The sequence below is a fragment of the Nycticebus coucang genome, chromosome 8 (assembly GCF_027406575.1).
Source record: "Nycticebus coucang isolate mNycCou1 chromosome 8, mNycCou1.pri, whole genome shotgun sequence".
In the NCBI taxonomy this organism is placed as follows: domain Eukaryota; kingdom Metazoa; phylum Chordata; class Mammalia; order Primates; family Lorisidae; genus Nycticebus; species Nycticebus coucang.
The window spans coordinates 87,796,112-88,082,918 of record NC_069787.1 but is presented as its reverse complement, the minus strand read 5'-3'; the positions used below and the strand labels follow the sequence as shown (position 1 = coordinate 88,082,918).

At 44.8% G+C, this 286,807-nt stretch overlaps 7 protein-coding genes and 4 pseudogenes across 21 annotated transcripts; 7 read left to right on the top strand and 4 right to left on the bottom strand.

Annotated features, from left to right (window-relative positions):
• LOC128591383 (retinol dehydrogenase 11-like) overlaps window positions 1–889 on the top strand; it is a 972-nt pseudogene extending 83 nt beyond the window's left edge.
• Window positions 890–14,866: 13,977 nt separating this feature from the next.
• On the bottom strand, window positions 14,867–56,815 carry KRBOX1 (KRAB box domain containing 1). Of its 6 annotated transcripts, XM_053600349.1 has the most exons (8): window positions 53,047–53,117; window positions 45,274–46,294; window positions 35,985–36,033; window positions 21,511–21,756; window positions 18,410–18,486; window positions 16,295–16,421; window positions 15,580–15,693; window positions 14,867–15,114 (listed from the first exon to the last, which is right to left on the bottom strand). In XM_053600349.1, the coding sequence occupies exons 5-8, from the start codon at window positions 18,440–18,442 to the stop codon at window positions 15,002–15,004; spliced, it is 387 nt and encodes a 128-aa protein (XP_053456324.1). In that variant the 5' UTR covers window positions 18,443–18,486; window positions 21,511–21,756; window positions 35,985–36,033; window positions 45,274–46,294; window positions 53,047–53,117; the 3' UTR covers window positions 14,867–15,001. The 6 variants fall into 6 exon arrangements, with proteins under 6 accessions (XP_053456324.1, XP_053456325.1, XP_053456326.1 ...); XM_053600350.1 differs by lacking the exon at window positions 35,985–36,033 and having other exon boundaries at window positions 46,127–46,294; XM_053600351.1 differs by lacking the exons at window positions 35,985–36,033; window positions 45,274–46,294; window positions 53,047–53,117 and adding an exon at window positions 56,760–56,815.
• Window positions 27,955–28,625, top strand: LOC128592424 (phosphopantothenate--cysteine ligase-like; annotated as a pseudogene).
• On the bottom strand, window positions 43,680–53,108 carry LOC128592421 (dynein regulatory complex protein 9-like; annotated as a pseudogene).
• Window positions 56,816–72,455: 15,640 nt separating the features above from the next.
• LOC128592184 (7-alpha-hydroxycholest-4-en-3-one 12-alpha-hydroxylase) lies at window positions 72,456–76,413 on the top strand. Its single transcript, XM_053600053.1, has one exon. It carries the CDS (start codon window positions 72,529–72,531, stop codon window positions 74,032–74,034), a length of 1,506 nt encoding a protein of 501 aa, XP_053456028.1. The 5' UTR covers window positions 72,456–72,528; the 3' UTR covers window positions 74,035–76,413.
• Window positions 76,414–76,552: 139 nt separating this feature from the next.
• On the bottom strand, window positions 76,553–103,828 carry ACKR2 (atypical chemokine receptor 2). The gene is made up of 5 exons (XM_053600054.1): window positions 103,794–103,828; window positions 102,292–102,519; window positions 99,918–100,058; window positions 97,368–97,439; window positions 76,553–82,954 (listed from the first exon to the last, which is right to left on the bottom strand). The coding sequence occupies exon 5, from the start codon at window positions 82,923–82,925 to the stop codon at window positions 81,774–81,776; it is 1,152 nt and encodes a 383-aa protein (XP_053456029.1). The 5' UTR covers window positions 82,926–82,954; window positions 97,368–97,439; window positions 99,918–100,058; window positions 102,292–102,519; window positions 103,794–103,828; the 3' UTR covers window positions 76,553–81,773.
• A 33,581-nt stretch (window positions 103,829–137,409) lies between these two features.
• LOC128591382 (BTB/POZ domain-containing protein KCTD6-like) lies at window positions 137,410–141,318 on the top strand (annotated as a pseudogene).
• Window positions 141,319–149,801: 8,483 nt separating this feature from the next.
• HIGD1A (HIG1 hypoxia inducible domain family member 1A) lies at window positions 149,802–167,318 on the top strand. 4 transcript variants are annotated; one of them, XM_053598985.1, is made up of 4 exons: window positions 149,802–150,270; window positions 156,218–156,336; window positions 166,405–166,539; window positions 167,174–167,318. In XM_053598985.1, exons 2-4 carry the CDS (start codon window positions 156,240–156,242, stop codon window positions 167,221–167,223), a joined length of 282 nt encoding a protein of 93 aa, XP_053454960.1. In that variant the 5' UTR covers window positions 149,802–150,270; window positions 156,218–156,239; the 3' UTR covers window positions 167,224–167,318. The 4 variants fall into 4 exon arrangements, with proteins under 4 accessions (XP_053454960.1, XP_053454959.1, XP_053454961.1 ...); XM_053598984.1 differs by lacking the exon at window positions 149,802–150,270 and adding an exon at window positions 150,739–150,877; XM_053598986.1 differs by lacking the exon at window positions 149,802–150,270 and adding an exon at window positions 150,828–150,877 and having other exon boundaries at window positions 156,204–156,336.
• A 13,245-nt stretch (window positions 167,319–180,563) lies between these two features.
• Window positions 180,564–259,061, top strand: CCDC13 (coiled-coil domain containing 13). Of its 5 annotated transcripts, XM_053598979.1 has the most exons (16): window positions 180,564–182,192; window positions 206,813–207,039; window positions 213,261–213,409; window positions 218,689–218,831; window positions 219,399–219,488; window positions 223,239–223,355; window positions 224,543–224,647; window positions 226,762–226,920; window positions 230,130–230,306; window positions 231,709–231,915; window positions 234,336–234,475; window positions 234,985–235,068; window positions 237,402–237,524; window positions 253,414–253,568; window positions 255,751–255,865; window positions 256,413–259,061. In XM_053598979.1, the coding sequence occupies exons 2-16, from the start codon at window positions 206,819–206,821 to the stop codon at window positions 256,567–256,569; spliced, it is 2,142 nt and encodes a 713-aa protein (XP_053454954.1). In that variant the 5' UTR covers window positions 180,564–182,192; window positions 206,813–206,818; the 3' UTR covers window positions 256,570–259,061. The 5 variants fall into 5 exon arrangements, with proteins under 5 accessions (XP_053454954.1, XP_053454955.1, XP_053454957.1 ...); XM_053598980.1 differs by lacking the exon at window positions 234,985–235,068; XM_053598982.1 differs by lacking the exons at window positions 234,985–235,068; window positions 237,402–237,524.
• Window positions 259,062–262,585: 3,524 nt separating this feature from the next.
• On the top strand, window positions 262,586–272,311 carry HHATL (hedgehog acyltransferase like). 3 transcript variants are annotated; one of them, XM_053598976.1, is made up of 12 exons: window positions 262,682–262,953; window positions 264,578–264,696; window positions 265,072–265,139; window positions 265,604–265,717; window positions 265,847–266,041; window positions 266,356–266,565; window positions 266,996–267,167; window positions 267,627–267,771; window positions 267,866–267,901; window positions 271,154–271,355; window positions 271,747–271,888; window positions 272,090–272,311. In XM_053598976.1, the coding sequence occupies exons 2-12, from the start codon at window positions 264,591–264,593 to the stop codon at window positions 272,212–272,214; spliced, it is 1,515 nt and encodes a 504-aa protein (XP_053454951.1). In that variant the 5' UTR covers window positions 262,682–262,953; window positions 264,578–264,590; the 3' UTR covers window positions 272,215–272,311. The 3 variants fall into 3 exon arrangements, with proteins under 3 accessions (XP_053454953.1, XP_053454951.1, XP_053454952.1); XM_053598977.1 differs by lacking the exon at window positions 262,682–262,953 and adding an exon at window positions 264,067–264,313; XM_053598978.1 differs by lacking the exon at window positions 266,356–266,565 and having other exon boundaries at window positions 262,586–262,953.
• Window positions 272,312–272,493: 182 nt separating this feature from the next.
• KLHL40 (kelch like family member 40) lies at window positions 272,494–279,152 on the bottom strand. The gene is made up of 6 exons (XM_053598975.1): window positions 277,845–279,152; window positions 276,421–276,581; window positions 276,038–276,145; window positions 275,731–275,916; window positions 273,860–274,006; window positions 272,494–273,041 (listed from the first exon to the last, which is right to left on the bottom strand). Exons 1-6 carry the CDS (start codon window positions 279,021–279,023, stop codon window positions 272,930–272,932), a joined length of 1,893 nt encoding a protein of 630 aa, XP_053454950.1. The 5' UTR covers window positions 279,024–279,152; the 3' UTR covers window positions 272,494–272,929.
• Window positions 279,153–286,807: the final 7,655 nt, after the last annotated feature.

The following is a 286,807-nucleotide window of genomic DNA, read 5'->3' as shown; positions in this document are numbered from 1 at the left end:
CAGGAAAATGCTGTTCAGTGGGATATGGATATCAGCTGTCCAGCTTCCTGGGAAGGTAGCTATGGTCACTGGAGCTAACACAGGCATCAGGAAGGAGACAGCCAAAGAGCTGGCTCAAAGTGGAGCTCTTGTATATTTAGCATGCCGAGATGTACAAGGGGTGGGGGGGTGGTGCCCAGAGAGATCTAGATCATGACAAGGAACCAGCAGGTGTTGGTGCGGAAACTAGACCTATCTGGTACTAAATCTATTGAGCCTTTGCTAAAGATTTCTTAGTAGAGGAAAAGCACCTCCACATTTTGGTCAACAATGCAGGAGTGATGATGTGTACTTACTCTGAGACAGTAGATGGCTTTGAAATGCGCATGGGAATCAATCACTTAGGTCACGTCCTCCTGACCCATCTGCTGCTAGAGAAACTAAAGGAATCAGTCCCATCAAGAATAATAAATGTGTCTTCCTTAGCACATCGCCTGGGAAGGATCTACTTTCATAACCTGCAGGGCAAGAAATTCTACAACTCTGGCCTGGCCTACTGTCACAGAAAGCTAGCCAACATTCTCTTCAATGAAGAACTGGCCCAGAGGCTAAAAGGCTCTGGTGTTATGACGTAGTCTGTACACACTTGCACGGTCAACTCTGAACTGACTCAGCACTCATCTTTCATGAGATGGACATGGCAGCTTTTCTCCTTCTTCATCAAAACTTTTCAGCAAGACCCCAGACCAGCCTGCACGGTGCCTTGACAGAAGGTCTTGAGATACTAAGTGGGAATCATTTCAGTGACTGCCACGAGGCACGAGTGTCTGCCCAGGCTCATAATGAGATGATAGCAAGGCAAAGGCAGCTGTGGATCATTTATGACCTGCTGGGCCTCCCAGTGGATTGACAGGTAGTGGCAGTTGGACCCTAAAGAAGACTACAGGAGACTATGCAGTACTTCCTGCCAAAATGATTCTCCTCCAAGTTGGTCAAAACCTTGAACACAAAGAAAGCAAAACCTTCCAGTCTTGCCTGCTTGGTGTCCAGTTAAAACCCAATTACACTGCCTGTTTCATCTAAATGCCTTTCATTTGTCCAGATTTCCTTTGCTTGTGTTACTGCCAGAGTTACCAGAGATACCATCATAGGATAAGAAGACCCTCACATGACATATGCAGCCCTATTTTTCTTCAAAATCAACTACTACCTACGGGAATCTAAACTATTGCAGGGTTCACTTATAGGAACTTGGAATAGTTTCTATCCTGTTTGTTCATAACATAGTTCTTCCCAAACAATGAATCTTCACGAGGGCCATACTGCAGCCTCAGCCCAACTCTGTGAATCAATGGTTTGGCTCAAGAGCAGTGCCTGTTCCTCTTTAACCTTCATGCCCCAACATCTGGCTTCTTTCAGGAAATTCTTAGTTGAATGGTTTATGGCATGGCCTAATCTCTGATAGCCTAAAGCCACTGCTCTTAAAGACATTTTCCCATGTCTGGACCAGAGAAGAGCTTTCTTTTCTAAGAAGTTGGTAAGGCTTGGGGGATGGAAGAAATGTGGGGGAATACAGAAATAAAAATCAAGTTCCAATTGTCATTTTCCTGCTGTTTCTCAGACCAGCAAACAAGTAATACAAGGAGCACTACCTGAAGATGAGCCACTTGACCCTAGTTACTGACCCTAGACCCATAAAGTGGGAAGGCCTTATGTTTTTGTGCTTTAGTTTCTCTTAGAATAACCAGAAGAGAAAGGAAAGGCTTTGGGGTCATTGCTATTGTGTGTATCTTTGTATGTCTTCTTATATGTTTATACATATACATATAATTGTATATGTATACAATTGTTGGGAGTATTTTCACAAAATTCAAAACAGCCACAAAGTGGCTAGACCCCAGTGCAGGCAAGTAATCAGAGACGGAGTAAAACAGTGTCCTCCAGTCTTTGATATAAATGAGTACAGCTACAAAAGGAATCGGATTCTATATATGTTGGTAACTACCCACCAAGAAGTATGTAGCCAGGAAAAAGTAAAAAAAAAAAAAAGAATCCTTGGAGATAATGCATGAAATAAAGGGATTCGTTATGGATTTTTTAAAAACAGCAAAAAACAGTAATTTATATCTCTGGAAGAATCAAGGGTGAACACCCAAGACTGATGAGGCACTGTCTTAAACACCAATCAGTGTGGCAGAAAAAAAAAATCCAAAACACAAAAACTCCAAAATTATCTTAAGGGCTGATATTGGTAATTACAGTGATTTTAATTATCTTCTATTTAATTTCCTTACATTATCTTGACAAGATTAAAATGTCTATTTGCCAAAATTCTGTATTTTCTTCTGAGAACTTTTATCGAAAGTAATACTGCCAAGGGAAGTCTGAGGAGCTGGTGATGCTGCCATCCCTTGTTTGGAGCATGCTATTCTAATAACATTGGAATTTCTTTGGGCTGACAATTAAATTTTAACTTTGGTGGGTAAAAGAATTATAGGACCACAGTCATACTTTATTTTTTGTTGACCTTGTTTTGATCATTCAACTATATATTTAAAAATGGTCATTTTTTATAAAAATTGGAAAACTTGGCTCAGCGCCTGTGGCTCATGTGAGCTGGTGGGTTCGAATCCAACCCAGGCCCGCCAAACAACAATGACAGCTGCAACCAAAAAATAGCCAGGCATTGTGGCGGGCACCTGTAGTCCCAGCTACTTGGGAGGCGGAGGCAGGAGAATTGCTTGAGCCCAGGAGTTGGAGGTTGCTATGAGCTGTGATGCCATGGCACTCTACCCAGGGCAACAGCTTGAGGCTCTGTCTCAAAAAGAAAACAATTGGAAAACTTTTGGTAATACTGCAATAGAAGAAATGAATTAATATTTTACTTAATTTATATTGAACTGTCAATAACAAATAAAAATGTTTGGATTATTTATTATTTATTATGTTTTAATTTGCCAGAATAAAAACTAAGAACTGAAAGTTTAATTACAGCCAAAAGAAAAAAATATGTACAGAAGATTTTATAGAGCAGTGAAATACAGTATACAATACTATAATGATATGTACATGTTATTATACATTTGTCCAAACCCATAGAATGTTCAACAGCAAGTGTGAACCCTAAGGTAAACTATGGACTTTTAGTGATAATGATATGTCAGTGAAGGTTCATCAGTTATAATTAATGTACCTTCTGGTAAGGGATGCTGATAATGGGGTTTGGGTAATCTCTGTATGAGAAATCTCTGTATTTTCTTCACAATTTTGCTGTGTACCTGAAACTGATCTTAAAAGATAAAGCCTTTGGGTAAAAGAAAAAAAGACGAATGAAAAAATGAATGGGTACACACTCAATTAACATTAAAAAAATTTAGTGATGGTTACATGGTATTTATTCTCACCCTTTTAAAATTATTAAATGTTTTAAATATTCATAAAAGTATGAAGAATATTGAAACAAATGTATTTGAAATAGACTCAATGAATGAAAAACAGTTCTATCAGTAGTTAAAATAATCTCCAAACAACTAATTAATAGCATAATATATTGCTGGGAAGAAAAATTCAGTGATGAATGGAACAAAATAGAAAGCCTGGAAATCAAACCTAATTTAAGTTAGAATTTAAACACATGAATACATAGGCCATGATAAATCAATGAATCTTGGAATACTTATTTACTTGTGGGAATGTCTTTAGGTATTTAAAAATAAAATTAGGGTGATTAGATGGTTTAAGATTAAATAATATTATTTACATACAGCATAAAGTAGAAATTAGTAATTATCATTTCTCTGGAGGTTAATGATGGGTTTTTACATATTTCATTGTTCTTAGTAAAGTATCTCAAGAATGGAAGAAAAAGTATCCAATGTACTCAGCCCTACTATGAAACTAATTTATGGCTTTCACATGAAAGCTTTAACCCAGTTATAACCTAAGAATATGGGGAAGGGGAGAGAGAGGGGAGGGAGGGGGAAGAATGGGCGGAGGGAGGGTGATTGGTGGGATTACACCTGCGGTGGATTTTACAAGGGTACATGTGAAACTTAGTAAATGTAGAATATAATTGTCTTAACACAATAACTAAGAAAATGCCAGGAAGGCTATATTAACCAGTGTGATGAAAATGTGTCAAACTGTTTATAAAACCAATGTATGGTGCCCCATGATTGCATTAATGTACACAGCTATGATTTAATATTAATTTAAAAAAAAGATTTCAAATTCTTAAGCAAAACATTAAGAATTCAGGCATTAGGCTCTGCGCCTGTAGCTCAAGCAGCTAAGGCATCAGCCACAGACACCAGAGCTGGTGGGTTCGAATCCAGCCTGCCAAGCAACAATGACAATTACAACCAAAAAGGAAAAATAGCCAGGCATTGTGGTGGGCACCTGTAGTCCCAGCTACTTGGGAGGCTGAGGCAAGAGAACCGCTTAAGCCCAGGAGCTGGAGGTTGCTGTGAGCTGTGATGCCACAGTACTCTACCCAGGGTGACAGCTTGAGGCTCTGTCTCAAAAAATAAAAAAGAATTTAGGCATTAGAAGGCACATGACATGAAGAGAAAATTTTCACAATAGAATTGAAACTAGTAAACTAACAGAAAAACATACAACCTAATTGTAGTAAAGAAATATAAATAAAAACAAATAAGTACCATTTTATACTAACTACATTTTTTATAGTTTTAAATTATAACATCTGTTGCTGATAAGATTGAAATCATGTACTGTACTCATACATTTCTGATAGCAGAGTAAATTTGGTACAATCTTTAAAAAAGGTTATATGGGCTGGGCGTGGTGGCTCACACCTGTAGTCCCAGCGCTGTGGAAGGCCGAGGTGAGTAGATTTCCTGAGCTTGAAGGTTCGAGACCAGCATGAGCAGGAGTGAGCCAGAGTGTAACCCTGTCTCCACCAAAAAAAAAAAAAAAGCCAGGTGTTGTGACGGGCATCTGTAATCCCAGCTACTTGGGAGGCAAAGAGCAAGAGAATCACTAAAGGAAAAATGGGGAAAAAAGAAAATAAAAAATAAAAAATAAAAAAACTCAACCTAAGAAGAGTGGGAAGCCAGCTGAAATTGAAAGCAAAATTAAAAAAAAATTTTTTTAAATAAAAAGGTAATATGGCAGCATGTTTTCAAAACAAAATGATTATACACTTTGATTTGATTAATATTATTCCTGGGAATTTATCTCAAGAAAAAACAGAAATTTCCTACTGTTCATCAATGTATTTCAATAAAAATAAACTATTGTCTCCTGGATGGATGCTTAAAGGGAAAAAATATGATTAAGACACAGTCTCTTAATTTGTGAGTGAAGGGTATGTTCACTTACAAATTATAAAGAGTATACAGAGTTGGGGAAAAGAGAAAGTGCTTAAGATAATAATAATGAAAGGAAAGTAAAACATAACTTCGTATCTGTTATGGTTCAATCATATAGTATACTTATGTACAAGAGCTAGCAATGCTCAAGAAATAAAAATGGGGGGTTCCGTGCCCATAGCACAGTGGTTATAGTGCCAGACACATACACTGAGGGTGATGGGTCTGAACTGGACCAGGGCCAGCTAAACGACAACTGACACAAAAAATAGCTGGGCATTGCGGCAGGCACCTGTAGTCCCAGCTACTTGGGAGGCTGAGGCAAGAGAATCATGTAAGCCCAAGAATTGGAGGTTGCTGTGAGCTGTAACTCCACGGCACTCTACCAAGGGTGACATAGTGAGACTTTTCTCAAAAAAAAATAAAATAAAATAAAAATGGGGATCTACTGGGATAGTGGAATTGGAGATAAATTTTTCTTCATATGCATTTTACTTAGTTTTATTTATTTGCACATCATATGGTAAATTTTTCATTGTCCTATGAAGATGTTCACAATATATGAACAAACATTGAATTATGTAGGCTACATAATATCAGTATTATTATCAAATGAAACTCAGATCCAAGTATATTGTTTAAAATTCAAGTTTTAACAAGTCCAAGTGGTTATCACCCTCTTCACACATTTGCCCATCTTAACAGTTGACTTGCTACATACACAATCTGATCCTCACACATACGTTCATGGACTTTTGGTTTCCAAACAAGATGGCTGGAAATTAGCCCTCTTCCTCATTCACAGGCTGTGATCAAGGCTACGGTTGCTCTAACCTAGCCCTCTCTCTCTTATTTCCATTTTTTCTTTGAGTGTCTAATCCCTCACTAGAAAGGTTCTTAAGTAAGGTCTTCAGCTGCAACCCAATTCTGAGCATGAAGATAGACAGAGGCTATAGGTGGCCCCTCCACATATGGGGAGCTGGGTTACCAGAGATCTTTCAGCAGTGCAGAACAGAAGTAGGGAAGAGCAGCTTGGGATCCCTCAGCTCAAGATCCTAGCTTAGGGTACAAAGCTTAGGAGTACATAAACAAGGGAAGTAGTACAAGGGTAATCACAGTGTGGATCACATGTGTGGATCCTGGAGTCACTCTCTGGTTTTGAATTCTGACATCTCATTAAGTCCCAGTGTAGTCATCTGTAAAATGCTGACTGTAATATCCCTTACCTCATACTCAACCATAGGACTGAGATAAAGCATAACACAGGACCTGGCTCATGGTAAGTGTTCAATAAATGGCAGGGCAGCTATTATTATTTCTATTGTTATTGAGAAGAGGACTTCTGGGACAGCCCTGTTCTCTGGAACAGGCCCACTGCTCATAGAAGGGAGGCATCCAAACATCTTATGGGTCTCAGTAGCAAAGGGCAGGCCATATCAGCAACTTTCCCTAAGCATTCTCTACAACCGGACCCCTCACCTCTCCTTTGCCTGTTAAGCACAATACTCCACAGGGATACTAAAGGCTGCCAGTAGCAGGTGGTTATTGATGCCATCACAATTATATATCCAAAATTTTAGCCATGAAACAAACTGGACACCCCAGGAGAGTCCACACTGGAAGTTTCTAAGCCTGACTCATAGCCAATTTTGCCAAGCTACAGGACCTTGTTCTGAGTTCACACTTTCTACCCTTGGATAACATGGTCTCTAAATAGGTTGTGACTACTCTGACTCAAGGTCATCAACATCTAGTTCACTTACATTTTTCTACGTCCCCTTCAAGGCATACACATTCAGAGTTTATTTAAGAGTCTATCTTCACGGGCGGCGCCTGTGGCTCAGTGAGTAGGGCGCCAGCCCCATATGCCGAGGGTGGCGGGTTCAAACCCAGCCCCGGCCAAACTGCAACCAAAAAATAGCCGGGCGTTGTGGCGGGCGCCTGTAGTCCCAGCTGCTCGGGAGGCTGAGGCAAGAGAATCGCGTAAGCCCAAGAGTTAAGAGGTTGCTGTGAGCCGTGTAACGCCACGGCACTCTACCCGAGGGCGGTACAGTGAGACTCTGTCTCTACAAAAAAAAAAAAAAAAAAAAAAGAGTCTATCTTCACTAGAATGCAACAATTCGGGAGATACAAGTTATAGCTGACATAAAACACAATTACAAGATCTCAATAAGCACAGGTCTTACTCAAGAAAAGTTCTTGATGGTTTGAGATATCCTCTGAGAATTTTATACTACAGCCCAGTGCCTAATTCCCAAGCTCTTGTCTAATCACATTACATCTTACTTCAGGGCCCAGTGCAGTTCCCTTTAGCTCTCAAGATCCCAGAAAAATCAGTGCCCCAAGGTACTCTGACTACAGACAGCACCAACCAATTTTTTTCAACTGTTCAACCCGCAACGACTTCAGTGTAAGTTTCCAAGAACTGTGGATCATCTTTTGTGGACATACATTGTTTCCATATACATAGATTTCTACTTCATTTTCCTAATTTTCTGACTTCAAATTAGTGACAATGTCATGGACTTTAGTTAGTCTACAGGCTCTGATTTTGTAACTACTGGTTGATCTGGTTTTCCTGGCTCCTATGTCACCCTTAATTTCTCCCATGCTGCCATTCACCTTGCTAGAATACAAATCAATCATACATATATCCCTACAAGGACAAAATTCAGTCTCTATAGTGTGACACACCAGCTTCTTACTGATTTATGTGTTGTTCACCTCTCCATCGTTAATTCTTAAGGTAGCCCCTAGCATCATGCCAAACATTTTTAATTCCCTACTATGTTCGGACAGCCCAATATGCCCCAGACACAAGGAGTTCCATGCAGACCAATAATAACAAATACATGAAATTAATATAATCCACTTGGTCTCAGAATACATGTGTACTTTATATAAGCACCAAGCACCACATTACAGGCAGCAGTCTGGCCCTCCAGGGCTTCTTTTGCTCTCTGATTGATGGTCCCCATCCTGTGTTTTCAAAATCTCTTTGCTATTTAAACAAATCTGGGGACTCCACTGAGGTTCTTATTTTTCTTAGCACACAATATGTCTCCTTTAGGCCACTTCTCTAAGTGACAATGCTGCTTTCAGCTACAGGACCTTGTTCTGAGTTTACACTTTCTACCCTTGGATAACATCGTTTCTAAATAGTTTGTGACTACTCTGACTCAGGTCATCAACATCTATTTCACTTATATTTTTCTAAACTTCAGCTTCTATAGCAAACCTTTGACTATAACAAAAGGTAACACTGGCAAAGTGCAGACAGGAGAAAGTGATGTAACCTATCATCCTATTCTTGAAAAGTCACCTAGGAGCAGTTCGCCTACAAAGGCTTACACATTTTCATAAATGAAGCTACTCTACTCAGTTACAGAGAGAAGAAATGACAGACAGATGGAAACTAAATGGCAAATTATTCCTTTTGACCTAGAAAAGATGTCTCATATGGAAAAATGACATACTGACATTTTAATAAATCAGTATCCTGTGCAGTGTCAAATGAACCCAGTGCTGGTATCCACTGAATGTGGCATCCCTGATGACACCATCCCTTAAAAAGTAAACCTGGGCGGCACCTGTGGCTCAAGGAGTAGGGCGCCGGTCCCATATGCCGGAGGTGGCGAGTTCAAACCCAGCCCTGGCAAAAAAAAAAAGTAAACCTGATAACCAGTTCCCATTTATAAATAGGTTACAGCTTCCTAGGAGGTCCAGGCATAAATAGCTATCCACAAGATCTATTTCTTATAAAAATGCCCTTAGTTTCCATTTCAATCTTTCCTTTCCTAAGTTGAGTGAAATTGCTCATTTCTACCATTCCTATAATCTGCACTCAAATGGTCGCGCCATACATTCATTTACAGTGGAAATGTATTCATACTTTCTGACCTTTTCTTCATCTATTCATGTGATTTCTGCTCTTGAAAAGAAGTGACATCTTGGCGACAACAGACAAAAACCAAAAACCTGAGTCCACTATGATGAAGGGAAACCTCAGCAAACAATTGAGTAGCAAGTATAGTGTGGCCAGCTACAGAAAGATAATAATGCAAGGTGGGGGCTGCATGTAGGACTGTGTGGCTTTGCCACACTCATGGACCCCTCCCCAGTGTGGATTTGCTGGTGTTTAGTGCCATGGGACCTGGACCTGAACTTCTTGTTACACTATTAGCACACATAGGGTCACTCCCCAGTCTGGATCTTTCAGATATATAAAACTGAATTGAATGACTCGGCACTGGTTGCTCAGTGAGTAGGGTGCCTGACACATACACTGAGGGTGGCGGGTTCGAGTCTGACCCAGGCCTGCTAAACAACGACAACTGAAACCAAAAAATAGGCAGGCGTAGTAGTGGGGCACCTGTAGTCCCAGCTACTTGGGAGGTTAAGGCAAGAGAATCACTTAAGCCCAAGAGTTTGAGGTTGCTGTGAGCTGTGACGCCATGGTACTCTACCAAGGGCAACATAGTGAGACTCTGTCTCAAAGAAAAAAAAAAACTGAATTGAAGCTAGAGGTGTTTCCATAGTTTCTACACTAGCAGGACTTCTTTCCAGTGTGAATTCGCTGGGAGTTGCCCCAGAATGCTTTGGCACACCCCTTGCATACATAGGGTTGCTTTCTATTGTGGCTCCTTTGGTGCTGAACAAAAGTGGAGTTAAGACTAAAGGCTTTGACACACTCCTTGAACTGATACGACTTTTCTCCAGTGTAGTTTTTCCACTGCTAAAAAAAGTCTGGAGTGTGAATGCAATGTTTGTCCCACCTGTCAGATTCACAGGAAATCTGTACACCTGGTACTTGTAGATGTGTTTCATGCTGAGAATCAAGACTAGTATTTCTTTCTGATTTATTTTGTGGATGGCTTTTATTTTCTATATACAGTTTCTCATTACCGACAATCTCCTTCACAGACTCTCTCCCATTTTTATTCATTTCAACCCTTGTGAATTTTCCACTATGTCTCTCCAACTTGTCCTCTGAAAATAACAGAGGACATCTGTTATTGCATCTTGAAAATAACATCTCCCTCTCAGATATTCACCTGATACCATGTCACAGGATTTGTGTTTAACAGAAATTTGTTTTGAAGTCAAATGCTCATTCTCAGCTTAGGGTTTTCACCTGATAAGAGAAGATGAAATACATAAAAATACCACCTCTCAGCAAACATTTTCTGTTAAGTGCTAAATGGTAAGTATTTTAGGCTCCTCAGGCCATACAGTTGCAAGTACTCAGCTCAATCATAATGTGAAAGCGGCCACAGACAATACATAAATGAATGAACATGTCTGTATTCTAACAAAACTTTATTTATGGACACGGAAATTTGAATTTCAGATGACTTTCATTTGTACTAAAATATTCTTTTGATTTCCTTCAACCACCAAAAAAACCTTAACCATTTTAACTTGTAGGGCATACACAAAGACAGGTGGGAGGCCAGATTTGGGAATATGAACCATAGCTTGCCTGAACTAATCAGCAAGTGAGATTAATGTGTCCTATTAGTATACAGATTTCATAGACTTATAAAACGCCTTTAGGAAATGAGGTGAGGTGAGGTGAGGAAAAGTCCTGAATCCCAAGACAGAAGAGAAACCTTTATCAGGGTTTAGTAGTTTAAAAAGAGTTCAAAAGGGGCGGCACCTGTGGCTCAGTCGGTAAGGCGCGGGCCCCATATACCGAGGGTGGCGGGTTCAAACCCAGCCCCGGCTGAACTGCAACCAAAAAATAGCTGGGCGTTGTGGCAGGCGCCTGTGGTCCCAGCTGCTCAGGAGGCTGAGGCAAGAGAATCGCTTAAGCCCAGGAGTTGGAGGTTGCTGTGAGCTGTGTGATGCCACAGCACTCTACCGAGGGCCATAAAGTGAGACTCTGTCTCTACAAAAAAAAAAAAAAAAAAGAGTTCAAAAGGAACTCTCAAAATAAGAATAGTCAGTAAAGGAAGGTCATGGGCTGTGGGAATGAGTGATAGAGTAAAAATTCTGAGAACAAATAGGGATGAAAAAATGAAATAGAGGGCTCAGATAGGACAGGAAAGGAATAGAGAAAGAACTGGGAAAAATAAAGTTGGGCGAAAATCTCCCTAATCAACTAAAAAACAACAAAAAATAGCAAGTAACTGTATAAAAATGTTATGGCATAAATGAGAAAAGGGTAACATTATTCCTACTATCAGAAAGCCTATAATTGTGAAATACAAGTAATGTATATAAAATTGTTAAAGAACACAATATTGGATTTGGAGAACACAGGTCTAACTCATCACCCAAAATAACTTTACCCAGGAATCAATGCCACCAAGTCTTTGGCATTCCAGACTGACTACAGTACCCAAATGCGGGTCCTTACAGCAAATGCATCAAAAACCACCTATGTGCTCTGCACCTATGCAGATTCTGAGGCTACCTAATGGATAGGGTTGGGTTAACAGTAAGCATTTTAACAAGTCTCAGATGAGATATATGCACACCACCATTTAAAAAGAGCTGCTCTGGGAGAATGAATTCAGATTTACTTCACCAAATACAATTTACTACATGAAAGGTTAGTGAGTCGTAAGTTGACTGAATTAATGGTCAATCTATGCATTTCTAAGTCCTTGTTTGTGTGAAAAGCCTCAGAAATATAATAGAAGTTCCCTCCCAATAAAGACTGGATGTGGTAGGAGGCAAGAAGCCAGTATCCCAGCACTCACAACTACAGATGCCCCTCATACCATCTCTGGACAAACCACCCTGAAGACCTAAGCCCCAAGACTCTTCCCCTTGCTCCAGATGAGAACATCAGCAGGTCTGGAAAATGAAGACTATGCCAGGGACTAAGGACAAATCAGGGAGACGGAGAATGTTAAGTAGGAGCCCATTATAAGGAAAAGAGACCCACACAGACTGAAATTAACATGAGAAAAGGCAATAGCTAATACTGAGCACATATTAGGTGCCGAATACAAATACTACCTTACTATTGCTGGCCCCATTTTATAGATAAGAAACCTGAAACACGGCCACATAACTAATAACCAGCACTCGGCTCCCCAGTGTGTGCTCTTAAGTACTCTGCTTCTGAGATATAGTGTTGAACAGACAAGTGCTCCTTTCTAAGAGCAAACTTAATTAACAAGGGAAAACTAAACCCAAAGCAAGAGAGAAGAAATAAAGATTAGAGAGAAAAATGAAATAAAAGAGAGGCTAGGAAAACACTAGAGAAAATAAAATCAAAATTTGGTTATTTGGAATGATCAACTATTAAGAAAGATTTATCTAGGCTGACCAAAAAAGAGAAAAAAGACTCAGATTATTAAACCAGAAGTGAAAGAGGGAATATCACTAAAAAATAACAGACTGTGACAGAATGATATGAATAACTGTATACCAAGCAATAGATAACTTAGATGTTAGATGTTATGTAATGGACAAATTCCTAGAAAGACACAAACTACTAGAAAATCAGAATTCATTTATGAGACTGAAGAAGTAATTTTAAAACTTCGTACAAACAAAACCCCAGGCTCAGAAGTCTTCACTGTGAATTCTATAGAACATTTAAAGATTTAATACTAATTGTTCACAAACTCTTTAAAAAATACAAGACGGGCCAGGCAGGGTGGCTCATGACTGGAATCCCAGCACTTTGGGAAGCAGAGGCAAAGGCCCAAGGATTGCTTATGCAGCAAGACCTCATCTCCATGAAAAATAATGTTTTAAAATTAGCCAGTCATGGAGGTATACATCTGCAGTCCCACTTACTCAGGAGGCTGAGGTGGGAGGATCACTTGAGCTCAGGTGTTCAAGGCTGTAGCAGTGAACTGTGATCACACCACTATACTCTAGCCTGAGTGACCAAGTAAAACCCAGTCTCTAAAGAAAAAAAAAACAAGACTACTTAATTCACTATACCCTAACACCAAAATAAGATAAAAAAATACCACAAGAAAACTACAAATTAATATATTTTAGGAATACAAATGCAAAAATCTGAAAATTACAGTAGCAGGCCAAATCTAGCAATGGTAAAAAGGACTGTAAATCACCACTATTTGTAAATTAGTCAAAGAATGAAGTGGGGTTCAACACATAAAAATTAATACCATATTAATAGGATAAGGGACAGGAACCACATGTCTACCTTAGTAGTCACAGAACCTCGTTTCACAAACTCTAACACTATTCATGATAAAAACTCAACATATTAGGAACTTTCACAACCTGATAAAGGTTAGCTGAAAATCACAGCTAACATCATACTTAATGGTAAAGAACTGAATGTTTTGCCCCTAAGGTCAGGAATAAGAATATCCACTCTTGCAACTTTTACTCAACATTGTGCTGAAAGTTCTAGTCAGAGTAATTAGGCAAGAAAAAAAAAAATAATAAAAGGCATTCAAATTATAAAGGAAGAAATAAAGCTATCTCTATTTGCAGATGCCATAATTTTGTATATAGGCCAGCCGTGGTGCCTCATGCCTATAATCCTAGCACTGTGGGAGATCCCTTGGGCTCAGGAGTTTGAGACCAGCCTGAGCCAGAGTGAAACCCCTGTCTCTACTAAAAATAGAAAAATTAGTCAGTCATTGTGGCAGGTGTCTGTACTCTCAACTATTCTGGAGGCTGAGACAGGAGGATCCCTTGAATCCAAGAGTGTGAGGTTGCTGTGAGCTAGACTGATGCCTGTGGCAAGAGAGTGATACTGTCTCAAAAAAATAAAATAAAATAAAACCTGTATATAGAAAATATGAAGGAACTCCATCAAAACTGAAAACTTTGTGCCTCAAAGGACATTGAGAAAGTGAAAAGACAATCCACTTAATGAGATAGAATCTTTGCAAATCACGTGTCTGATAAGGTTATGGTGTCCAGAATGTCAGAACTCTTATAACACAAAAATAAAAGGGCCCCCAAGTAGTCTTATTTTAAAATGTGCAGAATTTTAACAGACATTTCTCCAAAAAGCATACACAAATCCCCAATAAATACATGAAAAACCTGTGTTTTCATGTATTGCTCAATACAGTGCTCAACATGATTAGTCATTAAGGAAATGACAGTCAAAACCACAATGAGATTTCACTCTACACCACCAAGGTGACTATAATCAAAACCACAGCTAATAAGTTTTAGTGAGGATGTGGAGAATGTGGAACTCCATACTTTGCTGGAAAAATTAAAATGGTTCAGCCACTTTGTAAGAGTTTTGGCATTCCTTAAAATGTTAAAGGAAGAGTTATCCCATGACCCAGAACGTATGGATATTGAATGACTGTATAACTATCAAATATCCCCAAGAGGCAAACCTATAGAAACACAAAGTAAGTAGGTGATTGGCTAAGACTCAAAAGTTGAGGAGGGGGGATACAGAGCGACTGCTAATGGATACGGATTTCTTTTGGGGGGGTAACCTAAAACTAGATACATGCATGACTCTGTAAATACACCAAATACCACTGCGGTATATACTTTATACCAGTAAACGGTATGGTTTATGAATTACATCTCCATCAATCTGTTTAAAAAAGACATGAGAGCCTGCTTTGCGCATCAAAATGAGTAACTTTAATACAATGAAAACATTAATTCAATAGAAATTGAATGGCTTACAAAGAAAATGTGCATGTGACAACATTTAAGGTGGCTCTTAAATCCACTCCTTACTTGAAAAACTGATATTTGAAGGTCAAGAATTAAGCCTTTGTTCTGTCTTCCCAGCATTGATGATTTGGAGGAAGTTTTGATTTTATGGTACGCGATATTAGTTTAGCTAAGTAAGTAAATCTTCTTAGTTTTGAGATGTATCCTACAAGGGAAAAAAAATCACAATAATTGTAAGCTATCTTAGAATATTTCAGTATAAAATTTAATATATTAATTCTCATGAAAAGCAAAAATAAGTTTTTCTACTTGTTCTACTGGTTAGTGGATAATGTAACACTGCACAGAGTTTACTGATTTGTAAAACTAGGGGAAACTAAAAAACTGATCACATAAAACCAATAAAATATTTGGAAAAATTTTTCTGCAAATCCCCAAGGGAAAAAAGCATCCCAGTGTGTGAAATCAGTACTGGAGGGTGTTTTACACTACAGTTTAAAAGGATGGAAAACAATGAATAACAGACTAGTCAGTTAAGAATGTACTCAAGAATCCCAGTTTATTCCATGATGCTAGGCTCAGAAAACACACACCTTTCATTTTTATACATGAAGGCAAAGAAAGAGATAAAAATGAAGAAGCCACCCACCTCCCCTTTTGCTTAACTCACCAGTGAAGCCTGCTCTACGGTCTCTCCTGCTCAGGGCTCCCTGCAGCTGAGTGTACCAGGGCTCTTTCCCTTGCTCCAAATGAAAGATCAAATCGGGTTTAGCAGTGTGTGGTGCTTCAAGAAGAGAAGAAAACACAACATGATGATAAGCAGAGCCACAGGAGTCAAATTCCACCTATGGCTGCAAGATGAAGCAGAGGAGGTAAAATTCCCAGGGTAAGCTAAATAAGAGGTACCCTAAAGAGGTACAGAAGGGGATACTGGGAAGAAGCTTCAGGACAGTGCTCACAAGGAAACCTGAAATACCCTGGAAGGCAGAATTGTATTTAAAGGGAAATAAGATTTCTTACCCTCTTTGTCAGAGGATGGAAAATTCCCATTGTGGGATAAAGACACATGACTCCCAGGAACTACTCCCAGAAAGAGACAAAGAGGCTGAGTTCTCCCAAAATAATTTGGAGGTTCAATACTAGGCTGAGGTACCAAGATATAGTTCAAGCCTTGTTGTACCCAGAGAATCATCTCTAGGGCAGGTTGGAAAAGAAGGTAGCTTTTATGGTGGGAAAAGAAGGAAAGCCCTTTGGAAGTCAACAGACTACAGGGTTTTCCATACCTAGCAACTTTTGAGATTGTTGTGTGGGGTCAGCTAATAATTGTAAAAGAGCCATTTAACTTCTAAGGGCCCACGCAGAAACCAGCAACAGAGAGGTCTTACCTACGAAGGCCACAGACTCATAGTTGTCCAGCATCACATCCCTGTACAAGGCCTTCTGATCAGGATTCAGGCTGGCCCATTCCTTCTTAGTGAAGTACACGGCCACATCCTCAAAAGTCACTGATTCCTGAAACAACAAGTTCCTACTTTCTCAGACCTCAGTACTTTGGTGATGATCAAAATTGTCAATGAGTGGCCTGGGAAGGGCCACTGATATGTGTGTGTGTATATATATATTGATATATATTCAGTCCTGGGTCCTTCATGTGCCTGATGGGCTTTTGTGTGAAATTTAGAAGGTGTATAAGAGGACACAGAATTAAAGGCTGATAGCATACTTTTCCAGTCAGAACAAAGTACATCTCCACTGTGAGATGTAACCTCTGCCAGGGCCTTATAACATGGCCCTTCCATGTTATAATGTGTTGCCAAAATATTTTACTCCCTGACCAACAGTGGATGTCATGGTATACTGGTTCAAAGACAGAAAATTAGACCAATGGAACTGAATAGGGAGTTCAAAAACAGACACACTCAACAAATTTATGACAAGTAACTACTGTAAGTCAGTGGGTAAAAGACTTTTTAGTAAATGGTGCTCAATCAAATGGATATCTGTATTAGGGAGGGGAAGAATTCTGACACACATCTCATACCCTTAAATATGAAATGAATCAAAGACCTAAGTAAAAAGTTAAAACAAATATACTCGAGGGTGGGCGCAGTGGCTCATGCCTACAATCCTAGTACCTGGGAGGCTGAGGAGGTAGATTGCCTGAGCTCCTGGGTTCGAGACCAGTCTGAGCCAGAGTGAGACCTCATCTCTAAAAATGACTGGGTGTAGTGGTGGGCCCTTGTAGTCCCAGGTACCTGGGAGGTTGAGGCAAGAGAATCGCTTGAGCCCAAGAGTTTGAGGTTGCTGTGAGCTATGATGCTACAGCACTCTATGGAGGACTAAGTGAGACTCTGTCTCAAAAAACAAAGAATATCGAAAATATCTTCATAACCTTTGAGTAAGAAAACAAATCAATATACTGGACTTCGTTAAAAATAAGAAAGTCTGTCTCTCAAAGGACATCAAGAGAGTGAAAAAAGCAAGCCACTGACTGGGAGTAGATATGTTATAGTCCACATATCTGACAAAGGAATTATATCCATAATAATTATATCCATAATAATAATTATATCCATAATAAGCCACTACAACTTAGCTGGGGAAAAGTACACAGTATAATTAAAAATGAAAAATATCTAAACAGGGACTTCACATAAGAGGATATTCACATAGCCAATAAGCATGAAATGGTGCTATCACTGCTTACTGGGGAGGAGGAGATTTTTAAAACCCCAACAAGATACTACAAACAAATGACAAGTGTTGGTAAGAATGTGGAGCATCTATATACTACTGGTAGAAGTAAAAAATGGAAGAAACATTTTGGAAAAATGTTTGGCAACATGTATTAAAACTAACCAGCGTACACCTTATGATCTAGCAATTTCAGTGCTAGAGACGAGCCCAAAAGAATGAGTGCCTATGTCCACCAAAAGACAGGAATGTTCACTGCCTTCTTATTCCTTGTTCCCCAAAATAGGAAACAACCAAAATTTCATCTATAGTAGAATGAATAAAACTTGGTACAATTATATAATGGAAAACTATTCAGCAATGAAAAAGAATAAACTACTGCTATGTGCAACATGGGTGAAGTTCACAGATATAATACTGAGCAAAAGAAGGTGGATATGAAAGAGTACAAGAATTCCATTTATATGAAGTTCAAGAACAAAGCTAATCTATAGTGATAGAAGTTAGAATAGCAGTTAAATTTGGGGTGGTGGACTGCTTGGGAGGGGGCATAAAGAGAACTTTTATGGTGCCAATCTATGTTTTGATATGAACTGTGGCCATACAGGTGTACACATTTCTAAAAAGTGAGCAATACAGTTAGGTGTTGTATATGTACAAGTTAACCCTAAATGAGGAATTTATGCATATATACATGCATATATAACATGTTTTATGTTTATGTGCACGCATACATACACCTATATATAAATGTACATGTATATTCACTCATGTATATGTACAGAGATAGAGGAAATTCAGCTCACCTGGGGCATGTCTATTGAGGACACAGCTGCCATCTGACTTCTCTTATTCCTTTGGGTAAAGGTAAAAGTCTCAAGAGCTGAAGATAAAGAAATTATTAGTGTCAATAACTCTATTGATCATAACTCCATGACTCCTACATACCATCTCTGACCCATCCTGTTTTGAAGGCTATGTAACTATGATTCATCCATTATTGTTTCTCAGGGACAATTCTTGTCTCATAGAGAGGAGACAGTGGGCATACAGGGGAATGCAGAAAGGAAGGAGAAATCATCCAAGGAATGTGTGATGAGAAAATAAACTGAGAAAACAGTATAATTTTCAGTAATTCAGAAAGACATAATAAAAAAAAAAGGAAACTAGGGCAGATAATAGACAGAATGTTATGGGCTAAATTGTAAGCTGGAATTCCAAACAGTTAAGATTCCTGAATCCATACAGTAAAGACAGGAATGAGTTGTATACAAGAAATCCATCAAACAGTGTAAGATCTCGGCATCTGTTTTTCCCCTAGGCTTCTTAATACCAGGACAGGGCAGTTTCCATGACTGAAATAACAAAAGTCAAACAATTTGAAAATAATTTATTAGGCATATTTTGAAGACTCCTTACTTCTATTTTTCCCCTAGAATTTTTCCCTTCTATTTTCCCCTTCTATTTTTATTATAGTGTTGGGGGTGGGGAGTGAGAAAGAAAACACTACCATACTTAAAGGAATCCATCAATTTCATGGCACGTCCCAAATATTCTATGTTCCAAATATTATAGTATAGGGAAGCACAGCAATTTCATTTCTGAACTAGTTCTAACTCCCATTCTGGGCAATTAGTTCATCATTAGGAATAAGCCTTCTGTCTTTCAATAGAATGAATCAATGTGTATGCATTAAACACAACACCGGAAATACACACGGCAGCCATCAGTTAGATCAGACATATTTAACGAGCATATAAACAAACACATGTAAGTGCATGTACTCATAAACATGAAAAACAATTTCCATTTCAAATCCATATCTGCAAATTCCTATCTGCATTTGTCATATGCCCCAGGGTCCTACAACAGCATCAGACAAAAGACTTCATAGTGGACTGTTCCTCCCTCCACTGACCCTTCTTAGCAAATCCAGAAACCCATTCAGGAAAGCAGAGGAAACTCAAACTGTCAGGAAAATAGCTGTTAGGCTAGAAAACACATCTTAGAAGTCACAAGAATATAGCAATGAGAAATAGTATTTATAAGTATAAACAGAAGTACTCTAAAAGAAACAATTATACAAGTAAAGCTGCTGAATTCATGGATAGTGTGTGTCTAAGAGTAATAACAACGGTGATCCATACTGAGTAAGCAGGTAACCCTTGTAGTTGTGTACTCCAATTCTCTAAAATCATGACACTGTCATTTTACCATAATCAATGTCCTTTACAATAGATACTTCACTAGTTTACATATGAAACAAAAGGACTTAAGCAAAAAGGTCTGATTTGTACTGTTGACAATCTGTGAATAGCAAATCATAGAGAAGCAGAAGTGCAACAGAGGCCAGCATACAAAACACAAAACTCTACCTCCTACTTTCCTATGGGGAAACCTATATGGAGTTGAAGCAAGAGTAATAGGCCAGGAGGGAGAGCAAATCACAACCCAACATAATTCACTAATGGAAGGGACCAAATGTTTAATCTGACTGATTATGAACTCTGACAATTACACCATGACAATGGAGTCACAGAACATAATGAGAAATGAATAACATAGCACGTGAAGAAAAGCAGGTCAAGAAATCTATCCCCAATACTGTACACAGAAAACTGTGTTGTTAGCACACATTGGATGCTTGATGGATGTGACTCAGGAAATTGTAGATTTAACATTCTTATGAGGCTCAGCGCCCGTAGCTCACAGCGCCAGCCACATACACCAAAGCTGGCGGGTTCGAGTCTGGCCTGAGCCAGCCTAACAACAATGACAACTACAACCAAAAAATAGCCGGGCGTTGTGGCGGGAGCCTGTAGTCCCAGCTACCTGGGAGGCTGAGGCAAGAGAATAGCTTTAAGCCCAAGAGTTGGAGGTTGCTGTGAGCTGTGACACAACAGCACTCTACTGAGGGTGATATAATGAGAATCTGTCTCAAAAAAAAAAAAAAAAAAATCGTATGAGCCAGTCCACATCCCAGGGCTCCCTATTCTCCAATATGTGAACTCAGTAGGTTCTACCTTTGGGGGAAGGGGAGGGGGAGGGGCAAGGTGGGGGAGGGGGAGGGGCTGAGGAGGGGGAAGGGTGGGGAAGAGTGGGAGAAGGGGGAGGGTTTGGAGGGGGAGGGGTGGGAAGAGAGGAGGAGTGGGAGGAGGGGAGGGGCAGGGGAGGGTTGGGGAGGGGCGGGAAAAGGGAGAGGGGTCGGGTGGGGGACGAGTAGGAGAAGGGGGAGGGGTTGGAAGAGGGGTGAACCAGGGAAGGGGTATGGGAGGGGCGGGGTGGAGTGTGTGGGGGAGGGGCAGGAAGGGTAGGAGGAGGAGGAGGAGAGGGGGTAGGGTAAAGGAGGAGGAGGAGGGGTGTGGGAGAGGGGAAGGGGTGAGTGGGAGGAATAAGGGAGGAGGGGAATGGTGAAGGAGGAAGGGAAGGGGTACGGGAGGATTTCAGCATTCTCAAAATTGTGGCCATTCTACCCTGGTTATAACCTTCCAGATAAGGTGTACACCATGTCAGGTAAATAGTGATCACAGACTGACTTCCTGGAACCAACTGAAAAGGGGAAAATTGTACATAAGCCAAGGAGTAGGGTTGGCGTTTCCTCAGGCGGGGTTAAGACTAGGGGCAAAGCGACCTACAGGCATGTTCTGTTGCCAAAACAGTTAAAAATTTGGGGGGGCCTGGAAGTCAGTACTTGAATTTCTGTCAGTATTCGAATCTTAATAGGCTTCAGGCTTACAGGGAACCAAAAAACAAAATGGCGGGAATCTATGGTCTGCGTTCGAGGCCAGCCAGCGTTGCCTCTCAACACTACCGAGCCGAACCCGGAGGACCCTCGTAGCAGCAGTAGCTGCGCCCACCTCCCGTGACACCTGACCCGTTCTCCTCAGGCCAAGCCAGAAATGCTCACCGTGGGCTCCTGGAGTCTTCTGAAGCTTTTCGGCAAACAAAGGTAGCAGGCACCACACGACGACCCTCACACGCCAAACGCTCACGCGTTATAAGATGGCAGCAGGCGGAAACACAATGGTGGCACCGGAAACACGTCACCATTCTGAACGGCCAACTGAATCTTTGGCCAATAAAGATTCTCTGGGAATCTTGGAGGACCCCTTAATGTTGGTGGCTTCCGTTTTCTATTTCCCGCGAGACAAGCCTGAGAAGAAAAGAGCATGCCTAACGGTTAGGCGCCTGTGTTCTTCCTAGAGCCTTGTTCAGGACAGTGCATTGTCATGCCACCTATGAATACTGGCTTCCATTGACTTTATCAAGTTTATGACAATAACTGCAAATAAAAGAGTTACCCAGAATGTGCAGGAAAATGTGAATGGTAATATGTTTTCTGGTCTTGTTAAAGTTACCATTTGGAGTATTACAGCATAATCAGTGAATCACACACTGCCAGGCCTTCCTGTCAGTCGTAATCACTGCATTCTTAGAATGGGTGGGATTCCCTTCAGTGTTGCTCACACCCTTCCCTTCCATAGGCCACCACCAGCCAAGAGGATAAGCAACGAGCCCATGAGCAAATGAGAAGAGCAGTGCAATTCCCCCAAGAAAATCTGAGCCTCATCCAGCAGAGCTTAAGACCATCCAAGGACAGCGTCAATCCGAGGTCAGAGATGGTTTCTATCAGAAATCCATCAGAGGAGACAGGTGTGTCCACCCCCAGAGAACTTCCTGAGATGTTGGGCCAGAGCCTGTGGAAGTGGGTAGAGCAGTGACCCTCATGCCAACAGCGAGGAGTGGAGAAGATAAAGGACATTTGCTGCCACTTCATTCTCTTTGGGTGTTACAGACCACAGGCGGTATTGCAGTAGGAGCACAAATGAGCAAGATCTGACTCAAGGGCCCACACATGCAGTTCACACCCAACCGTTGGCAGCAGACTCCGAGGAGCCCAGAGACTGAATTCTCCCTGTCTGTGTCATGAGTGAGAGTCGCCCAAAGTCAGTATCAGGACTGTCCTGGGAGCCCAGTCTTTTGTCTTTATTGTTTAGTGTTTTAAAAATTGTGATTCTTTTTGGAAAAAAAAAAAAATCCCCTTCTCAAGATGTAAAAACCGGAAAAGAGCATGACAATACAACAAAAAATTGCTACATAATCTGAAATCTTTCCTTAAACACATCAGAGAGCTAAGGGCTCAGGGCAAACAATTTAGCTAAAATTGAAGGCAAGATAGGTACTTTTAAGGAGAGATGGTCATAAGAATTTGTTTAGCTAGGGCAGAAGCCACTGAATGCCATATAAGCTGTTAAGAAGAAAGCAGATAAAATTCTTAGTCAGCTTTAAATTTTTCAAGTCAGCTGTTGTCTAGCATGACAATATAGGGAATACAGAACTCCTGTGAACCATAGACAGAAGTAGACTTTTACCTACTTCCATGTTCTTCTTCACGGATATTGCTCAATGTGTACACACATGTGCACATGTGCGCACGCACACACACACACACACAATTGGAGGTATGGCAAGAAAAAGCTTGTGAAAGCTTCCTTCTGGGGAAAGACACAAAGCTCCATCTAGATCCGTCTTCAATACTTCCCCCACAGAACATAGGCCTTAAGTCTCTGGGTACAGAGAAGCAAATCCTGTCACCATTAAGTCCTAGTTAAGATGGAGTGGAACTAGGGGCTGGGAAGAGAACAAACTTCTCTACTTGTGAGGTGGGGGTAGGATTGTGCCCTAGTTCCAGGCCTTAGAGGTTCTTCTATAGCTAGGGACAAGGCAGTATGACTTAATAGACCCCCTTCAAATTCAGAGACACAGTGCCTACCTAAGATTAAAGATGAATCACAACAGAAAATGTTATTCCTCCCACCACCATCAGAATATCAGATTTTGGGTAACAAATAACAGCAATCTACTGCCAGAAAGGGGATAAGAATACAAAGACAGACCCTCTCCCTCTCTGTGGCACAGGAATAAAGGGAAAGCCCAAAGGTGAGGGTGGTACAAACACAAAAAATATCCCTGTTAGCAAACCAGTCCAAACACTAAACACAAGGTGATAGTTGAAGAATTGGAAGCTTGTGGTTAACCACAGCAACAAAGTAACCTAAAACAGCTCAACAACTCCTAATTAAACTGATTCAACTCTCCACAATAAAGACCTACCAAAAGAAAAACATATGCCCATTTCATTTTTGCCTTAGTCTCTATTGTACTACACAAGATTTTGGGCTTTCAACAACAACAACAAAATTACAAGGCCTACAACCAAAAAAGGGGTGGGGGGGAGAAAAAATAAAACACAGGAGGGGGGTGGGGTCTCAGTGTGTGATATACCTTTGGGGGGGCAAGGCACAATTGTAAGAGGGACTTTACCTAACAAATGCAATCAGTGATCAGTGTAACCTTGTTTCTTGTACCCTCAATGAATCCCCAACAATAAAAAAAAGAAAAGAAAAGAAAAGAAAACACACCATCAAAAGATAAAACAATCAGCAGATACAGAAGTTGGAACAATCAGAAAGAAAGTTAAAATAGCTAAGATTAATATGGTAATGGGCTTAGTGGAAAAGATAATCAGGTAGTTTCATCAATGAAAAAAATCTATAAGAAGGAATCAAACAAAAATTCTAGAAATTAAAAACATGGCTGTGGAGATGACAGATTCCTTCAAGTGACCCCTCAGTGAATTCAATATAATCAAGAAAAAAATCAGGGCGGCGCCTGTGGCTCAGTGAGTAGGGCACCAGCCCCATATGCCAAGGGTGGCAGGTTCAAACCCAGCCTCGGCCAAACTGCAACAAAAAAATAGCCGGGCGTTGTGGTGGGTGCCTGTAGTCCCAGCTGCTCTGGAGGCTGAGGCAAGAGAATCGCGTAAGCCCAAGAGTTAGAGGTTGCTGTGAGCCGTGTGACGCCACGGCACTCTACCCGGGGGCGGTACAGTGAGACTCTGTCTCTACAAAAAAAAAAAAAAAAAATCAGTGAACTTAAAAATTGTTCAGTAGAAATTACCCAAACTGAAACATAAAGGAAAATAAATCACAGAGAAGGATAAACAGAGTATCTGAGAGCTTGGGGCAATATCAGATGGTCTAACCTATGTGTAATGAGGATCCCAGAAGGAGAAGAATGTATTTGTGAGTCCACATGTGTGTTTATATGCATATATATGCATGCTGCATGTGTATATTATGTGTATAAATATATATGCACATAATGAAGACAGCTGGAGAAAAAAGACACATTACATATAAAGAAACACAAATAAGAATTACAACAAACTTTGCATCAGAAATCATACAAACCAGGGACAATGTAATAACATCTTTCAAGTGTTGGGAGAAGGCAGGACCTTTCAAACCAGAATTTTATGTTCAGCAAAAATGTCCTTTAATAATGCAGAAGAATAAAAACTTTTTTGGATAAACAAAACAAAATTCACTGCTCCCAGATCTGCACTATGTTAAAGAATCTTCTTCAGAAAGAATGAATATGGTACCAGACAAAAAACTGGATGTACACAAAGAAAGAAAGAACTCTGGACATGGCAAGAAATGAAAATAAAATATGAAATTAATTTTAAAATTATTTTTAAAACTACTCTAAAAAATTATTCACTGTCTAAAGCAAAAATAATAGCAATGAACAGTTTAATAGAATATGTGAAGTAAAACATGTGACAAAAAAATAGCAAAAAATGTGACAAAAAATGTTGGGAGAGAAGATTTGGCAATATTCTGTTATAAAGCCCATATCACTACATGAAAAAGTGAGATATTATTATTTGAAGATTTATAGATTCTGATTAAAGATGTATATTGTAAGCTGTAAAAATATACATACAAAAAAATCTTAAAACTGCTGAGTGTGGTGGCTCAGGCTTGTAATCCTAGCACTTTGGGAGGCTGAGGCAGGAGAATAGCTTGAGGTCAGGAGTTCAAGACCAGCCTGAGCAAGAAGGAGATCCTGTTTCAAAATATATATATATATTTAGGAGGAAGAGATAATATATTTAGGAAGAAGAGATAATAAATTAAGAATAGAAATAAAATGGAACCCCAGGAAATACTCAATTCAAAAGAAGGTTAAGAAAAAAGAGAGATAGTCTCGGCATCCATAGTACAGTGGTTACGGTGCCAGCCACATACATTGAGGCTGTTGGGTTCGAACCCGGCCCAGGCCAGCTAAAAACAACAATGACAACTGCAACCAAAAAATAGCCAAGCATTGTGACAGGCTCCTGTAGTCCCATCTACTTGGGAGGCTGAGGCAAGAGAATAGCTTACACCCAAGAGTTTGAGGTTGCTGTGAGCTGTGATGCCACAGCACTCTACTGAGTCTGACATAGTAAGACTGTCTCCAGGGCGGCGCCTGTGGCTCAAGGAGTAGGGCGCCGGTCCCATATGCCGGAGGTGGCAGGTTCAAACCTAGCCCCGGCCAAAAACCAAAAAAAAAAAAAAAAGACTGTCTCCAAAAAAAAAAAAAAAAAGAGAGAGAGAAAGAGAGAGATAGAAAAAATGAAGAAGAGATGGAACAAATGCAAATGATAGATTTTAATCTAGTTATATCAATAATTATACTATTAATAAGCAGCCTAAACACATTAAGAGGCAAAGTACTTCAGATTGGACCTTTTTTAGCCAAAGCAAACTGCATGCTACATGAAAGAAGCCCACTTTAAATGTTAAACACATAGAAAAATTTTTAAAGGCTAGATGGAGGCTCTACGTGAAATGGAATTAGCATATCCACCTAGTCTTTCCTACTAAACTCAGGTGTAAAATCTGGGTAGAATGAGTGGAATAGCTGTTGAGGATGCTGGAAGGTAAATAGGAACAGGCAGTTTGAGAAAGAATAGAATTTGAAGGACCACAAGATTAACAGTTTACCATTTTTTTCTTCCCATATGGCCCAGCCTGAGCTACATATATCCCAACTTTGGGACGTTTGCATCAGCACAGACACAGGTAAAGGAGAAGCCCTCTAGTTGTAGCTCAAGGAGTGAAAAGTAGTCACATAATGCTCTGTAAGAGGACAGAAATCTCTGATTTCTTTCGTCCATATTTTCATGCCTCAAATCCCAAGTAATCTGTCACGGGGATAGCAGCAGGAGTAAAGGGTGTTGGCAGGAGCCTAAAACTCAGAGGGAGTAAGAGTCTTCCTCTCTGACCAGAGGAGATGTGATCTCAAGAAAGTGAGGAAGCCCAAGTTGCTTTTTTTCTTTCTCTTCTCTTACTGTGCTTACTACTCACTGCCAAGCAGGGGTCCTCAAACTTTTTAAACAGGGACCCAGTTCACTGTCCCTCAGACGGTTGGAGGGCCGGACTATAGTTTAAAAAAACAAACAAATAACTATGAACAAATTCCTATGCACACTGCACATATCTTATTTTGAAGTAAAAAAACAAAACGGGAACAAATACAATCACACTGCCTCATGTGGCCCTCAGGCCGTAGTTTGAGGACCCTTAAAAGTGTAGCGTACAGGTTCAGTTGCAAAAAGTTTATAGCAGAAAGGGCTAAATAAAACCTCAGATTTTTACCTGGAGGATCAGAAAAGATGAGCACCAATGGACCAGAAACTACTAGGGAGATTTCAAAGAAAGAGAAACTCAGTAAAATAATTGTTTTAAGCTGTCTATAATTTCCGCTTACCCTTGAGCTACACCTTGAGCTCAAGGATGTGACCCCAAGCAACATAGAATTGAAATATGAACTACACCACCCTCAAGTCCAGCAGCGCCCCTGCACAGGCGGCAGTATGGATAATATTACAAAAGGGTTTTGTTTTTTTTTAAATGAACTAACATTAAAACAAAAACTCAAAAGAAAAATGTAACATTCTTTAAAAATGTAAACATGGCTCAGAGTCTCACAATGTAGCATTCAAAATGTTCAAGATACAATCCAAAACTACTAGGCATACCAAGAAAAAAAAAAAAAAAAAAAACAGAAAAATATCAATTTCAATTGAAAAAGACAATCAACAGATTCCAATATTGAGATGACACAGAGGTTGGAATTATCTGACAAAGACATTAAAGGAACTATTACAAAAATATTCAAACAATTAAGAGCGGACACTTGAAACGAATGGAAAAACAGCACTGCCAAAGAAGTAGAAAACATGAAGAAGAACCAAATGAAAAATTTAGAACTAAAAATACAATAAACAAATAAGAAATTCAACAGCAGAGTGGAGATGACTGAGGAAAGAAACGGTGAACTTGGAGATAGATCAAGAGAAATTATCTAATTTGAAAAACAGAATAAAAGATGGAAAAAATAGGTTAGGATTACAGGTCTCACGCCTGTAATCCCAGCACTCTGGGAGGCTAAGGCGGGTGGACTGCCTGAATTCAGGAGTTAGAGACTACTCTGAGCAAAAGCAAGACCCCTTTTTCTCTACTAAAAATAGAAAACCGCCTTTGCCCACCGATTTCCACCCCAGACCTGGCTGTCGGCGCTGCGGCCTTCCGGACCAGCCCATTCGGGCTTGCTGAGCCTAGAGGCCGAGGAGAATGCGCTCCCGGGCTTGGCTGCGGCTCTGCGGAACTACCGAGAGGCTGCGGCTGCCGCACTTTTCTAGCGGTGGACTTCACCACTGTGGCGGACTATTTACGTTTGTTGCAGGCTGCAGCCCAGGCTCTCAATCCGCTAGGCTCTTCTGCGATGCGGCCGTATCAGATTTTATGTTTCTGTCTCTGAAATGCCTGAACACAAGATCCAGTCATCTGGGGGCCTATTGCAGATAACAATGAAGATGGTGCCAAAAATGCTTTCTCCTTTGGTAAAAGATTGGGCTCCCAAAGCATTTATAATTTCCTTCAAGTTGGAGACGGACCCCTCCATCGTAATTAATCGTGCTCGGAACGCTTTGGAAGTCTATCAGCATCAAGTGGTGGTGGCTAATATCCGTGAGTCACGGCGGTGGTTGTGGTTATTGTAACCAAAGACTCAGAAACCAAGTTACTGCTATCAGAAGAAGAAGTAGAAAAAGGCATAGAGATAGAAGAGAAAATAGTGGATAATCTTCCATCTCGACACACGGCTTTTATATGTGACAAAAACTGAAATAAAGCCTTTGTAGGATCAAATGGTGAGAAGTAGAATAAATCCTTTGCTTTCATAAGTACAGAGATAATTGAAGGAAAGGGAAAAAGTGATGTGCAGGCAAATAAAATTTGGGATTTGCCTTTAATGACCAAGACACCTGACACAATTACCTGAATGTCATCTTGATTTTGAAATTAAACCTAAAGCTGTTTCTCACCTTTAACAAAAGAACTTACTGGGAATTATATATTCCTCAAAATCTACATGGGGGCCTTCTTCATACTATGAAAAGAGGATTATGGCTGCATGAGTGATCATGCTTTGAAGATCAAGTATTTGTTGAGTGTCTACTATGTGCCAGGTCCTATGCTGAGCTATGAGGATTAAAACGATGAAAAATATGTCTTGTTTGGGAAATGGATGTATAAAAAAGTACAGTAAAGTGTATGCCCAAAAGATGAAACAAAATAAAAAATAAAAATATAGAAAACCTAGGTGAACATCATGGTAGATGCCTGTAGCCCCAGCTACTCAGGAAGCTGAGACTGGAGGATCACAGGAGCCCAAGCATTTGAGGTTGCTGTGAGCTATGATGACACCACAGCACTCTATCTAGGGTGACAGAGTGAGACTTTGTCTCAGAAAAATAAAAAAAAAATGAAAAGTGCCTCAGGGGCCTTTGGGACAACATCAAAAGGTCTAACATTCTGTCATCAGAGTCTCAGAAGGGGAAGAAAAAGAATATAACATAGAATGAATATTTGCAGAAACAAAAACTTTAAAACTTTCCAAATTTGGTGGAAAAACAGAAACCTACAAATTTAAGCTTAGCAAACTCCAAATAGGATAAACACAGTCAGGCCTAATACATCATAATCAGACTGCAGAATAAGAAAGATTTTAAAAAGAAAAAGAGCCAAGGGTGCATCTAGCAAGGCCATTTATACATGAAGCTGTGTTCTCCACACAGCAGCCAGGTGACCCTTGTGTAACCTAAGAGAGATCTTATCAATCTCCTTTTCAAATCCTTCCATGGGCCAGGCCCAGTGACTCATGCCTGTAATCCCAGCACTTTGGGAGGCCAGGTATTTAAGACCAGTCTGGGCAACATAGCAAGACCCTGTCTCTACAAAATATTTTTAAAAGTAGCCAGGTGTGGTGATGCACACCTATAGTCCCAGATACTTGGGGGGCTGAGGTCGGAGGATTGCTTGAGTCCACGAGGTCAAGACTATAGTGAGCTATCATGAGGCCACTGCACTCCAGCCTGGGCAACAGAGCAAGACCCCATCTCTAAAAACAAGCAACCTTTCTGTGACATCCCATTCCACACACACCAGAAGCCAATCTTTGCAATGAGCTTTAAGACCCTAGCCATCAGGGCTGCCTCACTTCCTTTTTTTTTTTTAGACAGAGTCTCAAGCTGTCACCCTAGGCAGAGTGCCGTGGCATCACAGCTCACAGCAACCTCAAACTCTTGGGTTTTTAAGTGATTCTTTTGCCTCAGCTTCCCAAACAGCTGGGACTACAGGTGCTTGCCACAGCACCCGGCTATTTTTGGTTGTAATTGTCATTGTTGTTTGGCAGTCCCAGGCTGGATTCAAACCCGCCAGCTCCAGTGTATGTAGCTGGCACACTAGCTGCTAAGCTATGGGTGCTGAGCCAGGGCTGCCTCACTTCTTACCATGTCTCTTCACCTCTCCATGGTATCCACATGCTCTGCCTGTGTACTTGCTCTTGTCACTGGCAAAATATTCTTTCCCGCAGATATCTCCATGACATACATCCTCACTCACCTTGGCCCTTGCTCAAACATTACCTTCTCACTGAGGCCTTACTCTGACAAATCTTTAAAAAGAGTAAACCCAGTCCAGGTGCAGTGGCTCACGCCTGTAATCCTAGCCCCCTCTGGGAAGACAAGATGAGTGGATTGCCTGAGCTCAGAAGTTCAAAACCACCCTGAGCAAGAGCAAGACCCTGTCTCTAAAAAATAGCCAGGCATTGTGGTGGGCGCCTATAGTTCCAGCTACTCTGGAGGCTGAGACAGAAGATTACTTGAGCCCAGGAGTTAGAGGTTGCTGTGAGCTATGATGCCACAGCACTCTACCGAGGACAACATAGTGAAACTTTGTCTCAAAAAACAAACAAACAAACAAAAGAGCAAACCCAACTACAGCACTTACAACCCCTTTTCTTCAAACACCTGTGTTGTATTCCTTTTGCTTGTTTCCTTTCTTTCCTGAAAACAATATGAACTCTATCACCACCAATTCACTGCTCTATCCCCAGCATCTGGAGCTTAACAAGCACTTGTGAAATACCTATCTACAGAACAAACAAATGCATGAATGTTTTGCACACAAAGGAGCATTTCCGTGTCAGGATTTGACCACCTAAATGTCCTGATTCACTGACAGTTTGTCTGTAGACTGGATGTGGTCACCCCACTTTGTTTTGGATGTCTAGACCTAAAACATCACATTCACACCGAGAGGGTATAAAGGGGTTTACTACTCCCATAAAGAAAGTTTGTGGGAGAGCAGGGCAGCCTCTCAAGCTGGTCTGAATGGCTTGAGAGAGCTGAGAAAGGAACTGGCTTGGATTTTATGGTAATTGGAAATGAGTATTCCTCCCCAAGGTCAGGGCTTGGGTGATCTGCACTCCTGACTGGTGCCAAGAAAAGTAGGACTTGAGCTTTTTTATCAGCTTGCCCAGATGTGTAGATGGAGAAGCAGGAGTGATGGGGGTTGAAAGCTGTCAGCCACCAAGCATCAAAAATGGAGCCAGATCCTTTCTCATACTATGTAAAATGCAGTGTGGTCTGAGCATTTCCTGTTATCTGGTTGCTGGAGACAGAGTAGTAAGTGTCTAGTTAACTCATGCACACTCACCAACTGTGACTTTATCTATTCATCTAGGTGTAGGGTGGCCTGAGTGAAGACTATGGCAAAATCTGAGACTAGAAATTTGAAGGCTCACTGAACTTTTCTAAAATTCAGTGGGATTCAGTGAGATCACCTCTCTCCATATTCCTTTTGGTCTGTATATTCTACCAAAGCAAAAACCCAAGGTTATCACTTTCCTGCACATACTCCCTCACTGTCTAATTCAGTTTCTACAATCCCTTGCCCAAGGATTCAGGGCTGCACAGCATGTTTCAACTCATTCACCATCCTGGCTTCCACCTACTTCCCTGCATGCACATTTCACTGCAGCCACACTCCAGTACGATAAATATGCTCCTGCTGGTCCATTCTTTGTGTCTACAAGGCTTCCCCGCCTGCCCTGCCTTCCTGTCCACATCCCAACTGCCAAAACTAAACCCATCCTTGCACATCCAGTTCAGACATTACCTCTTCCATGAATCTTTGTCAAGACCAACAACTAAATAATTCCCTTCCCCTAAATAAACTCATTATAAGCTTTACCCTACGTATCCCACTTATAGAAATCCTTCTTACAATTCTAGGTATTATTTATAAGACTTTTTATTATTGTTGTTTTAGAGTTAGGATCTCACTTTGTGTCCCAGGCTGGAGTGCAGTGGCACAATCATAGCTCACCGTAACCTTTAATTCCTGGGCTCAAGTGATCCTCCTGGCTCAGTTACTCCCCAGGTAGCTAGGACTACAGGTGCATACCACCATGCCCAGCTAGGGTATTTTGTGTGTTTTTTTTTTAGAGATAGGGTCTTGCTGTGTTGTCCAGCCTATTCTCAGGCAATCCTCCCATAATGGCCTCCCAAAGTGCTGGAATTACAGATGTTAGCCACTGCACCCAGGCTATAAGAAATTCTTAGTTGCCCCTTAATATCTATTTTTCCCTTGTTGGTAGATATAAAATAACAACAACGACAAAATCTTTGTATTTAACTGGTCAAGTGAATGTCCAGAATAAAGGCTTTCCCAGATGCTTTTGCATCTAGGCATGGCCACAAAATGTGAAAACCAATAGCCATCGTCCAGTGGCTTTCCATTACACCAACAAGACTGTTCTAGGACATGTAGGAGAACCAAATTAAGAGGGAACTAGTAATGCCACAAAGGAGGGCTCAGGGAAAAAAAAAAAAAAAAGGAATGGAGCTGAAGGCCGGAGACCAAAGAATGGGCTAGCCGCTAAAACAGTGCTTCTCAAACTATCTTCAGTGAAGGGCCAGTTTATTTTAAATTTTAATACATCACAGCCTGAAATATGCAGCCTGGAACCCATATGCCTCACCACGTGAGTTCACCCACATCCCTAGTGGTCTGTCCCTGTTCAATAAGACAAGTCCCCTAATCGCTTGCTTACATGTTGCAGCAATGTCAAAATACTATAGAAGTTTCTTACTGCCTACTCTTAATTTCTATCCTTCTCCAAATGATTGGTGACAAACAGTTCATGCATGATTTGATGACAAACAAGTGCACTGGCACTAGTCCTTTCAAATAGAACTAGGATTGACACTGTCTGGAACATAAAACTTGAGAAGGGACACTAAAAAAGGGACGGGGGTTGAGAGCAAAACCTGACCTGCTAAACCTGAAGTCTGGAGGGCCCATAAGAATGTAGGCTGAAGTAACCTAGGTAATCAATGACCAATAGAAAAGGGCAATACTGCCTGGAGGAGAAGAGAAGCCAATGAAAGACTTGCAACCAAGTTCAAATGGAGAGGATATTTACACCCCTGCAGGGCTTTGTGTCTCCATCTCTCTCGCCTTTTTTTCTCCATGAGACTTACTTCAAACTCTTTTCGGAAATGCTCTAAACTTTCTCTCCTCTTTCTAAATAAAATCTCTCTTTGTTAAACTACAACTTGTGCAGGTTACTTTTGCTTTCTATCCACACTTCCGGTGCCACTCCAACTTGATTGTCAGTTTCCACTTTTGCTTTCAATTACTGCCATGCTTCAGTTGAACTTTCTAGCTCAGCCAATTAATCGAACCAGGTGAAGTGGGTTCATGGAACTGGGACCCCTAATCCCCAACATAACTGCTTAAAACATGTTGAAGTCAATGTGATATCCTGTTTCCTGGAACACAGCTCCTAAAACCCCTGGGATCTCTCAAGTGTCTTTTTTGGTATATAATGAGATGACAGGTGGCAGGTGTCGGGGTGGTTGCCAGGGGAACTAGACATGTAATTAGGGGGTTGGAACTTTCAGCCCAACTCCCTTTAACCTTTAGGGAGAGGAGCTGAAAGTTGAGTTGATCATCAATGGCTAAGGATATAATCAATCATGTCTATACCAGGAATCCCCATATGAACCCGAAATACAAGATTCCAAGCTTTCAATATGCTGAACATGTGGAGGTGACTGAAGGACGGCTCGCCTGGAGAGGGCCTAGATGAAGCTCTGTACCCCTACTCACAAACCTTGCCCTGTGCTTCTCTCCCATTTGTCAATTCTTCTGTGTTATTTTTGTAATATCCTTTATAATAAATTGGTACACATAAGTGCTTCTGTGTGTTGTCCTTGCAAATTAATGGAACCCGAGCAGGAGGTCATGTTAACCCCAATTTATAGCCAATCAATCAGAAGTATAGGTGACAACCTACTACTTGTTGCTGGCAGCTGAAAGGGGGATGGGGCAATCTTGTGTACTGAGCCCTTAACCTGTGGGATCTGACTATATTCCAGGTAGGGTCAGAATTGAAGAGAATTATAGTACAACCAGGTGGTGGTCACAGAAGAATTGGTTGTTGGTGGGTGAGCCCCCATCCTCCATGTTAGTGACCAGAAGTGAAATGTTTGTGTTCAGTGGTGTGAGAGTAGAAAAAACACTTTGGTTTTTCCTATCTTTTACAGTACAAAAGTGCCCAAGAGAAGTATTTAAAAAGTGGAGAGTTCGGACCATCAAAGCCCTCAGGCCCAAACTAGGGTCAAGTGCAAAAGAACGGTGCAATAGTAAAATGGCCCTCCTCACTCCACTTCTGAAGCCCAGTGCTGCTCTGCTTACTCATCATCACTGCTGGAATGGTCGCAAGATGAATAAGATCCCCTAGCAGTGCAGTGAGTTATTGGCAAAACAGCTGTCTCAGATTCTGCTTATTCAAAAAATTTCCCTTTCCGTGGTTCTCCAGCTCACATCTAAAAGGAACATGAGGAAGGATACTTGTTGAGGGGTTGGGGAGGGAGGCTGTTCTGAGATAACAGACCACATCCTTTTGGCATGATATTAACAACCTGGAAATTCTATTTGACTACATCAAACAGAAAACTTAACAATAGAAAATCCTGATTAATCGCTTCTCGGCCTTTTGGCTAAGATCAAGTGTAGAAAATCCTGATTATAGGCCTAATCATAAAAAGAATTTCTTAGCTCATTTAAAGGAAAACCCTGTAGGTAGTTCAGCTTTCAAGTGTGGTCTGATCCAATAATTAATTCATGTTGTCATTGGTGCCAGTAATGTTATAGCTCCATTTCTCTGAAATTCCCTTGACTCCACTTTCTTTCTTTTTGCCCTCATAGTGACAAGAAGGTTGGCCACCTATTGCTCCTGGGGTACATGCAGGGGGTTCCCAAGTGCAGGTATGCAGTTTTTCCAGGAAGAAAGTAGAGGCTGAAATCCAGTCTGTTCCATTTGGTAAACTGTGGACCCTGGCACAAAGCTGCCTCTACCCATAGAAGGGTCACCTTTTCTTAGCACAGAGACCCCCAACTTTAAGCCTATGCATCTGCCCAGAGCAGTGCCCACTTCTAATTTCTCCACCCAGATGGGGCACCTTTTTCTAATTTATTTGCCCAGAGAGGCTGTATGTAAATTAACACATCTTTCTACAAGGATGCCTTCCTTCTAATTTGCACAAAGGCACCATATAGGCTAGCAGTGGCCATGGCTCTGTGCTACTCAAGCTTCACTCTGTTTGGATAAACCTATGTCACATGTTCTAAATGTAGCAGAGGAAGTGGGATTATCCCAACTGATTTAAGCCAGTCAAGACCCAACCTGGTAGCTAGTGATGTAGTTAAACCAACCATTATGGCTGTGAGATGTGGGCACCTAATAAAAAGAGGAAATATGAAACTAAACACTAGAGGTCAAGTCCCCTACATCACCTAGTATCACTTGCAGGGAAATGAAGGGGCAGCTACTAGCTACTGAGCACTATTGGAAAGTTCGTTAAGATCTTTCAGTTTGGCTTCCTTGACCTTGCAGTTTTAGTCTTTAAGCAATGGGACTGGGACTTTGCCCCATCCTCCTATGTCTCCATTAATGATTATTATTTTAGCATGGGCTTCAAAGAAGTTTGAAAATTAAACTGGTGAGAAGAGGCAGAGCCTCACACCTCCAGACTCTACCTCAGCTGCCTGTGCTTTAGGACAAGAGCAGATTAACGCAGAGGGTGAGGAGCAGCAAGTTCATAAATTTTATCAGTTTTCTGTTCCCATTTACCTGGATCCTTTTGAATATCCTCATTTCTAGTTCTTTCACTCACTTTGACCTAGGAGAGAAAATGGACTTTGCAGATAAGCAAAGTATTGACTTTGCAACTGATTTGATCACCCACTATAAACAAAAAGTCCACCTCTTAATAAATCTGTGTTTCCATTCTGGTGTTCCCTTCATGATGAAATATATTCACCGTCTGTGGCATGTTTCTAAAGGCTCAATGACCCACACAGTTCCAGACACAGTTGGTTTATACAAGCGTTTCTCAAGAGCAGCACTACTGGCATTTGGGGCCAGACAATTCCTTTTTATGGGGGCACTGTCCTGTGCATTGTAGTATATTAGCAGCATCCTTGGCCTCTACCCTCTAGAGGGCAGTAGCAGCCCTACACAAATTGTGACAACAACAAAAAAAAATGTCTCTAGGCTCAGTACCTGTACTCAGTGGTTAGGGCGCTGGCCACATATGCTGGGGCTGGCGGGTTCAAACCTGACCAATGCCTGCTAAAACAATGCCAACTACAAAAATAGCCAGGCTTTGTGGCAGGCACCTGTGGTCCCAGCTACTTGGGAGGCTGAGGCAAGAGAATCACTTAGGCCCAAGTTTGAGGTTGCTGTGAGCTGTGACGCCATAGTACTCTACTGAGAGTGACATAATAAGACTCTGTCTCAAAAAAAAAAAAAAAGGTCTCTAAAAATTGCCAAATGTCCCCTGGAAAGGGGAAAAACTCACCACTAGTTTAGAACCACCAGCCTAAACAGATGTACTCACCCATTCTTTGAAAGAGCAAGATGAGAATTATCAGAGGATAGCTGAAGTTGAGACCTAAGTGGGAGACTGAGGAGAGATGGAACCAACCCATAGTTTAAGACAAATCAATAATACAGTTTTGAATATTTATCTAATAAATATGGATTGTTTGACAGGCAACATAAAGGGAGGTGATGTGATTAGATTTTCATTTTAAGAAAATGTTCTTGATCTCAGAATGAGAAAGAATTTAAAGGACAGTAGTCAAAAAACTCTGAGATGGCAACTATGTGAAAAAAAGTGGAGGAAATGGAAAGGAAATGGTGACCTGCCGCATTTGTGCAATAGAATCACTAAAACCTGGCTGTTTTTAAGGGTGCAGGATAGCAAAGAGCTGAAGTTTCCCATGAAGTCCTGGCTTGGATGAGTGGATGGGTGGTAAGGAAGACAGGGGCTAATGAACGCCTGCTGGTAAAGATAAAAAAAAATTATTTTTGTACATGTGAACCCCTGATATGTAGCTTAATCCAAATGGTGAACAATCTTGCCACTAGAAACATTGTGTCCAGTTACGCTTATCTTTAAAGGGTGGACATTAGTGAAGAAAATTCAAAGGCAGGTACTAACAGATCAGGAAGATCAAGAGAAAGTGGTGTCTCAGAGTAATCAGCTCCATAAGCAAGGAAACTTTTTTAACAGTTTTTTTTGTTGTTGTTGTTTGTTTTTTGCAGTTCTCTTGTGTTTCAAGTTCCCAAGCCAGTTAAGATTTGCTAAGCAGGAAGTTGTAACTTTCTGTTGTACTGATGCATTCCCTTTGAGTTTCTTTCCTAGAAATGGCAGAGCATCCTTGCAGCTACGAGCTTAACTACAAAGCCTCCACCACCTGCTTGTCCAGAGAAGAGAAGCAACACCCCACCACAGATTGTGCCCAAGGACCCACTGAGCAGCCTACTCCCTACATCCTACCTGCACACAGGATGAAAGAATGACCAATATTAACCCCTAAAAGCCCCAACATGTCATTTGTTGATCATGGAATGTATGTACTAGCATGATTTCTCCTATGCTTTGTGCCCTGCACTCCTCCCCAACACATGGCACTCACTCCCCTCATGCATTATTCATTTAACCTCCAGAAAAAACCCTGTTGGCCGTGGAGGCAGATTTTTTTTTTATTAATATTAAATTAAATCATAGCTGTGTACATTAATGCTATCATGGGGCACCATACACTGGTTTTATAAACAGTTTGACACATTTTCATCATACTGGTTAACATAGCCTTCTTGGCATTTTCTTAGTTATTGTGTTAAGACATTTATATTCTATATTTACTAAGTTTCACATGTACCCTTGTAAGATGTACCGCAGGTGTAATCCCCCCAATCACCCTCCCTCTGCCCATCCTCCCCCCTCCCTCCCCTCCCTCTCCCCCTTTCCCAAATTCTTAGGTTATAACTGGGTTATAGCTTTCATATGAAAGCCATAAATTAGTTTCATAGTAGGGCTGAGGACATTGGATACTTTTTCTTCCATTCTTGAGATACTTTACTAAGAAGAATATGTTCCAGCTCCATCCATGTAAACGTGAAAGAGGTAAAGTCTCCATCTTTCTTTAAGGCTGCATAATATTCCATGGTGTACATATACCACAGTTTATTAATCCATTCGTGGATTGATGGGCACTTGGGCTTTTTCCATGACTTAGCAATGATGAATTGGGCTGCAATAAACATTCTGGTACAAATATCTTTGTTATAATGTGATTTTTGGTCTTTTGGGTATATAGCTAGTAGAGGAGTTATAGGATTGAATGGCAGATCTATTTTTAGATATCTAAGTGTTCTCCAAACATCTTTCCAAAAGGAATGTATTAATTTGCATTCCCACCAGCAGTGTAGAAGTGTTCCCTTTTCTCCACATCCATGCCAACATCTCTGGTCTTGGGATTTTGTGATATGAGCTAATCTTACTGAAGTTAGATGGTATCTCAAGGTAGTTTTGATTTGCTTTTCTCTGATGATTAATGATGAGCATTTTTTCATAGGTCTGTAGGCCATGCGCCTGTCTTCTTCAGAGAAGTTTCTCTTCAAGTCCCTTGCCCAGTCTGAGATGGGATCACTTGTTCTTTTCTTGCTTATATGTTTGAGTTCTCTGTGGATTCTGGTTATTAAACCTTTGTCGGAGACATAATCTGCAAATATCTTCTCCCATTCTGAGGGCTGTCTGTTTGCTTTACTTACTGTGTTCTTGGCTGTGCAGAAACTGTCAGTTTGATCAGGTCCCAGTAGTGTATCTTTGAAGCTGCTTCAATTGCCCGGGGGGTCCTCCTCATAAAATACTCACCCAGTCTGATTTCTTCAAGGGTTTTCCCTGCACTGTCTTCTAGTATTTTTATTGTTTCATGTCTTAAGTTTAAATTTTTATTTTTTTATAGTGTACAACATTATGGTTTTAATATGCTATATTGTGTGTATGTATATATACACACACACACACACACACATACACATAAAGATTGTGAAATGGTTGAATCAAGCTAATTAAAATGCTATCACCTGGCTTGGAGCCTGTAGTTCAGTGGTTAGGGTGCCAGCCACACACACCAGGGCTGGCAGGTTTGACCCAGGCCCAGGCGTGCTGAAAATGACAACTACAACCAGAAAATAGCTGGGTATTGTGGCGGGCATCTATAGTCCCAGCTACTGAGAGGCTGAGGCAAAAGAATCTGTGAAGCCCAAGAGTTTGAGGTTGTTGTGAGCTGTGACGTCCCAGCACTCTAGTGAGGGTGACATAGTGAGAATCTACCTCAGAAAAATAATAAATAATTAAAAATAAAATACCATCACCTCACATATTTTTTTTGGTGTGTGTGGTGAAAATGTTTAAGATCAACTTCCTAGCAAATTTCAAGTATATGATACATTTTAATTAACTATAGTCACCACGCTATACAACAGATCTTTAGACTTATTCTTCTTGTCCAGCTGAAACACTGTCCCCTTTGACAAACATCTCCCTTTCCTCTGCCACCTCCCCAGCCCCTGGCAATGACCATTTTGATCTCTGTTCCCATGAGTTCAAGTTTTTTAGATTCCACAGAGTATTTGTCTTTCTGTCCTCCAGGTTCATTTATGAGGTCAAAATAACAGGATTTCCTTCTTTTATTTTTTTTATTATTAAATTATAGCTGTGTACATTAGCACAATCAAGGGGTACAATGTGCTGGTTTCATTGAATATTTCATTCAATCTGAAATATTCTCATCAAACTGTTCAACGTAGCCTTTGTGGCATTTTCTCAGTTATTGTATGTAGACATTTGTATTCTGCCTTTAGTAAGTTTCACCTGTACCCATTCTAAGATGCACCTTAAGTGTGGACCCACCCAATTCCTTCCCTCCACCCTAACCTCCCCTCTCTCTTCCCTTTCCTTGGCCCTTTCCTCATAGTCTTGTGCTATAGTTGGGTTATAGCCTTCATGTGAAAGCTATAATTTAGCTTCATAGTAGGGCTGAGTACATTGGATACTTTTTCTTCCATTCCTGAGATACTTTGCTAAGAAGAATATGCTCCAGCTCCATCCATGTAAACATGAAAGAGGTAAAGTCTCCATCTTTCTTTCAGGCTGCATAATATTCTATTCTATGGTATACATGTACCACAATTTGTTAGTCCATTCGTGGGTCGATGGGCACTTGGGCTTCTTCCATGACTTAGCAATTATGAATTGGGCTACAGTAAACATTCTGGTACAGATGTCTTTGTTATATTGTGATTTTTGGTCTTCTGGGTATAAACCTAGTAAAGGAATTATAGGATCGAAAGGCAGGTCTATTTTTAGGTCTCCAAGTATTCTCCAAACATTTTTCCAAAAGGAACGTATTAGTGTGCATTCCCACCAGCAGTGTAGAAGTGTGCCCTTTTCTCCACATCCACGCCAACATCTTGGTTTTGGGATTTTGTTATGTGGGCTACTCTTACTGGGATTAGGTGATATCTCAAAGTAGTTTTGATTTGCATTTCTCTGATGATTAAGGATGATGAGCTTTTTTCATGTGTTTGTAGATCGTGCATCTGTCTTCTTTAGAGAAATTTCTCTTCAAGTTCCTTGCCCACCCTGAGATGGGATCACATGTTCTTTTCTTGCTAATACGTTTGAGTTCTCTGTGGATTCTGGTTATTAGATCTTTATCGGAGCTATAACCTACAAATATTTTCTCCCATTCTGAGGGCTGTCTGCTTGCTTTACTTACTATGTTCTTGGCTGTGCAGAAGCTTTTTAGTTTGATCGGGCCCCAGTAGTGTATTTTTGATACTGCTTCAGTTGCCTGGGGAATCCTCCTCATAAAATATTCACCCAGGCCGATTCCTTCAAGAGTTTTCCCTGCACTTTCTTCAAGTATTTTTATAGTTTCATGTCTTAAGTTTAAATCTTTTATCCAGTGAGAGTCTATCTTAGTTAATGGTGAAAGGTGTGGGTCCAGTTTCAGTCTTCTACAGGTTGCCAGCCAGTTCACCCAGCACCATTTGTTAAATAGGGAATCTTTTTCACTGAACGTTTTTAATTGGCTTATCAAAGATCAGATAATGTTAAGTAACTGGATTCATCTCTTGGTTCTCTATTCTGTTCCAGACATCCACTTCTCTTTTTTGTGCCAGTACCATGCTGTTTTGAACACTATTGATTTACAGTATAGTCTGAGGTCTGGTAGCGTGATTCCTCCTGCTTTGTTTTTATTTCTGAGTAATGTCTTGGCTATTTGAGGTTTTTTCTGATTCCATATAAAATTAAGTATTATTTTTTCAAGATCTTTAAAGTATAACAGTGGAGCTTTAATAGGGATTGCATTAAAATTGTATATTGCTTTGGGTAGTATGGACATTTTAACAATGTTGATTCTTCCCAGCAATGAGCATGATATGTTTTCCCATTTGTTAACATTTTCAGCTATTTCTTTTCTTAGAGTTTCATAGTTCTCTTTATAGAAATCTTTCATGTCTTTTGTTAGATAAACTCTCAAATATTTCACCTTCTTTGGCACTACAGTGAATGGAATAGAGTCCTTAACTGTTTTTTCAGGTTGACTATTGTTGGTATATATAAAGACTACTGATTTATGAATGTTGATTTTGTAACCTGAGACGCTGCTGTATTCCTTGATCACTTCTAAGAGTTTTGTAGTAGAATCCCTGGTGTTTTCCAGATATACAATCATATCATCTGTGAAGAGAAAGTTTGATATCTTCTGACCCTATATGGATACCCTTGATTGCCTTTTCTTCCCTAATTGCAACGGCTAAGACTTCCATTACAATGTTAAAGAGCAGTGGAGACAATGGGCAGCCTTGTCTGGTTCCTGATCTGAGTGGAAATGATTTCAGTTTAACTCCATTCAATACAATATTGGCTGTGGGGATGCTGTAGGTGGCCTGTGGAGGCAGATTTGAGGTGGTCCATTCCTCCCACCTCCTGGTTGATGTGTCCTCCACAATAATTCCTTTCTTCTTTGACAATCCTCATTGTCTCAGTAATTGGCTTTTTGTGCAGTGAGCAACTGTGGGTTTGTTAACATTGGAGTCAAAGGGGCATTTTCATACTGTGTAAACCTTTTTTTTTTTTTTTTGTAGAGACAGAATTTCACTTTATCGCCCACAGTAGAGTGCTGTGGTGTCACACATCTCACAGCAACCTCCAGCTCCTGGGCTTAGGTGATTCCTTTGCCTTCGTCTCCCAAATAGCTGGGACTATACCACAACACTGGCTATTTCTTGCAGTTTGGCGGGGCTGGGTTTGAACCCACTACCCTCAGTATATGGGGCCGGCACCCTGCCTCCTGAGCCACAAGTGCCGCCCACACTGTGTAAACTATTAACAGAGATAGACACTGTAGAGAAGATGAGGCCAAAGACACCACTCACTGGCAGCAACTTCAGCTCAGATAGTTAGGTGGTAGCAGAAGCCAATTTCTATGAGGAGCAAGTGGGCAGAGAAATGGAGAATACATGTCGTAAAATGGGATGCATCTTTTAGGACAGCTTCCACTTTGCCAGCCCCTTCTGTGTGTTGAGCTAGTGCCAAGGCTCTAGGGTCAGATGTATGTGCTTCGCATTGCTTTTCAGTTTCTATATTTACATCATTTAGGCTTCCCTTGAGTATGTCTGTTATTTTTTCAGAACACATTTCACTTTACATCCTGAGTGTTTCTGTTTTCTCATCATATTTGTCATCAGTTTCCAGCACCTAACCACTCCCGCCTTTTTTTTCTTGTCCCTTCACAGAGACTTGCACCTTTTCAAAGGAACATCAGGGAATCTGACCTGTCACTCTGGGGCAGACATTTCAGGGGAGCTTAGACTCATTTGTATTTGAGGATTCTTTGAGCCTCTTGGGAAAATAATAAGCATATTTTGAGCCTGGTAGTTAGATCCCATGCATTCAGCATAGTTTCTCAAACAGAAGGTAGCAGAGTCAAAAGTCCATGCCAGTGTCTCCCCTGGTATTCCTCGTGGGCAGGAAACTCATTCCAAGAGAAAAGAAATCTGTAGTACAGGGCCCTACCAGAGACACCAGTTGATTTTCTTTTCTTTCCTTTCTTTGGGGAGGGAGTGGAGGGGGGACAGGAATTACTAAGTTTTAATGCATTGCTGTAACTACGCCCATGAACTCTTTTTTTCTGGTGAGAAAGAGTAAGAGGAATCTTAACAAGGCTACCAGAAACAGTTCTTCCCAGCAGAATTCAAAATATGAGGTCCTAAATTGATGGTATAATACTAATTCAGGGTTTGAAAACTAATATAACAGGCAAAGTAAAATCAGCAGGCTTCATCTGGGAATGTCTGCATAAGAAACAGAAGGAGGTATTTGTGATGGTACAAGGTGCCTCTTACTCCAAGTCCTCATTGCCATCTTCAGAACACCAGAGGGAAGGACAAATGATAACTTGGTCACTTCTTGCTTCTCTACTTAACCTTGTCTTTGCCTTTACCTTTTGAATCCTTGCTATTATCTTTGTCCCTAGGCAGTCTGAAACCACCGATTTCCTTCCACTTGCCACCAGGCCTGGAACTTCATGATACTCTTTAATTCTAAGAGATCCTGTTCTACCTTTTTCCTGCTCTTCTCCTTTTCTACTTGACCTTCAGTGACGACCTGTTCATACTCCGTTATCATCTCTGCAAGATCTTGAAGGTGTGCTAAGTTACTAGCCCTTGCAGCTTTTAGAGCATTTAGTTCATCCTGTTTCATTTCTGTGTCCTTATCATATTTCTCCATCCAGAACTCAGTTGCTGCTGCTCCTTTCTAAAGAACACTTCAATCTCCCCATGAATCCAGTTCTCTTTTTCAGTTTTCATCCATAGTTTCTCAGTCTCTTCCAGGGAGAGTTCCTCTGTTTTGTTGCATTTTTGCTGGGTCTGGGAAATCTGGAGCTCAGTAGTATTTTTTTTCCTCATATACTAATTCTTCAAGTTGGTTTTTGCCTTCATCATCTCTTGCATTTGGTCCTTGGAGTGAACAATAAATTCATTCCAATTCTGTACTTCAAATTACTATTCCTTTTTAACATTAACTAGCTATTTTTGAGGAGATTTTGTCTTTTTTCTTCCTTCTTCCTTCCACGCCAGCTCAGGTTGACTAGGCCCTTTATGATTTGGTTGCTGTGAATTTCCTGTTTTCTGGAAAATTCCAGTTGATTTTCTTGACAAATTTACTTTCTGGTTTCTTCTCATACATCAATTCTTTCTCATTTATTTTTAGTGTCAGTAGAATATTTGTTATTATATTACCTAAAAACAAATGAATAACTTTTTACCAAATTTAGTAGATACAATATTGTGGAAATCAGAAGGCCTCAAGTCTCACTCATACCAAACACACTTTAGTCCTGCCTGGACTAGGAATACTGAAATTGGGGTTAAAAAAAACAAAAACAATTGCTTAACCTGTATCACTAGCAACAGACAAACATACCCTTTTTGAGACGAAAAAAATAAAAAAGAAGAAGAAAAAATGGTTGGAGCGATTTCTTTTTGTTTCCTCTTTATTGTTAAAATAGGAGGTAATGGGTGGCGCCTGTGGCTCAGTGAGTGGGGCAATGGCCCCGTATACCAAGGATGGCAGTTTCAAGCCCAGCCCCGGCCAACTGCAACAACAACAACAAAAAAAAAAATAGCCAGGTGTTGTGGGGGGCACATGCAGTCCCAGCTACTCAGGAGGCTGAGGCAGGAGAATCACCTAAGCCCAAGAGTTGGAGGTTGCTGTGAGCTGTAACGCCAGAGCACTCTACCAAGGACGACAAAGTAAGACTGTCTCAAAAAAAAAAAAAAAAAAGGAGGTAACTTTTCACTGTAGAAAATAACTCACATCTCGATCACTAAAATGACTTTTAGCTTCAAAGACTCTGTCTCTAGGTCTGGACTCTGACCCTCTCAACAAGTATTGGAATGTAAGTCTCCAGCGGATCTGATTTACAATGGTCTGATTTAAAATATGGGTGACATGTCAAAAAAATTCACATACAGTAGGGAGTACACAACTTACCTCAGAGAGATAGGAAGTTATCCACTAGAGAATCTGGAACTCAGAGTATATTTTCATCAAGTTTAGAAGGTATATTAGGGTCTGATTTAAAGCATCAGTTAAGTGGTATCTATCAAATTAACTATAGGACATGAGAGTCACCTATTTCAACAGTCAACTGACTTCCAAGCAACTGACATGAGATTAAAAATTAGGAGCTTGTCCCAAGAGTTGAGGTTGCTGTGAGCTATAACACTACGGCACTTTACCCAGAGCAATGGAGTAAGACTCTCTCTCAAAAAAAAAAAAAAAAAGAGGAGCTTGTGTAACTACTAAGCAAGAGAAAAACGTGACAATAAGGTGCTATAAGAGAAAGCAGAGCTTTCAAGTGCAAGGTTGCATCAGTATGGCTAAATAGCAAAAGACAGAAAAATCTTATCTAACTAGTTAGACAAAAGATGTTTATTGGCTCACATAGCTGAAAAGCTTTGAGGTAGGTCTGCTTCAATAAGGCTTAGTCTAGTGGTTCAAATAATGTCACCGAGGACTTAGTTTCTGTTTTGCCACTTTTCTTTGGTACTGACTTCATCCTCAGGCTCCACATGGTAGCACCTAGAAACTCCAGAATTTCCCCTTTTTAATAGAAAAAAATAGTTGCTACAGTTCCATGCCTCACAATTTTCTATATACCCCACAGAGAAAGATTGGGGATACCTTCTTTGGTAGCTCTCAAAGAAGAAAAGCTCTTTCTTCCAGAAGATCCGGGATCTCCTCAGATCACCTTGGCCCAGGGGTCAAGGATAAGCTGATTGACACAGCCAAATGAGGGCCACGCACTTAGGGTGGAGCAAGCCATGTAGCTGAGAAAGCCTACCTCCCAAAGAATGTCTGCGGTACTGCTCCCAGACAGAATGGATTCTGGGGCCCAAATAAGAGATGACCAGTTCTAACAGATAGTCACAAAGAAAGATGCTCAGAATTGTGGACATTAATTTGTGACTGAGTTGCTTCTGAAACAGGCAACTCTGTAGCTGGTTCCAAGCTGTAACACAAAAGGGATTTAATTATTCACTCCCTTAAGACTTTCTGGTAGGCTAGATTTTTGAATACATAGTGACCTACATGCTATTTTCATATTCCCTCACTTTTTAACCCTGATTTTTAAATTTTTGAAAACACAATTTTGCCATAATCTAGTCTTGATTTTAATATATTATGAATTGCAATTTATCAGAAAATAACTTCCACCCTTACATTTCTCTAAAATTTAGGAACTGGGTATTAATTTTATTCTTCTTTTAGATAATTGGCAAGTGTCATTATAAATTGGAAGGTCTTCCATTTTACTTTCAATTCCTTCATCATAGACAATGGAGTTTGTGATATGACCTCAGGACTTCCAAGTGACTGTCTCTGGGCCTCTGGTAAGGAGAAGACCAATTGGGAATTCTCCTAGTAGAGGCCATCCATATCCACACGTTACTTCCTAATCCTCCTAGAATACCTTTATGCCATATTTTAATAATTCTCATTTTGCTACTCTACCACTCTGCCTCCAGACATTTCCATCTTAGAGGGTTTCTGGGCTTGATCTAATACTATGATGTTCCTTTGTAGGTTCAAACTCTCCCTTCTCTTTCATTGTCCCACTTCCACAGCCTCTTATTCCTATTCATTACCTATCTCCTTCCCATATGAAGATACTGACTTCATCCCCTACATACATCATCCTCACTCTGGGACCTTACGAATATTTAGGATATTGACGATCTAAGGTCTGTTTCAACCTTAGCCTGCATAATGTGTCCCTGGAAATTGCCAGCCCTTCACAGGCTGCTCTGTCTTAGCATCCCTTGCTGGCCAACTCCTCTGTCCAACTCCCAAAATACTGGACTGGATTCTACCTTGTATCTTGCTACAACCTCTCTGGGGCCACACAGTCCAGTAGAACTTTCCGCAATGATGAAAATGTCCATATTTACACTATGCAATTAAGTGGCTGAGTGCTGTATATAGGTATTGTGAACTTGAAATGTGGCCGGCATGACTAAGAAACTAAAATTTCCATCAAATTCAAATAGTATAGTAGCTACTATGTGGGACAGTGCAGCTCTAGAGGATTAAATTCATTCCCACTCTCTAGGGGATTTCATTCATTTCTTCCCCTGGCTTTATATACGGTATATTATTCTTGCTTAGTAACTTTCCAAAGTACGGCTCCAGTCACAGCCAACCAGAGCTCCAGCCCATAGCCTACAACTGCCAACTCGAAATTCCTGCATGCACATCGCACACATACCTCAAATGTGTTAAGCCAAAATAAGAGTTGTAGATGTCTCCCCTCCCCAGCCTATTCCCCTCCTGGTCTCATCTAGTCCAGACATTGGCACTTCTGTTCACTCTGCTGCAGAAAGCCATCCCTGATTCCTCTCTATTATTCCTTGCATCCAATTAGTTTAGCAAGTCACAGTTTTCATTTTCATAATATACCTTAATATCATCTACTTCTCTCCACCTCTATTACCTCCACCTCTATTCCCACCATCATCTCCCACCTAGACTGTTATCACAGTCTCTCTCCTTTCACTCTTGTCCCTTTATAAATTATTTTCTACCTAGCAGAGGGACCATCTTTTTTCTTTCTTTTTTTTTTTTTTTTTGTTAGAGTCTCACTTTGTCGCCCTTGGTAGAGTGCCATGGCGTCACAGCTCACAGCAACTCCAGCACTTGGGCTTGGCGATTCTCTTGCCTCAGCCTCCAAAGTTAGCTGGGACCACAGGTGCCCACCACAATGCCCGGCTATTTTGTTGTTGTTGTTGTTGTTGCAGTTTGGCGGGGGCTGGGTTCAAACTCGCCACCCTCAGTATATGGGGCCGGCGCTCTACTCACTGAGCCACAGGTGCCGCCCAGAGGGACCATCTTAAAGTTTAATTCAAACATGTCACTTCTCCTTTGGATACCCTTCAATGCCTGCTTTTCATTTAGGAGGAAATGATCTGGCCCTCCTATCTCTTCAAACTCAACTTGTGCTATACGCATTATATGATAACCAAAGCCTTTTGGTTTCTTGACCATGCCTTCAAACATCAGGTGTCTGCACAGCTGTTCCCTTTCTTGCTGTTCTTCCCATTCTTGATACATTCTCACCCTTCCTGCTTTAGCTTTAGTAGTACCTCTTAGGATAGGCTGGCCATATAAAGTGGACTCCAGTATTCTGTTTCTAGGTACCTTGTTCACTTTCCTTATAGAATTTAGCATTTTTTAAACTTTGTTTACTTAATTTCTTTTCCAGTTGGTCTCTCTCTAAGATAAATGTTCCAAGAAGACAAGGACCAGATTTTCTTTTTTTTTTCTTTGTAGAGACAGAGTCTCACTTTATCGCCCTCGGTAGAGTGCCGTGGCATCACACAGCTCACAGCAACCTCCAACTCCTGGGCTTAAGCGATTCTCTTGCCTCAGCCTCCCGAGTAGCTGGGACTACAGGCGCCCGCCACAACGCCCGGCTATTTTTTGGTTGCAGTTCAGCCGGGGCCGGGTTTGAACCCGCCACCCTCGGTATATGGGGCCGGCGCCTTACCTACTGAGCCACAGGCACTGCCCCAGGACCAGATTTTCTAAATTATTGTTTACACAGTATCTGGCACAGTGCTTTGTGTAAGTATTAGTTGCTCACTAAAATTTGCTTAACAAACAAATTCCCCTCCTTGCAAGATATGCAAATAGGAATTTTGAGTTGGCAGTTACACATTATAAGCTGGAGCAGTGGCTGGCTACAACTGGAGGTGTACATTTGGAAGTTATTAAGCAAGAATAATATACTGTATATAAATAATGACCAGTTCACACAAGTCATTTCTGTAATTTTTTTTTTTTTTTTTTTGGAGACAGAGTCTCTCTTTGTCGCCCTTGGTAGAGTGCCATGGCGTCATAGCTCACAGCAACCTCAAACTCTTGGGCTCAAGTGATCGATCCTCTTGCCTCGGCCTTCCAGGTAGCTTGGACTACAGGTGCCCACAACAATGCCCAGCTATTTTTAGAGACAAGGTCTCACTCTGGCTCAGACTGGTCTCAAACCTGTGAGTTCAGGCAATCCACCCGTCTCAGCCTCCCAGAGTGCTAGGATTACAGGCATGAGCCACTGTGCCTGGCCCATTACTGTAATATTTCCTGGTTCCATGTGGTACACAGCCAAGTTTTTACTGCTTATCACATGTTACCCTAACTGGCTGGGAGCTTATAAAGTGGGATATAAACAGCAGTGAAGCAAATTGCACTCTCTGAAAAAAATAGTTCTAAAGGTGAAGTGTCCAGAAAGGATGCTTCAAATCTGTTTTGGTCAGTATTCTCCCCTGAGTAGGGCCTCTGGTCTTCGAAAGCTTGAATATTATTAGTGCCACTCTGTAATATCCTGCCTGACTTCATAATTAGTATTAACAGCTTGCATTCTCTTTTAAAAATAGTTTTACAGACTCCTGATTCATGTAGAGTTAGATAATTTTGGAATTCCTTACTTTCCTACATAGGAGCTACATCTTCCTAGCATTTGTTTGATCTTTGATGCTGGATCTAGGAAGAGCTTGACTCTAATGCCAAAATAGTGGATTTTGTGAGAACTTTTCAGCTACTGACTGGACATGGTTACCTAACAGAGTATTAACCATCACCAGAAAGTGACCTGTTCTCCCTCCCTTGGTGATGGCTTCACGGCTTATTTTGAGATACAGGTTATAATGGTGGTGAGTGAGGGATAGACTCAGAAAAGATTTAGGATAGTGGTATAATGAGAGGTTATAGCTATATATTTCATATATTTTTATGTTAAAAAAAAGTCTCTAGGCTAGGCACCTGTGGCTCAAGCGGCTAAGGCACCATCCACATACACCTGAGCTGGCGGGTTCACATCCAGCCTAGGCCCGCCAAACAACAATGACAGCTGCAACCAAAAAATAGCCAGGCATTGTGGTAGTACCAGCTACTTGAGAGGTGGAGGCAGGAGAATCACTTGAGCCCAGGAATTGGGGGTTGCTGTGCACTGTGATGCCACAGTACTCTACCCAGGGCGACAGCTTGAGGCTCTGTCTCAAAAAAAAAGTCTCTAATTGGGTTTATATTTTTTCAGTCTCAGAGTGCTATCTCATAACACAAGAGCAGTCAGGTCTCCCAAGATTGCACAACCTGGACTACCATCTACTGCTCTCCCAATGTTCCCTTGGTGAACTCAAGGAGGCCCATGACTTCTCAGGAAGGGAAGATCTTAGAGCTGGCAATGTAACTTCAATGACACCCAGATCAAATAAGATTACCAGTGAGGTATGTTTATGGAAAACAGTTATTAACAAATATTTGTATGTACAAAAAGAACGTCTCCTGCAAGATATGTAACCAGTAACTGTGTTTGCCTAGGGAGAAACTGGGAGATCTGGGAGACAATAATGACAAGGAAATTTACTTTTCACTGTTTACTTTTCAAAAGTTCACCCTTTTGAACTACTTCCATTTTTTTTTTTTTTTTGCAGTTTTTGGCTGGGGCTGGGTTTGAACCCACCACCTCCAGCATATGGGGCTGGTGCCCTACCCCTTTGAGCCACAGACACCACCCTGAACTACTTCCATTTTTTACCATGAGCATGTTATCTATTTAAAAATAAATAAGTTTCAAAATTTGAAAAACATAAAAGAAATGCAGTGTTGGTCCTCAAAAAACTGTTTACCTGGAGTTAAGACTCAGAGACATGAGACTATTAGAAAAATATAAGATAGCACATCTTGGGCAGCACCTGTGGCTCAGTGAGCAGGGCGCCGGTCCCATACACCGAGGGTGGCGGGTTCAAACCCAGCCCCGGCCAAACTGCAACCAAAAAATAGCCGGGCGTTGTGGCAGGTGCCTGTGGTCCCAGCTACTCGGGAGGCTGAGGCAGGAGAATCGCCTAAGCCCAGGAGTTGGAGGTTGCTGTGAGCTGTGTGACGCCACAGCACTCTACCGAGGGCAATAAAGTGAAACTCTGTCTCTACAAAAAAAAAAATAAAAAAGATAGCACATCTTGGGTTGTACTGACTACAAATGGAAGAGGATAAGAGGTCTGCTTAGCTGAAGGAACTGAACCTTACACGATGAAGAGAAACTACAAGCCCAGGAAAACATAGACAAATAAAAATGGGCAGAGGCATAAGTAATACAATTACATAAATAACTTTAGACTTCCTGGAGTCAGGCCTGGCTCCAATCTCAACTCTATAATTTACTAGTTGAGTGACACTGAATAGGTTTTAGAACCTCTTTCAGACTCATATTTCTCATTTGTAAAATGGGAAGAATATCGACCTTAATAGGATTGTTATGAAAATTAAAGCATGTCCATAAAGTGGTTATCACAGTACCTCACACAGAACGGGTACTCCACTAAATGATGCCTAGTATAAACACAGTGGAACAGGGGATCTAATCTTATTACAGTACATGGTATCTGTTCTGGAGCAGGGGCAGGATAATACTGGCTATTAGGGTTATAGCAAATTGTGGAAGGTCATCTCAATTTGTCTCTGAGGTTCCTGTAGCATAAGAATTATAAACAAGTACCACTATTATGCACTCTCTAACGTTCAAGAAGGTGAGAGGTCTGGCAGTTATAGGGTTTCTCTCTAGCATGGCACTTCTAGTGCTTAATCAAGACAGAATTCTGACTGAAGGCCTTCCCACAGTCATTACATTTATAGGGTCTTTCCTGGGTATGAATTCTTTGATGTCGGATAAGGTGTGCCTTACAAATGAAGTTTTTCCCACAGTCAATACATTCATGAGGCTTCTCGCCAGTGTGGACCCTCTGGTGCTGAGCAAGATCTGAGTTCCACATGAAGCCTTTCCCACAGTCCCTACATTCATAAGGCTTCTCCCCAGTATGAATTCTCTGATGTCGAAGAAGGGCTGATTTTCAAGTAAAGCTTTTCCCACATTCCTTACTTGTGTATGGTTTCTCCCCAGTGTGGATTCGCTGATGTTGTGTAAGGTTGTGTTCTGACTAAAGCCCTTCCCACATTCCTTACATTCAAAGGGTTTCTCTCCAGTATGTACACACTGGTGACAAATCAGGTTTGACTTCCAAATGAAGGCTTTAGCACATTGTTGACATTCATAGGGTTTTACCCACTGTGAATTCTCCTATGTGCAATGCAGTATGATCTAAGGCTTTCAGCCTTCCCACATTCCTTACATCCATAGACCCTCTCTCTATTATGAGTTCTCTGGTGGTGATTAAAGTCATCATTTTGATCAAAACACTGGCCACCTTCTTCACATACATAGAATACCTGCTCACTTAGAATTTTCTGATGTATGAGGCGGCGCCTGTGGCTCAGTCGGTAAGGCGCTGGCCCCATATACCGAGGGTGACAAGTTCAAACCTGGCCCCGGCCAAACTGCAACCAAAAAATAGCCGGGCGTTGTGGCAGGTGCCTGTAGTCCCAGCTACTCGGGAGGCTGAGGCCTGAGGCTTAAGCCCAGGAGTTGGAGGTTGCTGTGAGCTGTGTGAGGCCACGGCACTCTACCGGGGGCCATAAAGTGAGACTCTGTCTCTACAAAAAAAAAAAAGAATTTTCTGATGTATATCAAGGTGGTTGTTGATGTTAGTATTCTCTGAACTCTCTTCTACTGAGATCATCTCATCCTTGATGATCACTTCTATGATATCATTTGTTGTAGTCTCCATACTTCCTCCATTGAGATAGCCAGGCCACCTTCCTAACCTGCTTTTCTTCTCTTCACAGGTTTTCCCAAACCAGAATCCCCGAAAGCCATACCACCAGGGTCCACTTGATAGCACCATGAGGTTCTGTGTTTCTTCAAAAAATTTCCTTTTTCAGAATAAAATCTTCTTTATCACTCTTCAACACACCCTCTGGAAAAAGAAATCAGAGCTTCAAATGTCATCATTATCATGACCATGGCTACCAAGTGGTATTAATATGTCCGCTTCTTTCCCTGTGTCTCAGTGGCCCTGTGCTAGCTGAAGAGGGCAAAAACAGAGCTAACAGATGGAAAGAGTCCACAAGCAAAAGTAGTCAGAAACTAGGCAGAATCCCTTAGGGCTGTGATTCCCAACACTAGACCATAGCAGTCAGATGGGTAACCCATTTGTTCAGTGTAAGCCCAAGACCCATCCTAATTTAATTAATTGAGCTTGTCCTAATGAAGCTGGAAGATTAGAGTTTACATTTTCTCTTGAGTAATTGGTTGATTTGGGGATTTGGGAGAATCATCTATTTAAAATATGAATGGCAAAATTATTTTTAACATTTTACAAAAGAAAGACAGGAAAATGTATACTAGTATAAAATGCTAATTTCCCCCTCACTTACCTGTATGAATTAGGCTTGGATTCTCTTCTTAAAGTTTCAAGTTCATTGGCTCTCCTGCCTGCTCAAGAGGGATGATCCCAGCAGGTGTTAGAAATGGATATCCTGCCAGGGTCAAGATACAAATAAGCCTGGCTCAGTCAGAGGAGGGAGACCTGTTAGGAAAGGAGATGGAAGTGGCAAAAAGAATGAAAGTAGGTGAAAAGATTGGCAACACTGATAACCAGAAGCGTGGGGCAATAAGAATACAAAGGATAGAAAACACTGGTCCAGGGAAGTTGTGATTCCATCAGTTCCCGAGGACATCAAAACATAACAGTCATATTTAAATGTCAAGAACAAGAACTAGGAGGGACTAAGGCCTCTTCTGTTCCTATCCGTAGAAGGTTAAAGCAAGGTCACATAGAAAAGAATCAGGACAGGATGGAATTACAAAGAGCTGTTTCTGAGAACTTCCCATCAAGGCAGGCTATTCTGGGAAACCATAATCTCTTAGTTGTCTTCATTTCTATCCATCTATTTATTACCTCTCATTACACAAAGAATCAATGATAAGTCTTTCTAAGGCGTCCACAAGAAATGGCCTCACAGACTCACTCGGCCATTTCTAGAAGTCTCTTGTTACCCTATAAAAGACACCTCTATCAAAAAAAAAAAAAAAAAAGACACCTCTATCTATCCACAGAGGTCCACTCTAATAAACTTTACTTAGGCTTAGCTAAGATCTGTCTCTTGGTAACTCCCATCCAAAACATCCCAAGAAACACCTTCAAATGATGACCTATTATGTTGCTAAAGCCAGGGAAAGTGTATCTCCTGAGCATTACCTTCTCTAAGACAAACGGGGACTTTGAGTCTGAAAAAGGAAGAGCCAGGAAACTCTGAAGGGCAGAGGCAGAGCCCAAAGAGAGAGACCCTTACCCAGGGAAGCCACAGCCCCATAATTCTCCAGCATCACATCCCTATACAGGGCCCTCTAGGGCCCAGGCTGGTCCATTCGTTCTCAGAGAAGTAGACGGCCACATCCTCGAGGTCACTGACTCCTGAAACAACATGCGTTTATATGCCCTAGGGTAATCCCAAGACCCACGCCTGGGGTAAGTGATAGACAGGGCACCAAGAAGTACTGGCAGGGTCACCTGTTCGGGTTCTGGATTCTGAATGTCTAAGGGAACTCTCTCAGCAGAAGATTTTGCCCCCTACTTACAAACATACAAGGGATCAGCCATCAATTTTCATATGTCTCTTCATCTTTATTTCAGCAACATAAACTCTCATCTTTTTCATTAGTCTCTGCACAAGTTTTTTCTGTTCATCCCTATACTCCAAACCACCATCTGTGCTCTAGGTCCCAAACTTTCTCTACAATGTGTCCTCCTTCAGAGGTCTGTAACCCTTGATAACAACTATGGAGCCTGTGCCAAACACTTTATATATACATTACTTTATGTCTCACTGCCTTACAAAGAGGGTAGTAGGTCCACTTTATAGAAGAGGAAGCCGAGGCTCAGAGTGATTAACTTCTCACAGACTTCCAGAGTTGAGATAGGCCTAGTTCCAAGGCCTACTTAACTCACTGGTTCCTCCTACATGGCACATTGCCTTCAAGTTCCCCCTCCTGCCACTCTTGCTGCCCCAGGGTAGGACTCTTCCTCTTCTCTCCTTCCCAATCACAAAGAGGCAGCTAAGGGCTCCTCAGGACACTCAGGTTACCATGAAGACTACTCATCAGCATAAATCCTAACTGTAATTCTACTCCCTACACTCCCCCACCTTCAACACATTCTCTGAAACAACCCACCCACTTTCTCTCCACATCCCAACCTCAAAGTCCCCTTTATCTCTAGGCGTCTCAGCTCTTTCATTTTCTTTCCTTTCTGTCAAACCCTCCTCCTTAAACAGTGCTAACCTACTATCAAGACTTCCTCGGCTCAGCACCTGTAGCTCAGCGGCTAGGGCGCTGGTGTCATACACAGGAGCTGGCCGGTTCAAACCCAGCCCTGGCCTGCCAAACAACAATGACAATTACAACAACAAAAAAATAGCCAGGCATTGTGGCAGGCTTCTGTAGTCCCAGCTACTTCCGAGGCTGAGGCAACAGAATCACTTAAGTCCAAGAGTTTGAGGTTGCTGCAAGCTGTAATGCCATGGCACTCCACTGAGGGGGACATAGTGAGACTCTGTCTCAAAAAAAAAAAAAGAAAACTTCCTCAAGGCCAGATGTGGTTGGCTCACTCCTGTAATCTTAACACCCTGGGAGGATGAGGAGGGTGGATTGCCTGAGCTCAGGACTTAGAGGCCAGAGTGAGCAAGAGCCAAGACCTGGTGTCTTAAAAAAAAATAGCCAGGCGTTGTGAAGCGCCTGTAGTCCCAGCTACTCAGTAAGCTGGGGCAAGATGATCACTTGAACCCAATGTTTACTGTGAGCTATGATTCCACCGCACTCTGACTAGGGCGTCAAAGTGAGACTCTGCCCAAAAAAATGACTTCTTCTAATTCCGGGTCATTGTCTCAATCAGTATCTCAGTCTCGGCAATATGAAGGAGCCCACCCCTGGTCCATTTCATGTTAGTCTTTGCCCTTCAAAGCCCCCACAGTGACTTCTCCAGCACCCCAGAGCTCAAAGACTGGCTACCTCACTTTTATCTACCCAATGAAGTCCAAATTCCTCTGCACTGCAGACAATTCTATTCACTATTCAGAGGCCCAGCTTACCTGCCCCACTATGCTCACCCACTATACTCTCACCATTCAATTGGGAAACTAAACTCTTTTCTCTCTCAGATCTGTGCCCCTGCACCTGAAGATCCCTTTGCCTGAATATCCAGTTCTTCCCTCCTGTACCTGGAAACTCCTGTTCGTCCTAATAACCGGCTGGAACACAACCAGCTCAGTACAACCAGCCTCTTTGAAATTCTGGCCATTCATCACTACCCACGGGGCTCTGGAAGTACTCTGCCCCAGCACCTGGATCATGCCCTTGTCACAGCACGTCTTCCTCCCGAGCAGCTCAGGTCTAGAGTGTAGAACTCACTTCTCCCGGTGCCTGGCCCTCGACTCTGAGTTCCACCTCCATTTGCCGGCAGCCGCACCAACCCGGTCCCACTTTTTCTCTGGGCCTGGTGCCCCGAGCGTCCAGGCACCGGCCTTGCACTCACCTGGCGCGTCCAGGCGGGCGCTGGCAGTCCCGGCAGCGGATCAAGGTCAGGGCCAAGTCGCACCCGGCTCGCCAGGGTCGCGGCCGCCACGGCCCGGGCCGCCCTCTGGAGAAGCGAGAGCGCACCGGGCCCGACCGGACGCTGGACAAGGTGCGAGACGCTCTTGACCGGGCCCAGGAGGGGCGCTCTGGTCCCCGCCCGCCCCCTGCCCGGCTTCCCGGCGCTGTGCACCGGGAACTCTGTACCCGGGAGGTGGAGGCGACCACGCTTGTGCTGCCGTGGCTGCTCTAGGATGGCGGAGGAAGCCGCGTCTCTGTGGTTCCCCCTTTCTTGCCCTGGGAGGGAGGGGAGAGAGGTCTGATTCTCCCCCAGACACGACTGCTCCCGGGCGCCGCTTCGGGGCTCGGGGATGCGGGAGCTGGTGGCTGTGCAAGAGGGTTCCTCTGACAATCAGATTACCCCTTCTCCTCCTCTTTCCTCGCTGCCCTAGAATGGATGGATGCTGATAGCACATACTTCACTCAACTGCGCCTGTTCGTGCATCTGCCTCTTTCCTACCCTGTTTCCTCGAAAATAAGACATCCTCCGAAAATAAGACCTACATACAGGAAAGATAAGACGTCCCCTGAAAATAAGACCTAGCGCATCTTTGGGAGCACACCTTAAAATAAGACACGGTCTTATTTTCGGGGAAACAGGGTAGTTTCTACGTTCCCGGGGCGCAATTTACACGTTCTTGACTTTCCCATCTTTGCACCTCGAACATCCATCCGATGGCTACTCCCTAACCTCTTGGGGGACTAATTTCTTTAATTGCCAAGGAATACTCGTTAAGTGTTTGACTTGTTTTCCAGTTGGGCCCAAAGAAAAAATGGTTTATCTAATATCACACAGCGTGCCAGGAAGTTAAATTGTTGTTTGTTTGTTTTTATCAGAGTTGTAAGAAGAAATGAGGACTACCCAAGTAAGAACAAGCGAAAGCTATTTATTCACAACTTGCTATAGCGAGGGAGTCAGCCCCAATCACCTGCATTTGACGGATGACTTAAAGTTAGTCGGGCTGAAGACTGGGAAAGTTGGGCGGCGCCTGTGGCTCAGTGAGCAGGGCACCTGCCCCATATACCGAGGGTGGCGGGTTCAAACGCAGCCCCGGCCAAACTGCAACAAAGAAATAACCAGGCGTTCAACAAAGAAATAACCAGGCGTTGCGGCCGGCACCTGTGGTCCCAGCTACTCTGGAGGCTGAGGCAAGACAATCGCCTAAGCCCAGGAGCTGGAGGTTGCTGTGAGCTGTGACACCACAGAGTGCGACAAAGTCAAACTCTGTCTCTTAAAAAAAAAAAAAAGACTGTGAAAGCTTCATAGTGGAACAAAAGGGAAGCCTTCAGGTATGCCCAAATCAGAAGTTTTTGGCCTGGGAGAGCTATAGGGCAGCTAACTAGAAGCCGGCATCTTATGTAATTGGATAGGGGGAAATATTTGGCTTTCTTGGTTTGGTCTTAAGTTGGAAGTAGGGGTAAAAATCCGAGACTTCGCCTCTAAAAATAGGCGAGTATTGTGGCAGGGTCCTGTAGTTCAAGCTACTTGGGAGGCTGAGGCAAGAGGATCATTTGAACACAAGAGTTTGAGGTTGCTGTGAGCTATGACACCATAGCACTTTACCAAGGGTGACAAAGTGAGACTCTGTCTCAAAAAAAAAAAAAAAAAAGGAAGGAAAGAAGGAAGATAGATTAGGTGATATCTTAGGGTGCTTTTGATTTGCATTTCTCTGATAATTAGGGACGATGAGCATTTTTTCATATGTTTCTTAGCCGGTTGTCTATCTTCCTTAGAGAAGGTTCTGTTCATCTCTCTTGCCCATTGATATAAGGGATTGTTGGCTTTTTTATGTTGATTAATTTGAGTTGTCTGTAGATCCTAGTTATCAAGTTTTTGTCCAATTCGAGTTTTGGTTGTTGTCTCCTTAGCTGTACAGAAGCTATTCAATTTAATTAAGTCCCATTTGTTTATTTTTGTTCTTGTTGCAATTGCCACGGAAGCCTTCTTCATAAAATTTTCCCCAGGGGGATAACTTCAAGTGTTTTCCCCACAGTTTCTTTGAGGATTTTCATTGTTTCATACCTTAGATTTAGGTCGTTTATCCTTCTAGAACCAATTTTAGTGAGTGGAGAAAGATGCAGGTCCAGTTTCAGTCTTTTACATGTGGTTATCCAGTTCTCTCAGCACCATTTATTGAATAGGGATTCTTTCCCCCAGTGTATGAGTGCCATGGCATCACTGCTCACAGCAACCTCAAACTCTTGGGCTGAAGTGATTCTATTGCCTCAGCTTCCCAAGTAGCTGGAACTACAGGCACTTGCCACAGTGCCCGGCTATTTTTTATTGCAGTTGTCATTGTTGTTTAGCTGGCCTGGGCTGGGTTCCAACCTGAAGACTTCGGTGTATGTGGCCGGCGCCGTAACCACTGTTCTATGCGTGGAGCCATTTTTTCCAAATCTTGAAAGTATGATGTTGGTATTTTAATAGGGATTGAATTGAATCTGTAGATCGCTTTGGGATGTACAGACATTTTCACAATGTTGATTCATCCCAGCCATGAGCATTTGTTAATATCTTCTGCTATTTCTTTTCTTAGGGCTTGGTAATTTTCTTTATAGAGGTCCTTCACCTCTTTTGTTAGGTATATTCCTTGGTATTTCATTTTCTTTGAAGCTACTGTGAAGGAACTTTTGTCCTTGATTAGCTTCTCATCTTGGCTGTTATTGGAATATACAAAAGCTTCTGATTTGTGGACATTGATTTTATATCCTGAGACATCACTGTATTTTTGATCACTTCTAAGAGTCTTGGGGTTGAGTCTTTGGGGTTCTTTAACATCATATCGTGGACAAAGAGGGAGAGTTTGATCTCCTCTGCCCCCACTTGGATGCCTATTATTTCCTTCTCTTGCCTGATTGTATTAGCTGGAACTTCCTACACTATGTTGAATAGTAGTTGTTATAGAAGACAGCCTTGTCTCATTCCAGGTCTAAGTGAAAAAGCTTTCAATTTTACTCCATTCAGTATTACATTAGCTGTGGGTTTGCCGTAGATGTTTTCAGTCAGTTTAAGAAATGTGCCACCTATGCCTATTTTCTTCAGAGTTCTAATTAGACAAGGATACTGAATTTTATTGAATGCTTTTTCTTCATCTATTGAGAGGATTGTATGGCCTTTGTTTTTTGCTTTTGTTGATATGGTGAATTACGGTTATGGACTTGCCTATGTTAAACCAGCCTCGGGTCCCTGGGATAAAACCTACTTGATCGTGATGATTTTTTTTTTGTAGTTTTTTTTTTTTTTTTGGCTGGGGCTGGGTTTAAACCCACCATCTTGGGCATATGGGACTGGTGCCTACTCCTTTGAGCCACAGGTGCTGCCCTGAATGATTTTTTTAATGTGCAGCTGTAATCTATTGGCTAGAATGTTATTGAGAATTTTTGCATATATATTCATTACTGAGATTGGTCTGAAGTTCTCCTTTTTACTTGGGTCTTTTCCTGGTTTTGATATCAGGGTGATGTTTGCTTTGTAGAACGTGTTGGGGAAGATTTCTGCCTTCTCAATTTTTTGGAATAATTTCTGCAGTATAGGTATAAGCTCTTTTTTGAAGGTTTTATAGACTTCTGGTGTGAAGCCATCCGGACCAGGGCATTTTTCTGAGGGGGAGATTTTTTATAGTTTGTTTGATCTCAGTGCTTGAAATTGGTCTGTTCAAGAAACCTATTTCTTCATGGTTAAGTCTAAGGAAAGAGTGTGATTCCAGGTATTGATCCATTTTCTCCACATTGTCAAATTTGGGGGCATAGAGTTTCTTGTAGTACTCAGAGATGATCTCTTTTACCTCTGTGGCACTTGTTGTTTCCCCTTTATGGTTTCTGATTGATGTTATTAGAGATTTTACTTTTCTCTTTCTAGTTAATCTGGCCAAAGGTTTATCAATTTTATTTATTTTTTTCAAAAAAAACAACTTTTTGTTTTGTTAATTTTCTGAATGATTCTTTTGTTTTCAATTTCATTTATCTCTGATTTAATTTTGGTTATTTCTTTTGTTCTGCTGGGTTTGGGATTAGATTATTCTTTTTTCAGTTCCATAAGATGTACGTGAGATTGTTGATGTTCTCTCTTTCTGATTTTTGAAAGTAGGCATCTAATGAGATAAATTTCCCTCTTAAGACTGCTTTTGCTGTATCCCACAGATTTTGGTAACTTGTGTCTCCATTGTTATGTTTGAGGAATTTAACAATTTCCTCTTTTATCTCTTCCTGAACTCAACTATCATTCAGCATAAGATTGTTTAATTTCCAAGTTTTTATGTGTGGATGAACTTTTTTTTTTTTTTTTTTTTTAAGACAGAGTTTCACTTTATTGCCCTCAGTAGAGTGCCGTGGCATCACACAGCTCACAGCAACCTCCAACTCCTGGGCTTAGGCAATTCTCCTGCCTCAGCCTCCCGAGTAGCTGGGACTACAGGCGCCTGCCACAACGCCTGGCTATTTTTTTGTTGTTCTTGCAGTTTGGCCGGGGCTGGGTTTGAACCCGCCACCCTCAGTATATGGGGCTGGCACCCTGCTCACTGAGCCACAGGCGCCGCCCTGGATGAACGTTTTTGTTGGAGTTGAGTTCCACCTTTATTGCCTTGTGGTCTGAGAAGATACAAGGTGTAATTTCTATTCTTTTAATTTTTCTGAGGTTTGATTTGTATCCTAGGATGTGGTCAGTTTTGGAGTATGTACCATGGGCTGACAAGAAAAATGTATATTCCTTAGCTTTGGGATGGTGTGTTCTGTATATGTCTATTAATCATATTTGTTCTAGGGTCATGTTTAAGTCCTTTATATTTTTGTTTTGTTTCTGTTTAGAGGATCTGTTCAGTTCTATTGAGGGGTGTTAAAGTCCCTGACTATCAGGGTATTATAGGATATTATATTGCCCATCAAGATCTGTTTCATAAATCTGGGACCATTTAAGTCGGGCGCATAAATATTGAAAATTGAAATGTCTTCTTGTTGAATTGTTCCTTTGACTAGTATAAAGTGTCCATTTTTGTCTTGCTTAACTTTAGTTACTTTAAATCCGCTTTTATCTAAAAAGAAGGTTGCAACTCTCCTTTCTTCTGATTTCTGTTTGCTTGAAACATTGTTTTCCATCTCTTAACAGTATTAAGGGATAGAAACAGCATATGTATGGCTTGTACTTTTTTATCCAATCAGACAGCTTGTGCCTCTTCAGTTGTAAGTTCAGTCCATTGACATTTATTCAGAGGACTGATAAGTGTGGTGGAGTTCTATTCATCTTGTTTTGTGTAAGTCCATTGTGTAGTTTTATCCTTTGAGCCATTGTAGAAGCTATGTTTTGACCTTTAGCTTCTGGGTGTTTACTTTGCTGGTGGCCCTTTGTGGTAGTCAGTGTTGAGAGTAGCTCTGAGTATTTCCTGTAGAGCTGGTCTTGTGGCTAATTTCCTCAGTGCTTCTATATCCCCTAAATATTTGATTTCTCCATCAATTTTGAAGCTTAGTTTAGCAGGTTACAGAATTCTGGCCTGAAATTGTTTTGTTTACAAATGTTGAAGGTGGATAACCATGCTCTTCTGGCTTGGAAGGTTTCAGTTGAAAAGTCGGCTGTGATCCTAATGGCTCTGCCTCTGTAGGTCAGTTGGCTCTTACTTCTAGCTGCTTGCAGAATTTTTTCTTTCATCTTGACTTTAGACAAGTTCATTACAATGTGTCTTGGAGAGGCTCTGTTGGAGTTAAGATGATTTGGGGTTCAATATCCATCTTAAAGGAATGTGTTGAGGTCTTTAGTAAAAATTTTCATTTATGATGGTCTCCGGTAGGGCTTCCTTTCCTTTGGGATAATCTTCCCCTTCAGGAATCCCTATTATTCATACATATATTTGAATGCATCATGGAGTCTCATAGTTCTGTAAGTGCCTGTTCTGGTTTCTCTGTCTTCTTTTCTGCCTCTTTAGCTACCTGGGTTACTTGAAAACTTCATTCTCTAGCTCTGAGGTTCTTTCTTCTCCATGGTCTAACCTATTTTTGATACTTCCTACTGCTTCTTTACATTCCCTGATTATCTCCTTCATTTCCTTAACATCCGCCATATCCTTTCTATATTCCACGTATCTCTCATCTGATTTTTTGTTCTCTTTCCATTTTCTCATCCATTCCTTTTATTGTCTTATAATCCATATTTTAAATTCCCTGACAAGTCTATTAATTCTTTATAGGTACAGTCTTCTGCAGTAGCTTCTTCATGGTCCCTTAGGGTAGTTCTTCTGTTTTGGTTTTTCATGTTGCCTGAATTTTTGTGTTGGTTCCTCCTCATGTGTTCTTTCTTCTTGCTCAACTTCTTGTTCTACTTTTTCCTTCTCACTGCCTCCTTTGTTTCAAACAGAAGTCCTTGCTCTTGATGACAGTATGTTGCAATATGTTGCTAGGACACCAAGTGGCGCTGTGGGTTTTTTAGGAGACAAAGAGCACAGCAAGCAACCTCTATAGTCCTTATTCCAAACTTAGTTGCCTTCAGCGATCGCCTGATTGTTTCCTCAGCAGTCAGACTCTGCCAGGTGGGGATCTTAAAGCTCACAAGAATCCTGTCAGGTCTCACAGTGCACCCTGACTTCAATTCCTGTGTCATGTGGGAATCCCTAAGCCTGTCCCAAGAGTGGAGTTCTGATCTCAGCAGGTGGAATTAAGATGGCTGTGACTAAGGCCCCTGCTAAGACCTTCTCACAACCTCTCCACAATGGCAGCCCCCCGGCCACTGAGACCTTCTCAATATGGTTGCCTTGGTAGACACCAAACCTGTGGCAAATCCACTCCAACAGGCATTCAAATTTGGTTGCTGTATATTGTTTGAGTCCGCCCACTCTTCCAAGCTTTCCACTCAAAGTGCAGCTTCCCCTAACGACTGAAAACTCCAGAAAAGCTTCCTCCTGTCCCAGACCTCTGTGGGCAGCCAGGCCCATCCCAGCCAGTAGCAATCACTTGCCTAATTCATCACATTTACACCTTTGTGGACCATACGCTATATCCAGGTCACCACCTCCTTGCTGTGCTCCCTAAGCTATGACTCTAGTTAAGTCCTCATGCCAGGTAATGCTGGGTTCTCTCTTTTTCCCCAGTCATTCTATAAGATCTCAGCTGAATAATCCTTCTGGTCTGCCATACTGCTCCACCCCCACAACAGACGTTCTTATTCTTATTTTGCAGGTAAAGAAAGTAGATCAGAGATGTCAAGTAACCTGTTCCTAGGTCACAAAGGACTAAGATTTAAGACTGTGCCCACTAGACTCCTCATATTTTCTTAAGGGCTTGGTATAAGAGTGAATTGAAGGGCAGTTCCCCAGAGGGCATGTCCAGTGAAGTTCCAGGATTCAGGCCTTCTTGGGTTGTTCCTGCACTGGGCTTTTTCTTCAAGCAGCTCTTAAAAGATGCCTTTCTCATGTCATTCTACTTGCCTGAAATACCTTACCTTTCATTTCACAATATGACCCTATATATCCTTTTAAGCCAAACTCAAATGACTCATTTTTCATAAACTCCCTCATGTCCCCAGTTCTTTCCCCCAACAGGTTGGGGACACTACTCTGCGATTCCACTAGCATTTAGCTTTTATTGCTTTTACTATTGTGCATTTGATATGTAAGTACTTACTTCATTTTCTCAATAGACTATGAGCTCCGTGAAGGACAATTTTTAAAACCATCTTTGTCTTCCCTCATAGTGCCTGTGATAGTTTCTTTTTTATGCTAAGCCTGTAATAAATGATTTATCAATATGGGCTGTGAAACTCTGTGCATGGCAATTTGTTTTCCTGGCCCCAACTTCTCCCATTTTAGTCTTCTGTAACCCATTTAGCATTGAACCTTGCACAATTTGTCCATACACAATGTTTTGCTCTTCCACTTAATACATTTGTGCCCAAAAGAGAGTTTATCTCATCTTTGGGCTCCACTATTCTCATCTGTAAGTAAGACTGAATGCTTGCAACAGTACAGAATTATTCCTCCATTCAACAAATACTTATAGAGTACTTATTATGTGCCAGCCAAAGTGCCAAATCTTGAGGATACAGCGATTGTCCTGGTTTTTAAAACTAATTATGCACATCTACTCCCAACTTTTTCAGTGACCTTATGTTGGTTCTTGAAATTGGCCGGGGGTAAATTATTTACAACAAGGAAATTGACAAATTCTGATAAGCCCCTATAAATCAGGTCTTATTTTCTCAGAGCTCCAACTTACTAGCACACCAAAGAGGGAGATGTACTTTATATAGAATGAACAAGAGAATCATTCTATAGAATGAAGAGCTCATTTCACATAAAGATAAAAATTTTGAAAAAACTAAAATAGGGTAATATTATAAAGTTACTGAAGAAAGAGGCTACTTATTCAGGTAGTTGGGGAGGGTCTGTCTGTCTTTCTGGGGTTTTTTTGTTTGTTTGTTTTTTGAGACAGAGTCTCACTCTGCTACCCTGGATAGGGTGCCATGGCATCATCATGGCTCATAGCAACTTCAAACTCTTGAGCTCAAATGATCCTCCCAAGTAGATGGGACTACAGGCATGAGCCACAATGCCCAACAAGTTTTTCTATGTTTATTAGAGGCTGGTCTCCCTCTTGCTCAGGCTGGTCTCAAACTCCTGAGCTCAAGCAATCCACCCACCTGGGCCTCCCAGAGTACTAGGATTACAGGCACAAGCCACCATGTGTGGCCAGGGAGAGTCTTTTTGATTAGGTGAAATTTGAGCTGAGACCTGAATGATTAAAAGAAACCAATACAGGCATGCAGTGATGCAAACCCATAGTCCTAGCTACTTGGGGACTGAGGCAAAATTATCACTTGAGGTCAGGAATTTGAGACCAGTCTGGGCGATATAGTGAGCCACTGTCTCAAAAAAAAAAAAAAAAAAAAAAGGGAAGAAAGAAAGAAAGAAACCAGGCATGCAAAGAGATAGAAAAGTACATTTTGGCAAAACAACAACAAAAAGACAAGTGCAAAGGGCACGAGAGGATCCCTGGGACAGCACTAGGGAAAATGACAGAGGTCATTTTTACAGGAAGATTGCTAATCTGTCTAGAGCTCTTTAAAGCAAGCCCTGAAACAGTTGCAGTGGCAAGTTAAATAAAAATTTATAGTGTTAGTTTTGATGGACACTTCCATGCCAATTGGAAGAATATAAATATCTCAAGGGAGACTGCATATTGAAAATTAATCTCAGCATCCATAAATACTATTATGCAGTACTTGAACAATACAGATGGAGTAAAAGTTCAAGTTCTTTAGTAAACAGACTGATGAGACTCTTGGCTCTGCCTCTTGCCAGCAGAACAATTCTGGGCAAGTTACTAACCTCTTGTACTCTCAATTGTCTCCTCTGTAAAATAAGGCACACAAAACCAGTTAGAGTGATTCATTATGGCTAGGCTATTTGCACAAACAATATGATTCATTCCAAAAATCTGTTTTCCTTCTGAGAATCCGAAATTTTGGTATGTGTAAAATGCCTATATTAAAATCCTGTAAAGTTTGCCAGGTGGAGGGCCTCATGCCTGTAATCCTAGCACCCTGTGGGGGTGGGGAGTGGGGGGCTGATGCAGAGGGATTGCTTGAGCTAAGGAGTTCAAAACTAGCCTAAGCAAGAGCAATACTTCATCTCTACTAAAAGTAGAAAAGCCAGCCAGGTCTTGTGGCTGTAATCCCTGTTACTTGGGAGGCTGAAGCAATAGGATTGATTGTGCCTAAGAGTTTGAGATTAGTGTGAGTAATGACACCATAGCACTCTACCCAGGGCAGCAGAGTGAGATATTGTCAAATAAAATAAAATAAAATAATAAAATAAAATAAATAAAATAACACAAAGTCATAAGGTAAATCCAGTAACAAAAGTCTGATTTCTATAAAAGTATAGATATAGCCAGAAGTTAACCAGTCATTGTTCTCTAACTTCCATACTGCTGTAACTACTTACTGCTTAATGGCACTGTATTCACCCTGACAGGTTCAAGATTTGTGATTTCCCCAACTGCTCCATAGATATCATTGCTATTGTAAAGCCTAAGACTGGTCTTTGAAATATTTTCCGACTCTCCATTTGGGGGAAGGGGGCGTCCCACTGATGTCAATTGGACCTGTGGACAGAATTGAGAACAGATCCAACACGCCTTGAAACCCCTACTCGGGAAATCTCTCCATGGAGAAGATGATTTCTGCTTTCACAACACTGTGAGCTCATCCCCAGTCGATCAGAAGACCCATTCTTTCCCCCGGGCCCACTCCCCCGCGCAGGGGGCTCTGCAGCCCACTCGACAGACACACCGCGCCTGGGCTCGGAATCCTGCCCAACGACCGAAAGAGGTCACTCTCACGCCGCAAGTGTGTCGCCCCCTTGCAGGCCCTCCAGCCTGTCCGGCTTTAGCGTGCCCCGAGGACACCCTGGCATGTGGTTGTCCCTCCTGGCTTCCTCTTCCACCTTCGTAACTGTGCCCTCAGCCTCGGGGCGGGGGGTGGGGATCCGGGACCAATGGAGCAAGGCTGGGTGGTGCCACACTCCGCCGGCTGGCTCTAGGTCGCTGGCCCTGGTTCCTCAGGAGCGCAGGGGAGGGAAGCCACCCGAGCCGCTTTCCCAAGGGCAAGCCAACCTCCGCCCAGCGAAGAGCCTGTCACTGCCCTTCCGGCCGGTGACCCCCAGGGCCTGGACCTGGACACTAGGGTGGCTGCACCGGTGGCGTCAGAGGAGTTTGATGCCACGTGACATGTCAAAGCCCGAAAGTGCAGTGAGCTTACTGGGTCTGCACACCGCGGGAGACTGTCGTCCTCCTCCCCTGAGCGCTCCAGGCACATTGGCCTGGGGCGGGTATGCTCCGCTACCTTGGGAGCATAGCACCTGCCGCTAGCACCACCACCGTACACACAACACACCTTGTCTTCATCTTGTCGACCTGATCAGTGTGGCCTTCCAGACTCTGCACCCTCCTCTGGCTCTGCTCTTTGCAGTACTCACACAATACAGCCATACCTCAAAGATATTGCTGGTTCCCTTCCAGACCTCTGCAAAATGATTCCCAGTATGTAGGAAAGTTATGTTCATACTGTACTATAGTATATTAGGTGTGCGCTAGGGTCTTTGGGTCAGTTGGAGAGAGTTGCAGGATGACAGATTAGTCAAGTAGCAGCGTTTATTGACATAAAGCTTCCACACTGGGTAGGGCTGCTGGGAAAGACAGCAGCTGGGATGATGGTTTTGCAGTCAGGTGTTTTTTTTGCAGTTTCTGGCCAGGGCTGGGTTTGAACCTGCCACCTCCGGCATGTGGTACTGGCGCCCTACTCCTTTGAGCCACAGGCGCTGCCGTTGTGGTCAGATTTTAAGGTTAAAGAAGTAGGTGGGGGACAGGGATAAGGTAGCTGACAAGATGATGGAGTGGGCTGTGCTTTTCATGCATTGGCCAAGGTGGATGTTCTCAAGGCCCATTGGGATGTCGGCTGGAGCCAAGATGGATGGAGATTTTCAAGTGCAGATTCTCGATGTAGACGACTGACCACTGGAAAACGTTCTCAGAAATCATGTAAGCAAGTTTGTTAGGCATAGAGCAATTTCTCAGACATACTAGAGTATTATAGTGCAGAACTAATTGTCCTAATAGTGCACAATGGTATTATGTTAAAAAAAATACATACCTTAATTTTTTTTAAAGTTTTATTACTTAAAAATGCTAACAATCATCTGAGCAAGTTGTAATATTTGTGTTGGTGGAGGGTCTGGCCTCCGTGTTGATGGCTGGAGAATGATCAGGGTGGTGATTGCTGAGGGCTGGGATGACTGTTGCAACTTCTTAAAATAAGAGAACAATGAAGTTTGCTGCATAGTTTGACTCTTTCATGAAAGGTTTCTCTATAGCATGCAATGCTGTTTGATAGCATCTTAACTACAGTAGAACATCATTCAAAATTGGAATCCATCTTCTCAAACCTTGCTGCTGCTTTATCAATGAAGTTTATCTAATATTTTAAATCCTTCCTTGTCATTTCAACAATGTTCCCAGCATCTTCACCAGGAGCAGATTCCATCTCATGAAACTATTTTCTTTGCTCATCCATAAAAAGTAGTGCTCCTTATCCATTCAAGTTTTATCATGAGATTACATATTCAATCACATATTCAGGCTCTACTTCTAGTTCCCTTGCTATTTCTACCCTATCTGCAATTTATTTCCCCAATGAAGTCTTAAATGCCTCAAAATCATCCATGACAGTTGGAATCAACTTCTTCCAAAGTCCTATTATTGTTGATATGTTAACCTCTTCCCATGAATCACAAATATTCTTAATGACATCTAGAATGATGACTCCCTCCCAAATGGTTTTCAATTTGCTTTGCTCAGATTCATCAGAGGAATTGCTATTTATGGCAGCTGTAGCCATATGAAATGTATTTCTGACAATAAGAATTGAAAGTCAAAATTACTCCTTGATCTATAGGCTGCAGAATGGATATTGTTTTAGCAAGCACGTAATCATCATTCAGCTCCTTGTGCCTTTCCATCAGAGCTCTTGAGACTAGGTGCATTGTCAATCAGCAATAGCATTCTGAAAGGAATCCTTTTTTAATGAATGGTAAATCTCAATAATGAGCTTAAAACCATGCTGTAAGCAGATGTGCTATCATCCAGCCTTTGCTGTTCTATTTATAGAGCACAATCAAAGTAGATTTAGCATAATTCTGAAGGACCCTAGGATTTTTAGAATACTAAATGAGTATTAATTTGACTTAAAGTCACCAACTACACTAGCATATAATAAGACAGACTGTGCAATAAAACAAAGCACGATAAAATGAGATATGACTGTGTAATTATATACTGTGGGCAGTAATTAATATCTTTCTCCTTCCATTAGACCAGTGGTTCTCAACCTTCCTAATGCCACGGTGTATTTTCATTGTTACAAAGGTGTCATGACCCACAGGTTGAAAACCACTGCATTAGACCATAAGCTCTACAAGAGCAGGAAACATGTATATCTCATTCACAGTTATATTCCCAGCACTTAGCAAAATTCCTGCCAGTAGTTACCCAATAAATAAATGGAGAATGAGTAGATAACCATTATATGGTTACCCAATAAATACCTGGAGTTACTCCCTGCTCCCTGAGAAATGGAAGCATGTAGGCTATCCAGTTGCTTAGGCCTTCTTTCTCCTGGGTGTGTTTCACAGAGAGCTTCTTGTGAAAGAAACACTGGAGTCGGCCCACTTCTAGCCACTCCTGGGGGCCCAGCAGGGAGTAAACAAACCTGGGAAAAAGGAGGTCATACTTGTGGAACTGCATGAATAGGTCCTCTGCCTGTAGCAGGTCCTGTTCCTTGTCCTTTGTGTAGCCAAACAAGCTCAAGTAGCCAGCCTTGAACAGGATGTTGTAGCAGAAGTGAAAGCTGGGCCATTGACTCAAGAAAGCTGGGCCATTGACTCAAACCCATTGCTGCAATAAGTGAGGTTCAGAGTTGATTCAATCATTTCTAAAAATCTCCTAAATTACTCTTTAACTTCCTACTGCTCCAAGGAAAAAAAGAATGAATGGATGAGTGAGGGTAAATGTTTGAAGTTAAGGATGAATGTAAAATGGTGTTCCAGCCATTAAAAGCTAAGGGACAAAGTTCAGCTCATTGGATCTGGTCCAGAGACAGTTTCTGACTGTGAATTCTAAGGCTGAAGAGAGTTGAGGGCACTACATACTTGCCGTGGTTGCCCTGAGCAATCACAAAGGGCTTCCTGGAGGTAGAGAGTAGTCGATGGCAGGTCCCTGCCCAGGAGAAGCTTATGAGGCAAAGGAAACTCAGGAGGGCCTATGAAAATACTAGAGGTGTCTGAGGAACCAAAGTTCCTATTTACAGGTCATTAGGAAGTTAAAGAGTTTGGACCAGATCCAATGAGCTGAACTTTGTCCCTTAGCTTTTAATGGCTGGAACACCATTTTACATTCATCCTTAACTTCAAACATTTACCCTCACTCATCCATTCATTCTTTTTTTCCTTGGAGCAGTAGGAAGTTAAAGAGTAATTTAGGAGATTTTTAGAAATGATTGAATCAACTCTGAACCTCACTTATTGCAGCAATGGATTTGAGTTAACGGCCCAGCTTTCTTGAGGATCTGTGGACTGGGAACTGGCCTCAGAGCTCACAGAAGCCCCTAGTGGCCAGCTTGCCTCAGTGCCCCAAGCCTGGGCAGCTACTAGAGGAAGTCCCCACTGCACTGAGCCTAGATTCTCATGGCGAAATGATTAGTTGAAGTCTCTATCATCTCTGACATTTCATAATTCCAGGATTCTGCCATCTTGTTAGAGAAGTATATGGGCCAGGCATTTGGACTAGTGGGAGGGCTCCAGGTGAGAGATCAAAGACTGGAGGCTGAGCCTCTGCTTGGAGGATCCTCAGTCTAGACTCTAGAAAGCTCTGTGGGTGCCCTCAGATGGATTCCTTCACACTACACCCTCAGAAGGAGTCAGCATCACTTGACCAGCTCAACCTCCCAAGGACGTAAAGCCCCAGCATCAGTGCCTCTTTCCTTTGGGTTAGGATGTCAAAAGCTGCAGTGGAAGGACATATATTCATTCTTCACTTGACTTTGACTATGTGTACTCTGTGCACATGGAGCTAGGAGCAGACGTGACTCCAACAAGTTCCTGCCCCCTTGGCAAGCATCTCTGAGACCCGAGGAGAGACAGACTTGGGAAAGGATGAGAAGATAGGCACAGAGCTGTCATGGGGCCCGGGAGAGGGAGCAGAGGTATGAGAAAAGGCTTTCGGATATGAACTAACATATATCGAGCACTCACAAAGGTGAACCAGGAACTATTCCAAGTGTTTTTCATGTATTCTCTTCATCTCACAATAGCACCTATAAGGTATTATTATTATTCATATTTCACAGATAAGGAATGGAGGCACAGTAAAATTAAGTAACTTGCCCAGGGAGGTCAACTAGAAATGGAAGTTTTTGTTGAGCTATTTATTTATTTATTTATGACAGGGTCTCACTCAGTTGCTCTGGCATAGTTCACAGTAACCTCAAACTCTTGGGTTCAAGCAATTCTCTTGCCTCAGCCTCCTGAGTAGCTGGGACTACAGGTGCCTGCCACAATGCCTGGCTAGTTTTTTAGAGATGGGGTATCACTCTTGCTCAGGCTGGTCCCAAACTTCTGAGCTCAAGCAACCCACCAGCCTTGGCCTCTCAGAGGGCTAGGATTATAGGCATTGTTAAGTCTTTTAAAGATCAGGAAGGGGTGGATGTGAAATTTCATAAGAGCGTGGTGCATTTCTACAGAATGACCTGTCAAATAAATGAATACATGAATAAATAAAGGTATAAATAGTAAGTCATGGGGATAGGGATGGGTTCAAGGTAGGCTTAAAGAGAAGATGCGAGAGCTATTGAGAAAGATCAGAGCAAAATGAGCAGCTGTGACCACAGCTTGAGGCTTCTTTTTGAACTTCCTCCTGGTTACCTCCTCCTCCTACATGAATAAGATCTGTCAAGTGTTAAGTTCAAGGGAACAGTTTGCTTCCAGATACTGTTCTGCTAGGGTTATTTACACAACTTTCAGCCACAGGGCAAGGTCCAAGGGTACAGATCTTTCCAATCTCAATATATCAAAGCCTCCCAGAGTTTTCTAGCATCCAGAGAACAGTGTTCTGTCTGGAGCTTAAACTGCAGGAGCATAGCCATGGCGCTCTGGAGTCTGGTGCTGGGAGCTCTGCTGGTGGTCATTGTGGGGTACCTATTCCTGCCAGGACTTCTCCGACAACACAGGCCCCAGGAGCCCCCTCTGGACAAGGGCACCGTGCCCTGGCTGGGCCATGCCATGGCTTTCCGGAAGAATATGTTTGAATTCCTGAAGCGCATGCAGACCAAGCATGGGGATGTGTTCACAGTGCTGCTAGGGGGCCGGTACTTCCACTTTGTCATGGACCCGTTCTCCTTTGGCCCCATCCTCAGGGATTCACGGAGAAAACTAGACTTTGTACAATATGCTCAAGAACTGGTGCTAAAAGTATTTGGATACTCTTCAGTGAAAGATGACAACAATATGGTCCAGTTAGCCAGCACCAAGCATCTGATGGGAGATGGCTTAGAGGAGCTCAATGAGGTCATGTTAGACAGCCTGTCCTTGGTAATGCTGAGGCCAAAAGGCCAAAGTCTGGATGCCAGTTGCTGGTATGAGGATGGCCTCTTTCACTTCTGCTATGATATCCTGTTCAAGGCTGGCTACTTGAGCTTATTTGGCTACACAAAGGACAAGGAACAGGACCTGCTACAGGCAGAGGACCTATTCACACAGTTCCGCAAGTATGACCTCCTTTTCCCCAGGTTTGTTTACTCCCTGCTGGGGCCCCGGGAGTGGCTAGAAGTGGGCCGACTCCAGTGTTTCTTTCACAAGAAGCTCTCTGTGAAACACACCCAGGAGAAAGAAGGCCTAAGCAACTGGATAGCCTATATGCTTCAATTTCTGAGGGAGCGGGGAGTAACTCCAGATATGCAGGACAAGTTCAACTTCATGATGCTTTGGGCCTCCCAGGGAAACACAGGGCCTACCTCTTTCTGGGCCCTTTTGTTCCTCCTGAAGCACCCAGAAGCCATGCGGGCTGTGAAGGAGGAAGCTACCCAGGTCCTGGGTAAGGTCAAGCTAGAGACCGGGCAGCGCTTCCCCTTTAAGCTGAGTGCCCTGCAATGCACCCCAGTGCTGGACAGTGTGATGGAGGAGACTCTGAGGCTGAGGGCTGCACCTACCCTGATCAGGACCGTGCGCGAGGACTACATCTTGAAGACAGCCAGTGGGAAGGAGTACCTGTTCCGCCAGGGAGACATGATGGCCCTCTTTCCATACCTCTCTGTGCACATGGACCCTGAAATCCACCCCGAGCCCACTGCCTTCAAGTACAATCGCTTCCTCAACCCTAACGGGAGCCGAAAAGTAGACTTCTACAAGGCAGGCAAGAAGATTCACCACTACACCATGCCTTGGGGCTCAGGCGTCTCCATCTGCCCTGGGAGGTTCTTGGCTCTCAGCGAGATGAAGCTCTTCATCCTGCTCATGGTCACATTCTTTGACCTAGAGCTAGTGGATCCTGACACACCTGTGCCCCCTGTTGACCCGCAGCGCTGGGGCTTTGGCACCACACAGCCCAGCTATGATGTGCACTTCCGATACCGCCTGCAGCCTGCAGAGTGAGCTCAGCCAAGCCAGCATGAGCCTGGCAGAGGGGCTTCTCCCTCAGGGTTCCCACCTCTTCTGCTCTCTACAGCCTCAGACTCCCTCCCCTACCCCTCTGGTACTTCAGCACCTCTTTCCTTTTCCCTGGTCATCCTTACTCTCTCACGCCCTGGTCATCTCACAGGCTTATTCTCCCTTTGAAACACTATTTCTTCTGGTTGTGTTCTGCAGAACTGTCTTCTTACAGGAAGCCCAGTGGAAGGGTGAACATCTGTGGCCCATTAAGTTTGGGAGATGTTGTCTGCCTTAGGAAGTCCTGCAGTAGAAAAACAGGTTCCCATGAGTCATGTGGCATCTTGCAAATCTTACCCTCCACCCTCCCACCTTGCTTTACTTTTTTTCTACAACATTTGTTCCATACATTATGAAATTCAGGTTCTAGAACACTGTCATCCAATAGAAATATGAGGCAAGCTACATGTGTGATTTTTTTTTTATTAAATCATAGCTATGTACATTAGCATGATCATGGGGCACCATACACTTGGTTCATAGATCGTTTGACACATTTTCATCACACTAGTTAACATAGCTTTCGTAGCATTTTCTTAGTTATTTTGCTAAGACCTTTACATTCCACATTTACTAGGATTCACATATACCCTTGTAAGATGCACCGCAGGTGTAATCCCATTAATCCCCCTCCCTCCGCCTACCTCCCCCCTCCCTCCCCTCCCTTTCCCCCTTCTCCCTATTCTTAGGTTGTAACTGGGTTATAGCTTTCATGTGAAGGTCCTACATTAGTTTCATAATAAGGGTGAGTACATTGGGTACTTTTTCTTCCATTCTTGAGACACTTTACTAAGAAGAATATGTTCCAGCTCCATCCATGTAAACATGAAAGAGGTAAAGTCTCCATCCTTTTTTAAGGCTGCATAATATTCCATGGTGTACATATACCACAATTTACATGTGTGATTTTTATTTTATTTTATTTTATTTTGAAACAGAGTCTCACTATGTTGCCCTCAGTAGAGTGCTGTGACATCACAGCTCACAGCAACCTCAAACTCTTGGGCTTGAGCGATTCTCTTGCCTCAGCCTCCCGAGTAGCTGGGACTACAGGGGCCTGCCACAATGCCTGACTATTTTTGTTGTTGCTGCAGTTGTTATTGTTGTTTTATAAACCCAGGCCGGGTTTGAACCCTTCTGCCTTGGTGTATGTGGCCAGCACCCTAACCACTGAGCTATGGGCACCAAATTTTACAAATTTGTAAATTTGTAAAAATTTACAAATTACATGTGTAATTTTTAAAAGACTCATTTTTAAATAGTAAAGAGAGAAATAAAATTCATTTTAGAATACATTTTGCTTAATTCAATAGATCCAAAATGTGATCAATGTGATCAATGACAGTATTAGTCAGATATTTTTATGTTCCCTTTTTCATCCTGTCTTCAAAATCTGGTGTGTGCTGTATCCTTGCAGCACTTCTCCATTCAGACCAGCCACATTGCAAATGCTCACTGACCCCCGGGGCAAGCACCCATCTTGGGTGACGCAGGTCTGGAGAAACACTGCCTTCACAGTGGGTGTTATTCAAGGTCCCTCCTCATTGCCCTCATCTCCTCTATGCACCCCCACCTCATGGGGGTCTCAACCCTCCCTTGGTTTCCATAATCATTGCTGGGCATGAGCTTCCTCTCCCCCGGAGAGTCCCCCAGCTCCTCTGACTGAGCTTGATCCATCCTACATGGAACTCAGCCTCTGTCTGCCTGCCTCTTCCTAGACCACTCCCTCCTCCTGACTTTCCTGCCTCTCTCTCTCAAGACAGTACAGTCCGGGCGGCGCCTGTGGCTCAGTGAGTAGGGCACCAGCCCCATATGCCGAGGGTGGCGGGTTCAAACCCAGCCCCGGCCAAACTGCAACAAAAAAATAGCCGGGCGTTGTGGCGGGCGCCTGTGGTCCCAGCTGCTCGGGAGGCTGAGGCAAGAGAATGGCATAAGCCCAAGAGTTAGAGGTTGCTGTGACCTTTGTGATGTCATGGCACTCAACCCGAGGGCGGTACAGTGAGACTCTGTCTCTACAAAAAAAAAAAAAAAAGACACTACAGTCCAACAAGCCTCCAGTCCTGTCAGCATAATCCCCCACAATGCCTCTGAAATTTATCCCCTCCTCCCCACCCCCACTGCCATTCCTGTACCTGTGACCTGTGCATCTCTCGCCATACCAGGCCTGCCCAGCCCTCTGTTCCCCCTGCTGCTGGAAGCTCTTTCCAAATGTGCCTCTGATTGTCACTTTTTTACTTTCCTGTCTTCCCCTTGCCTTCATACATCTGAAATTTAAGTTTTGCCACGGTTGGTTCCCAAATTTCTGAAGCCAGTGCAATTCAACTTTGCCTACTTTCATTGCTTGGCCCGCCCGGTGCAGTTACTCCTGGAACTCTTCTTGGATTTCATCCCTCTCATCCTCTCGCCAGATGGCCTCTATCCCCTCATGCTTCCCAGCACCATTTGTATCACAGCACATCTGTCATTGTTCTCTGTGTCTTGGTTTCCTCCTCCTTCCCCCACCGCCGGCTAGAGCCCATGAGGGCACAGCATCATTCATTCATCTCTGAGCCCCTATTTCCTAAGTGGAGATTAAATTGTAAGAACTGACTTTCAGTCTCAGCTAATTTATTTCCTGTCCCCAAATCATTTCCTGCCCCTCCTTGGCCTAAGCCTTCTGTCATATGAAATGGAGACAATCCCCATTGCCATCCTGCTTATCAGGGCTGGCAAGAAGATGAGAGGTGTTGCTGTCAGAGCTGCAGCTGGCTGACGTCAGGCTCCTGGGTAGGGCTGGGACCAGAGGGGAATGATCCAGGCCTTGCCTGCCCACCCCATTGGAGTTAGAGAGAGGATCTTAGAGAAGGTGGGCCGAAGTAGCAAGGACCAGCCAGGGGGTCTTCTCTCTGCTACACCTATTCTGCATCTCTTCCTGGCCCCTTCCTTTCTGCTGAGGCTGCCTGTTCAGCCCTGAGTTTTCCAGGACAGTAGATCATTAGAGTGGGCAGGGGCCTGAGATCAGGCAGAAGTCTGTCCTCAGATAGCTGTGTGCTCCTGAGCCAGGGCCTTCCTTCCGCTCATGTTAGCAGCCCCAAATGCTGATGTCTGCCTGGAGTCTGACAGAGCTCTGCTGGGCCGGGAGAAACTAGGATACCACAGCCTATTCCACAAGGGCCAGGAGCACAAGAAGACTTAGTCAGGGGCACAGAGGGGAGAAGGGGGCTAGAATGCAGGGTGTTGTCTATGAAAGCTTACCAACAACCTCCCCACACAGCCAGGCCCTGTGCCCAGTCCAATGGGAGTGGGATTAAGGGAATGGGGCCTTCACACATCTCCTTGGCCTTGCTCAGACCTCAGTGCTATTTCCTTCCTTTTCCCCACGTCTAAGGGAATACAGACCAGGAGGCTAACCTGTGGATTGGCTGGGGCCGGGCTGAAGGCCTGAGTCCCCTAAGTCAGGACCAAAAATTCTCAACTGGGAGTGACTTGCGCAGATCTCCAGGGAATTTCATGAACACTAAGGCCTGCTTGAGAACCCCAGAGGTTAAGCCTTAGTGGGAAAGGGGGAGAGGTAATCACAAGGGCACCACCCCACACTCAGTGATGTCCATCCCAGGAAGCAGTGAGAACCTCAGCATTGGGGTGTGCAGCATAGCCCACCTGCTGGCAGGGGAGGGGCCCACGGCCCCTGTGGCTCTGTGCCCTGTGTGAAGACTGCTGCAAACAGTTTTGGCAGGGTTTCAAGGCAGCAGAAAGACTGCAACTCCCAAGGTTGCCTCTGGTCACAACCTGCCCCACCCAGCAGTTCTGTCTCTCAGCCCCTCCTTTATGCACCAAATCTTTTCTCCCTCTCACCTCTTTCCTCGTCAGGACCTAGGTAGAAAGCCTACAAAATGTATTCTCTCCAAGGATAGTTTATAGCAAAGCCAGATCAGGGTGCCTCTCCAGTGGTTGGGATTTTAGGCACCTGGGAAAAAGGAAAGATTTTTTTCCCATAGGGAGTAACTGCTGTAAACACTCACATCATGTTTCATGGAATCAAGGGTGGGCAGCAGCCTTACCTAGGGAAGAGCCCATCTTGCCTCTGAGCCTAAGGGTCTGGAAAATTCTGGCAGCTCCCAAGATCCCTGGGAAAGGTTTGGGCAATGTAGTCAGAAAGCCAAACCTTGCCAGACTTTTGGGCAGACAGTGAGCAGCAGCAGGGACCAAGGCCCAGGCTGGGAAGTGAGATCAGGGTGGAGGAAGCTCTGCTGGCCTGGGCTGTGAGGGCTGGCAAGCTGCTGTACAGGGCACCTAAGAGAGTGAGAGGGAACAATGGGCACCTGCAGCCAGCCCTTCCCCTCTCTTTTGGGCATGAGCTTCAGGGAACCAATTATCATACACTGGTCTTTTGCAAGGAGTACACACTCACACACATACACACACACAAAGACATATAGGAAATCCATGGGCAAATATCCAGATCCACTTGGACACAGTGACACATTCATATCAGATCCACATACATAGCCATATATACTGTGCACAGTCCATACGGCAACACAGACACGTGTGCACAGACTTCCCAGACAGATACACGTGCACACACACATCTACCAGTGCTGCTGTGACAGGCCCTGCCAGGCATTACTTGCCTGGCACACCTTGCCTTATCTTGGCACAGTCAGGGCCTCCGGGCACCTGGGTCCTGTTGTTAGGCCCCAGGCTGTATCTCACCAGCCAGCCTGGCACAAGAACAGAAGTCCCTGTTCACATCTATGTCCTCAATGTCCTCAAACAAATAGCCACCCTCAGATCTAGAGCTTCATTTCCCTGGGGACTGAGGGAGCTCGGAGTCAGTCCTGGCAGGGGCGAAGCTGGGGCCTTAGGGAGAGAGAACTAAAGGCTCCAGAGCTGAGAGAGATGGGGGTGTGGAAGACACAGTGTTTGAAAAACACCAAAGGTAACTCAGCCAACATCAAGGGACAGCTGGGCTCTTGACACATGCACTGTGATGAAGCCATCTTAAGTCCAGGAGGAGAAAAGAAAGAGTGGACAGAATACTGGCCACCTGCTCTCTCCTCTGTCCATCAAACATGCATTCAGAAAATAATGACATCTCCTACATTCTAGGGAGACAAAGGGTGTGCACGGGACAAAGTCCCTGCTCTGGAGCTTACGCGCACCCAGCCCTCTGTCCTCCTGTCCTCTATTCCATCCACCCTTGTGCGGGGCTGTGTCTGGTTGTGCAGGACAGACGAGCAAAGATGTGGCAGATTACACCAGGTGGTCCTATGAGTGGGGAAGAGCAGTGAGAGCCTCAGAAGCTTGAGAGAAGGAGATGTCACTGTGGCTGGGGGCTCTCTGGGGAAAGGTCAGTGGACATGTCAGGGGCAGGGAGGATGAAGAGATATGAAGAGAGAAGCACCCAGGCAGAGAATGTCAGTCGGGAATCTTTAGGTTGCAAGTAACAAAACGTGACCCCACACTACACTGGAAAGGACTTTATTGGTTCATGGTTGAGTCCAGGGTTGGGATGAGCTTCAGCTGGGCCTTGATTCTGAGGTTCAAATGCTGTCCTCAGGAGCTGCTCAGGAGCTGGTGCCACCCCCATCATCTTTGGAAGTTTGGATTGATAAAGGAGAAGCTCCAGATCTCACCCCCGCTCAGCTTAAGTTTCGTGCCTCTGTTCCAGCATGCGCTAGTCGCATTCCATTTCACTGGCTCTGCCTGGGTGGCGTGCTCACCCCTAAAAGAATCACTGTGGCTGGGGGAACACAAGCTGGTGACTGTGTTACCCAAAGCGCAGGGCAGAGTGACCAAGGAATGGTTTCTCAGAGTAAGCCAGATTCAGTTAGATCAGGATGGGGGAACCTGACCGGTCCCAACCACATGGGGGAGCCCACAAGAACAAAGGCCCAGAGTGGGGAACGTGCAGGGAAGTGATAAGGGTGCCTGGTGTCAGGAAATGATAAGGAAATGGAGGAATCTGAGAGCTGGAGGATGGATGGGATGCTACTGCACAATCCCTACCCTTGAAATCAGACAAAGGTTTTGGACTTGATTGTGCAGGATCCGGGGAGACCTGAAAGGTCCTGAGGCTGGCAGACTGCAGTGTTCCTGGGCTGTGAGGAGGCAAAGAGGTAAGGGACTGAAGGACTCAGGGAGTCACCTGAGCAGACACCTGGGGAAGAGCAGTCCAAGAATAGGGCACAGCTGGAATACCCTAGGGGGATGTTCCTGGAATATTTGAGAAACAGAGGCTAGGTCAGAAGTGCATGGGAAAGCCTGGGTTCAGGCTTGTCCATTGTTTTGGACTGAGCTCCTGCACTAGGCTCCAGTAGACCAGACCCAAACAAAATGGAGTCACTCGTATTAAAGTTTCACATTACCAAACCAAAACTGAGTTGTTATCTGACCTTGAAGAAATTGGAAAAGAAGGCTGGGTGCAGTGGCTCACACCTGTAATCCTAGCACTCTGGAAGGCAAGGCAGGCGGATTGCTTGAGCTCAGGAGTTCAAGACCAGCATGAGCAAAAAGCAAGACCCTGTCTCTACTAAAAATAGAAAAACTGAAGCAAGAGGATCACTTCAGCCAAAGAGATTGAGGTTGCTGTGAGCTATGACATCACAGCATTCTACCCAGGGTGACAGGTTGAGACTGTCTCAAAAAAAAAAAAAAAAGAAAAGAAAAGAAAGAAAGAAAGAGATTGGGAAAGAGGGTGGCACTCGTAGCTCACTGGGTAGAGCACCAGTCACTTACACTGAGGCTGGCAGGTTTGAACCCAGACCAGGTCTGCTAAAACAACAATCACAACTGCAAAAACAAACAAACAAACAAAAAAATAGCCGGGCATTGTGGCGGGCGCCTGTAGTCCCAGCTACTTGGGAGGCTGAGGCAAGAGAATCACTTAAGCCCAAGAGTTGGAGGTTGCTGTGAGCTGTGATATCGTAGCACTCTACCCAGGGCGACAGCTTGAGACTCTGTCTCAAAAAAAAAAAAATGGGAAAGAACATTAACAGCCAAATTCCTACACATGCCAGTTTAATCAAGTTCCCTCCAGTGTTATATTTTATTTTGTTATGTTGTGTGTTACCTTATAGTTCAAAGGCAACCTCTGATTTAATCCCTCAAAAAAGTAACCTAAGGAAACCTAACGTCATCCACTGTCTTGGGCCTTTCAAAGTAACTCCAAGATGACCAAGCCACTTTTTGTTCTTTGTTTCTGCTTTCTTCACCCCTTTTCTGTTTATAAAACCAAACTCTTCTGCTCAACTCATTGGAACACTCCTTCTATTTTATCAAATAAATCTATTCCTGATTCAATAACTCTATGGCCTGATTCTAGAATCACAAATAAAGCCAACTGAGATCTTTAAACTAAATTTGTTATAATTTAGTGTTTTGATAGGCTGCTGCTCTGAGGGAGGTAGAAGTGAAGGCCAAGAACTTTGGGATTCCTCTGGCCTCTGGGTGTAGATTAGATCACAGGAGACCAAGAGCTAGGAAGCACAGAGGTTGGCTGGGAAACCAATGCAGCAATCCAGGAGACAAGATGGTGTTCTGGAAGCAAGTGTTGAAAGTGGAGGGAAAAGGTAAGAGAGAGCAAATGCTGCTGGTAGTTAAGAGCTGAGAACTGACTGTGGCCCTTGAAGAGAGTACTTAAAATGGAAACACAACTGCTGGTCCCATCTCCTCTCACCAGACTGTGGAGGGGTCACTCAGGCTTAAGTATTCCCCAGGGCCCCGTTGTTAGGGGAATTCTCAGCCTGCCTCTCCCCAAAGTCATTCATGCCAGTCATCTCTTCCTGGGCGGTCAGGCTGCTGCTCTCTGAACAGTTAGACTTTGAAGACTGGGACATGCCAGGTGCCATGTGCCGTCCAAGCACAGTGGCCAGAAAAGCCTTCAGGTACTGGCGAAAGCGGCGACTGGAGAAGGCATACAAGATGGGGGTGAAGCAGCAGTGAAGGAAGGCGATGCTCTCTGTCACCTGCAGCGCATAGTCCAGATGCTGGCTGACCTTGCAGTCCCCAAAGACTTGGAGGTCCAGCAGTGAGTACAGAAATAAAGTGAGGTTATATGGGAACCACAGCACAAAGAAGGCTACCACCAGGGCTGCAGCCATTCTTAGAGCCCGGCCCTGGCCCGGGGGCCTCAGCCTGACCATGACACAGCCAATGCGTGAGTAGAAAAAGATCATGGCCAGGAGTGGAAGGAGAAACCCGAGGAGGTTCTGCTGGAAGCGGAGGAAGAACTTCCAAGTGGTTCCGTGCCCGGTGAAGTCTGCATAGCAGTTCCACATACCTCTGGGGTTCTCGTGCATCTGTACTAAGACCATGTCAGGGATGGAGACAGCCAGGGCCAGGGCCCACACTATGGCAGCAAGGAGAAGACTCTTGGCCCGGGTCCTCAGCCTGTGGTAAGGCTGAGCGTGGACAATCTCCAGGTATTTGTCCAGATTCATGCAGCTAATAAAAAAGATGCCACTGTAAAAGTTAATGGTATAGAGGGTGCTCACCATTTTGCACAGGAAACTCCCAAAGACCCAATGCCAGGCCACGGAGATGCCCCAGAAGGGCAGTGTCACCACAAACAGGAGGTTGGAGATGGCCAGGTTCAGCAGATAAACCTCAGCCATCTGCCGACGAGGCACATACCAAAGCAGAACCACGAGAAGAAGGAGATTCCCACTTAGGCCCAACAGGAAGATCAGGCTGTAGAAGACCGGCAGGAAGACTTTGCTGAAGGACACCACCGCATCCTTCCTGCAGAGCATGAAGGCCATCTCATCAAGGTAGTCATAGTCATAGAAGAAGCTGCTGTTTTCAGGACTGACATCTTCAGTGGTGAGTGGCAGCGGGGAGGTGATGGTGGCCATGCTGGGAGGATGCACCCAGGCTTGATGTTCTGCCATGGTGTTGGGGGAGAAACATGGTGAGACTCAGCATTGCCTACCATGCTCCAAACTCACTTCTGCTGCTGTCCTGGGACGACCAATCAACTCTCCAAATCTTAGTGCCTTCATTCTAACAAATATGACCACAAGCTTAGGGAGCCCCACTCCACCACTTAATGATTATGTCACCTTGAAGAAGTGACTTAACCTTTCGTATTCAATTCTTTCATTATGGTTTCACTTCCTTATTTTTCTCTCTCACCATTTAGAAAGACTTATAATGTCTTTCGGTTTCTTCTGTATTATTTAGGGATACCTAATCACCTATTTATTGTATCTCCTGACTTTTTCCTCATATGTGGCTTATAATTATATTAATATTTTTTAAATGACAGCTTATCTTCAGTGAGGCTTGTTTTATCCATAAATGTCTAATATGTCTACTCTGGCTTCGAGTTTTCCTTACTTCTGTCGTCTGAGGATTTCCCTTGCTTTTGATAGTTTTTTAAATATTTTATATAGAGATATTTAGTTTTATATAGTTATTTTCATTGACAAATATTTAGTATTTTGGGCGGCTCCTATGCCTCAGTGGGTAGGGCACTGGCCCCATATACCGAGGGTGGCAAGTTCGAACCCAGCCCTGGCCAAACTGCAACAACAAAAAAAATTAGCCAGGTGTTGTGGTAGGCGCCTGTAGTCCCAGCTACTTGGAAGGCTGAGGCAAGAGAATTGCCTAAGCCTAGGAGTTGGAGGTTGTTGTGAGCTGTGACGCCACAGTACTCTACCGAGGATGATAAACTGAGACTCTGTCTCTAAAAAAAAAATTAACATTTTTAAAATATTTTATCCTGTATTCCTGTTTACAGCAGAAACGTGTGATCATCACAATGAGGGACTCAGAACCTACTTCCATTCCTCAGTTTCTTCATCTTTAAAATGAAAATAATAATAGTGCCAATTTCATAACATTCTTGTGATGTTTAAGTGATAATATACATTTAATACATGCAAAGCATGTCCTACAAAGAGTGCCTAGAACAGCAGTCCCCAACCTTTTTGGCACCAGGGACCAGTTTCATGGAAGACAATTTTCCCCTGGATAGTTGGGGGAGGGAGGCAGGATCTGGCAGGAGGCAGAACTTAGGCAGTGATGCAATGGGGAGCAGCCGTAAATTCAGATGAAACTTAGCTCGCTCACTCACTGCTCACCTTCGGCTTGTGGCCCAGTTCCTAACAGTACTGGTCCACAGGCCTAGAACACAGTAGACATTCAATAAATGTTAGCTTATCCTAACATAATTGATGCTATTAAAAATAATAATAAATTAAATATTAGCTTAAATTACTGCTTTGCCCAGAATGGAGTCCATCCTTTCCCCACCAGCCCTGTCTTCTTTCCTGAGTCTGTCCAACTGCTTGGCTCCACCAACTCCTCAGATGCCTAAGACTGAGACATGGCAGACACCTCAGGTGCCTTTCTCATCCCCCTCACCACCACCTTGTGAGTCACCACTTTGAATCCACTTACCTCTGAGTCCCATTAAAATATATATGTGATACTCTTTTGATAAAATTAAGACTAGTGAAACAAACAAAAAAATTTTACTTTGAAAGAGGACAAATAGACGAAAGGGAAGGCTGGGGAATGGCAAGCACCAGATTCAAGGTGGCAGGTGCCAGGGCACGAGAAGCCAGAGTCTGGATGGAGGTGGGGCACAGATGTGAGAAAAGTCACTGACCATGGTCAAGCTTCCTCTGGGGAAGTGGCTTTCCAAGATAGTATCATTTTTCTTTTTTTTTTTTTATTGTTGAAGATTCATTGAGGGTACAAGAAACCAGGTTACACTGATTGCATTTGTTAGGTAAAGTCCCTCTTACAATCATGTCTTGACCCTAAAAGGTGTGGCACATACTAAGACCCCACCCCACTCCCTCCTTCCCTCTCTCTACTCTTCCTTCCCCTACCCCTCCCTCCTTCTTTCTCTCTTTCTACACTCCCCTTCCCCCACCCCACCATGTCATTAATTGTCATTAATTGTCCTTATATCAAAATTGAGTACATAGAATTCATGCTTCTCCATTCTTGTGATGCTTTACTAATGTGTTCATTTCCATCCAGGTTAATACAAAAGCTTAAAGCCTCCATTTTATTTAGTGGCCGAATAGTATTTCATGGTGTATATATACCACAGCTTATTAATCCAGTCCTGGGTTGGTGGGCATTTAGGCTTTTTCCACATTTTGACAATTGTAAATTGAGCTGCAATAAACAGTCTAGTGCAAGTGTCCTTACGATAAAAGGATTTTTTTCCTTCTGGGTAGATGCCCAGTAATGGGGTTGCAGGATAAATGGGAGGTCTAGCTTGAGTTCTTTGAGGTTTCTCCATACTTCCTTCCAAAAAGGTTGTATTAGTTTGCAGTCCCACCAGCAGTGTAAGTGTTCCCTTCTCTCCACATCCACACCAGCATCTGCAGTTTTGAGATTTTGTGATGTGGGCCATTCTCGCTGGGGTTAGATGGTGTCTCAGGGTGGTTTTGATTTGCATTTCTCTAATAATTAGGGATGATGAACATTTTTTCATATGTTTATTAGCCATTCATCTGTCTTCTTTGGAGAAGGGCAAGAATGTCTCTTGCCCATTGATATATGGGATTGTTGGCTTTTTTCATGTGGAAAATTTGAGTTCTCTGTAGATCCTAGTTATCAAGCTTTTGTCTGATTCAAAATATGCAAATATCCTTTCCCATTGTGTAGGTTGTCTATTTGCTTTAGTTGTTGTCTCCTTAGCTGTACAGAATCTTTTCAATTTAATTAAGTCCCATTTGTTTATTTTTGTTGTTGTTGCAATTGCCATGGCAGTGTTCTTCATGAAGTCTTTCTCCAGGCTGATATCTTCCAGTGTTTTTCCTGTTTTCTTTGAGGATTTTTATTGTTTCATACCTTAAATTTAAGTCCTTTGTACATCTTGAACCAATTTTTGTGAGTGGAGAAAGGTGTGGGTCCAGTTTCAGTCTTTTACATGTGGATATTCAGTTCTCTCAGCACCATTTATTAAATAGGGAGTCTTTCCCCAAGGTATGATCTTGTATAGTTTATCGAAGATTAGGTGGTTGTAAGATGTTAGTTTCATTTCCTAGTTTTCTATTCGATTCCAAATGTCTATGTCTCTAATTTTGTGCCAGTACCATGCTGTCTTGACCACTATGGCTTTGTAGTACAGCCTAAAATCTGGTATGCTGATGCCCCGGCTTTGTTTTTATTACTAAGAACTGCCTTAGCTATACATGTTTTTTTCTGGTTCCATACAAAACGCAGAATCATTTTTTCCAAGTCTTGAAAGTAGGATGTTGGTATTTTAATAGGGTTGGCGTTGAATCAGTAGATTGCTTTGGGAACTATAGATTTTAACAATGTTGATTCTTCCCAGCCATGAGCGTGGTATGTTCTTCCATTTGTTAATATCCTCTGGTATTTCCTTTTTTAGGGTTTTATAATTTTCTTTATAGAGGTCCTTCACCTCTTTTGTTAGGTATATTCCTAGGTATTTCATTTTCTTTGAAGCTATGGCGAAGGGAGTTGTGTCCTTAATTAGCCTCTCATCTTGACTGTTATCACCATATAGAAAGGCTACTGACTTGTGGACATTGATTTTATATCCTGAGACATTACTGTATTTTTTGATGACTTCCAGGAGTCTTGTGGTTGAATCTTTGGGGTTCTCTAAGATCATATCATCAGCAAAGAGGGAGAGTTTGACCTCCTCCACTCCCATTTGGATGCCCTTTATTCCCTTGTCTTGCCTAATTGTATTGGCTAGAACTTCTAGCACTGTGTTGAATAGTAATGGTGACAGAGGACAACCTTGTCTGGTTCCAGTTCTAAGAGGAAAAGCTTTCTGTTTTACTCCATTCAGGAAAATATTAGCTGTGGGTTTGTCATAGATAGCTTCAATCAGTTTTATAAATGTGCCACCTATGCCTATACTCTTCAGTGTTCTAATTAGAAAAGGATGCTGGATTTTATCGAATGCTTTTTCTGCATCTATTGAGAGGTTCATATAATCTTTATTTTTGCCTCTGTTAATACGGTGGATAACGTTTATGGACTTGCGTATGTTAAACCAGCCTTGCATCCCTGGGATGAAACCTACTTGATCATGATGTATGACTTTTTTGATGATAAGCTGTAATCTATTGGCTAGGATTTTGTTGAGAATTTTTGCATCTATATTCATGAATGAAATTGGTCTAAAGTTCTCCTTTTTGGATCTTTTCCTGGTTTTGGTATCAGGGTGATGTTTGCTTCATAGAATGTATTGGGGAAGATTCCTTCCTCTTCAATTTTTTGGAATAATTTCTGTAGTATGGGAATATGCTCTTCCTTGAAGGTTTGGTAGAATTCTGGTGTGAAGCCATCCAGACCAGGGCATGTTTTTGTTGGAAGATTTTTTATTGTTTCTTTAATATCAGTGCTTGAGTGTAGCACCTATGGCTTAAGGAGTAGGGCTCCAGCCCCATGTATCAGAGGCGGCGGGTTCAAACCCAGCCCCGGCCAAAAACTGCAACAAAAACAAAAAAGAAAGAAAGAAAGAAAGAAAGAAAGAAAGAAAGAAAGAAAGAAAGAAAGAAAGAAAGAAAGAAAGAAAGAAAGAAAGAAAGAAAGAAAGAAAGAAAGAAAATGTCTAATCTCAGTGCTTGAAATTGATCTGTTCAGGAGCTCTATTTCTTCCTAGCTAAGTCTAGGGAGAGGGTGTGATTCCAAATATTGATCCATTTCCTTCACATTGTCAAATTTCTGGTCATACCATTGTGCCCAGCCTGAATCATCTTTTAATGCATGTTTGTGAGTCTCAGTTTCCTCAACTACAGAATGGGAACCACAACCCCCACTTCATGAGGTTGCTTTGATGGTTCAAGGAGATGAATAGGAAAAGTGCCCAACACTGTGCCTGGTGACAAATTCCATTTTCCTTCTTCCCTTTGCCCTTGGCCAAGTCCTTTGAGCTTTCTATGGCCTGTACACAGAGATGGAAATAATCCTGGCCTGTCCCGTCTAATAAAGTTGAACACACACCTACCTAACAACCCAGCAATTCCGCTCTAAGATATTTACCTGAGAGAAATAAATACATTTGTCCTCATGTATGCAAATGTTCTTAGCAGCTTTATTCATAAAATTCCCACACTGGAAACAGCCCAGACGTCCATCAAAGGAAGAATGGATAAACAAATGATGGCATATTTATACAATAGGATATCACTCGGCAGTAAGAATCAACAAATGGCTGAGATATGCAGCAATGTGGATGAATCTCACAGACATTATATTGAATCAAAGAAGACAGTCATAATAGTACTTATTGCATAATTCTGGTTTATGTAAACTCCTAGAATAGGTAAGGTTGACCTGAGGAACTGAAACCAGACCTGTGGTTGCCTGGGGTAGGGGTGGGAGAACTGACTTCAAGGGGCACCAGGGAATTCTGGGAAGTGATAAAAATATTTTATATCTTGACTGGGATCGTGGCTACATGGATGTGTACATTTGCCAAATTCACTGAAATATATGCTCCAAATCTGTCCATTTTATTGTATTTGAATTATATCTCAATAAAGCTGATTAAAACAAACATAAAAAAAAATTTCTGGTCATAGAGTTTCTGGTAGTATTCAAAGAAGATCTCTTGTATCTCTGTGACATCAGTTGTTATTTCCCCTTTATCATTTCTGATTGAGGTTACTAGAGATTTTACTTTTCTATTTCTAGTTAGTCTGACCAAAGTTTTATCTATTTTTTTTTTTTCAAAAAACCAACTCCTTGTTTCATTAATTTTCTGAATGATTCTTTTGTTTTCAATTTTATTGATCTCTTATTTAATTTTTGATATTTCTTTTCTTCTGCTGGGTTTAGGTTCAGACTGTTCTTCTTTTTCCAATCCCATAAGATGGCTTGTGAGTTGGTTGATGTGCTCTTTTTCTGTTTTTTGAATGTAGGCATCTAAAGTGATAAATTTTCCTCTCAGAACTGCTTTTGCAGAATCCCACAGGTTTTTGGTAGCTTGTGTCTTCATTGTTATTGTGCTCAAGGAAGGTAATGATTTCCTCTTTTATTTCTTCCTGCACCAAACCGTCATTCAACAGAAGATTGTTTAATTTCCATGCCTGTGTGTGGGGTTGAATGTTTTTGTTGGAGTTGAGTTCCACCTTTAGTGCCTTGTGGTCTGAGAAGATACAAGGTAAAATTTCAATTCTTTTGATTCTGTTGAGGTTTGTTTTGTGTCCTAGGATATGATCAATTTTGGAGAACATTCCATGGGGTGATGAAAAGAATGTATATTCTTTATCTTTGGAATGGAGTGTTCTATATGCGTCTATCAAGCACAGTTGTTCTAGGGTCTCATTTAAGTCCATTATATCTTTGTTTAATTTCTGTTTAGAGAATCTGTCCAGCTCTGTGAGAGGAGTGTTAAAGTCCCTTGTTTTTATGATATTATAGGATATTATATTGCTCAGACTGGGTAAGGTCTGTTTCAAGAATCTGGGAGCATTCAAGTTGGGTGCATAAATATTTAGAATTGAAATGTCTTCTTGTTGTATTTTTCTCTTGACCAATATAAAGTGACCATCTTTGTCTTTGACTTTAGTTGCTTTAAATCCACATGTATTTGAAAATAAGGTTGCAACTCCTCTTTTCTTCTGGATTCTGTTTGCCTGAAAAATTGTTTTCTAACCCTTAACTCTGAGTTTTAATTTGTCCTTTGAAGCTAGGTGTGTTTCCTGCAGACAGCAAATGGATGGCTTGTGTTTTTAATCCAGTCAGCCAATCTATGCCTCTTCAGTGGGGAATTCAAGTCATTAACATTTATTGAGATAATTGATAACTGTGGTAGTGTTCTATTCATCTTATTTTGTGAGAGTCCATTGCTTAGTTTTATCTTTTGCATCATTGTGGAAGTTAGGGTCTGTCCTTTAATTGCTGAGTTCTTACTTTGCTGTTGATCCATTGTGATGGTCAGTGTGTAGAACAGGTTGAAATATTTCCTGTAGGGCTGGTCTTGTTGTGGAAAATTGCCTCAATGTTTGTATATCAGTAAATGATTTGATTTCTCTGTCAATTTTAAAACTTAGCTTAGCAGGATATAGAATTCTGGGCTAGAAATTGTTCTGTTTAAGTAGTTTAATGGTAGATGACCATTGTCTTCTTGCTTGAAAAGTTTCATTAGAGAAGTCTGCAATCACCCTGATGGATTTGCCACTGTAGGTCAACTGGTGCTTACTCCTGGCAGCTTGAAGAATCTTTTCTTTTGCCTTGACTTTGGACAGGTTCATCACAATGTGTCCTGGAGAAGCTCAGTTAGAGTTGAGGCCACCTGGGGTCCAATATCCCTCTAAAAGGAGTGTGTCAGAATCTTTGGTGATATTTGGGAAATTTTCATTTATAATATTCTCTAGTATGGCTTCCATTCCCCTGGGACATTCTTCTGCCCCTCTGGCATACCTGTAACTCATACATTTGAATGCTTCATAAAGTCCCATAATTCTGTCAGTGAATGTTCTGTTTTCTCTCTCTTCTTTCCTGCCGCTTTAACTATCTGAGTTATCTCAAGAGCTTTGTCCTCTACCTCTGAGATTCTTTCTTCTGCATGGTCTAATCTGTTGTTGATACTTTCTATTACATCTTTAAGTTCCCTAATTGACTGCTTCGGTTCCTTGAGCTCTGCTATATCCTTTCTATTTTCTTCATATCGTTCATCTCTTATTTGATTCTGTTTTTGGATTTCCTTTTGGTTATTTTCCACTTTATCAGCAGTTTCCTTCATTGTTTTCATCATCTGTATTCTGAATCCCCTTTATGTCATTTCTAACATTTCTTTATAGGTAGAATCCTCTGTAGTAGCTACCTCACAGTCCCTTGTGGGGGTTGCTCTGGACTGATTTTTCATGTTGCCAAGATTTTTCTGCTGATTCTTCCTCATGAGTGTTTTCTTTTATCTGTTTCATTGCCCTAATTTTCCTTTCCTTTTTTTTTTTTTTTGAGACAGAGCCTCAAGCTGTCGCCCTGGGTAGAGTGCTGTGGCATCACAGCTCACAGCAACCTCCAACCCCTCCTGGGCTCAAGCGATTCTCCTGCCTCCGCCTCCCAAGTAGCTGGGACTACAGGCACCCACCACAACACCTGGCTATTTTTTGGTTGTAGCCGTCATTGTTGTTTGGCAGGCCCGGGCTGGATTCAAACCCGCCAGCTCAGGTGTATGTGGCTGGCGCCTTAGCCACTTGAGCCACAGGCGCCGAGCCTAATTTTCCTTTCACTTCCTCTTGCTCTTTAAGTTACCATGCCTCCGGACTAGGGTTTTGATGAGTCCTTTTGGTACAGGACCAGAAGGATGAGAAGCTGCAAGCAGGATTAGACTGAACAAACACACGCAACCACTCGCCAGTTCTCCACTGTTTTTGTCCTTTTCATGAGGTCCAGAAGTCTCTCACTGACTCCCTGTGTCCCCAGAGGGATGTTTCTGGGCAGATCCCACCAGCCAGAGATGCCTGGAGTCTTCTCTCCCCAGTCTCACCATGCCCAGTTGCAAGGAAGCTATTATCGGCCACCATCTTGCTCCTCCAAAGTCTCAAAGATAGTATTATTTAAAATAATTTTCAAAGAGAGCCTCACATGAACCAGTGATACAAGTCTGTCATGAACCAGAAATTATGCTCAGTCCTATATTGTGTGTTCCAGAAAGGGAAGGTTGGAGGGAGCAAGCTCCTGCTCAATGCAGATTGTTGAGAATGGAGAAGAAAGTCTGAGGAGAAGAAAGAAAGGAGACAGAACCAATGGAGAAGAAAGTCTGAGGAGAAGAAAGAAAGGAGACAGAATGGAATATAGAGCCAAGTAGGCAATTTTGCAGAGGCAAAAATAGAGGGGCCCATAGGCAGGTCATAATGGGCCATAAACTGAGAAATGCAAGTAAGTTCAGTCCTGCACCTCTCCATTTTATTTTGTAATCTTTGATTGAAGTGAGCTTGAACTTTTTAATATGTGCAATGCCTGTCTGTGTTTCTTCTGTGAAATAGTTATTCTTTTGACAGGTGGGGTTCCCATTTTATAAGAGGTCTTATATATGGTAAGGATTTTAGCTTTTTTCATAGAAATTGCAAACATTTTCCCAGTCTTTCCTAGTAAAAGATTTTTTTCCTTTTTTCTAGGTAGAACTTTGAAAGAAATGTGACTCAGGCCCTCCGCAGACCCATTTAGCACCTATGATACTATGACCTCACAGCTGTTGGAAATATCAAGTGCTGCTGAGGCAGAACCTCTCCCAAGGGGTCCCTGAGTCCTCCCACTCTGTGAGCCTCTGCCCCACCCTTGGGCTCCTATCCAATGTCATCTGCACCAGTTGTTGGGGAAGTCACATAAACGCCCTGTCTGCACCCCAGGAGTTCAGGCTGGGTGGCTCTATCTAGGTCCCAGCCCTATTCTGACCAGCCTCAGGAATTGCATAGTGCCTTCCTCATCTGGTTCTTTAGGAACCTCCTGTGCATCTGGGGCCTTCCAGCCCTGGGCCCCTACTCTTCCTGGGCAGCACTAGGGACATCCCAGCACATGCTGGTGTTGGGAGTTTGGGGGCAGCTGGAAGCCAAGGCAGAAGACTGAGGAATGCACTTCTCACCTGGGAGTTGCAGTGCTTAAACACCAGCTCTTTTGAGCTGCCAGTGCTGACCTTGGTCTTGACCCAATTTCTCAAAGTCCCTAACTTTTGCTCTAGCAAGCAACCGAGTCCAACAAATGCTTAAATCAAAGCCAAAAGTCAAAGGTCAGTAGGTTCTGGGTTGGTCCAGGCCACCTTTGAAGTTCTCTCTCCACCTAAACACTCTGTCACCTTCCCATTCACGGCCACTAGCACCCTATTATTTTCCCTGGGAATCTTTCCTGCCCTCTGAACAACCATCCGTAATACCAAAGACAGTGGCAACAGCAACCAGCACCCCCAATGTACATTACAGTTGACCAGGCACCTTCACACCCACTGTGGTAGTCCTGTAAGGCAAACTGGGAAGGAGTTGTGAGCCCCATTAACACAGGAGCAAGGCAACTTTTCCAAGGTCACATAGGAAGTCATCGGACAAGCTACATCTGAAACTTGGGTCTTTAGCACTCCAGGCACATGGTGCCTTGTCCGTGGTCTCTTCCCTAGTCTCTGCTCTGCCCTACCCAGTGGTCTCTAAATGGAGTCCCTGAGAAAGGTATAATTGCATCTTACCCTCTGGCTGGACTAGCTGCTGTGTATCCCACTATCAATGCTCTAAGTCTTTACTGAACTCCTGGGAAATATAGCTTCCCTGTGGTACACAGAATAATGGTCCCCCAAAGAGATCCACATCCTAACCCCCAAATTCTGTATGTTACTTTATGTATCAAAAAGGACTTTGCAGATATGTAAGGGTCTTGAGATAGGGAGATTAGCCTGGATTTTCCAGGTGGGCTCAATGTAACTCCAGGGCTTCTAATAAGAGAGTAGCAGGAGGGCTGGGTGCAGTGACTCACACCTATTATCCTAGCACTCTGAGAGGCCAAGGTGAGTGGATTGCTTGAGCTCAGGAGTTCAAGACCAGACTGAGCCAGAATGAGACCTTGTCTCTAAAAATAGCCGGGCATTGTCGTGGGTACCTATACTCCCAGGTACTCAGGAGGCTGAGGCAAGAGGATCACTTGAGCCCGGAGTTTGAGATTGCTGTGAGCTACGACACCATGACACCCTACCAAGGGTAAAAAAGTAAGATTCTGTCTTAAATAAAAAAAAAAAAGAATAAGAGTGGCAGGAAGCTCAGAGTAAGAGGAGCTGTGATGATGGAAGCAGAAGTCACAGTGATGCAGCCACAGTGTGTTCAGGTAGCCTCTGCCTGGGAACAGATTCTCCCCAAGACCTGCAGGGGGAATAGCTTACCTGACCCATTTTAGACTTATCAGCTCTCATACAGTGACATAATCAATTTGCATTATACGAACCCATTACATTTATGGCAATGTGTTACAGCTGCCATAGAAAGTTCATACATTTCCCGTGACCCTTCGTGTCCTCGTAATCTCAGCCTGAGGGAGTGAGAGTGCATCATAGCTACCTCCTTTGACTTATAGGTGGGGAAGTGGAGACTCAAAGAAGGGGAACAACTTGCCCAAAGCACATAGTCAGTAGAGCTCCTGACAGCACTTCAGGTCTCTGTCTACACCTCCCCTAACTGTCTTCTGCCTAGTTCCATTCTGTTTTTCCTTTTTTGCTTTCGCTTTTCCTTATTTCCAAAATTCCTCTGGCTTATCCAGCAATAACTTGAATGGAGGAGTGTTAGTCATTCACATCTTAGTGCAAATTATCAGGTAGTCAGGCAACCTTGGATGAAGGTCTGCAGTGGAAGCTTTGGGCAGTTTGGAGAACTACATAGAGGCTGGAGAGGGAGGCTTCAAGGAAGAGGGCCAGTGGGGAAAGGTCAGCCTCTCCTACAGTGAAGCCAAGGGCACAGAGGCAAAACACAACTTGTCTCTGAAGCAGTAACATTATCCTTTTGGCAAATTCTTGAGGCTGCTGGCCTAGGCTGGCCACAACTTCAACTTTGAAGAACTTCTTACTATAAAGTAAGGTCTCCTCCTGAGGATCTGGGGCTCCCAAGGTCTCTCTGAGCAGTTGCAATTGAGGTGACAAGAAGGAGGATATTGCTAAACATGTCCAGATGAAAAGGCAGCCATGTCAGTCAAACTCCTAGGAACTAAACACTCATATGTAATTTTCTCATTTCATTTTCACCACAGTTCTGGGAAGCAATACTATTATGATCCCCATTTTCCAGATGAGGAAACAGGCTTATAAAGGTGAGGTGCAATTATCCATAGCCCCAGATTAGCAAATGGTAGTCCCGGGACTGGATGGCCCTAAGAACACAAGGTGGAACTGGTGACCCGTGCCCTTGGCTCCCCCTTTCAGAATGGACAAGACTTGCATTTGAAGGAAGAGGCTCTAATGGTAGGACATCTTGGCTAAGAAACTAGTGGCAAAGAAGACCCAAAGCCAGTGGTGTGCTAGAACTGGCCCCTGCAGACTGCGTGAGAGCCAGTTGCATGGCATTTTGGAGGCATTAGACATTTGATCATGGAATTAGCAAGTCTGCATTCAGTGATGTAAAGGCAGGTTTTCGTCCACCTGTGCCTGACCTCTCTGTTATGTACCTCTTCCAAGGCCAGAGGGCGTTTCACACTGAAAACTGTGGTCAGAGTATGAATCATTTCAGGACTTTTGCCTTAATGTTTCCACCCACAGCTGGGCCAGGAACCCAGAATGGGAAAACCACAGTCAGGAGCAGAGGGCCAGAAGGGGGGCCATCTCACACCAAGCCAGGGAACAGTGCAGACCTTGGGAACCCATCTCTACCCCAGTTCTCCCCAGGTGAGAGGACAGGTTGGAGAGGACAGGTCGGGTCACCTCCCCTGAGGGAGGGGTTGTGAGGGACAAGAAGGAGAGGCTGCACCAGCTGGAGGTGGCACTTGAACACAGCTCTAGCAGAAACAGTGGAGCTCTGGGTTGATCACACTCATGGGAATATTTACACCATGGAAAATGCTATAAATCTAGGCTTTCCTCTCCTCCTGTGCCATTCCACCTCCTCTGTATCCCAGTCCAGAGCTGGTTGTTAAACCTATAGTGGCACACTCCTGATCCTGCCCCACAGGCCTGAACAGGCCCCAACTCACTGTCCCCCACCCTTTGCGTCTGCCAACATCTTCCCTCTCCCACCTTACACATGAATTCCACAGCTACCTTCCCCCAGCCCAGGCCCCTTAAAAAACGAGGTCATGTGGAGATACCCTCTGGTGCCAGAAACACACACATGCAGAGTGTACTGTTCATAGTGCAGCTGATAAAACATGCAAGCTAGTCAAACAAACAAGGATGAACGTGACCCCCTGAGGCCAAACCCACTTTGGGAATTCATATTCGAAGAACACTGTTTGAGATCACTTCTAGAGAAAAATAGTTTTACTGGCTTCTTTAGAATTTAGAATGCACCCTAAATGCACCCTAAATCCCATCTTTAAAATGCACCCTAAATCCTCCCAGAAGCCTGCCTGGGCTGCTGGCCTAGTGAACCCCCTGCCCCAGCCTCCCAAGCACTCAAAGAAGGTCACTGCTCAGCCTTTATGTCCACCTTCTGGAAACAAAGCCACCTTTTAAAAATCACCTGCCTGCCTTACAACTGTGCTCTCAGGACTTGCCAAAACAGCACTGGCATCTGAGAGGCATTCAACAAGCGATGGTGGAATTAATCCGCAAAGCCTCCTTTCTCCCTCCCTACTCTTCTCTCCTCATTTTTCCCTTTTCTGGTTGTCCATCTCCTCACCAGTGCCCTGTACACAGCTGAAACAAGATCCTCCTTCTCCCAGTTGTTTCCTCAGCCTAGCCATCTCTGTTCCAATATCCTTGGAGCACATGGAGTCTGTGACCACAGAGCGTGATCAACCCAGAGCTCCACTGTTTCTGCTTGAGCTGAACTGTTCAAGTGCCACCTCCAGCTGGTGCAGCCTCCCCAACCTGTCCCTTACAACCCCTGCCTCAGGGGAGGTGACCCGACCTGTCCTCTCCGACCTGTCCTCTCACCTGGGGAGAACTGGGGTAGAGATAGGTTCCTAAGGTCTGCACTGTTCCCTGGCTCGGTGTGACATGGCCTTCCCCTCTGGCCCTCTGCTCCTGACTGTGGTTTTCCCATTCTGGGCTCCTGGCCCAGCTGTGTGTGGAAACATTAAGGCAGAAGTCCTAAATGATTCATACTCTGACCACGGTTTCCAGCTGTGAAATGCCCTCTGGCCTTGAAAGAGGTACATAACAGAGAGGTCTGGCACAGGTGGACGAAAACCTGCCTTTCAAATCAGCCACGGTGTTGGGATCTCTCTACTTTCTTCCTCTTGGGCTTGAGGAAATACCAGATATTAAACTGTAATGGCATGAATAACAATAATAACAACTCATACAGTCCTGACCATGGGCCAGGCTCTTTTCTCATGATGAATTCCTTTCATCCCTGCAGTAACACTATCAGGCAGATAGTATTATTACCTCTATTTTACATAGAGAAGGTTGAAACACAGAGAGACTAAGGAACTTGCCCACGGTCATATTGCTAGTAAATAGCTGAGCTGGGATTTGAACCTAGGCCCAGAGTCCAGGGTAGCTCATTATAAGACTGGAGCAAGGAATGGGATGAGAGATGGAGAGGTAACAAGAGACCAGGCCGCCACTGATTAGAACACCTGAATGGAAGGCTGCTTAGAGGGTTGATGGCCACTGAATGGAAAAAGAAGTGAGAGCCTCACATGGGAGACAAGAGGAAAGAAATCTAGGGCCTTGAGAATGGCACAGTTCAAGCAGGAACTTCTAGATGACTCACCAGCCCAGGGCTGGAGCTGGGTCTCCACTTCACTGGTCGGTTTGGGGTATTCTTGGGCTTAAACCGTCAGACCTCCAGCCCAAGACAAAAGCAAGGATTTTATCAGAGCTCTTGACTTCCACCAGTCTTCTCATCCATAAAATAAGTAATATTTATAGTGGGGGTGAGGATTCAATCTTACGTAATCATAATAACACTACTATGAGCCCCACCCTTGTGCCAGACCTTGGGGTAAGGACTTTAAATATATTAACTTATTTAATCTTCTAATTTACATTATAGATGTAAATATTTTTATTAGCCCTATTTTAGAGCTGAGGACACTAAGGCACAAAGAGGTTAGGGAACTGGCCCAACATCACAGAGCAATTGAATAGTAGAGCTGGTATTTGACACCCAGTGTCTATGCTTTTAAATGCAAGATTTACACTACCTTTCAAAGAAAATGACAAACAAGCTAGGATCCCCTCTGCTGAGCTTCAGATATAATAATGTACTGACTGCTCACAACAATCTTATAAGACAGGCCTCATTTTACAGATGAAAAAACCAGACTCAGAGAGGGAGGGTAATGTGCCCAAGGACGCACAGCAAGTACATGGCAGGATTTCGCATTAAATCCCTGCAGCTGGCTCCAGAGTTGGAGCTCAGGAGTTCTGCCCATGTGAGCCCTTTCCTCAGACTCCCCTCTGGGTGGTCTGCCACAAGAAGCATTGTATTCGGATTAAATGTGATTTATAAAACACAATGAAAATAAAAAGTAATCATTCTGACACTTACATAGGCCCTAATGTACTTCCTGAGGCCCTTTTATATCCTTGCTAGATCTTCCTGGCTCCCCTGGGAAGGGAGAAGCAGGAATTGCCCTACTGGTTTCATAGGAAACCCAGGGCCACACTACAAGCCAGGCAGAGCAGGCCCAGACCATTGGGCAGTCTCTTGCTTACTTTTTTAATGTATTATTTTTCCTAATTATAAGTAATTAGGAAATAAATATTTCCCTATTACAACAATTAGGAAATAAATAATACAAAATAATTTATATTCAATGTAAAATACAGAAATAAAGTGGGGAAATAGAAAACAGGAAAAAAACATTCTCCCACGATCCTACCCCTGCAGAAATAACTTTCAGGAACATTTTAGTGTATCTTGTTTGTTTTATGCCCAGAATCTTGTCAGCTGCACCCACCCTCATGGATTGATGGAACCACAAAGTCTAACTGGAAGGGAGTGGCCTTGCCTGGTCCCCAGCAGGGTAGGGGTCCTCTTGCAATCTCTTGCCAGACACAGCCACCTCCTATTCCTGGGATCGTGAGGCTCCCCTGCTCCCCACGCTCCATGGGACTCCACATTGTTCAGTGTTTCCTGGCTCTTGTCAGGAGATGTTTATGATGCTGATAAAATCACGAGAGTAACCCCTCCTTCAAAAGCTTATTTCAGAGCCCAGCCTTTCAAGGAGCTGCTGCTGCAAAAGGTGTGATTTTCATGTTTTTTTCCCAATCATTTTTAGATATTTTGGGTTTTGCCTTCCTTGTCACTGCCCGAAATATCCCCACAAGAGCTCCTTGCATTTGGTTTCAGCACACTGCTGGGTTTAAAACGAAAAACCCCCAACAGCCCCCAGAAGGGCGGCACAACTACCTCTCAAAGAATGATGCACCCAAGTAGAGTCAACAGAATACTAATTAATCCGATTCTTAATGGCTGTGTAACCTTGGGCTAATTATTTAACCTCTCTGAGACTTAGATTTCCTATAATATGCCTCCCTCATGGAGTTTTGATAATAAACTGAATGCCTGGCATATAACTATTGTTTTCCTCCCAAGCCCTAAAATAAATAAATTCTTTAGTTCAATGACGTTTAGCTCAGGTCTGGGTGCATAGGAGGAGATCTGGGAATTGCTTTTTTTGTTTGTTTGTTTGTTTTGTTTTTATTGTTGGGGGTTCATTGAGGGTATACAGAACTAGATTACACTGATTGCCTTTGTTAGATAAGGATCCTCTTATAATTGTGTCCCACCCTGGGGACTGTTTGGATCTAGAAGTGTTGAAGCAGAAGGAGGAGGCTGGACATAGGGGGAGTAAAGGAGGATAGGGCCCCTGCGGAGAGGTGGATGTGTATAAAAAGAGACAACAGAGCTGTGGAACTTTGACCCCGGGAGGGAGGCTCTTGAAGACCATCTTATCTGCCCCATTATCTTACTGCCAGGGAGGGTGAGGCACAGAGAGGGAGAGGAAAGTCTGAAGTCACCCAGCCAGGTCTGAGAACCAACTCTCAGAGATGTTCGGAATCCAAAACTCCAGTTCTCAGAGATGGGGTCAAGAAGGGGAAGAGGCCAGCAGTCTATTTTTCTCCCCAGATGCTAGGAGCAATTGCTTCACCATTTGCCCTGGAAGGAAAGCTCTATACTGACCCCTTCTAGCACCAGCCTCTTCCCGGCTTCGGTTCCCACTCCCCAAGCCACTGGGTCCAGTGTCTCCCTGTGGCCCCTGGCAAGCCCACCCTACCCTGAGTATGCCATAACCTTCCAGCCAGAGCAACTTACCTGAGAATGTCTACCCTAAGCCTAGGAGCAGAGCTGCAGCACCGGGGTCCTCTTCCTCCCACGAGTGCAAAGGGAGTGTGATTCTTCTCTGTAAGCGCTTCCTCTCTCTGGACAGCAGCTTGCACATTTCCTGCTTTTTGGCTGGAGCAAAAAGCAACCCTTTTCCTCTGTCCTAGTCACAAGCTGTTTCTCTCACTGACAAGTGAGTCAAGCTCAAATGACCCCCCACCCCACAGAGCAACCTCAGGGATGGTTTAATTATTTTGGAAACCATGTGTCCCCAACCACCCCTCTCTGGAATCTTTCCCCAGTAGCTGGGGCCAAATCCATTAACAGTTCATTCCAGCCCTCCAGGCCTTAGCCTGCTCTGTCTAACTGGACATATCCTTCAGACATATGTCAAATGCTTCCCTGCATTACCTGCAAAGATCCTGTCTTCAACTCCATTCATCCTGGACTTCTTCCCAGAACGATCTCACCCCCATCTTCCCCACCCCTAAACTCCACCCAGAGTCTCCTTCTCTGGACATAACTCTCTCCAAGCAGCGCTGTGTCTGCTACACCCACAGTGTGTCAGCAATAGTCTCATCTCCTGACTTTCCAAACCATCTTCCCTCTTTCCCACCCTTCATTCCCCCAACACCATGGCTTATATCTCTGTATAGTCAGCTGCCTGTTTAGTTGTCTACTCTCCCACCCAGTCAGTAGCCCCCAGAGCAAGGACCATACTTGACCCACCAGCCCAAGCCCAGGGCAAGCAGGAGCAGAGACTGACTGAATGTATGTGTGTATATGATGCACTGCCCTGGCACGAGCTTAGCAGAAAGGATCCCCCTCCCCCATATCAGCCCCTGTGGTCCAGCCTCTCAGCCACCTCCACCTCCAGCCCTATTGCCTATTTGACACACAGCAGGTATTTGGTAAATGCCTGTTACAGAGAACAGTTCAATGCTAAAACCTGGACTCTTTCTTCATCCCCTCCCCCCACCATTTTGTACTTCTTTATTTAAAAATAATTTTTACGCTTGCAAAAATAATGCACAAGAATCCTATACACCTGTCAGCTTCCCCTGATATTAATATCATACATAATCACAGTACTGTATAAAAACCCCAAACAGGAAATTAATATTGACAGAATACTATTAAGTAATCTAGAGACCTTATTCAAATTTCACCAACTGTTTCATTAATGTCCTATATCTGGCCCAGGAGCTAAACTGAAACACTACTTTGCATTTGGTTTTCTTTTCTTTCTTTTTTTTTAGAGACAGAGTCTCACTTTGTCACCCTCAGTAGAGTGCCCTGACGTCACAGTGCACAGCAACCTCCAACTCTTGGACTTAAGTGATTCTCTTGCCTCAGCCTCCCAACTAGCTGGGACTACAGGACCCTGCCACAACGCCCAGCTATTTTTTGTTGCAGTTTGGCCGGGGCCAGGTTGGACCCCGCCACCCTCGGTATATTGGGCAGGCGCCTTACCCACTGAGCCACAGGCGCCGCCCTTGCATTTGGTTTTCACGTCATAGTCTCTGTTCTGGGACAGCTCCTCAGTCTTGTTTTGACTTTCATGTCCTTGACAGTTTTGAAGAGTGTCAGCCAGTTCATTTCTAGAATGTCCCTAAATTTCAGTTTGATGTTTCTTCATGATTAGGTTAAATTTATATATTTTTGGGAGGAAAATACTTTTTCCCTACTTTTGTATGGAAAAGGTCACATGCTCAGGGCCTTCAGCTACTGGAGACATGACTGTATAATCACAGAAGTGATCTTGTGTCCTCAGCATACATATCATGTGTCTCTTTCCTGGTGATGTTAACTGATCAATTGGGAAGGTGGTATGTGCCAAATTTTTCCAATGTTACATTACTAATTATTCCTTTGTAATTAATGAACATCTGTGGGGCGATACTTTGAGACTTTGCAAATGTCCTATTTCTCATCACATTTTTTCCCACTAATTTTAGCATCCATTGATACTTTCTGTTAATAATTATTAAAGTGGTGTTTGTCAAATGGTGAATTTCTATTTCCATCGTTCTTTCTACACTTATTAATTGGAATTTTAAGTAAGAAAGAGTTGGCCCTTCTCCTTATTCATTTATGGATATTAGTATGAACTCATGGCTACTTATTTCATTACTCTCATTACTGATCTTACTGTTCAAGTTGTCTCATCCTCTTTAAAAATATCTCAACACATCTGCTTCCTATTAAGCTGATATTCCCAATGGGATGTAGCCTGAGGCCAAGTTACCCACCCTCAGTGTCACTCTCCAGCGTCAGTACACCCAACACTCCCCGGGGAGTACAGGACAGGTGGTGGGCGGAACTCAGAGCCTTTGACATGCAGCCAGGTTTTTCTGGTACTCACTGAGGCATCTTCCTAGCAAGGGCTGGGTCTCTTCCTGGAATAGGCAGGTTGCAGTCAGGGTAGTCCATCCTAGTCTACTTAGCAGGAATTCAAGGAAGAGCTGAGCCCAGCCAGGTGGCCCGAGGTCTTTCCCCTGCCGTCCAGTCAGGTGCCCTTTCTCCCTCTGGCACCACCAACCTCATGCCCTGAGTTGCTCCTTCTTGAGTCTGCCCTGGTGCAGGAGAGTTGCTGAAAACGCAGGCGGCAGTTTGGCAGCATGAGCCCCAAATCTTACAAAATTTGCAGAGGAAATGCCCTCCACCCTCCCAGTGGTTACCAGCTGTTCTCCATCAGCCCCAAGGAGAGCCGAAGTACAGGGCAGTGCATCACAGCAACAGAAACTTGAGTCAAGGAGAAAGGAGATCTCTCAAAGCGGGCTGGAGAGAGGAGCCCATGAACTCACCTTGCTGTCTCTGAGACATGCAAGGATTCTGTTTCTGTTTGCCCTGGGAAGGGAGTGTACCCAGCCTCTGAGGTTAGGCAGCCAGATGCAAGGGCCTCTCCCACAGGCTACAATGCCACTTCAACTTCCGAATAGAGACATTAAAATCTGTACTTTATATTTTTAGCAGGCTGGACACATCTATGGTTATAGTGAAAAGTGGTGACACATTTTTGAAACACCTGCTTCTCTCTTCAGTGAATCTCTCACAGATTGACTCTCTCACAGATTCACCCTCCACCACCCTGCTCCAGGCCCACCTCCTTCTGGAAGCCTTCTCAAGCCTCCCCAAGCCTCTTCAAACCTCTCCACACTTCCCTGACCCCTGCTCTGAGCTCCCTGCTGGAGTCTGCAAGGGAAAAATTGTTCATGGGGAAATCTGTCTCCCTACCAGACTACAAATTCCAGGCTCATCTGCACAGACTACCTGGCACTGTCCCCACACAGAGCTGGAGCTCAAGAGACACCGGCTAGCGCCAGGCAAGGTGGCTCATACCTGTAATCCCAGCACTTGGGAGGCCGAGGTAGGTGGATTGCCTGAGCTCACAGGTTGGAAACCAGCCTGAGCCAGAGCAAGACCTGATCTCTAAAAATAGCCAGGCATTGTGGCAGGCACCTGTCATCCCAGCTACTTGGGAGGCTGAGGTAAGAGAATCGCTCAAGCCCAAGAGTTTGAGGTTGGTGTGATATGTGACACCATGACACTCTACCGAGGGCTACAAAGCAAGACTCTGTCTCAAAAAAAAAAAAGAGAGATAGAGAGACATCGGCTGATGGGTTTGCCAGCATAGTCCAGCCAGCACTGGATAAACCAGCTTTTTGATGGGAGAGGCCTGATGTGGCCCTGCCTTGTTCTTTCATTCTCTGTCTCTTTTCTCCATTCTTCTGTCTTTCTGCGGAAATGCTTACCCCTTTCTAGCTGAGCCCATGATGGGTTCAGTCTTGTCTTTCTCTAGGGCCTTCAAATTCTGAATTTCTAAACTACACCTGAGAAGCCTGGTTATTACCCATTTTTACTCACTTTGATTAGATGTTGTGCCAGAATCTCAGACGGACTGCTTCCTATCATGCTCCATTGGCGGCACAACAGGAAGGAAATGTTGTAATGCCGTTCATCTCACCTGTTCCATTTCCTCTTTCCACACCACCCTTCCCGCTGGCCCCCTCTGGCCACTCCAGACTTGTGTTGTCTCTGCTCTTGCACGTCTGCCCAGGGTCACATGCTCAGGGCCTTCAGCTAAGGAGGGATGTGTAACTCTCTCCCCAGTTACCAGTCCCTTGCCTTGGTACAAATGTATTTTTTTGAAATCAATGTATTTATTTATTTATCAAAATATCTTCAAGCATATATCTATTACCTGTTAGATTAATAGAATGGTTCTCTGAGTGTCTTCCCGGTGGGTTAGACCAGGCCACAGTTGTCACACCTATTTTGTAGGCAGGGTTGCCAAGGCTCAAAGAGTGAAAGTCTCCTGCCCAGAAACACACAGTTGATTGGAGCCACCTGGGCTTTCTGACTCCCTTCCCAGTATTCTCTTGCCTACTCTCCTTGTGAATATTCTGTTTAATTCTTTGCTCCTTCCTTCTCTCTAGTCCCTCCAATTCAGATCTGGTTAGCTTTTCCAGGACACAAATTATTTCTTGCCTATCTGAGGATCCCCTATATCATCCAGCAAGCACTTAACATGTGGTAGACCTTGATAAAAGTTTATGGGGTGAATGCATACTTTGATGTCTGAAGCCTTCCCAGAATTACCCACCAGTACATAAGGGTGGTCTCCATGCTCCTTGTGCACAAAGACTGTACCACCTGGGGCTTCTCTGGTGCTGTTTCCTATGTGCAAAGTGGTTGCAGAGGGTTGGACGCAGTGATGTCCATACTCCCCCATCAACAGTGCCATCCTGCTATTTCCTCTGGGACTTTTACTCATGAGGACTGGGGTCTGTGTTACTGCAAACACATGACTCGAAACGAATGTCAGCCACTCCAAGATCAAGGATGAAAATAGCAGCAGCTGGGCGTACCTTGGTTCTGAGCAAAGAAGACAGCATCCCATAAAGCTTGGAAATTCGTGCTTACTGCTGAGCCTGGAAACGGTAGGTAGAATGGGTGGGCTGAGCTGCCAGCTTTCTGCAGCCAGTTTCATTTCTCTGGAACTATTTTCTTTTAAATATTTTCAAGGTCTCTGGAATCAGAAGGAGTTGGCTGCCAATGAGCAGTTGAAAGCTGGAGAGCTGAGTGGTACCTGTGGCCCAAGGAGTGGGGCGCTGGCCCCATATACCAGAGGTGGCGGGTTCAAACCCGGCCCCAGCCAAAAATTGCAACAACAACAAAAAAATTAATTTAAAAAAAAAGAAAGAAAGAAAGCTGGAGACCTTGCCTGACCACTCCTTCACCTTTACACCCCGTCTCTCCATCCGGAAGGCCCTCCCGGAGCACCTGTCCCGGGCCAGACTCCAGACAGGACACTGGAGAGGAATGCTAATGCTAACTGATGCTTACACAGCATGTGGGTAGGATAGAGCGCTGTTTTAAATGAGTCACACATATTAATTTATCTAATCCTTCTGCCAACCCTATGTTATAATGAGGAAAATCAGGCAGAGAGAGATTAGGTAACTTTTGCAAACCACAGGACTGGGATTTGGGCCATACCAAACCTGCCTCCACCCAGTTGGTTCACTGCACCTTCCCTTCTGAAACCAAATATTTTTCCCTTTCACTAGATATATTTTGTAGTTTTATTAGATTGTTCATTATGGAAGTTTTCAAATATATACCTCCCAAAAGAGCCAGAAAAGTCTATAACTTCATCCATCATCCATCATCCATCTTCAGCAACCATCAGCAAGCACCTTTTCATCTACATCTTTGTTTGGAAGCGAATACCAAAGATTGTATCATTTAATCTATAAATATTTGTGGATGAGCCTTTAAGAGATAAGGATCTCCTCTGTCACACCTATCAAAGTAAACAGTAATTCTACCATTATCAGATATCCAGTCGCTCTTCACATAAATGTCAGAATGTCTGTTTGTTTGAATCAGGATCCACATAAGGTCCACACACTATGAACGGTTAATAAATATATTTTTTAATCTTTTCTAATCTATAGGTTTCATCCCCATCCTCATCTTTTCCTTTTTTTTCTGCAACTTATTTATCGAAAAAACTGATTGTTCCTCCTGGATGTAAAGTTTTCTAGAGTCTGGATTTTGTTGATTGCATCCTTGTGGAATTATTTAACATGCCTCTCTGTCTTCTTTCTTTCCTGGAAATTAGAAGCTAGAGGTCTGATCAGATTCAGGTTTGGTGATGTTCTTGAGACTACTTGACAGATGGTGCTGTTCATCCATCAGGAGGCACACACTGTTCTCTGCTGCTGATGCAGAAACAGCCACTGCTGCTCAATCCCAGATCCATCCGTTCTTCAGAGACTGTGCAACGGTGATCTGGCATAGTTTTGATCATCCTCCTACAGGCTCCTGCCCACCTCTGTCCTTGCTCTAGCATTTTCCTCCCAAATGGCATTTAACTACTAGCATTCCTGGGCACTTGGCCACCAGATTCCTATGCAGGCTGCAGTCCCATACAGAGCTAGACATAATAATAAGCAGGAAAGTCCAAACTTGACCTGAAACTTCCCAATTAGGAGGCTGTTCTTGGTGGATGGGAGGCTGGGAGGTTACCACAATGTGAGCCTTGACTCCTCCAAATAAGATAAGAAGATTCTCAACAGGTGAAGCCAATGTAGCCCAGTGTCAGCTGAGATGCCATTGCTCTTTGAAAGAGAATGAAATAGGATTGCCCCTGCTAAAATTCCCAGGTGGTTATGTTGTCACAGTCACTTCGAACTCTGAGTCTTTACTTCCTTACACTCCAACCCACTCAGGACTCAGCTCTTGAACCTGCCCTTGTCTCCCTACAGATCCAGGTGTGGGATTCAGCCCTGTTACCGTACTTTGTCTCTTCAAATATCTCATTTGCTCATTTGTGAGCATGGCAGATTTTCCGTGCAGGTTTGAGGCAATGGTTGATTTTTTTTTTTTTTTTTTCAGACAAGAGTCTCATTCTGTTGCCCAGGCTAGAGTGTCATGACGTCACAGCTTACAGCAATCTCAAACTCTTGGGCTCAAGTCAGCGGTTCTCAACCTGTGGGTTGCGACCCACAGGAACTGTATTAAAGGGCCGCAGCATTAGGAAGGTTGAGAACCATTGGCTCAAGCGATTCTCTTGCCTCAGCCTCCCGAGTAGCTGGGACTATAGGCGCCCACCACAATGCCTAGCTATTTTTTTAGAGATGGGGTCTTACTCTAGCTCAGGCTGGTCTCAAACTCGTGAGGTCAGGTGATCTGCCCACCTCAGCCTCCTAGAGTTCTGGGATTACAGGCATGAGCTGCTGCACCTGGCTTGTGTTTTAAAACACAAAATAAAATATATTAAAAATCATTTGTAGATCATCCTGGGCAATACAGCAAGACCCAATTTCCATAAAAAATCTAAAAATTAGCCAGCTGTGGTGGTACACACCTGTAGTCCCAGCTACTTGGAAGGCTGAAACAGGCGGGTCACTGAGCCCAGAAGTTTGAGATTACAGTGAGCTGAGATCATGCCACTATACTCCAGCCTAGGTGACAGAGTGAGACCCTGCCTCAAAAATAAAAAAATAAATACCAATTGTAGCTCGAAGCAAAACACAATCCAAATATCTTTTAATAGGTTCATAGTTAAGCAAACTAAGGTACAGACCTACCATGGAGTATTATTCAGCAATAACAAGGAACAAACTGTTGATCTATACACAACTTGGGTAGATCTCAAGATTATTCTGAAAGAACAAAAAGCCAATATCAAAAGGTTACACACTTTTGAAAGTATATAAACCTCAAGAGGTTAGAGATTCCATTATATAATATTCTTGAAATGACCAAATTATAGCAATGGAAAACAGATTAGTGGATGCTAAGACTTGGGGGGGGGGGGGGAGTAAGAGTCTGTCTATAAAAGGATAGCAGGAGGGATCCTTGTGGCGAAGAAGCCACTATTCTATATATTCCCTGTAGTGGTAGTTACTTGAATCCACACATGTGGCAAAATTGCATAGAACTAAATACACACACACACACAAATGAGTGCAGGTAAAACTGGTAAAATCTGACTAAGGTGTATCAATGTCAATTTCCTGGTGTTATTGTACTATAGTTTTGCAAGATGTTAATACTGGGGGAAAGTACACTGGATCCCTCAGTATTATTTCTCACAGGTATATGTCTATAATTATCTTAAAATAAAAAGCTACAAAATTATTCTGAAATAAAATTACTAAGGGATTTTTAGAAACACACTCATGACATAGTAATTGATGCATTTCATTACTAACACATTTTAAAAAGCTTGGGATGCTGTAGTGTGACAGAATGCCATAGACTGGGTAGATTATAAACAACAGAAATTTGTTTCTCACAGTTCTAGAGACTGGAAAGCCCAAGATCAAGGCACTGGCAGATTTCACATCTGGGAAGGTCCTGCCTCGGGGTTATAGGTGATTGCCTTGTCACTGAGACCAATTTCCTGAAACTGATGTAATTCTAGGAAATGGGTGACCCTCACAATGACTGCAGTTTAGTTTCTAACATCCTGTAGATAGAATGAGGTCTCAAAACAGAAAATAACTTGTTCCAGAATAGTACAATCATATTGTCTTGCACATCTGAGTTGCAGTCAGAGGCACGCACCGGAGGCGCTTTCAGAATGCACTGGTGAAGCTTCCGCAGGCCCTTGGTGGTCCTTGCCTGGCCTTACCCTTACCTGCTCGATATACACTGGCTGACTTCCAACTGCCAATGCCCTCATTGCTTTGTCTGTGGCCTTGCTCTGCCTAAAAAAGCCTGTCATGCCCCTGCTAGCCAGTGCAAGATACCAGAAAGTCCAGGGAAATGCTCCCTGGCCCCCATCGAGAACCCTCAACCAATGACTGAGGCCAGGTGGTACATAAATACCATACACCCCCTTGCCCTTGGGTGGAATAACTAAGGTGTATGCTCTCTACTGTCTCCGTGAGTTCCTTCCATGGGATTAAGCTCTAACTACCTACAGGGGTAACTGGTTTGCTAACATGCTCTTTTTTTTTTTTTTTTTTTTGAGACATAGTCTTACTATGTTGCCCTCAGTAGAGTGCTGTGGCATCACAGATCACAGCAACCTCCAACTCTTGGGCTTAAGCAATTCACTTGCCTCAGCCTCCAAAGTAGCTAGGACTACAGGTGCCCACAACAACGCCCAGCTATTTTTTGGTTGTAGTTGTCCTTGCTGTTTAGCTGGCCTGGGCTGGGTTCGAACCCACCAGCCTGGGTGCATGTGGCTGGCACCATAACCACTGTGCTACGGGCACCCAGCCATGCTAACACACTCTTTACCAGCTGCCCTCACTTTCCCAGTCTCCTGCCCATGTCTCCTTCATCTCCCAGATAAACTATTAGTGGAACCATATGACATAGCCAATATTTAACCTTTTCTGACTTACAAAAATGGCAGCTCAAGCTAAGATTTATGCTCAAATCTTTATCTCCAAGTCCACTCCAGGGAGACCCAAACTACAAAAGTTATCTACATACTCTATCTAAAGACTGTCCCCTTGTCCAGTTGCAGTGGCTCACACCTGTAATCCCAATTCTCTTGGAGACCAGGTCGCTAGGATCGCTTAAAGTCAGGAGTCACGAGTTCTAAACCAACCGGCGCAAGAGTGAGACCTTGCCTCTCCTAGAAATAGAAAAATTAGCTGGGCGTTGTGGCAGGCACCTATAGTCCCAGCAACCCAGGAGATTGAGGCAGGAGGATTGTTTGAGTCCAGGAGTTGGAGGTTGCTGTGAGTGAGGCTGAGACCTTGGCACTCTATAAATATAAATAAAAAATATAAAGACTGTCCTAGCTTGGCATCTGTGGCTCAGCGGCTAAGGCGCCAGCCACATACACCTGAGCTGATGGGTTTGAATCCAGCCTGGGCCCGCCAAACAACAATGATGGCTGCAACCAAAAAATAGCCGGGCGTTGTGATGGGCAGCTATAATCCCAGCTACTTGGGAGGCTGAGGCAGGAGACTCACTTGAGCCCAGGAGTTGGAGGTTGCTGTGAGCTGTGATGCAACGGCACTCTACTCAGAGGGACAGCTTGAGGTTGTCTCGAAAAAAGAAAAGAAAAAAATATACATAAAGACTGTTCCTTAAGTCATCCCCTCAGTCACCCCTAGAAAGAATCAATGGCAAGAGACTGCTGAACCAAATGCCAGGAGCTGAACCCCTGGGGTATACAGGGACCACTCTGCCTCCCCCTGCTTCATAGGACAGTGGACCTCAGGGGAGGTGAAGGTGAAATGACACAGAAGCTGCTTCAAGAGTGAACATAGCCGGGCATTGTGGCGGGCGCCTGTAGTCTCAGCTACTCGGGAGGCTGAGGCAAGAGAATCGCTTAAGCCCAGGAGTTGGAGATTGCTGTGAGCTGTGTGATGCCTGGCACTCTACCGAGGGCCATAAAGTGAGACTCTGTCTCTACAAAAAAAAAGAGAAAAGAGTGAACACATGCTCCACCCAGATCACATATCACAGTGGGAAGTGTGGCCAAGGCATAAGGAAATCATGAGAGATAAGGAAATGCTATAACTGGAAAAGTTATGGAATGTTTGGAAGCAGAAGCCATGGGTGTGGGCCTGAAATCTGGAAAAAGGAATGTTGAGTGTCTGTGAAATACTGAGGGCCTGTCTGGCCTGAGCGCAGCCCTCCCTCGTAGGGAATTCAATCCCTCAGAGGTGGGGGCACTGGGCATATAAATAAGCTCAGGAACACTTCAGTAAAATCCAAACTCCAGGCATAAATGTGGCACTTTACCATCTCAGTTAGTCACCCAGCAAAATTCATCTGCCTCCATGGCTCAGAGAGCATGGAGAACACCCTACTAGGCAGCGGGGAGGACTAGAACTTGGACAAGAAGTCAGACCTGATTCCATCTGAGCAGACATTTTTGTCTGTAACACACAGTAGGAAATATATTTTACCTGACAGTCCTCTGCACGCGTGCACACACACACCCTCGAAAGATCGAAAGTTTCATAAAACCATCATTACCCTAACCACTAGCAATGCACACCAGTGTTTTCTATTCTTTTCTATTTCACAACTTTTAAATGCTGGAAATGATTTACTAACTGATTTCATAACCTATGTCAGGGTGACAACCTGTGACTTCAAATACTGCCCTTGGGTGTATCCAGAAATGAAGGGGTGTGGCAGTATTTCTGGGCTTTTCCCAAACTCTGTGTTATTTCCTGTCAACCTCTGTGTCGCAGTCAGGGGTTCAGGGTTTGCTGGGCTGAGCCAGGAAAACCTGGAAAATTCCATAAGGTGAAGGTGGTTCCCATTTCCTAACTCAGTGATTCAAACCAGGCATTGCTTACACCTTCACTTTTTTTTGCCACATCCCCACATCATTTGTGCTTGTTGTGCAAATGTTTTCTCTACAACAACTCATCATTTTTAAAACTTAAATATTCCTTTTAAACTTCTTTGATGGAGTATAGTGTTAAAATCGCAAGCTTGGTGTTATTTCCCAATGCAAAATAAAATAAAAAATAACTATAAAAAGAAAACATGTTTCTCTATATTCTATCTTCAATCATTGAATCAGCGACTCTCCTTGGCCTGTTCCTTTCACTAGAAAACAATTCAGCCTCTGCATGGCTTGAGTTGTCCCTAAGCCCTAGAAAGGCCTCACCCTCTGTCTACCCCCTCATCATCATGGCTGACAGCATTTAAACTCATTTAATCTTCATACCAACCCCATAAAGTGTTAAGCTCATCCCCATTTTATAGCTGAGGAACCGAAGCACAGAGAGATTAGGAAGACAGCTAGGAGGAGATAGAGCCCTCTGACAACAGAGCCTGTGTGGCTTACTATAAGGCCACCCCCAGTCTCAACCCTAGTGTTGCCCCTTAGGCACCTTCCTGGACTGCCCCATCCATGGGATTACTTTTCTTACATGCCGAAACACTCACTTCTTGCCTGTTTAATTCACTTGGAGGTACATCATAAACTACCAGGAGACATTGCCTCTGCTAGGCCAGGTGCTTCTTGAAAGTAAGGCTTATTCTCTTATTCTCACTCTTCTGTGTATCCCTGGGTCCAATAGCCTGTCTGAGGCATTGGGGGCCTTCAGTAAAGTGTCTGCTGAACCCTGTGACCTTGCCTTGTTGTTCAACAAACACCTAGCACTCTTTGCTAGTTATCAGCTCACAGATGAGTTTCCAGTGAAGCACTGGGAATAGGTGGAGGCAGGAGGAGATGAGTTGAAGGCAACAGATTCAAGGAGTTTTAACCTGGGGTCCACAGAACCCCAACAGACCCATACCTAGTATGTGAGAGGCCTGTGAACTTAGATGGGAATAAGATTGCATCCTTATTTTTTACTAACCTCTGATGGAAACCCATGGAATGTGATCCATGACTTTGTCACCAGTAAAATTCCTGCCAGTTTCCTGTCACATCACCACCATAGCAGACATCTGTAAATACGCTCATCATTTTCTGGAAATTCTGGTTGTTTTCAGACCTACGACTAGATCTTATATTTAAGATATTAGTAAATAGACCGGGCACGCCTGTAATCCTAGACTTTGGGAGGCTAAGGAGGGTAGATTGCCTGAGCTTAGGAGTTCCAGACCAGCCTGAGCCAGAGCAAGATCCCATCTGTAAAAACAGCCGGGCCATGTGGTGGGTGCCTGTAGTCCCAGGTAGTTGGGAAGCTGAGGCAGGAGGATCACTGGAGGCCAGGATTTTGAGGTTGCTGTGAGCTATGACACCAGAGCACTCTACCGAGGGCAATGAAGTGAGACTCTGTCTCAAAAAAAAAAAAAGATATTAATAAGTAAACATAGGTATAGCACACAGTATGCTACAATTTTTAAAAAAAAATTGGTAATTGTATTTTGGTAGGACTGGCATTCTCGGAAATTTCAATAAAACTGGTAATCACGTATGTCTTGTTTTAAGCATTTTAAAACATTCTTCTGAGATGGGCCCAAACAGCAGGAGGCAGGAGCAGGGGGGAAGCAGATGGCATAAAAAAGGCCAAGCCACTCTACTTAAGAGAATTGTGATTTAGAACTGGGCTTTGAAAGGAGACAGACGGGGAGCTCAAAGCTTAGTTCTGCCAGACACAAGTCAAATTACCTGGGCCTCAGTTCCCTCACCTGAAAAATGGGGATTACTGCCTATCTTTCTGGATTAGCATCTAGTGCCTGAGTAAAGCCTGGACGGCCTGGGAAAGCAACAATGCCGGAGGACAGAGGAGCCCTCGGCTGCGGTAGGGTCCACCGTTCCTTCAGCTTCCTAACTCTCCCGCCAGAGAAGTCTTCCGTCTTCCCCAGCTGTCTGAGCCCAGCTCTCCACAGCGGAACTGAAAGGCTGGCCTCAGACCCTCACGGTCCCATTTCTGAGCCCAGAATGAGGCTCACAGGAGACGCCGCGCACCTCGCTCTTCTAAGCCTTTACTTGCATTTCCACATTGGTCCACTGGGTGGGGCTGGTTCACACTCTTAAACTCAGCCCCACAGGGCAGAGCCAGAACTTCATTCAGAGCCAAACCGTCAGGCCACCCTCACCCGCCTCTTCCCACCTCACTCCACTTTTTTATTTTCAGTATGTGAGCCTCACATACTGAAAAGTTCTCCCTTAGGGCTTCTCCAGTAGCCCTGCACCCTAAGAATAGTGATAACTCTACTGTCTCCTAACATCATAGGTTTCTAAAACTGCAGTCATATAGAATATATATTCTTTTTTTGTTTTTTTTCTTTCGTTTTTTTTTTTTTTTAGACAGCGTCTTCCTCTGTCCCGTGGCTAGAGTGCAGTGGTGTAATCATAACTCACTGCAATCTGAATCTCTTAGGCTAGACTGATCCTCCTGCCTCACCCTCCTGAGTAACTGGGGCTACAGACAAGCACCACCATATCCAGCTAACTTTTCTATTTGTAGTAGAGACAGGGTCTTACTCTTGGTTAGGCTAGTTTGGTTTTTTTTTTTTGTAGAGATAGAGTCTCACTTTATGGCCCTCGGGTAGAGTGCCGTGGCCTCACACAGCTCACAGCAACCTCCAACTCCTGGGCTTAAGTGATTCTCTTGCCTCAGCCTCCCGAGTAGCTGGGACTACAGGCGCCCGCCACAATGCCCGGCTATTTTTTGGTTGCAGTTCAGCAGGGGCCGGGTTTGAACCCGCCACCCTCGGTATATGGGGCCAGCGCCTTACCGACTGAGCCACAGGCGCCGCCCTTTTTTTTTTTTTTAATTTTAAGTAAATTTACTTCAGGGTCATATGAGAGTGCAAGCAACCAGGTCAACATATTTGATTTTGGTAGGTAGTGTTCATCTTGTGGTAATGTCCCCCACACAAAAGGCTGGTCTTGAATTCCTGGCCTCCAGCAATTCTCCCAGCTCAGCCTTAATGTGCTAGGATAGGTGTGAGCCACCAGTCCTGGCCCAGAATATATTCTTTTGTGTTTGTGTTTTGTTCAACATGGTGTTTGTGAGATGATGTGCAGTCGGAGTTCACTCATTCTCACTGCTCTGTGGACTACATTTAGGGTGAATGTGCAATCATTTATTTGTCCATTCATCTGTTGACTCAGCATTTGAGTAGTTTCCCTTTTGGGGCTTGCTTGGAGATTGCTCTGTGAAGGGGAGTTACAGCTCCCAAACCACCCCAGTTAGTTCTGAGCTCCTGACTGATAGTGCCACGCACTTACCAAGAGAGTTGGAAAATATTTATTACCTATATAGTGAGACTTTCTGAGAAGAGGAGGGTCCAACTCAGTCTGTTGGACTTGAGCAAAAGAAGGGCTCTGGTTTTTACAGTGGCTGGCCAGAGGACAAGTGACCCAGGATGAGGGCTCCCTCTCCCATCTGTGCCAAAGAAAGGAGTAACTGGGCTTTCCAATTGGCTTTTCCTGGTGTGGGATAAAACAGAAAGGGAAGTGATGGGGCCTGAAGTCTGTCGTGATAAAACATCAAAATTGGGGTCAAATTTTTTATTACGGGGTTATTACAAATAGGACTGCTATGAGCATTCTTGTCTATAATACAAGCCTTTCCTGTGTCCTTCATTGTGCAATTGCTGGGTTCTCTGTCTGACTTTGGTAGATGCTGCCAAACAGTTTTTCAAAGAGATGGTACCAAATTACATTCCTTCCGACAACATTCGCGGAGGCACCACAGTTTGTTTATATATTCTGTAGTTGAGGGGAATTTGCTTTGTTCCCAACTTTTAGTTATTACAAATAAAGCTGCTCTAAATATTCATGGTTATATTTTTGTGTGAATATAGGTTTTCATTTCGGGGGTAAATATCTAGGAATATGTTGTGTGGTAAATGTATGCTTGGGTAAAATACCAGCTCACCACCGTTTGTTTATCCATTCTGTAACTGAGGGGAATTTGCTTTGTTTCCAGTTTTCAATTATTACAAATAAAGCTACTATATACATTCATGGGCAGATTTTTGTGGGGGTAAATACCTAGGAATCTGTTGTATGGTGAACGTATGCTTATGTAAGAAACCAGCCAGATTTTCCAGAAGTGGGTGTACCAGTTTGCATTTCTACCAGCACAATGTGAAAGTTCCAATAGTTTCACATCCTCCTAGGTTCTTGGCATGGTCAGTCTTTTTACTTTTTTTTTTTTTTTTTGAGACAGAGCCTCAAGCTGTCACCCTGGATAGAGTGCTGTAGCATCACAGCTCACAGCAACCTCCAACTCCTGGGCTCAAGCGATACTCTTGCCTCCGACTCCCAAGTACCTGGGATTACAGGCACCTGCCACAACGCCCAGTTATTTTTTTGGTTGTAGCCATTGTTGTTTGGTGGGCCCGGGCTGGATTCGGACCTGCCAGCTCAGGTGTATGTGGCTGGCGCCTTAGCTGCTTGAGCCACAGGCGCCGAGCCCAGTCTTTTTACTTTTAGCCACTCTAATAAGTGTGAAATAGTATCTCACTGTAGTTTTAATTTTCATTTCCTTACAAACTAGTGACACTGAACATATTTTCAAATGCTCACTTGCCAGTCACATACTTTCTCAAATGTTTTCCCACATATTTTGCCCATTTTTTTACAAAATTGGACTGTGTTTTCTTACTTTTTTTTTTTTTTTGAGGCATGCCGGGAGCCAAAACATATCACAAAAATGCCCCTTGCTATCTTGATTTTACGAGCAAACTATTCTCAGGAATTCAACCGTAAATAGCAACGATACTTTCCCCTTGCGAATCTCTTCAAAAATGCACCCCCCGCCTTAGGGTCCTTCTCCTAGTAATTTTCTAGAAACTAGCCCCCTCCCCGCCCTGTTAGGAATAGCCCTTAGTTACTTCCTCGTTTGAATGCTTATAAGCCCAGCTGAAAAATAAACTCTTCGGAGCTTGATCAGACTCTTGACTTGCTCTCATTCTTTCGTGTCTCTTGTCCCCTCTTTTGACTGACCCCTTTGTTTCCCAGGTCCCCTGAATTCCCCGCGGGCCGGGGCAGAGGCAGAGCCTCAAGCTGTCACCCTAGGTAGAATGCTTTGGCATCACAGCTCACAGCAACCTCCAACTCCTGGGCTCAAGCAATTCTCCTGCCTCAGCCTCCCAAGTAGCTGGGACTACAGGTGCCCGCCACAACGCCAGGCTATTTTTTGGTTGCAGCTGTCATTGTTGTTTGGTGGGCCTGGGCTGGATTGGAACCCACCAGCTTAGGTGTATGTGGCTGGCGCCTTAGCCTCTTGAGCCACAGGTGCCGAGCTGTGCTTTCTTTTTTTTTTTTTTTTTTGTAGAGACAGAGTCTCACTTTATGGCCCTCGGTAGAGTGCCGTGGCCTCACGCAGCTCACAGCAACCTCCAACTCCTGGGCTTAAGTGATTCTCTTGCTTCAGCCTCCCGAGTAGCTGGGACTACAGGTGCCCACCACAATGCCCAGCTATTTTTTGGTTGCAGTTAGGCCAGGGCCAGGTTTGAACCCGCCACCCTCGGTATATGGGGCCGGTGCCTTACCGACTGAGCCACAGGCGCCACCCCGAGCTGTGCTTTCTTACTATTGAGTTTTAAAGGTTCTTTATATATCCTAGATACAAGTCCCACCCCTTATCAGATATATAATCTACAAACATTTCCTCTTAGCCTGTAACTTGTGTTTTCATTGTTTTAAACAGTGTCTTTTGAAGACTACAAGTTCTTCATTTTGGGGAAGTCCATACGATTAATTTTTTTTCTTTTATGGATTGTGCTTTTGATGTCTTATCTAAAAAAATCTTTGCTTACCTTAATGTCATAATGATCTTCTCCTGGATGGGTGTGGTGGCTCATCCCTGTAATGCCGACACTCTGGGAGGCTGGGATTGCTGGAGATCATAAGTTCAGGACCAGCCTGAACAAGAGTGATACCCCATCTCTAAAAAACTACCACATTGTAGTGGGTGTCTATAGTCCTAGCTACTAGGGAGGCTGAGGCAAGAGGATCACTTGAGCCCAAGAGTTTGAAGTTGCTATGAGCTGATGTCTGTTAATTCAAAGTTTCATTCTCAGAATAAATTACATGAAGTTCTGGGGAAAGTAAGGGCTGCTTTCCTCTTTATATTCTGTGTCTTATAGATGTACTATCTATAGCATATTAGTAGTGTAATGGTTAATTTTAGGTGTGGAATTTCTCTCTGAGCATTTCCTAGGTGGTGGGGGCCCTGCCACCCACAGCCCACTCCCCACAAGCTGGGATACACTCTCCCTCCCCTTTCAGAACTCTAGGCTCCCCAGCCCTTGGACTCCAGACTTATACCAATGGCCACTAGGTTCTGAGGCCTTTGGCCTTGGACCAAGAGTTACACCATCAGCTCCTCTGGTTCTGAGTCTTTAGGACTTGGATGGAGCTATGCTGCCAGTATCCCGGGGTCTCCAGCTTTCAATCAGCCTATCATGGGACTTCTTGGGCCCCTTAACTGCGTGAGTCAATTCTCCTAATATGTCCCCTGTCCTACACACATACACATGTATACCTACACACACACACACACACACACACACACACAGCGGGGGTGCCAAAAATATGTATACATATTTTAAGGGATCTTGTTGGCAATAAAATCAATCATTCCTGAAAAGTGTATGAATTACAGGTCAAATAGGTGTGGGTAACATGTCGAGGTGCACTTGACTATAATGGTACCTTCAATTCAACTTCAAAAAGTAATACGTAGATAACATCTCTTAAAATGTGTACACTTTTGGCACCCTATGTATATACATATATATACACATATAGCTCCCATTCGTTCTCCCTCTAGAAAACCTTGACCACATGCCCTCTTAGGCTATAAATAATTCCACATAGCCTTGACTTTGTTTCTCTGTCCCTCAGAGGGTTACTTGTCAGGCCTTTCAAAAAATTTAAGAGGTGGTAGAGGTTTGTTCAATATAACATGGCAAGCAAACTCTAAGTAGCATAATGAGTATGTAGAGCATGCATCTCCTAATCTGAATAATTAATTTATAATTAATCAGTTTTAATAAATGACCACCTATTTCCAGAATCTTCCTGAACCAAATGAAGTATTCCTCTCTTATGGAGCACAGGACCTGGGGTGCCTCATTAATTTTAAAGGTATCCTTCCCTATCCACCTTGAGCCACAGTTAGTAGTTCACAAGACATCTCATTCTTCTTTTACAGAGGTGAGAGATGACCCTCTGGTGTGTGGATCCCAAGAGGCAACGCTACGTGCACTGGCCTTGTTCTAGAATCCCCACAGGTTTTACAATGGGTTTCACAAGTTCACAAATTCCAATTTCAAGGATTAGAACTAGAACAAGGTCATAAAACCAAATGTCCCTTAGTGTTCTGTATATCCCTAAGCAGCTAACAACACAGGAGGATCCATGTCTTATGTAGTTTTAGGGTGGGGTAATTTGCATAGGGTTTTGTGCATTGTGTCGCAAGGGTGGAATAATCAATCAGAGGACTTTAGGGAAGATGCTAACGCCTGTTTTATGTCAACTATTGGGTGGTTGTGGGTCACTACCACAAAAGACATTTGAAACAGAGAGACCTGGTGGCAAAGGTGGGGAAGAAAGGTTGTCCTGGTGGGCACAAGTACACGATGACAGTTAAGTACGGTGAGGACCTAGGTACCTACAGTCAGTATGAGCCCAGCAGTGTCTCATTTCACACTCTACTCCTGAGATTATTCATCTAGGATCTCCATATAGTCCTGTGAACCGTATTTGTAGTCTTCACTCAGTCCATCTTGAGTGCCATAAGTTAACCCTCTTTCCTTTCTAAGATCAAGCTGCCACATAGCTTTGGTGGTCTCTGAATTATACCCAGGTTCACCTTGATCATTATGGTTTTGATGTGGTTCTTGAGAATGGCACAGAGCCCCACAGAGTCATGGGGATGGTCAAGTCCAGGTCATAGGGCCCTTTTCATCTGAGTCCTTCCTTGCAGCTCCTTTTCTTAGGCCCTGTATCCTGCTGGAACAGATGTGCTGTATGGAGTTTATGGTGGCCTTGGCTGCAAAGAAACCCAGAACATAACAGAGTACATGATAAGAAGAAGCAAATGTAAGTGAGAAACCTCTTGGGGTTGGAATAAAATTATTGAAATTGCTAGATAACTAAATTGATATGGCCTGAGTCAGGATCTGGTGGATTGTGGAATTTCAGCTCTAGAGTCCGTCTTGATTCTTAGAAAAGGGCTTCAGGCCACTTGAAGCCTGCTTATTGCAAAGTTTTATTTAGTGTTGCTAGTGCCATAGTTTTTCCCCTACCTCACCACAACTTAGGAGGTTGCAAGAGACGTGTGGTTTGTAATGAATATATGTTGGAAAAATCGTTTCATAAAATGTGAACATGAGACTCAGTTTAGATATGAGACTATCTTTTCCAGGAGAGGAATGAATTCTTAGAGCAGCTCTTCTGAATGTGATAGCATCTGCCTTCCAAATAAGGTTGCCTCAGGCTACCCAGAGAGTATTTCACAACTCAGACCCAGCTGATGGTTTCTAATGCTCCAATCATTTCTTTTTTTTCCCTCTCTTTTAAAGAATTTATTTTACACCTATTATACCATCAGCATGTTTTAAACATTGACATGTAACTCCCTAATAAGATAGAGCAAAGACAAAAAAACATGATCTTATTAGAAACAAGACACACCATCACTTATTGTCTTCAAACATTATTGCACTTCAGAATTTGACAAAGCATTTATGAAACAATCTGCAGACTAGTTTTAATAACTTTAGGCAGACATGACTGTCCTAAATTGTTTATTAGATGTGAATTTTACAAACATTACTTATATTAGCGGTAACAGTGGAGCTGGAGAGTACTGCGCCTTTTCCAAGCTGCATGGAGTAGCATGGTGGAACTTATGGTCCTTTCCAAGGCCAAGCCTCTTCCACCTGCCGATGTCAGCCCATGCAGGTCCGTGTGCTTGTGGACTGGTTTGGTGATCCACTGCGTGTCAGGATTTCTTGTGATAGCTTTATGGAATGGCTCAATGACCATAACCTCAAAAACTGGGTGCGTCAAATCTTCTCCAACCCAGTAAGAATTCAGGACTCTTAAACCCCCACGGTGGTGTGCACCTCACTCCTGAGCAACATGAAGGGGTCTCTGAAAAGCAAAAAGCAGCCTCTGCCTATTATTCCAAGGGAACTCTAAAGCAGAGGGCAATCCTGAGAGAAGTAGTTTTAACTGACAAAACAAAGCACAGGGCCACAGTTAGCGTAGGAAGGAACTTACTCAAAGGTAGATGGAGCAACAGGGCAAAGGGGTGCTGTGAAAGTGCATGTAGTGAGGATAAGATGGAGTCAGGCAGGCCAAGGCAGACAGGACACAGCCGGTCTGGTCGGTTTAGGTCCTGCCTGACCTTCACTGTCTCCCATTCTTACTGTTTTGTAAATTTAGCTCCCACCCTAAAGATGCCTATTTTGAGTACTTTAGGGCATTGATTTAGGAAAGTAACATTTGAAGAGGAATGTTGTAATAAGTTACACTAAAGGGTTAATGTGATCTTTGCTTTGAACTATGCAAATTAAGAAAGAATGCCACATTGGAAAAAGGGTAGCTTTAGGTATCTAGGAAGTAGAAATTCAAGTAAAGATTAGTGAACCATTTCTGTCACCCCTCTACTACGTAGTAAGCCTCGTCTTAACTTTTGTAGAGCTTTTTTATGTCTATCCATAAACTCTGAATACTCTAACGTGGTGTGACTCTTTAGCTCATGCTGGTTGTCCAGTCTGCTCAGAAAGGGTGTGTCAACTGAAAGCCTCTGGCCAGCGTACTCCCTGCTGTGTGTTAGGTAATTGCCCAGAGAAAGCCCCTCCCCCAGAAAAGCCTCTCCTGCTTTCTACAGACCAAGATTAGCTGTCTCACTTTTTTTTTTTTAAACAATTTTATTTGTTGTTTTTTTGCAGTTTTTGGCTGGGGCTGGATTTGAACCCACCACATGTGTGCTCTCTCTTCTCTGTCTCTCCTCTCTCCCCCTCTCCCTTTCCTCTCTCTCTCTTTTCTCCCTTCTCTCTCTCCTTTTCTCTCCTCCTTGGTGATGTTCTGCAGCATCCCTCCCTTGCCAATAAAAACCTTTCGTACAAGCCTTGGTGGTCTGTGAGATCTCTGCCGGTCGAGTGCCCCCCTTTCAGTGTGGCTTGAAGGGCCTCCCTGGAAGGAACGTGGATGGATTGCCCATGAAGAGGGCAAACAGTGTTTCTTTTTTTCTGGCTCTCTTTTCACAAGGGACATTTGCCTATCCTAGTCTATTTCTGTGGCTCTATGCTCATCTGTGGTGTGTCTTTCAATTCTTTGTCTAACTGCCCAAGAATCCCGTTTCTGAGAGGCCCCAGGATTTCAGGGATGCTAAATGAGTGTTGGCTTCAACTTAGTCACTAGCAGCCTGTCCTTTGAAGCTTTGAAGCTAAGCATTGACTTATTTTTCTAGTTATGAAAGGACTAGATGACATCTTCTTGCAATATAAGGTTGTTTCATCTACATTAAAAAACTGTTCTATAGTGTAGCCACCTTCATCAACAAACTCAGCTAGACCTTGGGATATCTCATGGAAGCTTCTCCATCAGCACTTGCTGCTTCACCTTGCACTTTTATTTTATACAGATGACAGTTTCCTTAAATCTCATGAATCAACCTCTGCTAGCTTCCAACTTTTCTTCTGAAGCTTCTTCACCTCTCGGCCTTCCTAGAACTGAAGAGACTTAGAGCCTTGCTTTGGATTAGGCTTTGGCTTAAGAAAATGTTGTGGCTGATTTGATTTTTCTCTCCAGATTACTAAAACTTTCTCCATATCAACAATAAGTCTATTTTACTTTCTTATCATTCACGCATTCATTGGAGGAGCACTTTAAATTTCCCTTGGAAACTTAGCTGTTTGATGCAAGCCTCCTGCTTCTCTCGGGTTTTGACATGCCTTCTTCCCTACACTTAATAATCATTTCTAGCTTTTGGGTTGAAAGGAGACATCTGACCCTTGCTTTCACTTGAACACTTAGAAGCCACTGTAGGGTTGTTAATTGGCCTAATCTCAATATTGTTGTGTCTCAAGGAGTAAGGAGGCCTAAGAAGAGGGAGTGAGACAAAGAAACAGCCACTTGGTGAAGCAGTCGGATCACACAGCATTTATTAAGTTTGCTGTCTTATATAGACCCAGTTTGTGCTGCCCCCCTAAAACAATTACAATAGTAACATCAAAGTTCACTGATCGCAGCTCACCATAACAGATGCAATAATAAAGAAAAAGTGAAATATTGTAAGAATTACCAAAATGGGACACGGGGGCACAGAGTATGTGTGCTAGATGTGTTGCTGGAGGCCGATAGACTTGATGCAGGGCTGCCACAAACCTTCAGTTTGTAAACATGCAATATCTGCAAAGAACAATAAAGTGAAGTAGGACTGTAATGAAAATCTTGACTCTAAGAAATACACATAACTACTAATACACATTTATATACTTCTATCTTTTTTTTTGAGACAGTCTCAAGCTGTTGCCCTGGGTGGAGTGCTGTGGCATCATAGCTCACAGCAATCTCCACCTCTTGGGCTCAAGCGATCCTCTGGCCTCAGTTTTTGTATTTTAGTAGAGACAAGGTCTTGCTTTTGTTCAGGCTGCTCTTGAACTTGTGAGCTCAAGCAATCTACCCACAGTGGCCTCCCAGAGTGCTAGGATTACAGGCATAAGCCACCACACCCAGCCTATATACTTCTATCTTAATGCAAGAAGGTGGTTTTAAGGGCGGCACCTGTGGCTCAGTGAGTAGGGCGCCAGCCCCATATGCCGAGGGTGGTGGGTTCAGGCCCAGCCCTGGCCAAACTGCAACAACAAAAAAATAGCTGGGCGTTGTGGCGGGCGCCTGTAGTCCCAGCTGCTCGGGAGGCTGAGGCAAGAGAATCACATAAGCCCAAGAGCTGGAGGTAGCTGTGAGCCGTGTGACGCCATGGCACTCTACCGAGGGCGGTAAAGTGAGACTCTGTCTCTACAAAAAAAAAAAAAAAAAAAAGAAGGTGGTTTTAAAATACAATGTTAATATAATCAATAATCAATAAAGCTATAGAACAAAGTCTGATTTTTTTTATGCAGTTAAAAAAAAATCCCATTATATATGTGTGGTCAAATCATACTCTAAAGCTGTCCAATACAGTAGCCACTAGTCATGAGATAGAAAACCTGCAGGCCCAACTCATTACAAACTTGCAAGACCTGAACCAAGGTCTCTGACAAAAATAGAACAGAATACAGTAAAGAAACTGGTTAAGGCTCGGTGCCCATAGCTCAGTGAGTAGGGTGCCAGCCACATACATCAAAGGTGGAGGGTTCAAGCCTGGCTTGGGCCTGCTAAACAATGACAACTGCAACCAAAACATAACCAGGCATTGGGGCAGGTGCCTGTAGTCCCAGCTATTTGGGAGGCTGAGGCAAGAAAATCGCTTGAGCCCAAAAATTGGAGGTTGCTGTGAGCTGTGACGTCACAGCACTCTACTGAGGGCAACATAGTAAAACTCTGTCTCAACAAAAAAGAAAAGAAAAGAAACTGGTTAAGACCAGTGAGAGCCAAGACAGTGACGAGAAAGATCTCTGCTTACCCTTGTGTAGCTGATTATACTCTGCTTATAATGTATTAACAGACTAAGAGAAACTCTCACCAGTACCTTTACAATTTACAACTACCACGGCAACCTCTGGAGCTTACCTTATGTTATGAATGTTATGAAAAGAGGAGAAATCCCTGATTCCCAGAAATTTCCACCCTCTTTCCAGAAATTCCATAAATAATCCACCCCTTGTTTAGCACATAATCAAGAGATATCCATAAATAGAGTTCACCAGCAATCTATAGGGGATACTCCCTATTGCTATGAGAGATAGCTACTGCTTCTGTCTGTGGAGTAGCCTGCTTGCTGTTTGTTTGCTTAATAAATTTTGCTTTCATTTCTAACTTAAGGTTTGTACTTGGAAAGGTTTGTACTTTATGCACAAAGCCAAGAACCTTCTTGGCCTTCAGGCTAAATTGCAGTTTTGAAATTACTTTCCAGTATCGAAATGTGATTAGTATAATTAAGAAGTACTACAATTACAAAGCATACACCAGATTTCAAAGACAATACAAATAATAGTATGTAAAATATTTCATTAATAATTTTTATATTGATTACATGTTGAAACAGTATTTTTAACATTATTAAAATTAATTTCAGGCAGCGCCTGTGGCTCAGTGAGTAGGGCGCCGGCCCCATATGCCAAGGGTGGCGGGTTCAAACCCAGCCCCGGCCAAACTGCAACAACAACAAAAAAAAAATAGCCGGGCGTTGTGGCGGGCGCCTGTAGTCCCAGCAACTTGGGAGGCTGAGGCAAGAGAATCGCGTAAGCCCAAGAGTTAGAGGTTGCTGTGAGCCGTGTGATGCCACGGCACTCTACCGAGGGTGGTACAGTGAGACTCTGTCTCAACAAAAAAAAAAAAAAAAATTAATTTCACCTGCCTCTTCTTACTTTTTTTGAGACAGAGTCTCATTATGTCACCCTCGGTAGAGTGCCATGGCATCACAGTTCACAGCAACCTCAAACTCTTGGGTTTAAGCAGTTCTCTTGCCTCAGTCTCCCAAGTAGCTGGGACTACAAGCGCCCACCACAATGCCCGGCCATTTTTTTTTTGTTGTTGTTTCAGTTGTCATTATTGATTTTAGCTGGCCTGGGCTGGGTTTCCAACCCACCAGCCTCGGTGTGTGTGGCTGGCGCCCTACCCACTGAGCTACAGGCGCCGCCCTTTTCCTTACCTTTTAATGTAACTATAAGAACATTTAAAATGACATACATGGCTCACACCATGGCTCGCCTATTTTTGTTGGACAGTATTAGTCTAGACTCAGTCATAGTTGTGCATTCTGTATGTGACCATAGAATTCCTTAAATCTGACAGATGGACTGGTAGAGCTTTTTCTCTTAATTTGATGGCACTTATTTCTGACAATTAAAGGTCCTAACATCTTAAAAGATAAAAGCTCTCTATTAGACTGTTCTTGATATAGATGCTGCTAGAGGAAAGGGGAGAGAGTCTTTATCTTTACAGAAATCTTGGTCTCCAAAGTTTTGTAAGAGTTTATTTCACTACCGTTAAAGCATATAGTGATTTAATACCATTAAGTACAAAATTCATACACATAATTTCTGGCTGAATAAAATGGTTCTGTCTAGTTTTAAGTTCTAGTAATATTAGGACCCACATATTTCCCCAAGTTCAACTGATTTTGAATGTATCAAAACTTTCACTTAAAAAAAAACTTTCACTTAATGGGGAATTGTTTTACTAATAAGGATTGAACTCTGACCTTTTTTCCTTTGCTCAAATTCCTTTCTAAGAAGCCTAGTAAGTCACACCTGCAAACAATAAAATCTGAGTAAGCAAAGTTTATTAACCTGGTATAATGTGGTTTATTTCCCAACCTGATTCTGGTATAGCATCACATAAGAAATAGAAGACTCCCTTATCTTAATTTAAGCATCCCAGCTGATCCCCATCTTAACTCAAGCATTTCCTTTCCCCTGACTCCAAGCTTTTAGACAAATCTTAACTCTTTCAACTAATTGCCAACTTAATCCCTAAAACCTAGACAGGCGTTGTGGTGGGGGCCTGTAGTCCCAGCTACTTGGGAGGCTGAGGCAAGAGAATCACCTAAGCCCAGGAGTTGGAGGTTGCTGTGAGCTATGATGCCACAGCACTCTACCCAGAGAGACAAAGTGAGGCTCCTTCTCTAAAAAAAAAAAAAAAAAAATCCCTAAAACCCGCCTATGACTTGTAAGCTCCTGCTTCAAGATAGCCTGACTTTTCAGCTCAATATAACCTTTCATGTACTGATTCATATCCACATGAATGTATAAGAACCAAATTGTAATTTGGCCACCTGGGCTGCATTTTCTCAAGACCTCTTGAGAATCTGTCTCCAAGCCCCAGTCCTGCACATTCGGCTGAGAACAATCCTCTTTAAGTTATTTTAGAGTTTGGATTTTTCTGCTGACACTAGTAACTGCATTTTTTGCTTCATGGTCCATGAAAGGAGAGTCAGGAGGCAGTAACCACAATAATCTGAACAGAAACATTTTACATAAAACCCTGTTAACTACTTAAAGGGCATAACTGCTGTTAGGGAATGGAAGAGAAGTCTAATGAACACCCTGGGCTGGGACAGAGTACTCAAGGAAGGCACTGTCTTGGAAGGCCCCAAAGCTAGGGGGCAGGTGTGACTGCTGCCCCTGGATGACAGGGAGTTCACTGGGTTGACCTTCCCCAGCTCACCCACAGTCAGCGGTTGAAGATGAAGCTGGCAGGCAGGACATCGTAGACCAAGACTAGCAAGCCAGTGGCCCCCACGGGTCCTGGTAAGCAAAAGCCACAGGGTAGGAAACCTGCGGCGGGAGCCGGCGAAATCAGCCCTCCAGCGCCCCCTGCTGGTAAGGCTAAACATCATGCGGGTGGGCGTGGAAGAAATGTTAAAGGTTGCCAGCAGAACCTGAGGAGCCTATTTGGAACAGGCAGGCATAAAATGACAACAGGCACATTTCCTCTAAGGGTGGAGAGTTCGATCTTTTGCTCTGGAGGAATTTTCAACAAATCCGTCAAAGATTTTTTTCCCTGGAAAGCATTTTCCCAATGTCTTTAACAAGGTTTTGTAACTCTCCCAGGTGAGGCTTTATAGCCTTTTACCTTTCAGGTCTCCTTGCAGATCTCTTGACTCCATCTGGGGGTGATGAAATATGATTTTTGTTGTTGATTGATTTTTGTTTTTTGTTTGTTGCCTTACACATTTCAGGACTAGTCCCCAGATTGCTCTCAGAAAACAACAGGTTTTGAGTCATCTCTGGTACACCGATCTCAAATTACCTGATGGGAAGGGGAGTTGGAATTCTCTTTCTCTCCTAGGCAGGAATAGCCATAGAATGTCTATCTGGCCTACGGGAAAATATGGCACACCTGATTTTGAAGGGGTTGAGAGGAAAGGGGATATAAGAGGGGCCAGACCGTCCACCAACAGGCCAACAACACAGGAACAGAACTTAGACACAGTGTCACCAAGAGTGGAGGGCAGGGAAACAGATGGAAAAGAAAGATGTTACAGGGTCTCACCAGGTGGGCACTTCTTGTGTCCTACTTTACACCTTTGTTCCTCCTTGAAATTGATGTTTTTAAAAACAAGACTTTGCCACTTTTAGGGGCTGGATTGCAGAAAGAAGAAAGGAAGTGGCTATTAGAGGCTGGAGAACCAGCGCCCTCCAGTTCTTTACACTCTGAAATTATACACTTCCATTGATACGTGGATATAACCTAAGACCCCCTCCATGACTGCCATGATCTCATTGGAATAGAGTCCTTGGGTCATGTAGACAGGAAAGATGATAACTTGTCATGTTTAGCAGGGAAGAGAAATATGAATTGTCTTGTAAGTTAAAAAACTTAAAAAAAAAAAAATGGCCCAATGCCTATAGCTCAGCAGCTATGGTGCTAGCCACATATACAGGAGCTGGCAGGTTCAAACCCAAGCCCAGCCTGCCAAATAACAATGACAATTATAACAACAACAAAAAAAAAAAAAAATAGCAAGCACCTGTAGTCCCAGCTACTTGGAAGGCTGAGGCAAGAGAATCGCTTACGCCCAAGAGTTAGAGGTTGCTGTGAGCTGTGACACTTTAGCACTCTACTGAGGTTGACATAGTGAGACTCTTGTCTCAAGAAAAAAAAATTTTTTCAAAAAAGATATATGCAAGGAGGTACTCAAAACAAAAATTTGAAAAGAGATCCCAGTATTTGCTTAGTAAATATTAAACATTTGTGAAAGAGTCACAGTGTTCATTAGTTTAGAGCTTAAGTTTAAGAATATCTGACCTGAACCGGATTATGGAGGCTTATTTTCTCTTGAGAATAAGGTCATGGAGGATGACCTACTGTCCCCAAACTCCTCCTGACTCTATGTATGTCTCTGGGGCTCTTTGCAGTTGAGGCACAGGCCCTTCAAGTTTTCCTATGTCCTATTCTGTGTCCTTTTGCCGCTCAGTTGGCATACTCATGGCAGAGGACAGAGTGCAGAGGTAAGGGCTTGGTGGTTAAGAGGCACTTCTCCTAGTCCCAACTCTAAAATCAATATGCTGTAGGAAGAAGGGCAAGTTCCCTGTCACTTCTGGGCTTCAGGGTCTCTATGTACAGAATTAGAATTGGTCCAACTCCAGGGCCTGTAAGGAAAGTGAAAGGCTGAGAGAGCCTACTGAGCGAGGGTTTGGGGAAAAGGTAAAGAGAATGAGCAACAGAGGCAAGAGCCCTTGGCCTGATCTTCTGGTGTTAGCACTGGAGAAGGTGACTCACCCTAATGCACCCAGAATTGCCCTTCATTCTCGGGCCGCCACTCCCATTTTCTCCCCTGACCTCCTTGGTTAGAGAATTTCTGATGAGTCAGGAATGGATTGCCTTAGTCATCAGCTCCATAAGGGCTACTACCTATGACATAGTCATGTAAATGATTTCTTTCTACCTAGTAAGCAAATTTTCTTGTTTGAAAGTTGACACACAGCTCGGCACCTGTGGCTCAAGCGGCTAAGGGTTGAATCTGAGCTGGCGGGTTCGAATCCAGCCCCAGACCTGCCAAACAACAATGACGGCTATAACCAAAAAAATAGCCGGGCATTGTGGTGGGCGCCTGTAGTCCCAGCTACTTGGGACTGAGCTGGCGGGTTCGAATCCAGCCCCAGACCTGCCAAACAACAATGACGGCTATAACCAAAAAAATAGCCGGGCATTGTGGTGGGCGCCTGTAGTCCCAGCTACTTGGGAGGCTGAGGCAGGAGAATCGCTTAAGCCCAGGAGTTGGAGGTTTCTGTGAGCTAAGATGCCATGGCACTCTACCCAGGGTGACAGCTTGAGGCTCTGTCTCAAAAAAAAAAAAAAAAACAAGAAAGTTGACACACCTATGTGGACCCATGAACAGCAATTTTCCTATGCTGTACCTCTGCCAAAGCCCAGGTTTACCACCTTCTGGGATGACGCAAAGCACTGATGAACTGTGTATCGTGCATGTTCCAACCTCTGTGGCCCTCCCACAGCCCCGCATTTTCTCTCCAGGTAAAGCGCAGCCATTCTGCACCTGTTCAAGTCTATTCTATTCTTACTCTGTTCCTTTTCTAATTCTCTAATTACTTCCAATTTCAGAAAGCTTGATCCTTCCCTCTCTCACAAGTGCTGTACCCTCAACTGGCTGCCAATAAATGTGACTATAAACAACTGTGGGCCATTCCTTGTGTTGTCCTCCTGTTTTACTTGAAGTTTGCCACCACAATTTCAGTTATTATACTTCATAATATAATTCTATTTTCAGAGGTTACTAGAGAAAAAGAGTTTACATTCCGGCTTGACACTCTTCTTCATCAAACTGTATAAAGTGCCTAACTGGCATGTGAGATGAACTCACCTCTCTACATCTCACACCTTCAGACCTTCCCCCAACATTCACACTTAGGTGGGCACTAGGCAAACAGTAGGCCTCAAAAACAGTTCCTTTTGGTTCTCCCAGAAGTGACCTGTAAAGAGTCTGACTTTTCTTATCTGAAATCAAAATGTAATGCAAACATCTTTTGACCTATTCCACTGGCATTAGACTTTATGACCAGAGAGCTCTTCCCTTTTCCTATTGACTTTACACATATTCTTTCAGGCTTATAGTTTTTTTCATAGGGAAGACTGAAGGGTGTGTGTAGCTAAAAGGCAACTCACTTTTCCTTCTCTGCCCATAGGTGACAAACAAACATCAAGTCCTGAGTGGAGAGTGTGAGTGTTGGGGCCTCTCCCTGTGGGTGAGAGAGCTCATGGGAAGCTGGATGAGTCAGAGGATTCTACACTGATAGATGGCTAGAAATAAAAAATCCTGAGGATTGTTCCAGTCTCGCATTTCTATGAATCTCTTTTCCATGCATGGAAAGAGAAACAAAATGAATAAGCCTAAGCTCCTAGAGCTCTCATCTTGGCACATGGTAATCCACTCGTGACTCATCAGAAATTCTCTAACCAAATCTTTTCTTAAAGCTTTCCTACATAGATATGTTAACTAAGCATAGGTTCCCCAGATGCAGAGTGCACCCCCTTTCTTCTCTTGCTCCAGTCTCCATAGTAGGTCACCTATAGCTTAGTGTGTAAGAGGTGCTCAATAACCACTAAATTCTTTCATCCTTTAATGGCGTGCTTTTCATCCTTCAATGTCGTGCCTTTTTTTTTTTTTTTTTTTAGAGACAGAGTCTTACTTTATCACCCTCGGTAGAGTGCCATGGCATCACAGCTCACAGCCACTTCCAACTCCTGGGTTTAGGCGATTCTCTTGCCTCCGCTTCCCAAGTAGCTGGGACTACAGTTACCTGCCACAATGCCCGGCTATTTTAATGGCGTGCTTTAAAGTTACTATTAGAAATAAGCTTTCAGCGGGGCAGCACCTGTGGCTCAAAGGGGTAGGGCGCTGGCCCCATATGCCGGAGGTGGTGGGTTCAAACCCAGCCCTGGCCAAAAAAAAAAAAAAACTGCAAAAAAAAAAAAAAAGAAGTAAGCTTTCAGGGATATGGAGACATAGTTAAGTCATGGTCCCTGCACAAAGAAATCTATAACATCAGAGTTTAGAAAGATTGGCTTCTAACAAAGGTTGTAACATAATTATGATTGTTCCAGAGTGATGGAAATTCAAATGAGAAAAATGTACATTTCAGCTGGGAAGATGGATTAGAAAGATTTGACGGAAAAAATTCTTTGGAACTGGGACTCAAAGGATGAATAGTGTTTTACCAAGTGAAAAACGAACACCTAAATGAACACCCCACCCAGCAAGAATGTGTGCAGAACACACATTCTTCTCAAGTACACATGGAGCATTCTCCAGGACAAACCATATATTGGGCCATATATGTATAACAAGTCTCAGTAAACTTAAAAGAATTAAAGCCATATAAAGTATAGCCACAAAGGGATTAAATTAGATCAATAACAGAAAGAAGTTTGGCAAATTCACAATTATGTGGAAATTAAACAACACACTCCTAAATAACCAATGGATCAAAGAAGACATCACAGGATAATTAGAAAATACTTGATATGAAAGAAAACAAAATAAAACTTACCAAACTATGGATGCAGTAAAAGCGATGCTTAGACAGAAATGTAAATATATGCATTAAAGAAAAAAGATCTCTGTTCAATAAACTAATCTTCCAGCTTATGACTGTACAGAAAGAAGAGCAAAATAAACAGAAAGCAAGCAGAAAGACAACATAAATATTAGAGCAGAAATAAATGAGAAAACATAAACACAGTACATAAAATCAACAAAACCAGGAAATCCTTTTTTTCTGTTCCTTGAAAAGATCAATAAAATTGACAAACTTTTAGTGTCATTAAGAAGAAAAGAAAGGGCTTGGTGCCTGTAGCTACAACGGAGCTGGCGGGTTTGAATCTAACCTGGGCCTGCCTAAGCATGCCAAACAACAATGACAACTCCAACCAACAAATAGCCAGGCATTGTGGCAGGCGCCTGTAGTCCCAGCTACTTGGGAGAATGAGGCAAGAGAATCACTTAAGCCCAAGAGTTTGAAGTTGCTGTGAGCTATGACGCCACCGCACTCTACCCAGGGCAACAGCTTAAGACTCTGTCTCAAAAAAAGAAGAAGAAGAAAAGAAGATTCAGGGCGGTGCCTGTGGCTCAGTGAGTAGGGCGCCGGTCCCATATGCCAAGGGTGGCAGGTTCAAACCCAGCCCCGGCCAAACTGCAACAAAAAAATAGCCGGGTGTTGTGGTGGGCGCCTGTAGTCCCAGCTGCTTGGGAGGCTGAGGCAAGAGAATCGCGTAAGCCCAAGTTAGAGGTTGCTGTGAGTCCTGTGACGTCCTGGCACTCTACCCGAGGGCAGTACAGTGAGACTCTGTCTCTACAAAAAAAGAAAAGAAAAAGAAGATTCAAATTACTGAATTTAGGAATATAAAAGAGAGAGTAATTATAGAATAAAAAAGATTACAAGAAAATACTGTAATTGTATGCCAACAAATTAGATAATTTAGATAAAAGGAATAGATTTCGGCTGGGCATGGTGGCTCACGCCTGTAATCCTAGCACTCAGGGAGATGAGACGGGTGGATTGCTTGAGCTCACGAGTTTGATAACAGCCTGAGCAAAAGCGAGACCTTGTCTCTACTAAAAATAGAAAAACTGAGGCAAGAGGATCACTTGAGCCTGAGTTAGAGGTTGCTGTGAGCTAGGACGCCACAGCACTTTACCCAGGGCAACAGCTTGAGACTGTATTAAAAAAAAAAAAAGAAAAAGAACAAATTTCTAGAAAGACACAAAATACCAAAATCATCTTAGGAAGAAAACAAAATCTGAACAAGCCTGCGACAAATACAGGGATTGAATTAGTAATCAAAAAACTTCCCATGAAGAAAAGTCCAGGTGGAGAGGACTTCACTGGTGAATTCTCGAAAATTCCTTCAAAAAATAGAAGAAGAAAGAACATTCCCAATTCATCCTATATGACTAGTATTACTCAGATACCAAAACCCAGTGAAGCCATCACAAGAAAAGAAAACTGCACACCAATATACAAAAAAAAAAGGTGTGCAAAAAAAAAATGTGTATACATTTTTAAAAAGGGAAAAAAATATTAAAATTATAATACTCAAGTCACTTTTGACTTCTACAATTACAAGAAGTGATCAAATGTGACTTGTATTCATCTTTTGTTACTGGTATATGTTGACTATTACAATTTTAACAGTTTTTTCCTTTCCTAAAGAGTGTATGCTTTTTTTTGGTACTCTCTCCATATAAACACACACACTAACACATACACATCCCTACCTAAACAATATACTATCAAACCAAATCCAACAACAGATAAGTGGGTTATACACCATGACCAACTGGGACACTTCCCAGGAAAGCAAGGTTTGTTCAACATCCATAACTCAAACAAGGTAATATGCCATATGAAAAGAATAAAGGACAAAACCCATATAATCATCTCAGAGATGCAGAAAAAACATTTGACAATCTTCATCTTGCTTTCATAGTAAAAACGTGCAGTAAAGTAGGCAATGTCTTCAACCTGATAAAGGGCATCTATAAAAACCTATAGCTAATGTCATACTTAATGGCAAAAAACTGAAAGTTTCCCCCACGCCACCTCATATCACAAATAAAACAGGGATGTGCACGTTCACCACTTTTATTCAATGTTGTAATGGCACTTCTAGTCAGATCAGTTAGACAAGAAAAATAAAAGCCATTCACTAGTCCCAGCTACTCAGGAGGCTGAGGCAAGAGAATCACCTAAGCCCAAGAGCTGGAGGTTGTTGTGAGCTGTGATGCCACAGCACTCTACTGAGGGTGATAAAGTGAGACTTTGTGTCTAAAAAAAAAAAAGCCATTCACATTGGAAAGGTAAAATTATCTCTATTGGCTGGTACGTGACTCTGTATATATTTGCAGCACTGTAGAAAGAACTCAGTAAGAAGTTCTCAGTATGAAGAACTTCATAACCTTGATTGTACAACACACAACAGTAATGAATGCCACTCAGCAAGACACCACCACACATCAATGCAACACAGTTGTGAGACAGACATATCAAGGTTATGAAACCTTACTGAGTTCTTTGTACAGTGCTGCCAATATAAGAGTATAGTGGCAAGTTCACAAACTTAATTGTCAAACCTCATATGATGACAGCTCTGATGGTCATATCAAAAAAACAGCTCTAAAATTGCTTTGACGGGTGGACTAAGGGCTAGCCCCAGTGCATAGCTTCCCATGGAGAGTACCTGAAACGTAACCGTAGTGATATTCAGCACTTTTTCCAGAATGAGTTCTTGAATTGTCTGAACTCGTAGATGAGAGATATTGATCTAAAGCTGCATAAAAGTTGTGATTAAGAAATGGAAGATTTAGGCGGTGCCTGTGGCTCAGTTGAGTAGGACGCCGGCCCCATATGCCGAGGGTGGTGGGTTCAAATCCAGCCCCAGCCAAACTGCAGCAAAAAAATAGCTGGGCATTATGGCAGGTGCCTGTAGTCCCAGTTGCTTGGGAGGCTGAGGCAAGAGAATCACTTAAGTCCAAGAGTCAGAGGTTGCTGTGAGCTGTGATGTCATGGCACTCTACCCAAGGGCAGTACAGTGAGACTCTGTCTCTACAAAAAAAAAAGAAATGGAAGATTTAAAATGACATCCTAAAAGAGAGAGAAAAAAGAATCTGAGTATAGGGCGTCGCCTGTGGTTCAGTGAGTAGGGCGCCGGCCCCATATGCCAAGGGTGGCGGGTTCAAACGCAGCCCTGGCCAAACTGCAACAAAAAAATAGCCGGGCGTTGTAGTGGGCGCCTGTAGTCCCAGCTACTCAGGAGGCTGAGGCAAGAGAATCGCGTAAGCCCAAGAGTTAGAGGTTGCTGTGAGCCGTGTGACGCCATGACACTCTACCCGAGGGCGGTACAGTGAGACTCTGTCTCTACAAAAAAAAAAAAGAAAAAAGAATCTGAGTATAGAAAAAAAAGGACAGAGAGGCAATAGAGTGGTCCAAATAAAGCATGAGCTAAACAGGACTATGTAGGCTGGAAGTGGTGGCTCATGACTATGATCCTAACACTCTGGAAGGCAGAGCTGGTGGATCGCCTGAGACCAGCCTGAGCAAGAGTGAGATGCCATCTCTATTAAAAATAGAAAAACTATCTGGGCATTGTTTTGTGCGCCTGTAGTCCCACCTACTTTTTTTTTTTTTTTTTGAGACAGAGTCTCACTATGTCACTCTGGGTAGAGTGCTGTGGCATCACAGCTCACAGCAACCTCAAATTCTTAGACTTAAGCGATTCTCTTGCCTCAGCCTCCCAAGTAGCTGAGACTATAGGCAGCCACCACAATGCTGGGCTATTTTTTGGTTGTAGTTGTCATTGTTGTTTGGCAGGCCCAGGGTGGATTCAAACCCGCCAGCTCTAGTGTATGTTTCTGGCACCCTAGCCACTAACCTACAGGCACCGAGCCTAGTCCCACCTACTTGTGAGGCTGATGCAAGAGGATCTCTTGAGCCTAAAAGTTTGAGATTTCTGTGAGCTCTGATGCCATGACACCCAGGGCAACAGAGTGAGATTCTGTCTCAAACAAAACAAAACAAAACAAGACTGTTCAAATTGTACCTCTGTCTCTATGGAAACCCAAGCAAATTACTTAACCATGCTGAACCTCAGTTACCTCCTGCGTAACATGGGGATAACACTTGGTAGGGTTGCCTTAAAGATCAAAGACACTTCAGTATGTCTCAAGTGCATTTGTCAAGTGTGCAGTAGTGTGCTGAGGAAATGGTGGGCACTGAGCATATGCTGATGGTGTATAACAGGCTGCTTGAATAGTTGTATGTGGTTCTGCTTGTTTTTGGTGGAAAACATGCAACTGAGGGAGAGGGACAACTCAATTATAGCCAATGGATCACAAGGATTTCAGATCTCAGTTATAAGAGCAAATTAGCCAAAAATGGTAATGCAACCACACCAGACCAATCTGGCTCAACTTTTATTCAGCAAAGTTGTGAGATACTTTTCAGTTGCCATAGATCAACTCCAGGTTGAAGGTCATGTAACCTGAGCATGCCCACACAAACCCAGCATGCAATATAGGTGGAACCTAAGAGTTTATATCAGACTGAGGAGTGGGGAATGATTTAAGAAGTGGATATCCATGGCAGGATCCAGGATCTGATCAGATCAACGTCTGGGATCACCTGTGTCATGGTCCAGTCAGACCATGCCACCTGGCATCACCCCATTCCGAGATTCAATCAGATCATGTCTCATTACCCTATATTTATATAGACTGACCCAACCCTCAGCTCTGGGAAACAGATTTGAGTGGGGGTTTCCTCTTGTCTCTTTGAGAACTAACTTACAATAAAGCTTTTCTTTTCTCAAAGGCTAGTGCCATATTGGCTTCTACGTGCATCAGGCAGGAAGCCTGTTGATTGCTCTGTAACCGTAATAGGTCTTTTGAAACTATTGAACTGTCCCTAAGCAACAACCCACCCACTGTCTGCAGAAATCACAAGCAGCACTTAGCCCGGACTGACTGCCTAGTGATTTCCCTCTGATCAGCCACAATGCATTAGGCAATAGGCCAAAGTTACTTGCTAAATTTTTACTCTTATTTTAATAATCACAATCCTTGAAAAACTCTTCTGACCCTCAAAAAGCAAGATAATAGGAGGACATTGGTAGCTAGCATCTGACTGATGATTTATTTAGATTGGGCAGATAATTTTTGTTCTCTGGTTTTCCCTGAAACAGAATAGGCAGGTTCCAGTCCCTAAGGAAAAGACATCAGTGTAGAGAGAGTTACTCAAGGCCATCAATTTGAGTGAAGTATCTGTTTGTATAATCCATTTTTTTCTCAGAGCTATAAAAGTAATTGTTCATCCATCTCTGGCAAAGGAGATCATTATCCTGTCCTTGCTGTGATTTGGATCTAATTTAGATGTCAGCTACATTTATGAGACCTCAATTCATTACCATCTAGCCAAACAGATGGTGTTTCCTAATCAGTATGAGGGCAGAATGATTTGGAGAGCTGAGAGATCAGTCAATAAAAACCTATTTACAGTGCAATTAGCATGGCAGTCCTTCCTACAAGAGGCACTCTCAGAAAACTAACAGACTATAAAAATAGCCCTAAATCTTTGGGAAAGCAGACTGCTGGAAACCAGAGAGGCAATCAGTATTCAATGCAGTGGAGAGGGGGAGGGGGGCAGGGGGAGGAGGCTCTGAAAGGAACACAGTATAAATTGTGGGTGATCAGGAGGATTAAATAGCCACAAGAGCCCACTGGTGCTCCTGCCTAGCTACTGTGGTCCCAGTAGCTGAGAATGCAACCAGAGTCACTGAACTCAGTTGCTCACCTCTGCGGAGAGGCAGCCTTGAGTCATTCAAGCAGTGTTCACTGGGGGCCTCCCAAGTACAGGACACCAGCAGGTGCTATGGGCAATACAAAGATAGATGCAAAAGGGGTTCTGCTGTTCGTGTGCTCATAACCCAATGTCCATGCGTAACCAGGGGACTCAAAAACATACCACGTACCAGGAACCAGTGAGGGAGCTCAGGTGGGAAATCGTGGTTATCCTTTCTACTGGAAAGAGCCATTTGCCCACAATAAACAGAAAGCTTTTGCTTCCAGTGATCAATGGCATTTTTGTGTAATCTAGTCCCATACTTGTACAAATACAGATTATAAAAAGAAATCATTCTTTCTAGTTATATAGATTATATAAAATTATATGTTTTCTAATTTTGAAATCAGGAATATTTAATTATTTTAATGTTTATGATAAAACAGTATTAAAAAGACCAAATACTGCCTATTCATTCTCTACTGAAAGACACAATTAATAATAAAATATAATAGCACCTCTGTAAGTTGATCACCCAAGGGACTGTAACAAACTGGTCAACATAAGGAACTAGGCCTACTGTATTGATAATGTACGTGTGGTACATGTCCAGCTTCTGAAAATTAAGTCAACTTAAGGAGGTGGTCAATGTAGGGAGGTGTTCCACTATGGAGGTTCTACTGTACGTGCAATACAAAATTATATAAATTTTAAAGAGATGGTTGTGCTGTTAATAACAAATCCAAAAGTCTTCACAACAAGAAGAGGCAGGAAAGCTTCAGCTTAGTTAGGGAAATTCTACATTCACTACCACACCTGCCTATCTCCCCCAACGACACCCTGGCAAGGAACTGAAAGAAAAAACAAAAGAGAATTTGAGGAGCTGCAATGAACCCAAGATCCATTTTTTAGTGACAACCTCGCTGCTTATTGTTTGAAAATATTGCCAGAAAAAATAATCTGTGTCAAGCCTAAAACCATGCAAATGTCTTTCGTTATCTGTTTAAGTTCTTTCCTATACAAATGGTCCTCTAGGCGTCATTGCTTACAGGAATCAACCAATTCTGGGTCAGTTTGGTCAGATCACGCTATTATGAAAATGAAGGCACAGTCTCCTCCGTGCCGTAGATCTTCCCCTAGATCCTACAGTGCTGGCTTCTTGTCATTCCGTCCTCTGCTCAGATGCCCCTGGCTGGATGTGCAGAAAGGAAGAGTAGCGTCAGGGATTTACCCATTTCATGTTTGGTGAATGAGATGGACAGCAAGCAGTACCACCAACCAAGTCAGGGAATTTAGGAGAAACCCCGGGCTCTGGGCAGAGGGGTGTATGGAGGAGAAGGGATGGGAGGGGAGGAGATGATTAATTTAGGTCAGTTATGGACATGCAGGGTCTACAGAATATCGAGGCAGAACTGTCCAAGAGAAAGTTAAATAAACAGTTCTGGAACAGACAAGAAATGTTGCAGAGTGAGTAGCACAGCAGATCTCAACCTGTGGGTCGCAACCCCTTTGGGGGTCGAACGACCCTTTCCCAGAGGTTGCCTAAGACCATCCTGCATATCAGATATTTACATTATGATTCATAACAGTAGCAAAATTACAGTTAAGAAGTAGCATTGAAAATAATTATATGGTTTGGGGTCACCACAACATGAGGAACTATATTAAAGGGTTGCAGCATTAGGAAGGTTGAGAACCACTGTAGAGAGAAAAGAACATCAGCATACAGATAAGGATAAAAAAAAACCCATAAAGGTATGAGATCACTCCAAGAGGAAGGCAGAGAGTAAGAAGGAGAGTGAATCCTAAGGCATGCCAAAGTTTAAGGAACAAAGGAAGTGAATTCAGTGACAGAAACTAAAAAAGAATAGCCAGATTAGAAGGAAAACAAGAAGAAAAGTGTCAAAAGAAGATTCATAATGTCAAATATGATAGAAGAGTCACAGGCTGATAAACGTCCATGGAATTATGTCTTTCACTAATGTAGCTTCAGTAGTGTGACAGGAATAGGAACCAGTGGGTTGAGTGAAAAGGGAGAAGGGGGAAGATGTGGAGATAACATGTATACCTTTTTCCTCCTGAACAGGGAGAAAGAAAATAGACCAATAGCTAGAGAAAAGACAAAGAATCTAGGGAGGGATTTTTTTTTTTTTAAACAGAAGAGTATGAGAAGCCAATTATTCCTGAGGACTGGTCTGTAAGAGCTATTACTATAGGCTGGGCTCAGTGGTTCACATCTGTAATCCTAGAACTCTGGGAGCTCAAGGCAGGAAGATTCATTAAGCTCAGGAGTTCAAAACCAGCCCAAGCAAATTGATTATTTTTTCTACTAAAAATAGAAAAATTAGCCAAGTATGGTAGCATGCACCTGTACTCCCAGCTACTTGGGAGGCCAAGGCAGGAGGATTGCTTGAGCCTAGGAGTCTGAGGTTGCTGTAGCTAGGCTGAGGCCACAGCACTCTAGCCTGGGCAACAGAGCAAGACTCTGTCTCAAAAAAAAAAAAAAAAACTATTACTATAGTGATCTTTGTCAAGAAGAGATGACATTACTGCAGATAACAGTAATGTTATCTCTGTCCTTAAGACTGAGGAGAAACCAGTCTCAATATAAAGTCTCAGGATACAAAATTAACACTCATAAATCTGTAGCCTTTATATACACCAACAATAGTCAAGGGGGAAAAAACAATCAAAGGTTCTATTCCCTTTACAATAGTGCCAAAGAAGATGAAATATCTGGGAGTGTATCTAACTAAGGACATGAAAGATCTCTATAAAGAGAACTATGAAACTCTGAGAAAAGAAATAGTTGAAGATGTTAACAAATGGAAAAATATACCATGCTCATAGCTGGGAAGAATCAACATTGTTAAAATGTCTATACTACCCCCTGCCGTCTTCGGGCGCGGGCTCGCTTGCGCACATGTGGAGGCCTAGCTATATCCAACTGCTGAGTGTAAAGAATAAAAACTGACTGCACATCTCTCAGTCCACATTTCAGCTTGTTTGCATTGAAGAATTTGCAAGAGTTTCCCTGGAACCTGGGCTCCTGGAGACGCAGCGCTGGAGCAGATAGATAATGGAGACTGGGGCTATATGATGACTGACCCAGTCAAGTTAAATGTAGGTGGACACTTGTACACAACATCTCTAACCACACTGACTCGTTACCCAGATTCCATGCTTGGAGCTATGTTTGGGGGGGACTTTCCCACAGCTGGAGACCCTCAAGGCAATTACTTCATTGATCGAGATGGACCTCTTTTCCATCCTCCTCTTTTCCAGTATCTCCTCAACTTCTTAAGAACTTCAGAGTTGACCTTACCCCTGGATTTTAAGGAATTTGATCTGCTTCAAAAAGAAGCAGACTTTTACCAGATTGAGCCATTGATTCAGTGTCTCAATGACCCTCAGCCTTTGTATCCTACGGATACTTTTGAAGAAGTTGTGGAGCTATCTAGTACTCGGAAGCTTTCTAAGTACTCCAATCCAGTGGCTGTCGTTATAACCCAATTAACCATCACCACCAAGGTCCATTCCTTACTAGAAGGCATCTCAAATTATTTTACCAAGTGGAATAAGCACATGATGGACACCAGAGACTGCCAGGTTTCCTTTACTTTTGGACCCTAAGATTATCATCAGGAAGTTTCTCTTAGCGTTCACCTGATAGAATACATTACAAAACAAGGCTTCACAATCCGCAACACCCGGGTGCATCACATGAGTGAGCGGGCCAACGAGAACACAGTGGAGCACAACTGGACTTTTCTGTAGACTAGCCCGGAAGACAGATGACTGAACGCCAGCTCCACGAGAAGTTCTTGGAAACTGACTCCAGGAAATGGAAGAGACTGATTTTTGTTTTTAATCACAGTGTGGGATTTTTTTTTCCTTTTAAATATTTGTATTTATTTGAAGGCAGTGAGGACCAGAAGGAAGATTTGTGCTTTAGCAGACTCCTCCATGTTTTGTTCCCTTCAGCCTGAGTATGCATGTGCCTGTTCACAGTCTCTAGATACCTTTTTTATAAAAAGAAGTCTGAAAATCATTATGGTATATAATCTACCCTTAACAGCTTTTTTTTATTACAGTGCTAAAATGATTTCTGATAAAATGGTCCCTAACTCAACTAGAAGGCTGAAAATACAGGGATGAAAGAATAAACATAGAGTACTCATAATGCCTTTGAGAAAAATCAGAACACCATGCAGGGTGACCTAGTTTCCAAAACAATAAGTAGTATTGTAATATTAAAGGAGAACTGTCCCAATCATTAAAAAGTACTTAAGTACTGCTTTTTACAGTTATGACAACTGTTTCTTTCTATGCATAGAAATCAAGGAACCAAATATCCATAGCCATGGAAATGTCTAACTAGAAATATTTATATTGGATTCTGAATACAAAATGTCCCTGTGGTAGAAATCTTATGCCTGGTGCAGTATAATTCCCAAGTGTACTGTTGACCAGGAAAAAAAAAAAACTAATAAAAAATGAAATATGAAAATTAAAAAAAAATGTCTATACTACCTAAAGCAATTTACAGATTTAATGCAATCTCTATTAAAGCCCCTCTCTCATATTTTAAAGACCTGGAAAAATTAGTACTTCGTTTTATATGGAAACAGAAAAAAACTCAAATAGCCAAGACATTACTCAGAAATAAAAACAAATTGGGAGGAATCACGCTTCCAGACTTCAGACTATATTATAAATCGTTAGTGATCAAAACAGCATGGTACTGGCACAAAAATAGAGAGGTAGATGTATGAACAGAATTGAAGACCAAGAGGTGAACCCAGACACTTATCATCATTTGATTTTCGATAAGCCTATTAAAAAAATAAATAGGGAGAAAGATTCCCTATTCAATAAATGGTGCTAGATGAATTGGTTGGCAACTTGTAGAAGACTGCAACTGGACCCATACCTTTCTCATCTAACAAAAATTGACTCTCACTGGTTAAAGGACTTAAACTTAAGACATGAAACTATAAATATTCTTAGAGAGAGTGCAGGGGAAACGGTTGAGAAAATTGGCCTGGGAGAATACTTCATGAGGAAGACACCCCGGGCAATTGAAGCAACATCAAAAATACATTACTGGGATCTGATCAAATTAAAAAGCTTCTGCACTGCCAAAAACACACTAAGTAAAGCAAATAGCCCTCAGAATGAGAGAGGATTTTTGCAAGTTATACTACTGACAAAGGTCTAATAACCAGAATCCACAGAAAACTCAAACTTATTACTAAGCAAAAAACAAGTGATCCCATTTCACTGTGGGCAAGAGACATGAACAAAAGCTTCTCTGAAGAAGACAGGCTCATGGCCTACAGATACATGAAAAAATGCTCGTCATCTTTAATCATCAAAGAAATGCAAACCCAAACTACTCTGAGATACCATCTAACTACAGTAAGAGTAGCCCACATCACAAAATCCCAAACAACAGATGTTGGCGTGGATGTGGAGAAAAGGGAACACTTCTTCATTGCTGGTGGGAATGCAAGCTAGTACGCTCCTTTTGGAAGGAAGTTTGGAGAATACCCAGGGATCTAAATGTAGACCTGCCGTTTGATCCTGCAATTCCTCTTCTAGGTGTATATCCAAAGGACCAAAATTCATTTGGCAATAAAGATATTTGTACCAGATTGTTCACTGCAGCTCAATTCATAATTGCCAAGTCATGGAAGAAGCCCAAGTGCCCATTGACCCATAAATGGATTAATAAATTGTGGTATATGTATACCATGAAATATTATGCAGCAGTAAAAAAAACTGGAGACTTAACCTCCTTTATGCTTACGTGCATGGAGCTGGAAAATATTCTTCTTAGTAAAGTATCTCAGGAATGGGGAAAAAAAGTATCCAATGTACTCTGTACTACTGTGAAACCAATTTATAATAACTCACACTTGCATATGAAAAATGAAACACAACTTTAGTCTATGATGAAGGAGGGAAGGGGGGGCAAAGATGGGGAGGGGTTGGGAGGGATAGTAGGGGGACCACAACTATAGAGCACATTGCAAGTACAAGTTGGCTCTATCATGTGTAGAACACAAATGTCCTAATGCTATAATTGGGTAAATGAGATGAAAGCTATGCTGATTAGTATGGCGTAAGCACTTCAATTTGTACAAATAATCAACACACTGAAATGGGCATAAAATGTATTTATCATCTATGTACAAAAGACTTAATAAAAAAAAAGAATATAATGAGTAGCATACTGAATATTTTTAAATTTTCTGGCTAAGGCTGACATTCCCTTTCTAATCCCTTCTATTCCACTATCAAGAACCTCAAATGCACTCCACTCTTATCAACAACCTGCTCCAAAACCTTCAACGGACACCTAATAGAATGTTGTCCAAGTTCTTTAATTAGCATTCAAGGCCTTCCCCTACTGTGTGACACAGCCTAGATTTCATTATTGTCACTAACTCGGCTTTAGTTGCAAATTTTTGCCTTTTCATATTCACTTTTCTCCATGACAGAAGTAGAGCCCCACAAAGTCTACTCCATTCTTCTGCCTACTGTTTCTTCCTTCTGAAATATCCTCTCAATTTATTTATATTCTAGTTATCCTTTAAGACCCAGTCCCAAGAACCCTTCTTTAAAACTGCTCTACTCACTGTGATACTTACCTGAAATTTCATTCGAAACACTTAAAGATTGTCTTTGCTGTTTCTGTATACTTGTTCTTTTTACCTACTCAGATTATAAATTATTTGAGGGCAAGGTAGTCTAATTCCTGAGGAGGCCAGCACAATATACATGTTCAATAATTGCTGATGGTGACTCCCAACTCTGGCATAAGAATACTCGTGTGTTTTACCAATTTTCTTAAAATTTTTGTTTGAAACAAAGTTACACGAAGATCACACAGTATTTTTTAAAAAGAATGTCAAGAATGGTACTGCAGCTTCAACTTGGGCCTGGGCCTAAATAAACACCTGAATTTAGAAGCCTATTTCATTTATAGTAGATATGATCATGTGTAGACTACAACTTGGAGCATGAGAAGTCACAGAGGCTATCTGAAGAGGGAAAGAAAGCAAAGCTGGCAGACACTTTTTTTTCCTGGAGACAAAGTCTCACTCTGTCACTCTGGGTAGAGTGTCATGGCCTTATCATAGCTCACAGCAACCTCAAACTCCTGGGTTCCAGCAACCCTCCTGCCTCAGCCTCCAGAGTAGCTGGGATTACAGGCACCCACAATGACACCCAGCTAGTTTTTCTATTTTTTTTTTTTTTTCTGAGACAAGAGTCTTGCTATGTCACCCTCGGTAGAGTGCCGTTGAGTCACAGCTCACAGCAACTTCCAACTCTTGGGCTTAAGCAATTCGCTTGCCTCAGCCTCCCAAGTAGCTGGGACTACAGGAACCCACCACGATGCCCGGCTATTTTTTGGTTGTAATTGTCATTGTTGTTTGGTGGCCTGGGCTGGATTCGAGCCTGCCAGCTCTGGTGCATGTGGCTGGTGCCCTAGCTGCTTGAGCTAACAGGCGCTGAGCCAGGAGACACTTCTTATCCTGCCTTTCTTTCCATAAATATAGGTGGGTTGATTTAATACTCAAGATTCCAAATAATTGTTTGGAATTATTATACTTCTGCATCAATTATGCTTCAAAATGACACACAGTAAGGAGAATAGAAAAATATACATTGCATATCCATTACCAATTAGAAGGTCTATGTTATGAAAAATGCAAATTTGCCATTGTGGTTTTCTTGTAACATTATTTGGAATAAAGTGTAGTAGAATAATATTCATTAAAAAACCTTGATCATCTGATTATGTTTCACATATTTATCATCATTTACTGAGATTTTGTTTTCTACATATTAATAAGAGACAATTTCTCACACAAATAGGCAAAAAATATCCTGTAATAATTTGACATATACTGATGTTGTCCCTGGTTATTATATTAAGCGTGGGTAAAATGGAAACTTGTTCTAATTTGCAAGGAAAATTTAAGTTTTCCAGAATCAGACTGTGGCCATTAATAAGGTTGTGGAAACTTAAAAACACCTCACTATGGAACAAATTTCATCTTGTTTCTTGTCAGACCTTGAAAAACAAAATGCAACTTTCTAACAAATATGGCAGCTGTCTTTATACTCTGAAACAGTGCAGTGCATGGTACAGAAAAGAATAAAGGTGTACTATATTAGAGTTACAGATTCTTGAATTCATATTTCTAGAATAGACAATGTGGGGCAAATTGAACCAAACATTTAAGTTAATATTATATACTGTAACAGGCTTATTTAAACATAAATCAAAATAAAACTGAAAACAAGGCCACACTACAGCTCTTGGACAAATTCTTATTTGCAAATTATCTTGCTTTCATTGTTCACATTTTGCCCCAATGGCCCTGATGCTAAGTAAAATAAAATAAATTCCAGAGCTTTATTTCAATCACATCCAACAACTCTGACAGCATTGCTCACATTACAAAATTATTTAAATCAATCACTTTATCACATGTAGGATTAGAACTAAAAGGGAGCTGAAAATTAGTCACTTTTATTACCTTGTTTCCAGTTTTTAAGCTGCATTGCAGTATTAAGAGGTCCGGTCCCATGGCCTGGAGAGATAAGCAAGCAGGCAGAGCACTAGACTGGTTCTCAGGAGGGCTCAATTGTGCAGATTCTTCAGTAAGGGTGTCATCTAAAACAGCCACTTAAGTTCTCAAAATCTGTATTCTCCTAAAAAGAAAGGAAGTGGACTAGATGAGCTTTCCGGGGGCTGTATCATCTAATATTGAGACTAAATCTTTAGAAAAAATAAAGTAGAATGCATTGGTTTAAACCACAGATATCCGACCCTTTTTTTTTTTTCTGCTACACAATGGAAGAATGTAAGAGTTGTTTTGGGCCACACACTAAACACACAAATCAACAAAAGTTGATTGCAAGAAAAAGTTAAAAAAAAAAAAAAAGATCCTTACAAAATCAGCATGTGGCCCATGAGCTGCAGGTTGGTCACTCGGTTTTAAACCTTTACTAAAGGCTGGGTACACTGGCTCACACCTGTAATCCTAGCACTCTGGGAGGATTGCTTGAGGTCAGGAGTTTATGACTAGCCAGAGCAAGCAAGCAAGACCCCAGTTTTACTAAAAATAGAAAAATTAGCCAGGAGTTGTGGTGAGCACCTGTAGTCCCAAGTACTTGGGAGGCTGATGCAGGAAGATCAAGTGAGTCCAGGAGTTTGAGGTTCCAGTGAACTAAGCAGATGCCATGGTACTCTATCTAGCCTGGGCAACAGAGTGAGACTCTGTCTCAAAAAAAATGAAATGAAATGAAATGAAATAAATAGAATAGCGGCTCAGTGCCTGTAGCACAATGGTTACAGAGCCAGCCACAAGCACCAAGGCTGGCTGGTTCAAACCCAGGCCCAGGCCAGCTAAACTACAATGACAACTGCAATAAAAAAAATAGCCGGGCATTGTGGTGAGCGCCTGTAGTCCCAGCTACTTGGGAGGCTGAGGCAAGAGAATTGTTTAAGCCCAGGAGTTTGAGGTTGCTGTGACCAGTGACGCCATAGCACTTTACCAAGGGCAACAGTTTGAGATGCTGTCTCAAAAAAAAGAAAAGAAAAAAAGAAATAGAATAAACCTTTACTAAACATTTGTACTTTGTCTCTCATAAAGCAATCCTTTGAAGATATAACAACCTAGGAGAAAATGTATCCATCCATTAATTTTATTAAGGGCAAGGAATCAGAAGGCAAGCATAGAAACCCTATTTCCTCTTCCTCATGGCAGGTTATAGAAACCAGAAACCCTTTTCCTCAAGCCAGTCATAAAACCATAAAAATGTTAACCTAACCCTACCCTACTTTTCTGTGTAAGAGCTGGCCATAAGGAAACTCTCTGACCTACCCAGTTTAACAGTAGGTCATAAGACTCCCATTCCAGAAAAGGGTCCTGGTCCATTCCATACTATAACAGAGAAATGCTACAACACAGGCCTTGCTATGTTTTCCCTCTCAGTCTATTACCATTAGCTAATAGCCTTTTTTATCCAATCACACTCCTTCACAGCAGTCCCTGCTTTATTAAATCTAAGCATAAATCAGAAAGTTTCCCTCATACCTTTTCTTTTTTTTTTTTTGTAGAGACAGAGTCTCACTTTATGGCCCTCGGTAGAGTGTCGTGGCGTCACCAGCTCACAGCAACCTCCAACTCCTGGGCATAAGTGATTCTCTTGCCTCAGCCTCCCGAGTAGCTGGGACTACAGGCGCCCGCCACAACGCCTGGCTATTTTTTGGTTGCAGTTTGGCCGGGGCCGGGTTTGAACCCGTCACCCTCGGTATATGGGGCCCGTGCCCTACTGACTGAGCCATAGGCGCCGCCCCCCTCATACCTTTTCACTCTAAAGGTTCCTGTGTCATGCAAAACTTTGATCAAATGCAGTCAATTTATTATACTTTTCTCTTATTAATCTGCCTGTTGTTATAAGAGTATCAACTGTGATGCTTCATGATGGGAAAGAAAGATCCCCCTTTTCCACCCCTACTCTTGTTAATGGACTTTCTTTCTCTAGTAGGTCCTTGGTCTCAGGGATTCGAAGAATGAACCCACAGACCACAGATCAGTGGTAAGATAGGATTTTATTAGACGAAAGGAATACAGAAGGAGTAAAAAGCATCAGAGTTTCTGGACAGGACTAAAAAGCCCCAGAGCTTCTGGCAGACAGAAAGGCCCAAGTAGGGAGTCTCTACTTGTGCTTTGTCTTACAGGTACTAGATTTTGAGAATTACAATTGGCCAGGACTTGGCAAATGGAAACGTGTTTTCAATGTTAATGAGTGTTATGGACAACGGAATGAATGCAGTCCTTCCAGCTCAGGGCAAAAAGTCAGGGAGTCCCTTCATGAAATTGCCCAGGCCTAGGAAAATTGGGGTTCCCTGTCCAACCTTGAATGGGGGAACCCTGTATCACTCTGTCTCTCATCTGTTCGTGCTTTCTTCCTTAATCAAACTGACCGTACTGTTACACTTTTGTCAGAAAATGAGCCTTTTTTCTCCTTCAACATTCAACTGGGGCTTGGCACCCATAGCACAGTGGTTACAGCGCCGGCCATGTGCACCAAGGCTGGTGGGTTGGAACCCAGCCTGGGCCAGCTAAACAATGACAACTACAACAACAACAAAAAAATAGCTGGGCGCTGTGGCAGGTGCCTGTAGTCGCAGCTACTTGAGGCAAGAGAATGGCTTAAACCCAAGAGTTTGAGATTGCCATAAGCTGTGACATCACAGCACAGCACTCTACTGAGGGCAACAAAGTGAGACAGACAAAAACATTCAACTGGGTCAGACCAATGGCAATTGTGCCAAGTAGTGTCTAACAGGAGCCTCACAAAAGATTGTGGGAGACAAGTATTCACCTTCTATGCAGCTGTAGCTATACAGTGCATATCTAATGTCCTTTAAATTATCTATGTAGACCTGTTATCCCAGAATTATTAGTATTACAAGTACTGAGTTAATTTTATGCCCCAAAATACATTTCCTTTCCTATGTCCTAAAAATTACCTGCTGTTAAAGGACATCCTTTAAAAATGTATAAGAATCAAAACTCCCACTAGTTTAGTCCTTGCTCTCTGCTACTTGGCAGCTATGTAACCCTTTATACTTTATTGGACATCATCATATCCAATAGTAATTGATTTGAGAGGTGCCTATACTTACCGCATAAGCATCCTGAGGGCAAGGTTTGCCTCTTTTGCACACGAAGATTTTAAAATAATATCTAACGCTTTCCATGCTAGGCCTTGGGCCAACACTCCACATGTATTTCCTCATACAATCACTACTGCTATGCCCATTTTACAAGCGAAAAAGTGAAGTTTTGAGAAGTGAAACCCAAGTCATGAGTAGTATATTGCCAAGGGGAGATTAGCACTCAGATTTCCCTGATCCCAAATCTTTTTATCTGGAAATAACCAAATTCGCTAACATTATTTTGATGTGTATAAATTCCTTTCAGGAACGAATATGCTTTGGGCACTGCCGCTGTTAGCTTTTGTAATTCCAGAATCAAGAGACTAATGACTTCCATTTATGCCTACTGAAGTCAGTCTGGCTCAACGTAAAGGAGGCCCTGCTTAATCCTTTAGGCCTGCCAAGTTATAGCAGCTGTTATACCTTTCTTTGTTTACCATTATTGAGTTCCCCCTGAGCAGTGTTCAAGGAGATACCAGGATCCTTTAGACAAAAATATGTCCCTTTTCCAGCCTGAGCAACATAGTGAGATCTCTACAAAAAAAATTCTAAAATTAGCCAGATGTGGTGTCGCACACCTGTAATCCTCACCACGGGAAGCTGAGGCAGGAGGACCATTTAAGTCCTGGATTTTGAAGTTGCAGTGAGCTAAAATGATGCCATGCCACTCTAGCCCTGAGCTATTCCCAGGCTAAAAAAAAAGTGGTTTCAAAGAGCTGAAAGCTACATAATCAAAATATGGAGTTCTTTTTTGTTTTTTTTTATTGTTGGGGATTCATTGAGGGTACAATAAGTCAGGTTACACTGATTACAACTGTTAGGCAAAGTACCTCTTGCAATCATGTCTTGCCCCCATAAAGTGTGACACACACCAAGGCCCCACCCCCTCTAATCATCCATAGCATAAAATGTTTCCTACACGTGTCTTAATTCAATTATGAGACGAATAATTTTCAAAATCCAGAGCCCATGACAGTTTCCAGCTGTCAGAGTACTGGGCAGTCGGCCTTGTTCTGTGGCTATATTAACAGACCCTAATTAAGTCATAGATAATCCCCATGGCACTGGTGTCGATGCTCTGCACCCAATGGCCAGACTATTACTGATTATTTATGAAGAGATGAGGTGCCCCGTCCCCGGAAGCTCGCTGTGACGCGGGGCCTCCGCCACTTCCGTCCCCACAGAAACCTCCTGGGTCTGAGTAAGGTTGCAGTTCATGCGACTCGGTGCCTGCGGTTAGTGGCCGCCTACCACTGGAAGGTAAGCTCCAGGAAGGGTCCCCGAGAGCTGACAGCGCAAGTCCACGGGCACATCAGGCGGCGGAGCGGATCGGACGCTCAGTCGTCCCACCGTCGTCTGTGCCCCCGAAAGCAAGCTCGGGGTCCCACCTCGGCCTTCGCCTCCCGAGGTCCGGCCGCTCGCCCCCAGCCCGTCGCAACCTGCGCGGCGTTTAGCTGGCGGCCAGAGCTCGGGACACTGCGTTGGCGGTGCTCGTCCTCGTGGCCCGAAGGAAGGAAATGTATTTTAGGGGCCCTAGGTCCAGGGTCCACAGGCCGACCTAGAGTGTCCCGACGTAACTCCAAGACGCCCTACGCTCACGTCCCACACGCTTTGTACGCCGGAGCCTCGCCGCGTCGCCCCTCCCGCGGGCGAGCTACGCCCCAACCAATCCGCCCCCGGCTCTGGGCTGCTCCACCCAGCGCGCACACGCACGCACCCGCCCGGCCGGTCCCAACCCCCGCGTGCCGGCTGCTGGCTTCTGATTGGCTGAGGGAGCTGAGGGTGGAGCGGGGAGGTGGAAAGCCCGGCGGAGGTTAGCCGGCTGGGAGCAAAGCCGGTTGGATCGTCGGGTCTTTTCTTGCTATTTGTAAGTGGGGCTTGAAGGGGTATTGCGACCGCGGGGCGGGAAGAAGTGGGGCAGGGCTTGGCCAGGCCGAAAAGACCTTGGGAGGGTTGGGGTTCGCGGGGCTGCGCGAGGGCGATGCTTGGGAGGAAGGAGGCAACGTGTAGTTGCCGGGGCTCAACCCGACTAGAGGATCAGAGGACGTGAGGGGTCGGAAAGCAAGGCCTGGGGTCCTATCAGATGTAGGGAGACAGCGAGGAGAGGAAGCAAAAGCTTCTGGAGTGAGTCGTTGCTGAGAGAGGCAGACGCGCTGTGGGGCGGTTGCGAGAGACGGAGGAGGGGGTTGCTGGGGCCGACTTCGGGAGCCGGGAGCCAGGAGCGTACCCCGAGCTTGGAGCCTTGTTGCGGGCAGGGCTGAGCGGTGGACGAGGCGGGATGGGGTTGCAAGCGCTCTGGCCGGATCCTCCTGACAAGGTCACTGGAGGAGAGAAGGGACGTGGAGGAGGAGAGAAGGTTGAGACGTTGAGGGGAGGGAGTAAAACCAGAGGACTATCGGTCCTGGTCTTTCTCCCCGACCTGGTTTTTCCTCCCAGCCTTTGCGACACTGACCTACCCTGTGAAGGTAGGAAGGCCTAGTGTCCGTGTAAACCAACTGTGATGGAATTAAAATTTATTGACAAGACTGCTGGTTAAAGATTACAAAGCAGAATGTGAGTTTAGAATTGGGAGTAGCCGAAATGATTCAGCAGTGTTATTTGCCTTTCTCTTTTTTATTCCTGGGGCGGGAAGCAGCTATTAACCTTCTTCAGAGTAATCCGTACTGAAGGAATCTGAGCTTCCGAAAGTACCAATGCACTTTTGAATATAGCCGGTTGGAATGGAAAGTTCGGACAGATTGAAGTGGTACAATGTTCTTGCATGACACACGTATTTGGAGTCCTGTATAGTAAGGAGTCTCTTCCGTCTTTGTGTACCAAAATCACTTGAAGAAGCTTCTTAAAATACAGATTCTTTGGGCTCTGCCTTAGACCATCTGAATCAGAATCTCCAGAATGGGGCCTTGGCAGCCATTTTAAACAAGCTGATGGGTGACTGATGCAAAATCAGTTTGAAACATTGTTTTAGGTAGTAGTTTCTGTGACAAAATTAGGGCTGTGAAGATCCTTCAGTACAGGATCTTCAGGTGATTACATCATCTGATGCTGGACAGTTCATTTTCCTTATACTTTAAGTTGCCATACATTTGGAAAGATCTTTAGTGGTATGTTACTGAGCTTACAGAATAATTCTTGTTCTTCAAATTGATTTTGAATATCTGGTTATTGGTACCTATTTTTGCATCTGTTCAACTTTCTGACAGAGATCTGGGTCAACAATCACTGTGGATGGATGAGAAGACAATAATAATAAAGGAAAATGTAGCGGTGGTGCTAGTGAAAAAAATCTTTTCAAATCTATTGAAATTGTTGGATGATTTAAGTCACTGGAGAATATTCCATTTAAGTCATAACGATACTTTTTACAATTCAAAGACAGTAATATAGGGTTCTGTTAAGTAATAGATTGTTAAATTTTCAGATTAAATTTTCACCAGCATCATAAGATTAATGATTTGACTAACATATTGTCAGTCAAAAGAATCTGTAAAACAGGAGACCTGGGTTCTAATCTTACCCTGCTAGAGATATATTCCTGGTGTTAAAGAATTTATATAATCCCTCAAAACCCTTTCTCCACCTATAAAATAAGGCTATTGGCTTGGATTAATCATCTGATTCATTTGTTACTTTCAAATTATATGACTTGAGGTTTTTGATCCTGACACTATAAAAGTTAATCATTTTAACTTCAGGCAACTGTAAAATCATGAATACTTGGGAAATGCCTAGGTGGTAATTAGACAGTTATCAAAATTTTATATTTAGAGAATGTTTTAGATATATACTATATTAGAATTTTGTCCTTTAAGATATAAAGATAGAATTTGAACTGTAGAGTAACAACTGATATGTATTGGATTTTAATATTCATCTTCACTAATTGTTTTTTTTTTAATTCTGGGGTGACCTAGAATCATCTTTGCTAATTTCATCCTGAAATGTACACAGGAGGTGTTCTGGAGGAGAGACAGATTATCATTAACCATTTAAAGCAAACAATGATGAACTTGGTTCTCCAGACCCTGATTCATTCTTCAGGGGCTACTTTCTGAAAGCCAGGTCAAATGTCCTACCCATATAAGCTTCAGAGTCTATATCATAGGTGAGGACTAGAGAAAGATTTTCTTCTGATCTTTTATATACAGGCGAGAAACAGCCATCTGCCTTCCCCCCAAAAGAAAAAAGATGCTTTTTCTCTGTTGACCTGTTGGATATTTATAGTCATTCAGATGTGAGATAGAGGAAAAACTACCAACTTCCTTTTTTTTTTTTGAGACAGAGTCTCACTGTGTTGCCCTCTGTAGAGTGCTGTAGTGTCACAGGTCACAGCAACCTCAAGCTCTTTTGGGCTTTAGCGATTCTCCTGCCTCAGCCTCCCCAGTAGCTGGGACTATAGGCACCTGCCACAATGTCCAGCTATTTTTTGGCTGTAGTTGTCATTGCTGTTTGGCAGGCCCGGGCTGGGCCCGAACCCACCACCACCAGTGTATGTGGCTGGTGCCCTAGCCACTTGAGCTACAGGCACTGAGCCCCAACTTTTGAAAAGTTAGTAGGAAAAATGCCAAACTATATGTATCTAAGTGCTTATTAATTTTATAATGCTTTTACTTAGGAAAGAAGAAATGATAACCTGACTTATTTTGGAAATATAAAAAACATATTTTCCTCCCTTACCTGAATTATTCCTTTTTTTTTTGAGACAGAGTCTCACTATGTCGCCCTCGGTAGAGTTCCATAGCATCACAGCTCACAGCAACCTCAAACTCTAGAGCTTAAGTCATTCTCTTGCCTCAGCTTCCTGAGTAGCTGGGACTACATGCGCCCGCCACAACGCCCAGCTATTTTTTGTTGTTGTTGTTTTGCAGTTGTCATTGTTGTTCAGCTGGTTTAGGCCTTAATTGCCACTAACTACCCTCTAAAAGCAAAGTGGTGAATGAGAGCTACTCTCTTATCCAAGGGAGTATGATGTGGAAGAAAAACCCAGAGTGAAAGTAAGGTTTTATATGGGCAATGGGATCGACAGTTGACTTTTTAAGTTTATTGTAATTGACACTAGAGACTTGTGCACTTAAATGTTATACTGTGTTGGACTTCCTTGTTTTATTCATGGGCAGAGTTTTTGGGAATTTCAAAATATTGTAGTTCAGTGAAGAAGAAAGTATACATAGTTATTGTGACTAAGGTGAAATTGAATTTGTTAGCATTTCATTGTAATGAAAGGGCTGTTAACTTCCCCTGTGAGAGATGACTAAAAAGGAAGAAAGGAGCCTTTGCTCCCTGTGATAACAGAAATGAATGTGTTTTTTTCAATCCCCTTACTCAGATAACTGTCAGGCTGGTATCTTGCCTTTTGGGATACCATTTAAAGGAATAATATAAGAAGGTAGGGAATTTTGAGGAGAAGCCTAGGGAACGTAAGGAAGGCAGATCTGAAGCTGGGAAGATATTCATTCTTTACATGTGTGGTGGCTTATGCCTGTAATCCCAAGCACTCTGGGAGGCCCAGGTGGAAGGATTGCTTGAGCTCAAGAGTTCAAGACCAGCCTGAGCAAGAGCAAGACCCCGGTCTCTACTAAAAATAAAAAAATTAGCCAGGCATTGTAGCAGGTGCCTGTAGTCCCAGCTGCTCAGGAGGCTGAGGCAGGAGGATTGCTTGAGTCCAAGAGGGTGGGGTTGCTGGGAGCTATAATGACACCACTGTACTCTAGCTGGATTGACAGAACAAGACTCTGTTTCAAAAAAAAAAAGAACAAAAGGCCATGAAGGTAATTAAGTTTTTGATTTTGTTCTTATTAAAAAGGCTCTGAGGATAGTTTAGTTTTGTGCTGTAGTAATATTGAAATGGTAACCCTATGTCATAAATAAATTAAAAGGCTGTAAAGGAGGCTTTTTTTTTTTTTTTTTTTGTAGAGACAGAGTCTCACTTTACTGCCCTCGGTAGAGTGCCGTACGGCTCACAGCAACCTCCAACTCCTGGGCTTAGGCGATTCTCCTGCCTCAGCCTCCCAAGCAGCTGGGACTACAGGCGCCCACCACAACGCCCAGCTATTTTTTTGTTGCAGTTTGGCCGGGGCTGGGCTTGAACCCACCACCCTCGGTATATGGGGCCGGCGCCCTACTCACTGAGCCACAGGCGTCGCCCAGGAGGCATTTTTTCAAGAACATCATATTAAAGGTATAATGAGCTAGGTAGAAATTTTGGCTATTCACAATAACTATAATCTTTTCCCCAAAGATAACCATCATGATAATAGAGATTAATGTAATAGATCGGAAACTATTCAGAGGTGAGAATTGAAACCACGTACCACATTGGAGTAAATAAATCCGCTGTGGAAAGTAATAAAGACTGCATTTAAATATACTTTAAAGTGCTTAGTAGGATTTCCAATACATAATATTAAAGGGTCAATAAGGAGTTGCCAATGTTTGGTTTGAGTAACTGAAAGTTGTCAAGTTGAAGTTAATTAAGATTAAAGATGGGGGCGGTGCCTGTGGCTCAGTCGGTAAGGCGCCGGCCCCCTATACCGCGGGTGGCGGGTTCAAACCCAGCCCCGGCCAAACTGCAACCAAAAAATAGCCGGGCGTTGTGGCGGGCGCCTGTAATCCCAGCTACTCGGGAGGCTGAGGCAAGAGAATCGCTTAAGCCCAGGAGTTGGAGGTTGCTGTGAGCTGTGTGAGGCCACGGCAAATACTGAGGGCAGTAAAGTGAGACTCTGTCTCTACAAAAAAAAAAAAAAAAAAAAAGATTAAAGATGGCCACATAATTAATAGCTACTATTTTAATTAACAAAAGTCATTTAAATTTTTTTAATATCACTGTTTTTAATAATATGGTGCTAAAAGGGGATTAGTTGTATGAGAGAAAAAGCAAAAATGGTAATGGAAATAAATATATACAACTCTCCCTAATGGTGTCCATAGGTTAAAAATATAGTTAATTGGATGGCGCATGTGGCTCAAAGGAGTAGGGCGCCAGCCCCATATGCTGGAGGTGGTGGATTCAAACCCAGCCCTGGCCAAAAACTGCAAAAAAAAAAAAAATATATATATATATATATATATATATAGTGAATTTCTAAAAATATTTTTTTAAGTTTATAACATATATAAGTTTTTTTTATAGAAATTAGAAATAATTTAAGTAATTTAAAAATGTTCTAGATGCTTTTAATTATGTAGCCTCATAGAAATTCTCTTTCAGGAAGATTCTTCAAGCAAGCATTATGTCAACCGACACAGATCTTTCTCTTTCTTCATATGATGAAGATCAGGGATCCAAATTTATCCGAAAAGCTAAAGAGGCACCATTTGTCCCCATTGGTAAGTTTGAAGTTGACACTTCTAATTTATCTATCTGTTATAAACTTGCATACAATAGAAACTTATTTAGTAAGCATATCCTGAAAGAAATTATTTTCAATTTTTTTCTTATCTTGTTGTAGTGTGCTGAGATTGGATTATATAAATCTCATCATAAAAATTCTTCTGTGTGTGTTCAGACTTTATTTTATTGGCTCTTATTTCAGTGACTAATGCATTTTTTCAGATCCCTAAAAACACTTTCAGACTTGATTGGCCAGGACTCGGAGGACTCAAAAAAGCTGTTATAGTTATGGTTTATTACACTGAAAGAACATAAGTTAAAATCAGCAAAGGCATATGAGATGAGAAGCCAGGCAAAAGATTCCAGGTGTCTCCTTCCAGAGGTGTCACACAGGGTCGGGGGTGGGGGGGGTGGGGGGAGTGGAGGGAACACTTAATTCTTCCATCAATAATATGTGGCAACACATGCAAATATTCCCTTGCAGGGAAGCCCACCAAGCCTTAGTGTTCAGGTGTTATTGGTTAGACATGATGGCCATGCATTGCCCATCGTACCCCAGAGGTCAGAGTATTATAGTAGGGCCACAAACATATTAAAATTCATTGAATGTATACTTAAAATGGATTAAAGGTGAAATTTATAGTATATAAATTATGTTTCAAGAAAAACCAACAAAGTTTTTAATTTTATAGAGAATATAAAAATCACCTTTAATTTTGGATGGAGCTAGAACATACTCTTCTTAGAAAAGTATCTCAGGAATGGAAGAAAAAGTATCCAATGTACTCAGCCCTACTATGAAACTAATTTATCGCTTTTATATGAAAGCTATAACCCAATTATAGCCTAAGAATATGGGGAAAGGGAGGGGAGGGGGGAGGATGGGTGAAGGGAAGGTAATTGGTGGGACCACACCTAGGGTACATCTTACAAGGGTACATGTGAAACTTACTAAATATAGAATATAAATGTCTTAACACAATAACTAGGAAAATGCCAGGAAGGCTATGTTAACCAGTTTGATGAAAATATTTCAAATTGTATATAAAGCGCATGGTACCTCATGATTGCATTAATATACACAGCTATGATTTAATAAAAAAAAAGAAATTAAAAATTACCTTTAATTCTATTACTTGGATATAACTATTATCGCCATTTTGATGTACTTATTTCTCTCAGTTGTTTTTGTCTTTACAAATTCAGAATCATACTAAGATGCATATATGTAATTACCTTGCAGTTTATCCATGTTGTTACTTAAAACTCAGTCTTTAGGGTGGCGACTGTGGCTCAGTGGGTACTGAGGGTGGCGGGTTCAAACCCAGCCCTGGCCATACTGCAACAAAAAAATAGCCAGGCATTGTAGTCCCAGCTACTCGGGAGGCTGAGGCAAGAGAATCGCCTAAGCCCAAGGAGTTGGAGGTTGCTGTGAGCTGTGACACCACTGCACTCTACCAAGGGTTAATAAGTGAGACTCTGTCCCCCAAAAAGAAAAACTTCAACCTTTAATGTTGATCTTATTCCATTCTGTAGATAAAGAATGACTTATTGATATTATGTACATTACTATCATATATAACAGTATTATAGGAGGTATCCTAAAGGTCGCCATATATACATACATAGGGAAAATGGGAAATTGTAGCTAAATGTACCTTTATTTACAAAATATTCATTACAAAATTTTACAAAATATTTGTTTTGATATGTAAGTGTTAAAAATAGATAACTATAAAATATAACATGTTTGTTAATTTTCCCTATTTATAGTGACCTTTGGGATACCCTGTATAATTTTTTGTTAGTAGAAATTTATGTGGTTTCTAATTTTTTATTATCAGTTAAACGAATGAGCATCCTTTTATATGGCCTTTTAAGAGTTTAAAGAACTTTGAGGTATATTGAAGGAATTTTTCTTCTGATCATGTAATAGTAAGTTAGTTGCAAAAGTAAGTTGAAATAGAAAGGGGCCATGCACTAAGATCCTGACTTTGAAAGACAGCAGCAGTTGGTATACATTATGTCAGCATTTTCTTCTCCATATATTATATAAATTATTATTTATAATATATTTTTAAATGAAACCGTATTTTTCTTTAGCCATGTATTTTCATTACCTTTTCATATGGATGCATATAGGAGTATTTTTATATAGTATATTTATATTTTTATAGTTAAATCACTAAATATGTAGATATACAATATTTAATAACAATGGTCTATAAAGATTTTGATTGTACATTCCATAAGTACATGTACTTAAAAAATAACGTAGCATGTACTGCCAGTGTGTTTATGTATGTTTGCATTTATTTATTTGTTTATTTATTTATGAGATGGAGTCTCAAGCTATTGCCCTGGGTAGAGTGTGTGGCATCGCAGCTCACAGCAACCTCAAACTCTTGGGCTTAAGCGATTCTCTTGCCTCAGCCTCCCAAGCAGCTGGGACTACAGGCACCTGCCACACTGCCTGGCTATTTTTTTTCTTTTTATTACAGTTGTCTTTGTTATTTAGCTGACCCGGGCCAGGTTCAAACCGGCCAGCCTTGGTATATGTGGCCAGTGCCCTACCCACTGAGCTACAGGCGCTGCCTGTTTTTAAATCACTTAAGAGTACCTTTGTTTAACATATTTAGAACGTTATGAAACATACACAAAGACATTTAAAGGGTCAAATAAAAATACAAAATTTTCTTTATACGCCTTAGTGGATTGACATTTACATACTCCCCTTCCTTGAGGTATGTGAATCCGTTTTTTTAACCATTGTTCTATTGATGGACATTGGAGTTATTCTTGTTCTATTGCACCTCCCACCCCCAACTGGACAGCCTTCTTGCAGAGATACAATTTTACAAATAGTTGGAAAAACTGTGTGTGTGTGTAAAAATTAGAAATCCTTATATATTTAATTGTACCAAAACAATTATTTGCACCAAATAATTGAGTATGACAGGCTGATTTTCCCATGCTATTAATAGCACTAGGTATTATCATTCTTTTTAACTTTTGCCAATTTCATAGATTAAAAACCTTGTTTAAATTTGTATTTATTTGATTATTGTTTAAGGTTGAGTATCTTTGCATGTTAATTAGACATTCATGTTCCTTCTGTGAATTAGCTTCATTTTGGGGGTTGTTTTTGTTTTAACTAGGTTGTTTGTTTGTTTGTTTCTTTTTTTGAGACAGAGTCTCACTATGTTGCCATGGTATCACAGCTCACAGCAACCTCAAACTCTTGGACTTAAGCAACTCTTGCCTCAGCCTCCTAAGTAGCTGGGACTACAGGCACCCGGTTGTTTGTCTTTTTCTAAGTGAATTATAATTGTTTTATATTGTAGATAGCAACACAGTGTTTTGGGTATTTTTGCATTTTTGTCCCATTGATTTGATCTGGCAACAATGTCACATTCTAAACATACACATGAGAGAAGTTGTACTTAACTACTGCACCTATTTTGTTGCTTTGATCTGTTCCTGTGTCTACCACAAACTTAGTGGTAAGTTTAGATAACCTTCTCAAAAAGAGTTTCTGTTACTTTGAAATCTCAGCTACTGGGGAGTCTAGGGCAGGAGGATCACTTGCACGCAGGAGTTGGGGACTATTGAATGGTCATGCCTGTGAATAGCCATGGCACTCCAGCCTGGGCAACATACTGACATCCCATCTCTTTAAAAGGAAAAAACAAACAAAGAAAAAAAAAAAAAAGAAATTGGCCTGTCAAGTCCCAAAATGGGGGAAAATGTCTCATTGTGGGTTGGATTGCATTGAAATTAATTTTTTTGAGACAGAGTCTCAGTATGTCACCCTCAGTAGAGTGCTGTGGCGTCACAGCTCACAACAATCTCAAACTCTTGGGCTTAAGCGATTTTCTTGCCTCAGCCTCCCCAGGTGGCTGAGACTACAGGTGCCTGCCACAATGCCTGGCTATTTTTTGGTTGTAGTTGTCATTGTTGTTTGGCAGGCTGGGCTGGATTCAAACCCACCAGCTCCAGTGTATGTGGCTGGTGCCCTAGTTGCTGAACTACACATGCCCAGCCTGCATTGAAATTCATTTATAAATTTAGGGAGAATGGAAATCTTGGAATATGGTACATCTATCAATTTTCATTCAAATATTTTTGTGTCCTTAAATATAATTTTGTAGTTTTAATTTCTGTAGGTCTTAGATATTCCTAGTATGTTTTTTAATGCATTCATAAAAGTAATCTTTTTTCCTTATTGGTGCTACTTGTTTTTCATTTGGTTATCCTGGACTTCCTACACACAGAGTCATATGATGTGCAAACCAGTTGGGTAGTCTTAGGCAGTAGTTTAGGGTCTCCAGGCAATAATAGCAGTGTTTGCATGTATCCCACTCTTACTCTTAATTTTAAAAGGAATGCTTATAGTGTTTCAACACTAAATTCAATTTATATTTGTGTAGAATCTTAAGATATTTTCTTATATGAAAATAATAGTTAATTCTCAAAATAAAAGCCTAATAATCATGGTTAATAATGTTATTCTAATACAGTTTTATAGTTGATAAACTAGAGCTAGTTTTTGATTTAGGAATTTTATAACTGTGTTCATAATTTATATTTCTCTATAAGTTTTTTCTCACATTATCTTAATTTCGTTTTGGTATCAGAGTTTTGTTTTCTTGGGAAATGTATTAGAAATGCCATCTTTTTCTTTTTTTTTTTTTTAATTTTTTTTATTGTTGCAGTTTGGCCAGCGTTGGGTTCAAACTCACCACCCTCAGTATATGGGGCCAGCACCCTACTCACTGAGCCACAGGCACTACCCAAATGACTCTTTACCTTTTTTTTTTTTTTGCAGTTTTTTGGCTGGGCTGGGTTTGAACCCACCACCTCTGGTATATGGGGCTGGCGCCCTACTCCTTGAGCCACAGGCACCACCAGAAATGCCATCTTTTTAATTCTCTGGAATATTTTAAATAACATGAATTGAGAATGCCCTTACAATTTATAAGACCTTAATAATAAACTATTTGGTTCTTTATCTTTGGGGGATAAAATCATGGGTTGCCCTTTAGGTCTTTCTATATTTGTTGGTAAAGGAAGGTTGGAAGGTTTTCTACCTCTTCTTGAGTCAAATCTATTAATTTATATTTTCCTTAGAAATCATTCATTTCACCTAGATTTTCAAATTTAATTTGTCAAGAAGAGCAATCATCAAATATTTTTTAAAATCTCCTTACTATTTGTGATGATATCCTTTTTCTCATTCCTAATGTTTTATAGAGGTTTGACAGTTTTGTTTCTTCTAAGAACCAGTACTGTTTTTATTTTTCAGTGCTAATGTAATTGATAGTTTCTGAATCTCTTAGTTTTTACTTTAACCTCCAGACCCATTTAGAAGTGCTTAACTTTGGGTGGCGCCTGTGGCTCAGTGAGTAGGGCGCCGGCCCCATATGCCGAAGGTGGTGGGTTCAAGCCCAGCCCCGGCCAAACTGCAACAAAAAAAAATAGCCGGGCGTTGTGGCGGGCGCCTGTAGTCCCAGCTGCTCTGGAGGCTGAGGCAAGAGAATCGCGTAAGCCCAAGAGTTAGAGGTTGCTGTGAGCCGTGTGACGCCACGGCACTCTACCCAAGGGCGGTACAGTGAGACTCTCTCTACAAAAAAAAAAAAAAAAAAGAAGTGCTCAGTGTTGAGTGGCTATTTTATATTTCGGTTGCTAAATTTAAGTTATTTATTTATTTATTAATTTTTTTTTTTTTTTGGTAGAGACAGAGTCTCACTTTATCACCCTGGGTAGAATGCCGTGGCATCACACAGCTCACAGCAACCTCCAACTCCTGGGCTTAAGCAATTCTCTTGCCTCAACCTCCCGAGTAGCTGGGATTAAAGGCGCCTGCCACAACACCCGGCTATTTTTTTTTTTTTTTTTATTGTTGCAGTTTGGCCGGGGTTGGGTTTGAACTCACCACCCTCAGTATATGGGGCCAGCACCCTACTCACTGAGCGACAGGCACAACCACCCGGCTATTTTCTATTTTTTTGTTGCAGTTTGGCTGAGGCCGGGTTTGAACCCACCACCCTCAGTATATGGGGCCAGCGCCTTACCGACTGAGCCACAGGTACTGCCCGCTAAATTTAAGTTTTATGTAGTCTGAGAATACAGCCTTTTTGGAAGTTGGTATTTTCTTTGTAGCCTAATCAGTGATTGGTTTTGTCAAAGCTTTGTAGACATTTGAAAAAATGTGTGATCGCTATTTTAAATTAAAATATTAAATTTTATTTATTAAAATAGTTAATTTAAGTAAGGGTATTTAATGGTGTCATTTAATTCTATAGCTTTAGTTTGGGGCTTATTCTGTTTTTTGAAAGAGGCAATATTAACATTTTTCCATTTTTATGTTGCTAACAATTTTTGTTTCATTTGTTTTACTGCTGTATTAATTAGATTGTTTACCAGTTTATGACTTTTTATGGACTAACTTTTGTATTATCAAATGTCTGCATGTGTGACATAATTAATGCTTTTAAGTTAGAATTCTACTTTGATATTATTTACTATTGCCACTCTTGCTTTCTCTTTGTTTACATTGCCTAGGCTTATTATTGCCTATACTTTTATTTTTAATTCTATAGTGTCATTCTAGTTGTATCTGCTACATCAAGGTTGTTGGGTTTTTCTGCCTTTTTCTTTGAGACAGAGTCTCAAGCTGTCACCCTGGGTAGAGTGCTGTGAAATCACAGCTCACAGCAATCTCCAACTCCTGGGCTTAAGCGATTCTCTGCCTCAGCCTCCCAAGTAGCTAGGACTACAGGCACCCACCACAACATCCGGCTAGTTTTTTGGTTGTAGTTGTCATTGTTGTTTGGCAGGTCCAGGCTGGATTCGAACCTGCCAGCTCTGCTGTATGCAGCTGGCACCCCAGCTGCTGAGTTACAGGCATCGAGCCACATATCCAGGTTTTGTTTCTTTGGCCTCATAGAGGAAATTAGCTTACCCTCAGATTTATTGTAATAACTTCCCTTAGTTTCAGTTCTTCTACTTTATGTTTTATTATTTGTTATGCTTTTTTGTTAACTTTTGTTATTTTTTAAATTTCTCTAATGAGTTGGAAGTTCTACAGCTAGACTTTTACATTGTTAATCAGAATGTGTTTTTTCATCTTTCTCAAGTATTAAAATGAATATAAATTCATTCCCTAACTTAAGGTAAGACCTTTAGAACACATGTTTTGTGGTAATATTATATCCTTAATTCCATATTATTACTTTTTAATTTGGTTTGTTTTTTTTAATTTAATTTTTTGTTTTTTTGTTTAGGATTCATTGAGGGTAAATAATCAGATTTACCCTCTACTTGATTGCATTTGTTAGATAAAGTCTCTCTTATAATTGTGTACTGCCCCTAAGAGGTATGCCATACACTGTGATGTATTATTACTTTTTATTATTTATTTATTTATTTATTTTTGAGACAGAGCCTCAAGCTTTTGGCCTGGGTAGAGTGCCGTAGCATCACAGTCGCGCAACTTCCAACTCCTGGGCTTAAGCAATTTTCTTGCCTCAGCCTCCTGAGTAGCTGGGACTACAGGTGCCTGCCACGACACCCAACTGTTTTTTGGTTGTAGTTGTCATTCTTTGGTAGGCCTGGGCCGGATCCGACCTGGCCAGTTCTGGTGTATGTGGCTGGCGCCTTAGCCACTTGAGCTACAGGCGCCAAACCGATGTATTATTACTTTTTAAGTTTTATACATTATATCCAGTGTTGTTTTTTTTTTTGAGACAGAGCCTCAAGCTATCACCCTGGGTGTAGAGTACTGTAGCATCACAGCTCACAGCAACCTCAAACTCCTGGGCTTAAGTAATTTAATTCTCTTGTCTCAGCCTCCCAAGTAGCTGGAATTACAGATACCCACCACATTGCCGGGCTATTTTTTGGTTGTAGTCATCATTACTTGGCAGGCCCAGGCCGGATTCAAACCTGCCAGCTCTGTTGTATGTGGCTGGCGCCTTAGCTGCTTGAGCTACAGGCACCACCCTATATCCAGTCATTTTTATTTATTTATTTATTTATTTATTTTGTAAAGACAGAGTCTCACTTTATGGCCCTTGGTAGAGTGCTGTGGCCTCACACAGCTCACAGCAACCTCCAACTCCTGGGCTTAAGCGATTCTCTTGCCTCAGCCTTCCGAGTAGCTGGGACTACAGGCACCCGCCACAACGCCCGGCTAGTTTTTGGTTGCAGTTTGGCCGGGGCTGGGTTTGAACCCGCCACCTTCGGTATATGGGGCCGGCGCCTTACCGACTGAACCACAGGCGCCGCCCAATATATCCAGTCATTTTTAAGGAACCAGTATAAATTTTACTGTTTTGCTTTCTATTATCTCACTCATTGTGTTTTTATTTCTTGAACTGTCCATTTTGATTGACTATTTTCTTTTTTTGTAGAGACAGAGTCTCACTTTATGGCCCTGGGTAGAGTGCCGTGGCCTCACACAGCTCACAGCAACCTCCAACTCCTGGGCTTAAGCGATTCTCTTGCCTCAGCCTCCCGAGCAGCTGGGACTACAGGCGCCTGCCACAACGCCCGGCTATTTTTTTTTTTTTTTTTTTGGTTTTAGTTTGGCCGGGGCTGGGTTTAAACCGGCCACCCTCGGTATATGGGGCCGGCGCCTTACCAACTGAGCCACAGGCACCGCCCCCTTGATTGACTATTTTCATTTAACCACATTACCTTTCTCTAGGTTTTTGTATTAAGTACATGATAGTATACTTTGAAAACACGCAAGATTATGTCTTTAGTGCTTTCACCCTCAAAATGAAAGAGGGCTTGGTTCTATATAGAATTCTAGGGTCATGATTTTTTTTTTTTTTTGTAGAGACAGAGTCTCACTTTACCGCCCTCGGTAGAGTGCCGTGGCATCACACAGCTCACAGCAACTTCCAGCTCTTGGGCTTATGTGATTCTCTTGTCTCAGCCTCCCGAGCAGCTGGGACTACAGGCACCCGCCACAACGCCTGGCTATTTGTGTTGCAGTTTGGCCTGGGCTGGGTTTGAACCCACCACCCTCGGTATATGGGGCCGGCGCCCTACTCACTGAGCCACAGGCGCCGCCCGGGGTCATGATTTTTTTAACTCTATAAATATCGCTCTGTTGCTTTCTCCTATGCAATGCTTCCTTAGTGTTCCCAGTACAGTATCTCAAAGTTTGAAGTATATAGGTAAGATTTGTCTGTTTCTCAGTGATAGTAGTATGTACAGTTGTCTCCGCTATATTGATTCCCTTCAGGGAGGCAAGTAGGACAGATAGGAAAATTTATAGATTTCATTCCCTAACTCCATATAAGACTTTTGGCACATTTTTTTTGTTGTAATAATTATACTCTTAATTCATCTGCTGGCTCCACAAACCTACAGTTTTAAAGATAATCCTGACTTTCTGGATCTGCTGCTGTTTGCTTAAAAATTTTTGGTTCTGAGCAGGAAAAAAAATGAAAAACCCAGTCAGCTAACACTCAAAATAATAGAATGTACATTGATGGTGTAAAAAGAAAATCATAGTCTCAGTCACCGTTGGTCATTCATTAAGGAACTTACTTGCTAGTTTCCCACAAGAACATAAAAATTGTACCTATGTCTAGCACCTAAAACTAAATCCTATCTAATTCCACAGTAACAATGAATTATAAGGTTATTTTATGAGTGACAGAACTGGAGACAAGATAGAATTAGACATTCTTCCTCCCACCAGGGACATCTACATAATTGATACTTCTTTAGTCCTTTATTTTATGTAAAATATATCTTGGGCCTCACAAGAATATAACCACAACGTCATCGGCCTCCTTTGCCATTTTCTTTTTCCTTCTTTGTGTGTGCCTTTAAAATGCTAACGATTCCAACCTCCCCTTTGGAAAAAATAGCTATAGCTTGTTTACAGTTCGTGTTTTCTTCTGGGCATGTCCTCAAAATCTTGCCTTAATAAGCCTCCGCTGTTTGAGATTTTTGCCTCAGTCATTTATTTGGATTGATAATGGTAAAATCATTGTGGTCTCCTCTACTTATACATCTGACATACTTGTGACTTTATTTTACAGGAATGGCAGGTTTTGCAGCAATTGTCGCATATGGATTATACAGATTGAAGAGCAGGGGAAATACTAAAATGTCCCTTCATCTGATCCACATGCGTGTGGCAGCCCAAGGCTTTGTTGTGGGAGCAATGACTCTTGGTACGTTCCTATAGGAAATTTTCAAGTTTTGGTTCCCCATTAAGGGATTTCTTTACAAACAAAACAAAATAAAAATTGAATTAATAAAAATAATTCAAGTAGTAACACATAGGTTTTAGTCTCTCAGATCTTCTAAGATTTTAAAAAAGGAAAGAAAAAATAATCCTGTACATCACTGTCTATAATTTCATTGAAGAGTATAAACATGCAAATATGATTGGTGTAACATTTCTTTTCTGAGAGAGACATGTGATTGCTATTTTACTGAGCTTTTGAAGGAAGAAAGATTTTTAAAGTAGATGTTTTAGATACTTTTATTGGTATTATTTCACTGACTGTATTTGGTATTATGGAGTAAGAGTGACTTCTTTTAAAGTTTCCAGATAAATACGATTTTTCTTATTACAACATTGTAAGCTGGTCACGCTATCTCTTAGGGAAACTACTATATTTAAGTAGAGTTTAGGAAATTTAAATTGTTTAAGAAGTCAAGAGTATAAGCTTCCTAGGTCTTGTTCTCATTTAAATAGAAAGCTAGCAAAGGTGCTGCTTTTAGCTATTTTATAAACTGATTTTTATTTTCTTACTATTGAAGAAAATATTTAAATGCTTAACTAGCATTCTTTTCCTTTAGGTATGGGCTATTCCATGTATCGGGAATTCTGGGCAAAACCTAAACCTTAGAAGAAGAGATGCTGTCTTGGTCTTGTTGGAGGAGTTTGTTTTATTATTGAGGTTACTTATCTGTGTCAAAAATAAATTATTTGAATGGGTTCAGACAATAATACGATATTTTGAATATTGGCTTCCTTTCTTGCGGGCTTGATTTGGCTGGTGACCAAATTACTAGTGACTAGTTCACTAACTAGGTCATGCAGAGGAATCAACACAAAAAGAAACACGTCACCTAAATGCGCTTGACGGTGTTAAAATTTTAGTTCACCCTCTTAAACCGTTAAATGAAATTAGTTCTACAACAGATAGCCCATCAAAGCTGAAGTACTCACGGTTTGCTGCAGAATATTACATGTTATGTAGGAACCCTCTTTACCCCAGTTAATTTAACATTTTTCTGCCTACCTTATGAACTGGTTAAGTACTTCAGTTTTGGGGACTGGTTGTCTGTTTTTAGAACTCTTTTTAAAAAGTGCATGGAATGTAATTTGTAAAGCCTCTCACAACTAAAAGTGTATGTTATGTGTTTAAAACCAAACCTATTAAGCTTACAACAGAGCTGCATGGTAGTAGTATTTACTTCAGAATCACAATTGTAAACATGAAAATAACTTAATTATGGATTCTAGTTTAGTTCTTTTGTAATTGCAAAATTATATTTTTGCTGCTGTTGTAATTTTTAAATGTAACCTTGAGATAGAAATATGTATTTTAAGCACTAACTCATAGGTAAATGAAGAATTTTTTAAAGTGTATATATTTGTTTTCTCTGGAAGAATTAGACGTGTTAAACTAAACAGATTGCCTATAATGGGAGTGATTAGTGATTCATGAACGAACTGGTTTGGTTTGGCTGGACATTATACACAAACCTTGATGTACTACAGAATGCTTTGTTACACTTGTGAAATTCTCATCTAATCTGAATTTATATTCCATGGTGATAACATGGTATATGTATTATTATTAAAGTAAGAAAACACATCAAATGCCTTGTATTTATTTCAGTTTGGAAAAATAAATCATTCTTCTAATTAGCACAAAAAAAAATTTCTAAGAGAAAAGATAAAACATTTTCTATCTTTGATTTGGTCAGAAAGACAATGTTATTTAAGCTTCCTAACAAGAGGTAGGAACTATGATCTTCATTTCACAGATGAGAAGACTGAGGCATGAGCCACTTAAGTAATTTGCCCAAGTTCACATAGCTAGAGAAGGTTGTGGATTTGGCTCTGGAATTTGGGCAGTCTAGCTTAGGAACCTGTATTCATTAAGCTGTCCAGCCTCTGGAACTGAGCACTTGGTTATGCTTTTTTTTGTTGTTTTGTGGTTTAGACCAGATGGAATTGTCCTTTAAGGACAGCAATCTCCTTTGAATTAAGATAAGAGGTTGTCGGGCGGCGCCTGTGGCTCAGTCGGTAAGGTGCCGGCCCCATATACCGAGGGTGGCGGGTTCAAACCTGGCCCCGGCTGAACTGCAACCAAAAAATAGCTGAGTGTTGTGGCGGGCGCCTGTAGTCCCAGCTACTCGGGAGGCTGAGGCAAGAGAATCGCTTAAGCCCAGGAGTTGGAGGTTGCTGTGAGCTGTGTGATGCCATGGCACTCTACCGAGGGCCATAAAGTGAGACTCTGTCTCTACAAAATAAAAAAATAAGAGGTTGTAATGCAACACACACACTGACTGCATGTGTATAACCTGGACCAAATCAGAATTTTCTTAATCTTTCCCTATCTTTGAAATGTGAACATGGACTAGATAACGTCTGTGGTCTTATCTAGCTGGTAAATTATCATGTAGCTCAATGTAAAAGTGCTTTAAAAATATATTAGGGGGCGGCGCCTGTGGCTCAAAGGAGTAGGGCGCCAGCCCCATATGCCGGAGGTGGGGGGGGGGGGGGTTCAAGCCGAGCCCTCGCCAAAAACTGCAAAATAAATAAGTAAATATAAAAGAAACTTTTCTCAGCTTTAGACAAAATATACTTGTCTTGTAGGTAGTCTTAACAATTATGAAAGATTTTCTGTAGAACAAATTTAGGAACAAGTTTCAGAAAACTGTCTTTGGGTTTTTGTTATTGTTCCCCACTTTTAGTCATGTTCTGCTTTGTGTTTTCATGATTTAAAAAATATTTTACTGTAAGTTATGTTTTATTTTCTTTCCCTTTTGTGGGTAATTTATGTTCTGGCAGTTATCCGTATAATTACAACACTCTTCTGTTTCTCCCCAGTCACTAATAATGCCTTGTGAGCAATGTTTAAACTTAGCATATTTCTTTTTTTGGCCAGGGCTGGGTTTGAACCCGCCACCTCTGGCATATGGGACTGGTGCCCTACTCCTTGAGTCACAGGCGCCGCCCCTAAACTTAGCATATTTCTTCCTCCCCTTATCCACTACCCAATAACAGGTAATAATACTATTTTAGAGTTTACTCTTATACTGTTAAATATGATTATACTTCCCCTTGACTTGTCAGCTTAGCTTTAACTGATCTGCTTTGCCTCCCAACTATTATACCTTCTTTTCCCTTTCCCTCAATTTTTGTTAGTTGTATTATTTCTACATTGTGACAACATACACATTCTGTCATCCTCACATTTCTTTCTTAGTGGAACAATTTAAACATAGTCAAAACTCACAAACATTTTCAGTAATCTCTTGGTTGGCCCAAATTAATGATTTAGTAGATCCCTCAAGAAAGACTCATGGAACTATTCCCCTAAATTTTTGTGTGTTTGAATATGTTTATCTGTAGCCTTTACACAGTAAAAAACAGTTTGTCTAGATATAAAACTCTTAGTTCACGTTTTCTTGAAACTATTGAAAATACTGCTATATAGAAGCCTAAAGTCTTGTGACATTTTCCCTAAATTTCACAACCCAGCACAAAGAGAAAATGTACCAAAGTGGGAATGGTGGGGGATGAAGAAATAAAACAAGAGTTAAGGGTGAGATCAGGAGGTCTGGTGCAGCTGATGACTGCAGCCAGCACTCAACCATGTGAACACCTTTATTTATATAGTACCTAAATAAGGTTGCTTATACTAACAATCTTGCAAATCAGCAAGGAAAGTGAGTGGGAATATTTTCATTTTACAAGGTTGAGGGGAAGTAATAATACATGGAATAAAGATTAACTTTAGGGAGAGAAGGCTTAAAAAATTATTTCTTTATCAAGTCTAATAATTTTAATAATGTAAGTGTTAGCATTGACCTTTCCAGGTCAATTTTCACTACATTTTCAGAAAATTTTCATTCTAATAGATGAGGACACTATTGATTTTGTTTAAATAAAAACTAATTTGAGAACACTGACTTAGACAAATGGCAGGGGATAGGAAGAAATGAAGTTAAGATGGTAATGAATATGTTTTATATGAAACATATGTTTCATATGTATATGTTTTAAAGAAAAAATGAGTGGGATTGCTTGTCTGAAGAGAATGGTAAATTATGTTGGACAGATAGGCTGGCATCAGTTTATGGAAATTGTTAAAAGTAGCTCTAATGGATATGGTGCTATTTTTTATTAAATGAGACCTGGGTTCATAATTACGTCACTCCTAGCCAGGTAGCTAGCCAAGTAGCCATTGTTTCTCACCTGTGAATGAGGAAAATATCAATGGCCTAGGGCTGCAGAGATTAAATAACAATAATGAATGTAAAGGGCTTATTTAGTGTAGTGCTCCAGATATATTAGTAAGCTCAGTAGATGGTTGCTGTTACCATTATTACTGTGTTAAGTATAGGAATGCAGCAGCACAGGAGCACTTGAGTCCTGTGCTCTCAGAATTTATTGTCTAGCATGGAAGGCTGGCATTAAATAAGTGATCACAACTATAGGGGCCAAGGGAAAACTTTGTCTTTGCCCTCTGAAATTTCACTGACAAATCAAATGACAAAAGGCAGATTAACAAGAGAAAAGACATACAAATTTTATTTTAATGTGTGAAACATGGGGCTATCTCGGGTAAATAATTACCCAACAACCCAGATGTTTGTATACTCTTCTTTATGGAGGGGAGAGGCATTCTGGCTTGGAGAACATGCAACAACCTCGGACAAAGTGTTGGGCCCACAGAGCAGACAGTAGTTTGTCACAAGTCTGTCCGAATGTGTAACCAGAGTTCAGTCACTTTAGATCAGGGACTTGAGGCAGATAAGGGACGTTCAGAGAACATCTTCATTAAGAACAGGCAGGGTATTGGGGGATGGGAAGTCAGTTCATCAGTGGGACCTAGAGATTGCTTCTTCAGGATGTCAAAGTGCCACTTTGGGGGGTATAGATTTCTGAACCCCAGCACAACAAAGCATGATGAATATTAGGTGTAGGATACAAGAGGAATATCTGGCTGAGGGACCTAACCCAGGGCTGGGGTTGGAGAAAGTCTGTCAGAGAAAACAATATTCTACTCAAGGTGGTATGTTGATTTTAAATTGAGAGTAAAATTCCCTGGCTTAATGTTGAATGTTATTGGAGCATTGGCGTGTGTGAATGCTACCATGCCTCTCTCCTCTGGTCATCAGTTTTCAGGGTATTTCATTCAGATCACCTGGCTCATGTGAGTGTTCAGTAACTCAGTAGAATAAAATTACTACTTATTGGGGGTCAGGTATGGCAGCTCACAGCCTACAATCCCAGCACTTTGGGAGAATGCAGTTGGAGGGTCACTTGAGGCCAAGAGTTCAGGGTCAGCATGGGCAACATAGCAAGACCCTATCTCTAAAAAAAAACATTATTTTTAATTAGTTGGGCATGATGGCATGTACCTGTAGTCCTAGCTACTTGTCATGCTGACATGATATAATTACTTGAGCCCAGAAGTTCGAGGTTACAGTGAGCTGTGATCACCACTGTCATTGCACTCTAGCCTGGCAACAGAGCCAGACCCCAACTCTTAAAATAAAAAATTTATTTTTTTCAGAATTCTGTCCTTAGGAAGTTACCTATTTCTAGTTAATGAGCAACAGTGACATCTGGTGTTGAGAGTTTGAATTTCTTCCACACTTAGAAGTAAGTGTGCTAGGTGCATTCTGCTGCATTATCACAGAATGAGAATTTTGGAGTGGCCTAGGCCATTCTGAAAGAGGATGGTCATGTAGACCATGCTTCTTGTCTCACAGATGAAGAGCTGTTGCTCAAAGAGTTTCAGGGACTTGAAATTTAGGCTCTATCATGTAAATATATAGCCTATCACATCATCGCTACTTAGGCCAAAACAGAGCTAAATGAACATCAAGTATTTTAGTATATGTGCTGCCAAAGCGAGCACAAACATAAAGTATTTTAAGATTCTCATGGGCCAAATAGTGGAATTGCCAAATATTGTGTGTACACTTGGTCCTGTTTGAAAGATATTCAAATAGAATAGGGAAATTTGAGAGCAGAAACAACATGCACCAGCCTCATCTGGATTGCCACTTACTTGATCAGCGAATTACTTGGTCTAAATTCATGGAAGAAGTCATACTGCTCATGCAGCCTAGTCTCATTCTTAAGCAAAGAGAGCCTACATTCCCCTTAGTCACTGAAAGGAAGCGAAAGAATTTGTCTTTTGCAAGATGAAATTTAGGAAAATCCCCCCTAAATTCAGTAGTGATAAATGGGTCTAACGTGGAGGAGGCAAGCAAGTGTGCAGCTGGTCCCCTCAGAGGAACCTAGGAACAACTTTGGTTCTAATTTAGTATTCTGAGCTGCTCATAATATTGATGTTAGGTCTTTTTCCTATCCCCAGTGTAACTCTCAAATGTTACAGAGTGAGTGACTTAAAATTTTGCCCTCTGGCCTTTCAGTTATAGTCTTCACCTAATTTTACCTCATCTACTGTCTTCCTTCTTGGTGGTCCTTCCTAGCTCATTGATTTCTCTCAATGATACCCGCCATCTCCCAGTGTTAGCCCCTGGGTGCAGACTTTTAAATGTGTCTTTCCTTCCTCCTGTTCTTTTTTTTTTTTTTTAGACAGTCTCACTCTGTCGCCCTCGGTAGTGCTGTGGCATCACAGCTCACAGCAGCCTCAAGCTCTTGGGCTTAAGCAATTCTCTTGCCTCAGCCTCCAAAGTAGCTGGGACTACAGGCTCCCACCACAACGCCCAGCTATTTTTGTTATTGTTGCAGTTGTCTATGTTGTTTAGCTGGCCCAGGCCAGGTTCGAACCCACCAGCCTCAGTGTATGTGGCTGGTGCGGTAACCACTGCACTACAGGCACCAAGCCCCTTCTGTTCTTTTATCACAGGCAAATCAATCAGCACTTCCTATCTGTTTTTTCACAAGCAGAGTCTGTCTTCATTTAGATTAGTCCTTTTCCTTCCCTGTTGTCTCTGTGACATTAAACCTAGGCCTTTCACCTCTTGTTTTTGCCACCCACCACTGTCAATATTTGTTTTGGCCTTTATAAGAAGGAAGCTGAGATCCCCCCATGCAACAAATGGCCTTTACTTTGGAGGTGGTAAATTAAATATTAGTTAACAGGGCATTGGAGACCTAGTCAAAAAGGGAGAAACTGATAACTTACTGGGATTGGGTGACTTTCATCCAGTGTTTTTTTTTTTTTTTTTTTTTTTTGTAGCGACAGGGTCTCACTGTACCGCCCTCCGGTAGAGTGCCATGGCATTACATGGCTCACAGCAACCTCTAACTCTTGGGCTTATGCGATTCTCTTGCCTCAGCCTCCCGAGCAGCTGGGACTACAGGCGCCCGCCACAGCGCCCAGCTATTTTTTTGTTGCAGTTTGGCTGGGGCTGGGTTTGAACCCGCCACCCTCGGTATATGGGGCCGGCGCCCTACTCACTAAGCCACAGGCGCCGCCCTCATCCAGTGTTTTGAAAGACTGTCATCCAAGCCAAGAAGGAATTGAGAAACTTAGAAAGTAAAAACATATTACTAACCTTGTGCTGTAGGCTTGATGGAGAGCCAGGGTAGATCTCATCCATCTGAAGTCCCTTGGAAGTAAGGATTGATGTATCTTGGCGGAACATTAAGTTTTCTAATAAAGTCAACAATGATGAATGAGATCACACATCTTAGACAAAATAGCTCTGTGGATAAAATAAGAGTATAGCCAAAATGGTATCAAACTAAACTCAAAATGTGCTGGCGAATCTGTGGAAGGCCAGTAGCCAACAAAGCAAGCCCAAATCCTTGGCAAGTTGAAGAGGCAGAATGTCCAGTAAGAAGGGCCTTTGACCTGGAGAAAGTGAATAATTCTTTCATATGTGGGGTTTCTGATTGTGAAGTGGAATAATTTAATAGGGCTTAACCTTGGGCCCAAAATATCTCAAGGCACTTTGCCTGTCTTTGCTTTGAACCATGCTCACAATATTTTTCTGATGACTCTTTTGGCTTCCTGGGAGTCTGGTTTTGAGAAGGGAGAGTCTCTAGATATGGGCCTGAATGTTAACTCCTTAGTGTAACTGGTTTACATGTCAGTCAGTTAACACGTGACTATGTTAAGTCTAGTCCCAAGAGATATAGTCATTGTTTAACGAACCAATTAGATTTGAGGCCCACAAAGCTGAGATCTAGAATGGAGAGCTCTGAAGTGGAGAGAGCCAAATGGGGCTGCAGCAAAACCTACTTCTAGGGTGGCACCTGTGGCTCAGTGGGTAGGGCGCCGGTCCTATATACAGAGGGTGGTGGGTTCAGGCCCAGCCAAACTGCAACCTGTGGTCCCACCTACTCGAGAGGCTGAGACAAGAGAATCGCCTAAGCCCAGGAGTTGGAGGTTGCTGTGAGCTGTGACACCATGGCACTCTACCAAGGGTGAAAAAATGAGACTCTGTCTCTACAAAAAAAACAGAAACAAAAAACAAAAAAAACCTACTTCTACTATGAGGCAAAACAGCTAAATCTGTAGTGATACGGATATTAATACTAAAATAATATAGATAAATGAATGAAAAACACATCACATTTTACAAAGCAATTTTATGACCTGTTTGATTATCATGATAATAAAGATACTATTGTTATTTTAAGAAGAAAGTTGACTTGACTAATATTGGAGAGTTAAAACTCAGATATTGCCACTTTTGACTTTGTTTAGTTCAATCTTGCTTCTTACGGTAAGAGTCACTGGTTATGTTATATTTGCTTATTTGTGGGAGAATTTTAGTGAGGGAAAATCTGTTTGGTGAACATATTATTATTAGGATAAATAAACATGGTAAGGTCCCACTTTAAAGTTGGAGCTCCATGGAACTGTTGGAAGAATCTACATTAAGAAAAATCCATTCCTAATCTGGATTAGGAAAAAAAATCAGGCCCACACAGAATTATGTTCACCTGATTTTAAAAAATTTTATTTGTTAAGTACACATATTAAGTCTACTATTTTGACCACTTTTTTTTTTTTTGAGACAGAGTCTCACTATGTCACCCTCAGTGGAGTGCTGTGCTAATCACAGCTCACAGCAACTTCAAACTCTTGGGCTTAAGCGATTCTTTTGCCCCAGCCTTTCAAGTAGCTGGGACTACAGGTGCCTGCTACAACACCCAGCTATTTTTTGGTTGTAGTTGTAATGCTGTTTGGCAGGCCCAGGCTGGGTTTGAATTCACCAGCTCTGGTGTATGTGGCTGGCACCCTTGCCGCTAAGCCCATTTTAACCATTTTTAAGTGTACAGTTCAGTGGAACTAATTATTTTCATGAGTGTTGTGCAGCCATCACCACCATCCATAACAGAAACTCTGTGCCCTCTAATAACTTCCACTTTCCCCTACCCCACCTTCTAACGGCCTCTATTCTACTTTCAATCTCTATGAATTTGTCCATTCTAAGGTGGGATCAGACATCATTTTGTGTCTGATTTATTTTTCTTAGCATAATGTTTTCAAGGTTTATCCATATTGTAGCATATATCAAAATTTCATTTTTTAAGGCTGAATAATAAATTATCCCATTGTGTGTATGTATATGTATTCCACATTTTGTTTATCTATTCATCTGTTGATGGAACCCTTGGGTTGTTTCCATCTTTTGGCTATTGTGAATAATACTGCTATGAACAGGACATACATGTTTGAGTCCCTGCATTCACTGCTTTTGGGTATATCCCTAGAAGTGGAATTGTTGGATCATATGGTAATTCTTTAACTTTTTGAGGAACCACTAAGCTGTTTTTCATAGAAGCTACACTATTTTATATTCCCACCAGCAATGCATAAGGGTTCCAAATTCTCCACATCCTGGCCAACACTTGTTATTTTCCCTCTTTTGGATAATATTCATCGTGATGAGTGTGAAATGATATCTCATTGTGGTTTTGATTTTCATTTCCTTAATGGCTAGTGATGTTGAGCATCATTTCATGTGCTTATCGTCCATTTATATAGCTTTAGAGAAATACCTATTTAAGTGCTTTGCCCATTTTTGAACTAGTTTTGTTGTTAAAGGTTCAAAAGCAATTAAATGGAGGAAGCATAACTTTCCAACAAATGGTGTTGGAGCCATTGGACATCATAGGAAAAAAAGAAACTTGACCTAAACCTCTCACCCAAAACTAGATCAAAATAAATGATGGGCATAAAAAACTATAATATTGAATTGGACTACAAGTTTCAAAGATGCCGCCCAAGGGAAAAACCGGTTCTGGAAAAGGGAAAGAGGGAGCAGCTTCTGGAAGTGGCAGTTCTGACAAGACTCAGGGTCCCAAAGGTGGTGGCAATGCAGTAAAACAGGGCAAAATCATGGAAGCCATGGAAAAGTTAAAGTCTGGAATGAGATTCAGTAAAGTGGCTGCACAATATAGTGAAGATAAAGCCAGGCATGGGGGCGACTTGGGTTGGATGACCAGAGGGTCCATGGTTGGACCTTTTCAAGAAGTAGCATTTGCCTTGCCTGTAAGTGGGATGGATAAACCTGTGTTTACAGACCCACCAGTTAAGACAAAATTTGGGTAAAAAAAAATAAAATTAAAAAAAAAGACAAAATTTGGGTATCATATTATTATGATTGAAGGGAGAAAATAAAGCATATGAAAGACTGAAAAAAAAACTATAATACTTTAGAAAAATGGGGAAAATTTTTTGGGATCCAACCTCAGTGGTGGTCAGGTGTCTATAGTAGGCAGAGCAGAGCAGTTTGCAGTGGTGGATATAAGCCTGACCTCAGGGCTCATGCTAGATAGAGCCCAGTGGTCCTAGTGTTGCTGTGGATAGAGTTACTATTAGCAGTCCCATGCAGGAGGCTCTCAAGCTCCGGGGAATGCATACTTCATCTCCAGTGGTAGCAGTGGCCACAGTTATGTGCATGGAGAGCCTATACTCAGGACATGCACTATAGCACAGAGGCTGTGCCCCTGGTGTGGGTGGGGGCAGGGAGCTCTCCGGTTCTGGAAAATGTTTTTTGTTCTCTTTGTCCTGGGGCAGCCTCTCTGATCCACAGCACCATCCTTTCCCTGGGGAGCAGTGCTCCATGTGGGCTAGAGTGTTGGGGATCCTGCAACATCACTGAATCCAACCAAACCTGTGCCATAGCAGCCCTCAGGTGGTCTCTAGGGGATGTGAGGAGTTCCAGGTTGTGGATGAGGAATATTGGTTTCCGGCACAGGATGCAGTCTTGTGTAGGCTGGTCTCTTGAAATGGCACTTACTACAGCTGCTTAGGTCTGGGGTAGGCTGTGACCCAGCACAAGTTCCTTGTCTGAAGCTATGCCCTAATAAGGTCTCTAGATCACTGCACATGCTAACCTCAGGGCCCACAGGGGTGGGGAAGTTCTGCTGCCAAAATCACATAGTCCTCGGTGGAGACCCCTGAGAATCTCTCACCATTTCCCTGCAATAGGGAGCTACTCTGTGAGCTCCCAGCCAATCCCAGCAAAGCTGGCTGCTCTCTTCCTTTTCCTTATATGCCTTGGGTGTTTACTGTGACTTCTGTTGAATTTCAGTGTTTTCTCCTAGATGTTCTATTTGAGGTGTGATCATCTGTTTGCAATTTTGGTTCTTTCTGGAGAAAATGAATGTCTGATGTTTCTAATCAATCATCTTGAAAATTTGTGTTTGATGTCTTAACTGGTGATGGATACATGAACCTACACATTTTAAAATTGTATAGAACTACATATACACACAAAAAACAATATATTACAATTGGGGAAGTCTAAGTGAGACCAGTGGATTGTGTCAATGTCAATATCCCAGTTGTGATACTATACTGTTAAATGCAAAATGTTACCACTGGAGGAAACTGGTAAAGTGTACAGGGAATCTATCTTTATATTTCTAACTGAATGTCAATCTATAATAATCTCAATAAAATCTTCAAATTAAAAGCAAACAAACAGGCCAAATGAGGCGGCTCACCCTGTACTCCCAGGAGCTAGCTAGCATCCTGAGCCAGGATAATCATTTGAGGCTAGTTGGAGACTAGCCTGAATAAGAGCAAAACTGTCTCTATTAAAAAATATAAAATATTAGCCAATTGGTGGCGTGTGCCTATTGTCTCAGATACTCAGCATGGGCAACAGAGTGAGATTCTGCATTAAAAAAAAAAAAAAAAAGAGGGCGGCACCTGTGGCTCAGTGAGTAGGGCGCCAGCCCCATATACTGAGGGTGGTGGGTTCAAACCCAGCCCCAGCCAAGCTGCAACAAAAAAAAATAGCCGGGCATTGTGGTGGGCACCTGTGGCAGAGCTACTCGGGAGGCTGAGGCAAGACAATTGCCTAAACCCAAGAGCTGGAGGTTGCTGTGAGCTGTAATGCCACGGTACTCTACCGAGGGCAACAACTACAATGAAAATAAGCCTTTATGAAAATAAACAATGTTGGCTCAGCACTTGTAGCTCAGTGGCTAGGGCACCAGCCACATACACTGGAGCCGGAGGGTTTGAATCCAGCCCGGGCCTGCCAAACAATGACAATTACAACCAAAAAATAGCCGGGCATTGTGGTAGGTGCCTGTAGTCGAAGCTACTTGGGAGGCTGAAGCAAGAGAACCGCTTAAGCCCATGAGTTTGAGGTTGCTGTGAGCTATGACGCCATGGCATTCTATCAAGAGTGACATAGTGTGGCTCGGCGCCTGTGGCTCAAGCGGCTGAGGTGCCAGCCACATACACCTGAGCTGGCCAGTTCAAATCCAGCCGGGCCTGCCAAGCAACAATGATGGCTGCAACCAAAAAATAGCAGGGTGTTGTGGCTGGCACCTGTAGTCCCAGCTACTTGAGAGGCGGAGGCAGAAGAATCGCTTGAGCCCAGGAGTCGGAGGTTGCTGTGAGGTACTCTACCCAGGGCGACAGTTTGAGGCTGTATCTCAAAAAAAAAAAAAAAAGAGTGACATAGCGAGACTCTGTCTCAACAAAAGAAAAAAGAAAAGAAATCATGTTGGGGGCGGAGGCAAGATGGCTGACTGAAGCCAGCTTTCCACAGAGGCTCCCATCCAGGAGAGTTAATACCATACCTCAGACTGTACTATAAATCGATAGTGATCAAAACAGCATGGTACTGGCACAAAAACAGAGAGGTGGATGTCTGGAACAGAATAGAGAACCAAGAGATGAACCCAGCTACTTACCATTATTTGATCTTTGACAAGCCAATTAAAAACATTCAGTGGAGAAGATTCTCCATTTAACAAATGGTGCTGGGTGAACTGGCTGGCGACCTGTAGAAGACTGAAACTGGACCCACACCTTTCACCATTAACTAAGATAAGACTCTCACTGGATTAAAGATTTAAACTAAGACGTGAAACTTTAAAAATACTAGAGGAGAGTGCAGGGAAAACTCTTGAAGAAATCAGTCTGGGCAAATATTTTATGAGGAGGACCCCCCGGGCAATTGAAGCAGCTTCAAAAATACACTACTGGGACCTGATCAAACTAAAAAGCTTCTGCACAGCCAAGAACACAGTAAGTAAAGCAAGCAGACAGCCCTCAGAATGGGAGAAGATATATGCAGGTTATGTCTCCGACAAAGGTTTAATAACCAGAATCCACAGAGTACTCAAACACATTAGCAAGAAAAGAACAAGTGATCCCATCTCAGACTGGGCAAGGGACTTGAAGAGAAACTTCTCTGAAGAAGACAGGCACATGGCCTACAGACATGAAAACATGCTCATCATCCTTAATCATTAGAGAAATGCAAATCAAAACTACTTTGAGATATCATCTAACTCCAGTAAGATTAGCCCATATCACAAAATCCCAAGACCAGAGATGTTGGGGTGGATGTGGAGAAAAGCGAACACTTCTACTCTGCTGGTGGGAATGCAAATTAATACATTCCTTTCGGAAAGATGTTTGGAGAACACTTAAGAGATCTAAAATAGACCTGCCATTCAATCCTATAATTCCTCTACTAGGTATATGCTCAGAAGACCAAAAATCACATTATAACAAAGATATTGTACCAGAATGTTTATTGCAGCCCTATTCATAATTGCTAAGTCATGGAAAAAGCCCAAGTGCCCATCGATCCATGAATGGATTAATAAATTGTGGTATATATACACCATGGAATACTATGCAGCCTTAAAGAAAGATGGAGACTTTAGCTCTTTCATGTTTACATGGCTGGAGCTGGAACATATTCTTCTTAGTAAAGTATCTCAAGAATGGAAGAAAAAGTATCCAATGTACTCAGCCCTACTATGAAACTAATTTATGGCTTTCATATGAAAGCTATAACCCAGTTATAACCTAAGAATATGGGGAAGGGGGAGAGGGAGGGAAGGGAGAGGATGGGCAGAGGGAGGGTGATTGATGGGATCACACCTACAGTGCATCTTACAAGGGTACTTGTGAAACTTATTAAATGTAGAATATAAATGTCTTAACACAATAACTAAGAAAATGCCAGGAAGGTTATGTTAATCAGTGTGATGAAAATATGTCAAATGGTATATAAAACCAGTGTATGGTACCCCATGATTGCATTAATGTACACAGCTATGATTTAATAATAAAAAAAGGAAAAAAATGTTAATTACTTTAAAAGTATTCTGAAGTGCACAAGATTTAAAGTCTCAAGCACATGATGCTCTTTTCCATCCAGCCCACTACACCTATTTCCATAACATGGTGCTGCATCTTCTCAGGTATGTCTATGGGCTATTCACCTTATAAGGAAGGAAAATGGAAAAACCACAACGGTTAGATATCAAGATTTTCAAATTATAAAAGCCTAGATAAATATATGGAAAACTTCCTTGGATCATCTTTCCTAGAAATTTGCCTCCCATCCCTATATAGCCCTGAAATGTAGTAATATCTTTTTTTTTTATTGTTTGGGATTCATTGAGAGTACAAATAATTAGGTTACACTGATTGCATTTGTTAGGTAAAGTCACTCTTATAATTATGTTCCGCTCCCACGTAGAAGTATCTTAAATTGCAAAGTGCCTTAAAAAATTATATATATATATATACATAAATGTCTCTCTCTATATATATATACACAGACATATATATATAGAGAGAAAGAGAGATCTTCTCAAGTGCAAAAATAAAAACATCACTGCAATTCTATCACCCTAATATAAGTTTATGTATTTCTATTTTAGTTTTTTGTGCGTACTTTGAAAACGCACTTTTTGTATGTAGCGTTGCTGTCTTGCGTCCTCCTGTTTTCATTCACCATCATAATATAATCATTCGTCCTCAGACTTACATTTTTCAACCATATCTTAACGGCTACGTTAAATTTCATGGTGCGATTGTTCATTTTTCACTTCCTGCAGGACAGTGGAATGTGCATGTCTGTGCAGAACGTTTGGGCCACAAAACTTTTAAAATATATACTCCAAAAAATGTAAAGTCTCAAGCGCTCGACGCCTTCTCCCAGCCAGCCCACCTCGCCTATTTCCTCACCGTCCTGGGCTGTTGGCGCCTCTGCGCTTTCACACGTCCAGGCGCTCTCGGCCCCTGTAGAGACGTCACGAGAGTGGCGTTGCTGGTTTCCCTGGTGACGGTTGCCGGGGTAACGCGTGCAGACGTCGGGAAGGGGTGCCAGCGCCGCGGCTGTCCTAGAAGGGAGGAGCTGAGAGACCAAAGTAAGTGCCCGGGCGAGCGGAGGGCTGGCGGGACGCTCACCCGTGCCGAGCGAGGTCTCTTCCTTAGGCTGGCGAATCTTCACTCACACTCCCGCCTTCCTCCAGGCAGACACTTTTCCGTCAGGTACTAGGGTTAGTGAGGTGCAGAGGGTGCATATAGTAGTAGACAACACAGTGAGAACTCGAACTCTAGGCCACTTGACCAGCGCTCTCCTCCGAGCTCTGCCGCGGAGTCCGCTCGCGCCGCTCGGAGAGGCAGAACCGGAACTGCTCCCCGCGGCAGGTCCACTTCCCGGAACTCCCGGTCTCCCTTCCGGAGCTGGTCCCCTGAGCCCTGGAGACTGGAAGAGTCGAGGCTCCCGTCACCCCACTCCTATCCTAAACCCGTCCTTACATAGATGCTGGCCTATCAAGGCAGTCGGTGGGCCTTGTCTGGCAGTATTTAGAGCGCCCAAGGAGGTATTAGGGCGTCTTTCTCCCACCCCTGGGACCGCAGGCTGCTGTTGCGAGGGAGAGAGAGAGACCCAGTCAACAGCCTCTGGGACCTTCTGCAGTTTTAAATTTACAAAAGCATTAAACAGAAAATACAGAATTCTTTTGTACATTCTTTATTCCTGTTTTCTCTCTTGTTAAAGTCTTGGCATTGGTATGATACATTTGTTATTGAAAACCCGATATTGACAATTTATTTACTAAAGTCCATAGTCACATTATAATTGATTGTTTTATGTTGTACAGGTCTATGGGTTTTGCTAAATGTACAATGACATCCTCGAATCCTTAATATCCTTAATCCTTAAAATATCATACAGAACAGTTTCACTGTCCTAAAAACCTCCTGTGCTCCTTTGTTCATTCTTCCTACTACCTTCCACCCACTGATCTTTTTAACTTTTCTGTTATTCTGCCTTTTCCAGAAGGTAATACAGTTGCAATCATATAGTTTGTAGCATTTTCAGACTGGTTTCTTCAGTTAGCAATATGCGTTTAAGTTTCCTTCATGTCTTTTCACAGCTTGATTTGGTAGCTCATTTCTTTTGTCACTGAATAATATTCCTTATATGATTATACCAGTTTATCTATTCATCTATTGAAGCACATCTTGGTTGTTTCTGAATTTTGGCAATTATATGTGAAGCTGCAGTGAACATTTCATGTGCAGGTTTTTGTGTGGACATACTGTTCAACTATTTTTCTAAATGTGATTACTATGTTTAGCATTGGAAAGACTGTCAAACTGTCTTCCAAAGTGGCTTTACTATTTTGCATTCCCTCCAGCAATAAATAAGAATTCTAGTTGCTTCATGTTCTTGCCAGCATTTGGTGTGGTCAGTGTTTGGAATTTTACCCATTCTTTTTTTTTTTTTTTTTTTTGTAGAGACAGAGTCTCACTTTATGGCCCTCGGTAGAGTGCCCTGGCCTCACACAGCTCACAGCAACCTCCAACTCCTGGGCTTAAGCGATTCTCTTGCCTCAGCCTCCAGAGCAGCTGGGACTACAGGCGCCCGCCACAACACCCGGCTATTTTTTGGTTGTAGTTTGGCCGGGGCCGGGTTTGAACCCGCCACCCTCGGTATATGGGGCCAGCGCCTTACCAACTGAGCCACAGGCGCTGCTCAGGAATTTTACCCATTCTAATAGCGTGGAATGGTATAGTGTTTTTGTTTTAATTTGCAGTTACCTTAATTTGCATTTCCTTGATGAGTAAAAAGATTTTAAAAGTAATAATTTGCAATTCCCTAGTGATATATAATGTTAAAAATATTTTCATCATGGCGGCGCCCGTAGCTCAGTCGACAAGGGTGCCGCCACATACAACTAGGGTGGAGGGTTTGAACCCAGCCCAGGGCTGCTAAGCAACAATGACAACTGCAATCAAAAAATAGCCAGGTGTTGTGGTGGGCACCTGTAGTCCCAGCTACTTGGGAGGCTGAGGCAAGAGAATCGCTTAAGCCCAAGAGTTGGATGTTGCTGTAAGCTGTGATGCCACAGCACTCAACCCAGGGTGACAGCTTGAGACTGTCTCAAAAGAAAAGAAAATATTTTCATGTATTTACTTGTCATCACATATATTCTTTGTTGAGGTGTTTGTTTACATCTTTTGCCCACTTTTTAATTGGGTTGTTTTCATGTCATTAGGTTTTAAGAATTCTTTTTTGTTTTTTGAGACAGAGCCTCAAGCTGTCACCCTGGGTAGAGTGCTGTGGCATTACAGCTCATAGCCACCTCCAACTCCTGGGCTCAAGTGATTCTTCTGCCTCTGCCTCCCAAGTAGCTGGGATTACAAGCATCCACCACAATGCCTGGCTATTTTTTGGTTGCAGCCATCATTGTTGTTTGGTGGGCCTGGACTGGTTTTGAACCTGCCAGTGTAGGTGTATGTGGCTGGTGCCTTAGCTGCTTAAGCCACAGGCGCTGAGCCAGATTTTAAGAATTCTTTATGTATTTTGGGTATGATCCTTTATCAATTATGTTTTGAGGATTTTCTTTCAGTTTGTGGCTTCTCTTTTCATTCTCTTGACAGTATGTTTCACAGAACAGAGGTTTTTAATTTTAATGAAGTCCAGCTTATCAACTTTTTTCTTCAATGGATATATAATACTTTTGGTATTGTATATGAAAACATTGGTCCCCGAGGTTTTCTCCTATATTTTCTTCTAGAAGTTGTTTTTTGGTTGAGACAGAGTCTTACTTTATCGCCCTCAGTAGAGTGCTGTGGCGTCACAGCTCACAGCAACCTCCAGCTCCTGGCTTTGGCAATTCTCTTGCCTCAGCCTCCCAAGTAGCTGGGACTACAGGCACCGCCGCAACGCCCAGCTATTTTTTTGTTGCAATTCAGCCGGGGCCAGGTTTGAACCTGCCACCCTCAGTATATGGGGCCAGCGCCCTACCCACTGAGCCACTTCTTCTAGAAGTTTTATAGTTTTTGCCATGGCATCACAGCTCACAGCAACCTCAAACTCTTAGGCTTAAGTGATTCTCTTGCCTTGTCCAAATAGCTGGGATGAGGCAAGAGAAGGTTCAAACCCGGCCTGGGCCAGCTAAACAACTGCAACAAAAAAATAGCCAGGCATTGCAGCAGGTGCTTATAGTCCCAGCTACTTGGGAGGCTGAGGCAAGAGAATCACTTAAGCCTAAGAGTTTGAGGTTGCTGTGAGCAGTGATGGCATGGCACTCTACCAAGGGTGACAAAATGAGACTCTGTCTCGAAAAACAAAACAAAACAACAACAACAAAAAAACTAATTTTAAAAAAATGTGTTGTATGTGTCCTAGAATGTGCTCTATTTTGGTTAATGTTCCATGTGAGCTTAAGAAGAATGTGCATTCTGCTGTTGTTGAATTAAGTGTTCAAGTCAGTTACAGTTGGTTGATGGTGCTGTTCAGTTCTATATATTTCACAGATTTTCTGCCTGCTGCATATGTTACACATTTTAATATTGTTCCCCAGTTGTAAGATATACTTTGCTGGTATTTTTTATTTGTTTTTCATTCTTATTGCCATTGCATTTTAGTTTATGAGGTTTCTTTTGACCCATCTTCAAGCTCACTGATTCTTTCCTTACTGTGTCTGGTCTACTAATCTACTGATGAGCCCATCAAAGGTATTCTTCTTTTCTGTTACAGTGTTTTTGATTTCTAGCATTTCCCTTTGGTTATTTCTTTTAACTTATATCTCTCAGCGTATATCACCCACCTGATTTTGCATATTACCACTTTTTACCTTAGGGCCTTTGGCATATTAATCATAGTTATTTTAAATTCTCATTTTGATAATTTCAGAATTTCTCTGATTCTGATGCTTGCTTTGTCTTTTAAGACCGTGTTTTTTGCCTTTTAGCATGCACTGTAATTTTTTTTGGTGCACAGTTATTGCAGGGTTGCATGTTCATCCAGCTGAGAGATAGGCTGTACTTAACTGTTTGCTGTAGCTTTGCTGTCAGAGGGTACAATTTCCTATAGTGTTCTTGTTTTTTGTCTCCTTTCCTGTCTTTGGGGGTTTTTTTGTTTGTTCGTTTGTTTGTTTTCTTCCCCAAGTCTCCTTAAAAAAGGACTGAGGCTTATAGTTCTTTTAACAGCATTATCGCTATTACTCAGTTACCTATTGATGTGGTGGTATGGTGTGGAAGGAGGGAAGATGCCCTATGATTAGTCTCTGTGTTTTAGTGAGGCTGAGCTGGTTAGTTCCCTGTCTATTAACTTGGGTAAACCCTAGTCAGCTAGCCTCTGGTGAAATAATCTTCCTTGAAAGCAGGCCTTAGTAAAGAAAATAGAGAACTTCAGGCTATTTCAAAGTGGTTACTTTTCTCCTTCCTGTGCCAGAAGCAGAAGATTTTCCTCTAATCTTCACAGGGAGACTCTGGTAGGGGTCCTGGAAGTAGAACTTACGAAAGTGTGGCTGGGCCCCCTAAGGCTGGGCCTCTGGGAGTTTTAAACTCTCAAGCTAGTCTACACTGAGCCTCCTTCAATTCATCAATTACAGTTTAAAGCAGCAGTTTTCAACCTGTGGGTCTCGACCCACAAGAACTGTATTAAAGGGCTGCGGCATTAGGAAGTTTGAGAACCACTGGTACTGGCTCTAGCCTTGAGCTGCATCCCATAAGCTGTGATTACCCAGATTCACCTGTCTCTTCAGTTTTCAGGGCAGCAGTTTGCCCTCTGTCTTGCAGGCATCCTCAAACTTTTTAAACAGGGGGCCCATTCACTGTCCCTCAGACTGTTGGAGGGCCAGACTATAGTTTAAAAAAGAAAACTATGAACAAATTCCTATGCACACTGCACATACCTTATTTTGAAGTAAAAAAACAAAATGGGAACAAATACACTCACACTGCCTCATTTGGCCCGCGGGCCGCAGTTTGAGGACCCCTGAATTTCCGTTGTTGCCGTTCAGTTTGTTCAGCTTTTTCCTTGGTGGCAGGAAAGGAGTGACAACTTCTAAACTCTTTTTTTTTTTTTTTGTAGAGACAGAGTCTCACTTTATGGCCCTCGGTAGAGTGCCGTGGCCTCACACAGCTCACAGCAACCTCCAACTCCTGGGCTTAAGCGATTCTCTTGCCTCAGCCTCCCGAGCAGCTGGGACTACAGGCGCCCGCCACAACGCCCGGCTATTTTTTTTTTTTTGTTGCAGTTTGGCCGGGGCCGGGTTTGAACCCGCCACCCTCGGCATATGGGGCCGGCGCCCTACTCACAGAGCCACAGGCGCCGCCCTCTAAACTCTTTAAACACGTCAAATCAGAAAACCAAAGTTCTGTTCAGCTTTAACTTTTAACCTCTCTGCACTTCAGCTTCTACTATTTAAGTACAAAGGAAATAATAAACCCTGGCCATGCCCCCAGGGCACCACAAGTAGAAGACACAAAACGTTATTTTTTTTTTTTTTTTTGTAGAGACAGAGTCTCACTCTACGGCCCTCGGTAGAGTGCCGTGGCCTCACACAGCTCACAGCAACCTCCAACTCCTGGGCCCAAGCGATTCTCTTGCCTCAGCCTCCCGAGTAGCTGGGACTACAGGTGCCCACCACAACGCCCGGCTATTTTTTGGTTGCAGTTTGGCCGGGGTCGGGTTTGAACCCGCCACCCTCGGTATATGGGGCCGGCGCCCTACCGACTGAGCCACAGGCGCCGCCCCGACACAAAACGTTATTAAGAATGATTTTAGGAGCTTGTGCTTACCTAAGCATTTATCACAATTACTTTTGGATAGCCTATTCACGAGATAGTAGCTGATTACTAAGGATGGGTGACTAAAGGCTAAACTTACTCATTTATTCCAGAAATATTTACTGAGTACCTGGTGGGTGCCAAGTACTGTTACAGATGCTGTAATACAACATGAAAAAATTTGAGAAGAATGTATATCCTCAGGTAGCTTACATACCAGTGGGAAAAAATAGATAATAAATAGGTAAAATACTGCATGTCAGATGGTGAAAAGTGTGATGAGGAAAAATAAATTCTGACCGGGTATGGTGACTCATGCCTGTAATCCTAGCACTCTGAGAGGCCAAGGTAGGAGGATCACTGAGCTCAAGAGTACAAGACCATCCTGAGCAAGGGCAAGACCCTGTACCTACTAAAAATTAAAAAATTAGCCAGGCGTTGTGGCAGGTACCTGTAGTCCCAGCTAATTGGGAGACTGAGGCAAGAGGATTGCTTGACCCAGGAGTTTGAGGTTGCTGGGAGCAAGGCTGACACCTTAGCCTTGGCAATAGAGTGAGACTCTGTCTAAAAAAATAAAAGAAGAAAACTAGTCAGACGTTGTGGAGGGTGCCTATAGTCCCGGCTACTTGGGAAGCGAGGCAGGAGAATCGCTTGAGCCCAGGGGTTGGAGGTTGCTGTGAGCTGTGATGCCAGGACACTACCCAGGCTCTGTCTCAAAATAAATAAATAAATAAAAATAAAAGAAGAGGAAGGGAATGGAGGGGAGGAGGAGGAGAGAGTTCAGAGGGTAAAAGCAGGGAAGGGGATGCACCGTTAAATAGGGTGTTCAAAGAAGCTGCCCAAGGTCGGGGAAGAAGCCACATGAATACTTGGGGAAGAGTGTTCCAACAGAGGGAACAGTCAGTGCAAAAAGCTGTGAGTTTGATGTTTTGATAATGAGGGGTGGGTTGGGATGGGGAACCAGATTACACTGGGCCCTCATTTTGTGCTGAGTTGGGCATGGCCTGAGTTATGTGTTAGCGGGCTTACGTGTAGAGAATAGATTATGGGATGGGGGCAAGGACAGACAGATCAAAGACATGAGTTAGGCAGTTGTAGACATGATCCAAGTAAATGATGGTTCTTGGTCTAGGGTGGTTTAAGTGAAAAAGATGAGAAGTATTCAGATTCTAGATATATTTTTAAGGTAGAATCAAGAAAATTTGCTGTTGGATTGGATGTACAAGAATTATAGGTGGATGGGGCGGCACCTGTGGCTCAAAGGAATAGGGCACCAGCCCCATATGCCGGAGGTTGCGGGTTCAAACCCAGCCCCAGCCAAAATCTGAAAAAAAAATAAAATAGAAGTATAGATGGATGTTTAGTCACTGCTACGTCTCATTTTTGCCACAGGACTCTTTTTTTTTAATTTATTTATTTTTATTGTTAAGTCATAGCTATGTACGTTAGTGCAATCAAGGGGTACAATGTGCTGGTTTCATATACAATCTGAAATATTCTCATCAAACTGTTCAACATAGCCTTCATGGCATTTTCTTAGTTACTGTATGTAGGCATTTGTATTCTGCATTTAGTAAGTTTCGCCTGTACCCATTCTAAGATGCACCGTGCCACAGGACTTTTGCACATGCCGCTCCTATGCCCAACATGTTCTTTCTGTAGTTAACTCCTGCTTGTACTTCATGGTACCCTACCCCCTGGCCTATGTCAGATGCCTGAGAGAGGCTCTCAGCATCACGTACCCCTCCTTCAGAGCATCTAAGTTATCATTGCATGTTTATTTGCATGGCCATTTGATCAATGTCTGTCTCCCCCAGCAGAGTTTAAGGTCTAAGGACAGAGCTTTGTCTGTGGCTGTGTTATGCCAGTAAATATTTGCTGAGTGATTCTTTAACCCACATCCTATGTGAGCCCATGAATCCAAGTTCAGTGCCTTTTGTGCTGCTTGTTCTAGGGCCAAAGCTGCTGTTATGATTCTTTTATTTATGTATGACATAAATTATTTTATTTTATTTTTTTTGGAGACAGAGTCTCATTGTTGCCCTTGGTAGAGTGCCATGGAGTCACAGGTCACAGCAACCTCAAATTTTTGGTCTTAAGCGATTCTCTTGCCTCAGCCTCCCAAGTAGCTGGGACTACAGGCGCCTGCCACAACACCCGGCTATATACATATATATATATATATATTTTTTTTTTTTTGGTTGTTGTTGTTGTCATTGTTGTTTGGCAGGCCTGGGTCAGGTTCAAACCTGCCAACCCCAGTGTATGTGGCTGGTACATTAGCCGCTGAGCTACAGGCTCCAAGTATTTATGGCATAAACTTAGCAGTCAAGGCAAACCTATGCTGGCTTGTACAGCAGAAAGATTCAGAGATGAACATGACAGTTTTTACCTTCAGAGTGGTAGAAGGTGACAAAAAGTTTTCCAGTCACTCATCTGGACTCCCCAAAATAGAAACCAGCACATCTTTGTGCCTGTTTTCAACATACACCACACTCTCATGGAATAGTGAGGAATCGGGCAGGACCAAGGGAGATTTTGAAAAGTTTAGCTTCAGCCTTCTTCTTATGAGCTTCTAAAAAGCAAAAGTTTTCCTTTCTGGTTCCTGGGAATCAGCAACCTCCTCTGAGATCCTGTTGTCCATGGTTAAGAGTCAACCTTGACTTGCAATTAAGCTGTTTAGGAAGGGAGGAAAGAATGTTTTCTGGGTCTATCTCAGAGGGGTTACTGGCATCTTCCCTCCCAACTACCCCTAGCCACAGTTTCCTGCCCCATGGCCTCTGCCCTACTCAGCCCTGTCCTACCTCCTTCTCTGCCTACCGACACCTACTCACCTTTGTCTGTTTTCAGATGTCTGTCCTTCATCCTTCTTCCCCTTCCTTCTCTCCTCACTCTACACCCTCTCTGTACACTACTTTGTCCACACTCTGGGTGTCAGCCACCTCAGGTTCCAGCCCAGGCTGCCATCCTGAGCCCTAGATCCACCTAGCTATCTCCCCACCCAGCAGCTCCATGTGGAAGGCCTAGGATGTCTCAAACCCAGCGGTTCACCACCTTGTCCAAAGCCTGGGACACTGCTCCTTCACCAGCGCCTGTTCTCTGCCCAGCATTCAAACCCAAACCCCCTCTGATTTTCCCCTCCCCTTCTCTGAACATCTGCCTTCAGTCTCTTCTGTTTGGTAGCAGTTCCTGTCCCCAATTCTCCATCTCCATTCCATTTTTGATTTCACACTATTCTCAGAGACTCCCCTCCCAGCTAAGCCTTTTGCCTCCAGCTTCATAAAAAGCAAGTGTAATCCTGTCGACTTCTCCAAACCTCAGGCTGAAGTCTAGGGCTCCTTAGCTGGGTAGATCAGACCCTCCCTCCAGTGCCTCCCCAAGTCTCTGGCCCTCTGGCCATCCTGAACCCTGTTCACCCACACTCATCACCTTCTCTCTGCTAGTGCTCTTCTAGCAGGAGATCCCTCTGCACCGTCTTAGGCCCCTCCCTCCCTACCTCAGGCTAGTTTCTTCAACACCCAGCTTCAAGTTGACTGAGGTACCTGTCTCTCCTGCATCATCTGTCTCCACAGTTAGCCTCTCAGAACATTTACCACCCCTCATTCTCATCCCAGCTGAACATTAGACTCACTTGGGAAACTAAAATTAGATGCCCTGGCCACAGCCCAGACTAATTAATCCAAATCTCCACTGGCCTCAGGCATGGCACAGACCAGATGTTAGTACCCAGGGGCCACTGGGGTCCTCTTGGTGCTGCATGGCTGTTCCTCTCCCAGAGGCTTGACTTTTTTTTTTTTTTTTCCTTTTTTGGTAGTTTTTGGCTGGGGCTGGGTTTGAACCCACCACCTCCAGCATATGGGGCCAGCACTCTACTCCTTGAGCCACAGGCGCCACCTGAGGCTTGACTTTTCTTTTTTTTTTTTTTTTTTTTTTTTTTTGAGGCTTGACTTTTCATACGGTGAAAACGATAATAACTTCCATGCATTCTCTCACTTAATCTTCAGACCTCCCTATGAAGTTCTTAAGTGTCATCATCCCATTTTACAGATAAGTAATTTTCCCAGGGCATTGAGTATATCCAAGAAGTACTGGTTTCCCAGTGACTTCAAGTGCAAGTCGGGAGTAGAAAAGGAAAAAAGTATTATAAGTTACTGTGTTCATTCATTCACTGACATTCCTACTAACATTAATTTAAGGTCTATTCTGGACAAGATGCTGAGAATTAACAAATAAATAAGACATAAGACCCCTGCCCTTAATGTTGTACTCAAACGCGAGTGGAATTATAGAGAATTACACCAGCACAGAGTCCCACAGAGTTTTAGGGTCCTTTACTAGCTGGCACCAAGAGTGGGTTCATACCCGAAAGAATCTCTCAGAAAAGCAGTGGAGCAGGATTTTTAACTTGTGCTTTCAGTGGGGTTGGGCGCCTAAGAGCCAAGTAGTTACAGAAGCAAGACTTGCCAGATTAGAGTTTATAGGGAAGGGGTAAGTGGGCACAAAAGGGCCTTTAAGAAGAGCCAGTGTTGCATCCAGACTGGAGTTTCCAAGGTCTTACAACTCTAAACTTAACCTTTCTGTTCCTGCAGGGTATATGTGCTCAGGGGCCTGTAACAATATGTGAGGGGAGGAGCAGAGTGGGGGCTGCAAAGTTTTAAACCATGTACAAGATGGAGTCAGTCAGTACAAAATGGAGTCAGTCATGTTCCACATTAAGAGGTTTCTTTTAAAGGGAAAGAATGTAAATATTATAGATTGTTATAAATGATCTTAGATAATTATAATACATTGAGATCAAGGGTTGTGCTAGTAATTCTGAGAGTCCACAGAGTGCCCTGTGGGGAATCCTAAAAGCTAAGTGGGAGTTGGTGGAAAGGAAAAGGGCTGGGGTGAGGAGGCCTGGGGACGACGGCATCCCAGGCAGGCTGCCTGAAGGTGGCTGAAGATGCCTCCAAACATCTGTAGGAGCTTGTGAGAAATGAAAGTGGGTCAATGCAGCTAATATAAGAAAAAGAACAGGCTCGGCACCTGTGGCTCAAGCGGCTAAGGCACCAGCCATATACACCTGAACTGGTGGGTTGGAATCCAGCCTAGGCCCACCAAACAGCAATGACAGCTGCAACCAAAAAATAGCTGGGCATTGTGGCTGGAGCCTACAGCCCCAGCTACTTGGGAGGTGGAGGCAGGAGAATTGCTTGAACCCAAGAGTTGGAAGTTTCTGTGAGCTGTGATGCCACAGCACTTTACCCAGGGTGATAGCTTGAGCCTCTGTCTCAAAAAAAAAAAAGAGGGCGGCGCCTGTGGCTCAGTCGGTAAGGCGCCGGCCCCATATACCGAGAGTGGCGGGTTCAAACCCGTCCCGGGCCTAACTGCAACCAAAAAATAGCCGGGCGTTGTGGTGGGCTCCTGTAGTCCCAGCTACTCGGGAGGCTGAGGCAAGAGAATCTCTTAAGCCCAGGAGTTGGAGGTTGCTGTGAGCTGTGTGAGGACACAGCACTCTACCGAGGGCCATAAAGTGAGACTCTGTCTCTACAAAAAAAAAAAAAAAGAAAGAAAGAAAGAAAGAAAGAAAAAGAACAATGCAATGGTAATAGGCAGCTGATGTGCCAGCCATGGCATCTGGAAGTGGCAGGAACAGTGGTTGAATGGAAAGAACATTCCCTGCCCAGAGGGAACTTCCTCTGCCTTGCAGCTGCTGTCCATGTGGGACAGTGGGCACAGCATTGCCAAGTCTGTAAACTTTTATATGAGAAGCTGGAAATCTTTATTTAATTGAAATCTAAACATCTTTTAATGTTGGCAGAAAATTAAAATCCTAACATAGCATTCTGTGAGAATCAAACAAAAATGTCTGTGGGATGTGTTAAATTTACCCTAAAGCTGCCTCCTTAGATATTTTAAGTTCTTGGTACATAGTGAATTGTAACCTAGCTGGATTTGTAAACAGACTGTAACCTACTCTTGTGCCAATCACAGGTGGCCAGCTATTTAAGCCATGTTCAAAGAAGGAAAATGCTGAGCTTTAACTTTCTTTTTTCTTTTTTATTAAATCATAGCTGTGTACATTAATGTGATCATGGGGCACCATACTGAGCTTTAACTTTCTAGCTGTTTCTGTACCTCACTTTAGTTTTCTGAACATCACTTTCCTTTTTCAGTCCATAAATGTTATCCAATTTTGTGATAGCTTGGAGTCACTCTGAACCTATTCCGGTTCTGGGGGCTGCTTGATTTGCAGATCATTCTTTGCTCAATTAAACTCTGCACAGTTTAATTTGCCTAAAGCTTTTCCTTTTAACAGTTGAATACAGCCTTGGACCAGCCATAGTGGCTCCTGTGAGTCCTGGCAGGGTTTTTATTGAGTCAGGAGCCACTTAGATCTGGTTTTAGAAAGGTCTTAGATGGGGAAGCACCTGTGGCTCAGTGAGTAGGGTTCTGACCCCATATACCAAGGGTGGTGGGTTCAAACCCGGCCCCGACCAAACTGCAACAAAAGCCGGGTGTTGTGGTGAGTGCCTGTGGTCCCAGCTACTGGGGAGGCTGAGGCAGGAGAATCGCCTGAGCCCAGGAGCTGGAGGTTGCTGTGAGCTGTGATGGCACAGCACTCTACAAGGGCAATAAAGTGAGACTCTGTCTCTACAGAAAAAAGAAAAAGAAAAGAAAGGTCTTAGATGGTCATTGTATGAAAGGGATTACAGGGACAAAGGCAAATCCCAGGACGCTAGGATGGGAAGCAAGTCACCAGAGTGATGGAGAAGCACTGGGAGACACCTCTGGAGCAGACAGGAAATGAGGTACAGAGGAGGTGACCTTGTGATGGAGGGCAGTGGGTGCAGATGCTGGAGGTAGCTGAGTTGTGGGGCTGGCCTCACTGTCCGCCCAACAACTAGAAGGCTTTCTGCTGGTAGATCACAGGCAACACTGTGCGGGACATCAAGGAAGAGGGGGAAGGGAGTCTTCAAGAGAGACCAACAGGAAGGAAGAAAACAATTTTTTGTCGCTATGAATTCATAATTGACAGGGTATCTTCATACTTCTTTTTGCACTTGGCCTTCATAGCACATCCATGGCCTTTATGTCATCATCTGCTTCCGGGACTAAGGTCTGGAGGATCTAGAAAGCTCTTAGACTCACACAGCTGGCTAAACCCACCCAGATGCCATGTCACCTGAGGCCAGGCCACACACACAGTAGCACAAACAGATCAGTAGCATCTGAAAGACTTGGGGCAGGACCCCCCACTCTGCCCTGAGTGATGACGACCCCAATCAACCGCAAGAGTCGGCGCTTGATGCAAACAGCAAGAGGATTTTATTCCAGCATGCTGGGGCTTGACTCGCAACTCTTTTAGGAGCCGAGGAGTCAAGCCCTGAAGAGCAGGTTTTACAAGCTTATAAAGGTAAAAACCACAAAGTAGGGAGGGGTAGCAGACATAGGAGGGGCTTTAGGGAGGGGTAGCAGACACAGGGGCTTTTCCAGATAAGAAGAACTCTGGTTCATTACTCATCTGTCTTAAGACAAGATCAGCAGTTAAACATTTGCTTAGCTTTTTTCTTTCAAAACCAGTTACCGGTTATCTGCTTCAGCTCGGGGCTATTTCCTAGGACAGTTACAAAAGGTCACATTCTTATGGTAGGGGGCGAGGGGTGCTGCTACATATCTGGTCCCCCACCCCCTTTTTGGATTTGGTAGTACTTTCCTTCATTCCCCCATTTGTTTTTTGGGAAGTTCTAATCATGGAACTTCTGGCTCTATGTATTCATTCTCATGGCTATCATCCCGGCGGAGAGACTGGTAATGCTGTCTGAGCATTAACACTTGTGCAGCACTTACTCTCTCCCGGGCGAAGGTGACTATACGGTTGAAAATGCAGGGCCCAAAGGTAAGAATTAGAAGCAGTATGATCTGTTGGCCTGGCTTCTCGTTCTCCCGTCCCGGGGACAGATATAGAACTCCGTTTGTCGCATCTGGCGCTGGGCGGGCAAGTTGCCACAGCCAGGGGCGTCTGCAATGTACTGGCCTTGGGATGTGGAGCCTTGGGTAAGCGAGCGCTTTGTTAAATGGTGATCAAGGCTCGATGGAACCTCCTCAAAGTTCTCATCGGGGATATCCCAATGTATCCAGCCCTGCTATTAAGGCACAAATATCTGGGGTGAGGGACGACCACCAGGTCCAAGGAGGGTCCTCTTTTGTAGTACTCCATACTACATCACCAGTCTGAGAGAGAACCTGCCAGGTTAACCTCTGGGGGGAATGGGGGTTGGGACTGGAGCTACTTATCACCGGGAGTTGTATCAGCAGGAGCAGGGCTACTGCGGCGGATGCGGAGCTTGAGGGGGTTGTCCGTCTTTTCCACTTTCCACCCGGAGTCTGGCAGCGGTGCTGGTTTGACATGAGACGCGTGGATCCAGGCTGCAATGCCATCAACTTTTACTGCGGTCGGGGTTGTGAGCAGTACTAGGTATGGTCCTTTCCACCGTGGTTCAAGGTTGGCTGTCCGGTGGCGCCAGATGTACACCGAATCTCCAGCCTGGAACTGGTGAGGTATTTGCAGATCTCCGGGCTTGTAGGCTTCCATCAGCCTGCTCCGCACTTCCTTTTGCACAGTTTCAAGGGCTTTTAATCTGGTGTATAGAGATTGAGAGGAGTAAGATTCTGGGGAAGGGAGGTGCTGCATGGCAACGAGCGGAGGGTGAGCTCCATATAGGATTTCAAAGGGGGTCAGCTTGAGAGTGCTAGGGGTGTTGCGCACACGGAACAGGGCAAAGGGAAGGACTGTCAAGTCAGTAATGCCAGTCTCTAAGGATAATTTAGTCATGGCCTCTTTTAGGGTTCTATTCATCCTCTCTACCTGCCCTGAGCTCTGGGGCTGATAAGCACAATGTAATTTCCATTCAAGCCCCAGGATTTTGGCCAAACCCTGACTAACCTGGGCAACGAAAGCGGGACCATTGTCGGATCCGATTACTTTGGGTAGCCCAAATCTTGGAAAAATCTCTTCTAATATTATTTTGGCCACAACTTGAGCAGTCTCCCTCTTTGTAGGAAAAGCTTCGACCCATCCTGAGAAAGTGTCTATGAACACTAGCAAGTACTTGTATCGTACTTAGTCGGCTTAATCTCAGTAAAATCTGTTTCCCAGTAGCTTCCAGGGCGATCCCCTCGGAGTCGTTTTCCCTGAGGTAGTGTGCTAGGCTGGGTGTTTACTAATTGGCAAGGTCTGCACTCTTTTACAGCTGCATCAACGAGCTTACTTAATTCTATAATATAGTATGGGGAGGACTGAACAATAGTTCTTAGATGCTTGGGGCCCAGATGGGTTAATTTATGAAGTTGTCTGAGAAAGGTGATCGCCTGCTCCTCAGGGAGGATGATTTTTCCTTCCGGGGTTTCTCGGATCCCCTCTGGGGATTCTAAGTGGAGGCCTAATCTGTCCATCCTCTCGAGATCCCACTCCGAATATTTAAAGTGTTTGACAAGGGGGGGTGCTATTTCTTTAAGGCTAGGCCTTAAAGTGTTTTCATATAGCGGCAGGATGTTGAGCCTTTGAGCCGCTCGCTTAGCTTCTTGGTCGGCTCTTTGGTTTCCCTTGGCAACTCTGGACCCCCCTTTCTGATGTCCAGGGCAGTGGATAATGGCTACTTTCTTAGGGAGGTGAACAGCCTCCAGTAGACTTAGGATTTCTTCCTTGTGTTTAATTTCTTTTCCTGCTGAAGTCAACAGTCCTCGCTGTCTGTAAATGGCCCCATGAACATGGGCTGTAGCAAAAGCATACCTGCTATCGGTGTATATGTTAACCTTTTTCCCTTCTGCCAAATGTAAGGCCTGGGTCAAGGCAACCAGCTCGGCCTTCTGGGCCGACGTCCCTTCAGGCAGACTACTTGCCCAGATGGTCTGCTTATCGTCCACTACCACCGCCCCGGCCACCCTTTTACCTTCTATTATGGAGCTGCTCCCATCAGTGAACCAGGTCAGTTGGGCATCCGGCAGGGGCTGATCACAGAGGTCCCTCCGAGTTCCAGTCTCCTCAGCCAGTACTTCTTGGCATGTGTGTAATACATCCTCCCGGACAGAGGTATCAGGTAGTAGGGTAGCCGGGTTGAGGATAACAGGCGGGCCAAACTGGACTCTGTCTCCATTTAATAGGAGACTCTGGTAATGTGTCATGCGGGCATTGGACAGCCACCTGTCAGGGGGCTGTCTGATGATGCTTTCTAAAGCATGGGGGGCAATGACTGTCAACTTCTGCCCCATAGTCAATTTGTCTGCATCTTTTACCAGTACCACCACTGCCGCCACAGACCTCAGACAGGCTGGCCAACCACCAGCGACGGGGTCCAATTTCTTGGAGAGGTATGCTACCGGTCTTTTCCATGGCCCTAAAGGCTGCGTCAGCACCCCTCGGGCCCCTCTTCTCTTCTCATCTACGTATAGGACAAAGGGCTTTGTTACATCTGGTAGAGCCAGGGCCGGGGCTGATAATAATGCCTTTTTAATGTTGTCAAAGGCCCGCTGTTGGCTGGCATCCCACTCGAAGGGAGTGCCTTCCTTGGTCAAAGGGTAGAGGGGAGCTGCCAGAGTAGCAAACCCCGGTATCCATAAGCGGCAGAAACCCGCAGTCCCTAAGAATTCTCACACCTGATGGGGCGAGCGGGGAACTGGAATCTGAGTCACAGTATGCTTCCTGGCTTCTGTTAACCATCTCTGCCCTCCTCTTAGGGTGTAACCCGGGTACGTTACCTCTTTCTGGCAGATCTGGGCTTTCTTGGCGGAGGCTCGATATCCTAAGTGGGCTAGTTCTTCCAGCAACAGTTCTGTGCCCCGATGGCACTCTTCTTTTGTCGTTCCAGCTAGTAGTAAGTCATCTACATATTGTAGGAGCGTTACCTGAGGGTGGCTGGCGCGAAAGTGAGCTAGGTCTTGGTGGAGGGCTTCATCAAAGATGGTTGGGGAGTTCTTGAACCCCTGTGGAAGTCGGGTCCATGTCAATTGCCCCGTCGTTCCAGAGTCCGGGTCTCTCCATTCAAATGCGAAGATGTTCTGGCTAGAGGAGTGTAGTCGGAGGCAGAAGAAGGCATCCTTCAAATCCAGGACGGTGTACCAGATATGGTCCGGAGGGAGAGAGCTTAACAGATTATAAGGGTTAGGCACGGTGGGGTGGATGTCTTGCGCCCGCTTGTTTACTTCTCTCAAGTCCTGCACAGGGCGATAGTCTCCTGTGCCGGGTTCCTTGACGGGTAATAAGGGGGTGTTCCATGGTGACTGGCACTTTACTAGTATGCCCAGCTGTAGGAGACGCTGAATGTGAGGCCTAATCCCTTCCCGAGCTTCCCTAGTCATAGGATACTGGCGCACTGCCACAGGAGTGGAAGTAGCTTTGAGTTCTATGACTATAGGAGGCCTTTCTGCGGCCAGTCCCATTCCAGCAGTTTCGGCCCATGCCTCGGGATATTTTTCTAGCCAGTCATGTACGAGACTAGTCCCTTTCTCCCGCTGCTTTTCAAAGAGTCTATGTTCATCCTCTAAACGCATGGTCAGGGCTGTTACTCTCTTATTCTGGGTTACCTCTGGGCCATCAGGAGTGAAAGTGATTTGGGCTTCCATTTTGGTGAGTAAATCTCTCCCCAGGAGGGGCGCAGGGCACTCAGGGATAATTAAGAACGAGTGGGTTACCGTCCCACTCCCAGATCTACTGATCTTCGGGTAGTCCATGAGTACTGCTGATGCCCTGTGGCCCCTACAACCCAGGATTTTTTCTTGGAGACGGGTCCTGATGGTTCGAGTAGGACTGAGTGTTGAGCTCCGGTGTCTACTAGGAACTCAACTGGCTTCTCCTCCACCTTAAGTATTACCCTAGGCTCAGGGAGGGGTTCCGAGCCCCATCCCCGCTAATCTTCTTCTTCCTCTAAGGCCAGTACTTTCTTGGAGAGTTCTTTCTTCTTTTTTTTAGGACATTCCCTGGCCCAGTGCCCCTTCTCCTTACAGTAGGCACATTGATCCTTATCTAACGGGACGCGGTTGCCCAGGCTACTTGACTTCTTAGTTCTACCTTGGGTCTGTTCCTGGCTCTTCTCCCCTACTACTGCGGCCAAAATCCGTGTTAAGTTTTTCTCCTGTCTTTGGTCTCTCTTATTTTCCCTTTCCTCTCTCTCTTTCTCCTTTCTCTGCTCTTTTTCTTCCTCAGTTTCTCTTTTATGGTATACTTTCTCAGCTTCCTTAACTAAATCCTGCAAGGTATAGTCCTGCAATCCTTCAATCCTCTGCAGCTTTCTTTTAATGTCTACAGCTGACTGCCCTATGAAAGTCATAGCCACAGAAGCCCTCTGTCCTTCAGAGGCAGGGTCAAATGGGGTGTAGCGTCTAAAAGCTTCCATTAGGCGCTCAAGAAACACTGAGGGGGGTTCCGTGGCCCCCTGTATTACTTCTCTTACCTTAGCCAAATTAGTGGGGCGTCTTGCACTAGAGCCTGGCGATAGACTGTCAGTCGCTCCCTACCTTCTGCTGTGTTGAAGTCCCAGTCAGGTCTGGAGAGGGGAAAGGCAGCCTCGATGATGTTGGGGAGCTGGGTAGGACGCCCATCCGCCCAGAGTACATTCTTCCTAGCTTCTAGTAAAATCCTCTCCCTCTCTTCAGTAGTGAAGAGAGTCTGTATGAGCTGCTGGCAGTCATCCCATGTGGGCTGATGAGAGAACATCAGGGACTCTACCAGCCCAGTCAGGTGTTGGGGGTCTTCTGAAAAAGGGGGGTGATTAGTTTTCCAGTTATACAGGTCTGCAGAAGAAAATGGCCAGTACTGGAGGGGCTGGAGAGGAGGTGGTCCCTCATCTGTTGCCACTGGCGGGGGGCCGTATGCCTTCAGGGGCAGGGCAACAGTAGTGTCGGGAGACATTCCTCCCCGGCGGTGACTCCTGGTACCTTGGGCGGGCCCCAGTGAAGGTTCCCCTGGGGGTGCAGAGGGGGCAATCGCCTGATCTGGTGATGCTGGTCCTCCCTGCCCCCCGACAGGAGCCAAGCGGGAGGGTATGGGGGAGGAGGGGGCGGAGGGTCGAGGAGAAGATGATCAGTCTGAATTTCCGGGTAGATCTTCTTAGGGGGGTCCGAGCCGCCACCCCCTTTTCTGGAACCAGAAGATTGGACAGCGAGCACCTGAGGATTAGACGGGGACCTGGGTGTGGCAGTCCACGGCCGAACCCAGGAGGGCAGATTCTGCACCAGGTCCTGCCAGACTATGATGTTAGGTTGTTGATCCGGATGGGCTCCCGGTCCTCTCTGAAAAACAATCTCTTTGATAGCAAAAATAAGAGATAAGTCAAAGGTACCTCCTGACGGCCAGCCGACGTTAAAAGTGGGCCACTCTGAGGAGCAGAAAGTCTGCCATGGGCCTTTTTTAACCTCTACTGACAGGTCACGACCTCTTCTCTTCACTTCAGTCCAATGATCTAGAGTCAAACTCAGAGGGGTTGTCACAGTCTGTCCCATCGTCAGTAGATATGTCAGAAACACAAATAACAGGAATAACAGAAATATTACAGATACAAGGACCTACCTACCACACTTGGTCCCTCACAAGCCTACAACAGAATCAGACGGGCGCGTTTCCTGTAATTTTTGATCGAACAACTGGACTCGATCAGCGCCCTTACAGCAGGAGACAACCAGGCGTCCCTGGTTCTCCTCCGTTCCTGGGGCGTCCCCCAGGATTTCAGCCTGTGGTCCTCCAGGCACGTCTACCGACCACTGTCTGGCCACTCTCACGAGGTGCCGAACGGCTGCAAAATCGAAAGCGCGCACACAAAGTCAAACAAAGGACTGAAGACACAGACCAGACAGTTTTCGGGGTACCCCTTTCTTACCTCCAAGGTCGACTCTGCAGGCGAGGGGTGGTCGTTATCTCCCGGACGAGCCCCCAAATGAAAGACTTGGGGCAGGACCCCCCACTCTGCCCTGAGCGATGACGACCCCAATCAACCGCAAGAGTCGGCGCTTGATGCAAACAGCAAGAGGATTTTATTCCAGCATGCTGGGGCTTGACTCGCAACTCTTTTAGGAGCCGAGGAGTCAAACCCTGAACAGCAGGTTTTACAAGCTTATAAAGGCAAAAACCACAAAGTAGGGAGGGGTAGCAGACATAGCAGGGGCTTTAGGGAGGGGAGCAGACATAGGGGCTTTTCCAGATAAGAACAACTCTGGTTCATTACTCATCTGTCTTAAGACAAGATCAGCAGTTAAACATTTGCTTAGCTTTTTTCTTTCAGAACCAGTTACCGGTTATCTGCTTCAGCTCGGGGCTATTTCCTAGGACAGTTACAAAAGGTCACATTCTTATGGTAGGGGGCGAGGGGTGCTGCTACTTATCTGGTCCCCCCCCCTTTTTGGATTTGGTAGTACTTTCCTTCACATCCAGTGCCAAGCTATACCATGACCAGCGACATCAGGATCCCTGGACGTGCTGCCTGGATGATCCCAGTGTGCAGCAAGGGTGGGAACCACTACTTTACATGCTGGTCACAGCTTCCAGTTTGTTTTCCTGACTCGCTGTTGACACAGAGTGGTTATTAACAACTCTTTTTTTCACTCTCCAAGATAACCCAGTTTAGAAAGTGAACGATCTGGTGGTCTCTTTTATCTTCTACAAAAAGTAAGGAATCACAGGATAAATTTATTATTATTATTATTATTATTATTTTAGAGACAGAGTCTCACTTTGTCGCTCTCAGTAGAGTGCTATGGAGTCACAGCTCACAGCAACCTCCAGCTCTTGGGCTTAGGCGATTCTCTTGCCTCAGCCTCCTGACTACAGGCACCCACCACAATGCCCAGCTATTTTTTTGTTGCAGTTGGCTGGGACCAGGTTTGAAACTGCCACCCTCAGTATATGGGGCTGGTGCCCTACTCACGGAGCCACAGGTGCTGCCCCAAGATAAATTTATTTTTAAACTGTATTATTAAAGAGTTACACTTTAAACTAACAAACTCAATAGGGTTTCATTCAATCGCTAAACACCTTTTCAGGTGAAATTCCTCTAAATTGGGTTAGCACACTAAAGGCCCACAGTCCAAGTCCAGCTCACTGCCTGTTTTTGTAATAAAGTTTTATTGTAACACAGCCACACTCATTCATTTACGTGTTGTCTCTGGCTACTTTCTGCTATGGTGGTAAAGTACAGTAGCGATGACAGAAATCATATGGCCCAAAAGCCTAAAATATTTACTGTCTGGTCCTTTACAAAGAAGGTTTGCTGACCCCTTCCTAAATTTAAAACATTGAGTCCAATTAAGTCACATTATATTCTGTACGTCCCATCTTTTTGGCCCCACCATGGAGACTATGGCTGTTATACAATTGAAATGTCCTGGGGGTTCCTGTAGTTTAACAGTCCCCAAGACCACTGTCAATTTTAATGATTTGCTAGAACTCAGAAAAGCCATTGTACTCACAGTTACTGTTTATTACATGAAATAATACAGATCAAAATTAGCAAAGAAAGAGGCACGTAGCTAATTGTGTACAGGAGATACCAGGCACAAGCTTCCAATTGTCCTCTCCCAGTGGGTTATGCAGACAGTGCTTACTTTTCCCAGAAACAATGTGTGGCAACATGCACTGAGTATTGCCAACCAGGGAAGCTCACCCAAGCCTTGGTGTCCAGAGTGGTTATTAGGAAATGGTCACATAGGCATGGTTGACCTTAGTCACCCAACCTCCAGCCCCTCGAGAGGTCAAGCTGATAGAAGATACCACATCTGAGGACTCAAGGCCCCCCAGCATGAATCACATTATTAGCATAGATTATCTGGAGTAGTCCAAGGGCTTAGAAGTCACCTTACAGGCTTTGATGCAGGTCAAGTGCCAAACCTTTCTTTGGAATGTGCAGGGTGTGGACAGCCCCGACTTCCTAATTCTTTACGGTTCCACTTAGTGGGCAGAGCCATGTGGTAAGGAGTTCCAACATAACACCAGCTCCCGCTTTTGCTTGACTTTTGCCTGACCTCTGGCTTGGTCCACAGCGCATTACAACCACCTGGGCAGCATTTAAATAGCCCCATGCCTCCTGTCTCCTCCAGACTAATTAAATTGAATTCTCTAGGGGTGAGGCCTGGGCATTGGTATTTTTAGATTTTATCCCTTGGGATTTGATGTTTTGACAGGTTTCAGAGCCACTGGGTATAGGTTCTAGGGCTACTCCTCTGGGCGAGATAGAGATAAGTAGAGTGGGGAGGTACAGGTAGAGCAGCTGAGGGTGTGGGGACAGGGAGAGGGCCCCTCCTGGAGGGTGACAAAGGACTGGTGTGGGAGGACCAGCACAATTTAAGCCCTGGAGGAGCGGAAAGTGTAGGGACAGAGGAGCAAGTTGATACAATTAGCTAGAACTCAGCATTGTGACAGAAAAAAGACTAGACTAGAAACTGAGGCTAAATCTCCCAGAGCCATCAATGCTGTTGGACTTGGTTTTGTGACTAATGGGCATCTGCTGAAAGTTTTACACAGGGGCTGTTGGCTCAGAGCCGTGCCTCAGAGAAACCAGGCTGGACTGCACGTGAGGTGAGGAGGGGAAGGGGAGTGAGGGTAGTAGGAGCCTATTTGATAAGTCCTGGGGACATTACAATCATCATTTGTTCACCAAGTATTCATTTCATGTCTGTGACATTCCAGGCCCTGTGTTACAGTCACTGAGGCTGCGACAATAAGCAACACACAGTGCCTGCCATTGTGAAGCAGGTGTGAAGGGAGAGAGGAAACCAGCAAGTCAGCAAATAAATATATAATGTGTCAGGTGACACTCCATGTGACAGAAGATATAACAGGAAAGGGCATGAGGTTGAGGGTAGGGACGCTTTCTACAGTAGGGTGTGAGGGAGGCCTCTGCTAAAATGACACTTGAGAAGGAGGAAGGTAGATACCTGGGAGAGTCAACAGCAATACAAACGCCCTGAGGTGGTTGTGAGCATAGTAATGAGAGTGCTATCAGTGGAAATGGTGGTATGCGGGCAGATTTGAGGATAAGATTTAGGATGAATTGGATGACAGGTGGATGACATGGCTTGAGGCTGGTTTACATCAGGAGTTCTTAACACTGGTTACTGTTTAAAATCTTGTGGGAAACATTTAAAAAGTCTCTCATTTGTGCTCTGTTATTCCATTTATGTGAAATTCAAACAGACAAAACATCAAGAATATATAAGGCACTCTGACCACTCACTAATGAGACAGATAATACAATTAAAAAGTGGGCAAAAATATGAATAGACATAAAAGAAGACATACAAATGGTCAGTAAGTACATGAAGAGATGCTCAACCTAACTAGTCAGCAGAGAAATGCAAATTAAAACCACATTAAGGTGGGCAAGTGCTGGCTCAGAGCTATAATCCTAGTGTTTTAGGAGGGCAAGGGGAGAAGATAAATTGAAGCCAAGAATTTGAGACCAGCCTGAGCAACATAGCAAGACCCCACCTCACAAAAATGTGATAATTAGCCACGCATGGTGATGTGTGCCTATAGTTCCAGCCACTCAGGAACTGAGGCAGGAGAATTGCTTGAGCCCAGGAGTTTGAAGTTGCTGACAGCTGTGATTGCACAATTGTACTCTAGCTTGGATGACAGAGACCCTGTCTCAAAAACAAACAAAAAACCACATTGAAATACTATTGCATACCAATAAGAAGACTACAATTTAGACTGACCATACTATCTGTTGACAAGGATAGAGCGACTAAGACTCTGATACACTGGGAGGAATGTAAAATGTTACAGCTACTCTGGAGAACAGGTTAGCAATTTTTTACAAAGTTAAACTTAAATTTACCATATAACCAAGCATTTTCACTTCAAGGTATTTACCCAAGAGCAGTAACATACATTCACACAAATATTTTCTTATACATGCATGTTCATAATGACTTTATTCATAATCACTAAACCTGGAAATAGCTCAGGTATCTGATAACAGGTGACTGTAATAAGCGAATTGTGCTTTATCAATACAGAATAATATTACCCAGTGATAAAAGGGAATGAACTAGCAATACATGCAACATGGATGAATCTCCAAAAGCTAGTTCTAGATAAAAAACTCCAGACACAAAAGGCTACCTACTATATGATTTTCAGTTACATGAAATTCTAGAAAAGGCAAAACTGCAATAAACAAAAACAGAGGAGTTTGCCTAGCATTGGGACTGACTGGGAGATTGACTGCAAAGGGGCACAGGGAGCTTTTTGGGTGATGACATTGTTATTTCATGATGACGTGGGAGTTTCCATAGGTGAGTATATTTGTAAAAACTCATTTGTACATATAGGGTGTATTTTATTATACATAAATTACACTTCAGTAGAACTGATTAAAAAGAAATCAGGCAACACTCATCTTCAGTGGCAGAGGTCAGAATAATGGTTACCTTGGGGGCAATTCACTCAGGGAGGTACAAAGTAGCCTGCTCAGGGGCTGGAAGTACCCTATACCATGATCTGCATGGTCACCGCATTAAGTTGTGTGCTGAGGATTTATGCACTTTACTGTATGTAAAATATAACTCAATTTAAAAAGAAAAAGAAGTTAATGATGTCCAAGCATCATTCCTAGAAATTAGGACTTAGTTGGGTCTGGGGTGGGCCCAGGCCTTATTATATTGTAGAAGTTCCTAGGCGGTTTTATGTTCAGCCATAGTTGAGAACCCCTGATTTAAGGGACGGGCAAGGGTCAGGTGTTGAGTCTGAGTCATGGAGAATATTCTGATGCCATATGCAGTCTAGTGGCATATTCAGGACTAGTAGAGGACACTCAGCTCAGCTTTGGCTTTCAAATGATTTGAGATGAGAGTGGGATTCCTGAGGCTGTGCTTGGACCCAGTGCAAAGCTAGGCAGTAAACTCAGGGGTTGGGGGTTGCAGACAGGGCTGACTGTGTGCTCCCTATGGATTTCACTCCAGCCCAGACTGATTTTCTGACTCCTAGGGCAAGATGGCAACAGATGAAGGCTCACAGGACACTCTGCGGCTCCAGTTCAAGGCCATGCAGGAGATGCAGCACAAACGTTTACAGAAGCAGATGGAGAAAAAAAAGGAAAAGGAACTGAGCCTCAGAAATGAAGTTGATGACCAAAAAGAGCCTTTGGAGGTCTCAGATGGCCTCAGCCCTCTCCAGGCAGGGGAGCAAAACTCAAAAAACAGCTTTGAACAGAGGTAAATGCAAATTTGAATTCTCCCAGGAGCATCACAGGGAGGTACAAAAGAGGGGGAGAAATGATCACAGACGTGGGCTGGCTAGATGGAGATTTGTTGATTGAAAGTAGTGTGACTGCACATGGTGGCTGATGCCTATAGCACTCTGGGAAGCTGAGGTAGGAGAATGCCGTTAGCACAGAAGTTCTAGACCAGCCTTAGCAAGAGCAAGATGTCATCTCTACTAAAAATAGAAAAATTAGCCAGATATAGTGGCAGGTGCCCATAGTCCTAGCTACACAGAAGGCTGAGGCAGGAGAATTGCTTAAGCCCAGGAGTTTGAGATTGCTATGAACTAGGCTGATGCCACTGTACTCTAGCCTGGGTGACAGAGTGAGACTCTGTCTCAAAAAACAAACAAGGTTGGAAGGTTTGACACAAAAGTTGTTATTAATGACTCTTAAGTCTGATAGATCTGTGCTCCTATGGACATAATTTGACATGGTACGTGCATATGTATTTTAAAAGTTATTCAAAGTCAAAGTCATCAAGGTATAATTTATTCACTTGAATTTTCTTTTGTAATGTGTCTTTTATGAAATCTGTGTTTGGGTTTCCAAGCTGATTGGCTAACTGATGGTTCATAGATGATCATTGCACCAAATCTCACCTGGGAATTCTCCTGTTCCGATTTCTCTTTCTTGACATATAACAATACAAGAAGACACACCCTGTCCTAAAGAAGCTCTTGGTAGATTTTTTACAGTTGGTGAAAAAGTTGAAAAGAGTTCAGAATCTTCTTACTTCATTCTAAATTCAGTAATGTTATGCAACTACATATGGATTTATACTTGTTGTTAAAAGCAGGAGTCTGTATTGAAACAATCTCCTACTAGTCATTTTGCTAAAAAAAATCACACTTGTTGAACTGTCTCTTTGCTTTTGGTTTTGCCCAGAATCTATTTTATCCATCTTAAAATTCTACTTTATATGGTTTCTCAGTTTTCAGCATGTTCTACTTAAAATGCTAATTGGAAAAAAAGATTTCTCAATAATGGAAAAAAATTATATGACTCATAAATATTAGCTCTAAGATAACCCTGGACCTATTTCTTTTTCTTTTTTTCTTTTTTTGAGACAAGGGTCTCATTATGTTGCCCTGGGTAGAGTGCCATGGTGTCACAGCTCACAACAATCTCAAACTCTTGGGTTTAAGCGATTCTCTTGCCTCAGCCTCCCAAGTAATTGGGACTACAGGCACCCACCACAATACCTGGCTAGCCCGGACCTATTTCTAAATTGACCTATCCCCAAACCAGAGAAATTCAAATTGGTAGATACTTGAGCCATTGCTGAAATAGTAATAACAACAACAGTAATAATAACTATTACATATTAATTACTGTTACCTATGACTTACTATATTTACTTCCCCAGCAGTTGTCTGCGGGGCATCTGCTCTGTGCCTAACAGAGAAGTGTTCACAGACCTATCAGTCATGGATTTCTTATGTCCTCAAGTTCTGAAAAGACCCTCACAAGATGACTTGTAATATATAAAGTCAACTACCTGTTCTAATTTTTTGTCAGATTTACCTAAAACCTAGAGACCTGGCCTTAACTTAAAGCTTAGAAAATTCTGGCTCGGCGCCTGTGGCTCAAGCCGCTAAGGCACCAGCCACATACACCTGAGCTAGCGGGTTCAAATCCAGCCCGGGCCCACCAAACAACAATGCCAGCTACAACCAAAAAATATCTGGCTGTTGTAGTGAGTGCCTGTATTCCCAGCTACTTGGGAGGTGGAGGCAGGAGAATTGCTTGAGCCCAGGAGTTGGAGGTTGCTGTGAGCTGTGATGCTATAGCACTCTACCAGGGTGACAGCTTGAAATTCTGTCTCAAAAAATAAAAATAAAAAAAAATAAAGAAAAGAAAAGAAAATTCTTATTTGGTTTTGTGATACACACATGCACGTGCACGCACACACACACACACACACACACCCCACCCCATACTTCACAGAAGCTGTAACAAAACTTGTAATAAAATGCAGCTAAAGTGATAGAAAGAAATTCATGACCTTAATTATAGTTGCATTTCACAAGTTTTTTTGTTTTCTCTACACATGTACATGTGTTTATTTGGTTTCCACTTTTTGCCTTCACAAAATTAAAGAGGCTTAAAATTTAATAACAATAACAACATTTAAGATAAGGACTAGAAACAAAAACCTCGTAAAGAATGGAAGAAGATAAATACATTCAGAAAACAAATCAGACGATTGCTGCAACGAAATATTGAACAATAATAATAATAATAATGATGCAGGGTGGCGCCTATGGCTCAGTGAGTAGGGCGCCGGCCCCATGTACCGAGGGTGGTGGGTTCTAACCTGGCCCCGGCCAAACTGCAACAACAAAAAAAAAAATAGCCGAGTGTTGTGTTGGGCACCTGTAATCCCAGCTACTCGGGCGGCTGAGGCAAGAGAATCGCCTAAGCCCAAGAGCTGGAGGTTGCTGTGATCTATGATGCCACAGCACTCTACCAAGGGCGACAAAGTGAGACTCTGTCACAAAAAAAAAAAAAAATAATAATAATAATGCAAAAAAAGTAACATTCACATTGTCAGATCATGGCACTCTACCCAAGAACGGTACAGTGAGACTCTGTCTCTACCAAAAAAAAAAAAGTATGTCTATCATAGAATGCTTTGACTCTGAGGTTCAGTTTGGAGTTATCAGTTAACTTCTTTTTTTTTTTTTCCAAAGTCTCAAAAACTATAGAATATTTATTTTTATAAATAAAAATAGAAGGCTCGGTGCCTATGGCTCATGTGGCTAAGTCGCCAGCCACATACACCTGGCGGGTTCGAATCCAGCCTGGGCCCACCAAACAACAATGACGGCTGCAACCAAAAAAAATAGCCGGGCGTTGTGGCAGGCGCCTGTAATCCCAGCTACTTGGGGGGGCAGAGGCAGGAGAATCGCTTGAGCCCAAGAGTTGGAGGTTGCTGTGAGCTGTGATGTCACAGCACTCTACCCAGGGTGACAGCTTGAGGCTCTATCTAAAAAAAAAAATAGAAGAAAATTTCAAAATACAGATCATGCCAAATCTTAAAGACAATAGAAAAAGAATACTTCAAAATCATTCTATTTCATCTGGATATATCTGATATTAAAACTGGAAAAAATTTATTATAAAGGAAAATTACAAACATATTAAACAACATATTAACAAATTGAATTAAAAATTATTGTTCAGGGCAGCGCCTATGGCTCAGTGAATAGGGTGCCGGCCCCATATACTGAGGGTGGTGGGTTCAAACCCAGCCCTGGCCAAACTGCAACAAAAAAATAGCTGGGCGTTGTGGCGGGCGCCTATAGTCCTAGCTACTCAGGAGGCTGAAGCAAGAGAATCACCCAGACACAGGAGTTGGAGGTTGCTGTGAGCTGTGATGCCATGGCACTCTACCAAGGGTGATAAAGTGACACTCTATCTCTACAAAAAAAAAAAAAAAAAAATTATTGTTCAAATAATGTACTTTGGTCAAAATTAAATCCGATTTATGTGAGAATTAGTCACTATTTTCTTTTCTTTTTTTTCCCTTTCCCTCACCCCTCCCTCCTTCTCTCTCTGTCTGCTCTCCTCTTCCCCCATCCCCCACTGTGTCATTACTTGTCATTAATTGTCCTCATATCAAAGTTGAATACATAGGATTCATGCTTCTCCGTTCCTGTGATGCTTCATTAAGAATAATGTGTTCCACCTCCATCCAGGTTAATACAAATGCTGCAAAATCTCCATTTTTTAAATGGCTGAATAGTATTCCATGGTATACATGTACCATAATTTGTCAATCCATTCCTGAGTTGAGGGGCACTTAGGCTGTTTCCACATTTTAGCAATTGTAAATTGAGCTGCAATGAACAGTCTAGTACAAGTTTTGATATAGCTTCTATGGGCAATCAATTCTAAATGCTTTATAATGGGCATTATAATTTCTTCTTAACCCCTTAATAATTTAGAAGTGTGGTTTTTTTTAGTTTCAGACATATATTGGGAGTTGAGTTTTGTTTTGTATTTTTATCTATTTATTATTTTATTTTTTAGAGATAGAGTCTTATTCTATTGCCCAGGCTAGAGTGCCATGTCTTCAGCCTAGCTCACAGCAACCTCAAAGTCCTGGCTCAATGAATTTTGCTGCCTCAGCCTCTCAAACAGCTGGGACTACAGGCCCTTGTCACAATACCCCACTAATTTTTTTTTTTTTTTTTTTGAGACAGAGTCTTACTCTGGCACCCTGAGTAGAGTGCCGTGGCATCATAGTTTACCACAACCTCAAGTTCTTGGGCTCATGCAGTTGTCTAGCCTCAATTTTTTGATTTTTAGTAGAGATAGGTCTTGCTCTTGCTTAGGCTGCTCTCAAACTCCTGAGCTTAAAGAATACTCCTGCCTCAGCCTCCTAGAGTGCTGTGATTACAGGCATGAGCCACTGTGCCTGGCCTGATTTTTTCTTTTTCTTTTTTTTTTTTTTGTAGAGACAGAGTCTCACTGTACCACCCTCGGGTAGAGTGCCGTGGCGTCACACGGCTCACAGCAACCTCTAACTCTTGGGCTCACGCGATTCTCTTGCCTCAGTCTCCCAAGCAGCTGGGACTACAGGCGCCCGCCACAACGCCCGGCTATTTTTTTGTTGCAGTTTGGCCGGGGCTGGGTTTGAACCCGCCACCCTCAGCATATGGGGCCGGCGCCCTACTCACTGAGCCACAGGCGCCGCCCGGCCTGATTTTTTCTTATTTTAGTAGAGATGGGGTCTCGCTCTTGCTCAGGCTGGTCTTCAATTCCTGAGTTCAAATGATCCTCCCAGAGTGCTAAGATTATGGGTGTGAGGGTGGTGCCTGTGGCTCAGTGGGTAGGGCACTGGCCCCATATACCCAGAGTGGCAGGTTCAAACCCAACCTCAGCCAAACTGCAACAAAAAAATAGCTGGGCGTAGTCCCAGCTGTAGTCCCACCTATAGTCCCAGCTGCTCGGAAGGCTGAGGCAAGGGAATAGCCTAAGCCCAGGAGTTGGGAGGTTGCTGTGAGCTGTGTGATGCCACGGCACTCTTCTGAGGGCGATAAAGTGAAACTCTGTCTCTACAAAATATATATATATGTATAATTATAATAATAAATAAATAACAAATATTACAGGTGTGAGCCACCATGCTCAGCCTTGTTTTTTATTTACTTTGTTTTATTTATTTATTTATTTGTTTATTTTTGAGATAGAGTCTCACTATGTCACCCTCGGTACAGTGCTGTGGCGTCATATCTCACAGCAACCTCCAACTCTTGGGCTTAAGCAATTCTCTTGCCTCAGCGTCCCAAGTAGCTGGAACTACAGGTGACCACCACAACGCTCGGCTATTTTTTTGTTGTTGTTGTAGTTGTCATTGTTTAGCTGGCCTGGGTTGGGTTCAAACCCACCAGCCTCAGTGTATATGGCCAGCGCCCTAATCACTGAGCTACAGGCACTGAGCCTTGTTTTTATTTTTTGCTATTTTTAAATTATTGATTCCTAATTATATAATTTTTATTTTTATTTTTAGAGACAGAGTCTTAACTTTGTCGCTCCCAGTAGAGTGCTGTGGCATCACAACCTCCAGCTCTTGGGCTTAGGCGATTCTCTTGCCTCAGCCTCCCAAGTAGCTGGGACTACAGGCGCCCACCACAACCCTGACTATTTTTTTGTTGCAGTTTGGCTGGGGCCCGGTTTGAACTCACCACCCTCGTTATATGGAGCTGGCGCCCTACTCACTGAGCCACAGGCACCGCCCTGATTCCTAATTTTAGAAAAATAGCCTGTATAGTATCATTATTTGCAATTAGCTAAGATAACCCTCATACCCTATAATAATGCATTTTTGTGCATGTTCCACAGATACTTGAAAGTAGTATGAATTCTTTGAGTGAGGGGTTTTATGTAGCTCTCTGTTAAAGCCAGCTAATAAACAATGTTACTCAAACTTTCTTCTTTTATACGTGCTCATGTGTGTGTGTGCTTAATCACTCAGTTCTAAGAACAGTGTGTTATTAATAAAATCTGCTCATCTGTTCCCCTTAATTTCATTTTCCTATTTTTCAAACCGGTTCTTATCACCACCTAGTGCCCAACCCAGGTATCACAAACCTGAGCAGTGGAAGCTTGACCCGTACCCATCTGTCCTTGGGAAGGAACAGTAATTCTGCCTTTGCATTGTAGGGTGCTTGAAGATGAGATTGAACAGCTTCGAGATGAGCTCAGGGAAACAGTCGATGAGAATGGGAGATTGTATAAGCTGCTGAAGGAAAGGGACTTTGAAATCAAACACCTCAAAAAGAAAATAGAAGAGGACAGATTTGCCTTCACAGGTAGCCCCACCATTGTTGTGATAGTCCTAGCCTTGCAGTCCAGAGTTCAGGGAGGGCAGATAGCAGGTTCCTGGGGGCAGGTGCCCAAGAGAGTGCCAATGGTCAGTTGTGGTCAAGCTCATCCAAACGAATCCTGGCAGTGAGAGAGAAGGTAGAGGAAAAGAACAGGCCCAGGAAGGCCAGCATAGCAAGAAGTGGGAGCACAGGGGACAGTGAGGACAGCAGGGGCAGCAGGCCAGCATCCCAGGCAGTGCTAATGACCCAACTTGGACTCATGACAAGGGTTCTCCATCATGCTTGCAGTATGTGTGGTGGGCTGGCAAGACCCATTTCCTCTGTGTTCTCTGGCTCAGACGTTATGTCATAGACATTTAAAAAGTCCTGGTTAAGGCAGATGTTAACTCTATAGCACCTGCTATGCTATTCTAGAAGGGTAGATGAAACAAGGAAGCCACCTGTTCTAGAAGGATTACCTGGGACCCAACCACTCTCAGCAGGACCTGGGCTGGACATTGGCTCTGTTGGTAGAGACCCATGAGTCCAGTGAGGACCTGGTTTTGTGAGTCTGGGGATGACCTTAGCCCTGTGGGTGTGAGGTGGACATTGGCTCTGTGGTTATGAGTTTGACTTTGGCCCTGCACGTCTAGTGAAGAGACCTTGTGCTCTGCTACATGTACACCCATTGAGCAATCCCCAGGTGGCTAATAAACCAGAAAGTAGATGTCATCAATCACAGAAAGCAACAGGGTTGAGTTAGCATCTGCCAGAGTGTCCCTCCCTGCCTTTGAGAGCAAATGCTTTTTTTTTTTTTTTTCAATAGAGACAGAATCTCACCTTATTGCCCTCAGTAGACTGCCGTGGCATCACACAGTTCACAGCAACCTCCAACTCCTGGGCTTAGGCAATTCTCTTGCCTCAGCCTCCCGAGCAGCTGGGACTATAGGCACCCGCTACAACACCCGGCTATTTTTTTGTTGCATTTTGGCTGAGGCTGGGTTCAAACCGACCCTGGGTATATGGGGCCGGCACCCTACCCACTGAGCCACAGGAGCCACCCAGAGAGCAAATGCTTTTGATGGCAGGTACACCCACAGGACCAAAGCTCCAATCAGTCAGTGCTGAATTAAAAACCAACAAGACATTGGTATCCTAAGGGCTCTTGCTAGGTTAATGCATCTCTCTCCATTCTTTGGCCTTTTCTAAAAACAAAAGCCACACTGAAGACAAGGCTTTGTGTTGTGAGGAATAAACACATTTAGGCTGGCTGAGGATCCTGCTGGGGAAGTTTGGGCATCTTGCCCTGGTGCAAGGCTGTAGAGACTCCAATGGGCTCCAGGGGGAGCAGGAGATGCATCTCCACCCTGTAGACCTGGGAGACAGACCTGGGGCTCCTCCCTCCTCCCAGCCAGCCTCTCCCTTGTTCTGTCGCTTGCTGTCTCTGCCAACTCACAGACTTGTTTGCAGCCTCATCTATCTGACTACCAACCCCCACACACCCTGAAGACCACTTAAACCTAATCCTCACTCTGAAGTCACCGTTTCTGATTTCCAACCTCACATTTTGGAGAGAAAAGTTGACTGCCCTATTTATGTTTTTTGTTTGTTTGTTTGTTTATTTGTTTGTTTTTTGAGACAGAGCCTCAAGCTGTTGCCCTAGGTAGAGTGCTGTGGCATCACAGCTCACAGCAGCCTCCAACTTGTGGGCTTAAGTGATTCTCTTGCCTCAGCCTCCCACGTAGGTGGGACTACAGACACCTACCACAATGCCCGGTTATTTTTTGGTTGTAGTTGTCCTTGTTGTTTGGCAGGCCTGGGCTGGATTCAAACCCGTCAGCTCTGGTGTATATGGTTGGCACCTTAGCCACTTGAGCTTCAGGCACTGAACTCCATTTATGTTTTTTAACTGTGCCCACAAGTGACAGACTGCTGACACTGATGGATTAGTTTTTCTTTGGCTGGATTTTTAGTGATCGTTTTAGGTTTTTGTTTGCTTACTGCATTTCTTTGTATAGTTTTTTAGTGATTGTTCCAGTGGTTACAAAACACAGATCTTTTTACAGTCTATGTGAGGTGGAATATAATCTACTTTCTATGGAATTGAAACTTTGCTACCACATAGATCCCTTTACCTCCCCCTTATATTGTAGTTTCTATACGTGTTATACCTATATATTGAAAATGCCATGTTTAAATTTTGGCTTTCAACCATTATACATATTTTAAAGAGCTTAAAGAGACATAAATAGTCCATTATAGTTACCCAGATAGTTTGCGTTTTTGTGCCTGCCCTTTCACTGCTGCCACCACCTACCACGGGGTTGCAGTTTTAAGAGTGGGGCTTGCCTGAAGACAGGGTTGGGGAAGAATAGGAAAAAAAAAAAAAGAGAGAGAGAGAGAGGATTTTCCCCATTGTCTTTGGGCTGCTCTTCCTGCATTTTGGACTAGCAAGGTCTTCTCTTGGATCTCTTTCTGATGGCTGGCTTGAGAATCTGGGCTGTGTTTGAGTCCTGGGAGGAAATCATAATCCAGGAAATGTACCACTGGACTGTTTGTACTCCTGGTTTCCTTCGCCAGTATCTTTGCTAACATTTGCTTTCAGCACCCTCAGATGGCTGCCTGGCGCATCCTGTGCAGGGCTTTGACTTGTATTCAGGGAGAGAGACAGGGTGGAGTGTGTTTACTCTGTCTTAATCAGAGCCAGAACCTCTGCTGAAATTGTGTTTCTTTTACTCCTAGAATTGATGATTTTCCCAGTGATCCCATAATATCTTGCCTCTTACATAGCCTATTAAAGGAGCCAAGCACGCCATCTTGGCGCTGAATGATACCTGCCCTCTAGATGCTCCCAGGCTGTCTGTTCTGAGCCCTTTCTCTCAAGTGTCCTTGTCCTCTGCAGCAGACATGAGGCTCCCATATTGTCCCACGCACTGCATCCCCCAGTTCAGCAGGAGCAAGCCTGGATTGAGGTGATTGGAAAACCAGTCAATTCCTCTGCGTGTTTTCCCTCTGTTGTCACCCTGCATCTGTTCTGAGGCATATCATGGTCATGTTAAAAAGGAGGGCTAGCGATGGGGCATGGTGGCTCACACCTGTGATCCTAGCACTTTAGGAGGCTAAGATAGGAGGATTGCTTGAGGCCAGGAGTTTGAAACCTGCCTGAACAAGAGTGAGAGCCTATCTCTACAAAATTAGAAAAAATTAGCCGGGCATGTTGGTGCATGCCTTCATTACAGCTACTCTGAAAGCTGAGGCAGGAGGATCACGTGAGCCTAGGAATTTGAGGTTGCAGTGAGCTGTGATGACATCATAGTACTCTATTTGAAATGACAGAGCAGGACTCTGTCTTAAAAAACAAACAAAAAAAAAAAATGGCAAGGCTAAAAAGTAGGACTGCAGGTTATTCACTGCTGGAGTGCCAGAGCATTCAGGGAACTTGCAGACCATCTGCCCAAGTCTGCCATTGCATAGATGGGGGAACTACACTCCAGAGAGGACAGAAGACTGCCATGGCTACCAGCTAGTCATTGACCATGCTGGGCTAGCTCCACTGCCTGCCTTGGGTACAGCCCTACCCATGCAACTCACCCCATTTCCAGTCCTCCAGGAACCCCTTCCATGGCCTCCTTCCCTTGATATTCATCAGATACTCTAAGCCAGGCATCCTCAAACTTTTTTAACAGGGGGCCAATTCACTGTCCCTCACACTGTTGGAGGGCCAGACTATAGTTTTTTTAAAAAACTATGAACAAATTCCTATGCACACTGCAATATCTTATTTTGAAATAAAAAGCAAAATGGGAACAAATACAATTCACACCGCTTCATGTGGCCCGCGGGCCAGAGTTTGAGGACGCCTGCTCTAAGCACATTCCCACCCCTAGCTAGAACACTCTTCCTAGTTGAGGACGCTCTGGTTCATGGCTTGAGCCCTTACTTCATTCATTCAGGTTTCTATTCATACATTACCTCCCCAAAGAGATCTTTCCTGACCACTCCATCTAAAATAGCATCTCCCAGCTGGGTGCAGTGGCTCATGGCTCATCCTAGCACTCTGGAAGACCAAGGCGGGTGGATTCCCTGAGCTGACTGGTTCGAGACCAACCTGATCAAGAGCAAGATGCCATCTCTAAAAATAGTTGGGCATTGCGGCAGGCACCTGTAGTCCCAGCTACTCAGGAGGCTGAGGCAAGAGAATTGTTTGAGCCCAAGAGTCTGAGGTTGCTGTGAGCTATGACACCTCTACTGAGATGGCAAAGCGAGACTGTCTCAAAAAAAAAAAAAAAAAACGACATCTCCCCATCAATCTCACCCCCACCCAGCTTTACTTTATTTCCTGGCACACATTCCCCCTGGTAATTATAATACACATTTATTTATTTTATTATCTGGCTCCACTATTAGAATGTAAACTTCGTGAATTTTTTTTATTCACCACTTAAATCCCTAACACTGAGAAGGTCTAGCACTTGATAGAAATTCAGTATTTGCTAAATGAATGTATTCATTTTCATTGGTTAGGTGTTTCCACAAAATTCTCTATAGGAAACAGCTACATAATCTCAGCAGCATTCAGCAATAAGCATTTAGTTTGCTTAAATATCTGGGGGATGATTGGAGATTGGCTGATAAAGGGCAGGCTTGGCTGGGGTGGTTCAGCTTTGTTCCGCTGTGGGATTCTTCTTCCTCTTCCTCCCTCCTCTTCTTCCCTCCTCTCTCCTCATCCCTTCTTCCTTCTTCTTCCCAGCCAGTTGCCCTGGATATGTACTTCTTGTGGAAAGGGCATGAACAAACACAATGGGTTTAACTGCACAGGTGCTTTTCAAGCCTCTACCTGTACCTTATCTGTTAGCATGACATTGGCCAAAGCAAGTCACATGGCTGAGCCCAGAGTCAGGCAGGCATAGAAAGCTTGAGGGGCCTATACCCTACTCACTGGAGGGCACAGCAAAATGAAAGGGTGTAAGAGGTGTAACCCTATCCCTGGGGATGGCATGAAGCATTGGAGCATTAAACCTGCCTCCCACTGAATTAGAAGTCTGCTTTCTGGTTTTATAATGTTCCTAGAACATATTAAACCTCTGAGTAGCTGCATTTCTACTCATCAGAGTTGAGTCCCAGGGATCCTAGGTGTATGGCGACTCTCCTGTGCCTCTGCCCCTTCCTGAGTGTCCACACCAAGCAGCTTTAGCTTGTAAAACCCCAGTGCTGTTGGTAGCAAGGCATGAGTGTGATGTGTGGGCCTGTGTTTGTAACTGACCTCAATGTTTCTTTCATTTTAGGGACAGCTGGTATGGCTGGTGATATGGTTGCCACCAAAATTGTCGAGCTGTCAAAAAAGAACCGGGTGCTGATGGCAGAGTCAGAGGGTACAAAAACCAGAATGAAGCAGCTGACCAATCGCATCAAGGAGCTGGAGGGGGAAGTGAGGGCCTTGGTCTTTCTTCCTCTGGAAGGGACTCCAGCACGGGCTCCAGGACTCCTTCCTCTAGAAGGAACCTACCTAGAGTCTCCTTATATAGCTGGACAAGCTGAGGCTGGAAGGCTAAGAAGCTTTCTCAAGTCACATAGTGTGTGGAGACACTGGATTTCAGATTCAGTTCTGTTGCCCTCCAATAGGCCTCTCAGTTTCTCTGACTCTGTCTCTTCCCCCTGTAACCTAAAATCCATAATTCCTTTATTTTCCGACTCCTAGGCTATTGTTAGGACTCTAGGAAACAGATTATGGCTGCAGCATTATTATTTATTAAGCTGTTAGTGAATCCTTGGGCTGCTCTTACAGTGCGATTGGAGAGTTGGACTGACAATGAAAACCCCTCCCATCCCAGAACAGTCTATAAAGGAAAATTCTTCCATTAGTGATCTTAAAATAAACTAAAAGGACATACCACCATGATAGGTAACCACACACCCAACAGCACTAGAGCACTTCCCTTGTGCTGGTCAATTGCTGAGCAGGATTAAATATTAAGCATAAGATTTGCTTTTTCAGCTGCAGACAGCTCTGGCCAGGCTGCCAGCCAAGGGGGCCACCAACACGGGAGCCAAGCCACCGAGAACCCAGATGGGAGACAGAGCCTTGGTATGAATTCTCTTCTGTGCTGGGAAGTCTGTGAGAAGCCTGGGCCTCCCCTCCTCCATGGGAGTGTAGGTACCTCTGTCCGGCACCCACCCACACCCCATTGCTGAGTCAGGGGCCCATTGTCTCCCATAACAGCACCCTCAGAACAGGGAACAGTACCAAGTCTGTGTCCTAAGGCCAGGAATGCCTTAGTGGAAGCCAGGGAGGGTCTAGCTCTGCTTCAATCCTCAGAGTAGGAAGCTGGGAGGAGCCCAGGAACCCTGGAACCCTAGAACCTCAGAACCAAGAGAGGAGGCTGGTCTAGCTGGCAAGCTGTCAGCCAGACATCCAGCCTCCACCTTACCCCAGCGACAGGGAGCTCACTACTGCCCCGTGGAGCCCTGTTCTTTATGGGGGACTTCATGTTGTGAGGAGTCTTCCGTTGGTGGAATTCCAAGTCCACAGAGTAAAGTGATTATTAGGAATGGAGACTTATTGCTCAAAGCCCATTTTACTAAACCAGTGAGCAGCCCATGAAACCCGAGAGATGGGGAGGCAGCTCCATGAAAGGAAGGCCTTCAGACCCAGCCAGTCAGCTTATCCCCAAGCCAGACAATAAACAGCATCAGAGTCTTAAGAACATCCCAAGAGGTATTGTCAGGGATTTTCTTGGGAAGCCAGGCCAGTTGGTGACAGAGGGTCACAATCCCTGGGACTCCCAGTTCAGTGCGCCTTTTCCAGCCCCATCTCCCCATTGCTCACATCTCAGGATCAGGCCCCCTCCCCTTGTGAGGAGAATTCAGTCTTCCGTGTGCAGTGAGGGCCTCTGGGGTTCCAGGTTCCAGGGTGATGATGTCTCCTTAAGGCCAATCTCACGTGAACCTGTCTCATTACTGGGGCTGCTCTTGGGGCCTTTCTGGGCTCTGAGGGGCATTGTTAAGCTGCCCTTGGCTTCCCTGTCCCTAACTAGAGCCACCATGCATGGGAAAGCACTTGTTTAGTCACCTGTGTAGCCTGACGGTATTTTCTGAGACCCGTGACACAGATCTGTCCTTAGGGAGTCTGAGAGGGGAGATGAGTGGCCATCTGAAGGAAGGATATGGACAGGGCCTTCAGAGACAGCCACAGGGCTCTGAGGTCACAGAGGGAGGCAGCTCCTAAGTGGAATGCAGGAGAGTGTCCTCCAGGTGGATTTCTGGAGAGGAAGATGGGGAGGAGCCTGCTTGGAGGAGCAGTGCAAGCCTGGGGGCAGAGGCTAGGAGGCTCCTACTGTCCCAATTCAGTTTGTTTAACTTGGTGTCAGCTAGATAACATTTGATAGCAGCCCAGAGCCCAGAGGGGGAAAAGGGAAATGGATGCCAAAAAGAGCTGGGGTGAGGGCCATCCTTGGATGGAGGCCTTAAGTGGCAGCTGGAGCAGGAATTCCCACTTTATTCTGTACCCACAGGGAGCCTGGGAGGTTTCTGATAGAAGAGTGGGATGGGCTGCAGGTCACATCCACACTGCAGAGAGCAAAAGCCACATCCCTCTCATTAGACTGCTCAGGGTGGCCCAAGCCCAAGCCACACCCTCCCCTCTGCGTGGGCTTTCAGGAGATGGTGGTGTGAGTGGCATTGGCATTATCTGGACTGCATTTCAGTTATTCTGTCAAAGAAAATAGCCCAGGGGAGTGGTGAGTGTCCACACCCAGCTCCTCCACGAAGCTTGTGGAATTTCACTCAGAGAAGATAGCTCTGAAATGGCTGGGACATACGGTTAGCTAAGCTGCCTAGGCCAGGAGGATGGGGTCTGGCCCAGCCCTGTGCGGAACACCATCTGCCTTCAGCCCCTTTGCTGACTGCCCCGCCAGGCTAGGTCCTCCTAGGGCACTGTCCTCTGGTCCTCTGCCAGTACCTGCCCCAGACAGCACCGATTACATGTGTTATTCTGTCAGCCCTCCTAGGTACTCTGGAGGTTGGCATTATATACCCCCATTTTATAGATGAGAAAACTAAGCATGGAGTTCTAGATCCAGATCAAATCCAAATGCTCTTTCCACGCTCTGCACAGACCTGGGGGCAGAGCAAGAGAGATACTGCAGGGTCACGGCAGCCACATGGGAAGCTCGTGTACTCCCACCTGAGGTGCTGAGATCTATGGGGGTACCTGAGGTCTTAAAGCCACTGGGACTCCTGGCACTGAAGATCTGACATGCTGGGCTGGGGGTGTTACTTCCCACCCCAGTGAAGATTCAAAGCCACACATTTAGCAGGAAACAAAACAGAAACCCAAAAGTACTGAGCAGGAACCTCAGACAAAGGAAGGACATGGGAAAGAATATGCTAATAAAAGGATGTGATTACGCTTCATGTAAGTCTCAGTTCGCAATTTTTGTTCACACTGGTTATTCTCTTTAGCCTGACAGTGGTGCTGGGGGAAACAGGACAGGGAGGTATTTTTGTACCCATTCTGTAGCCAGGAAACTAAGTGAGGCCAGGGTTTCTGGACCATGTGTCTGCATCTAGTTTCTTTAACCCAGGTTTTCAGCTGGGCTGCCCAAAGCCTCTGGAGCCATGGAACTTTCCAAATCTAGGCTACTTAGATCTATCTTTCACAAGAAATTTTGTTTGTGCCTGCTAAAGAAAGATAAGAAAACTGCTCTAGTACGGGGCCTGCTTCCTGGAAGTCCACCCCACCTGGCCTGCTGGGGCAGGAGCAGAGAGGGTCAGCATCATTCTCAGGTGGGATCTCAGCTTAAATAGACAGAATCAGCCAGGGCAGGGGAGGGACCAGGCTCTAATCCCACCTGTGTTACTCCAGTGTGCCTGAAGGCAAGCTACTTCCCCTCTCTGGTCCTATTTTCCTCACTTATGGAAGGGGGCCGAATGGGCTGAGTTTGGAGGTCCGTTTAATGCCAAGCTTCTGGGAGTCTCAGGATTGTCTGTTGAAGACGGAGAAGTGATTAGCTCATTTAAGGAAAAATTGCATCCAGATAGTTGAAATCAAACATTATTTTTTTAAAAAGACATCACTAATGGGCGGCGCCTGTGACTCAAAGGAGTAGGGCACCAGCCCCATATGCTGGAGGCGGTGGGTTCAAACCCAACCCCTGCCAGAAGCTGCAAAAAAAAAGACATCGCTAAGAGTTTCAGTAGGAGTTTTAGTAAGAGTTCAGTAAGAGTTTCATGGTTGCTGCAATTCTTGAAGCCACAGAGATGGAGCATCTAGGGATTCTGCTCAGTGAGCACTGCCAGGAAAGGGAACCCAAGGCTCCTCCACTGTCAGAGACCAAGGTTCAGGCTGGCAATTCTGGAAGAGGGAGGCCCCGATTTAGGGTAGTCCTGTAGCCTTCCTGCCAAGCCAGGGTTGCCGTCTGTGAACAATCTAGCTTCCTCTCTATTCTGAGTGAAGCTGTATTGGCTATGATGTTGATCTCTGAGCACAGCAGAGAGAGTCCACACCTAGAAGTGTGGGAGGTGTGGAGCCCACAACCTCCTCAAGAAGCTTCACCTCTGTGGCCATGGCATGCGTCCACAAGGGTGTGCACAACAGTCTGAGCAAAGGGCTCTGCCACAGACAGCCCAAGCTAAAGGGACATATCTTCTACCAGCTTCCATTTTGCTTCTAGAAGGGACTGACAATAGAACCTATATGACAAAGGTTTGTGAGAGTTAGATGAGTTGCTCTGCATCAAGCACTTAGCATGGTGCCTGGCGCATGCTTGGTAAATGGGGGCTATAATTATTATTTAGACAACTAGTGACTGCTTGCTCTCCTGTTCTTCCCAACCAGCTGGAGACCCCAGAGGTGAAGGCCTTGCAGGACAGGCTGGCAGCGACAAACCTGAAGATGAGTGACCTCCGCAACCAGATCCAGTCTGTGAAGCAGGAGCTGCGGATGGCCCAGAAGGTCTTTTGGAGCCAGGGCTCAGGGTTTCTTGTATGGCTGGGGCCAGGCTTGGGAGGAGCACGGCTGGCACAATGGGTTCTATTCAGTGAGCAGAACAAGCAGTATGCTCAGCCCTCCAAGTCAGGCTCCAGATCCCAGAACTTCCTTCCACCTGTCACTGGTATGGACCCTTCAGCCACTGGCTGCCTGAGGGGGTCCTCCATAGGCCCTTGTGGTGACTGCCCAGCTCTGGGCTGAAGAGGACAGCACTGTCCACCTAGGGAGAGACTTTTAAGCCTTCCCCGCATCAGCCGTGCCCCAGTAGATCCTGGGTCTCTGCGTAATGTGCCACCTTTGATTTAGAAGCCTGCCAACACCTGTCTCCTGCTCTCTGCTTGTCTGTAACATTAGAAAATAAATAGTTTGTGTATCAAAGGCCCCTTTCAAAAGAAAATGCTCAGACTTGGGACACAGGCCCAGCTGGTATGTTATTTATTTTTATTTACATAGTGAATTCTCTGGCATTTGTCTTCCCTGCTGGAACCACTCAGACAGGCCAAGATTTCCAAAACAGTTTTCTATTGTGGAAACAAGCACCAGAGACTTGGATGTTAGATCAGATTTCTGTGACAGGCTTCAGAGGGGCCCAAGTCACAAGCTTAGGGCCTGAACACTGCACTTCAACAGCCACAGAGTTGGGCCCTTCTTGACCTTCAGTACCCCGGTTGCTTCCTTCTTTGCTGTAGCTTCCTTCTTGATACACTCACATCACATGGCCACTTGTTTGTGGCTTTTCACATGAGCTGGTCTTTGTGGCAATGTACTTCCTGTAGTCATCCAGAACTATCTTAGTTCTAGGTGACAAGTGAACATGTTAGGGAAGTGTTGATCAGTTTAGGGGTTCACTCATCCCAGAATGCATCAAGAGCAAGGGCCCTACCTGGGTATTGCTGGCAGTTTCTCAGCTACTGTAAGCATTGCTGAGAAAACCCGGATGATGTGTTTGCTACTTTCCATGGGGAAGCTGCCCTGGAATGTGGTAAACTGACTTTGAGGGCTATGCCCTGAGGCTGGAGGAGGATGGTGTAGGTGAAGGCCAGGCCCTCTGGGAGCCCCATGCACCCAGTGCTGCTTGTGAATATGCAGCAGGTTCTGGGATCTAGTGGAGCCCTCTCTCCTGGCCATACTGATAGCCCTGCCTTATTTAGGTTTTGGCCAGTGAGGTTGGGGAAGAGATCAATGTCCAGCAGCTCCTGTCCTCGCCAGGGACCTGGAGGGGTCGGGCTCAACAAATTCTCGTTTTGCAGAGCAAGGTGAGTAAGTCATCAGTTTTCTCCTGGCCCTGACTAAAGTACTAAAAATGCCCCCAGAAGGACTTGTGTTGACCCACGGCAGAGACTTAAGTGCACAGAACCCAAAAGAGACCTTTAGGTCCTGCAGAAAATACTTGCAGGCTTGTTGTTTTTACAGTCTCCCCAACCAGCCTGATTTTAATTTGTTATTTAATGAACAAGCACTTATATAACACTTACCACATGCCAGGACTGGAGCTTAACAAATGCCAATGCCTTTGTTTTGATTTATTTTACTCCAGGCAAATTTTTTTTCCTGGTTTCTGTAAATTTGCGTGACTGTTGTAATTGTAGGCTTTTTCCAGATGCTTATAGTCTTTTGAAAGTTTTAACTACCTAACAAAAACTTAGCTTTGCCTCTTCCTTTATTTTCTACATATTTTTGGAGCCTTCCAACACAGGCTAAGGGCAGGGGCTGCAGAGCCAGACTTCTTAGATTCAAATCCAGCTTTCCACTCACCAGCTTGTGACCTCAAGCAAGTCATTTCCCCTCTGTGCCTCATCTGAATCATGGGGATTATAGCAGTCCCTACCCCACAGTGTTGTTGGGAGAACTGCATGAGTCAGTACCTATAAAGTGCTTGGTGGTATAGTGCCCAGCTTGGAGGAAGCAGTGGACAAAGATTAGCTGCAACTGGTTTCCCTTTTTGCCTTCCAACTGAGAAGCACACGGGGAGGTGTGTGTGTTTCACTATTTGCCAAACACATCACCTTCATTCCCAGGAACTTCAACGGTCATGATTCCTGAGTGGCTTTTATCTTCAGGGTCTCCTACAGGATCCTTGAATCTAGCATAAAGGTTGGGGTAGGGAGATCCAAAAACTGTAATTGAGGATCACTGTGGCCCTGTGGTTCAAGAGGTCTGAGTTTGAATCTGCCCACTGGTGTCCTAGCTCTGTGACCTCAGGCAAATCACTTCATCTCTTTGTGCCTCAGTCTCTTCACCTGTAAAATTGATTTAAATGAACTAACATTGGTGAAGCACCCAGAATAATACATGGCCTTTAATAAGCACTCAACAACTTAGTGATATTATTAAGTTGTATATGAAACGATTAAAAGTAACGCAGTGTTCTTTAATCCTTAAATGGAATTACCACACGGTGCCACACGAGGGCGCCGATACATGATGTCAAAGCGATGTTCCTGCCCTGCACCAGTGATCCTAGGGAACTTTGTTTCGTTTTCTGGCTCAGGATTACCAACTGTGTTCTGGTAATAGGATAAGAAGGATCCTAGGACTGATCTGCTTAAATTCTAGTGTAATAAAGATACTGTTCTGTGGGATGACATCTACCTGCCACTTGCCGAGAGCCCATGTATGCCAGGCTCTGTGTGTGTTGAGGACTTCCCCTGGACCATCTTGGGATTTTTTTAAGTTGCCTAATCCTAAAAATCACCAGTATTTGTTTAAAATTCAGATTCCAAGATCCTTCCCCTGGAACTCTGATTTCTTGGTCTGGAACAAGCCCTAAGATTTTTCTTTCCAAGAAGATCTCAGAAGATTCCCAGGCTTGGGCAACTTTAGGATACTGAATCCTCATAACAACATTATACAGGGTGTACTCTTAGGCCCATTTTGCAGATGACAAAACTGAGATTCAGAGAAGTTAAGTAACTTGTGCACAGTTACAGTCAGTGAGGCTTTCAGCCAGTCTCTCTCTCAGCTTCCAAGCCCTGCCTCCCCCCTACAGCACCTCCTGCAAATACCCCACCACCCCATGAAGAGCCCACCCAGTCTTAAGCGGTCTGTCTAGTCAAGGTTTCTTCCTTGTACTGAGATGTGTCATCCCATCCTTCTCAGGTTCCTCAGATCACCCGTCTGCTTCTCAGCCCAAATAACCCCGCAGAGATGGGGTAATTTTTCCCATTTGCCTTAAAGCATCTTTTTTCTAAGTTAAACCTCTTAGATTTCTTTTGCTATTTTGCTCAGGATGCCAATTCAGTTTTCCCCATCCCAGTTTTCCTTGTCTACCATAACCATCTGGAAGGGTGGTTTGATTTTCAGTCCAGTGGGGTCTCCCATCTGGCAGAATCTTTGACTGCAGACCCATTATGGGTTTGACTGCCCTTAGGTTCGAGAGCTTGAGAAGCAGTTGGGACAGACCCGGAGCCAGTCTGCAGGAACAGCCAGTGATGAGTCTGTCCAGCCAGACCCAAGGAAGCTGTCAGCACAGGAGAAAAACCTGCTGAGGATCCGCAGCCTGGAGAGGGAGAAACAGGAAGGCTGGGAGGTAATGTGTGCCCCACAGGAGGTCAGCTGGCCACGTGAGATGGGCGATCTCGACTGCACCTGCAGGGCTCTGAGGCGTGTCTGAGCCATCCCTTCTAGACAGGAGATACCTGGAATCTTGGGTCACCTCTGCCTATGTACTTTACTTCTTGTCAATCCAGCTTGAGCTGCCTGATAGGAGCCTCACCCTGAGCCCATGGAATGAACTCTGGGTGGCCCCATCCTGGCTGTTTTAGAGATGCTATACCTAAAACGTCCACTGTAAAAGGGAGGGGGGAAGGTCAGGACCCAGGTTTGGCTGGCTGAAGAAGGAATGAGCAGGCTCGGCCTGGCACCAGGGGCTGTGTCTCCCTGGCTGGACTGGGAGTGTTATAACTCCAGCTCAGCACCTGTAGCTCAAGCAGTTAGGATGCCAGCCACATACACTGGAGCTGGCAGGTTCAAATCCAGCCTGGGCCATGAAACAACAATGAAAACTACAACCAAAAAATAGCCAGGCATTGTGGTGGGCACCTGTGGTCCCAGCTACTTGGGAGGCTGAGGCAGGAGAATCGCTTGGGCCCAAGAGTTTGAGGTTGCTGTGAGCTGTGATGCCACAGCACTCTACCCAGGGTGACAGCTTGAGACTGTGTCTCAAAAAAAAAAAAAAAAAAAAGAACTCCAACTCTATCAGGGTTAAGCAACAAAAGGCATTTATCAGCCTATGTAAATGAATAGTCCAGAGGTGGTCCAGTTTCAGGTACAGATGGATCCAGAGATTTGGGGGACTTGTTCTGAGTACCACTTTCTCTTGATCTCAGCACCACTTTACTCTCTCCCACAGGGACCCCAGGTAGGCCTGGGTCTATTCTCCAACCCCTCCCCCAACAGACATAAGGGCTTCTCTTTCCCAGTAGTTCCAACAAAGTCCCAGAATTGAGACTTTGGTTTAGGTCATGTCACATGGCCATCCCTAAGCCGATCACTGTGTCCAAGGGTACCATGTTCTTTAATTGCCAAGTCATAGACACCTGCTCTAAGGTTTGGGGAATAAGCTAGCCTCCCCAAACTTGCACTGAGAGTGGGAGTAGGGACTCCCTCAAGGAAAGTAGTGGAAGACATAGGAGGAGGTGCTGGCAAACCAAACAGTGGGCTGACTTCAGTGGCCCTGGCATCTGGAGACTTCATCGGTGAGTGCCAACTCCAGGTGAGACCCTGTCACCATCACCGCATTGTACCTCCCAGCATTCTAGACTGTCAGATGGGACAGTGAGACTGGAGAGGTAGGCAAGGGCAGGACCTGCTGAACCTTGCGTGCTGGCCAGGGCTTTGGGCCTATATCTTGAAGGCTGTGGAGAACTACTGAAGCGGTTTGAGTTGTGCGGGGACATGATCAGCCATGCATTCTGGAAAGGTCCTATGGTTGGAGGAAGAGGGATGTGGGTTGGAAGAGGCATTGAGGCAGAACAGTAATCCAACTGAGACATGACCAAGGACCTCCACCAAGGCAATAGGACTATAGCAGAAGGGTCAGACACCTGGGACGTTGCAGGTGGACTTTATGGGGCTCAGGGACTGATGGGACACAGAAGGGAAAGGAGTAGGAAAAATTATGAAGGACTTCTGGGGAGTAGAGTGGTTGGGTAGGAGAGACAGGGAGTGAGTTCAAGGGGAGGAAGGGGATTGAAACTTGGAAATGTTGGGTTTGAAATGCACCTACCTTGGACCTAAACATTCACACAGAACAGAATATTTTGGAACGCTTGCACTGACTGTAAGCTATAATGGTAGACAGAAGGAAACAATTTTACATGTACATTTCCTTGCCAGGCCCCAATAGAGTCTGGAGTGTGTAGGCAGGAGAGCAGCAGGTGAACAGGTGAACGGCAAGTGAGCAATGGCTGCCTCCATGCTAAGGGCTTGTGTTGTGTAGATGCATTTACTCATTTTGCATTGCTATGATTCACTTCATCACGGATTTGAAAATACTTTTCTATCAATAATTGACCCCCAGCATCAAGTCAGCTTACGTCGCCCATGACCCAGGACCCTCCTCAGGGTATTGGTCTTAGCACTAAGGGTTTATCTAATCTGCCCCTCACTCTCTGGAACAGTCAGACTGTTCCAGTCCAGGCCTTTGCACGTCCTCTCATCTCCTTCAGTCTCTGCTCAGATGTGACCCTTTCAGAGAGGCCTTCCCTGACCGTGCCATCTCCCCATTCCCTTCCCCCACTTTTCAATTAGCATTTGTCATTATTTGACATTATCTGTCTCCCCAATAGGATGGCAGCTCTTTGGGGACAGGACTCTGTTTTGTTCTCTGCCGTGTCCCCAGCATCTGTAATATTACTAAGCACATAGTAGGCCCTCAGGAAACATTTGAGAATGGAGAGGTGAATGAATGAGAGACTCCAAAGAGGTGTGCTGCATGTATGTTTCCAGTTTGTAGCTGACAGAGCAAGGTGCAGTCTGGGGGCACTGCATCGAATAATTGTGGATGAAGTGAGAGAATGGAGCGGCAAGTGGAAACTCCCTTATTCTCAGTCTCTGTGTGGTGACGGGCTGCAGTTTGAACCTAGACTTAGAATACTTCATTCAAGTATGGCTTTTTTCTTTTGCCCAGCATGGGGTCAGTCATGCTGTCTGGACTACACACCCAGAGCTGGCCACAGGGGTAAAACAGGTTTCTGCTCATGTGTCACAGGCTGAGGGGAGGAGTGCTGACATCCATTAGTGCTGTCTTGTGGTCATGCAAGGGCAGGAGGCTGAGAGCCGCCTGACATCACTGAGAGGCTGGGGTTGGGACTAAGGAACCCAGCTCTACTGACCTTGCTCTGTGGCCTTTAACAAGTGCCCTTGTTCTCCTGGGCTTTAATATCAAGTGGGAGCAAGGGACCAGACGTGGCCATGGTCCCACTCAGCCCTGCTGCCATGTCCTCAGTTTTGTGTTTTGTTTTTCTTTTTTTTTTGAGACAGAATCTCACTATGTCACCCTAGGTAGAGTGCCGTGGCATCACAGCTCACAGCAACCTCAAATTCTTGGGCTTAAGCAATTCTCTTGCCTCAGCCTCCCACGTAGCTGGGACTACAGGCACCCGCCACAATGCCCAGCTGTTTTTTGGTTGTAGTTGGCCCCGGCTGCATTCGAACCCGCCAGCTCTGGTGTATGTGGCTGGCGCCCTAGCCGCTGAGTATAGGCGCCGAGTCAATGCCCTCACTTTCTAATTCCAGAAACTTGCCAGTGAGCGGGACGCCCTCCAGAGGGAGGTTGAAGAGCTAAAAAAGAAGTTTGAGGGCATGAAGTCTCGTAACAAGGTGCTGTCGAGTGAGGTGAAGACGCTCAGGAGTCAGATGGGGACCCTGGTGGAGAAGGGCAGACATGACGACGAGCTCATCGATGCCCTCATGGTATGGCCCAGCCACTCGGGCAGGGTGGGCCCCAGGCCTGTACTCAGTGAGCCTCCTCCTGCATAACACAATGGGCCCTAGCCCCAAACCCCCAACATTGCGGCAGGGACAGAAGCAGCTCAGAGGGCACGTAGAGGGCTGTGACATTGGCAGTGCTGGGCACAAGCCACCAGCCTATGGACATCAAAGGAGAAAGAAACATCTAAGGGGGAAGAGCTGAGATTACACTCTGGGTTATTTTTGAGCAAGGAATGGAAGGGACAACTGAGGGAACTAGTGAAAATTCTTGTCTCTAATGCCATAGAGCCCACCCCCTGGGCACTTTATAATGGCTAGTCCCAGGACAGCTCCTAGGGGATGTATTATAATAACATTTCATAGATGGGGAAACTGAGACTCAAGTTGGTTAGAGGGACTCATCTAAGACCCTACAGCTGAGTTCAAAACAAGTTTACCTGACTATAAAAAACTTCCTTGATTAGCAGGGTCACACTGCTTTCCTGACGCTACAGCCTGGGCTTTTGTCTCTGAGACGTGAGGCACCCCAGACTTCAGTCCCAGGAGTGACCATGCCTGGCATGGCCGGGATGCCTAGGGGGTGCTGGCTCAGGCACTTACCTTAGTCCATAATCATTTCCCATGGCAGGGTGCTGGGTGGTGCACAGAAGACATGAAATCCAGGCCTGTCTCTCTCAGTACCAGACTGTGTGACACTAGGCCAGTTGCATTCCCTCTCTGAGCCTCAGCAGCCAGTTTTCAATATAAGGTACAGGGCTGGATGTCCTCTGAGGTCCCTACATGCCACCATCCTTTGTCACTGGAGATGGCATGATGAGAGCTGCAAACAAGCCCCAGCCCTGCCATTCATCAGCAGTATGCCCTTGGGCTCTCTGGGCCTCAGTTTCCTCCCCTATGAGGTGAGGACAACAGCCCCACCTGTTCCAAATCATGTCCTTTCTGCTGGCCCCCAGACAAGAAGCTTCTCCCCAGGAGTCTCTTGGGGGCATTTCCAGGGGACAGGGTCTAAGGTGCCTTATAAGCTAAAGAATCCCTGGCGAAGGGTCCTCAAAGGGCAATGTCCCAGAAGAGTGGAATCAAGTTTTCTTTTTACCCAAATATCTCCCCCACCAGCTGAGCTGCTTTCTGTTGTGCCCAAGAGCCCCTTGAGTGTCTTCTCAGCCCCAAACTCAGAGGAAGTTGCGCACAAGATAAGGGCATGGTTCCCACGTGCCTGGTTTGAACCCTCCTGAAGGCAGGCAAGGATTGTGTTCCTGCTTCTCAAAGGAATAGGCACCATTAGGTCACGGTATGGGTTGCTTTGGGTGGAGAGGCAGTTGGCTCTTGTCCTTGTCTGACCAGGGGCATGACTCATCCCAACTTGCACTACTGCTTGGGTCCCCAGGACCAACTGAAACAGCTACAAGAGATTCTGAGCAGCCTGAGTCTGCAGGAGGAAAAGATGCGGGCATCCCAACACCACCTGGACCAGCAGCTCCACAGTGAGACTCAGCAGAGCAGCAGCCTCGTTGCCCAGCTTCAGGCCATGGTGGCTGAGCGGGAGGCCAAGGTGCGGCAGCTGGAGTCAGAGATTGGGCAACTCAGTGTGCAGGTAAGCAGGGCACTGGCGCAGCTCCAGAATTCATTTCGAAGGCTTGGCGAGAATCTCAGCTCTTTCTACTTCTTTCCACCTGCATTAGCTCAGGCCACACCACATCCTTTTTGGCTCCATCTGGCTTCCCAACCCATTCTCCACACAAGTTTCCTTTCTAAAACACAAACCTGATTGTGTCCTTGTTCTGCTAAAATCTGTCCCTGGATTCCTGTCACTCTCAGCCTCACCCAATTCTCAAGGATATGGGCTCCTTCCAGCTCACCCTCTCCCACCCTCATCCTCATGTGCCAAGATGGTAGCTCTAGCTCCAGACATTGCATTCACATTTCAGGCAGCTGGATGAAAGAAGGAAAGCCACACTTCTTCACCCAGCTTCCAGGGTGTCCCATGATAAGCTCTGCTGCCAGCTGTCCTGCATCTACCCTTCACCTGTTTCTTTCCCCCACCCCTTGGCTGCACATGGCCCTGCTTGCTCCTCACCCCAGGACTGTGCACATGTCTGAAGCACACACCTTCCCCTTCCTCTCCCTCTCCCTCTCCCACTGCCTGTCTGGCTAGCTGCCCCTGAGCCTCACGTCTTACTTAGTCATGAAGCTCCCCCAGGAAGCCCAGGGCCCCATTCTGTGTTACGTGCCCCTCCTGGGCACTCTCCTAACACCCTGTGCATCCGCAAGCCAAACTTTTCCCAGTTGCCTATCATCCTGTTTTGTCCCCTGAGCTCCTGTTGAGGGGGCGTGGCCTATGGTGCCTCGGTGCCTGGCACTAGACAAAGCACACAGTAGATAAATGCCCATCTAACAGTGAGTCTTTAAGGATACTTAGTCTTGGCAGGTGCCTTGAGGACACAGTGTGGAGCTGCTAGGAGTTAGCACCTTTGCTCTCTGTGGCTCCTCCCTGTGGTGGTGGTGGTCCTGGGGGAGGAAATTGGTGGCCCCTGGGGAGAAGGAATCTTTGACAGGAACACAGGTCTTTCAGTCTCAGAAGAGCCCACTGCCTCCGGCACCTTGGAAGGTTGACTGGTCCAGCCAAAGGCATGTCACATTGCAGCCTTGTCCTTTGTTACCAGGGATCCAGGGTCGGGTCAGAAGCATGAGCTCAAGAGGCCCTCTGTCCTAGCTGGCTTTGGTTGTTCAGCCTGGTTTGTCCTGCAGCCTGCATCCCCAGGGGCCAGGTAGCCTAGGGCCACGGGACTGGCTGACGTAGAGAAGTCTGAAGCCTCCCAGGCCTGGGAGGCAGTGATTGCCGTCCTTCCTCTCCTTGCTCCCAGCTCTTGCTCACACAGGCAGTCTAAAGGGGCACACAGGGACATCCCAGCATCTTCATTTCACTGCTGTCCTTGCTCTAGGCACACAAGAGAAGACTGTTCTTACCTCAGAGGTCACCAGCTACTTGGTGGCCAACCATTCTCCTCTAGACAAGTTAGTGCACTGCAAGTCTTCTCAGAATGGGTGGGGCTGGAGGACATGCCAGTTGTTGGGGGCCCACACTAACTGTCCCCTCCTTGAAGGGGGCCTGACCTCCTGCTGTGGGTCCTCTAATGCTCCTTCTTCAGCTCAGCCCTTTTGGGGGGCCTAAGGCAGCCACATGCAAACCCTTTTCCCTTCCTTCTCCTCCTCTCCTCCTAAGACAAAGACAAAGGATCTGACTAGTCCTACCCCACAGAAGTTCAGTGCTGCAAGACCTTAACCTGACAGGCAATCTGTGAAATGTGCCCATCCCCCACGGTCCCATAGAAAAGGGGTCTCTAACTGCCCCCCAAGCACAGATGCCATCTTCGCACTGCCCAGGCCAGTCACCCTCCCCTTTCAAACTGGCCTGAACATCTCTGCAGCCTTGTCTCTGAGCACAGCCATACACACCTTTCAAGCTTCACCACGTATCCAGAAGAGGAAGGGGTTAAGGGAGGAGAAGGGGCCTGGGAGCTCTAGCCTCCTCCCCAGGCTGCCAGTCTTTGCTGAGGCCCTGCCAACCTCTCTGGCTCGGGGTGTCTGGAAGGTTCAGGTGTTGCATCTGACGAAGGCAGCTGGCCTCAAGTCACACCTGGCACTCATCCACACGTGTGTGTGTGTGTGTGTGTGTGTGTAGCTGCCCAGAGATGTGAGCCCACTTGGAGACGTCAGTCTTTGACCTGCCCGTATACCAGGCCTTGCACCTCCCTCTGGAGCCTGAATGTAGAACAGCTTCCTGGCCCCATCACAGTCTCCTCCTCATGCAGTCCCCTTTCTGAAGAGAGGCATTATTAGATGTCATTATCATGCAAGTAGTGCCTTCACCAAACAGGCCTCGCTTTTCACTCCTGAAAAGAAGCCTCTTTCATATCCTCTGAAAGCCCCGAAATCAAGCCAAGGCCCCCTCCTGCCTTCTCCAGGCTTCTGAGCCAAGCCCCTGAGAATCGAATGTACATCTGTTCCCTACAGTATCTTAGGAATAAAGGAATGGGTGAGGGGCCCATTGGTCCCGAGACCAGCCCTGCCAGTACCAAGATCCTGGAGGATCCCGGCCTGACCAAGTCCCCGGCCTCAGCAGGCAATCACATCGGCAGGCTTGGATCTTCTCGGTAAGAAAAAGATGGGTGGAAGGGTTGGAAAGGGAATATTAATTATTCAGAGGAAAGGTTGTTTCCTCCTGCCTCTGATGGCAAGCCAGGTCACAATTTTAAGATGACTGTGCTGTTGTTCTTCCAGTACGTGGGCCTCTCCTATTACACCAGCCCTGCATCTGCAGGGACAAGCCAGTTGGGCCCAGATTTTATTACTTCAAGAGCATGCTGCTTACAGCTCACATGATAGGCTATGAGCTCAATCTGCATCTTCTCCTAGGACCCTCAAACAGATCTGTACTGGATCCTTCAAGGCTCTGATATCTTCTGGTTCTGTCTCTTTTTGAGCAAGCAAGATTTCTGGAAAGAAGGGCTGCCCAGCCAGGGCTGCTGCAAGGGCCAGCACTGGCCACCCTCAGGCTCCCTAGATGCCTGCTGGCCTCTAGTCTACCTCACATGCAGATGTGAGGCCCAGCGGGGCCCAGTCCACCTTCCCATGGTGATGCACCCCCTCTGCCTTCACACAGCTCAGTGACCAACCTGGGCCATATGCTGGTGGAATCTGCTCTCACGAGGCCTTCCTTGCCCAGTCCCCATGGGAACTCACCCAGGTATGAACCTAGGACCCCAGCACCCCCCACAGACCTTTTCATTCTTGCTTGCTCAGCCAAATTCCCATCCCATTAAACGGAGAGGAAACAGAGGCCAGGCAAAGTCTAGGGACACTCCTAAGGTTATATAAGGACATGCAGGCTCAGGGAAGTCAGTGTCTTGTCCGTGGTGATAGAGTAAGCAGCTTCAGAACTAGAATCTTAATCTTGGCTCCTGACTCTCAGTCCAGGGTTCCTTCCTTCTACCAGAGAGTTAACATGAGGAATCCTCCTGGGCCTGGCTTTCAGCGCGGAAGCATCTTCTGTAGGGGGAGAATTTCACATGATATGGGTTCCCACTTTAAACCACTGATATCTCCTCAGCCCGCTGGCCCCCCTTTGTTGATAGAATCAAGCCAAAGGTCTTAAATGGCCCTTTTGTTCTTTCTGCCAGCTCATAGACAAGGGTAGCTTTGTCCTGCCTCCCTGCCCTGTCCCGAACCCTGCCCGCTGCCCACTGGAGACATGATTCCACTGTCAGCACCCCTACCCCGACCCCACAGGCAAATCAGCTCAGGTTCCAGGCAAGGCCTCTGAGTGGCCCCAGTCCCCCATCTGTGTGGCTCCAGGCAGATTAGTCCTCTCTCTGGTCTGCTATCTCCCCAAAAGTACCCAAGAAATTTAGGCCTGACATTTAGCAACATAGGGACCATGGACCAAGGTCAACCCTACAGCTGCCCCACTCATCCGTTGGGGTCAGAAGGGCACTTGGGGGACAGTGGGCTGACATTGGGCCACAGGGCATGTGCCACACTCCTCAGAGTAGGGAGGCCTTGTCACAGCACAGGAGAATGGACAGGCTTTGTCTCTCTGAGGTTTTAGTCACAGTAGTGGAGCAGGAAGATGGACAAGGCAAGCCCTCCAGGTCCCTTCTAGGCCTGTGTGATTAGGGCTGTGACCTCTGTACTACATGGGGACTCAGGAACTGATGTGTTCCTTGGCTGTCCAGACTGCTGGTTCTCAGGCTTGTTTCTTCCACAACACACAGATATTTACTAAACCAAATCATGTGCAGGCTCTTCCCTCTTGGAGCTTACAGTCCCCTCCTGCAGGTGACAAGACAGGGGTTCACAGGGTGGAGTTATCCCAGAGAGTATGCCTGCTTGACCTGGCACAGTTTGAACCCACTCCTCAGGGACTCTGGTGGGTGACTGGGAGGAGGTGGGGCGAGTGAATCACCCCTTCCTCCCACTCCTCCTCTACCCATATTTGGGGACCACAGAGGCAAGTAGAGTAGGGATTTCCACACAGATTGCCCAGGGATCTGCCAGGTTAAATGCAGGTCCCGATTCAGCAGTCTGGAAAGGAGACTGGGATGCTGCATTTCTATCAAGCTGCTAGGTGGTGCCAAGCTGCTGATGCAGAGACCACACGCATAGGGCCGTAGAGCACATGTATTTAGGAGTTGAAATGTGGGGGGTCTAGAGTTCTCACAGCACATCTCAACCACGCCCCTTAACATTCAGAGAGAGAACTGGGGTCAAGAGAGAGGAAGAGACTGGCCCAAGACCACAGAGCAAGTCAGCCCAGCCCTCAGTCCACTGCACATCTCTACAGCCCTCCCCACACTCAGCGTTGCTAGAAGAGCCCACCTAGGGTCTCAGAGGGTCTCACTGGAAAAGGTGAGGGCACAGCCAAGAGCAACTTGGGACTCGCATGTGAGCCCTGAGAGGCTGTACTAGGGGCAGAGCTCACCCTCTGTCCTGGCCCCAGGCCCAGGGAAGGGGAGGTAGGTGGGCTCAGTGGTAAGGAGGAGAGCAGTGATAGGTTTGGGCAGGGCCAGAGAAAACTGACCAAGTTACAAAGCAAGCCAGGCTCTAAGAAAGTAGACTGGGCTTACAAACCAAGCCAGAGATGTAGGAGGGCTGGGACAGGCTGGCAGGGATGGAGAGCCTGGGCATTCCTGACACTGGGCAGAGTAGCCAGGAACCAGAGGCCACACAGATACCTTGGGTGCCCCAGTCCCCCAAGAGCCAGCTTCCATAGCAGCCAGACTAATTCCAGGGCGTCACAGGGACTGGAGGGACAGAGGTACCAATGCAACTCTAGCCCTAGTGGGGTCCAGCTTTGGAGCCAACTAAATGAGGCCCAAGGACTTCAGCAGGACCAGGAATTGGGGGCTGAAAAGAAGCCAGTGGGGAGGATTAGGAAGAGCTGGGTTTGCTTCCTTCCCTCTGGCTATCTCTGAGAATCCCTGAATGTCCACCCAGCCGCCCCCATCACCATCACAGGGGTAAATGTGTGTCTTCAGGCTTCAGATGACTTCTGCCCTCTGCCTTCCACCCTGGTCCCAGGTTCTTGGACTCCTCAGAACAAAAAGGCTGGCAGGCACAAGTGACAGAGATCAAGGCCCTCTGGCAGGCTGCCGAGGTGGAACGTGACCGGCTCACAGAGTTTGTCACTGTCCTGCAGAAACGGTAACATGTGGTACCCAGGGATGTTCCTTCATGGATCTGCATGGGGTGGCATGGGTGTCTGGGGCCACGCCTTATCCATGACAGGGTCCACCTCACCTGAGAGCTTGGCTTCCACAGTGTCCAGGACATTGGTAGCCACAAATCATGTGCCCACCAAAGGGGGCCTATGACCTTGGGGCCCTGTTATCACACTGATTTGCCCTTACGAACAACCCTATCCTATGTGCACCCAGTGGGACTGTCGCTCAGCATGTGGACATGAAGTGGGAGTCTCAGGGGAGACACATTCCTGAATAGTTAAATCAGCCAAATCAGTCCAGCAATAATTTAAGTCTGTGGCGAGCCTGGCATGGTGCTCAGTACTGTCGGAGAGATTGGTAGGAAGAAGACACAGCCTAGACTGACGTCCGGAGTTGCAGGGAACAAGAGCTGCTGATGGATGGGGGAGCTGAGAGTTCTCTGGGAGGCAGAGAGGGAAGCATGTGGCCCAAGGCAGTGAAGCAGGAGGTATGCTTTGCTCCAAAGGGTTGTTGACAGACTTCCATTCAGATAAATCAGCGCTCCTCACTCAAGTGACTCTTTTGGCAAGAATCACAGGTGTCCATGCCAATCCATGGCCCAACCATGTGACCTCCACACTGAAAACTATAAAGGACACCACTGAGTTTCTGCTCTAACAGGCCGTATCATGTATCAGTCAGAGCTCTTTGATGACAGACAATAGAAACCAGTTCTGGCTAAATTAAGTGAAAGACACATTTTTGAAAACTATCAGGAGACGCCAAGGCGCAGGGCAGGAAAGGAGCCCTACAAAGAGCAGACATCTTGTTAGCAGGAACCCTTGAGCAGACTCCCGGGCTACTGGAATGACACGACCCAGTGGCTTTCAGTTCTTGTGCCTGTGGCTTCTGGAGAGAAGGTCTGAACCACTGCTGAACGGTGCTGCTCCGTGTCCACCCTACATGTGAGGGTGCTGACTGGAGGTACCTCCAGGTGCTCACAGGACACAGGAGGGGTGGTTTGCCAAAGGGGAAAATGGGGGACTGTCGCCAAAAGAAGGAGTTAGGGGTATGGGCAAGGCCATAACCATGGATGCCCACTACCTAAGTGGTGAGAGGTGGTCAGCCTTAACTTTTTTCTTTTCAAGTATTACATAGAAAGGGTATGAGTTTCAGACATGCTTGATATAGGAGGAAAGAAACATAATAATTTTTCTGTAATTGAATTTAATGGATAGTAAAGTCTATAGTCCATCAAATGGCAGAGACACACTCAGTTCCGGTTTTCTCTCACTTCCCTTGAGTTACATCTGCCTTTAGAGGAGTTCTGTGAACCAGGGTGACTCAGTTACCTGTCACTGGGTAACAACCCATCCATTGAGCGTCACGTCTTCAAACACAATGGTGTTTTTCTCCTGATTCTGTAGGTTGGCTGGGTAATTCTGCTCCACAGAACCTTGGTGGGGTCATGCACCTGGCCCGACTCAGCTGGAAGCTTGGCTGGGGTGCCCCAGTTCTCCTTCTCTGTGGCCTCTCTCCGCGTGAGGTCTCATCTCCAAGGCCTCTGCACAAAGGGCTGGGATTAGGTGAGGCACCCGGGGCACATCGTTAAGGGGGCACTCACTGTCAGGCACCCACAGCACCTCTCTATCAGCTGATGCCCTTGTCCTGTGGGGGCCCTTGAGTTCATTCTGCTGCTCTATGTCATTTTAGGGTGTCAGGGAGTTCCCTGAGGATGTACCAGGTTCATCAGCAAAGATACACTGCCTTTTTTTCCTCTGGATTATTGCTGTATCACTGGGCTCTAACGAGAAAAGGAGGCCCAGGCAGCCTTTGCACTCAGACCCCCTTAAACCTATTTGAATTTCTCATCCCAAAGTCCAGGGCCTTTCTTTCTCAGAGATCCTCAATGTCTGCTCCTTTCTGATCTGCAGGGGCAGTCTCTGTCTTACACAGGGAACATCTTTCTCTGCCCCACTCCCCATACTCTGCCCTACAAATTCCAGCCACCAGAATTCTATGCTCACCGCAACGCAGCTCCCTAGTCTCCTGTCTTTACCCCAGTGAGACCACTGTACTCTGCTTGGGTTCTCCTCAGGCCCCTACTGCAGTCAGAAAGTGCCTCAGGCAGATAGCTGGGGTGGTGGTAGATCTCACGTCCTTCCTTCTCCTTCCCTGTGCTCTGGTGTCTGATACCTGTTATCCTGTTGTCCACTATCTGAAAACAAGTTATGTCTTACATTGTATACATTTTTCCGGTTATTTGCAATAGGGAGAACTAATCTGCTTAGTCTGTCATGGCAAAAGTCACTAAATATGTCTCTTTTTAAAAAAAGCTTATAGTTGGGTTTTTTAAAAATTCAATCTGGGAATTTCTGTGTCTGAACAGTGTAGTTTAGCCTATTTTCATTTTTGTAACATTTCATTACCTTAACTCTACTTTCTATTTGCCATGATTTTTCTTTTCTCCTTTTCCCCTTTCTTCTCCCTTATATTGGATTGATCAAGTTTCATTTACCTTTCTTCTGTATAAGTTTAGAAGTTATATGTTTTATTTCTGTTATGTTAGTGGTTATCCTTAACTTTTTTTTTTTTTTTTTTTGTCAAGACAGAGTTCTACCCTATGCCCTGAGCAGAGTGCAAAGGTGTCGTAGCTCACTGCAACCTCAGACTCAGGCTGTGGGCATCCTGCTGCCTCAGCCTCCGAAGCCACTGGGATTACAGGCACTCGCCGTGGTGCCTGGCTGGGTTTTTCAATTTTTTTTCTTGAGTCGGGGGTCTTACTCTTGCTCAGACAAACCTCCAGCTCCTGAGCTCAAGCAAACCTCCCACGTCAGCCTCCCACAGTGCTGGGATTACAGGTGTGAGCCTCAGCACCTGGCATGGTTACCCTTAACTTTTAACATAAAACATTAACATAAAGTCTAAAGCCAATGGGTTTTGTTACTTTGAACAATAGAATAAATTTATAATGCTTTAACTCTGATTTCTCTACTGTGTTTTTCATATAGCTATTGTCTAATATTTATCTTCCACATTCTGTTATTAAACTTCCTAAAATTAAACTAAGTTAGTCTTGAATATGACATAGTTGATATTCATTTCCTTTTACTAACATGTTTATTTTTATTTATTTGTTTAGAGACAGGATCTTGCTCTGTTGGCCAGGCTGAAGTGCAGTGGTGCACTCATAGCTCATTTCAACTTTGAACTCCTGGGCTCAAGTGATCTTCCTGCCTCAAATAGCTGAGAACTGGAAGCATGAGCCGCTATACCTGGCTAAATTTTAAATTTTTTGTATTGTAGAGACAGGGTCTCATTATGGTGCCTACAACTAGTCTTGACAACCTCCTAGCCTCAAGCAATCCTCCCACTTTAGCCTCCCAAAGGGCTAGGATTAGAGGTGTGAGCCAGTGGGGGTCTAAACATTTAAAAATATCTTCACTCACTGTTGCTTTCTTGCATCTCATTCTTCCTCCTGGGTTCATTTTCCTTCTCTCTCTCTCTCTTTTTTTTTTTTTTTTTAAGAGACAGAGTCTCACTTTGTCGCCTTTGGTAGAGTGCTATGGTGTCACAGCTCACAGCAACCTCCAGCTCTTGGGCTTAGGCGATTCTCTTGCCTCAGCCTCCCAAGTAGCTGGGACCACAGGCACCCGCCACAACTCCCGGCTATTTTTTTGTTGCAATTCAGCCGGGGCCGGGTTTGAACCCGCCACCCTCGGTATATGGGGCTGGTGCCCTACTCACTGAGCCACAGGCACCACCCATTTTCCTTTTTATTGAGGAACACCTTTAGTTCAGTGGGGCCCTGTGAATAGTAAACCTTCTGAGCCTTCATTTATTGCTACATGTCTTTGTTATACCTTTCTCTTGAATGAGAATTTAAGAGAACTTTGGGCATAGAATTCTAAACAGATGGATTTTTTTTCTCTGCACTTTGAGGCTATTCCGTTATCTCTACTATTGATAAAAGAAATCTCCTATCAGTTTTATTATCATTTGTCCTTTCTCTCTGGATACTTTTCAGATATTCTCTTTGTCTTTGATATTTTGAAGGTTCCCTGTGATGTGTCAGGGGCGGGTGTGGTTTTTCCTACTCAGAAGTTAGTGTCCTTTTTAATCTAAGGATATTTTATATTGCCAAGGACTTCTCTCCATATGTTGCCTCTCCCCTAATCTCTCTATTCTTTTCATCTAAAGTTCCTATTCAACATATGTTAGACTTTGTTATTCTCTGTAACTTTTAACCCTTCTTAGTATTTTGGGCTGAATTCTGAGTGATTTCTTCAAATCAGTCTTCCAGCTCACTAAATCTCTTCAGTTATGCTTCATCTACCATGAATATAATATTTCAATAACTGTATTTTTGGTGTGCAAAAACCTCCTGTTTTATTGATTGATTGATTGATTGATTGAAACAAGACTCTCATTTTGCTGCCCTGGGTACAGTGTCGTGGCATCATAGCTCACAGCAACCTCAAACTCTTGGGCTCAAGTTATTCCCTTGCCTCAGCCTCCCATAGTAACTGGGATTATAGGCACCTGCCACAACGCCTGGCTATTTTAGAGATGGGGTCTCGCTCTTGCTCAGGCTGGTCTTGAACTCAACGCCTGCCTCAGCTTCTCAGAGTGCTAGGATTATAGGCATGAGTATTCCCTTTCTTATAGCATTTATTCTTTCATCAAGATTTCTTGCCATTCTGGGCGGCGCCTGTGGCTCAGTCGGTAGGACGCCGGCCCCATATACCGAGGGTGGCGGGTTCAAACCCGGCCCCGGCCAAACTGCAACCAAAAAATAGCCGGGCGTTGTGGCGGGCGCCTGTAGTCCCAGCTACTCGGGAGGCTGAGGCAAGAGAATCGCTTAAGCCCAGGAGTTGGAGGTTGCTGTGAGCTGTGTGAGGCCACGGCACTCTACCGAGGGCCATAAAGTGAGACTCCGTCTCTACAAAAAAAAAAAAAAGATTTCTTGCCATTCTCCTTTTAATAATTTTAAACTTACTTAGTCCTTTAAAGTTGTTCTATCATTTTCATTACTTAGAACACCAAGTGATGTCTGTGGATTCTCTCCTCACCATGAATTATTTCCTTGTATGGTTTGCATTTGTGTGTTTTTATGAGCTTATCTTCAGTGGGAGCACTTAGGTTATGAAAATGCTCCTATGAAGTGGTTCTACGTTTGTTTCTGTGGAGCTCTGGGGGTTTCAGTGGCCTCTGCTTGGTACTTTGTGCTAATTAATTGGCTTAGGATTTCCTGAACACATAAATGCTGCCCTTGTGTTTCAATTTCTTATGATCATCACTCTGCCCCTTCACCCCCACTCAAGGCCTTGATAGACTACAAGCTTCCTTATCACTTCCCCGTAGATGGATATTATCATAGTCCTCTTATCACAAATGAGGCATTCTTTTGAGGCTACCAGAATTATGCAGCTTGGTGCATTGTAGAAGCCCAAATTTATGTCTTCTGCTTTCAGGCTGGCATTAAAACCACTGCCTTATGCTACTGGAAGTTTGACTACTTTTCCTATTATGTATACATACTAATAGCAAAAAGCTTCTTTTTGCAACCTCCAATCCCACATTCTTCATAGATAAGAATGGTTAAAACTTCCATAATTTTTCTTTCCACATCCCATAATATATTTATATATATACATATGTGTATATATATATATATAGCTATATATATATACATGTTACATATAAAAAGTAAACTCACACTAAACAAATCCTTACACTTTTATGGGAGTGTATTTATATCACAAATCTCTTAAAGTGGAAGGGCTGAATCAAAGGATATGCATATTTTAAATGTTCAAAAAAAAATGACAAAAATCTGGGCGGGGTGGCTCACTCCTGTAATCCTAGCACTCTGGGAGCCCAGGCAGGTGGATTGTTTGAGCTCAGGAGGAGTTCGAGACCAGGCTGAGCAAGAATGAGACCTTGTCTCTACTAAAATTAGAAAAACTAGCCAGGCATTATGGTGGGCGCCTGTAGTCCCAGCTACTTGAGAGGCTGAGGCAAGAGGGTGGCTTGGCCTAAGAGTTTGAGGTTGGTGTGAGCTGTGACGCCACAGCACTCTATCCAGGCTGACAAGAGTCTGTCTCAAAAAAAAAAAAAAAAAATGACTGGGTCCCAAAAATAATGGCAAATTGCCCCTTTAAATGAATTAGTTTATATTTCTCCTTTTATAATGTGAACTGTTGTTCTTTTCCCCATACCTTCACATTTAATAAGTTTTATCAATCTTTAACATTTTTGTTAAACTGATAAAGTAATGCTAGTATCTCATGGTTGTGTTTATCTGCATTGCTATGACCAAAGTGAGGGTGAGAATATTTTAACGTAGATTTTCCATGTTATTTTCTCTTAACTGCCTATTCATGCCACTGCACCTGTTATAGAGTTATTTATATTTTTACTTGAAATCTAAGAGAACACTTTACATGTTCTATACATAGTATAATGTATAGAATGGATAATATTATGTATGTCTTCATAAAGATCTTATATCCCTTGTGTTAAATTAATTCTTGGGTGGGGGGAACCTCCCGGTCTAAACATTCTTTATCAATATCCTCACAGTTACAGTCTCCATGAAACCAAATTTTTTTTTTTTTTTTGAGACAAAGTCTCACTCGGTTACTCTGGGGTTGAGTGCCCTGGTGTGATAGCTCACAGCAACTTTATACTCTTGGGCTCAAGCAATTCTCTTGCCTCAACCTCCCAAACAGGCACCTGCCACAACGCCCAGCTACTTGTTTGAGATGGGGTCTCATTCTTACTCAGGCTGATCTCGAACCTGTGAGCTCAGGCAATCCTTCCTTCTCAGCCTCCCAAGTACTGGGATTATAGGCACAAGTCACTGCACTTGGCTGTAAACCAAAATTTTTTTTTTTTTTTTTTTTAGTTTTTGGCCGGGGCTAGGTTTGAACCTGCCACCTCCGGCATATGGGACCGGCGCCCTACTCCTTGAGCCACAGGCACCACCCCTAAACCAAAATTTTTAATATCAAAACACTCACTAATAATATGACTACTTAATATTCTTTATTTCACACTGGCATTGAGTCAGTTTTGTGAGACTCTTGAAATATAATGAAAATCAATTATGAAGTGAAAAGGCAAATCTTTCAGAATACTTGGAATTTCATGAAGTCAGTGCACATGATGGAGAACTGTTAGAATCAGGCCAAAGCCATTGACAAATGAGGTTCTAGCTGGGTTAGACCCAGCAACCATTGAGAAAGAGAAAATCAGTGAGACCAATGACTGGTCACAAAAGAAGACTGAGAATACCAACTGGTCAGAGAGGTCTTGAGGGCAAACATACGTCTGTAGAGCCCAGGCCGGAGGAGCAGCCTCAGATCAGAGAGGAGTGAAGGAGAGAGAAGGAACTGGCTTTGGTGTGTGTGTTTATAGGAGAAGCTGTGGACTGAACCTGCTGATGGATTGGAAGCTGAAGGCAAGGAAGAAAAAGAAGGCAAGGGTGACTCCCAGGTATTCAGTTGAGCAACTGGATGAGTGACAGTGACATTTATCGAGATAGGGAAGGCACACGGGGAAGAAGGGGAGAGACTAGAATGTGGTTATTCCCAGATTTTGTGGGAATTCATTTTGTGCTTACCATCGTATATGGTGTTTGCTATCGATTTATTATTTCCCCTACTATAAATGGAATATAAGTTAAACAAAATATAATATTACTGAAATTATAGCAAAAAAAGAAAGCCTGTCCTTCACAGACAAGGCAATAACTGCTTCACATTCCTTTTTGTTTTCAGTTCATTGGCTGAATTATATTTACCTTGTATCTGTTTGTTTTTAAATTGTTGATTTGTTAGAAATTTTTTTTTTTTTTTTTTTAGAGACAGAGTCTCACTTTATGGCCCTCGGGTAGAGTGCCATGGCCTCACACAGCTCACAGCAACCTCCAACTCCTGGGCCCAAGCGATTCTCCTGCCTCAGCCTCCCGAGTAGCTGGGACTATAGGCACCCGCCACAACGCCCGGCTATGTTTCGGTTGCAGTTCAGCAGGGGCCGGGTTTGAACCCGCCACCCTCGGTATATGGGGCTGGCGCCCTACCGACTGAGCCACAGGCGCCGCCCAGAATTTTTTTTTTTTGAGACAGAGCCTCAAGCTGTCACCTGGGTAGAGTCCTGTGGCATCACAGCTCACAGCAACCTCCAGCTCCTGGGCTCAAGCGATTCTCCTGCCTCCGCCTCCCAAGTAGCAGGGATGACAGGTGCCCACCACAACGCCCGGCTATTTTTTGGTTGCAGCCGTCATTGTTGTTTGGAGGGCCTAGGCTGGATTCAAACCCGCCAGCTCAGGTGTACGTGGCTGGTGCCTTAGCCGCTTGAGCCACAGACACCTAGCCAATTTGTTAGAAATTTTTTAATGAAATCATATATTATGCGTAATCTTTGCTACCTGTTTCACTTAGTAATTCATCACAGACATTCTCTTCATGTCAGTACATGTTCCCTTTAGGATTACAGAATATTTTGTTGTATGAATCCACTATAATTTATCTACCATACCTCTATTGATGGGTTATTGGTTTCTAATTTTAAAATAGTTTATTGTATTTAAGATGTTTCCTTCTAGTCACATTTTACTTTGAGTTTTTAAAACCAGAAATAGATAATGATTTTACCAATACTTCATCAGCATCTGTTGAAAGGATTACGTGATTTTTTTCCTTCAACCTCTAGCCCTGATATTGAATTCCATGGCTCTAGTGTTTCTAGAACTATATTGTATTATTCTTGTACAATATGCACGTACCATAGAATTTTGTTTGTCTTTCTTTTTACCACCATTTGTTTTTCCTTTTAAAGGCAGGGTCTCACTCTGTCACCCAGGCTGAAATGCAGTGGTACAATCTTAGCTCATTGCAGCCTCGGACTTCTGGGCTCAAGCGATTCTCCTACTTTGGCCTTCCAATTAGCTGGGACTACAGGCATATGCTGTTTCAGCCAGCTAATTTTTCACAGAAGGATCTTGCTATGTTGCTCAGGCTGGTCTTGAACTGCTGGGCTCAAGCAGAATTCCTGCCTTAGCCTCCCAAGTTGCTAGGATTACAGGTGTGAGCCATCATATCCAGCTCTTCCTCTATTTTCACTGTGGTAGGCAGAATTCTGACATTCCTGGCAGCTGATACACAAGCTTTATTTGCTTCCCTCCCCTTGAGTGTGGGCAGAACCTGTGAATATGGTGGAATATCACTGGCACAAGTATGTTAACTTACATGGCAAAGGGGGTTTTGCAGATATAGCTAAGTTTCTGATCAGATGACTTTGAGTTATCAAAAGGGAGATGCTCTAGATGGCTCAGACCTGATCACATGAGTGCTTTAAGTCAGAGTCTAGTGGTCCGAGACAGAGAAAGCCAGAGAGTGGAAGTGGCAGAGATTTTCCTGGCCTGGAAGATATTCTCCTGCATGACAGGGAATGGCCAGTGGGCTCTAGGACCTGACAACCACCTCCAGCTAATAGCTAGCAAGAAAACGGGGACCACTTTCCTACAATAACAGGGGACTAAATTCTGCTAACAATCGGAATGAGCTCAGAAGAGGTTCTCAAGCCTCAGATGAGATAGCAGCCCCTTCTGAAACCTTGATTTCAGCCATGCAAGACCCCAAGCCAAGCCGAAGTTGGACTTTTGACCAACAGAAACTGTTGAGATATATACACCAAAAATGTTTCATTTTAAAGATTAAAAGATACGATTCAGTTGCTTTAATTACACTCACAATATTGTGCAACCATTATCACTGTCTATTTCCAACCTTTTTCATAACCCCAAAAAGAAACTCCGTAACCATTAGGCAAGAAATCCTCAGGCCCCCACCGCCCACACCCAGCCTCAGGTAACCTCTTTTCCACGTTCTTTCTCTATGAATTTGCCTATTCTAGATATTTTATATAAGTGGAGTCATACAATATTTACCTTTTTGTATCTGGCTTATTTTACTTAGCACAACATTTTTAAGGTTAATCCATGTTGTAGCAATGTCAGAACTTTATTCCTTTTTGTGACCAAATATATTTTATGTACGTACCACACTTTTCCCATCCATTCATCTCTTCATGGACACATGGGCTGTGTCTCCGTTTGGGCTATTGTGAATAGTGTTGCTGTGAACATTACTGTCCAAGTATCTGTTTGAGTCTCTGTTTTCAATTCTTTGGAGTATATACCTAGAAGTGGAATTGCTAGATCACATGGTAATTTTATGGGTAGCTTTTTGAGGAGCTACCAAACTGTTTTCCACAGTAATTACACTATTTTATAATCCCACCAGCAGTGCATACAGATTCTATTTTACTTGTTATTTTCCTTTGTTTTCAATTATAGCCATCTTCATAGGTTTGAAGTGGTATCTCATAGTGGTTTGGATTTCCATTTCCCTACTCACTAATGGTGTTGAACATCTTTTCTTATGCTTATGGGCCATTTGTATTCTTCTTAGGAGAAATACAAGTTTTTTTGTCTACTTTTAAATTGAGTTGTAGGAATTATTTATATTTTCCGGAAATTTTGTATTATTTTTAGCCACTCTTTGTGATTACTTGTTATGCAGCAGTAGAAAACTAATACATTCACTCTATCATTGACTGCAAAATCAAATTTTTTCTAATCTCACAGGAAATTTTTTTCTATATTGTGGAATAGTCAGAATCACAAGAATGATCATCAGTTTCTTGGAGGTTAGGTAGATTTTTCCTGAGAATCTGTTTTGACCTGAGTTTTTTTTTTTTGGAGGGGGGGGGTTTGAGGTAGACTTTTGACAACCTTTTTATTTTATTTTAATTTTATTTTTTTGAGACAAGGTCTCACTATGTTTCCCTGGGTAGAGTGCCGTGGCGTCACAACTCACAGCAACCTCTAATTCTTGGGCTTAAGTGATTCTCTTGCCTCAGCCTCCCAAGTAGCTGGGACTACAGGCACCTGCCACAATGCCCGGTGTTTTTTATTGTAGTTGTCATTGTTATTTGGCAGACCTGGACTGGATTTGAACCTGCCAGCTCCAGTATATGTGGCTGGTGCCTTTAGCCATTGAGCTACAGGCACCAAGCCATTGAAACCTTTTTAAAGGTTTATATTTTCTTTGTCTTTTTAAAATAAAATCAGTACGTCCTCTTGGTTGTTTTAGGATTAAATAAAAAATGATTACATGAGAGGCGGTGCTGTGGCTCAGTGAGTAGGGTGCCAGGCCCATGTACCGGAGGTGGAGGGTTCAAACCCAGCCCCGACTAAAAAAAATGCTTACATGGTACCTTAACACAGTACTTGGTACATGGCAACTACTCCAAAAACGTGTTCGCTGTGTTGTTATAAGATTTTTCTCCCTATCCTGCAGTTCGGGTATGGTACCCAGCTATGTCCAATGGTGTTTCTTAGTCTGTTTTGTGTTGCCGTAACAGAATACCACACCCTGAGTAAGCTATACAGAAAATAAATTTATTTCTCACAGTTCTAGAGGCCAGAAAGTCCATTATCAATGTGCCAGCATCAGCAAGGTTCTTCTTGCAGCATCATCATGGTCAAAGTGGAAGGACAAGAGAGCATGTAAGAGAGAGAAAGTTAGAGGGGACCAGGCCAAACTCATCCTTTCATCAGAAACCTACTCCTGTGATAACTAGCCCATTCCAGGAAAATGGCATTTATGAGGGCAGAGCCCTCCTAACCTAACCACTTCTTAAAGGTCCCATCTCTCAACACTGTTGCATTAGAGATTAAGTTTCCAACACATGAACTTTGGGGACACATTCAAACTGTAGCAGGGTATTCTTTTTTTTTGTTTTTTTGAGATAGAGTCTCACTATGTTGCTCTGGGTAAAGTGCGGTGGCATCACAGCTCACAGCAACCTCCAATTCTTGGGCTTAAGTGATTCTCTAGCCTCAGCCTCGCAAGTAGCTGGGACTATGGGTGCCCGCCACAACACCTAACTATTTTTTGGTTGTAGTTGTCATTGTTGTTTGGCAGGCCCAAGCTGGATTCGAACCCGCCAGCTTCCATGTATGTGGCTGGCACCCTAGCTGCTGAGCTACAGGCACCAAGCCAATGTAGCAGGGTATTCTTTTTTATAATCCTACCTGGTGCTTATTGAGCTCTGTCAATCTGAAACACCCTGGTCTTTCTTTAGCTCACAGAAATTTTATTATTTTCTCATTAGTGCTTCTCTACTTTCCCCTTCTCTTTCTCGAATTGACATTATTTGGATATTAGATGCCATAACCCTATATTCTTTGACTTGTTTGCTAATAGCTAACATTCCTTTGGGTTATTTTCACTCTATGTTCCGGGGTAATTCCCACAGTTTTTTTTTTTTGTAGAGACAGAGTCTCACTTTATGGCCCTCGGTAGAGTGCTGTGGCATCACACAGCTCACAGCAACCTCCAACTCCTGGGCTTAAGCGATTCTCCTGCCTCAGCCTCCCGAGTAGCTGGGACTACAGGCGCCTGCCACAACGTCCGGCTATTTTTTGGTTGCAATTTGGCCGGGGCCGGGTTTGAACCCGCCACCCTCGGTATATGGGGCTGGCGCCTTACCGACTGAGTCACAGGTGCCACCCAATTCCCACAGTTTTATCTTCAAGATCATTGATTTGAGTTTCACCAGGGACTGTTTTATTTCTCAGTGCTTCTGATGATTAAGTTCAAAAGTGCTCTTTTAAAAATATATATTTCTAAGAGCTCTTTCTCACGGTTAGATTTCTTACAATATTTTTTCAAATCTCTTTAAGAATTCACTAAAGTGCTTGTAAGAGTTTTCTTTCCTGTTGAATCTGTGTCGATGGGGAGACACCCGCTCTGATTTTCAGCCCGGGCCCTCTTTTAAGCTACTGGTTCCCCTGAAGTGCCCAGCAGTCATCTGTCTGTCTGCTCCTTGTACTCCTGGATCTGCCAGTCCCAGTCGCAGGGCTCCCTCTGCCCCTAGGGGTTCTGACCTTTGGAGTCATTGGTAGCAGCAGAAGGCAGGTAGCAGTGATGAGCAATCTCCATTCAAAATAACATCACCCCTTGACACGTTATCTCCTCCCTATGTGCTTTATTTTCTGCATAGCTCCTATCCCATCCTTACATTAGATGTGTATTTTTTTGTTAATTGTTTTTCTCTCCTGCAAGTCCGAAAAATCCATGAAGAACAGTGCCTGGAACATATGAGCAGTCAGGACATGTTTCATGAATGATGGAGTAGTGTGCTCTTCTCTCAGGCTTGCAACCCCCTGAGGAAGGATCACAGCCAAGAGGTCATTCTACATGAGAACTGTGGAGACCAGAAGTATTTTAAGCAGGGAAGTGGTAGATAGGAAAGATTCATGCCACTCTCCCCCACCTAGCCTCAGAAGGAAACAGGCAGGACCAGGCGACCAGGCAATCAAGTAAATCCCCCATGTGGTACATTTTTGGGGAGGCTGAGCATTGGGGCTCAGCATATCAGCTCCAAGGGCCTTTGTCACTTCAAATGGCTCAGTCACTTTGAATGGCTTTAGCCACCTTCCTTTGAATAGGCCAGGCCGATCTACCTCTAACCACTCCCTGGACTCCAACTGACAACTAACAGACAGACAGTGCCTCAGTTTTGTAAAGTTCTGTTGATACAGATACAGGACCAGAGTCTCCTTTTTACCATTACAAACAACAGGTTAAGCTAACTGGGGTGTGACTGCCAGGGCTTGCTCCTTACCCCACTTCACCCTGTCATCCAGGTGCAGCCTTCTAAGACAGTTGTTCATGCATTTACAGACGTAAATAGGCAGGCATGGAAATTTTATTTCGTTATTTTTTCACGTAAAAGCACTGTATTGCATCTATTCTTACGGCACTTGCTTCTTTTCACCAATCCATGGCGTGGAGATCATCCATGTTTGTACATATGGCTCTGCTACATTCTTTTTCGCTGCTTGGGTGGTGCCGTCCAGCAAACCTTTCTGCAGTGATGGAGATGTTCTATATCTTTCTGTCGAATCTGGTAGCCATTAGACATGTGTGGCTTTTGAGAACTTGAAATGTGGCTAGTGGGAATGAGGAACTGAATTTTTTATGTTATTTATTTCGTGAACTTTAATTTTAATAGCTACATGTGGACACGTAGCCACTGTCCTGGGCAGCACAGCTGTGTCACATTCTATCATATTCCATAGTATGAATATGTCACCACTGATTTGTCTTTCCCCTGTTGATGGGCCTTCAGTTCTTTGGGGTTTTTGCTTTTGCAAATAAATTTTTAAGGAACATTTCAGATTGTATATGAAATGAGCACATTGTACCCCTTGATTGCACTAATGTACACAGCTATGATTTAACAATTAAAAAAAAAACTAGGAAAAAATTTTTTAAGGAACATGCTTAAATGTTGTTAGTAGCTGTACACTATGTTAGCATACGGTTTTGTGTCAGTGGTTGTATATTGTTTAAAATTGCCATTCTGTTCCTTTTGGCCCTTCACCAAGGTAGAAAGACCACTTCCTTAAACACTGTCAGTGTCAAGGCTACCCCTCTGATATGCAGGTGTGTGTATAACCCTGGGCTGAGTTGGATCCTGAGTTAAATCTCAGGGTGCCTTGGCCTCTCAGCTGAGCCTTTAGTGCCACAGAGGTCTGACGTGCCAGACCTACCCACAGGAAAGACCGATGCACAAGCCCCAGTGAGATAACTATGTGACAAAAGCTTTAAGGCCCATGAATTATGACAGGCATATACAAAACAAACTGATAAGCATAGAGCACTCACCCACTCCAGTAAAAACAATTAGATAAGAAGGGAAATGTGATCATTAGTGTGCTATGTGTTTGGCTCTGAATAACTGTCCTAATTTACACCCTGCAGTAGACAGGATTTTGGTAACCACGCCCTTTGCTCCCTGCTGTTCTGCCTGTCAGTGCTTTATGCTACCAGGCAAAAGGGATTTTGCAGATGATTACTTTTATGGACCCTAAAATAGGAAGATTATCCTGGACTATTGGATGGGATCAATCTAATCACTTGAGCCCTTAGAAGCAGAGAAATTTCTCCATCTGGGGTCATTCAGAGAGATGTTGTGGAAGAAGTCACAGAGGGCAGAAAGATTCAGTGCACTCTGAGGGTATCTAACTTGGCTTTGAAGATGGAGGAGGCAAGGTGGCCTCTAGGTAGGTGCTGAAATTGACCAACAGCCAGCAGGACACAGGGACTGCAGTCTGTCAGCTACCTAGAACTGGAGTGGCCCAACACCTGAATGGTCCTGGAAGTGAATTCTCCCCAGAACTTCAGGATGAGAGCCCAGGTCAGCCAGCACCTTTATGTCAGCTTGTGGAACTTGGAGCACAGAAACAAACCGCCTGAGCCTGTTGGAGATCTGTGAGATAATGGATGTGTGTTGTTTTCAGCAGCTAAATTTACGGTGATTTGTTATAGCTGTGATAGAAAACTGACACGCTACCTAATACCAATCAAGTCAGCCAAAAAAAAGTGTAAGGGTAATTCTATTTGATAGGGGGAAAGTACTAAAATAAACTAAATTCTCATTTTGCATGACAGGAAGTTTAAAGATTAGATTTAAACCTTAAAAAAATAGCAGTGTAAGCATCTATAGAAATATGGCAGCAAATATTAAAAGAAACAGCTAAAAGTGTTCCAATGATTACTTCTGGAGTAGAGGAATTAGAGTGATGCAGCTGGGAAGGGACTGCCAATTTTGTCATTTTAACCATGGAGAGAACTATATGATTTGTAAATGCGTGTCCCCGAATTACTGCAATAAAAATGAAGACGAGTAAGTCCCATCACCACTAACATAAGATGTGCCCACCTCTCCGAAAGTCTGAGTGGTATGGGGTGGGCGGTTGTGCCGTCTGCGCTGCCGCGGGTCTGGCATCCCTGCCCTATCATCACCAGGGCGGAGGAGAGCAACAGCAAGCTCCTGGAGGCAGGGAGGAAGCTGCAGGAGGAGCGGCACCGCACCGTGCTGTTGGAGCAACATTTGGAGAAGATGCGCCTGGAGCCAGGGAGGGCACCGGCCTTGCAGAGAGCAGCCTCCAGGAACAAAGCAGGTAGGGGCCAGGGCAGGGGTCCCAGGGGCAGGAATGTGGCAGCCTTGCTGTGAGTGGAGGAGCCAGTCAGCCCTTCCAGTGAGCATGAGGGAAGCAGAGCCTCCAGCAGGGTGGGTGCTGCCAGCCCCTCCCTCCAGGCAGCCTCATCCCAGTCAGAACCAGGGCCCTCGGGCTCCACTGGCCCCTGGGTCTGGCCCAGTCACCAACTCCTCTTCCAACCCCACCTTAGCCCTCAACCCTCTATCCTGAGCTGACTCTGTTCAAAATTGGTCATGGAGCAAAATTGGCCTGCTAGGGAGACCAGCAGCAGTGGCTGGAGCAGGAGAGGAGTCCTCCGGCAGCAGTCAAGCTGATAGAAGCAGGGCTGAGGTGCCTGTCCACTAGCCTGGGACCCACCCTCCTTTTGTCTACCATCCTCAGCATGCAGCCTCCATCTCCTGATCTGAGATGGCTGCTTGGGCTCTTCACCAGCAGCAGGAAGGGGAGAGCGGAAGCAGACAACCTGCTCCTCACCTTCCAAGGCTGCACATGTCACTTCTGCTCTCATCCCACTAGCCAGATCCTAGACACAGGCACACACCCAGCTGCAGAGGAAGCTGGGGAGTGCCATCCTTAACTAAAAGGCCTGTTGCACTCACACAGTGGTTCTCAAGGTGCCGTCTCCAGACCAGCAGCAGCAGCAGCATGCTGTGGGGCCAGAGCCAGAAGCCCCCTTGGCAGGGCTGCCTCCCTGAGACAGCCCCCTCCCACCCCCTTCCAGGGGGGCCAAGGTGCTGCTGCCCCCCTGACCTGGCCCCATCTCTTAGAACCTCAGTACTGTACCAGCTCCACCCTGGCCACTAGTGCCCAGCCCTCATTCTCAGTGCGTAGACCACGTGAGGTCAGGAGGATGTGCCAGGAGTAGGGCACAAAGGGGAACTTAAGGCCACTGCTTTTTCCTCTCCTCCCAGCAGGGCTTAGCAGCTTCTGAGAGTCCTCGCTGAGAAGGCTCCCCAGGGAATGTGACATATTCCTTCCTAGGCCCTCAGGAATATGTCCCCCAGGGAGTGTAGTGCCTCTAAGCCTCGGGCAGCCAGACTTCTAGCCAGCGACAGCTAAGCCAAGCAGGAAAATCACTTTGGTCCTGCTGAGAGACTAAGGGACAACTGCCTGAAAGAAAGTGTCCACATGGCCTCTGCCACCTAGTAGCCTGGGACATGGGCAAAGCACTGCCCCTCTGGAGAGCACAGCACCATCACTGCCCCACCTCCCCGGCCAATCTGTAAAATGGCGAGACTGGATTATGCAACGGCAGTTCTGCTCAGTGAAGGAGATGGGGGGCAGGGGAGCGTGGTATGCAGGGACCCGATGGACAAGCACGTGCAAAGGCACTGCAGTGGAAGTTCAGCTGGACACAGAGGTGGTGAGGCAGGCGGAGGGGGGAGGGAGTCTGAGGTGAAGCAGGAAGAGTCACGGGGAGCCTTGATGGTGGTCCAGTCACACACGGCCTTGGGGGCCAAATGTGAATTCATTGAGGGCTGACAGAGTTCTAGAGGCAAAAACTATTCTCCCCTTTTCTCAGGTGAGGAAACCAGCTCAGAGCGGCTGATGGTTTACCCCAGGCCTCACAGCAGCGGGTGAGGCCACGTCTGCTGATGCCAGGCAATTAATTCTGGTGGGACATATCACCCCTGAGGGCCTTTTCAGCACAGAATTTTTCTGATACTGTGATTTTGCCCAAGTTCCCCACAAGTTGGGCTTTGTCTTCTTTTTCTGAGCATTCTATGGCCCCTGACCCCAGCCACCGTGAGCTCTTGCTTCCTAGTATGGAGCTGCTGGCCTGACTAAGGACTGGTGTCGGGGCCCAGTGGTGTGAGGGCATCAAGTATACTAACAGCCTAGACTCACATCCAGTTCGCTTCTCTTGTTGGAAGCAAATTACCAGAAACTATAAAGATGGAGACAGTGAGGTGAGGAACTACCTCTGTAAAAAGCAGGCAGTCAGGACTAGAGCAAAGGCCAAAGCCAGGATCTAGGAAGGCAGCAGGGAGGGCTTCTGAAAGGACATAGCCCTTGTTTTGCACCCAAAGGAGGTGTACTGTTTTGCCAAGTGGAAAAGTAGGCAGTGGGCAATGGAGGGAGAGTGAGGGTGTTAACACAGGCCATGACCTCATCACAGACAGTGGCTGCTATTGCCCTGCAGGTCTGCCTGCCTCTAACAGCAGGCACAACCCGACTGGGAGTGAGAAGAAGGACCCAACCTTTGCCCAGCTCTCTGATGTGCCTATGGAATCCCAAATGGAGGAGCTGACCACCAGGTGCTCCCCTTCCCACCTTCCTAAAAGGGTGGAGTTGTCTGGGTGGAGGTGCCTCCATGGGAGAGGGACCATGTTGCTCCCCTTGTACCTTTGACTTCTTCTGTTTGCCCAGAAGGCTGGTCTTGCTTGGTCCTGGGTTCTTGGCCTGCAATTCAGAGTCTGGCCTTCAGAGGGCAGAGGTCCCTAGCCATGTCCCTGATGACCCATAGTTCCAAGAGAAATTTGATCAAGTGTGATCACTTTCCCTAACTCATTTAAACTCCTTAAGATCAAATGCAGCAATGGGAAAGAAAAGAGGGCGGACCTCTGCAAATTAGTACTCATCCTTGAGGTAGCTGACATTGCTGGGTGCCAGGACAGGGGCTGTAGGTGGACCCAGAGAGGACACACATGGTGTTCCCCAGGGGTCTGTGGGAAGAGGGGCAGGTCTGAGAGAACTCTGAGCCTGAGGAGCAGCCATGCTGGCAGCCCCATTCCCAGGGCCTTCTGTACACCCGCACACATGTGCCAGCTTAGACCACACTGAGCCCTGTCTCCTATGGTCCAGGCTAGCCATCCAGGCAGAAGAGAATGAAATGCTAAAGGCTGCCCTGGACACTGCCCTGCGGGGAAAGGAGGAGGACTTCCGGATGTACCATGAGACCCTGGGCCAGGTGAAAGGGGTCTTCCTGCAGGCCCTGCGGCAGCAGAAGGCAGACAAGTAATAGGATGGCAGCCCACTGTCAGCCCAGCTGGTGGGGCAGCCTCAGATCTTGAGAAGACGAGGCTCTGTCTGCACACTCCATCTGCTCCAGGAAGCCAGCCCACGCAGCCAGCCAGCCTCTTCTGCTCCTTGAGAAGGACCAAACGCAACGTCTCAGGCCAGGAGGGCAGAGAAGAAGCCTCAGTGGAGCACTGCAGGACTCCAGGGCAGGCTTGGCTACAGCAGGGGTGGAGGCCTAGCAGCCCATCAACGAGAGCTCTGGGGCAGCAAAGCAGCTGTGAGCGGACAGATATGGTCCCTCGGGCAGGTGTTCAATGCCCTTGTCCTGGGACCTAGCTTGGGCCCCCTTAGACCCACATGGCACACAGGAGAGCCCTCAATGCACCAGGCTGTACACATTCCCCCACGCCCCACCCTGCCCCCTGGCCAGAGCATCGTCCTCACCCCCACCCTAGCTCCATCTGTGATCATCCCCACCCTCCACACTTGGGACACCATGCTTTCAGCCACTGTGTCAGCCTGCTCCTTGGGGTTCTTCCTCAGATGCAGACCCTCGTACTTGTAATAATAATTATTATTTTCATAGTCACCACAGCTCCCAGTGACTGAGCATCTCCCCTGACCCATCTGGCCTGCTAATCACCCAAACTGCACCCTATTTTACAGAAGAAACTGAGGCTCACAGAAAGAAACTGAGCTAGTATTTGACTCTGACTAATTACAAAACCAGGGTCTTGTAGTTGAGCAGATTCCCCAGGGCTGGACAACTCTGCTCCCAGCCAACTGCTCCAAGAGGCACCTGTACCTGCTCCCAAGGCTGCAGCTGGTGGGTGCTGGTGGCAGAAGGCAGAGGTGGGGGCTCTGAGGCAGCAGGTCTAGGTGAAGGTATAGCACACTGCCCTCACTGTAGTGAGCTTGGCAAGGTACTGCAGGTGGAACCCAGGATCTGCATGCCTGTCTTGACTGTCACAGTGTCACCCCTCTCAGCTGCAGGTATAGCGATAGAGAAGGGTGGACTCAAGGAGGGTCACCCATAACCACACCCCCAAACCCCAGACATCCTGGCTATACATGCACCCACAGGTCCACACAGAGCTGCAGATGCACACAGCACCTAGACTCAGGAACATGCTGCTATGCACACGCGCTCACAGGCACCTCCACACATGCGCATGTGTGCACACTGATACACAGGAGAATGCACACATAGACACACATTCCCACGTGAAAAAGCAGTCACTTGTGTGTGGCTTGTGCAGTGAAACACAGATGCAGGTGCACATAGTTTGATAACACCCCCTCCCCCAGGAAAAACCACTTGGGGCTCCTGGGGCCCTGTCTACTCAGGCCCTTCCTCTGGGACGTGGCTATGGAGGACCGGTGCTGGCCCCCACCCCCAGGTTTTACTCAGGGAGCCCCCAACCCTGCATGGAGTCACACAGGTCTGGTGAGCCCACAGCAAGGTGGAGTGAAAGCCGTCAGGATGAAGTGGTGGTTCTGATGGGGTCCTAAGGGTCTCTGGGAAGCAGGAGTTTTTCCCTGGCTCCTTGTGAGGGGAAATGGCCAGGCAGAGCACCAGGAGTGAGAGGACCTGTGCCAGGAGGGGACAGTGTGTGACAGCATAGAGTAGGCCAAACACAGAGTCTGAAATGTAGTCAGCACCTTTCTTGTAGACACTGAGGAGCCCCAGAGGGTGGTCTGAGTGAGGGGAGCAGGCTGTGGCCCTCAGGAGAGTTTCTGAGTGTCAGAAGCAGGCATAGGATTTGCCATCCTTAGGCCACCTCAGGGAAGTGCGAGGGTGGCGTGACCACACCCTCACCTCTCAAGGGTGGTTCTGCTGCCCTTCCTGGCTCAGGGAAGGGTCTGAGAGAGGAGAGAGTGTCAGGTCACGGAGTCTGAAATCTGTCTGGAGGCAGGTATCTTTCCCCACTTGTCAACTTTGTGGCCTTGGGCAAATTACTTAACCTCCCTGAGCCTCCACATTCTCAGCTACGAAATGGGGACAATAATGGAAGCCTTGCTAAGAGGGCTGGTACAGGTGTCACAGAATAACCCAAAGACATTAAGCTAATTATTAGCTCACTGCTTATTTTTGTACAAGGAACATGACCATGTATCCATAGATTGATTTTATCCCACAATGATAAAAACAAGATTTATATCCTCGAGAGGGGAGAGAAAAACAATGAGCACGGTGAGTCTTGTTTGCAGGTTTTTGAGTAAACTGAGTGGCTGGCATCTTGCTTCAGCTGACTATGGGTATTAAGATGAGTGTTTCAATTTACAGATTCCACAGGCAACCTTGACAGCTTTGCTGTACAGCTGTGAACCAGGGGTTGTCCCTGTCACATCTGCTGGCCCCTACCACTAGCACTCCCTGCTTGGTTAGACCAGGTCTGTTCCATTCCCTCATTAGAATACTATTTCACTGGGTTCAAAAGTGTCAACTGCTTAGAACTGGTGGCACACAGTAGGTGCTCAATAAATGTTAGCTCTTGGTATTCCCTCTGTTAATTCAACAAATATTTGTTGAGCAGCTCCTCTGCCCCAGGCACGATGGTGCCAAGGTGAGGCAGACGCAGTCCCTGCTCTCTGGGAGCTCCCTGCAATCAGCTGGGGTGAGAGGTAGACTCGGCCCGGGTCACCATTCTGTTCTCCCGTCAGCCAGCAGGCAGTCAGCAAGTACCAACTGTGTGCAGTCCCCTGCAGGGCCTGGAGGTGAATCTGACTTGCTTTCTTCTTTCAGGGAGCTCCAGGCTTAGTTGGAGAGGTGTGGAATACAGAGGTCCATGCCAGGACAGGGCTGGGGAGAGGATGCAGAGATGGGCACCATAGGGCCCCCGCCCACCCCTGTCCCTGCTGTGGCTTCCCAGCTCCTTGGCCTGATCAGGAGCCATGTGTCTTCCACTTCTCCCTGGGGTAAAGGGGCAGGGAGGGGAGAAGGCCCAGGAGAGCCTGGGGGAAGGATTTTTAAGGGATTGTCAGAGGGCCCAAAGACTGGGGCTCTGAAGGATCCAACACATATGGGCCAGGTGGGGAGTAGCACAGCCAGGTTGGTGCCATTGGCCCCTCTTGGGCAGCACCACCTGTCTCTGGGACCCGGAAGATGACCTTTCCTGTCCCTCAGGCAGCTGGGACTGGATGAGAACATCAAGGTCCCTACTGAGAGCCACAAGGCAATAGTTAAGGGAGGTGCAGGTGCCCTGGGGGGTGGGAGGCAGGGGCATGCAGAGAGCCAGGTGGTGGAGTGACCTCACAGAAGGACTCTCCCTAGCTGCACCCCAGGCAGGCCTTCTGGTCTGGGTGCTCAAGTTCCAGCGCTGACAAATGAGACCTGGTTGAGCTGTGAATGTGGTTTGGCCCCTGTCCCTGTGGGAGCATCTGGGGCACTGCAGCTGAGCTGGGCAAGGGAACAGCCTGGTTCGGGCTGACTCAAATACATTCAGTTGCTGTGAGACCCCTCCCCTACTCCCAGGTGCCGAGGGCGAGGCCTGCAGGGGTCGCTCCTCTGGGCTCCCCCGCCTCTCTTCCCTGCCCGCAAGCCCACAGCCAGCCCTTGTCTTTGCCTGGTGCCCCCTCTTCACAGGTGTGCCTTTACATGCTCAGTCTCTCCTACAGTCCCTGTGCCTGTACATACAGCACACGTTCATACACAAGATGCACATCACACACACGTATGTGCAACACACGATATGTACACACAACAAACAAACAACACACAACACAAAACAGGGATCCTAGCACTTTGGACGGTAGCCAAGGCAGGAAGATCACTTGAGGCTAGCCTGAGCAACATAGTGAGACCTTGTCTCCTCACAAAAAATGTTTTAAAGTTAGCCAGGTGTGCTGGCACACAGCTGTAGTCCCAGCTACTTGAGAGGCTGAGGTGGGAGGATCACTTGAGCCCACGAGTCAAAAGTTGGACAGATGGGATCACACCACTGCACTCCTATCTCTTAAAAAACAAAAAAGAAAACAAACACAAAATATATTCAGGCTCCAACATAATTAATACAAAATACAATTGTACAAACACAGAAGATAATTTCCTACTTTCTTCACATTTTTACTTTGAGCAACAAACAACAACAAAAATGTTTTTAAATTTGAACATTGCCAAGGGTCTCTAAGGTTTGAAAGAATTGCCTGCCCCCTTCACCACACCTTTCCCAGTGGCTCCAGGGGCATTTGGGAAACTGACCCCCTGGCCTTGTACTGGTCTTAGCCCAGTCAGCTTCCTGCTCCTCCTACCACCCCTCCGTAAGTGGAGCTGCCCTTGGGCTGTCTGGCCCAGACCCAGGGCTCTCCCTGTCATTCCACCCCACTTGCCATCCCCACACGCCAAATGCCCTGAAGACCTCACTGCAAGGGGGTCACCTGGGGAATATCTCACTGCTATGTGAGTCCTGCCTCCCTGGGCCTCTGGAGTCTAGGGGGTTTGTGGTTCTCTATCAGCCTCTCTTTATAAGTGAGTCAGTATCATGGAGCCAGTTGCTGGAACCCCCCAAGAACCCAGTGAGGCCAGGGCTGCAGCACGCACACTATACAAACAAGACCCTGAGGCCCAGAGAAGTGGATCACATCAGCTCAAGTCAGTGGCTGAGCCTGTTTTCTTAATTTCTTTCTTCCTTGAACCATTCTCTTTGAGTCTCATAAGGGCACCAAGTAGACTGCTGGCCTAGGCTGGTCTCAGCTCACCAGTGTGGGTGAGCAGGGTTCCCCACCCCCCACCCCCATGGTACAGTCAATTCCAGAAACTTGTGGAGCTGACCCAAGTACTTAAGCTCCTGTGCGTCAGTTTCCTCTTCTACCAAATGGGGATAATGGTAACACCCTCCCTGTGGGTTGTGGTGACATTAAAAAGTTAACCCATGTACATCCTGGCTACCATGGTTAACTTACTTCTCTTCTAACAACTGTGCCTCCCACCCCAGGAAGCCCTCCTTAACCCCAAAGTCTGATAATTTCATCCCTGGCACTGGCCTCTAGCACCCATTATCTGGCCCATAGCCTTACCATAGCCCCACACTGTGTAGTGGGCACCTTCCTGCTTCTCAGGATTGGGGACCACTGACACAGGCCTTTGTGCCATTCTGTAGGGACAGTGTGTGTGGGAGGGAGCTCCTTGCTGCTTTCTCTAGGAGGAAGCTCACTGCCCACTGCTCAATGCAATCTCTCTCCTTGTCCCAGGCCTTGCTCAGGCCCTGGGATGGCCCCTGCAGAGTGGGGAGCAGCACCTCTCTCTCTCACCCTCAGCTGAGTCTGTGCTGGGGTTAGAGTGAGCAGGGGCTCCAGGAGCTGGCCTTCGCCCCCCAGCCCCTCCCAGCACATACATGAACAGCCCCCATAGATGGGACACAAACACATACAGCTCTTCCAGACTTGGCTTCATTCCAGAGGGGAGCAGTCAGAAGTTCCTTTCCTCTCACGGAGCCTTCAGGATACCCATCCCCTTCAGGAGCCAGGGCTGAGGCTTTGGCTTCCCCCTTCTAGAGTGAGGACCCTACCCCACCCCCCAAGGAACTCCGGCTGGTTAGGAACATTCCTTTCTGCCTCCACTCTGCCATCAAGAGGACACTCCAAGTGCACACTCAAGTCTTGCCAAGTGACCCTGCTAACAGCTCTCCATCCACACAACTCCCTATAGGACAAGGATGGAGTATGGGAGCTCCTCTTAGCTCCATGTTCCATGTCAGCTCCAATCGCAATAGGCAAGTCAGTCCTGCCCTAGGCACTTATGCCTGACCAGTGAGGACTCTTGGCATAATGCAAAGGACCAGGGCAGGAGGCTAGATGGGTCTGCCCTGGGACAGCCCTTGGGAGGTCATATGTAAAGGTGGGGGGCTGGAGTCTATGGAGCTGAGGGATATGCGTGAAAATGCGTGCGCATGTGTGAGTGTGTTTGGCTGTGTGGTGGAGGCAGGGCTTACAAGCCTGGGGAGGCTGGTGGGGCCACCAGGAAGGCTTCCTGGAAGAGGGGAGTCCTGGAACAGTGAAAGGAAGGCACGGGATCTCTAGGAGCCAGGGGAGGCAGGCTTCAGTGAGGCCCAGGTGTCCCTGTCTGAGCCTATGCTACTGGCCACTGCTTCCCCCCCAACCCTCCCCCCAGGATCCTCCCTGCGGCTCCCTGTGGCCAGCAGCTCTGCAGCACTCGGCTCTGCTCCACTCTGCTCAGCTCCGCTCCAGGAAGGCCACCTCCTCCTCCCCCTCCTCCTCACGCTGTCACCACTCACCACACATAGCCTCAAGGGGGTGGGGACCCCAGAGCTGGACACACCCCACCGTGACCCTGGAGCTCAGAGGGTCGAAGGGACGCACAGTTGGACGCAGGACCCCGGAGCCCCGAGGTGGGCAGTGTGCCAGGGTCCCTCGCAGCCTCCTCAAGGTCAGTGCCAGCTGGGGATACAGCTACTCTGGGGCCCTTGAGACTTGTGGGGTCCACCCCAGGCCCCTCATTCCAAATTGCAGATCCTGAAGCAGGCTTTACCCCAGGTGCACCTGAGGCTGGTAGGACTAGGGGAAAGGGGATACCCTGGGTTCACAGAATGGCCCAGGTCTGGGGGTCTATCAGGAGAGGCCCAGGCTCGGGGCCACCTCTTCACAGAGGTCTCGCTGGGGACACTCTGCATCGGCCATGGGGAGCTAAAATTGGAAAGTGGCGAGTGGGAGGCAGCTGACAAAGCTATTTCGCGGGCTCTTCACCATGCTCCGGTTTCAGGCTCCTGCTCCATTAACCTGATCTCCAGGGCCGCCCTACCCCCACCCAGCCACTGAGGAGGTGCCTCAAGCACTCAGGCCAGCGGGGCAGCAGTCAGGATAATCTCGTCTTATCTGAGACCCCAGGGGGCTCCCTGAGGACCCTTGGGCCTGAGTGGAGGCAGACAGAAGCCTGTCCCAAGTTCACCGTGTAACCTGGACAGGGCCCTCCCATTTCTGGTTCATGACCTCCCCCAAACTGCACAATGAAGATGTCAACTGTAGAGGCCCCAGGGAACTGGCTGCAGGGCCAGTGGTGGAGATTTGGGAAGGGTCTAGGGTGGGAGACAGGGCCATACCAGCCACTTCTTGGCCCACCTCAGCCTGAGAAGGGTCTAGACATGTTTCTCCCTGTAATTTGAGCACTGGGTCTTTACCCATGGAGCCCTGGGGAAGACCCTGGGCCAGGCTGAAGCAGGGCAGGAAGGGCACCAGCACTAGCTGAGACCCAAGGATGGCCCAATAGTACTCCCAGGGATAAGCTGAGCCATGGCAGGAGTGGCTAGGCTCTCCAGGGCCTGATTCCGGTCAGCACCTTGGACAGCAGCCAGCACGCTCCCCTGGCCCTGCCTGGCCCCCGTCCCACTCCACCAGGACACCTCTTCAAATAGCACAGCCACCAGCCAGCACCCCTGACCTCACTACACAGTGCACTGAGAGAGTGGGGCATTGTGGTCACAGACACATGCAGGATAGGCAGGGACTAGGGATGTGGCAGGCTAGAGTGCAGGGGCTTGCTGGGGTTGGGGGTCAGGGAGAGACTGGAGGCTGAATGAGAGGGATGGAGTGCTGGCTACAGGGGCAGGACCTAGGAGGTCAGGATCTCAGGAAGGAAAGATGGCAGGGAGGAGTGAAGAGGGGGCTGGGCCTTTGTCAGGAGCTGAGGGGGGTTCCCAAGGGACCTGGAGGCAGAAATATGATTGAAGTGATACAGATAAGATCTCTCCACACAAGGTCTGGACAGAGGGTGGGGACCAGCCACCAGAAAGGTATGAAGCAGTAAATGGAGGTGAGGAAGGCAGGCTGAGTGAGCCCTGAATGGGAGGGTGGGGAGGATAGGGCACCAGTGTTGGGTGGTCTAGGGGCCGGACAGAGGAAATGGGGTGGGAAGAGTGATGGCACAACGTTCCCAGCAGGCAGGAGGTGGGGGCAGTCTCTCTTCAGAGTGTGTCCCCAGCACCCTGTCGGGGACCATGAGGTGGAGCAAGGTGGGGCTGGTAACTATAGTTTCCTCACCCAAGCTGTCTCCCCAGCACTGTCCAGGCTATGGGCATCAAGACAGCATTGCCTGCAGCTGAGCTAGGCCTGTACTCGCTGGTGCTGAGTGGAGCACTGGCCTATGCTGGCCGCGGTCTCCTTGAGGCTTCACAAGGTAATAGCTGGGCCCTGGCACAGGGGGTGGCGCCTTTCTCCCCCTGGGGGCTCCAGGGTTCCAGCCAGCAAAGCCAGAAACTTATAAGACCCAGGGTACTCCCTAGACCCTGGAGATTGGGCTGAGCTGGGTACAGCCACAGGGGCACAGATACAGAGATACAGTCAGGGACATTCAGAGACTCAGGGATACCGTCAGGGAGCTGGACCCAGATACACAGACAGACCCAGAGAGAAGCAGCTAGATGCAGAACAAAAGAGAGCCAGCCCCACTGCCACTCTTGTCTCCCCAGAGGGGGGGGAGGCCTTGTCCATGGGGAAGGCAGGGCAAGGGACATGAAGGGCCCCTCTTCCTGAGGCCACACTCTGTTCTCAGATGGGGCCCACAGGAAGGCCTTCCGGGAGTCTGTGCGACCCGGCTGGGAGTACATTGGCCGGAAGATGGTAGGTCCCCCAAACCCCAGAGTCCTGACACTGGAACATCTCTCCCATGCCAAACCCTTCTCTACTCCACTATTCAGACGGTCTCATGTAACAGAAAGCACCTCACCTGAGGGGGGCTTTCAACTTCTCCACAGGCCCCTCCTGTGTCCATTTAGGAAACAGGTCACATCCGTGGAGATGTGCTTTGGCAGGAGCCTCCAGCAGCACCCTTCCTAGGAACAAAGTAGTAATGGTGGGGTGTCAGGCAATGTGCTGAGGAGAGGCACAATTTGAGGGGCAGGGCAGCCCACATGGGGCCCTTTATTCCTCTCTACTTATTCATGTGGGGACTCAGCTGCTGCTGTCACATAATGCCTAAGAACATGAGGGCTGGGGAGGTGCTGGAGCTGTGACCAGTAGGTGCCAGCCCATCCTGCCCCTCTCCCACCCTCACTGCCCCACCTCCTCCTGCCCGGACTACCCAGGACGTGGCTGACTTCGAGTGGGTGATGTGGTTCACCTCCTTCCGCAATGTCATTGTCTTCGCCCTCTCAGGACACGTGCTGTTTGCTAAACTCTGCACCATGGTTGCCCCCCAGGTGAGTAGGACCTGGGCTACCCAGCCTCCCCCGCCCACTCCACTATAGCCATAGGTTATGGGAAGCCTACCCTGGGGTCCCACCCCCACTTACACAGACAGGCAAAGCAAAGCCTCCTCTTGCCCACAGCTCCGCTCCTGGATGTATGCCACATATGGAGCTCTGGCTGTGGCAGGCACAATGGGCCCCTGGTACCTGCTGCTGCTGCTTGGCCACTGTGTGGGCCTCTATGTGGCCTCACTCTTGGGCCAGCCCTGGCTCTGTCTCAGCCTCGGCCTGGCCAGCCTGGCCTCCTTCAAGATGGACCCCCTAATCTCTTGGCAGGTGTGTACTGGAGTGGTACAGGGGTGGAGGGTGCAGGGCTACAATCCCAACATCTCACAAAGCCCTGGCCACCCGAGTGTCCCAAGGATTTCCTTTCCATCTGTTTTCAAGTCTTTGGGTGATCATCTGCACCAAAAGAACATGTCCAGCTTGTCCTCTGCCGTCACATTACTGGGATGGAGCCGTGGCCAGTGCTCACTGGCTCTGGAAGAGAGAGAGGGGTGGGACCAGGTGGCCCCTCTGAGAATCTGAAGGGCTTTTCCCAGAGACGGAAGGCACCCTGGTGAGCTGGTGGCCTGTTCTTTCCCCACCAGAGTGGGTTTGTCACAGGCACTTTTGATCTACAAGAGGTGCTGTTCCACGGGGGCAGTGCCTTCACAGTGCTGCGCTGCACCAGCTTTGCACTGGAGAACTGCGCCCACCCAGACCGCCACTACTCCCTAGCCGACCTGCTCAAGTACAACTTCTACCTGCCTTTCTTCTTCTTTGGGCCCATCATGACCTTTGATAGTTTCCATGCCCAGGTGAGGGGACTCTATGGGCCCCCAGAACATGGCTGGATCTCCCTTTTTGGACGGGAGCTCCCATTCCAGATAGAACTCCTCAGACAGGATAGAATATCCCCATCCACAGGCATGGTTCCAGAATGAAAGCATGTCTACCCTCCCTCTTCAGTCCCCAGGCTGGGAATCAACAAGGATCACAAGATGGAGACATGTCTCCTCCCTCAAACAGGACTTCTAAGTCATAGATGTTCCCCTCCCACTCAAACTGGACTCTCAGGACAGAACTAGGTCCACCCAGGCTGACTGTGGGCGCCCCCAGACTCCAGAGAGGGCTGTGTCTCCACCCTTAAGCCAGACCCCTGGATGAAGCCATGTCTCCTCCCATGCCACTCAGACAGGGCTTCCCAGGCAGGGCTTGCCTCTCCCTCAGACACTTTGCATCCCCCAGGTGAGCCAGATGGAGCCAGTGAGGCCCGAGGGTGAGCTATGGCGCATCCGGGCCCAGGCGGGCCTCAGTGTGGTGGCTATCATGGCCGTGGACATCTTCTTTCACTTCTTCTACATCCTCACCATCCCCAGTGACCTCAAATTTGCCAACCGCCTCCCGGACAGTGCCCTTGGTGGGTCCCCAGAGCAGGGACCAGGGCTGGGCCACCACCCCAGGAAGACAGACCCATTGCACTCCCATAGAGTCACAGTTGGGGGAGCTGAGGCCCTAAGGGCACAGCACCTAAGGGTGGGAGAGCAGGGACTTATCCTTAACTGCGTGAGACTTGGCATTAGCTCTGTCCTGTGAGGCAGCGGCAGTAGCCCATAGCGCCTGTCCTGCTGCACCAGTCAGTGACTGATTTCCATAACCATAATGGGGACTCCATGGGCAGGCTGGGGCTGGTGTCTCCCTTAGGAAGTGATAGATGGGATCTCTGTGGAGATAGGCCCAGGAGCAAGGACTCCCCAGCATCTGGGAAGAGAAAGTGTCCATGAGGGAAGGCCAATGTCAACGCCTTCTCTGGGAATTGGGAGTTGGTAAGAGGAGGTGGACATGGTAATTCCAGGCAGTGATGGTACCCTGTCCTCAGCTGGTCTAGCCTATTCAAACCTGGTGTATGACTGGGTGAAGGCAGCTGTCCTCTTCAGCGTTGTCAACACCGTGGCACGCCTTGACCACCTGGACCCACCCCGGCCTCCAAAGTGCATCACAGCACTCTACGTCTTTGGGGAAACGTGAGTGCTGGTGAGGGAGGTGTGCCTGGGATCCCTGCCTGCCCCGGGAGCCCTGCTTCTGGCAGATTCACACCTATCTGCTCTCTCCTCACAGGCACTTCGACCGTGGCATCAATGACTGGCTTTGCAAGTGAGTTGAGGGATGGGGGTTGTCACAGCCACCCTTCCAGGTGTCTGAGCAGGACAGTGCCAAGATCAGTCTATATTTCTAAAGATCACCACCCTGGAGCCAGAGGAAGCAAGGAGGGCAATGACAAGGTTGTAGCAAAGGTCAAGGTGGAAGACACAGAGGTCTGGACTTGGGCGAGGGCCCTGCAGGTGGAGAGAGGACCGCATGGCAGAACTTCAGCTGGGTGCAGGAAGAAGAGGGAGATGACTCCCAAATTCCTGTCTGCAGAAGGGGAAGGTGGAGAGTGGTTTCCAAAGAGGGATTCTGTTAAGGAATGTCTAGTTGGAATGTAGGTGACATCCCTGTGGAGAGTTAGGAAGGTGGTTGGATCTGAAGATCTGGGGTTCAGACAAGCCTGGAGGACTGATGAACCTGTGAATATTGTGAGTGTGGGCGCCTGGTCTTCTAGCCTTGGGAGTGGATGAGACCTGAGGAGAGCAAGTACTGAGAGAAGGGGAGTGAGAGGGATGGCCGAGATTGGGCCTGCTCTCTTGGAGGGAGAAGGAAGAGCTGGCAGAGGGACTGACAGGAGTGACAGAGACAGAGGAGACACACAATGAAGGCCGTCTGTCATCCTAGAGGCCAAAGGAAGACTACCCAGGCATGGCGGGACAGCTGGGTCAGATGCTGCTCAGGTCACAGAAGCTAAGGATTAGTGTTGACAACAAATAGGCTTTCTGCCTTTTGCTGGAGACAGAGGGGTAGGTGAAGTGGGAAGGGAAACTGAGGAATTACGGGGGAGTGTGCAGGTGACCCCTGAAGAAGCCTGGGACTGAAGGGACAAGACAGGAGTGGCTGAAGAGGGAGGGAACGTTTTAAAGATAGGAGACAATGAAATGTGCCCAGGGGAATTATTCAACAGAGAAGCTGGTGTTTCAGGGTAGAGTGGTGACTGAGGAAGGAAGCAAGGTCCCTAGGGAGGGAGGAGGTGACGGCATCCAGGTCAGGCACAGGCCCGGCTTTGGGAGGAGGAGAACCCAGGTGGACACAGAAGAATGGCAGGTTAGTGTATAAAAGTATAAAAGTAAGGGAATCCTGGGCGGCACCTGTGGCTCAGTTGGGCAGCGCCTGTGGCTCAGTGAGTAGGGCGCCGGCCCCGTATGCCGAGGGTGGTGGGTTCAAACCCAGCCCCGGCCAAACTGCAACAAAAAAATAGCCGAGTGTTGTGGCGGGCACCTGTAGTCCCAGCTGCTTGGGAGGCTGAGGCAAGAGAATCGCGTAAGCCCAAGAGTTAGAGGTTGCTGTGAGCTATGTGACGTCATGGCACTCTATCCAAGGGCAGTACAGTGAGATTCTGTCGCTACAAAAAAAAAAAAGAGAGAGAGAGAGAGAATCCAGGTGAAGGCCTTGGTCTTCATCACGAAGTAAGCCTCACAGTCATCAGTGGAGAACTGTGGGGTTGGGGGCAGGGAAGGAGACAGCATCCAGGCCTCCCCACCCCTCCTGCACCACCTGGGTCCCCACCACTCACTCCCACTTGCCGGATAAGGGCACAGCAGCCATCACAGGGGCTGGGAGAAGATGCCAACTAGAGGAACCTGGGCACTGAGAGCCGGGGTGATGTTGGAGGTAGCGGGTGTACAGACTCCAGTGTGTGAAGATGTATGATTTTCTCCTTCCAGGCTTAGCTGCTTGGGCGCAGGTGAGGAGAAAGTAGGCAACTGGGCTCTCTCAGATGAGTGAGAAGGAGGAGGTGAGGGATACGGGTTTTTAGGTTACTTACAATGATGACTCACTGGAGGAGCAGTGACCTGAGATCAGCCTATTAAGGAAGATGGTGAAGATGGGAGGATCACAGGATCAATGGGACTGAAGAACTGAAACTGGGGGCCAGAAGGTCAGGAGGGGCTGGGCAGAGTGGGAATTAGGAAGGAGTGAAATTTTAAGTGGTGACATGTTGGGGTGTGGCCATCGGTGTGGGTGGCTGAGGTGGAGTGGAGAAAAAGAAGACATTGAAAATGAGGAGGTCTCAGAATGGAGAGGCTGGTTACTCAGTGGGTTTCCCACTGAATTTATTTAACAAATATTTATTGAGCATCTACTATGTGCCAAGCACTGTTCTAGGCACTAGGGATACAGCAGTGAATATGGCAAAGACCCTGAACTCATGGAGCTTACAGTCTAGTGGGGAGAAACAGACCATAAACAGGTAAACAAACATAAATTAGATAATTGTAGAGAGTGGTAAGTGTTGTGAAGACAGTAAGACATGTAATGGGATTGAAGTTGGCAGTAGGGTAGAAGCTTCTTTGACTGGGCTGGCTTTTCTGAGGAACTGCTATTTGAACAGACTTGAGTGACAAGATCTGGGAAAGAGAATTTCAGGCAGAAGAAACAAGAAGTGCACAGTCTTTGAAGCACAAACTGACTGTGTCTAAAGGCAGCAAGGCCAGCAGGGTAGATGGGTGGACAATGGTTGCATGAGGTCAGGGAAGGAACAGAAAGGAGGTGACATGGGCTCTCCAAGACAAAGGCAGCTGAGCTTATTCTGACTGAAATGGAGGCCACTGGTGGGGGTGGGGGTGGGGGTGGGGTGTTAAATCATGGAAGTGATGTGACCTGAGCTACACTCTCAAAAGCTGTCCCTGTCTGCTGTGTGGAGAATGGATGTTGGTGAGGCGGGAAGACCACCCAAGAGGCTCTTGTAGTAATCCATGTGAGAGGAGAGGACCACCCTGACCGGGGAGTGGAGGAGGTGGTGAGCACTCCCTCGTGGAGGCAGGACTGAGTGAAGAAACAGAATTCTCTGGCTTGCTGGGCTGTGGGACACAGGGGAAATTGAGAGTCCAGGCAGGCACAAAGGCTTACAGCCTGAGCAACTGAACTGTGGTGCCAATAACTGAGATGGGAACGGAGGGTTTGGGGCAAAGACGGGGGACTCAGTCATCCGAGTGAGATGTCTGTAGCAGTTGGAGAGACTGGGCTAAAGGCATAGATTTGGGGGTCATTAGTGTAGAGACAGCATGTGAAGTCTTGGGTCTGGATGAGATCCGTTGGGGAATAAGTGAACAGAGCTAGGGAGGACATATGCTGTCCGAGGCTGAACCCCCCACAGTGTGAAGCTGGGCAGAGGGGCAGCAGCTACCAGAAGTCAGGGACAGTGAATGTGCCCAGAGTGACCGTGCTAAGGAGGGCTGCCTGTTGTGTCCTCTGCCGTCTCATACCTGCTCCTTCGCACACCCACTTTGGCCCCTTCTCCCGTTTTTCCTGCAGATACGTGTATGATCACATTGGTGGGGAGCACTCCCGGGTGATCCCAGAGCTGGCAGCCTCAGTGGCCACATTTGCCATCACCACTTTGTGGCTCGGGCCTTGTGACATTGTCTACTTATGGTCATTCCTTAACTGCTTTGGCCTCAACTTTGAGCTCTGGGTGCAGAAGCTGGCAGAGTGGGGGCCCCTAGCACGAACAGAGGTAAGCAGGGAAGGTCCAGGCTGGGATTGACTGGCTCACAGGGGGAGTATGGGAACCGCTGCTTTGTGGGGTTCTCCAACAATTGGCCCCAAGTCCAGAACTTTCTCACTGCCACCCTCTCGTCATCAGGACAATGGTTCCTCCTGTGGGAACCTGGCCCTGCCCCTTCCTTCTGTGGGGAATGGATCGTCTGGGCCTTGGTTGTGCTGGTCAGGCCTTGGCCCACTGTGCACCTGTTTCCCCATGTTTAACAATGATGAAGAGTTGGCCTGGGACTCTGAGACCCAGGCACATCCCCAGGACCTGAGTGATGAGTAAAGCTACAGACCAACTATGTCCTCTTTCCTTTGGGCCTCTTGTCCTGCTTCCAATGTTGTCTGGGACTGGGCAGGCCTCTCTGTCGGAGCAGATGTCCCGCAGGGTCCGGGCCCTCTTTGGAGCCATGAACTTCTGGGCTATCATCATGTACAACCTGGTCAGCCTGAACAGCCTTGAGTTCACAGAGCTGGTGGCCCGGCGTCTGCTACTTACAGGTGAGAGACAGGGGTGTGGGGATAAACAATGTACCAGGTATAACTCTCTAGGACTGTGACCTTCTGAAATGCTCCCTACCCCGCCCAATACACCAGGATCTTGGCATGGAGGGCTGGTCGAGTGGGGAGAGGGCTGAGAAGAGAAGATTCGCTGAGGAAGGGGTGCTACTCCTAGGTATTGAGGACTTCTTCCCCACACAGGGTTCCCACAGACCACACTGGCTGTCATGTTTGTCACCTACTGTGGTGTCCAGCTGGTGAAGGAGCATGAGCGAACTCTGGCACTGGAGGAGGAGAAGACACAGGACAAAGAGAAGCCAGAGTAGGTGGGGGGAACAGGCTCTGCTCAGCTATTCTTGGGCCCCAGGCGCAGGCCAGGCCAGATGGGGCTGACTAATAGAATAAAAGACTTTTCTACCACAGCTTGCTCTTCCCTGCCCCTTCTCCCAGTCTATGCTGGCTGAGGAGCTGGGGGCTCTAGGCCTCAGGGAGGGCCACACACAGTGTGCAGGCACCACATGGAGGGCAGAGACCACCGACTCTGATGACCCAACCACAGAACACTGCAACCTGGAATCTTCAAACCACCAGCTTACTGACGTGGCTCCTGATTCCAGACTCTGAGCTGCTTGCTCAGAAGGCACTTTATTCTTCTTAATGAAGGAGATGTTCTGCCGTAAGGTGGGCTTGATGGGGACATTCTTTATCTGCAATGAGGAGTCTGAGTCCTGTGAGGACTTACCCGGCACACACCACTAGGCTGGGCCAGGGCCAGGGCACACCTGGGATCCATCCCTGTGGTTCTGGCTCATGGATCAAGAAGAACCAGAGGGAAATGGTAACTCTGGAGAAGAGGCTCGTTTCTTATCCCTGCCCCAGAGCTAGGACGAGGCAGTGATTTCCCTTTCCTGGCTAAAGCAGCCCCTTGGGCACCACAACTAGATCCAGGTCGGCTCTGGCCTCCTCCTTGGAGCCCCCACGAGGCCAGGTCTGTGAGGGTCGCAGGGTGGGAGGGATGCTGGCTCAGGTCCTCTGGGCTAGTCACATCTTGGTCAGGCGCAGCACATTGAGCCGCACAGGCAGGAAGGTGGCACCTGCCGCGTAGGCGATCTCCCGCAGGACACCCTCCCACTTCTTCTCATCCTCATTATACCTGGAGAGGGGAGTGGGAAGAGCTTGGTCAGCTGAGTCCAGAGTGGAACCCAGCCAACAGGGGCGTGGCCAAGTGTGCTAGGCCCATCACCAGGAAGTTTCTCCTGTGCCAGGCCCGTCCCTAGGTAGATCTACTCCTGGGAAAGTCCTGTGTTCTGGGAAAAGAGATCTCCAGAAGATCTGCCATAAAGAACATCCACCTCACATTCTGGGAAGGGCCGTCCTCTCCGGGAAAGGCCACCTCTCAAGGATTCTCACATTCCTCAGCATCCACCTCCCTCCAGGAAGGTCTATACCCCACACAAACCCCAGTTTCCTCCCCTTGAGAATCTCCATACTCCATCTCCAGGAAGCCCTCTCCCAACAGCTCTGCTCCCCACAGGCTGTCTGCAGCATTGAGGGTAAAACCCCCATCCCAGGAAGGGGCATCCACTGAAAGCAATGGCTCTGAGAAGCTGGGGTCTACTTCCCAGTTTCTAGTCCTGGCCTCAGCTCTCCCTCCAGACCAACCCCCCAGAAGGCAGGGAAGGGGGAAGGCCAGATGCTACTGGGCCCTGTTTCCATGGGTCTGTGCTCTAAGCCTGGGCTCAGCTGCTGTCTGCAGCACTGTTGGTGCTCTGCAGTGGCAGGGGGTACCCTATGTGCAAACCCAGACCTTCCCAAGCAGACTGGCAAGAACCAGGGGCTGAGCAGGGCTCCCTGCAGGAGGGATCAGCTTCACTCCAGATGAGCTTGCCAGGTGCCTTGGGGCCCTGTAGATGTTATGAGGTGTCAGCCTTGCTCCTGGTTCCCCTCTCACCTCCCTGGGGCTGGGCTCACCTCCAGATGTCGTTGAGCTCTGTGGGGACCAGCTCTCCCGACTCAGTCTCCAGTGTGGCAAAGCCACTGAGGGCATAGAGAGTGCCTGCCAGGCTGACCAGGCTGAGTGAACTGCGCTCCTGCGGGAAGGCCTCAAAGGGTGCCCACCTGTGGGGGGTGGGGTGAGGAAGGGCATGACTGGGGGCCTCAGCAAACCCAGAGACCATCAGGACACTAGCACCCACAACTTTTGTTGCACCCCTCTGCAATCTGAATCCTGGGCTCCTATGCTCCCAGCATAAGCTCCTATTTCCCAACCCTCTTGGGAGTGCCTGCCTGGTGCCCCCACCTGGGACTAAGAGCATCCCAACCTGGCTCCCCTTCCCTCTCCCTCTGGTGGTCACTTCCCTCCATAGTCTCTAGCTCCTACTCTTTCCTTTCTTTTTCTCCCTGTCATTCCACCCAAGCTACCTAGTGAAGGCCACCACAGATGTCCCCCCCACTCCTCCCTTATCTCCTGAACTAACTTCTGCCTGTCAACTCACAACCCCAGCTTCCGGCAGGTCCCGGCCTTGTCCTGACACAGTCCTCTTGCCCTTAGTGGCCAGCAATGCCCCATCCCTCACCTCCTATCCATCCCTCTTCCCACACATGGCTTTCTCAAGTTCTCTCCACTCCCCTGGCTCCTGCCTGGGGCTTTCATCCTCACCTTCCAAAACTGCTCTCACTGAGGTTCATGGTCACTACAGGGATCTAAAATCCAGGGCCCACAGCACAAGCCACTGCTGATGTGACTTATACCAGCTACCTTCCAGGCTCACCTTCTCAGACTCCTTCCTGGACACCCTACCTGTCTCTACCATCCCTCGGGGCATGGGCCTCAGCTCCTCTCTCCTAGGGGAGCTTGGCCCCTCTGTGCTGTTGGCCCTAGATCTCCACTTCCAGCTCAGCCCCCTCTCTACCCCAGGGGGCTCCTCTTGGACACCCCTGAGTACCTCAAATCCACATCCTACCTGGACCCTCACTTTCCCTATCTCACCCCAATGGTTCTCCAATAAATGGCTTCCCACCTTCACTCAAAAGCACCTACTTCTGCCCCTACTAACCCTTACAATCAATTGCTAAGCCTATTCCACCTCCTAAACTATTGCTACTCAAAATATGATTTGTGTACCAGGAGCCTCAACATCACCTGGGGGTTGGTTAGAAATACAGACTCTCAGGCTCTCCCTGTGCCTGGGAATCTGCATTTTAACATACTCCTGGGGGAGATTCTCATGCTCATGGCAGGGTGAGAAGCCCTGGCTTAAGTCTCTCTCCAGCACATCCTCACAGCCCCATCCCCACTGATGACAGGCATTTCATTGCCCCTCCACTGAAGCCCCCTCCAGCCCTAGGCCCAGCCATCCCACCTCCCTTGACCCCTCACCCCATATTCAGCCTGAGCAACACCTTCCCTTCAGAGGGTTCTGCCTCTTTTCCTTCGCCTGGGCATCCTTCTCCCACCTGCCCTCATCCCTTTTGCTGGCTGAGTACAACTGTCTCTCAGCTCAGTTTTCTCTTTCTTGATGTCCCCCACCAGGAAGCTTCTGTCTTGTTCACTGCTGTATCCTGCCACTGCCCGGAATCAGTCCCTGAACCAAGAACCCCACATCCCCTACCCTATTCCCAAGAGCTCCCTTTGCAGACCACACTGGCCCTAAGCCTTGCCCACCCTGCAAGGGGAGCCCCCCACCCCAGTCACTGCTGATCAGAAGAGAGGTACAATTTCTGTACTGATGTCTAAATGCAGCAGTGGAAACCCAAAACGGAGACAACAACTCCAGCCAGGTCCCACACAGGCCCAAAGCCACACTGCTGTCCTTAGTGGGAGGCGGAGCGAGCTGCCATACTTGTTGTCTGCGATGCTGTACACCTCAGCAGAGCTGGTCAGCCCTGTGTCGGTGACCCCAGCCACCACAAAAATGCGGCCGTCATGGATGGTAGCGCCAAAGAGTGAGCGAGCAGTCTGCATGGGTGCCAACTCTTTCCATTCGAACTTCTTGGGGTCATAGACGCACATTTTCTTCAGGCACTTCCTGTGGAGCGCGGGGCGGTGAGTGAGGGCAGAGAAGCAGGAGCAGGGCCAACCCTCCCACCTGCCCCTGGAAGACCTGCTTCTGCTCGCTGCTGCAGACTCTCTGCAGGTCCGAGCCTCACCTGTCGCTGCCTTTGCCGCCAACGACGTAGACTAGGTCCATGTGGGAGAGCACTGCGTGGCCATACACCGCGTAAGGCAGCGGGTCCGATTCGCCCCATTTGAACGACCTGGAGGAGACCGTGGGGGCGGCCGCCGGGCTCAGACATGCGCCCCGCCCTTCTCTCACCCTCCCGTCCACATTTGGGGTGCACCCGACGCTCTGCTGGTGCTTCCCAGACCTCTCAGTCCCTCGCATCCCCCTCCACCCACGCTGCTACTCACCTCCCGGCCCTGCCCTCCCCGACCCTCGGCCCCGCCCCCTTCCCAGATCTTCGGACGCCCCTCTCGGGCCCTCAGCCCTCCCCTCCCCGACCCTCGGCCCCGCCCCCAGGCCCCAGCTCACAGTCTGTCGTAGCACAAGACCGAGTCCAGGCAGCGCTCATCGTCCTTGATCTCTCGGCCCCCGACCACGTAGATGGAGTTGAGAGCCTCTCCCAGGCCAAAGAGGCAGCGCGGCGAGGGCAGCGGGGGCATCCCCAGCCACTCGGAGTCTAGGTGGTCAAACTGTGGGCGGGGTTCATCCAATCGGTTGCCTTCCCCCACCTTACTGCCCCAGCCCAGCCCAGCCCAGCCAGCCACCCACAGGATCAGAGTAGTCTGGGTCTCCAGGTTGGACCAGGCAGCCTGGAAGCAGGCCTGAGAGATGGTGCTCCTCCTCCATCAGGCTGAGAGCTGAGTGCTCCCACCCTGGGTAGGTGTCCAAAGACCACCTGGACAGCAGGGTGATGGGTACCACAGCACAGCTGTGAGGAGCTCTGAGGTAGTCCAGCTGTGGCCTTGGCGCCTCCCCAGTACAATTCCACTTGGAGGATCAACTGCCCCTTGCTCTACACCCCATCCACTGCCCAAGAAACTTCCAAGTACAGGTCTGCCATTCACCCCTTAAAATCCACAGTCTGCAGCCTTGTCCACCTCCACAACCTCATAATAAAGATTCTAGTGGTTCATATTTTAAGAAAATTTTCTGGGGGCTGAGCACTTTATAAGCATCACTTAACTAAGCAGGAAAAATAATATTACCATTTACAAACAAAGGCCCGGAGAGAATAAACAATGTACCCTCACCGCTGAGGTGGTAACTGGCGGAGCTGCCCCCATTCCCCATCCAACTGTAAGGCCTGTGACTTGACCCTAGCACCAAGCTGCCTCTCCCTCCTGTCGCTGGTCAGGCCTCACTGAGCACACCACTCACAAGGCTCATCCCTGGTTCTGTCCTTTGCTTACTGTTCCATAGCCAGAAACACTTCAAATCCCACCCAACTGACAAGGCTCAAACCTACATAGCTAGTACCCTGGAAATACTCTCTATCCTCTGAGATCTCACAGTCACACCACTAACTTGGACCGAGCACTCCACTCTACTGATCTTTCCTGGGCGTCAGTTTCTTCATCTGAACAATGGAAGGATTAGGCAGGATAGCCCCTTAGTCTGGAGCACTTTTGTTCTGGGCTCCCGTCCTGGCCCTCACGCAAAGGTCAGAATCCCTACACTGACCTTGCTCCTCCTTGCTGTGCCTGACCCCAACCACATGCAGGGCCAAGGGCCCCCAGTGTATGCCCCTGAAATTGAGACACTACGTTATGCTGCCCTGTGGCAGCTGCCTTAGCCTGTTCAACCTTTAGGCAAGTGGCTGTCAGTCAACCTCGTGTCTACATCTCACCCTAGACCCAGTGTCATTCCCCACTGTTGACACAGGCCCTCCCTGCGCCGTAGGCTGCTGCACAGTGTCCAGACCCCAGTGCTAGCTCCCCACATTGGCAAGGCACCTGAAGGAAGTAAGCACTCATGGGGTCCTCTTTGTTGTCCTCATTGTAGAAGAGGCCCCCAGCCACGAAGACTTGGTTCTCCTTGGTGACCAAGCTGACATGGTTCTTGGGGACCTGGTTGGAGAGGGAGGCACAGTAGCACTCGTTAGCTGCGGGATCGTAGGCCACAGCACCCTCCTCGCTGATCATGAAGATGAGGTCCTGCAGGAACATGCCAAAGCGAAGTGTGTCATTGAGGATCCCAGGCAGGACGCATTCGTCCTCCTCGCCCTCCTTGGCTTCCGCTGTGCTTTCGTCGGCCTCTCTGGCTTGGGACGCGCTTTTGCCGGGCTCCTTGGCCAAAGCTGCCTCCTTCCCCTTCTTCTTCTTCTTGCGCAGCATGGTGATGCGGCCCTCGTGCGCATCCTTCACCATCTGCACCTTGCGCAGCAACTCCGGCTGGGCACGTACAAGAGGGTGGCGCTCCACGCGGGTCTCCAGAAAGGTGCGCGGCAGCAGGCGGCAGCGCACGCTCTCGAAGACGGTGGGCAGCGCGCGCTGGCGCTCCTGCTGCGCCTCGGCGTCGCCGCTACCCGCCCACCGCATCACCGCCTCGAACACCGCCTCCTCCTTCTCCACGTTGAGGCCATCACTGGAGATGATGGCGATGAGCTCGTCCGCCGAGAGTCCAAGGAAGTCGGCGTCGCGCGCCACCAGAGTGAAGTGCGCACAGATGAAGTCGCGGGCGGCCACCGCGAGGCGCGCGCAGTCGAGCAGGAGGCCGAGGCGGAAGACGGCCAGGCAGTTGGAGAGGCACAGGCGCTTCTGCAGGAAGGACACGCAGATGGTGAAGATAGACGGGATCTGGAAGCGGTGCGCCGCGGCGAACAAATCCTGCACGCTCGCCTCGTCCAGAGAGATCTCCGACGTGTACAGGTAGTTCAGCACCTGGGCCACCACGTCCGGGGACACCTCCTCCAGGCGCAGCTCCCCTGTGCTCCCTGGCTCAGCTAGGAAGCGCTCCCGGAAGTAGGGGCTGCAGGCGGCCAGCACCAGCCGGTGGCACGGAAACTCGCGCTCGCCCGCCCGCACCACACAGTCGAGGAACTTGCCGTGGTCCAGCATGTCCTTGAGTCCGTCTTGCAGGAGCGTCTGCTGGTACAACCGCTGCTCCTCCGCCTGCTCCAAGCCCAGCGTCATGGTGGAGGCCTAGGGTGCAGCGGCAGTGCCAGGGGGCTCCTCTCTGTAGGTACACTTGCTTTCCTGCTGGGGTGCGCTCAGACTGCGCAGCTGTCGGCGCTGGGCTATATATAGAAGTAGCCCCAGCCCTGTAAGGCGAGCAGCCTGCCCTGCACATGACGCACCGGGGACAGCTGGGCAGAGGCCCGCTCCCAGAGCAGCTTTGACTCAGCACTGGGGGCTCATGGGACGGGGGTGGGATATCTGAGCCTCACCCAAAAGACGAGGCCCTTGTTACTTCGCTTATAAATGGTAACAGCAAGGACTGACTGGAGTCCCTGATCAGGAGGGGCGCCTGGGAGGGAGGGGATGGAGAAGCTTGGAGCCCCTCGTTCAGGGTCTCCCGTCCTGGTTCCTCCATCTTCCCTTCTGGAGTGTATCTCACTCCTGGATATAGGATGCTTGGGTTTCCTGCTCAGAACTTGGTTGCAGCATGCACTCTTTAGGGGGCTTCTGGGGGGGGCTTCTTGACCATCTTTAAAATGGGAAGAGCTTTTCCTCTTTCTGCCTCAGCTCTGAGATGCTCCTTTTTGCAAGAAAGCAGGAAGGTGCCTTAGGCAAACAAGGTGATGACTTTCCCGTTGGACCTGGGGCAAGTGAGGTCTCCCTGTTAATGCTCAGTTTTTCCTCCTACACAATGAAGAGGTGGAGAACCTCAGTTCAGCTCTGCTAAGGTGCTAAGGGAGAACAGTGAGAGGGTTCTAACACTGAGGTGACAGATGTGCTAGAAAATTAATTCCCTAGGATTCTACCATTCTAGGTGTTTAAACCCTGCGTTTATACTCATTGCTCTTGGTCTATACCTGCCTGGGCCTGAGCCTGAGCCTGCCTGGCCTCGCGGCCCTACATCTTGTGGCCTAAGGCAGTGGTTCTCAACCTTCCTAATGCCTCCTAATGCTGCGACCCTTTAATACAGTTCCTCATGTTGTGGCGACCCCCAACCATAAAATTATTTTCCTTGCTACTTCATAACTGTAATTTTGCTACTGTTATGAATCATAATGTAAATATCTGACATGCAGGATATAGTTTCATTATTACAAAGGGGTCACGACCCACAAGTTGAGAACCACTGGTCTAAGGGGTCAGGGTTGAGGCCTAGGACAGCCGATCTCAATGCCCATCCTGCTCTGGAGTCCTGACCATCCTACACTCCTACCTCCACACACATACTCATCAGCCTCAGCCACCAAGATTAACTTGTTCCCAAAGTGCCAGAGGCTGCAGCCGTGGATTAAATTTAGCCCGTGGGACACGTGTACGAACTGATGGGGCAGTCCTCTGTCATTCCTCTGAGTCACTTGTTTATAACCTCGGGCTTAGGGAGAGGGGGGACAGGAGAGAAGACCTCAGGCTAGGCCAGGAGTGAGTCACCTCCCTTTTGTAGTCTCAGCAATGTCACTGCCTGTCCCTCCCAAGCAGTACATCTGACTGTCCCTCAAGCACTCCACCAGAAGGGCCAGAGGGGCAGACACCTGGGCAGGCCAGAGAGGTGGTCTTGTCCATCTTGCTGAAAGGCTGGGACTCAGAAGGGCAGGTGGTGGGCTTCCAGCCAAGCCCTGGTCTACAGGCCATTTTTCATAAGCACAGTCAGTGAGGAGGCAAGGCTCTGAGAGGCTCAGCAACTTGGCTGGGATTCACAGCCTATCTACCCACCTCCAAAAACTGTGGGAGTCCCCCCCACAGAGATAATACTCTGACCCTCCCCCCCATGAGCCCATCACCCTGCTGCTTCCCAAGAATTAACCAAAATGTTTATTAATTGTAATCTCATTTTCCAAAGACCAGAACCAAAGGTACTGACTGAACAATTAACTTATATTTATCAAATGACTTAATGAGATATTTTTAGGTCATGATGGATCCCAAAGTGCTCACTCCCTACCAGACATTTATATGTGGCTTGTTCATCAAGAGCCTACTGTACACTGTTCTGATGGCTGAGGATTCTGCAGTGAGAAAATCAGACAGGAATTCCTGACTTTATAGAGCTTCCATTCATCAGGGGAAAGGGGTAGGTGGAGGGAAACTACAACAAATAGTTATCTAGGATGTTGGGTGATTGTGCTAGCTGTGGAGACAAGTGAGGCAGGGAAGTGGGAAGAAAGGGCAAAGGTCACAGCGATTTTATTTTATTTTATTTTTCGAGACAAAGTCTCACTTTCTTCCCCTCAGTAGAGTGCCTTGGCATCATAGCTCACAGCAACTCAGACACTTGGGCTCAAGTGATCCTCTTGCATCAGCTTCTTGAGTAGCTGGGACTACAGGCACCCAACACAACGTCTGGCTATTTTTTTTTTTTTTTTTTTAGAGACAGGGTTTCACTCTTGCTGAGGCTGGTCTTGAACTCAAGAGCTCAAGTGATCCACCAGCCTCAGCCTCCCAGCATGGTGGGATTATAGGCGTGAGCCACCATGCCCCGCCTTGTCACAATGATTTTTAAATGGAGTAGTCCATTGGGCTTACTGAGAGGATCTCACTTGTGCAGGTTCAAACCATGGAGGATTCTGAGGAGGGGACAGAGCTCAAGCAAAACCCCTGAGGCATCTGACATGTTCCAGGAAGAGCAAGGAGGTTAGCAGGGCTGGAAGGGTGGTGCAAGTAGGGGGAGATGTGGAGAGAGGTTAGGGAAAGGTATTCTGTAGGGTCATGTGGCTCAGTGTAAGGACTCTGGCTTTTCCCCTGAGAGAAATGGGAATCCACTGTTCATTTTGTAATTATTAAGGATAATACCCTGACCCTCCCCCCATGAACCTGTCACCCTACTTCCGTACTTATCAAGCCATCAAGTCACGGCCAACCCTGTGTCATCTCTGCCTACAGCCACTCAAGGAATCATCCCAGGAGATGCCCACGGATTGCATGTGGGTGGAGGAGAAATAGAGGAGAAGGGTGACTCCAAGGCTTTTAGCCAAATCCAGGCGAAGATTTCATTTTATATCATCCTTTTAATTTTTACTCATTTGGTCTTCACACCGAAGTTATGAGGTGGATATTATTTGTTTCATCCTATGGAAACTCAATTGTAAATGGCCAGCAAATAGCAGTCTAATGTTTTTTTTTAACAGCTTTATTGAGGCGTAAACGACATGTGATAAACTGCACATGTAAGTTTTGACATATGAATACATGCCTATGAAGCCACCATCACTACAATTAAGATGGGAAACATATCCATCTTCCAGGAAGTTTCTTTATGCCATTTATTTTTTTTTTTTTTGCAGTTTTTGGCTGGGGCTGGGTTTGAACCTGCCACCTCCGGCATATGGGGCCAGCGCCCTACTCTTTTGAGCCACAGGCTCCATCCAACCTTTTTTTTTTTAAAGAGACAAAGTTGCACTGTGTTCCCCAGGCTGGAGTACAGTGGCTTTTCAGAGTTGTGATATCACTGCTGATCATCATGGGAGTTTTGACCTGTGCCTGTTTCTGACCTAGGCTGATTCACCCCTTCTTAGGAAACCTGGTGGTCCTCTGCTCCCGAGAGATCACCATATTGATGCTGAACTTACTGCAGACACCTGATTGGCACAGCACATTGCAGCCCAGCAACTCCTGGGCTCAAGCCATCGTCCTACTTCAACCTCCAGAGTAGCTAAAACTAGAGATATGTGCCACCGTGTCAGGCTCCTCATACTAAACCCCTCCCTCATCTCTCCCCACTTGGCTATAGTGGCCAAAGATGTGGGTGGGAACCTTTGCCGATTTCAGGGAAGATAAGGGGATCTTAGAGTTGACAATGGCCAAGCAATGGCTCATGAGTGCAAAAACAAAATTAGGGCTGGAGTGGGTGGTAATTGGATGGTTTGGCCTACAGGGATCCTTGGGGTGGCTCACAGAGTGCGGGTTTCCTAGGAACTGAAGTCAATGGTCACCCTACTAAGGTCCTGCTGATGATGCACTGAATCTGGATTCTCCTTCCCTGCCTGCCACATTTCTGCTATTGTCTCCATCCATGGACTTCATGCCTTACTCATGTTTATGGAACTCAACTCAACACTGCTTCTGATCCAAGATCTCAATTTACAGCAAGAGAAGTGAGGCAAGCCTTCCAGTTAACGATGACAGATTAAATGCACATATTTATTTTTGCTTCTGAAATCTTCCTGCAATTAAAGTAGAGGGTTAAAAGAAAACTCTCAGGGACATAGTGTACAACATACTCCGTAGGGACATAGGAAAAACACACCATGGATTCTGGAAAGTAGGTGATGTGGTGAGCAGTTTGGCAGGCCTGACTATAAGTCAGCAATGAAAAAGATCCAGAATTATCAGGACCAGGTACCCTGGACAATACAGGAAAACAAGAGAATTGGTTATAAAATCCTTTAAGAAGCAATTAGACCCAAAGAACACCATCGCCATCTGGGTAGAAATCAGTAGTTTTATGTCCGAGAAGATACACAAGAGAGCTCTTGACTAAAGCACACCCAGCAGAGAGGAAAGTGGTGGTGCAATATGAACAATGAATGATCTGAGAGCAACTCCACATCCTAAAGGGAAATCCTATGTTCCTGCTCAGCTCCCAGAAAGCTGGCAGGCCAGGTATGACTTCCAAACAGGGAATTAAAATTGGGAGATCTGGCAGCCCCAGAAGGGGAAAAAAAATCATTAACTAAGGATCTCAAAGAGCCTGGCCAGATCATCCCACCGTGAAGTCCCTTCTCTGATGCTGAGCTTCCAGTGGGCTTTTTGGTACTCTAAAAACAACTATAAACAATGGAAATACTGCAGAGGCAATCAAAGGACAACTCTGAAAGGTGGTAAGAAAATGGCCTATTTATTGGTTTGGAGAATGAGGGAACAACTCAGTGGCAGGGTGTCTTATGTATCCACCACCTGGCAGAAGATGACCCAGGCTTGCTGTTTCCTGACCCCCAATCTAGTAACAGAAGGCAGCCCAGGGAGCTCATTCCTCTTACAAATTGAACACAAGTCTCTCTAACAACTCCAGCGGAGCCGAGCACCACTAGGTGCTCCACTGACAATAAGCAGCCTGAGGAAGCAGGGCCTGCCTGCTTCCTTTACACTGGGCCTGAAACTCACGTGAACTCACCTGAAACTCCAGGCAGCCTGGCCTGGAAAACCTCTCTGCCCACTTAGGCAGCACCAGGAAGGACCAGTAAGAGCCAAGCAGCACCAGATAAACCACGCAGATGAAAATAACACTGCAAAGTCTCTGAAAATGAAATTGTCCTTGGAACCTCACCCCACAAAAGTAAACCAGGACCTGAATGCTAAATTTAAACAGGGTGATTGCCAACAGGAGAATCTAACAGGACCTAGAGCAGTGGTTCTCAACCTTCCTAATACCGCAGTGTATTTTCATTGTTCAAAAGGGGTCACGACCCACAGGTTGAGAACCGCCGACCTAGAGTCTCCTAATATGATAGCTTACAATTAAAACTCACCTGTCATACCAAGAACTAGGAATATCATAACTTGAATGTGAAAAGAATCAACTGACACCAACACTGAGATGAATCAGATGTTGGAATAATCTGGCAAGGATTTTAAAGCAGCCATAATAATAATGTTTCAATGATCAATTGCAAATTCTCTTGAAACCAATTTTAAAAATAGAAAACTTCAGAACCTCAGGAAAAAAATAGAAGTTATACAGAACTAAATGGAAATTATAGAACTAAAAAATATAATCACAGAAATAAAAACTTGCTGGATGGCCTCAATAGGAAAGGGGAGATGATGACAGAGGATAAAATCAGTGCACTTGAGGACAGATCAACGGAATTTACCCAATCTGAGTGACAGCAGTTAGTATAATGGGGGAAATGGATATATATATGATATATATCAATTGGATTTATATATATAAATGGATATATATAATGGATATAAAAAGGGGGCCCCTGTGGAAATAATATAAGACCAGCATTTGTTTCATTACAATTAAGTGAAGAAAGATTCATAGAGACAGAAAAGAGAACGTTGGTTGCTTAAGTGCTGGAGTTGGAGGGAAGAAGGGATGGAGAGCTGGTACGGGTTCAGTTTGGAAAGTCGTAAAGAGTTCTATGGATAGATCATGGTGATGGTTCTGCAACAATGTGAATGTACTTAATGCCACTGAACTGTACACTTAAAAATGGTTGATAGTAAATTTTATGTTATGTGTGGCTCAGCACCTGTAGCACAGTGGTTACGGCAGCAGCCACATACACTGAGGGTGGCAGGTTTGAACCCGGCCTGGGCCAGCTAAACAACAATGACAACTGCAACAAAAAATGGCCAAGCATTGTGGTGGGTGCCTTTAGTCCCAGCTACTTGGGAGGCTGAGCCCAAAAGTTTAAGATTGCTATTAGCTGAAATGCCACAGCACTCTACTGAGTACAAAAAAAAAAAGTATGTTATGTGTATTTTACCACAATTGTTTTGAAAAGGAACACATAGGCCTTTGGCATCCCAGGACTGGACTTATCTCTTAAAGAATGAATTGTCTTTTTTTTTTTTTTTAATTAGGACAAAACTATTAACTTTTTAGAAAAAGGTTTTCTAAAAATTTTTTCCAGAAAAAAATGTCTTCAGCATTTAAAGCTAGGAAATGAGATTTTACACTCAACACCAAAAGTATGATACATAAAAGAGAAATTTGACAACTGCTTGAGAGTATCAAAATAAAAAGATTAAGCTGGGGCGGCACCTGTAGCTCAGTGGGTAGGGCGCCGGCCCCATATACCGAGGGTGGCAGGTTCAAACCCAGCCCCGGCCGAGCTGCAACAAAAAAATAGCTGGGCATTGTGGTTGGGTGCCTGTAGTCCAAGTTACGTGGAAGGCTGAAGCAGGAGAATCACCTAAGCCCAGGAGTTGGAGGTTGCTGTGAGCTGTGTTATGCCACGGCACTCTATAGAGGACAATAAAGTGAGACTCTGTCTCTACGAAAAAAAAAAAAAAAAGATTTTGCTCTACAAAAGCCCACAAGAAGAGGATGAAAAGAAAAGCTACAGACTTGGAGAAGTATTTGGAATATCTAGACACACAAACAACTTTGAAAACTCTAAAAAGCCAAACAATCCAATCAGAAAATAGGCAACAAGCATGAGCCAATATTTCACCAAGAGGATAAACAGATGGCAAATAATCTCATAAAAAGATGTTCAGTTTCGGGCGGCACCTGTGGCTCAGTGAGTAAGGCGCCGGCCCCATATGCCAAGGGTGGCGGGTTCAAACCCAGCCCCGGCCAAACTGCAACAAAAAATAGCCGGGCGTTGTGGCGGGCGCCTATAGTCCCAGCTGCTTGGGAGGCTGAGGCAAGAGAATCACGTAAGCCCAAGAGTTAGAGGTTGCTGTGAGCCATGTGACGCCACGGCACTCTACCTGAGGGCAGTATAGTGAGACTCTGTCTCTACAAAAAAAAAAAAAAAAAAAGATGTTCAGTTTCATTATGTAAAATACAAGTTAAAACCAAAGTAAGATATCACTACACATCTATCAGAGTAACTAAAATTTAGAAAAAATCATGACAACATCAAAATTCTGATGAAGACGCAGAGAAAGTGGTACTGCAGCTCTAGTAAACACTAGGGCAATTTCTTATAAAAGTAAAGATGGGCCTACCATACAACCTAGCAATTGCCAGAGAAGTGAAAACATATGTTCACACAAAACCTGTACATGAATGTTCATAGCAGCCATATTTGTAATAGCAAAAAATTGGAAACATCCCTGTTCTCCTTCCGTGGGTGAACGGTTAAAACAACCGAGGCACATACCAGCCATGGAGTATACTCAGC

Coding starts and splice junctions, on each gene's coding strand:
- KRBOX1 (XM_053600351.1), bottom strand. CDS start 18,442: ATGGCAGCTGTGTCCTCAATAGACATGCCCCAG. Junction 15,694..16,294: donor TGAGTCTGTGGCCTTCGTAG/GTAAGACCTCTC, acceptor CTCTTCTTGAAG/CACCACACACTGCTAAACCC. Junction 15,115..15,579: donor CCGTAGAGCAGGCTTCACTG/GTGAGTTAAGCA, acceptor TTTCCCTTGTAG/GATACATCTCAAAACTAAGA.
- LOC128592184 (XM_053600053.1), top strand. CDS start 72,529: ATGGCGCTCTGGAGTCTGGTGCTGGGAGCTCTGCTGGTGGTCATTGTG.
- ACKR2 (XM_053600054.1), bottom strand. CDS start 82,925: ATGGCCACCATCACCTCCCCGCTGCCACTCACCACTGAAGATGTCAGT.
- HIGD1A (XM_053598985.1), top strand. CDS start 156,240: ATGTCAACCGACACAGATCTTTCTCTTTCTTCATATGATGAAGATCAG. Junction 156,337..166,404: donor GGCACCATTTGTCCCCATTG/GTAAGTTTGAAG, acceptor TTTATTTTACAG/GAATGGCAGGTTTTGCAGCA. Junction 166,540..167,173: donor TGTGGGAGCAATGACTCTTG/GTACGTTCCTAT, acceptor CTTTTCCTTTAG/GTATGGGCTATTCCATGTAT.
- CCDC13 (XM_053598979.1), top strand. CDS start 206,819: ATGGCAACAGATGAAGGCTCACAGGACACTCTGCGGCTCCAGTTCAAG. Junction 207,040..213,260: donor AAAAACAGCTTTGAACAGAG/GTAAATGCAAAT, acceptor TTTGCATTGTAG/GGTGCTTGAAGATGAGATTG. Junction 235,069..237,401: donor CCCCATGGGAACTCACCCAG/GTATGAACCTAG, acceptor CCCTGGTCCCAG/GTTCTTGGACTCCTCAGAAC.
- HHATL (XM_053598976.1), top strand. CDS start 264,591: ATGGGCATCAAGACAGCATTGCCTGCAGCTGAGCTAGGCCTGTACTCG. Junction 265,140..265,603: donor AGTACATTGGCCGGAAGATG/GTAGGTCCCCCA, acceptor CGGACTACCCAG/GACGTGGCTGACTTCGAGTG. Junction 267,902..271,153: donor ATCAATGACTGGCTTTGCAA/GTGAGTTGAGGG, acceptor TTTTTCCTGCAG/ATACGTGTATGATCACATTG.
- KLHL40 (XM_053598975.1), bottom strand. CDS start 279,023: ATGACGCTGGGCTTGGAGCAGGCGGAGGAGCAGCGGTTGTACCAGCAG. Junction 275,917..276,037: donor GGCGGCAAAGGCAGCGACAG/GTGAGGCTCGGA, acceptor CGCGCTCCACAG/GAAGTGCCTGAAGAAAATGT. Junction 273,042..273,859: donor GAGCTCAACGACATCTGGAG/GTGAGCCCAGCC, acceptor TCCCCTCTCCAG/GTATAATGAGGATGAGAAGA.